This window comes from Carcharhinus amblyrhynchos, chromosome 1 (genome assembly GCF_965287045.1).
Source record: "Carcharhinus amblyrhynchos chromosome 1, sCarAmb.v2.hapA, whole genome shotgun sequence".
In the NCBI taxonomy this organism is placed as follows: domain Eukaryota; kingdom Metazoa; phylum Chordata; class Chondrichthyes; order Carcharhiniformes; family Carcharhinidae; genus Carcharhinus; species Carcharhinus amblyrhynchos.
The window spans coordinates 89,011,789-89,261,176 of record NC_137324.1 but is presented as its reverse complement, the minus strand read 5'-3'; the positions used below and the strand labels follow the sequence as shown (position 1 = coordinate 89,261,176).

Genomic DNA, 249,388 nt, shown 5'->3' with positions numbered 1-249,388 from the left:
GGTTCTAAGGATCAACACTGCATCTTGGAGACTCTTAGAATTGGGTTAAACAATACTGCTTAAAATACACAGCAAAATCCAAATGAAATTTAGCTGAAACTTATTACAGAAATTTCAGATCCACTTTAAGAATTATAAGTATGCTATGACAAAGTTGTTTAAAAAATTAAATTGTTCACTTTCGAAATTTGCTGATGACACGAAGATAAGTGAAAAAGCAAATTGTGCGGAGGGTGTGGAAAATCTGCAGAGGGATTTAGATAGGCTGAGCGAGTGGGCGAGGACCTGGCAGATGGAGTACAATGTTAGCAAGTGTGAGGTTATCCACTTTGGCAGGAATAATAGTAGGAGGAATTACTATTTAAAGGGCGAAAAGCTGCAGCATGCTACGGTGCTGGGGGACCTGGGGGTCCTTGTGCATGATTCGCAAAAACCCAAGTCTGCAGGGGCAGCAGGTGATCAAGAAGGCGAATGGGATGCTGGCCTTTATAGCGAGGGGGATAGGATATAAAAGTAGGGAGGTCTTGCTACAACTGTACAAGGCACTGGTGAGGCCGCAGCTGGAGTACTGTGTGCAGTTTTGGTTGCCGTACTTGCACAAGGATATCTTGGCCTTGGAGGGAGTGCAGAGGAGGTTCACTAGGCTGATACCGGAGATGAGGGGGTTGGACTATGAAGAGAGGCTGAATGGACTGGGTCTGTACTCGTTGGAGTTTAGAAGGACGTATAAGATAATGAAGGGGATGGATAGGGTAGAGGTAGAGAGATTCTTCCCGCTCAGAAAGGACAGCAGGACTAGAGGGCATAGCTTCAAGATAAGGGGGGAGCGGTTTAGAACGGAGTTGAGGAGGAACTTCTTCACTCAAAGGGTGGTGAATCTCTGGAATTCTCTGCCCATTGAAGTGGTGGAGGCTACCTTGCTATATATATTTAAGACACGGGTAGATAGGTTTTTGGTAGGCAAGGGGATTAAGGGTTATGGGGAGAAAGTGGGAAAGTGGAACTGATCCACTTCATATCAGCCATGATCTTTTTGAATGGCGGGGCAGGCTCGAAGGGCTAGGTGGTCTACTCCTGCTCCTATTTCTTATGTTCTATGCAGTATGTATATTTTAAGCATCTTTTCAATACACTTAAAAAAATTAAGTCACCTAAAAATGTCTGCAGAAAGAAAATGTGTAAATATTGAGATGTAAATATTACCTGCCATTGGGACAGCAGAACCATGATCAAGATCGGCTGTCTGAGCAAATTGGCATGGTGGTTATAGTCTAAAGTTTTTGAACTCAATGGTGAGCCCAGAAGGCTATAAAGGACCTAATCAAAAGATGAGGTGCTGCTCCTTGACTTTTGTTGGGCTTCACTGGAACAGTATAGTGGAAGAATTAAACTGGCAACTGACTGCAATTCGGCGTTATGTGAACAGATTGAAAAGAGGTACTCCGTAAAGTTTATGATATTTGGTAATTCGTTTGTCATCAATGTGGATGAGCTTTGCTTGGAACCATTAATTTTCTTCCACAAAAGTCGTGGGATTGTGCGGTTCCATCAGTGAAAACAGTCAATTTAAACTTGTACATGGTCCTTCCAAATGATGCTACCCTCCTTTCCCCCAGCATATTCTGATCAGTGGTCCTAGACTGACCATGACATACCTTCTAGGATATGCTTAAATCGCATATAAAATGATGTTTTCTGGTTTAATTCAGAACATGCTATTTCAAAATGATAGATTTTTAATGTAAAACGTGGAGAAAATTTGTCGTTTGAAATTGGTCACTGTGATTCCGTAAATCAGGCATTCCAGATTAGAATAGAATTCACAAAACCACAATCAAATACTAAAGCTTGTTCTTTAAAATTAAATCAATAAATCATAAACCAAAAACTATGTGCTATAATCATGTGTGTAAAACAAACTGATGAAAGGACAATTTTGATAATGCCACAAGCCAATAAAGATTTTTTACTTACATCAAACAGCATATTTTCAACAGTCTGTTGACATTTTAAAACTGATTACTGGGTCACTTTGATAGAAGAACTCAAGCATGGTGACCATGGCAGAGTCTAAAGTCTTTTAAACTTGCTGAATATCCAGTTCTTCCCTGTACAGTACAGCACATTCACACTGGCTTGTTAATGAATTTGTAGGAGTGCAAATTTGTAATTTTCTTCAATGAGCTAATGTATTTGGCTTGTGTGAACATTGTGAGTCAGATTGTCCATCAAGCTTATCCTGCATCTGGATGTGTTCCAATCATACACCTTATTATTTGACTCACTGGGAAATTCTAAAGCCGGAATCTTATCACCGTTCACACCAGCAGGATTTTCCCATCCCACTGGCTGCCAAGTTAAAATAGAGCAGTGCAAGAACAGGCCCTTCAGCTCACAATGTTGTGTCAAACATGATGCCAGATTAAACAAATCCCTTTTGTCTGCCCTTGGTCTATATCCCTCTATTCATTGCATATTCATGTGCTTATCTAAAAGCCCCTTAAATGCTCCTATCATATCTGCCTGCACCACCACCCTTGACAACATATTCCAGACACCTACCACTTTGTGTTAAAAAACTTGTCCTCACATCTCTTTTGAATATGCCCCCTCTCACCTTAAGTGCATGCCTTAAGTATGGGACATTTCAACTCTGGGAAAAGATTCTGATGTCAACTCTATCTATACCTCTCATAATTTTATAGATTTCCATCAGGTCTTCCCTCAGCCTCCACCAGTCCAGAGAAAACAACTCTAGTTTGTCTAATCTCACCTTACAGTTCATATCCTCTAATGCAGGCAGCATCCTGGTAAACCTCTGCTGAAACATCTCCAAAGCCTCCACATCTGTCCTGCAGTGTGGCGACCAAAATTGAATGCAATATACTAAGTGCAGCCTAACCAAAATTTTATAAAGCAGCAACATGACATCCTGATTCTTGCATTCAATGCCCTGACCAAAGAATGCAAGCATGCCACAGACCTTCTTTACCACCCTATCTACTTGTATGGCCACTTTCAGGGAGCTATGGACTCCAACTCGCTGCAGCAGGAGCATAGTATGAAGGGTAGGTAAGATTGCACCCTAATTTTCAACACTCAGAAGTTTTCTGGATGTCGTGTGCATCTGTTCTGAATTTTGCCAGCAGCTTTTCTTTGTTCTTTCTTGGGATGCAGGTTCTCTGGCAAGGCCAACATTTGTTGCCGTTTCCTAATTGCCCTTGAATTAGTAGCTTGCTTGGCATTTTTGGGGGCAGTAGAGAGTCAATCACCTTGCTATGGTCTGCAGTCACATATAGCCTAGGCCAAGTAAGGATGGTAGATTTCCTTCCCCAAAACACATTAATTTTACAACAATCAATAGTCACAATTGCTGATTATTTGAATTTAAATTGTTATATGGGACCATGTCCCCAGATCATTAGCCTAAGCCTCTGGTGACATTACCACTTTACCATCATTCCTCCCCCCCACGCCCCACGTAAGTAGGTATCTTAAGAAATATATTACAGCCTCTATAAAGGGGATGAATGAAGGACTAAGGGGAAAGATTTGGGGAATGGGTCTCATTCATTCAAAGTTGACACATGCATGATGGGCTGAATAGCATCCTTCTCTGTTGTTTGATTCTACGATCAGAATTTTTTGTCTCACTTTCTATGCCTTTTAGCTTTGACAGAGGGTCGTCTGGACTCAAAACATCAGCTCTTTTCTTTCTTTGCAGATGCTGCCAGACCTGCTGAGATTTTCCAGCAATTTCTCTTTTGGTTTCTTTGTCAATTGTCCATGCTACCAGCTGAAGTTTTGTGAGTATTGTATTAAAATCTTCTGTGTCTTGGCAAATTTCTGGCTGCCTCTTTCCTTCATTTCTACATAAAATATGTGCAAGTGTAATTTCCAATCAGAGCTGTAATGTGCTCTGCTATCAAACTGTGCGATGCTCTCTCTCTGAATCTCAATGAAATGTTTTAGAATCATAGAGGTTTACAGCATGGAAACAGGCCCTTCAGCCCAACTTGTACATGCCGCCCTTTTTTTTAAAACTCTTAAGCTAATACCAATTGTGCCACATTTGGCCCATATCCCTCTATACCCATAGTACCCATGTAACTATCTAAATGCCTTTAAAAGACAAAATTGTGCCTGCCTCTATTACTACTTGTTCCATTCACTCACCATCCTCTGGGCACTTTTGTATCTCTCCCCTTTCACCATAAACCTATGCCCTCTAGTTTTAGACTCCCCTACCTTTGGGAAAAGATATTGACTGTCTAGTTGATCTATGCCCCTCATTATTTTATCGACCTCTATAAGATCACCCCTCAGCCTCCTACGCTCCAGAGAAAAAAGTCTTAGTACATCCAGCCTCTCCTTATAACCCAAACCCTCAAGTCCCGATAGCATTCTAGTAAATCTTTTCTGCACTCTTTCTAGTTCAATGATATCCTTTCTACAATAGGGTGACCAGAATTGCACACAATATTCCAAATGTGGCCTTACCAGTGTCTTGTAAACTTCAACAAGACATTCCAACTCCTGTATTCAATGTTCTGACCGATGAAACCAAGCATGCTGAATGCCTTCTTCACCAGTTTGTCCATCTGTGACTCCACTTTCAAGGAGCTATGAACGTGTACCCCTAGATCCCTTCGTTCTGTGACTTTCTCCTATGCTGTACCATTAACTGAGTAAATCCTGCCCTGGTTCAATCTACCAAAATATATTATCTCGCACTTGTCTAAATTAAACTTCATCTGCCATTCGTCAACCCACTGGCCCAATTGATCAAGATCCCGTAGCAATTGGAGATAACTTTCTTCACTGTCCACTCTGCCACCAATTTTAGTGTCATCTGCAGAAATACTAACCATGACCCCTATATTCTCATCTAAATCATTAATATATATGACAAATAATAGTGGACCCAGCACTGATCCCTGAGGCACACCACTGATCACAGGCCTCCAGTTTGAAAAAATTGATGAATTTGTTCTAATTAATTTAGTTAGATCTAGGAATTTTGAGATATACCATTTCATATTTCTCCGTTGTAAAGGCATCCAAGTTGGCAGAATGCTGAAGAACAATTGGAATTTCCAGCCTTCAGATCATTGTCTGAAGTTCTTGTTTCTCATAAAGGACAATCATGTTGACAGTTCTCCTTGATTCATACCATTTATAGTCTATCAGATTTTAACAATACCACTCAAGCACCCTTGGTTCTTCCTTTCCACCCATTTAGTACAAGCATTACATCTGGACTTTTGCGCTGTTCTTTTTTGTGATATCTCTGAAGGATCTGATATTTCTCCACACTGTCAAAGCAAAATCATTGCTTTGCTGTTGTGGAGAATAAAACAAGCAGCATGAAAGCATTTAGAAAGCTGGACATATTGACCGTACCAAAAGTTCAGAATTTAGTTATGTTCCACAGTCATTTTAAGTCTCAACAATGGTGCAGAATGGGCTTTATTACTCCACCTGACTTTTCCATTAAAATCAATGTGCATTGTGTGTAATAAAGAGTGGCCAAAGTTCAGGGTGCAAAAATTGGTTTTAGCCCATGTTCAGGCACAAAAATAGATATTATGTCCAATCCGGTGGACAGAACTATGCCCCTAAATTGGTTCCTCTGATTAAACAAAATAGGTGGAAGCCTGTGCCAATCATGCTGTACGTTGACAGCTTTTTTCCTGGGATGAGATGTCAATGTTGTACATTACTGACCCCAGTTAAAGACTTCCAAGTGCTGGAATTCTCTTCCTGAATCTTCATGTCTCCCTACATCCTCTTTTAGGACAATTCCTAAAATCTACCTCCTTGCCCAGTTGTCCTGTTGTCAGCTGTGACAGTGTCAGTTTTTATCTGATTATGCTGCAATGATACAATTTACCACTTTAAGGATTGATGCAAGTTATTATTGGTTCTGGTAGACTACTTCATGACGTAACAAGAATATGAAAAAAACAATTCACTTTTCTCTTCACTTTGTGATGTTAAGTGTGTGCTCTCTCCTCACCAATTCACTCATTCATAGAAAGATTTTTGAATGGATTTTATCAAGTTCTTTAATAATTATGGTCAACTATTTTAATCTCCCCCAATCCAATGGAAAACGTCTCCATTCCTCCAGTCTCTCCTATTAACTAATCATCCCCCATATTATGCCCTTCTCATGGTCTTCCTTCGTAAAATAGGGAATCTCCAACACTATGCACATTTTCTTTCTGTGGTCAAGCAATGGAGAATTCCTTCTCTCTGCTGAAGAATGATCAAGATGTGGTGATCCTGGTGTTGTGAGACTTCTTACTGTGAAGAAGGATCATCCAGACTCGAAACGTTGGCTCTATCCTCGCCCCACAAATGCTGTTAGACCTGCTGAGATTTTCCAGCACTTTCTGTTTTTGTTTCAGATTCTAACATCCGCAGTATTTTGCCCTGCTCCCTAGCTGTGTCCTGACTCTGAATATAACTTCAGACTTGCTCCAATCTGCTTCCTGACAGATCCTTGCAGAGTGCAGCTCCAAGCAGACATCAGCCAGGCATTAGCCAGAGAGAATGCGGCTGCATTTGCGATAAGTAGAGATCGCGCTAAAGCTTCAGCAGTTTTGCACTGCATGGGGGGGGATTTTTGTGCATCTGGAAGGTGAGCTGCAGGCTGTGGGCGGATGTCAGTCGGAGACTGGGTTGGATCCGGCGTCCTCTGACACTGCAGCCACAGTCAGACGGAGCTGGCTGGAGAGAGGAGCAATGGTGGTGTCTCTCCTCTCCGGGCTGAGCCCGCTGGGGCTTTGAGTGAGATTCGGGGGAGGACAGGGGATGGAGAGGAAGAAGCCGGTGGGCAGCAGCGCTGCTGAGCCCAGCCTCGGGCAGGGGGCCAAGGGCCAGCGCTTCAGCCTGCAGCTGGTGGGCTCGCTGCCGGTTCACCAGCTCACCACCATGCCCATGCTGCCCTGGGTGGTGGCAGAGGTGCGGAGACGCAGCGCACGGGGCTCGGGGAGCCGGAGGGTCCGCCTGCAGGTGTGGCAGGGCTGGGTGCGCTGTGTGGCGGCTGCCGTTGAGCAGCGCTCCTCCTGCACCGTGTTCCAGCACCGCGCATACCACATCCACAGGCTGCTCCACAACAGCAGCGAGCCCAACTACTTCGCCTATCTGATCAGCAACCCCGCTCCACAGCAACCACCACACTCTCTCTGCTTCGTATTCCGAGCTTCTGATCACACTCTGGTAAGACTTCCGCTCTCATTTCCCCCTCAATTGCATGTCTACTTGTAACTGAAATGGAATCTAAAGTGCAACTTTTTAAAACTTGAAACATTGAATGATCAAATATTATCCATCATTAAAAATCTCTTTTAAACAGAGATACTGCAAACACTGTGCAGTATATTCACGTTTGGATTTTCAGCCCATATAATTAGGACTATTTCATTATGTGATGATTTCCTTCATGGTACAGTTGTCATTGGTTTGCTGCATGTGTGTGTGTGTGTAATATTTCAGTGACTAAGTGTCAAAGGATGGAGCATATTCAGTGTGTGGTTGCTGTTCAGATTTGGAGACACTTCTGACAGTGGTACGTCGCTGCACAGAACTCAGCTGAAGCCTCATCCTGTTTTTGCTGGATGCAGTTAACGTTGCTCTGCAAGTGTCACCGAACCAACCTTCTCATGTCGCCACTTTAAAATTGTTTTAAGTTAGCGAAATATTTCACCAGCAGGCTGGTGAAAAAAGCTTGGTCGAGAGATCTGGTGGGGTTCGCTTTGCTGCCCTGCTTCACATTTGATCAAATGCCTGTGACTCTCAAAAGGACTTGGAGATGCAAGATATAATTAACTTGAATTGTCTGAGTTTTGTTGAGCTGATTATTTCTAGGATATGATGGCACAGCTGTTGAATATATCTTTCATCGTTGCACGATTGCACACGTGGGAAATGGGGTCAAATCCAGGGTCAGGAATCCTGAGGTTTGCCTGTTTACAGAATGCTGGCCTTGGCATCAATAATAGCACTGCACCACAACTCATTAATTCATTAAAACATTAGTTTGCCTGCCCCTTAATGGAAAACTATTATATTAGCTTCTGTTCTCATGTAAACACATGACTGTAGTTATTTTAGCTTCCTTTAGCCTAAATATTTAGTTTCATGGTTGTTTATTATATAATTCAAAGGCAAGAGAACGACAGCATCAGTTTGTTAAAAGATTCCACTTTATTATGAGGCATGTAGCAGAACAATTAACCATGGCAGAAAAGTGGAAATAACTTTCCAAATGGGATTTTGTTGCACATTTTGTCTTGTAGTTTTGTTAATATTACCAGCCCATCTCTGCACATGATGGCACAGTGGTTAGGACTGCTGCCTCGTAGCGCCAAGGCCCCTGGTTCAATTCCTGGCTTGAGTTACTGTCTGCGTGGCATCTGCACATTCACCATGTGTCTGTGTTGGCTTCCTCCAGTTTCCTCCCACAGCCCAAAAGACATGCTGGTTTGGTGCATTGGCCATGCTAAATTTCTCCCTCAGTGTACCGGGATAGGCACCGGGGTGTGGCAACTATGGATTTTCACAGTAACTTCATTGCAGTGTTAATGTAAGCCTACTTGTGACACTAGTAAACTTTAAATTATGACATTGCTGATTATTAGCCTGAGGTCTAATAATGCTTGTAATCACAATTTTTAAAAAATGGTCATTTAGCTAATTTTAATTTATCTCTTCAGAAAGACATAAACTTTCCCCTGTTGTGGCACCTAGTTTAAATAATGTGAGGATTTTGCTCCCACTGCTTGATGCAGATGTCTGTGTTGTGCATTGATCACTCTTCTAGGAAACAAAACTGCCTGAAAGTATTCTTAATTTTGCCTTTTGCTGTTTAGAACTTATAATTCCTTATCTCAATTTGATAGTTTAATTTGATGTAATCTTCTGAACCTGATTTTTCCATTTATTTAACTGTCTTTTACATCCCTATAAGGTCATCTCTCAGACACCAGGGATCAGTCTGTGATTCTTCTCTGAGATGTTAGAAATTCTTGGTAACCAGAACTAGATATTATGTAAGGCGTGCTTTGACAAGAGCATTGTACAGTCTGCACGTAATTTTCCCTGATTTTTGTTTTGATTGTATAATTCAGCAATCCATTTTTTTGTTGAGTTATAATTAATATGGCCCATCACTTGAAGATCATTGGGCAGATATTCCTGTGGAGAAGTAATCTCAACTGGTACAAAACCTGAGGCCAGTGGTTTGAGGAAGTTTTAGTAGATTTGTAGCTATTTTTAAATCCTTGTTCCAGCCATTGGAGAGAGCAGATTATCAGTGCAGAAAGAAAGAAGGCAGCAGGAAGTGACTACATTTCTATTTTTATACCTTTGACACTTGAAGCATGATGTGTTGAGTGAGATATTTGAACTGTGATGTCTGAAGTGTGATAGATGTGAGATAGAGGCAAGACTTATATATAGACTGGGAGATCTCCTGTGGCATTACTCAAACCAGGCTGCAGAGTACACTAGTCTATAATGAGAGGAATGTTATAACATATAGGTCATAATGTTAAGGTCATTGATTCATTAAGTCTTAAAACCAATCCAATTTTTATTCAGATTTTTAGTGGTATTTTGAGGATTGAACTCCATGATTCTGAAACCATATATTAATGGCATTTTTGTGCCATTTGAAATAAAATTCATGACCTGATTATTTAATTTTTACTCCCTCATCATTTTTAAAGTTGAGATTATAATGGTGTACAAGATGTACCTGTTTGAGCTAGATATCTTGTAATCAGAAGTGCTGAAGAAAATGGCTGAGTGTAGCAGCACTGGGAGATGATCTTAAGATTTGGCAAAACAATAATAGTTGGCCTGGAGGTTGGCAGCATTGTGATGTGGTTGTTGAGGATTGGCACAGCCTTCCATCTGGCATCATCATATTGGTAGGTGCCTGGGCTGGAACAGAACAATGGAAGGGAAACCTGAAGATTAATGATTTAATGGAGAAGGTGAATTCTGGGCTGTAATGAATTTTAGCTGTCAGTGAACCGTGATGGGAGAGGAAATTCATGGGTCTGGCAGCACCGGAGGTGCATCAGGATGGAGTCTGGGGTGCTAACAGTAGAGAGGAATCCAGATTGGTAACAGTAGTGTTCACAGTTTGACAGTGTTGGCTCAAAAATTTCTAAGAAATATCACAAACATTGATTTTGATGTTTTCTGATTGGGTCCTGGATGTATGCTTTTTTTCTTTGACAACCCTTCTCTTTCTGTCTCGCCCTTGTTCCTGGTTAGACTATTTTCTAGCTCTCAAAGACATGTGAAGCTGCCTTCCCATTTGCCTAAGAAAGTTACAGAATTTAATTTCTTTAAGAATTTAAATTATCTGGAAACAACACTGTGGATTGGAAATTGGACTTGGTTCACCCAATTTACAGGCACAGGAAGGTCTTGAATGGGGGAATGATATCCGGTGTCAAAAGGAGGCTGAGAAATGTCTGACTGGAATTGGGTTAGATTATTTTTCCTGGCAACCACCTAAAATAGGCATTAGGTACGTCACATATACCAAATAGGTCCTTTCACATAAATGAATCTGTGAGGAGTGGATCTGCCAAGCAAAGGATTCTTTATTGGTTGTCCCAGCTCCACAGCATTGCTGGCAGCTGCTGCCAGTACTTAGCCTGAGGCTGTGCCACAATCCTGTGAGCCTGTGGATTTATAACAAATGGTGGCAGTTTACCCAGATTGTTTCGTTGCGGTTTGGTCTGGCCTTGAGCCTCACAGTTCAGCTGCATGCAGTAGCCTCATTGTGAGATAAAATATAAATAAGATTTTTAAAAAATCAATGGATTTGACCTGAATAAAATTTAGAATGGTGTCCTCTAGCTTTTCTTCAAAAAATTCCGAAAACAAACTGAAATGATGTGGAGCAACAAGGAGAAATATTGTGGTACTTGTGCTAACTATCACTGCTTACTGAGTATCTGTGTACTGCTCCTGTGCACTTCTAGGACCTGTTAATAATGTTACTTCTTTGTCAGAATTACTGGAACAAGGGTTTCCTGATCTTTTTTGTCTTTGGTGGAAGATCAGTGGAAACCCCAGAGAAATAGTACAAAAGATGAATCGCCACAGAAACAATGGCCAAACAATGAGGGGAACCCTCAAGGATGTCTAATTTGTAGTGCATTAGTCCTAATTGCACTGTGGGTGTACCTACACCTCAGGGACTGCAACGGTTCAAGAAGGTGGCTCACCTTCTCACGGGCGCTAGGGATGGGAAATAAATACTGGTCTGGCCAGTGATGCCCACATCCCATAAATGAATTTTAAAAAAACCAAGCCTTAGATTTTGAGTAGAAACAAAAATGGGACAACTCCAAGACAGATCTTTTAACGTAAGAAATAATTAATGTCTAATTTTTAATGGTTTTACTTTATTTGAGATTTAATTTTGGCCATTAAAAAAATTGTTAATGACAAAATTAACAGTCAGATATTTTTAAAAACTGAGAGATTCGGCATATTTTTATTTGTATTTTCTGTGATTTAGTCTTTCAGGTTTTCTTGTTTCTGTAAGCTCCAGTTACTGAGGATTATCAGATTTTAACCATCCTTTGCTTTCAATTCTTGTTTTCTGTCTTTGCAGTTTAGCTTTGCTGATGTTTTACTTTAATCTAGACCACAAATTATGATGATGAAAGTGGGCCATCAGGAAGTTGGAATTGGAGATATGTCATAAGAACATAAGAACATAAGAACATAAGAAATAGGAGCAGGAGTAGGCCATCTGGCCCTTCGAGCCTGCCCCGCCATTCAATAAGATCATGGCTGATCTGTCGTGGCTCAGTTCCACTTTCCCGCCCTCTCCCCATAACCCTTAATCCCCTCTCTTATCAAAAACCCATCAACCCGCTTCTTAAAAATATTTAGCGAGGCAGCCTCCACCACTTCAACGGGCAGAGAATTCCAGAGATTCACCACCCTTTGAGTGAAGAAGTTCCTCCTCAACTCCGTTCTGAAACGCCCCCCCTTTATCTTGAGGCTGTGCCCCCTAGTCCTACTACACAGATGATATATATAAATAAATATAATGGTGATTGATGGGGGCAGAGGGAAATATGACTTTGATTGAGGAGTAAGAGATTTCCCATTCGTGTTTGTAATTTCATTATCTTATTTTCCATAATTATGACAAGTGAAACAAAACAGAAATGTTGGAGACACTCAGCATTCAAATAACATCTGTTGAGAGAACACAAGCTAGATGACAATTTACGCATCAAACTCTTCTTTGGATCTAAAAGCTACTTTTGGTTTTTGTCAGATATCCAGCATTTGTAGATTTTCTGTTTCTTGCTCGTGGTGACCAGTAAATGTTGCTATACGTTCCCGTAGTGCCATCATCATAACTTACCTCTCCAAAGTCACATCCAAGAATTAGTGTTGCCATTTATCTTAAATAGCTCTTTGGGAGCATGGGATGTTGACTGAGGGCACTGCACTAAACCGAGATGGCACTGTATTAGACAGAGGGATATTGACAGAGGACACTGTATTAGACAGAGGGGTATTGACAGAGGGTACTGTATTAGACAGAAGGATATTGACAGAGGACAGTGTATTAGACAGAGGGATATTGACAGAGGACACTGTATTAGACAGAGGGGTATTGACAGAGGGTACTGTATTAGACAGAAGGATATTGACAGAGGACAGTGTATTAGACAGAGGGATATTGACAGAGGGCACTGTATTAGACAGAGGGATATTGACAGAGGGCACTGTATTAGACAGAGGGGTATTGACAGAGGGTACTGTATTAGACAGAAGGATATTGACAGAGGACAGTGTATTAGACAGAGGGATATTGACAGAGGGCACTGTATTAGACAGAGGGGTATTGACAGAGGGTACTGTATTAGACAGAAGGATATTGACAGAGGACACTATTAGACAGAAGGATATTGACAGAGGACACTGTATTAGACAGAAGGATATTGACAGAGGGCACTGTATTAGACAGAGGGGTATTGACAGAGGGTACTGTATTAGACAGAAGGATATTGACAGAGGACACTGTATTAGACAGAGGGATGTTGACAGAGGACACTGTATTAGACAGAGGGGTATTGACAGAGGGATGTTGACAGAGGGCACTGTATTAGACAGAAGGATATTGACAGAGGGATGTTGACAGAGGGCACTGTATTAGACAGAAGGATATTGACAGAGGACACTGTATTAGACAGAGGGATGTTGACAGAGGACACTATATTAGGCAGAGGGATGTTGACAGAGGGATGTTGAAAGAGGGTACTGTATTAGACAGAGGGATATTGACAGAGGGACGTTGACAGAGGGCACTGTATTAGACTGTGTTCAGGTACTCTTCATATTCATATCTGGAGTTGATTCTTAGGGTGGAATTTTATGTTCTCCCACTGGCAGGTTTGAAGTGGAGCTGCTTTTAAAATGCTACTTGTGGCCTGCACACTGTTTATCTGTCTGCCTGTTATCTATCTCCCATTTTACTTAGACAATGGTAGTGTCAGGCTGCCTGCTCTCCCTTGGGCCTATTGAGGCCCTTATGTGGCCAGTTAATGGCTACTTAAGTGCCTCATCCTGCCCACGTTGTATTTTACCCGTGGCAAGGGGAGACCCACCTGGGCCGGGTGGCCCAGCAGCTTTAGCCATGTGGGCTGGTGATTGAAGTAGGATACCTCATTTACGGATCCCCTATGCCCATTGGAGGCATCGCCCCAAGGTCATACTGTCCATTAGCCTCCCTACTCCAGCCTTTAAAATCTGGTCCCTTCCAGCCCCTCACTTTCCTCATTGAGGCCTACGTTGCTGATACCTCACACTTACCTGAAGCCTGGTCTCAAGTAGCGCTTCTTCGGGGGCTATCTGAAGTTGCAGCAGTGGCCACTGCTCGAACCTGGCACTGTTATGACTACAACACTGCCAGCGAACTGGATTGGCTGGCAATGCTAAAAAAGAGGGCTCCCTTCCCAGGTGGGAGCATAAATGGCACTGTTACATTCCTCGCTGACTCTTCAGGTGCCAGGTCAGAAAGCCCTCGATCTAAAAACTTCTGACTTTTGTTTCTTTTTGTCCACGTTATCGCCAGTCTTTGCTACTCTAACATTTACTAGATATAGAATGCACCAGTGCTTTTAATCAAGCATTTGTTTCAAAGGTGACAATGTCAAATGGTGTTGCTGGACTAGTAATCCAGAGACCAGACATGGCCTGGGGGCATGGGTTCAAATCTCACCACAACGGCTGGCATTTGAATTCAGTAAATAAACTTGGATTATAATCATTATCAGTAATGGTGACCCTGAAGCTATTTTTAATTGTCATTAAAAATCCATCCAGTTCACCAATGTCTTTTATCAAAGAAATCCTGCCATCCTTACCAGGTCTGGCCTCTGGCATACATATGAGTCCAGAAATGGGAGCCTAGCAAGCCACTCAGTCCAAGGACATTAGGCATGAATAATAACTGCTGGCCTTGCCAGTGAGATACACACCAATGGAAGGCTAAAGGAAAAAAGGATCTTTGGCATTTCCTACCATTTTGCAGCCTTCCACAGTGGTTATTGGCACTAAGAGAATTTCAGAGGCAGAGCTCTTCGTGGATTTCAGCTATTGGGAGATGAAATGTGACCATGAAGCAGATATCAAGGATCATATAACTTGTTGTTTCTCATTTTTACTGAAGTTATAGTCTTCATTTCTACATTTCTCTCCATGCCCAAGTAGTCATCTCTGTAGTTCTGCTGTTGAATATAGGTATAGTTCACTAAATATGCCAGCAAGGCCTGCTGCCTTTCTAAATTTCATCACATCTTTCCAAACCAAGTCACTCACTATACTATATCTTAAGTTCCTCCATGTGGAATTGCTTGCTGCTTGTGGATTTGACCATCTCATAAGGAGGACAGTGCCTTGTCTGTCTGTGTTTCTGACAGACAGGGGAATTAAGGGTTATGGGGAGAAAGCGGGAAAGTGGAACTGATCCACTTCAGATCAGCCATGATCTTATTGAATGGTGGGGCAGGCTCGAAGGGCCAGATGGCCTACTCCTGCTCCTATTTCTTACGTTCTTATGGATGGAATTTGTCATTGATTTCTTAGTGCCGTGCCTTTTAGGCTGGTTTGCAGTTTAACCTGAATTAGTGAGTGACTTGGTTTGGAAAGATGTGATGATGAGCTTAGAGTGCTTGTTCATCAGCACTCAGCTTACAAATGGTGACCCATGCGTTTTAGTTATTTTGGTACAGGTTTTGCAGTTTCAGTTAGCTTCCTCAGTCTGCGCCTGTCCCATTTCAGATGAGCATTTCTCTAAGCCAAGTGATTTATTCACTGTTGGGTTACAATCAGATAGTTCTGCACATCTTTGTATGTTGGCTTGTTTGTTCTGAAAGCGCAGGTACTGGATGAGGGTCAAGTTTAACTTGGTGTGGAACAAGCCCTTCCCTGGCCTCTGAGTGTGAGTCAGACACATTACCGTAGGTCACATGTAGGCCAAACCAGGTAAGAAAGACTGATTTCCTCCCTCAAAGGTCATTAGTGAACCGAATGGGTTTTATGAAAATTGATGATAATTTCATGGTCACCATAATCAACTCCAGATTTATTAACTATTGAAATTTAAATTTCATCAACCTTCTGAGGTGAAATTTGAATCCATATTAACCTGGATCTCTTGCCCAATAACATTTCATTTCGCCACCTTGTCCATTCTTGGATATGGAGAAGTTAAGATGCAAGATGTCCTTGAGGGGCTGGATTATCCCTCCCGGCTCACAAGAAATCTGAAAAACATTTGTTTCACGTTAACCTGGGCCTCACGTGGCTTGAATCCTAGCTGATTGTGTGGGCCCCAGTCAGGGCTGTGTTTCCTACTCATGACTCTGCTGTTCACCCCTCTATATGATGGCCTCTCCATGCCTGAATTCAAGCAAGTCAAAATGTTGCAGTGAAGGAGATATAGGGAGTGGTGTGGCAACATGTAGTGATTGCAACACAGTCCTGCTGCCAATGAACCTACTAATGCGCAGGAAGGGTGTTTAAAACCTGCCAGTAATGTCTGATATCCCTGGGTTTGTGCTTCTGTTGAGTCATCCACACCAGGAAGACAAATTCTCCACATTGCTCATATTTGAAGTGAATATCACAGGTAGGTTTATCCAATTCAAGTGTAATGAATTCCCTGCCATCCTTTCTGAAGTTGAATCTCGAGAGTTACTCTGTTTTAATGTGTAAAACTGCAACTTCACTTGTTACTTTCACTCACCTTTGCAGTGATTTCAAGAGTAATGCCATTCTTTCTCAAGTTGTCTGCATTAACAGAGGTGATAGACATATTTCTGAGTTGTACCCTTGAGTTTTCTGTGCACTTTGGACAGGATCGTAGCACAAGATTGAGTTGTTAATTGTAGCTTACTTCTCACTATCGTAGTCACCGTCAGGTATGTTCAGATAGCGTTGTGTTTGTTGAAGTCACACATGACAAACATGACTTTTCAGGCAGAGACAAGTTGGTCGGCCAAGTGTCAAGGTTTCACCAGGACATTTGCAAATAACTTGGTTGAGCTTAACCATTAAAACATCCAGTGTGGCATAGGGTTTCACAGCAATGTTTTTCATCAGTCTTTTGTCACGCACAAGTATAGATGTTGCTTTTGCTGTTTGCAGCAAAGGCATTGCCAGGGATATTTGTGCTGTTGTTCTCTATGTCTCGTACAATCACATGGTATCTGCTTTCATCCCAAATGAAATGTCAGTCTTCTCTGCAGGGAATTGCTCCAAATTGATTGTGACAGGCATTCTTTGGTCGAGAGCCCAAAGATGGCCATTTTTATGCCAACATCCATGCCTTATGTTGTAACTTTGTTGTGACGCGGCATATTTGGTCTGCCCCATGATTAATTACTATAGATCAACAAGTGTCATGATGGGAACATATCTGATTTCATCCCTGTTGCACAACGTTTGACAATAAAATGAGGTACAATTATAAATAAGAAAGAATGGAATGTGTGGTCTTCACACATAATAACTAAGGTCTTGGGTCAGCATCTTCTGCCTCTGTACCTACTAGCCCATGATTTTTCCCTGCAGTTTACTTCAGTGAACAAAACAAATCAGATTGCTGAGAGCAATAGACCAGGAGGGGTTGAAACAGGATAGGCAGCAACTTGCCTGCATTCTACAAAGTGAATAAAAGTTGGAAACTGGTTCCCTGTGCCAGCCATATCATGGATTACAAAATACCATATAAGCCATTTGAGATACTAAGCATGAATATAGTAATCAATTCCCTCTGATGCAAGACTTGAATATCTTAATGTGATAGGTAATTGAGAGATATCTTACACTTTATTATTGTTTATGATACACATTTTAAAAAACTTTTCTTTGGATGTGAGCATAGCTAGCAAGGACACATTTATTGTTCATCATTAATTGCTCTTGAAAAGTGGTGAGCCTTGAACCACTGCAGTCCGAGTGGTGGAGATACGCCCACAGAACTGCTAAGGATGGAGTTCCAGAATTTTAATTCAAAAACAGTGAAGAAACAACAAAATATTGTGTAACATGGAAAGGAACATGTAGAAGAAAGATGTGACTACTGGCCTTGTCCTTCTAGGAGATAGAGGTGATAGATTTAGAAGATACCATCAAAGAAGCCATGGCAAGTTGCTGCGGTGGATCTTGTACTCTACCTACTGTGCTGTGGTTCATGGAGATAGCGAATGTTTAAGGTGGTGGTGCCAATCAAGCACCCTGCTTTGTCTTGGATGGTATTGAACTGCTTGAATGTTGTTGGAGTTGAATTCTGTTATGCAAATGGAGTTTTCCATCACTCTGAATTGTGCTACATAGATTGTGGGCAGGCTTTGCGGAGTCTGGAGGTGAGTCGCTCACAACATGATTTTCAGCTTCTGACTTGCTCATGCAGCCACAGTGTTTAAGTAAGTGGCTGGTCCAATTTAATCGCTGGTCAGTGGCAAACCAAGCATATTAATAGTTGTAAATTTGACAGTGGACCACCCAAGAGACATTCTTGATTTCAATAGGTTTTTCTGAAACAAAGGTGGTGGTTGTTTCAGCTCCACTCAGAATGAACATCTTCAAACAATAAAATCAGGCTGTTACTAATCAACCTAAGACCAACCATTGTATTTGGAATAGAGAATTGTGAAAAGCCATGTGAGAGGTTGTCGATCTCCCATTTAATCTTTTAGTGGTGTCGACAAAAAGACACAGAGAAGATGCAGAAACACTTATGCCATAACAATCCAAGGCTGTAACATTACAAGGACTCCATACTGGCGCTGTTTTGGGCCCATCAATACAGCAAACTGGCTTGCTGGAACGAGATTATAAGCAACTAAACTTGTGACCTGTAGAAAGTCCATTTCTTCAGGAGAATCCTGAAAAGCACTTTTGACGTGACCTAAGCTGTTGAATTGCATTTTAGAAATGAATTTTTTTTTCCCATTAAGCCTGCAGTGTCTGGTCAATAACATTTACGAGGCACTATTCCTTTGGTTTAGAGCCTGTAAAAGTGCACGATCCTCTTTACTTTTCTTGAGTGCGCGTACATTTAACTTTTCTGGTTGACCACGGCTAGTCTTGCATTCAGACTTAATAGGAAGTTCAATCATGTTATGATCACTGCTACCTAGAACATAAGAACATAAGAACATAAGAAATAGGAGCAGGAGTAGGCCATCTAGTCCTTCGAGCCTGCCCCGCCATTCAATAAGATCATGGCTGATCTGTCGTGGCTCAGTTCCACATTCCCGCCCTCTCCCCATAACCCTTAATCCCCTCGCTTATCAAAAATCCATCCGCGTCTTAAAAATATTTAGCGAGGCAGCCTCCACCACTTCAACGGGCAGAGAATTCCAGAGATTCACCACCCTTTGAGTGAAGAAGTTCTTCCTCAACTCTGTTCTAAACTGCCCCCCCTTTATCTTGAGGCTGTGCCCCCTAGTCCTACTGTCCTTTCTGAGCGGGAAGAGTCTCTCCACCTCTATCCTATCCATCCCATTCATCATCTTATACGTCTCAATGAGATCTCCCCTCATTCTTCTAAACTCTAACGAGTACAAGCCTAGGGGCTCCTTCTCTAAATGCTAAATTTACTAATGACACAAAAATAGGTAGGAAAGTAAATTGTGAGAAGGACATAAATCCACAAAGAGATTTAGATTGGTTAAGTGAGTGGGCAAAACATTGGTAAATGTGAACTTGTCCACACTGACAGGAAAAATGGAAAAGTAGCATATTATTTAAATGGAGCAAGATTACAGTGGGAGCTGGGTGTCTGTTACATGAAACAAAAGAGTATTGTGCAGATATAGTAAGTGATTAGGAAGGCAAATTGAATGTTACTGTTTATTGCAAGAGGAATTGAGTGTGTAAGAGATTTTGTTAGAGTTTTACAAGGCTTTGGTGAGACCACATTTGTAGTACATGTAGAGTTTTTGTCTCCTTACTTAGGAAACAATATCATTGTAATAGAGGCAATTCAGATAAGTTTGGGATGAAAGGGTTGTCTTATGAGGTAAGGTTGAACAAGATAGACCTGTACCCACTGAAATTCAGAAAAATGAGAGATGATCTTTTTGAAACATCTAAGATCCTGAGAGGACTTGACAGGGTGATTGCTGAAAGGATGTTTTCACTTGTGGGAAAGATTAGAACTAGGGGACACAGAATAAAAATGAGAGGTTTTCTATTTGAGACAGGGATGAAGAGAGTATTCTTAGTGTGTGGAATTACCCAGAGAGCAGTCATAGCAGGATTTTGAATATTTTTAAGGCTGAGTTAGATTCTTAAATTACATAGGATTCAAAAGCTATAGGAAAGTAGAGTTGGGGCCACAATCAGTTATGATCTTCTCAACTGAGCAAGCCGAAGGGGCTGAATGGTCTACTGCTGCTCCTAATTTGTACGTTTGTATATTCGTGAGCCAGTACAGTAAGCATGAATTTGTGAGGAGAGGTAACAAAGAGAATCAATGGCAGTATTGTGGTTGATGTAGTGTGCAAGGCTTTTGACAAGGCCCCACATAGCAGACTGCTCAGAAAATTAAAATCCCATTGGGCCCAATGGCAAGTAACAAGTCAGATCCAAACTTGAGTCATGGCAGGAAGCAAAAGGTAATGACTAACAATTGATTTTGTATCTGGAATTTCCAGTGGGGCTCCACCAGGCTTAGTACTTGTTTGTGGTATATTAATGATTTAAACTTAAATACAGGGGGGCAATTGTGCAAAGAATTGTCTGTCAAGTTGTTAGTGAGGAAGGAAACTGTCAATTGCAGAAAATTTCAATGAACTGCTCAAATAGCAAACATAATTCAAACAAGAAAAGTGAGTTAATGCGTTTGGAGAGAGAAACAAGGCATTGGAATCACAATAACGTGGAGAAATAAAGGAACCTTGACGTGCCTGTCAGCAGATTCCTGAAGGTACCATCGGTGGGCAAGATGGTTAAGAAGATGAAATAGATCATGGTGGTTCATAGCCAAGCTGAGAATATAATTTGTGGGGTAAGCGGTTCCAGAAGGTGGTGAGGTCTGTAACTCACTACCCGAAAGAGTGGCAGAGGAAGAAATCCTGATCACATTTAAAACACATCTGAATATCTACTATAAATGTTGTAACCTAAGTGGCAATGGATCAAAAGCTGGAAAGTGGGATTAGGCTGGATAGCTCTTTCTTGATCACCAAGGAGACAATGGACCAAATGGTTTCCTTCAATGATGTAAATTTTCTATTTCTAGGATACTGGTGTTGGGCAAGTCAAAAATATCAATACAGTTGAATGTCAAGGGGAGGTGTTGAGACCTTTCTCCTTCGAGTTTTTTTTTCTGTTGAAGGTGGTTGTGACTACTTCAGCCTTGTCTTTGGTACTTACTTACTACCATCATTAAAGGTGTGATTGTGGAGCCTTCCCTGCCTGTTACTTGATTAGTTATGCTTCAGTATTTTGTTTGAATCATTGGTTGTAGATCACTTGGCTACTGTGGTTGAGAGTTAATTGTTTATAATGCTGATATTTCCAATTTTGCAATGTGTGTGCTGCACAGCCTGCAAGTCTTTTCTACCTGACCTCACCCTTGTCACACTGTATAGTATTGGCATTCATGTTGAAAAATGTCTGGTGCTTCTGGTTTGCTCTTGTACACTACTGGGTTGAACCAGAATTGACTCCTTGGCTTAATGGTAGAGTGAGGACTATGTCAGATTGTGGTTAAATTTGATTCTGCTGCTATTAATAGTCCAAGCACCTTGTGAATGCTCAACTTTGAGCTACTGGTTCTGAATCCATCCCTTTTTAGCATGAAGGTGGTGCCACACAATACGATAGAAGATGTCTTCAGTGTGAGGATAGTATAGTCGGCACAAGGACTGTGCAGAGGCCATCACTACCAATAGCATCATGAAAAAAAAACCTGCAAATGATTGATGAGGAAGAGGACTGATGGATTTTTGCCTCATATTGGTTCTCTCACTACTTGCCACAAGACAAGTCTGGCAGATACATTCTTCAGGAATTGATCAGTTGTGGTGATACCTAGCTATTCTTGATAATGGACATTGAAGTCTCTCAACTAGAGTGCACTCTGTGCTCTTGCTACCCTCACCTCTTCTTCCAAGTGGTGCTCGGTATGGAGGTGTACTGACTGATTCATCAGCTGAGAGGGGAGCAGGAGGTGGAATCACGGGACAGAATTTGCCCATCCCACCCACCATGGGAATCATAGCGGGCAAGACAGGCCCCTGCAAAGGGTGAATGTGGCTGGAAAATTCTGCCCATGGTCTGTGATGCTCTGAGACACCGTGGGGTCCAGAATCAATGTTTAGGACTCATAGGGCCAATCTCTACTGACTGCATACCACTGTGCCACCACCTCTGGTGGGTGTGTCCTATCAGTGCATGGAATATTGGCTGAAATAGGTCATAGAGTCCTATAGTGCAGAAGGAGGCTGTTCAGCCCATTGAGTCTGCACTGACCACAATCCCACCCAGGCCCTATCCCCATAACCGCATGCATTTACTCTAGCTAGTCCCCCTGACACTAATGGGCAATTTAGCATGGCCAATCCATCTAACCCACATATCTTTGGACTGTGGGAAGAAACCGGAACACCTGGAGGAAACCCACGCAGACACAGGGAAAATGTGCAAACTCCACATGGACAGTGACCCAAACCAGGAATTGAACCCGGGTCCCTGGCACTGTGAGGCAGCAGTGCTAACTACTGTGCCACTGTGCCAGCCCCCAAAGTTTTAAAGTTTACTTATATTCACTAGAAGGTTTACATGAACACTGCAGTAAAGTTACCGTGAGAATCCCCTAGTCGCCACACTCCGGCATCTATTCAGGTTCACTGACGTAGAATTTAATGTGGTCAATGCACCTAACCTGCACGTCTTTCTGAGTGTGGGAGCAAACTGGAGCACCTGGAGGAAACCCATGCAAACTCGAGGAGAACGTGCAGACTCCACACAGACAGTGATCCAAGGTCAGAATTGAAACTGGTTCCCTTGCGCTGTGGGTATGATTCTCCCAGTTTAGGCACAAATGATGTTAGTGATGTTGACCGGGGTTAGCAAATTTCTCACTTTTGAATCTGATGCCTAGTTCCAGGCCAGGTGATCCATGCAGTTTTACTTTTCTTACACCTTTTCATAGTGTTTTGATAGAACTGATAGTTCACCAGGTTGTTTCAGGCCTCAATCAGTTTAGGACGTTAATGAACCTGATAGTTCTTTCAAAGTCAGAATCTGGCAGTTTCATGGCCAAGATACTGGTGTTTTTATTCCAGATGTATTTAATCATCTAATTGAAATTACTCAGCAGGCCTAGTGGGATTAGAATTATATCTCGAGGATCTCGATTCCGATACCAGATTGAATTCTGTATCAGGAACCAGGATGGCAGTGGGTACAGCTGTGACCCTGAATACAACGGATCCATGCTAGATTGCTTTGCAGGAGGTGCTTCTGGCCAATCCTCAGCCTCGCATCGGGTGACTGTCACCGTGCCATTTATAGTCTCTGGCCACATCATGACCCTTTGCCCATCTCCAAAAACCCAGTTGGCATGCCCATTGGCCTCATTACCTACTCCGAAAAGGCATGTGGTTAGCTATCACTCATCCAGAAGCCACCTCCCTGGAAATGTGCCAGAAGTGTGAAAACACTAGCAGGTTAACATGCTGGCTGGTAACAAGAAATTGCCATCATGCCTATCTCCAAACCAACTTGGTGAAATTTCAGTTCCATGTCTCCAGATCGTTACTAGTTCAGTAACAAAACCACCGTGTTACCAATATCTTAAAGGGGGAAGTAACTATGTGTAATCTGTTGTTGCAAGAATAGCAGATGTGACTTTTAGCTTTTTGATGTTATCGTCAATGATAATACGCTCGTGCTCGCTTCTGTGAGTTGCAAGATAATGGTTTGTACTTTAACTCATTGTAGTTAGAATTTCCAAACATATTATTTATACTAGACATTTTTATAATCATGCTTTTTAATGAGATGCTACTGAAAGTAGGATCCATAAGCCTTCAAGGCTTAGATTTAGATAAATTTATGCTCCAACATATTTTACTGAGAAATCCTGGCAGCAACTCAAGTTAGTTAGAAATAGTTGAATTCTCGACTAACAGGCCAATTATCCCTAATGCCCCTTATTGTGGGTCAGTCAAATAAATGAAATCTGCTGCCTGAGTTTTCTGGGCATTCAGATCCTCTTGAGTGTTTTAACTATGGATACCATTTAACTCACAGTGTATTGATCCCTGGCCCAAAGCTGATTGAATAGGATTGATGGAACTGCAAAAAGCAGTTTAGATTTTTGAAGTTTTGACAAATTGAGTTGATTGGCTGGACCAATTTATTTTAACAAAAATAATAATAATTCATATTTTCTATAGCATCATTAATGCTGGCCAATCACCCAGAGCTCTTCAAGGAAGTGAATTAACAGGTATTAATTTTTAAATTCATTTTTATTGGATGCGATTCGAACCTGGATCCCCAGAGCATAGAATCATAGAAAACTGCAGTGCAGAAGAGGCCCTTCAGCCCATTGAGTTTGCACTGATGCATGAAATGCCCTGACCTGCCCACCTAATCCCACTTGCCAGCATTTGGCCCGTAGCCTTGAATGTTATGGCATGCCAAGTACTCATCCAGGTACTTTTTAAAGGGTGAGAGGCAATCTGCCTTTACCACCCTTCTGGACTGTCACCAGCCTCTGGGTAAAAACGTTTTTCCTCAAATCCCCCTAAACCTCCCATCCCACACTTTTAATTTGTGTCCCCTCATAACTGACCCTTCAACTAAGGGGAACAGCTGCCCCCTATTCACCCTGTCCATGCCCCTCAATCAGGTCACCCCTCAGTCTTCTGCTCCAGCAAAAACGACCCAAGCCTATCCAATTGCTCTTCATAACTTAAATGTTCCAGGCAGCATCCTGGTGAATCTTCTCTGTGCCCCCTCCAATGCGTTCACATCTTTCCAATAATGTGTCAACCAGAACTGAACACAGTACTCCAGCAGTGACCTCCTTCTATACAGCTCCATCATGACCTCTCTGCTTTTGTAATCTATACCTTGACTGATAAAGGCGAGTGTGCCATATGCTTTTTTCACCACCCTATTTACCTGCCTTCAGAGATCTATGGACAAACACGCCAAAGTCCCTTTGTTGTTCAGAGCTTCCCTGTGTCAGACCTTTCATATTTCCGTGTCAAATTACTCCTTCCAAAATACGTCACCTCACACTTTTCAGAGTTAAATTCCATCTGCCACTTATCTGCCCATCTGGCCATCTTGTCTAAATCTTCCTGTAACCCAGGACACTTAACCTCACTGTTAACCACCTGGCCAATTTCTGTGTCATTACCTTGGGTCTCTGGATTGCTAGTCCAGTGATAAGTTCACTGTGTCACTGGCTCCCCTTATCACAAGAGGAGGAGAAGAGGGAAGTGTAGTTAAAAGGATAGAAATCAGATAAGGGAATGTAATTACAGAATGATGGAATCAATATGAAGGAAGAGATTGGTGAAGAATGCAAAGAAGGCCAGAGTTACTTGAGTGGAGAACTGGTACTTGGGACTAGAGGTGGTTATTGTGGTTAGGAGTGCAGAGTGACAGGTTTTGAGTTCTGAGCATTAGAAGACTTGGACCTGTGCTTTATTGAAGACAGTAATAAGGAGATTGGTTTCAGTTTTTGATGAGTTGGGATTAATGTTGGCTGGAGCAGAGTAGGGCTGTGGGGTGAATGCTAGGAAAGTGGAGCCTGGAGGTTAGCACAGATGATGGCGATTCACGCCAATGTAGAGTCAGAGGTGGGTGTTCATGACAGTAGAAATAGGTGCTCTTAGTGATGGAAAGGACTTTGGATTTGAAATTCAATTTGGTGTCAGAAGGGATCCTGATAAATAGGTGATCGAGGTCGATAAGATGATTTTTGATCATGGATGTTGAGCCTCACATTCTTAGTCTATTTTTGTCAACGCTGTTATGTACTTTTACTCAAAGCAAAATGTGACAGAAACTCTTCTAGGAATATTGTAGACAAATTTAGCAGCTCCTGTCATAAAATCTCAGCATTGCAAACACTACTTAAAGTTGTTACTTATTAATTTATTGGTGTACAAGTTTAGTGTTAAATGGGATGAATATTCTTTCAATAGCTTTTAAACACTTCTGAATGAATTTGATTATAGAGTGTCCACTATGGAATGGAACCATGACAATTCTTAGTCCCATGTATGTTAGCACAGCACTTGGTGCTGCAAAGTTCAGTTCTGGATGCTCTTTGGTGAATACTGCTGGTTTATTCAGACATCTATCTCGATCATCGTGGCACGGTAGCACAGTGGTTGGCACTGCTGTCTCACAACGTCAGGGGCCCGGGTTTGATTCCCGGCTTGGTCATTGTCTGTGAGGAGTCTGCATGTTCTCTCCGTGTCTGCATGTGTTTCCTCCGGGTTCTCTGGTTTCCTCCCACAGTCCAAAAGATGTGCTAGTTAGATGCATTGGCCATGCTAAATTATCCCTCAGTGTAGCTGAACAGGCATTGGAATGAGACAATGAGGAGATTTTCACAGTAACTTCATTGTAGTGTTAATGTAAGCTTACTTGTGACAAATAAATAAGTCAATAAAATAAAAAATAAGCTTGATGCAACTAAAGTCAGATTGCCTGCTGATACTCACACATGATCAAACAGTCACTTTGATGGGCTATTCTCGGTAGGATATCCAACATCTGGAATACTTCAGAATATTTTAATACTTCAGAATACTTCAATATTTCCTTCAGAAACAAAGCAAACAGAAAACAACAATGCTTTGGCATTCAAATTCCTGTTATTGCAGTATACAGTGATTATATTTTCAATAAAAAAAAGCATGGAACTATATTTTTTGGGCTTCCAAGAGATCTCACAGCAAAGAACAGTGGAAAATATGGCGAGCAGACACACTGGTTGATTCCTATTCTTCACCAGTGGGTTCAGTTGCAGCACCTGTCCTGATGTTTCAGATGATTCTATGAAGGCAGCATCTGGAATAGAATGCTCATTAGAAAGAGATGTTTGGGTTGGATTACAGCAGGTCAAAGGGAGAAGACATGGTTCCCGCTTGCATGGTTTTAAAGCGTTGAAATAATAGTTTTGTATTTGTTTGCAGGATGTGAGCGCCAGTGGAAAGGCCAACATTTATTCCCCGTTCCTAATTGCTCTTGACGTGTCACTTTCTTGAACCTTTGCAGTCCAGGTGGTGTAGGTGTGCTGTAGTGCTGCTGGGAAGGGAGTGCCAAGTTTTTGATCCATTGACGAAACAATAACGTAGTTCCAAGTCAAGATGCTGTAAAACTTGGAGGAGCAGGTTGTAGTGTGTGCATGCATAGAATGCATCAAACACTTGTAGAAGCAAAATAAATCAACCAGCAACTAACCTGCAAGCTTATCCAGCACTCTTTGAGGATCTTTGCTACTGCTGCACCTGTGTTCAGCTGTGTAGGGCTAAAGGCAGGCTAGGTAGTAGAGTTCTGGCTCCAATCTCTTCTTGTACATCATTATTATTTAGGTAGAATATGCAGCTTGAGAAACATGAGCAAGAACAAGTTTTGAACTTGGAACCATGCACGTTGTCAGTGGATCAGAAGAAGGGCCGTGTTGCACAGTTGAAGGATAATCTGGATGAGAGATTCGTAGGATAAAGACAGGGAAGCCCTTCCCTATGTTGGTGCAAGTCTCGGAAAAAAGGGGCATAATTTTAAAACTGGAGGTAGACCATTCAGGTGGAAAGCGAGGGAGCAGATTTTTTTCTACACAAAGAATACTGCAAATCTGAACTCTCTACCTCAAAGGCTACAAAAGCTGGATTAGCGGAAATTTTCCAGACTGGCCTTGATAGATTTTTATTGGATAGCCGCATCAAAGGTGAAATTGCATTGCATTCCTTTCAAAGCCAGTGCATCACTCCTGTGATGTAGTATCCAGAGCTGAATTCAATATTCATGCTTTTGTGTGTCATTGGCTGCTTCAATATTGAATAGGTTTCTGTAAGGGATGAGGATTGTAGCATCATCCAAACAACCTCACACCTATGCTAATGGTGAGAAACTCATTACTGAAGTTGCTGAAGACATTAACATGACCAGGATATTTCAGGTGGTGCTTTCTCACCCTGCTACCCAAGGAATCAGTGGAAAACACATATCTGCCAATCTCAGCTGGTTCATTGCCATTCAATTCTCAGAGGAATGTTATTGCCAGGAGGTAACCCCTCACTTAGTTGACAGTCATGAGAAAGCTGCTAACAACTCTGTAATCTCAGCAGTGTCAGGACTCGGATGTCCCCAAAATCTATGTGCCAGAGTCCAGGACCAGGCAAGTGGATGTAGAAAGAGGGCCTTTGAGTGATGCACCTCCCCAGCTTGAGGCTCGGTGGAAATCAGTCCTTAAGCTTGGAAGTAATTGGCCTCTCAAGGGCCTCAACTGGGGAGGGGGTGGGTGGGCCACTCTAGACCAGACCTGCCCCGTGTAAAATTGAGGATGGGTGGAGGCTGGCAGGAAAGTCACCTAAGAAATTTTACAGCTTCCTTTTCCTGCCTGAAGCCTGTTGGAGAGTCAGTGTAAAACTCTGCCCCATGAGGCGCTTATGTCTGAGACTCTAATGATTTGACTTTGATAACTACGGCTCTTTTGCTGTTTATTAGGTGTGACAGTTTAATGAAAACAAATTGCAACTAAGAATAATGAAAAGTTCGAAAATAAATTTGTTCTCCCCAGACTTGTTACCACACAAATCATGCTCAGAAATTTCAATAGAGCCAAGCCTAAGAAAGTGTCCGTGGAGATCTATTGCAGCTCTTCCAGAATATGGAATGAGATTGTGGTTAGATCATGTGACATCTTACAGCACTCTGGTCGCAACAGAGGGAGTGAAATTTTTGAACTCAGAACAACTAAAAGGGCAAATATCAAAGAGCTAATGGTGATTATTTGATCTAGTCAAGCGTGGGTGGATTGAATAGCACTAGTATATCTTCATAACAGTGAACTTGTGGCTTTGCATTGCAGTATAAATCTGCAAATGGCTTCACATTTGCTGAGTTCCCTGAGAGCAAATTAATTGTATGCAAAGTTGTGATGTCTGACTTCCAATTATACATCTGTTGCCAGACACTGTAAGAACAGTTTGTGCTGAATGTCTCCTGGGCAGGAAATTCAAAACCAGAGCGTGGTCAGAGATGTTTCTGAGAGGAATTGCCTGTAGTGCGACTTACTTTGTACTCTTACTGTCAGCTAAACTCTTCTCTTTTTTCATGCAACAGGAAACTCAGGGGGAGCTGTTGAAACTTTATTCTGAAGTATTTAAAGGACACCTCAAGTCAGATTCTAGAGGGTTACCAGAGGTCATCTGGCCAAGATGTCTGCTTGCCTGTTGTATGTAAAGTGGCAGTGCAGTAGCAGTACTAAGCCTAAACCATGCTATGTGAAAGGTCCAAAAGTATGACAGACCAACTAATCCACAGTTATAATATGCTTTAAGCATTTGCATTGATGATAAACAAGATAAAACAACAACATGACTCAAGACTTTTTTACCGTTTCATTTACCCCACATCACCAAGATTAGCACCAATGAGGAAAGCTATTTGGTCCATTTAGTTCATGTTTCATTTGCTATCAACCGGATATTATCTGATATCATTGCTGTCAAGGATTTATTTTAACTTTTAAAAAATTAACAGCGATATGCCGTGCTGGTGCCTGGAATCCACATCATAGCCTGGGCAAATACTACACATCTACCTGCTAATCGCTCTAACATGCTGGGTCACATGCTGACAAGATGTAAGGCCAAGCTCTTACTCAGTCAGCATGTGTTAGATGAGGCTCCCACACCTCCATCAAGATCACACTTTCTCCTTTATTCCCCCTCACCATGGTCTCTCAAACCCTCTCCCCCTCATTCCCCCTTACCAGGTCCTGCCAGCCTTACCTTGGTGAAACCCCCCCCTACTGGTGGTGCAGCTCTAGCAATGAGCTCCATTGGAGATTGCCTGTAATCCAGCAGTGGCCACCGCTGCAGTCTCTGAGATAGAATTCTCTGGCCCTGAGGGATGGACGTCTTGCTTCCAGCCTATTAATAGCCAGTTGACCATAAATGACAGTTGAGTGACTGTCTTTCCATTAGCTCCCCACTAACCAGGAAGGATGGGGTGGTAGTGGGGCACAGAGACCATAGTGCCCTGTAAAGCCCAGCCCATGGTGTCTCATTGTGAAAATACAATAAATCATTTAGGCTGGTCACTTTTAGGGCAGCATAGCAGCACAGTGATTAGCATTGCTGCTTCACAGCTCCAGGGACTTAGGTTCGATTCCTGGCTTGGGTCACTGTCTGTGTGGCGTTTGCACATTCTCCTCGTGTCTGTGAGGGTTTCCTCCGGGTGCTCCAGTTTCCTCCCACAGTCCAAAGATGTGTGGGTTAGGTTGATTGGCCATGCTAAAATTGCCCCTTAGTGTCCTGGGACGCGTAGATTAGAAGGATTAGTGGGTATAATATGTAGGGATATGGGGGTAGGGTCTGGGTGGGATTGTGTTCGGTGCAGACCTCTTTCTGTACTGTAGGGTTTCTATGATTCTATGAACATGATAATCTAACTAAAGGCTTCAGACACCCAAAGTAGAATTTATAGTAATAGTAATTTATAACCATTATTAAATCTGATGTCAAATTTCTGCCTTAAGTCACGGTTATGCACCCTTTATTTTTATGATTCTCAGCTACCTCCCAAAAGGCAGTGTTAGTTACCCAAAGGGTAGCAGTAGAAGCAGAAGCATTAGTGTTTGTATGGACCAGCAGAATTAATACACTGGTAAGGGGCCAGGTTTGGTGACACTAACTGTACAGGATACACCTCCTGTACATGAAATGCAAGCACGTGAGGTCAAATCCAGTGACAGGATCTGCAGCCTGCAGCTCTCAAAGATTTCAGAAGAGGACCAGTACTATTGGTGCGATTTCCATTTCACCTCTGAAAGACAGTAACTGAATCAAACTACATGCCATATTAACTGAGAAATCAAGAAAATGGAAATCTTTACTGCATTTATTGCAATGATCTTTATTTTGCTGATGCACAGTTTGATTTATTCCTGTTTGCGCCCCCTTTCAAAGATGAATGTTTTCTTGTGTCACTCAGCCTCTGGGTAGCCAGTCTAACTGAGAGGGTGGGATGTGGGTTCAGGGCAGTGAATCCGGGAAGAGGGTCAGCAGTGGATAGGAGACGAAAGGCAGTGGTGGAGGAAGCACAGTTACAAACTGGCACTGGCTGATGGGCAGGGGACACATAGCAATGCCTCAGCTGTGGGCCAAAGCGTGCAGGCAGCAGCAGTGTGAGTGGAGTGTGTGTGCACAACTGTCTCTGGCATAACTAGCCACCTGGTCTTGGAATGAATCCTGTGTAAAATGATCATTGGCTGTCACAGTGCCTGGGGAAACTGGGTTGCAGCCCGTTCAGCCAGCACCGTTCTAATAAGTGAACCCAAGTCTCCTTTTCAATGGGACCACTTTATATCAGTTTAAAAGGAATGTTAGATAATTGGTCTGAGCACTTGAGTGACGTAGATCTGGCTGAATGGACCTGAGCCAGATTTTGCAGCTTGATCTATTTCTGTATCCTTAGTGACTGATAAACAAACATTATGTTTGTTGCCCCAAATTGCTTTGGAGTCCCAAAAGTTAAGTTTAACTTCGGCGCTGCGAGAAGACCTATTACATGGCTAACTTCTACCAGTTTTGATGGAAAGTCATTGGCCTGCAATGCTTCTTCCCCCATAGATGCTGAATGGTCTGCTGAATATTTCCACCAATCCCTGTTTTTATTTCTGATGCTTCTAATGTGGACTGCTCAGTATTCCACAGAAAATGCTGGAAAATCTTATCTGCAGGGAAAGAACAGAGCCACTGTTTCGACTTTGTCCTGATTCAAAACATTAGCTCCATTCTCTCTCCGCAGATGCTGTCAGACCTGCTGAGGTTTTCCAGAATTTGGAGGTTGAGGGATGACCTGGTAGAAGTCTACAAGATTGAGGGACATGGACAGAGTGGATAGTTGAAGCTTTTTCCGTGGATGGAAGAGTCAGTTACTGGGGGCATAGGTTTAAGGTGCGAGGGGCAAGGTTTAAAGGAGATGTATGAGGCAAGTTCTTTTTTTACACAGAGGGTGGTGGGTGCTTGGAACTCACTGTCGGGGGAGCTAGATACAATAGTGACTTTTAAGAGACATACATGAATAGGATGGGAACAGAGGGATATGGTCCCCAGGAGGGTAGGGGGTTTTAGTTCAGATGGGCAGCATGTTTGGTACAGGCTTGGAGAGCTGAAGGGCCTGTTCCTGTGCTGTAACTTTCTTTGTTTTTTGTTTCAGATTCCAGCACCCACAGTAGTTTGCTTTTATTTTTATTCAATATTCTACTTTAGTCATATTGACTGTTTCTGAAGAATAGTGCTGAGAAAGTATTTTTGATGTGTCACCTTTGACTAAAGCATTCAAACTAAAGCACTGTCAGATTTCCAGCTGGAATGTTACTAGTACAAAATGACTGCCTTACTTACTTGGCTATCATTCACTATCTTTGACCTGGTACTCATCGTGTGAAGAGCTTTGAGAAGATTTGAGATAATATTGCACAATAGCAATGTTCCTTTTGCTGCAGATATAGCACACCCACCACACAACTTTCCAAATGATTGTTGTCTCGTCTTTGATGTAAAATAAAGAGCATTTACGAATGAGGCAGCAGATAGTTGTTCGCACACTCAGTGACTAATCTTGTATCACTATCTTTCAAGACCTTTAAAAAGAATTTGCATAAACAGCCTCTGATTCACTGATAGGTCTGACAAAAAATAGTGAAAATTACATTCACCGTCCAAACTGGAACATAACAAACTCATGCTGTTTGGAGTGCTGGAGACTGAAATGTCCAGAGTTTGAGGCCTATTGCTACTTGTCACTATCCTTCTGATCAGAAAAGGCAGCTTTTACTGGCTGTAAGAAGTGTTGTTTGTCATGTTTATATAGAAGGCACTGAAAGTTTGGACCAGACATCTGAGATTTATTGATACTCAGTTGCACTATGAAACCTGGCAGTCTCAGGCAAACCGGACCATCTGAGCGCATGCATGAACCCAGTAGAATGTCCTGAGTAAACTGTGATGTATGATGTTACATGCTCAGTCAGACAGATCACTTTGAATTGGGCAGAACTCCAAACATCTTCTGTCTCAATCGCAAGTTCTTCGGGAGACCTTAGCTGGGACTTTAGTTGAGGGAATCCTAGTGGAAAATGATGGAACATGTGGACGATAAAGCCTACTGATGCCTCACCAGCCAGACCAAAACTCCCCTGCTGCCCACTGGGCCTGTGGTTGGCCACTATATCTCAATTCAAGTGGAAGCAAATATGTAGCCCAGGTCCCAGAAAATGCTACTACTGTCTGCCATAATTTGCAACCACTTCCTGGGAAGAGTGACAAAGATCTTTGAAAGACCTGAGGATTACCCTAAAGGAGTGAAATGTCAAAACTGGCTTGAAGTCCCTACTGCTGCTGAGGCCCATCAGGATTTTTAAAATTCATTCATGAGACATGGGCATCGCTGGGTAGCCAGCATTTATTGCCCATCCTTAGTTGCCCGAGGGCAGTTGAGGGTCAGCCACATTGCTGTGGCTCTGGACTCACATGTAGATCAGACCAGGTAAGGAAGGCAGATTTCCTTCCCTAAAGGACATTAGTGAACCAGATGGGTTTTTCCTGACAATCGACAAAGGTTTCATGATTATCAGTAGATACTTAATTCCAGATATTTTGTATTGAACTCAAATTTCACCATCTGTCGTGGCGGGATTTGAACCCGAGTCCCTAGAACATTGGCTGAGTTTCCGGATTATTAGTCTAATGATAACACCACTAGGCCATCACCTTCCCTGATGTTGATCTCCAAGGAGCTTCTGCCCCTTTGTCTGTCCAGCTGTTGTTTCTGATGCTGCGGCACTGCTTGCTACAATGTAGAATTGAAATACGGATCTGTTGTGCTAGAAAAACAACATCAGGAAAGTGCTAAGTGAATCTTGCACAATTCCACTTCCAGCTTGCAACATATTCAAATACCCAAACATTTTGGGGATGAGCATCACACAATTGTTGAGTCGCATGTCACTGTTGTTTGTCAGTTAGTAATAACTCTCAAATGTGAATTTGACTTTGCGCGATTGTCTAAAAGTCAATTTAGGCACCTGGTATATACAGCTCCTGATTTATAAAAAATTCTGGAATGTTGTGTAAAAGATTACTAATCAATGTTTCCCATTTTACTGAATATAATGCCAAAATAGAAGCAAGATACTGCAGGTGCTGGAAACCTGAAATAAAAACAGAAAGAATTGGAAGTATTGGCAAGTCTGGCAGCATTTTGAAGTAGAAGGGGCTGGATTTTACATGCTCGCCAACATGCCTACTCGCCCTGGAGGATTAGTTGGTCCCAAACTAACTATTTTAAAAAAGGCTGCCCCATAGTGATAACAGACTAGGAGGAGCTTTACCAAGCTGGAGGGTTGGACTTCCAGCCCTCAGTGGAGAAAGTCTCACCCTCAAGAGCACCCTGCAATTCTGTTTGGTATTTGATAATGGATAGGAAATGGAAAGACAAAATATAAAATTCTTGGCCTAAAACTGGAGGATGTCAGACCTGATGGAACTTGATGTAACTTGTTCTATCATTAGCCACTCTAAGAACTACTTCAGGCAGAGGCCTGTTTCTGCGCAAACCCAACTCAACAAGTTCATGGCTTAAATTGTCTGTCTTGATTTGTTCCATATTTTTACAATAAATTAATATGTTTGTAATATAATTTACACAGTTCTATGAGAACTCCCACTGAATGTGAGGTAGTTGCTGCCTCAATTTGTTTAACTTGGGGTGGCATGGTAGCACAGTAGTTAGCATTGCTGCCGCACAGTGCCAAGGATCTAGGTTCAATTCCAGCCTTGGGTGACTGTGTGAAGTTTGCGCATTCTCCCCGTGTCTATGTGGATTCCCTCTGGGTGCTGAAGTTTCTCTCACACTCCAAAGATGTGTGGGTTAGATTGATTAGAATCATAGAGGTTTACAGCGTAGCCACAGGCCCTTCGGCCCAACTTGTCCATGCCGCCCTTTTTTTAAACCCCTAAGCTAGTCCCAATTGCCTGCATTTGGCCTATATCCCTCTATACCAACCTTACCCGTATAACTGCCTAAATGCTTTTTAAAGACAAAATTGTACTCGCCTACACTACTGCCTCTGGCAGCTCGTTCCAGACACTCACCGCCCTCTGTGTGAAAAATGTGCCCTTCTGGACCTTTTTGTATCTCTCCACTCTCACCTTAAACCCACACCCTCTTGTTTTAGACTCTCCTACCTTTGGGAAAAGATGTTGAGTACCTTATCTACGTCCTCATTATTATATAGACTTCTATACAATCACCCCAAGTCTCCTACACTCCAGGGAAAAAAAGTCCCATTCTATCCAGCCTCTCCTTATAACTCAAACCATTAAATCCCAGTAGCATTCTAGTAAATCTTTTCTGCACTCTTTCTAGTTTAATAGCATCCTTTCTCTAATAAGGCGATCAGAACTGTACACAGTATTCCAAGTGTGGCCTTACTAATGTCTTATACAACTTCAACAAGACATCCCAACTCCTGTATTCAATGTTCTGACCAATGAAACCAGGCATGCTGAATGTCTTTTTCAACACCCTATCCACCTATGACTCTACTTTCAAGGAGCTATGAACTTGTGCCCCTAGATCTTTTTGTTCTATAACTCTCCCCAACACCCTATCATTAACTGAATAAATCCTTTCCTGGTTAAATTTACCAAAATGCATCATCTCGTATTTATGTAAATTAAACTCCATCTGCCATTCGTCAGCCCACTGGCCCAATTGATCAAGATCCTGTTGCAATCCTAGATAATCTTCTTCACTGTCCACTCTGCCACCAATCTTGGTGTCCATCTGCAAACTTACTAACCATGCCTCCTAAGTCCTCATCCAAATTATTAATATATATGACAAATAACAGTGGACCCAGCACTGATCCCTGAGACACACCACTGGTCACAGAGCTCCAGTTTGAAAAACAACCCTCGACAACCACCCTCTGTCTTCTGTCATCAAGCCAATTTTATATCCAATAGGCCACCTCACGCTGGATCCCGTGAGATTTAACCTTATGCAACAATCTCCTATGTGGCACCTTGTCAAAGGTTCGGCCATAACAAATTGACCTTTAGTGTCAGGGGGATTAGCAGAGTAAATATGTGGAATTATGGAGATAGGGTATGGGTGGGATTGTTGTTGGTGCAGACTTGATGCGCTGAATGGCCTCCTTCTGCAGTGTACGGATTCTATGATTCTATGAACTCAGCAACACTACGTACTTTAAAATCTCCACGAAACAAGTAATTACAAAATCACCAATAGTTGTAAATGTCAGTCCAATTAAGTCAGGTCTGACTTTGTTGGATAACATGATAAATATGCTTTTAAAGAATATTTTAAGGACCGACAGTACATTGCCATTAATGATAATTACAGCATGTGTTCAAGCCTGACAATTCACTATATAAACAGAAATTTCCAACATATCAGATGTATAATTAAATGTATAATTAAATCCTAATTAATGAGGGACTAGCTGGCATAGTGGGTTTGTAGATTGTTTTTAACGTATAATATTCAGTATTGAATCCAGCCCGGGCAGATGGTATAAAGTCTTTTATAACCTATTTCTTCCGCTCTGTTCCTCTCATAAAGCATTCTTTCCTAGTCAGGATTCTGTTCCATTGGATAATATCATGCTGTGATATCTCTTGCCCCATGGACTTGCTCCTTCTGAGAGCATTGATCATGAATATTATCTATATGATTTTTTAGATAATCACAGTGGAGCTCAACGCTATCCCAGCCTGAGAGACTCACACAGGCTGTCCATCAGGGAGCACAGGGCAGGAGTGGGAACACAAGCAAATCTTCCCCTTGCTGATCTAAGGCTCCTTGTAATAGTTTAACACTAACAATATGTGTCCTGCTGAATTATATGGAGCATAGGAACAGGATTGGGCAAGTTAGCCTCTTGAGCTGGTTCTGTCTTCCACTGAGCTCCTGGCTAATCTGTATATTGACTCATCCACTTGCCTTGGCTGCGTGTCCTTTCATACCATTGCCTAGCAAAAATCTATTGATCTCAGATTTAGTTATTAATTGAGCTAACATCTATTACTAATTTATGGAAGAGATTTCCATATGCCTACCACTCTGCCTGAAGAAGTGGTTCTGAACTACTCTCCTCAATGGGCTGGCTCTGATAGTAAGGTAACGGTCCTGAAAAATGTGCAAATGTCTTTCTCTTTCTAACCTGTTGATTCCTTTCAAATTTTTTGAAAACCCAATTCAAGTCATCCCTTAATCCCTTGTGTTCCTGTGCATAGGAACCTAGTATATGTAATTTCTCTCAAAATTCAAATCCAACATTGAATCCAGCCCATGGAAGATGGCGTGAAATCTTTTTTTAACCAATTTTCACCCTCTATTCCTCTCATAAAAACATTCTTTCCAAAATAGAGTTCCGTTCTATACGGAGGGAGCACCATTGCCATGTTATCATTACCATCACAGTGAAACCCTGATTTTACATGCCCCGATTTAGCACGAATTTGGATATAACATGATGAATCATTGCACTTTTTTTTGCTCTTGAACTGAAAAGTTTTTGGTTACTGTAATCTGTTTCTAAAATGAAAATAATTTGCCTTGGAAAGAAATTGTGGACAGAAAACACTTGCTTTCCCCCTTGCCCAGTTCAGCTAAAAGGGGTTCTCACTACATCAGCCAGTTGTTCAAAGGAGGAAGTACTTCACAGTTAATGGACCATGAAAGTGTTTATGTAAATAAATATCTCCACTGCCTGTTTTAAACTAGCCTGGACCTGCCAATCAAAAGGTTTGTAAAAGTTAATGAAACATGTAATGATTGTATAAATAAACAGCCCTGACGGACGCCAAGATCGTCCATAATGTAACTATAGCACCCCGATTTAGCGCAACCCCACTTTTTTCATGATAACATTCTATGAACCCCAACTATCACTTTATAACAGGGCTGCACTGTACCCGCACAATGGGGTGAACAATGTGAGGGGAGGGAAGGGGCTGGAAGTAAAGTCAGCATGGAGATCACCTGCTCCACTTTAGCCTTCTTGAAATGCTGTGGGTTGACCCACAATGTCGTTAGGGAGGGAATTCCAGAATTTTGACTCAGCAACTGTGAAGGAATGGCGATTTATTCCAAGTCAGGATGGTGAGTGACTTGGAGGGGAACTTGCAGGTGATGGTGTTCCCATGTATCTGCTGCCACATTTAAGATTTATCTTGATAGACATATGAACAAATGGTGAATAGAGGGATATAAGCTGTTGGTTAGATAGATAAATGTGATCAGTGCAGGCTTAGCGGGATGAAGGGCCTGTTCCTGGGCTGTATTATTCTTTGTTCTTTGTTATATTATTCTGGAACTATATGTTCATGTGTATGTATACATAGCTGTTCAAAATGCCACATCACTCACTACAGTCTATCATTCTGTCTCCTGTAGTATTATCAAAGAAATACATTTGAAAAAAGCTCCAGCATTTGAGTTTAAGTATTTTGAACTTCTGGGATCCACAAGACGTAACAGGAACTAAAATTCTGGTCCATTCGTTTGCAGACCTTGTCCTTCTAGACAGAAGTGGTCATGGGTTTGGAAGGAGCTGTCTAAGGATCTTTGGTGAATTTCTGCAGCGCATCTTGTAGATAATACACACTGCTGTTACAGATTCTTTAAAAGCCTTTTTTTCACCTTTAAAACAGGAAACGGTAAGTCAGAGCAAACTGATCCAGTGTGATCCAAAAGCAAGATACTGCAGATGCTCAAATCCGACCTCACAAGTGAAAATGGTGGAAACACTCAAACCCAGCCCAGAGCTGAAATCTGCAAAGCCTGTAAAAATTTGATGCACACTGTCTCATTAACGTATTTAAATAGCCTATCCACCTTCCAGCATCCCGTCAGCCTGTCCTGTTAACATGTAAAAATGGGAGTGTTCAAGCCAGGTAGAATATATGCACCTTTCTGTCAGCGTGATTTTCGTCTGTTCTCTGACCTTGGTTACCTAACAACGATCACAACTCCAACAGAAATTTGACCTTGGTTCTGACAGAAGAGGGCAGCAGCAGCAGCATTATATTGCAAAATTAGAAACACCAACTATTTTTTAGTCTGAGGAGAGTGTTAACATTCCTGGCATCTAGCCATGCTTGTATTTACATTTTATATCTGCCAAGAGAGTGAGAGAAAGATTAAAGATAGAGCCCAGTTGTCTGTAATCCTCACCTTTCTATTATGGTGACCGTGAAGCTAAAATACTGATAGCACTTTCTCTGCTAACTGGGACAGAAATATCCAGAAAATCACATGGTTAAATGGTTCTCCCCAACAGTCAGTGGTTGTGTGGAGTAGAGAAATGGGCAGAATCTAACATCTCTATTTGAATTGTGCTCTTTGTTAGTGAGTCAAAAAGGAGCTTCAGTGGACTCTGGAGAGATTGATGTCTTTCCCATCTGGATCTCCTGGCTGAAAGGGGTCGCTTGGTGACCAGCAGAGTTTGTGATATTCCCTGTTACGAGTTCAGATTTGCCTGACTGCAAATGTGCATTTTATAAAATGCAACGGTGCATAAATCTCTCAGCAAGTTAGTGAGTCAGAACCTTGTGGGCGGCATGGTGACACATTGGTTAGCACTGCTGCCTCACAGCTCCAGGGACCTGGGTTCAATTCCTGGCTTGGCTGACTGTCCTGTCTGTGCCGAGTCTGCACATTCTCCCTGCGTCTGCATAGGTTTTCCTCTGAATGCTCCAGTTTCTGCCCACAGTCCAAAAATGTGCAGGTTAGGTGGATTGGACATGCTAAATTGCCCCGTGGTGTTCCAGGATGTGTATGTTAGAGGGATTAGCAGGTTAAAAATGTGGGGTTTCGGGATTAGGGCCTGGGTGGGATTGCTGTTGATGAAGATCCAATGGACCGAATTGCCCCCTGCTGCACTGCAGGGATTCTATAATTCTTCACTGTCAATATGTTGAAGTAGCACGTCAAGTTTGTATTTTTATGAAACATGCTTGAGGGGCTGAATGGCCTATTCCTGCTCCAATGTGCCTGTGTAACTAGAGAAGCCACACAAATTCTAGAATTGGGAGTAGTTTATCTTTAAGATGCCAGAACCTGAATCTCAATCTACATGAGTGACTCAGATTGAAAGTATTAGTTAGTGTGGGGATGCAATAACAAAAAGCAGCAACTCTTTTATCTGGGCGTTAGCATCACGGTTGCTGTGGGAACAAGCTTTTGTACAGCGTGGTGACACTTGTATTTGTTAGAAGTCCATTAATATATCCTTGTAGGTTCATGACATATAAATCAGGAAGTAAATTATAAGTAGCATCATAATTATGTTTTTTTTGTAATCTTTTTGAATTGCTCAGTGCCTCAATCGAACCCAATAGGGGTTAATTTTAACGTTGTGTGATAGTGTAAGACACTCTATAGTGAATTGATTTGCCATCTCTCCCAATTCTTCTCTCAGTTGTAAATTAACAAGATGACAAAAGACCAAAGCTCATGGAATTTAAGAACATAAGAACATAAGAAATAGGAGCAGGAGTAGGCCATCTAGCCCTTCGAGCCTGCCCCGCCATTCAATAAGACCATGGCTGATCTGTCGTGGCTCAGTTCCACATTCCCGCCCTCTCCCCATAACCCTTAATCCCCTCGCTTACCAAAAACCCATCAACCCGCGTCTTAAAAATATTTAGCGAGGCAGCCTCCACCACTTCAACGGGCAGAGAATTCCAGAGATTCACCACCCTTTGAGTGAAGAAGTTCCTCCTCAACTCCGTTCTAAACCGCGCCCCCTTTATCTTGAGGCTGTGCCCCCTAGTCCTACTGTCCTTTCTGAGCGGGAAGAGTCTCTCCACCTCTATCCTATCCATCCCATTCATCATCTTATATGTCTCAATGAGATCTCCCCTCATTCTTCTAAACTCTAACGAGTACAAGCCTAGTTTATTCAGCCTCTCCTCATAGCTCAACCCCCTCAACTCCGGCATCAGCCTAGTAAACCTCCTCTGCACTGCCTCCAAGGCCAAAATATCCTTGCGTAAGTACGGCGCCCAAAACTGCACACAGTACTCCAGCTGCGGCCTCACCAATGCCCTATACAGCCGCAGCAAGACCTCCCTACTTTTATATTCAATCCCCCTCGCTATGAAGGCCAGCATCCCATTCGCCTTCCTGACCACCTGCTGCACCTGCAGGCTGGGTTTTTGCGACTCATGCACAAGGACCCCGAGGTCCCTCTGCACCGTCGCCTGCTGCAGTTTTTCACCACGTAAGTAATAATCCTTCCTACCATTATTCCTACCAAAGTGGACCACCTCGCACTTGCCAACATTAAATTCCATTTGCCAGTTCCTGGCCCATTCGCCCAGCCTATCTAGATCCTTCTGTAATTTGCCTACCAACATCCTGGTAATCACATGATACTGGAATTAATAGCTGGAATGGATTCTCGGAAGAGTGTTTTAAGAAATATCAAGATGCTGGAACAGTTAGAAGGCTGTTTTGTTTGCTTAAGATATAAAATTAAATGGGCCCTAGGATCAACTTCTTCCTATCCTAGTTTGTGAATGAGCTCACCAGCTCCCTGAACCATGTATATTATTATACTTGAACAAGGACCATGAGAAGAAAAGGCCTTATCCCAGTTAAAGGACAATAGACTTACATTTGGATAAATTTTGTGAAAGCACCCACCTGGCACAGAACCCCACCCACTACAAGTACAATTGATAATATTTACCTTACACACTAATAAATGTGCAGGAGATTAAGTTTGCAGTAGTTGTTTAAATTGTTGAGTTTACTAAGTTTTCAAAGTGCCACCAGATGGGGCTCCTCACCTTATGGTAGAGAAGCTGCGAGGCAGCAACAAAGACTTGTACAGTTCTCGGAAGAGACTGAAGGAGGGAAAAACACCAGAGAACTTATAGCTTGTGGGTTTTCGGGCACTGCACAGCATAGTAATGTGTAAGGTGTTTATTTACCTGTGCCACCTGTTGATGTGAGAGTGGGAGACAGAGTCTGTGCTGCAGTGAAGTTTGCTGTGGCTCTTAACTTTCACATTCTTGGCTCCTATCAAATTGCCTTTGCATCAGCGACACCAGGCAGTTGGCACTGCACATGGCAGTCCAATATATCCTCAATGCTGTATTTGTGAGACATTCACAATGATTGAGCACTGGGATTTATCCACATTGCTGGATTCCCATAAGTGCGCAGCATCATAGACAGCACACGTTATCTGGTGTCCTTCCAAGCAGAAGTCAGCTTTGTTTCCCAACATGATGGATTTCCATTCACTTAGGGTTCAACTTGTTTGTGATAACAGCAGTGAATTGTGCAGCTCTGCATCTGCTTTCCTAGTAGTTGTTCATGATAATTCCACACAGCACAGACCCTGACCCTCAATTACCTGCATCCGACCTCTCATTTCAGTGATGATTGTGGAGATGTTGGTGTTGGACTGGGGTAGGCATAGTAAGAAGTCTCACAACATCAGGATAAAGTCCAACAGGTTTATTTGGAATCACGAGCTTTTGGAGTGTTTCTCCTTCATCCGATGAAAGAGCAGCGCTCTGAAAACTTGTGATTCCAAATAACCCTTTTGGACTTTAACCTGGCGTTGTTAGACTTCTTACTGTGCCCTGAGACCATGTGGTGATTGGCTCTAGAGTATTGCCTCACCAAGTGTCACATGATTCCTCTCAGAAACAATGTGGAGATGCCGGTATTGGACTGGGATGGGCACAGTAAGAAGTCTCAACGCCAGATTCAAGTCCAATAGGTTTATTTGATAGCAAAGCTTTCAGAGTCTCGCTTCTTCTTCAGGTGAGTGAGGATTTGTGTTTCACAAACAGGGCATATATAATCACAAGCTCAATTTACAAGATAATGGTTGGAGTGCGAGTCTTTACAGGTAATCAAGTCTTAAAGGTACAGACAATGTGAGTAGAGAAAGGGTTAAGCACAGGTTAAAGAGATGTGTATTGTCTCCAGACAGGACAGTTAGTGAGATTTTGCAAGCCCGGACAAGTCGTGGGGGTTACAGATAGTGTGACATGAACCCAAGATCCCGGTTGAGGCCGTCCTCATGTATGCGGAACTTGGCTATCAGTTCCTGCTCAGCAATTCTGCATTGTCGTATGTAGCGAAGGCCGCCTTGGAGAACACTTACCCGAAGATCAGAGGCTGAATGCCCGTGACTACTAAAGTGTTTCCGACTAGGAGGGAACCTGCCTGGTGATTGTCGAGTGGTGTTCATTCATCCGTTGTCATAGTGTCTGCATGGTCTCTCCAATGTACCATGTCTCAGGACATCCTATCTTGCAGCGTACCTACAGGCAAGCCCTCCATATACACAGGATCTGCTCAGATGAGGAGGATCGCAACACACATCTACAGACACTGAAAGATGCCCTCATAAAAACAGGATATGGTGCTCAACTCATTGTCAGTTCCGATGTGCCACAGCGAAAAACTACACCAACCTCATCAGAAGACAAACACGGGACATGATGGACAGAGTACCCTTTGTTGTCCAGTACTTCCCCAGAGCGGAGAAGCTATGACATCTTCTCCGGACCCTTCAACATGTCATCGATGAAGATGAACATCTCCCCCAGGCCATCCCCACACCCCCACTTCTTGCCTTCAAACAACCGCACAACCTCAAAGAGACCATTGTTTGCAGCAAACTACCCAGTCTTCAGGAGAATAGTGACCACAACACCACACAACGCTGCCACAGCAACCTCTGCAAGATGTGCCGGATCATCAACATGGATGCCACCATCTCACGTGATAACACCATCCATCAGATACACGGTACATACTCTTGTGACTTGACCAACGTTGTCTATCTGATACGCTGCAGGAAAGGATGTCCCAAGACATGGTACATTGGGCAGACCATGCAGATACCGGCAATGGATGAATGGACGCCGCTTGACAGTCACCAGGCAGGGGTGTTCCCTTTCAGTCGGGGAACACTTCAGAAGTTACAGGCATTCGGCCTCTGATCTTTGGGTAAGCATTCTGCAAGATGGCCTTCACGACACATGAGCAGTGTGCTCAGTTCCGCACACAAGGACAGCTTCAACTGGGACTTTGGGTTCATGTCACACTATCTGTAACCCCTGCATCTCGCCTGGGCTTGCAAAATCTCACTAACTGTCCTGGCTGGAGACAATGCATACCTCTTTAACCTGTGCTTGGCCCTCTTGCCGCTCACATTGTCTGTATCTTTAAGACTTGATTACTTGTGAAGACTCGCATTCCAAGCATTATCTTGCAAATTGAGTTTGTGTCTATATATGCCCTGTTTGTGACCAGAACTCCCACTCACCTGAAGAAGGAGTGAGACTCCGAAAGCTTGTGCTGCCAAATAAACCTGTTGGACTTTAAGCTGGTGTTGTGAGTCTTCTTACTCCTGTCTGAAGCCCAGGCATAGGCATAGAGTCTGATATAATGAGGGTCATTTAGCAACAAAGTCCTGACTGAGCACATCATTCACATCCTGAAACAAAGGTTCTTCTGTCTGGACAGTTCAGGAGGACTATTGTCAGTACAGTTCAGGGAAGACTCATAATCATCTGCTATATATTCCACAACCTTGCTGTACAAAGCAGAGTTGGCTTGGAGCCGCCAAGACAAAGAAAGAACGAGGAACTATAGGATGCAGGGGAAGAGCATGGCCCAGCAATAGTGCTCATGGTCAGAGTAAATTATTGAAGACAGATTCTCCGGACCACTCCTTGCCTTCCCCAGAGCACCATCAGCCTCTCCTCCTGTGCGATCCAGCCCTGACATGTACCACATTAATGTCCTCAAACAATACGTCATAGGTGTTTCTGCTACTTCTGTAAGAATCTGAAGATCAATAGCTATACCAAACAAAATATTTTGTTTCTCATATTTGCAGTTTAAAAACATTTTACTTCACTGCTCTGAAAGACTCAGTGTTGATTTGATAGTTATGCATATGTAACAATCAATCCAAAGCCCTAATGCCTCTCCTGTCCCTGTGTTCCTGTGCCATGGCTTCTCAGAGGCTACAGCTTGGTTGTTGGTAGCCACCTGAACATCCATTAATAACAATTGAGATGACCATGGTGGGTGACTTAGAGGAGCTTTTACCTTTTGAGCACCTGGTTTCAGACTGCTAGGATTTCATTATCACCAAATTGTACCCCATAAATAATACAAAGTGGAATTGTAATTTAAATGGAGCACTATACAGAAATATTTCAAACAGAAAGGGTTCTGCTAGTCTTAGCTCTCTTCACTGTGCCTCCTGACTCACCTCCTGACTCCCCAAAGCCTGTTCACTATCTACAAAGCACATGTCAGGAGTGTGATGGAATACTGCCCACTTGCCTGGATGGGTGCAGCTCCAACGACACTTAAGAAGCTTGGCACCATCCAGGAAAAATCAGCCTGCTTGATTGCTACTCCTTCCACAAACATTCATTCTTTCCACCACTGACAGTGGCAGCTGTGTGTACTATCTACAAGATGCTCTTCAGGAACTCACCAAGGGTCCTCAGGCAGTACCTTCCAAACCCATGACCACTATCATCTAAAAGGACAAAGGAACAGACTCATGGGAACATCACCACCTGGAAGCTTCCCTTCAAGTCATTTACCACATTGACTTGGAAATATATTGTCATTCTTTCACTGTCACTGGGCCAAAATCCTAGAACATCCTCCCTAACAGCACTTTGGGTGTACCTACACCACAGGAACTACAGGAGTTCAAGAAGGCAGTTCACCACCACATTCACAAGGGCAATTACGGATGGGCAATGAATGTTGGCCTAGCCAGTGATTTGAACATCCCTTGAATACATTACCCTTGCACCCAAATTCCTTTATTGCACTTTTGGTACGTGAAGCTCTCCTTATGGGGAGCAAATTCATTTAATGGACCCTTAAAATAGTCAGTTTAATCTAGTTATATTCTCCCCTGATATGGCAATCTCTGGTCCTAATGCTTAATCCTCATATGTACGGTTCAAATGTTCAAATGAGGGGAGCAACCTGATTGTTATTCATTTTTCCATCAGCTGACAGGCACATCCTTACTGGAATGGCCATGTTTGTGAATATTGTGAAAAAAGAGAGCTGGGTCCTGATGTGCTGCCCCCTACAGTTGAATTGTTGCCAAATTCTGTGTTTGCACATAAACAATTTGTGAAGGTGGGGAGTCTGCAACCTGTGGCTCTGGAGCTGCATGCTGCTCTTTAGCATCTTATTTATGGCTTCCAATCTTTTCTCCACTAACATGAAAGCCTAAAAAAGTCAAGTCCAGAAAAGTCAGGGCTGTGTTTTTATTGTTTAATCATTATGCCTGGCTCTGCAGTTATAAACTATTATTTTAGTGAGAGATATCACCATGCTCTAAATAAATTGGAGTGCTATAGATCTTGCTTTTCATTCAAGAAACAGGTTCTATGATTGCAATCATTAATGTTTCTAATATACTTGCCGTGGTGGTTGTTGGTTGCGGCCATCGGGGGAGTAGAGCCCCCGATACTTTCGTGGATGGTTTGAGGTGGGGAAGTGTTGCTGCTGGGAGAATTTCACCTCACTTCAGACTGGGATATCATCTTTAAAGGGCGTTCCAATCTCCGTGGAGCTGGCCTTGCTGGCTCTGTCAGGACATGTCCCATAAACCATGCTCAACAACTGGTCTGAAAACTCGGCTGTGCATCTGGAGAGATACATATTGGTTTGCAGTCAATAAATTATGGAAAAATTCTACCCTTAGCGAGCAGGACAAAAAAAAGATTGATTTAAAAAATAGCTTCTCTACTACGTAGGACATTTCTACATAATGTATAATGTTTTATGAGCTTTTATTCCAATATTTATATTCAATATAACGTTCAGCATCCCGCTGACCCACTCACCATGTAGGATTGCAAAAGAAAAATGACACAGAAAGACGTCATTTGATCTCACTGTCCCGTCCTGTTGTACATGCTCCATTCAAGCCCCCTCCCATCTTCCCTTATCTAAATCTATCATCGTAATCATCTTTTCCTTAAAACTCCATTCTTACCAAACTTTAGGTGAAGAAGTTTCTTACTTGATGTCCTATTGGATTTCTGGGTGACTAGTTTATATTGATGGAGTTATGCTCTTCTCTTGGTGTCCATTCAATCAAAACAATTCATAACTTTAACAACCTCTTTTTGGTCATCCCTCAGTCTTAATTTTTCAAGAGAAAAGAGACTTAGCTTGTCCATCCTCTCCTGATATGAACGCTCACACATTTCAGGTATCATGTTTGTGAATCTGCTGCCTGTCCACTGTCTCTGTATCTTGTTATTTATTATAAATGGCAACCAGCTACATGCTTAGCATAACTCCCCAACTTTTCAATTCCATCCGTCTAGAAATAAAACTGAGTGCTTTGTTTGAATTTTTTTTAATATACTGTCATCATCATTTTATAAACTGCGAGGTTTGATAAGCTTGGAATAACAATACTTTTCCACGAATACGGGCAACAAATACATTTTTTTACTTCTGCCTCATCTTCCTTAAGAGAATCCAACCTTAAAACATAGCTAAAAATGAACTTCTATACAGCTGCTTGTAAACTGACAGCATGGTCAGGAATTTGTAACTTGTAAGCTTAAAATAGCAATCTGGTCAACATTCCACTCAACAGTGTTGCCAAGGACAAGGCTGAGCTCCTGAAAGTAGAGGATACATGAACCTCAAAATGTTGGCTATTTACAACTCCTGAACATCTGGGACACAGCCTAAAAAACAGCACCATAATTTGAAAATACAGGTAATCTTATTAAAATTTAATAACTGGTGTGTCAACAAATTGTCAGAATTTATAGACTGTTTTAAAGACATATTTTGATTTTCCTGAAGTAAAAACAAATTAAGTGATCTTTTGCCTTTTTTTATGTCATGTTCTGTGATCTTTTGACTTTTTTTCACTGTCATGATTTGAAAACAGAGAAACATTACAGTTTGTGTTTTAAACCTTAATATGGTCATTTGAAAAGGTGGGTAAGAGATGATGGATGGTTAAGATGCTATGAAACAGGCTTTGATGTTTCCTCGTTGAGTGTGTATATTAACAATGGTTAGCTTGCTTCTGGAATAGATCATGACATTGGAAAGGGTTTGATTCCTTTTTCATCTGTGACGGAAATTGGGACACAAGTGGGGAACCTAGGGTTTTTGTAACGGGATGCTGCACATACGGCTGGCTCGCAGGGCAAATGACAAGGCTTTTACCGAGACTGAGGTTAGAAATGCTGAAGTTTTCTTCAGGCATGCTGACCCTCCCCTGACCTGTGGAAGCAAGGTATATTTATTTTTGTGTCATTACACATTACACAAAGAAATGGTCGAGAGCTTCAAGTTTTAGGTGTCCAGATCACCAACAACCTGTCCTGATCCCCCCCCATGCCGACACTATAGTTAAGAAAGCCCACCAATGCCTCTACTTTCTCAGAACTCTAAGGAAATTTGGCATGTCAACTACAACCCTCACCAACTTTTACAGATGCACCATTGAAAGCATTCTTTCTGGTTGTATCACAGCTTGGTATGGGCTCCTACTCTGCCCAAAACCGCAAGGATCTACAAAAGGTCATGAATGTCACCCAATCCATCACACAAACCAGCTCCCATTCATTGACTCTGTCTACACTTCCCCCTGCCTCAGCAAAGCAGCCACCATAATTAAGGACCCCACGCACCCTGGACATTCTCTCTTCCACCAGGAAAAAGATATAAACGTCTGAGGTCACGTACCAACTGACTCAAGAACAGCTTCTTATAGTTATTTGGAGAGTAATGAATTGATTGGAGATAGTCAGCATGGTTTTGTAGCGGGTAGGTCGTGCCTTACTAATCTTATTGAGTTTTTTGAAAAAGTGACCAAAGAGGTGGATGGGGGAAAGGCAGTTGACGTGGTATATATGGATTTTAGTAAGGCGTTTGATAAGGTTCACCATGGTAGGCTTCTGCAGAAAATGCAGATGTATGGGATTGAGGGTAATCTAGGAAATTGGATCAGGAATTGGCTAGCAGATAGGAGACAGAGGGTGGTGGTTGATGGTAAATATTCGTCATGGAGTTCGGTTACGAGTGGTGTGCCTCAGGGATCTGTTTTGGGGCCACTGCTGTTTGTAATTTTTATTAATGATCTGGATGAGGGTATAGTTGGGTGGATTAGTAAATTTGCTGATGACACCAAAGTCGGAGGTGTGGTAGATTGTGAGGAAGGGTGTCATAGTTTGCAGGAAGACTTGGACAGGTTGCAGAGCTGGGCCGAGAGGTGGCGGATGGAGTTTAATGCGGAGAAGTGTGAGGTAATTCACTTTGGTAGGAATAACAGATGTGTTGAGTATAGGGCTAACGGGAGGACTTTGAATAGTGTGGATGAACAGAGGGATCTAGGTGTATGTGTACATAGATCCCTGAAAGTTGGGAATCAAGTAGATAGGGTTGTTAAGAAGGCATACGGTGTCTTGGCGTTTATTGGTAGGGGGATTGAATTTAGGAGTCGCAGCGTCATGTTGCAACTGTACACAACTCTGGTGCGGCCGCCCTTGGAGTACTGTGTGCAGTTCTGGTCCCCACATTACAGGAAGGATGTGGAGGCTTTGGAGAGGGTGCAGAGGAGGTTTACCAGGATGTTGCCTGGTATGGAGGGGAGGTCCTATGAGGAGAGACTGAGGGATTTGGGGTTGTTTTTCGCTGGAAAGAAGGCGGCTAAGCGGGGATCTTATTGAAACATATAAGATGATTAGAGGTTTAGATAGGGTGGACAGTGATAGCCTTTTTCCTCGGATGGAGAAAGCTAGCACGAGGGGGCATGGCTTTAAATTAAGGGGGAGTAGTTATAGGACGGATGTCAGGGGTAGGTTCTTTACCCAGAGGGTGGTGAGGGATTGGAATGCCCTGCCTGCTGCGGTTGTAAATGCGCCTAGTTTGGGGGCGTTTAAGAGATCCGTGGATAGGTTTATGGATGAAAAGGGATTGGTTTAGGTTAGTGGGTCATTGTTTTTTAACTGGTCAGTGCAACATCGTGGGCCGAAGGGCCTGTTCTGCGCTGTAATGTTCTATGTTCTATGTTCTTCCCTGCTGCTGTCAGACTTTTGAATGGACCTACCTTGCATTAAGTTGATCATTCTGTATACCCTAGCTATAACTGTAGCACTACATTCTGCACCCTCTCGTTTCCTTCTCTATGAACGGTATGTTTTGTTTGTATAGCATGCAAGAAACAATACTTTTCATTGTATGTTAATACATGTGACAATAAATCAAATAAACTGTACTGTTCAAAGTTAATCAAATTTTTAACTGTAGTTTTGGATTGTCACTTATCTGTAAAAATAACACAGCTTATCAATTTACATTAAGCCTTGTCTGACATGTACATGCAATGATCACTCTCTTGCACACACGCACATATAGAAACTTGTTCACACACACACGAACTGTCCGTGTGGAGTTTTGCACTTTCTCCCTGTGTCTACGTGGGTTTCCTCTGGACGCTGTTGTTTCCCTCCCACAGTCCAACGATGTGCAGGGTAAATTAATTTGCTAAATTGCCCCTTAGTGTCAGGGAGATTAGCAGGGTGAGTGTGTGGGGGACAGGGATAGGGCCTGGGTGGGATTGTGGTCAGTGCAGGCTCGATGGGCTGAATTGCCTCCTTCTGCACTGTAGGGATTCTATGATTCTATGATTATACGCACATACATGCTGGGAATTTCCATGGAACTGCTCCTCTCTCCCACGATAACCATTGGGAATGCAAAAGACATCCCTTACGCAAGTAAGAACTCACATTTACATATGTAACTCATTCTCGCATACCTAGGAAAAAAGAAATTTGTCTGCGATTCCATCACTCCTCAAAAATGGAAATAAAAGCCAAGTTTGCTTTTTTTCCTAATCTTCAAAGCTATGAGTAATATACCAACAGTCGTAGTTGCATTGTACAGCGAGACATGAAGTAGAAATATAATTATAAAATGACCTTTGGAATCACTCCCAGTTCTAGCTGAGTTTCCATCATTGGCTTGCATGTAACAGTAACTCAGCATTCAAAATGTTTCATTTTTGGTCTGTCCCATCACTCATCTACATGAAGCTTCTTGGCAACATATTGTAAGCATGAAGTTAGCTAGCTTCCAGATACATCCTATAATTCACTGCCAGCATTGACACAGCAAACGTTATCACGATGTCCAACAATCAACTTATAGCAAAACAAAAAACTAATTGTTTGCTCTCACATAAACATTGCAACTTAGGCCTTGGTTCTGTCTATAAACTGTTGGCTGGGCTGAATCCAATGATGCACAATCTTGGTGGCCTGTTTAATCCTGATATAAACATGCAAATTAGGAGTAGAAGTGGGCCCCGCGAGCCCATTCCGCCATTTAAAAAAATCATGGTTGATCTGATTCTCACCTCAATGCCACATTTCCCCCGTCCCCCATAACCTTTCACTCTCTCACTTATCCAGAATCTATCTACCTTAAAACTGCCTTAAAACTATTCAAAAACTCAGCTTTCACTGCCTTTTCAGGACGAGAGTTCTCTCAGAGAGAAGAATTTTGCCTCAACTTTATCTTAAATGGGTGACCCCTCATTTTTAAACAGTGATGCCCTAGTTCTAGATTCTCCTACAAAAGGAAACATCCTTTCTGCATTCATCCTGTCAAGACCCCTTAAGTTGCTTCAATCAAATTGTCTCTTACTCTCCTAAATTCCAGTGAATACAAGCCTAGCCGTCTAGCCTTTCCTCATAAGACAACCTCTCATTTTAGCTATTTAGCTTCTCTAATTGCTTCCAAGGCATTTACATTCTTCCATTAATCAGGAGACCTGTACTATACATAGTACTCCAGATATGGTCTCACCAATACCCTTCATATCGTTGCTATATTTGTATTCAGTCTGAACTTCAAACTCTAGTTCATCACCAAGACAGCCTATCATACTGTCTCTCCTTTGTTCCCCCCCATTTTAAAGACTTCTAAAGCTTTCTTTCAAGCCGCCATCAACTCTAGATTCAAGATTTTAATAGCTTCCTGACTATCCTCCTGATTGCTACATTGCATGAATCCAAACCGTGTTCTCCTAATTGCTTCTCCTAATACTCCAAGTCCTCATCAACTTCTACCCTTTCCAGCACAATAAAAACCTCATCCTCATTTACAGATCCCCTGTTGATCAGGTTGATATAGAAATGTAGAAAATAGGTGCAGGAGCAGGACATTTGGCCCTTCAAACCTGTTCATTCATGATCAGCCATTCATTCTGACCATGGCTGATCATTCAACTCACTAGACTGATCCCGTCTTTGCTCCATATCCTGTGATTCCCTTTGCCTCGAGTACTGTCCTGGATTCAGCATTCCCCCCAAGGCGAGGATATGTCGCAGCACAGTGGAATGCTCTACAAGCCCTGATGAGCTAATCTTAAATGTGAAGCAATGCTGCTGGCATCTTTGAAACTGGACCCCAAAAACAGCCAGAGCATTTAGGAGGAAAACAAAATATCAAATAAAAAAACTGCAGGGCCCCTCTTTGCTTCTTACATTGTTAGTGGTGTCGGAGGAGGAGGGGGTGGAGAAACCTGGGACTTCAACATGTCCCTGGCGTCTCATTTGGCAAAGCATGAAAGGGTGTAAGTTGTCTTCACTGAATATTGGAAGCTGTATTTGTGGCTTATGCTATGATTCTTGCCCAACCCCATCCATAGCTTTTCCTCTCAATGATATTTGATATTGTAAGAAGTCTGACAACATCAGGTTTAAGTCCAACCGATTTATTTGATAGTAAACTCACAAGCTTTCACCCTCTTCGTCAGGTGAATGGAGAGTTCTGGCCTCAGACAGAGCATATAACAGCACAGACACTTTACAGATGACTGATTAGAATGTGAATCTTTACACCTAACCTGCTGTTCAAGTCCTAAAGTGGCCGACAATGTGAGTGGAAGGAGCACCGATCACAGGTTAAAGAGATGTGTATTGTCTCCAGACAGTACAGTAAGTGAGGTTTTGCAAACCCAGGCAAGTCACGGGGGTTACAGATAGTGCAACATGAACCCAAGATCCCTGTTGAGACCGTCCTCACGTGTGCGGAACTTGGCTATCAGTCCCTGCTCAGCGACTCTGCGCTGTCGTGTGTCGTGAAGGCCACCTTGGAGAATGCTTACCCGAAGGTTGGAGGCCGAATGCCCATGACCACTGAAGTGTTCGCCAACAGGAAGGGAACAGTTGCACGATTGTAGTCGCTGGAAAAGAAAATTGGTTTGAATGTAACACAGCCTGCTGATCCATTATCAGCTGTTTTGCTCTGATGGCAGAGATGAATATAAACCCCAGTGAATGCTGAGATGTATTCCATTGAAGTTCTACCAAATTTTAAATGTGTTTTTTTTAAATTGTCAAAATGTATATTTTCTGTCTCTGTAGCCACTATTGGTAAACATTCTGTAGTCTAAGAATGCTCTTTTTATTTATCTCTTCATTTTCCCATTATAATCCTGATCTCTTTTCCTTGTTCAGTGCCTGCCAACTAGTCAAAGCATTTCTTTCACTTCTTAATCTCTCTGAACTTTTCATTGATTAACTTTCTGTTAATCAAACTTAATCTCTCTTCCAATGTGGAAGATCACACTTCTTTCAAGCCTTTCTTATTAATCATATTCCTCTCACCCCTGCTAATATGTCGAACCATAGTGCCGAAGGAGGCCATTCAACCCATTGAGCTTGCAATGACAACAATTCCATCCAGGCCCATTCCCCGTAACACCATGAATTTACCCTGCTAATCCCCCTGACTGTGAAGGTTAGTTTTGCATGGCTAATCAAACTAACTTGCACATCTTTGCACTGTGGGAGGAAACTAGAGTGCCGGGACGAAACTCACACAGACACTGGAAGAATGTGCAAACTCCACTCAGACAGTCACCCAAGGCTGGAATTGAACCCAGTCCCTGGTGACTTTTTAATAAAGCTGACATGCTGTCCATTAAGGAATGTCCAGGACTACATGGATCTCACACTGTAACAACCACAGGCTTGTCCAAATTATAACATAGTTCTTTTTTATGTTCTGTGCCCCTATTGCTGATGTTATTTGTCTATTTAATTATCTTTTTTTACCATCTGTGTTTCAGCACATCCTGCTCTTTTTTTCTACTTTCTAAAGTGTGTGGGAAAATTTGAAGAAAGTATACTTCCAGCCGTGAAAGAGTTAAAGAAAGAAACCAGGCAGTTTAAGCCGAATGCCGAATCCAGCAGCCAAGTAGGAAGTTGCAGTTCAGAGCTAGTATCCTGCTGCTTAGAATCAACAGAAAATTGCCTCAGGTTAGGGGTCAGAAAGAATGTCATTTGATTGCCTGAGACTGCAGGGTGTGATGCCATTGAGTGAGTGTGCATTCAGGGGCTTGGATCGGATTGTATTTTAACAGGAGGTCAGTCATGAAAGCAAGGCTGCAGAAACTAAACTTTCTTAAGTTGGATGTTGGATGTGAGAAAGAAATCAAGGTATACGTAATTGCTTTTTGACGTATCTTCATACTAAGGGCTTTAATTATGTTCTTTATCAGTTGGAGGAAGTTGAGTGTTAAATGGTTTTGAGATTATTGCCGATTGTAAAACAGCTGACTGCCAGAAATAGCAGCATGGTAATGTGTAGTAATGTAAGTGTATTGTACTGAAACAAAGGATATCGGTACCCTCGGCTTCAAAAGCTGTAAATGTAAATTAAATCAGACTATATAGTTTAATGGAATTAGAGCAGAGAAGTAACGTTAGTGTTGGCATAAAAAGGACGATGTTCTGTGGTATCATGACACAGTGCTTAATAGGATACAATTAAGAATAGCTGGATTTTACTTGCTAGTTTGTCCAAGGATAGAGGGACCCAAGTTATAAATAATTCCAGATTGTAGTCCGTTAATGTTGAGCACTAGTGAGACCACATGTAAAGTACTGTGTACAGTATTAGCCACCTTATTTAAGGACGATGTAAATGCGTTGGGAAGCAGTTCAGATGAAGTTTGCCAGACTAATGCCTGGAATGGGTGGATTGTTTTGAGTAGACAGGCTAGGCTTGTATGTGCTGGAATTTGGAAGCGTAAGAGATGACTTTATTTAAACATATATGATCTTGAGGGGTCTTGAAAGGGTGAATGTGGAGAAGAATATCTACTTTTGTCGTAGAATCTAGAACTAGGGGCCACTGTTTAAAATGGAGATGAGGAGAATTTTTGTTTCTCTCAGAGGGTCATGAGTCTTTGGAATTCTCTTCCTCAAAAAGCAGTGGCTGCAAAGTCTTTGAGTATTTTGAAGATAGAAGTTAATTGATTTCTTGGTAAGCAAAAGGGTGATACGTTTCGGAGTAGGCAGAGTGTAGATCTGAGCTTAGAATCAGATCAGTAATAATCTTATTAAACGGGGGAGAGGCTCAAGGGGCTGAATGGCCTACTCCTGCTCTTTGTTTGCAGGTTTGTATATATATTAACCAGAAATTCTGAGTAGGTGTGAGTCATTTAATGTCATCTTTTTATTGATTGTCACTAGATCTGCTGTAACCTCTAATGTATGTTTGAGATGTAAGTGTTGGCATCGAAATGTCTTGTGAAATTATTACTGGTGTTCGTATGCAACCTTGTTTTTTTTGTGTGTACGAACACATCCAACACAGAGCTGTGCAATATCAGTTGAGGTGCTCTGAGAGGTTACGTAACTGAACTCCAGGTTCCCTGAGCGTAAAGTGTTGGATGCACGTTACAGGCATTATATTATTTGTGAAGAGTTAGGAATTGATCTGCTAAATAATGATGTTGTAGTCTGCTAGCCACATGGAAAACCAAAAGAAATAAACTTGATGAAGCTCCAGCATTGCAGTCTGAAGTGTGATTATTTCCAACTTATGGGAACAAAAAATCTAACAGTTGAGTTAGATGGGGAGAGAAAAAAATTGGGTCAGGATTTCTTCAGAACTCTAGCATTGTAATTCTCCCATTCTGGCCTCTTGAACATTGTCGATTTTAGTTGGTGGCCATGTCACTAGCTGCCAAGGCTTGAATATAGGAACTAGAAGCAAAAGTAGGCAAATTCAGCCCTTTGAGTCTGCTCCGCCATTCAATCAGATCATGGCTGATCTCTTCCAGGTCTCAAGCCCACCTCTCCACTTGTTCCCCATACTCCCTTATCCAATTTTTTTATTAGAAATATTTTTTTCTCCTTTTTGAAATCATTCAACAATTCAGACTCCACTGCACTATGGGGCAGCGAACTCCACAAATTCACCACCCTCTGTGAGAAGTAGTTCTTCCTCATCTCAGTCTTAAATCCACTGCCTCTCAACCTGTACCTATGACTTCTTGTTCAAGATTGCCCCATAAGAGGAAACATTTGGTCTACGTTTACTTTATCAATTCCTTTTAAAATTTTATATATCTTGATCAGATCCCCTCTCATCCTTCTAAACTCCAGTGAGAATAACCCTAAACTGTTTCATCTCTCATCGTACGTCTACCCTTTCACCCCCAAAATCAATCTGGTGAACCTCCTCTGAACTGCCTCCGATGCCACGACATCCTTCCCTAAATAAGGAGACCAAAACTGGACACAATAGTCCAGATGTGGTCTCATCAACATCCTATATAATTGCAAAAACACCTCTAATTTTATACTCCAGTCCGTTTGCAATAAATGCCAACAGCCCATTTGCCTTTTTTATTATATGCTGCATCTGCATACCAACTTTCAGCAATTTATGAACATAGACACCCAGATCCCTCTGCCCAGATGCATTTTGAGTCTGTTTTCCATTTAGGTTATAATTTGCCTTTTTTTTTTCACCAAAATGGATAACCTCTCACTTATCCATATTAAACACCATATGCCAGATTTTGGCCTATTCTCCTCGCCTATCTAGATCTGTCTGTAAAAAAAAAAATCTTTATATCCTCATCACTGCCTGCTTTCCCACCTATTTTAGTCGCATCCACAAATTTTGCTACGTTACACTCTGTCCCTGCTTGCAGATCATTTATCTAGATTGTAAACAATTGAGGTCCGAGGATGGAACTTTGTGACACCCTGCTAGTTATGTTTCACCAGCCAGAGAAGGACCTATTTATCCCAATCCTCTGCTTTCTGTCAGTAAGCCAAACCTCAATCCAATCTAGTACTCTATCCCCTGTAATTTCACCCTCTGGGTCAGTCTTTTATGCAGCACCTTGTCAAATACCTGGAAATCTAGATATATCACATTCACAGGTTTCCCACTATCCACCTTGATAGTTATGTCCTCAAAGAACTCAAGCAAGTCTGTCATTTATCCCTCTGTCTCCCTTTCTCTTAAGACATCCGGCATGGTAGCACAGTGGTTAGTACTGCTGCTTCACAGCTCCAGGGACCTGGGTTTGATTTCTGACTCGGGTCACTGTCTGTGTGGAGTTTGCACATTCTCCTCGTGTCTGCGTGGGTTTCCTCCGGGTGCTCAAATTTCCTCCCACAGTCCAAAGATGTGTGGGTTAAGTTGATTGGCCGTGCTAAAATTGTCCCTTGGTGTCCTGGGATGCGTAGGTTAGAGGGATTAGTGGGTAAATGTGTTGGGATATGGGGGTAGGGCCTGGGTGGGATTGTGTTTCGTGCAGACTCGATGGGCTGAAGGGCCTCTTTCCGCACTGTAGCTTTCTATGAACATCCATTAAAATCTACCTCTGACCAAACCTTTAGCCATCAGCCTTAATATTTCCTTATGTGGTCTGGTGTTAAATTTTGTTTATGAACTCTCCTGTGAAGTGAACCAGCTGTTTTCCTCCTTTTAATGGGGCTAGATAAATACAAGCAATGGTAATCATGTGTCAAGGAATCAGAACATTGAGTGATGCTGCTAAAATGAGGAATGGCATTCCTCTAGCATCTTCAAACTTGAGTCTGTGTGTTCTTACAATCACCTTGTGACTCCTTACTCATCGGTTTGAATGGGTGAACCTGTTGGTTTTGAAGGGCTGTTCTCAGCATTGTTACTTCACTGATCAATTATTCCTAATTCAGAACACAGGTCTTTTGGAATCTATAAGTTGTCTGAGGCGAGTATATTAACAGGGACAGTTGATTTAACATTTATATGTGGTCTGTGGGCTCCATTGAATGTCTAATTCATCCGTAAAGGAAGGAGGCTTGAGAATGATCCAAAAGTGATAAACTGCTCTTTGAATTTGAGGCAAAAGGGACATTTTCATTTGAGCAAGCCAATTAAATTGTAACTGATTTTGGAAATCAAAGTTCTAGAAATAGCCCCACAATTTTCAAGTTCCAGATAATTATTTGTAGATGATTGTGCAAATCTTTTATTTCATACTAATTCCTGAAAACCATTAGATACTACAATCAATCCCCGACACACCAGCAGTGTCTGGAAGTGGCCTCCAGACAGCCCAGCGGTACCAGATGGGGGCCATGCTAGGGAGAGCAGCGCGGGGTAGGGGCTCGACCTGGCAGGTCATGCAGGGGTGGATCGTGTTGGCGGTCCTGATTTTGGTGGGGGGAAGGCGGGGGGGAATGAATGTCAGAGTCGGGCAAAGAGACCCACTGGGAGTGCCCCAAAGCCCGTTATCTGTGCTGGCAAGGGGGTGGGGGAACATACTGCTGATTGGGGTGAGGGAGCGGTCTCTCAATGCACTGTGACACTGTGCCTGAGCACTCTGAAGCCGGACTCACCGATCATTCCGTTATTCTCACCATTATGACACTCAGAAATGTTTTGGGAGAATTCTGCCATCTCTCTGTGGACGTTGGCTGAAAATAGATTTAGGTTTGACTCTGACATCTTTCCAGGGTTAAATAGCCTGACTAGGCTCACCCTCCAAACGCACACACTTTATCGGCAGTGTGTGAGAATATTCAATACACTACCGATTAATACCAACACTTTTAATCCAAACCTGTTGAGAAGGGATGTGTGCTTTAATGGTACCATTGATGTTGGCAGGATGTTCCAACGTGTTTCACAGCTCAAGAAGCACTTTTCAAGAGTCGTCACTAAAGTAATGTCGGAAAGTGTGGGAGCCAACTTGTGCACAGCAAGATCCCACAAACAACAATGAAATTAATGACTAGCCAATCTGTTTTGATCCTGCTGATTGAGGGATCAACATTGGTCAGGAAAGCTCCTGCTTTTTCTTTTGAGCAGTGGCGTAGGATCTTTTATTTTTGCCTGAAAGGGAGACGGGCCTCAGTTTAACGTTTCATCTGAAAGACAGCACCTCCGACAGTGCAGCCCTCAGCCTAGAAACTGTGCTCGTGTCTTTGAAGTAAGGCTCAAACGTCTGCTGCTCTTACTCAGTTGTGAGTGTGCTGCCACTGAGCTAAGGCTCACACTGTTATCATATAGTTCACATCACAATTGTTCAAGTGACCTGGATTCAGAAATTCAGTGAACATGGCCAAATTTGCAGATGGCATCGAGTTGGGAGGTGTGGTGGGGGGGGGATGGTGAATAGAATGAGACAGTTCAAAAATTACAGAATGCAAAATGTGTCATTAGGTAGAATAATGACACGTGACATTCACCGCATACAGATTTAAAGTCCTATATGTAGGAATGAAAAATAGATGATGCTTGTAAAGCCATGAACAGAAACAAAGTTAAAAGACACCTTGAAGTCTTAGAAAGCTCAACACAAAACATGTTCAACTACAGTAAAGTTTATAAGATGTTCAGCTGCATAACCAAAATAGTAGAGAACAAGTCAGAGGAAACTTTGACGTGTGTATGAGTGCTCTGATAAGATTACATCTTGAAGGTTGCTGCATCCATTTCTGGTTGTCAAGAAACAGAAGATAGTGAAGTCACCGCAGAGAAAAGCCTCTCCCTAGAGTCATGTCTCTGAGCTAGAAGAAGAATTTGATAATCTTGACATTTTCAGTCTTGAATGGAGTGAGCAGAGATGTTTTAGCTGCAGACGTTTTAGTAGTTCAGGAACAAATGATGCCCAAGGTTTCCTTGTGTCTGCCGGACCCACAAGGAAACCTAAAAACAATGCTTCATTTTATGGTCTAGCTCTGTCTTGTCACCAATTTTCATCAGGAACCTATGCCTTGGCCATTATAATTATACTGACTCTGAATCACACAATTGGACCTCAACATTTAAGTATTAATGATGGGAAGCATCAAGGTTGCCGATACCCCAACAGTTAAAATTGATATTGGTGTGAACAGCTGAGAACAAGCAATAATCACTCTACCACCTTTTTTCCATTTCAGGGTGAGGGAAGGCAAAGGGATTGGTGGTGATGGTGGGAGGGGCAAGTATAAAATCAACAACAATATTTATTTAGCACTGTCGTAAAACATCCCTAGGCTGTTTACGGATGTGTTATCTGATACTGAGATTACTAGGACAGTTGACCAAAGGCTTGATGAAAGGGGTTGATTTTAAAAAGTGTTTTGGAGGAGAAAGCGACACGGAGGCTAAGGGAAAGCACCAGAGACAAGGACTCTGGCAGCTGAAGGCAAGGCTGTCAATTGTGGATCGATCAAAATTAAGCCTGAAGAATCTGCAGATTGTGGTTATGGAGAATTCCTTCTTTATACTTAGTGCAGCTTGGAAAGTTAGGTGGCAAATCTATCATTTTTAAAAGATTACAACAAATGACCACATCTTTTGTAGAGTATTGCATACTGTTCTTAATTTCTCCTTGATTATTGCATCATAATTTGGAGTGACTGCTTATTGGTAATTATCAATTGTCTCTTGGAATAATGTCTCTGTTCTTTCGAAATTACATTATCACTTCCTTTCTCAAGAAATCCAATTTAAATTCTGTGTTATCCAACAATGACATGGACATCTGTTTTGTGTCCCTGGAGTCTACTCTGGTACTCCACGTCTTCTTCATGCTACCCCTTGGTGCTCTTAAAAACAAAGGACTCGTGTCCAACACATTTTTCCACTTTCCAAGATGCAGCTGGAGCATGCTTTGGTTCATGACAGTCCATTGCCCCAGATGCTCTTAATTCTCTTTAGAATGGTTTGTTGTTGAGATTTGGGATATTGCTCCAACTGAATATACTTACCTTCTATTCTAATACTGCGGGCATCTCTTTTCCCCATGTTTCCTCTGCTGTCACGTTAGAATCCCTACTGTGCAGAAGGAGGCCATTTGGCCCATCGAGCCTGCACTGACAACAATCCCACCCAGGACATATCCCCCATAACCCCACATATTGACCCTAACACTAAGGACAATTTAGCATGGCCAATCAACCTAACCCGCACATTTTTGGACTGTGGGAAGAAACCAGACCACCTGGAGGAAACCCACACAGACACAGGGAGAACATGCAAACTTCACACAAACAGTCACTCAAGCTGGGAATTGAACCTGGTCTCTGGCACTGTGAGGCAACAGTGCTAACCACTGTGTCATCATGCCGCTCAATTGATGGGCACTTGTTTAGCTATTCTCCAGGGTTCTCTTCCTGTGTTTCATGTCCTTGCAATTTCTCTCCCTGTTTTCAAAACTTTTCTCCTGAACCCAGACCATCATGTTTACCTTTTTGTAGCTCTCCATGTTTCTTTTCTTCCCTTTCCCCTCTATTGTAAAGTATTCTCTTGTGCTATGTATTTGAGGGCAAGCGCTGTCGAGATGCGAGTTGTTGGATGTGTGCTATAGCATTGAGCATTGAGCTGAATTGGATGAATTATATAGATAATGGGTCTTGAAATATTTTAAACAAGAATTCCCTCAGGACATTTTGTATAAATTGAACTTATCCTGAAGAGCAGGGGAAAGCAACATACTTCCTCTACAGGAAACAAACAGCATTTTTTAAAACAAAACCTTCTGACCATTGGATCTAAAGAAATGGTGATGAAAGGCTTTTTGCAAAGGGATACTCTTTGAATTAATAAATAATGGCATATCTTTGAGAATTTCCATTATGCTGTAGTGAAATAATATTGGGGAAGTGAGTGAGCATCGAACTGTGCTGGTAAGAATGTTAATATTATATCTATATTTATGACATTTTAATACCATCAGTCATAGGACCTTTGGTCAAACCATCACTTTGTTATTTCCCGTGAGTCACTGCATGCAACAATAGGATCCAAAACCAGGGGTTTGTGTATGTCCTCTTCAGGCAACTTTATTTGTTTTCAAAAATTAACAATTACATCTGAATGAATCTTATTTATGCATGTCACCTGGAATCTATCGGAAAACATTCAGCGCTTGAGAAATGCTTGTCTATCCTGAACAATGTTGTTATCTGCTTTGGAACACCGAACAGTGATCTTGTGGTGGACGAGATTCTGCGCTATATGAGGTGAAGGTATTTCTCTTCTCTGAAGAAGGGAAAGTGCCCAATGGCTGCTTTATATTTCCATTTTAGTAAAACCTTCAATGTATTTGTCTAAGTTTGCTGGTCTGTGGGAGGTGAAAATGCTGTTCTAAGATTATAAAGAAAGTCAGGTGGTGGGGTACATAAATCGCTATCTCCACTAGAAACCCGACTCTGTACAATGCAGATAGTTCCAGTGGTGTCAGCACAATTCAAGTTAACTTGTGTGACTTAATTGCAAATTGTATGCCTATTGATGGCTGGTTTTAATTCCCACCATTGGGAGATGGAAGAGTAGATGGATCTATTTAAGAAGATTTCATCTGGTAAACATGCACTGCAACTCATTCCACAGAGTTGCTTCATAGATGACTTCAAAGATCCTGTTGCTGGCGAAGTAAATAGGTTATAGGAAATTATTCTCTGCCTTGGGTTTTTTTTTTAGGATTACATGCAAACAATTCTCACTTTCTAAAAATCTAATTGTGTATTTTGCAAATTAAAAGCTTTTCAACAAGGGAAGTGTTGTGTTCTTGATACACTTGAACTACCTAGTTAGTTAGGTGAAACTTGCTTTCTAGCTTAATCCACCACTTCGTACTCACTCCCATTGCTCCACTCTTAGCATCTTCCCTGCATCATGCCATTTCTGGACCTCTCACTCCTTGTCTCAAACCCTCCTCACACACCTACAGACATGGTTATTGGCCCACTAAGTGTAAGAACATAAGAACTAGGAGTAGGAGTGTAGGCCATCTGGCCCCTCGAGCCTCCTCTGCCATTCAATAAGATCATGGCTGATCTTTTCATGGGCTCAGCTCCGCTCACCTAACCCTTAATTCCTTTATTGATCAAACATTTATTGATCTTTACCTTAAAAACATTCAATGAGATAACTTCAACTGTGTCATTGGGCAGGGAATTCCACAGATTCACCACCCTTTTGAGTGAAGCAGTTTCTCCTCAACTCAGTCCTAAATCTGCTCCCCCTTATTTTGAGGCTATGTCCCCTATTTCTAGTTTCATCTGCTAGTGGAAACAACCTCCCTGCTTCTATCTTATATATTCTCTTCATAATCTTACGTTTCTTTAAAATCTCCTTGGAATTCAGAAGAATAAAAATGAGTATAGCCCCAATCTACTCAGGCTCTTCTCACAAGCCATCGACAGAAATTAATTGGTTCTTAGAAGGTAAGCGATGCTGGTATGGCCACAATTAATATTCATTCCCAATGGATCACCACTTGTAATAATTGTTTGTAAAGTCAAGAGACCACCTCGGAGTGTGTCAAGAATAATTTGCACTGTGAGAACTCGGAGTATGTTCCAATCATACAGAAGGACAGTCAGGAGCGCTTCCCTAAAAAATCTAGCAGATTTTACATTTTTATACTAATCTGCAAACTCCATGACTTTTCTGTGAAAGCTGAATAAATGTGCACGTTACTCTTGAATATTTAAAAGAGAATCCGAAAAAACCCCTGTTAGATGTAACCTTCTGCTCATGAACTCTTCCTCCCTTGACCTGTATCTATAATTTCAGAAACCCCTATTCCAGTCTAAAGTTGGGGATGCTCATATTTATGGCTAGGTTAAAAATAGAAAGTACTCATAGCCAAATTTAGCAGCCCGCTCACACTAAATCGTGATCCTGATTGAATTAAGATTGGTAACAACATGATGCCAGATTTAAAATTAGCCTCTGAGTGGAAAAGAAAGTTTAACAAATCTATTGTAGAAATACAATAGCGTAGGACATTATTTTTCATCTTGCTACAGCTCTAGCTGTGGTAGAAGTCTCCCAAGCATTAAAGTAAACATTCTCAGTGGGAATTCTTGCTTTTTCCCACCCTATTCCAAAGCAACTGTTTCCCAAAATATCTCTGGTGAATAACTGTACTAAGATTCTTATCAGGAAACCTTTTTGGAATAATTTTAAAGCAGATTCAGACCATTGCAAAAAATCAGCTCTGCGTTCTTGGCAAGTCACCTGCACTAAAAGTAAATTGCAAATTTTAACCTCCACTTTTACTCTCCTTTTTGTGTTCTCAGTTTCGATGAAAAGAACTATAATATGAAGAGACAAATTTTAGATTGATTGTGTATATTTTAACATCGTAGTACTCTGCCCGCAGGCAGCTCCTTGGCATGTTGTCTGCTGAGGCTTCATCCTGAATGATCTTGGTGCCACTGTCTTCCACTCGCAGGAAGGGCAAGAACACCAGACCCAAGTCCACCTCACGTGCAATGGGAATCGAGCTCTGTGTTATCCTGAACCACACTAATGTCCTTCAGGGAAGGAAATCTGCCATCCTTACCTGGGCTGGCCTACATGTGACTTCAGGGCCACCGCAATGTGGTTGACTCAGCTGCCTTTGGGTAGCTAGAGATGGGCACTGAATGCTGACCAGCCAGCGGCACCCATTCCCATGAATAAATACTTAAAAAAAAAAACCCATAGCCATCTAGCCAGCTGAGCTTGACGTTGAAGTTAGAATCATGGAAAATCATAGAAACCCTACAGTGCAGAAAGAGGCCATTTGGCCCATCAAGTCTGCACTGATTACAATCCCACCCAGGCCCTAGCTCCATATCCCTACATATTTACCTGCTAATCCCACTAACCTACGCATCTCAGGACTAAGGGGCAATTTTATTTTAGTATGGTCAGTCAACTTAACCTGCACATCTTAGGACTGTGGGAGGTAACTGGAGCACCCGGAGGAAACCCACACAGACATGAGGAGAATGTGCAAACTCCACACAGACAGTGACCCAAGTCGGGAATCGAACCCAGGTCCCTGGAGCTGTGAGGTAGCAGTGCTAACCACTGTGCTACCATGCCGCCCAATTGGTATGAAAATGTTCTGCTTTGGCAATTCAACTCCTATTTTCATGATGCCAAGTGATCGCTCATTCAGTGGCCAACAAAGAAATAACTTATCGTGAGGGATAAGAAGCTGCATGGCCATACGTACATAAGTCAATATGGTACAGATTTGCAGTGAGCTGCTTGTTTGCTTTGAAGTTGGTAATTTTTTGTAATAGCTTTTGCAGTGACAAAAAGTGACTCAATTTTTTCTGTTGATAGGAGAACTTGCTGTTGACATATTGTAAATGGAACCAGAAGTCGCTGTTGAGTATCCGCTTATGTTAAAGTAACCTCAATCATGCAAATTAGAAATGTGTTTGCAGTAAACACTTGTTCTTCTTTCTGGCCTCAATAAATGTTATTTCCCAAATCTTGTAATTTATTTTTGCTTAGGTTTTCAGCAAATTGACATCACTAACAAATTAAATGGGTGGCACAGTGGTTGGCACAGCATCAGTGACGAAGGTTTGAATCCAGCCTTGGGTGACTTTATGGAGTTTGCACATTCTCCTCATGTCCACATGGGTTTCCTCTGGGTGCTTTAGTTTCCTCCCTCACTCCAAAGATGTGCACATTTGATGGATTGGCTGTGCTAAATTGCTCCTTAGTGTTCAAAGATGTGTAGGTAGGTGGATTGGTCATGGTAAATGTGCAGGGTTATGGGGATAGGATAAGAGAGGAGGGCCTCGGTGGGATGCTCTTTTGGAGAGTTGTGTAGACTTGATGGACTGCATCACCTCTTTCTACGCTGTAGGGATTCTATGGTTTAAATAATATATTAGAAGCCTTGAGTGGAGCACACACTTCCTGCCATGTTATTTTCATTGTGCCTGTATGTTGTACTTTTCCATCACATTTAAACTTGGTATTTATAAGCTGTTCTGTCTTTCGTACCTCTGACTGGTTTTTATTTTGAAGCCTTGTGGTTTGTCTTGTCTTCTTGCAGCTCTAAGCAACTCTGGCATTTTCCGAATTTGAAACTGACCTGCTATAATTCCAAAAGCCTTTTAATTTAGATATTTAATGATGCAGAATCTTTTGTTTTATTCATTTTTCATATGTGGGTGTTCCTGGCAGGGACAGGATTTATACTGCAACCCTTGAGAAGGTTATGGTGAGCCACTGGCTGGAACAGTTTTAGTTTGTGTAGCGCAAGTGCACTCACAGTGCTATGAGATGAGACGTTCCAGAATTTTGATCCCTTGGGAATGAAAGGACGGTGATATATTTCTAAGTCAGGGTGGCGGAGTGACTTGGAGGTAATGATATTCCCATGCATCTGCCGCCTTTGTCCTTCGAGATGATTGAGGTTAAGGGTTTGGCTGCTGGTTTGTCAGAGAGAATGACATTTTTAGTGTATTTTAGAGCAAGTGTTTTGAAAATGAAATTCTCAGATTCCAATTTCTGTGGTGCCACTTGCTTCAGTGAGGCTTTTCATCTCATATACTATTCACATTTTAGCCTTTAATCTGCCATTTAGGGCAACATTTTTCGATATTTAATTTCTGTGATGTTATTGAGAGAAAGTACACTACATGGGAAACCTCAAAGAGGCAGGAAACTGCCCAGCGAAATGAATCAGCACGAAATATTGTGGAAAAAGTATTGCTTCATTGACAGCAGAAACTGCGAGATCAAAGCTCATGCCAGAGTGACACAGCAACAATGATCTAGGAGACAAACGTAGAACATAAGAGGGGGGAATAAAGAATTGAAACAAAATTTAAGAGTTGAACTGAAACAACCGTGTTTCATAGTATCCCTACAGCCCAGCCCATCGAGACCGCGGTGACCCTCTGAAAGAGCCCTCCATCTAAGGCCCGCTCCTCCACCCCATCTCCACAGCCTGTGCATCCATCATGGCCAATTCACCCAATCCACACATCCCCAGACACACCAAGGGGCAGTCCAAAGATGTGCAGGTTAGGTTATTTGGACATGCTCAATAGCTCCTTAGTGTCAGGGAGATTGACACATAAATATGTGGGGTTATGGAAATAGGGTCTGGGTGGGATTGTTGTCAATACAGGCTTGATGGGCCAAATGGCCGCCTTCTGCTCTAGGGATTGTATGATTCTATGAATCCAGCATGGCCAATCCATCCAATCTGCACATCTTTGGACTGTGGGAGGAAAATGGAGCACCTGGAGTAAACCCACACAAACACGGGAAAATGTGCACACTCCACACACAGTAACCCAAGGCTGGAATCAAACCCGAGTCCCTGGCACTGTGAGGCAGCAGTACTAACCACTGTATCACCACTCTGCCCATTGGGAAGAGGAAAGGGAGGAAGGCTACTCCCGCGCAATACTATCTGCTTTTCTCCTCTTTATACAACCCCAGGTGCTTATGTACACTTGCACCACCAAGACCCTTTTTCCATATCCTTTCTTCTGCTCCCGAGCTGGGATAGCTCTGCACTGTTCAAACACAGAAGCACATCTTTTTATCACCACCACAACCCATCACTAACAGTACTGCAATGCCTGCATTACTGCTACAGATTCCATTCAAATCCGCCCAACGTTTTGCTTGTGTGATACATTTTAAAAATGTTTTGCTTAAAAGCACAGTTATGTTTATCTTTCATGAAACAGCACATCATCCAACTCATCATGTGTAGCATCAAAGACAACCTGCTCAGAATGCTTTAAAAGCCCCTTTATCCAGTGCATGTTACTTGTAAATGTAGAACATCCTTAACTTATTTTTTTGTCTATCGAACTAAAACTTCTTATTTTTAACCCTCTTTGTTTCTGGACCATTCTTCCAGTGTAACCAACTCCAATTCTGATCCTTCCAGCTCATAGATGACACTGTTTTCAAACCCACCCCCTCTTGAGTACTCTGAAGATTAGGTCTCCTGCCCAAACAAGAGACTTTCCTGGTCATCTTGTGCATGCCAGCCTCACTGTTTTACTTTCCCCCTTCATTTGTTCTCTATCCCAAGAGAGACTATAAACCTCCCTTCCCACCATTTCCAGATTCCCAAGATAGTACTTTATGAAAAGCCCCCCATTCATTACCCACCATGCTCTGGACCTCAGGACTATCAAACCAGGTAGAATTCACCCTCAACCTCCAAATCCCTGATCCTCTCTTGCTTCAAACAGCTCCATCTCTCTCCTACCTACCTGCAACCTTGATTATCTTGGCATTCTGCGAATGGGAATAGAATTCATAGCGACACAAGTAATCAAGGTCACAGCATTGCAGTATCTATAGAAGTATGGATACAATTCAAGCTGAACATATTGCTGGAGTTCTCAGAATACTGTGTAATAAATTGTACTTTGACTACATTGCTGGAGATCCATTGTCCTAATAATCATACTATATTGTACATTGTTTCATCTAAAGCAATGTATCTTCTGAGCCATTTAAAGCAATATTATACAAATCTGTTGATATTTATATAAAATGTCAGATTTTTCCCCATGTCCTTGCCCATTTAGAAAGCGGTACCCTAGCAGTTGTGGAGCAAACATAGGTCTATGGCACCTTGCCCAAGGGACATGCAAGTGTTATTCTATGTCCATACTTTCATTGATTTAAAAATTAGTGCACGTTCTTCAAGTGCCAGCTGAGTTGGGTACTGTGGACTATCCAAGTGTTCAGATAGCCTGCTGAGCCTAACCAACATCTGCCTGTTCCATCAGGAATTATTGGTTGACAAGTAGAATAACAAAACCCTGGCTGTATGCTAGGTTTATGCCACCATTTACCCAACCACTTCCAAACCAGTAATGTTCATGTGGATTATCAGGGTCCCAATGTGACTTTGGCTGAGATGAGCTAATATCTTGACTTGAGGCAACCTTGGACTGGTTCGGTAGCACAGCAGATAATGCAGTTAGCTAGTGAGCGATCAGGAAAAGGTTTAAAAAGAGAAACACGTTATAACATACTGATGATAGCTCGTCTGGTTACTTTGAGATAGATCCAATGTATTTCGTAAAGAGGTGAGGAGTTCATAGTCATAGTTGGATGGTATGCGGGTGAGGACACCTTGGAGACAATTCCTGAGAATTTTGCTGGTCAGGGAATATTTATACAGGACTTTAACCCTCCCTCTAATATCTGGAGGAATTGTTATAATGTAACTAATGGCAAAATGATGTGGTAGTCAGCTGACCCAGTATAGATAGAAAGCAGGTGGGAATTGTGGGAGCTGGTATGGCCCAGGGTAAGGCCGCAAGTGGTGGAGTAATGAAGTTTCTTTATTAAAACCTGTTGTTTTGATATACTTTCTGAAGTTAGTTATTTTATAGCTTGCAACTGAAGTGTGCCTATTACCAGATGTACAGGAGTGGTACACGATTGATTCAGTTCTACGTAGCTTATGGAAGATGTGATATGATGAACTAAGTTCCATTTTGTGGTTCTGTGCTTTCGTACATTGTGGAGTAAGGGCCCAATAATCATCTGCAATTATGCTGTGCAACTGTATCCAATTTACCATTCCATCACACTCTGATCCACAGCTGGACAATCTGTTTTTTTTAATAACCCGAGTGCTGGGGAAAGGGGTGCAGTATTTCTGCTTCATTGGCGCTCGGACAGGTTATTACGATCGACAGATTTTTTTTTCCTGTTCCAAAAGAATGGTGGTCATCAGCCCCTTTCGGAAGAGGATCAGTTTCGGCCCGACAGCAGAAGGGGAATTCTGGGTTTGGACAGTACTGTTGTCCTGATATCTACATCTGCGTTTACTGAGACCTTCCAGAGGCCAAGTCGCTGGCTGCTTGGAAGGGAGAGACTGCAGAAACTCTGGGAGTGAGATTGGAGGGAGTGGGGTGCAGTATGTACCCTGCCTTTTCCCTTGTGTCAGAGTGCCTATGGGGCAGGAGCAACCTCTTTCTAACACCTTCCTCAACAGTGATCAAAGATTCGTCCCTGCATCACTTGGGACAGAAGCTCACTGGTCTTGAACACTTTCTGATTTCCTAACACCCTCCTCTTCTCCACCCTGAAATGTCCCCAGCTATTTTACAATGGACTTGTGCCCTAGGACCCAATTAATAAGCTTTTAGTCCCAATTCTGAATGGGAGATGCTGGAAGATATGTCAGCGAATGGTTAAAAGTTTTATATTCTGGTGGGTGAGGCTGATACTAGTTTTCGGGATTTAATTTTACTACCTCCTCCAGTTGTATTTTGTTGATGTATTTGACTCACATGCAGAATAAAGAGTAAAGTTGTTGGAGTTATATTTACTTGGGCTACCTGGTCTGATTCAGTCATGTCATTGGAAGCAGTGCAGTTAAACCCCCTCAGAAACCAGCCCAGTATTCAGGAATCTACAGTCTGTACCTGAGAAATACTGAAAATGAAGTGAAAGTTGTTTAAATGAAATCTCTCTTCATTTGCCTTCCCTGCATGTTGGACACTGGGAGCCTAAAGCCCAAATGTGTGGTTCTTGGTACCAGTCCTTTTGCTGAATTTATTATGCCCATAGGTTAGGATGGCAATGTTTGTTTAAACCAAATCTTCCTGCTGCCCTTGTGCAGATCGACACGTTTATTTTGGGTGTTGTTGCTGTCAGCATTGGGACTGAACAGTACCAACTATAATGACAGCTTAACTGTAACAATGTGATTCAGAATGATGAGAACCTTAGATTATTGGAATAAGATGGATTTGGATGTGGGCTTATGGAGCAAGTGTATTCATAATTGAGACCAGTCCTATTCGAAGATTGATACTAACCATTGCTCCATGACACTCAATGGCATTACCATCACTGATCCTCCACTAACAATGTCCTGGAAGTTACCCTTGACCAGAAACTATACTGGACTAGTCACATAAATACGGTACAGGTCAGAGGCTAAGAATCCTGCAGCAAGTAACTCACCTCCTGGCTCCCCAAAGCCTGTCCACCATCTACAAGGCACAAGTCAGGAGTGTGATGTAATACTCTCCACTTGCCTGGGTAACTGCAGCTCTAACAACACTCGAAGTTCAGCACCATCCAGGATGAAGCAGCCCGCTTGACTGGCACCTCATCCACAAGCATCCACTCCCTCCACCACTGATGCACAGTAGCATCAGTGTGTACCATCTCCAAGGTGCACTGCAGGAACTCACAAGGGCTCCTAAGAGAGCACTTTCCAAACCCCATGACCACTACTAGAAGGACAAGGGCAGCAGACACGTGGGAACACTACCACCTGGAATCCCCTCCCTGACTCGATGAGGAAGGGCATGTGGAGGGAGGTTGAGGTGCCCTGTGCCCTGCTCATATAGCCATTGTGAGATTTCTTCCATGGCTACAGCAATGGACTATAGATCTGAGCACATCCCTGGCAGAAACTGGACATTCTGCTGGACTAGGATCTCTATGGAATCTGCCATCTTTGCCGTGGAGACCTCTGTGCGCTCATGTATTGATTCCACTGCATCAGAGAGCAGGTGGACAACTCCTCCACCTTGCAGACCACTCTGTTGAGGACCTTTGACACCTCTGCCTGATGTTTCCCTGCCTCTCACTTTGTCTTCAGCATCTTATCCCTTACTGCTCCCAGGGCTTATTAACAGAATTGGACGTAGCAGAGGCCTCTTCTCCAGCATCCCTTTTTTTTAAGAGACCTTTTGCTGCTTCTTGCTGTGGACACATATTCACGAGGTGACCACCATAGTGTGAGGCCCAGCCTAAACTAGATCTGAGCTGTGTGTCTCCGGGTTGGTGGAGTTTGCAGTGAATGGCTTTACAGGTAAGAATTCATTGTCCCTATCCTTTCCCAAGGTCAGTTGGGTCTAGGGCTAATTTTCAGGCAACGGGTTTGGCGTCTCTCACTTCCTCCTGTCACCTTTAATGGGAAGAGAAGAAAATAAATGAGTGCATGGGCTGACTCCTTTACTGCACACTTTGGATTGTTTCTTGATATGATAACAACGCACATGGCTTCCTGCCCACACACCATTCAATTGGTGTCAAACTGCTAGTTTCATCATTAATGAGCTTGATACTGAGCGATTCAACAAGTGTATCCATTATGCTGTTGTGGTGGGAGTCCCTCTGACCTCCCTGAGGGAAGGAGGTGGTGGTGTAGTGGTATTATCAATGGACGAGTAATCCAGAGACCCAGGGTAATGCTCTGGGGATCCAGGTTTGAATCCCAACACAGTAGATGGTGAAATTTGAATTCAGTAAAAATCTGGAATTCAAAGTTTAACAATGACCATTGTCATTAAAAACCAATCCAGTTCACTAATGTCCTTTTGGGATTCTTTAGGGACTAAAGGTTGTGAATGTAGCCCAATCCATCACACAAACCAGCCTCCCATCCATTGACTCTGTCTACACTTCCCACTGTCTTGGCAAAGCAGCCAGCATAATTAAGGACCCCATGCACCACAGACATTCTCTCTTCCACCGGGAAAAAGACACAAAAGTCTGAGGATGTGTACCAACCGACTCGAGAACAGTTTCTTCCCTGCTGCTGTCAGACTTTTGACTGGACTTACCTTGCATTAAGTTGCTCTTTCTCTACACCCTAGCTATGACTGTAACACTGCATTCTGCACTCTCTCCTTCCATATGAACGGTATGCTTTGTCTGTATAGTGTACAAGAAACAATACTTTTCACTGCATGCCAATACATGCGACAATAATAAATCAAATCAAATTTAGGGAAGGAAATCTGTTGCCCTTACCTGGCCTAGCTTACATGTGTCTTCAGAATCACAGCAGTGTGGTTGACTCTTAAATGCCCTCAGGGATGGGCAATAAATGCTGGCCCAGGCAGCGACACCCACATCCAATGAATTTAAAAAAAAGCCGTCTGTCCTCCTGTCCCTGCACAGTTTAAAAAGTCCAGCCAGTTTATTTGATAGCAAACCCACAAGCTTTCAGAAATGCTGTTCCTTTGTCAGGTGTGTGGAAGGTTCCTTATGAAGGAACAGTGTTTCCGAAAGCTTGTGAGTTTACTATCAAATAAACTGACTGGACTTTAACCTGGTGTTGTCAGACTTCTTACTGTGTTTACCCCAGTCCAGTGCCAGCATTTCCACATCCTGTCCCTGCCATAGGGCTTACGCCTGGAGTGATAAATCCAGGCCAGAGGAATTGTACAATTCATCTGGCAATTTAAATCATAAAAATTGTTTAGAGGGAGAGATCTAATAAACAGAGGCAAAGTTCCCTCAATTTGATAAGATGTACAAGTTGAGGCATATTGTTTATTTAAATTCTGTTGCCCTAGACAATTAAAGCCGACAGTTTCTCCCTTTTATAATGTGTTCCATAGTAAGACCAAAAATTTAATTTCCTTTTCATTCGAAGTATTTTCCAGGTTGATGACTCAGGACACGCAGGAAGTACTGTTTGAAAGTGCAGCAGTATTTATCAGCAAACTGCTTTGAATTGCATCTGTCGTCATGTATTTACACAAGGCTGTCAAGCAAGAACTACCACATTTCACAAGCTTCCTGACTAATGTGCAGAGAGCTCTCACTGGCTGAGCTGCTGGATTTGGGTGGGTGTGTTCTCTCAGGGCCTAAGCACATTCCCTCTCCAAAGTGCAGCTTAAAAAGCTACTGCAAGTCTAATTGTGAAAGGCAAGGGTGGGGAGATGGGATGATGAGTTCACATGAAAGCTGGGATCTGTGTAAACTGCTCTGTGGGCTACTTCATGGTTGGTGTAAGTTTGAGAGGAAAGCCAGCTCCACATTTATCTCTGGTCCAATGTAACTAAAGGTGTATATTTACCAACACAATTTCTGAGGCAAAAGGTAGCGGAAGGCTTGTGGAATGTCACCTTTGTTCAGCTGGGTGGCCAAGGTAAGGTGTTTATAAAGCACTTATCATTTTCTGTGCTGTTTAACCAATATCTCTTCGCTTAACTTGCTGCGGGCATGCCGAGCTGTCATGCATTAAGAGCTGTGTCACAGATCTTTTCTTTAATGCTTTTAATATACATGCATATTGACATTGCAGTTCAATTCCGAGTCTGTCTAGATTTTATATTGTTGAATTAGGACAGACACTAATCCCAGGAGGTGTAATAGAAATGAACAACAGGGCGTGGAAGGTAGACTTCCAAGAATCTAGAATGATCGCGCCTCTGCAGAATTTAGATGTACTTAGCTTTGTTTGAACTTTTCCTACAATAAGCTTCATAAATCAAAGCTTGAAACTGAACTAAGATTGTTTAAAATTGAAATGCACTGTCTTTAAGTTTTCTTCAGTTCATGCTCTGATTTTGGGTTTGAAGCAGCACTAGCTTTGTTTAAACATTCAAAGAATTACATTCATTACAAGTTATTTCCTACTGTTGACTGTTTTAGTACTCTGCAAAGTTCACAATTGTTACAGTGCAGAAGGAGCCCATTTGGCCCTGCCTGTCAGCACTGGCTCTCCAAACAAGTACCATGACTTAGTCTCATTGCCCAAACTGCACACATTGTTTCTATTCAAGTAATAATCTAATACCCTCTCGAATACCTTGATTGAACCTTCCTCCATCACACTTCCAGACTATGTGTACTATAATGCACATAATTGTGTGAAAAGGCATTTTCTCACATCACATTTGCTTCTTTTATAAATCACTTCCAATCTGTGCCCTTGTTCTTGATCTTTTTATGAATGGGAAAAGTTCCTGCTTGCCTACTTAGTCCAGCCCTTTAATGATTTTGAAGACCTCAATCAAATCTTCTTCTCTTCAAGGAGAACACTCCCAATCTCTTCGATCTATCTTCATAACTGAAGTTTCTCATCCGTGGAACCAGTCCTGTAAACAGCTTCTGCACTCTCTCCATAGTGTTCACTCCTTCCTATAGTGTCGCGTCCAGATCTGTACACAATATTCTAGCTGAGATCTAGTGTCTTGTGTAAGTTCAGCATAACCTCCTTCCTGTTGTATTCTATGTCTCTATTAATGTAAGATTTCCACCCAAATTAATATCTGATTTCCTCCCACACTCTGAAAAACATGCTGGTTAGGTGCATTGGCCATGCTAAATTCTCCCTCAGTGTACCTGAACAGGTGCCGGAATGTGGCAACTAGGTGATTTTCACAGTAACTTCATTGTAGTGTTAATGCAAGTCTGCTTGCAACTAATGAATAAATATAGCCCATATGCTTTCTTAAGAGCTATTTCCACCTTTCCGTCCACCTTCAATGATCTATGCATATCTACATAAGAACATAAGAAGTAGGAGCAGGAGTAGGCCATCTAGCCCTTTGAGCCTGCCCTGCCACCCAGGTCCCTCTGCTCCTGCACTCATAAGAATTTTACCCTTTTTTTATATTGTCTCTCCATGCTTATCCTTCCAAAATGCATCACTTTACCCTCTTCTGCAATGAACTTCATATGTCACCTGTCTGCCCACTTGACCAACTTATCTATGTTGATGTATACACTACGTTTTTTTAAAGAAACCTTGTGCTCTTAAATTACCAATTGCAGATTACTGCCAACACAAAATAAATCACTAAATTTTGTTTAGCGACAGAACACTTTAAGTGAACCAAAATGTCCTGAGATATTTCATTCGTGCATTTAGAAAATTAAAAAGACCAAAGGCTGGGAAGAACCTTTTAGGTGTGGCAAGAAATGTAATGAGGACGTCTGTAAAGGAATTCCGTACTGCGGCTTGGTAGGGGTGGGGTTTTTTGAAAAGAGGAGAAGCACTCTAACCTAAATATGAGCAGAGGGTCACTAAAAACCCTTTCACGTAACTGACAATCAAAAGAGCCACCCTTTTCTCACTCCCCTCCCCCCACACATTCACCATCCCACACAAGAAAAGACTAATGTGAATATGGAACAAAAAAGGGAAAAGCTCCAAGGGACGAGAAGACAACAAGCTACAATATAAGAGCAAAACACCACAAGAGGCAACAAAGATTGAATGTGAGCCGAATGAAAAGTGACAGAGCAAAAAGAAAAGGAGACATGTCCTCTTTCTGTCTGACCCCAAAAACCTAAATATGAACAGAGGGTCTGAGCTGGAATGTAGGGCAGGAAGTTTTTGCATAAGTGGGAAGGAATGAGCCCGTGGAGAGATCTGTAGAAAGCACTGATATTGATATGGAGCCTGTATGAGTCAAAAGATTATTTAACTTGAAAACCTATTCAGTTCCAAGTTTTCACACTATTGCACATGGCTGTGCTGGATTATGTCACGAATAAACTGGAAGAGAAGTGTGTAGAATGCTTACTGTTTCAGCACGGGAGGTGAAAGATTGGTTCTTCTTTGTGATTTTTGCATAATTGCAGTTTGTGTTGGCCTGGAGACTATGTCCCGACGCAATTTAACATCCAACTAATTAGAGGGGAGCGATTAACAGGAAATTACAAAAGATTTTTAGACATAGGAGGAGAACTGGGAACCACAACTTGCTTTTGTATGCCTTGAGAGTGTATCCCAAAATGCTTCACAGGAGCCTAATTGAACAAAAATTGAATTGAGTTGATGAGATGTAGAGGAGTGCACTTTTTTTTTTGAAAGGGAAAACCCTTACTCCTGCTTTGATATTTGAAAAGCATGTTTTGTGTGTTTAAAATATAAATCTTCAACCAGGCATTTGGTCACCTATCTAAATGTCTCTTCGTCTGACACACAGCCAAGTATTTTATTTCTTCTCTCTGTAGTATTTCGTTCCAGATTCAAGGTGCTACATAAGTATCAAATTGTACTGGATTGGGGGGGATCTTTCGGGTCATTGTACTGGATTGGTGATATTGAGCAACACAGCATGTTCAGTTGTTTAGGTAGCTGCCATTTGCAATCCACATTTTTTTGCCTAGGATCCCAAACTTGTCAGGGCAGGCAGGCTAAATTTTCAGCTGCTGAGCAGAAAATTGGCAGTTTTCCACTGCTTGTTCTGGGTGCTGCAATGCCAGGCTGTTGCTGAAAACACGTCTTTAACTGTATCTCATAGGTGCACCAGTAGTGTGCCCACTAGCGGAGTCCTGAAGGGCAAATGTGTGTCTCTATGCCAGCAGGTGGCTGCTTACTTTTTGTTTGATTGGATAGGTGGTTAAAAGCTGCTAATTATAATGCACGTGCCCTTCAATGACTTCCTTCAAAGTTTTGAACTCTTCACAACATGATACCAAAATTACTGACGCTTCCAAAAACGTTAATATGTTTTGCACACAGAGGTGTGCTTTATTCTTTTGCCCAGCTTCCTCTATATAGTGATTTAGTTACCCAATTATCTCCCATGGAAACCTTGCATTTTATTTTGTGGAGGGAAGGTGAGAGAAGGGAAGGGGAGAAAGGAGACATTTTACTAAAAAATTGTTTTGAAAGTAGAAGGAACAAAGTACAATGTGTCTGTTCATATTTCTATTACATACTGTTGATAACTTTCTGATTCTAACAGGAAGGTACTGTATCTGAACATGCTGTTTAGAAATTTAAGGGAGGGTATGTGGAACTAAACTTAACTTGGATTTGGTTGGATTTTTACCAAAGCAAACATGTGGGATCATATTTTCGACTGAATTGAAATTCCAGCTGGTGTGGCATGCAGCTATGTGTAAAGTTACAAGAAGCATCTTTCATTTTATTCATATATTTCAGCATCTGTGCACAAAATGGGCACAATGTTTAACACCATATGCTGCAGGGATATTGAAGAAATGGCAATGCCTGTAGAATTTGTTCTCAAAGGCTTGGTGAGTCAGTGTGGATCTGACAGAGTTGTGTGGGCTGTGCTGACTGACTTAATGAAACAACTGTCCCACATCCTGTGCTCCTATTAACCTCACATACGTTGCCACAAGTTTTCATCTTGTGTTGTGTTTAACCAGACAAAGCAGTAGCAGGTCATTTGGTAGTTATTTATTGGATATTTTTGATTTATTTTAACTGGAACTTTGGGCTATCTTAATGCTTACCTGGATGTCAGAAGACATTTTGTGCATCCTCTCCTGATGATATTCCACACCAGCAGCACATATTCATAAAATAGGGCACCAAAAGGCGGCACAGTGGTCAGCACTGCTCCAGGGACCCGAGTTTGATTCCTGGCTTGGTTTCACTGTCTGAGCAGAATCTGCACATTCTTCCTGCGTCAGCATGGGTTTTTTCTGGATGCTCTGGTTTTGCTCCACAATCCAAAAGATATGCTGGTTATGTGCATTGGCTGTGCTAAATTCTTCCTCAGTGTATCTGAACAGGTGCTGGAGTTTGGCGACTAGGGGATTTTCAACTTCATTGCAGTGTTAATGTAAGCCTAATGTGACACTATTAAAACAAAACTTTATAAAAGCTTTGAGACAAAGGAGCAGAAGTAGGCCATTGGGCCCATTGAGTCTGCACCACTGTTCAATGAGATCACGAGCAATCTGATAGGATATTCTATGATAATCCTCAAATCCACTTTCTAACTACATCCCCTTAAGCCTTGATTACCTTCCTGCTAAAACTCTATCTAGTTCAGCTTCAATATACCAAAATGATCCAGTCTCCACTCTTCTCTGGGGTCAGTACCAATTCCGGAGAGAATTCAAAAGATGAAGGAATCTTTAGTATATAGTGGACCGATTGGGAAGTGTACATGTGTCCCAACACTGGGGAGGAAGATGAGACGGTTATGATGGTGTGAAACAGAAATGTGCCAGTACATTTGAAGAGAAAACTGTTTTCTCACCAGATTTATCATTTGGTGAGAACAAAGTGTTTACGGGGAGCTGGGACTTGTTCAGAGTATAAAATTCATCCTGGCTACACAAGTAGTTCAAAGGCATTCCTAACTTCTTTTGACATCATGGAGCTCTTTGATTTTTAGGCAGCCGCAAGTGAAAAGGAATATTTGAGGTAAGAGGTTTAATAGTTAACCTTGATTAGTTACAGGGAGTCTAATAATCATTGAGACATTAAAAAAACTAACTTTTGTTCAACGTTGCACATCCAGATAAATATTGCGGATTAAAAATTTTCTATAGATCATAGCATATAAGACAACCTTATTTCCAGCACCAAAATTCATACTTGGACCTATACTCAGACTCAAGTTGACCCCACTGCCTCCCCACCCCATCCCATTCCTCTCCTGCGTTCTGTTAAGAAATGCTACGTTCTTATTAGAAGTTAGCCTCAATTTATACCTCGGGAATGCAACTTTTACTCACTTTTACAGGTGATACATATTTGATCCTTAGTGGCCAGGTGTCACAGTGGTTAGCACTGCTGCCTCACAGCACCAGAGGCCCACGTTCAATTCCAACCTGGATCATTATCTGTGTGGAGTTTGCACATTCTCCCTGTGTCTGCATGGGTTTCCTCTGGGGTGCTCTGGTTTCCTCCCACAGTACAAAGATATGCCGGTTAGATTGGTTGGCTGTGCTAAATTGACCCTTAATGTCAGGAGGATTAGGAGGGTAAACATATGGGGTGTGGGGATAGAACCTGGGTGAGGATTGTTGTCAGTGCAGGCTCAATGGGCCAAATGGCTTTCTTCTGCACTGTAGTTTCTATGAAACAGGCTGTGTGCCAAAATGCACAGAAGATATGCCCACACAGAGCAGACCGAACATAGCTGATGATTAACAGAAATGAGTCCTCTGGCAAAAAGAATGAAGTAAGAAGTGGTTTCAAGCTCAGCTCGTAACATTTGCTAACGTGTCAAATAACTGTGCTGCAGTGAGGGAATTCACTGTTTGTGAAAAAAACTGACATGAGAATGGAAGAAGAAGAAGAAATCTGCCCCGAAGAAGATGCCCAAGACCAAATACACCAAGAAAACAGGGACCAGCTACTGGGCTGATCCTGAGAAGCATGTATAGGAATGTGTCCTTGAAAATCATTAAGAATGGTTAGAGTCACCAGAATTCCAAACATTCACTGGGCTCATTCAACATTTGATTGTCATTACTGGTATCCTTGTAGAATGACTTTGTCCAATAGAACCTATCATGTTGATTAAATGTGACTTGCTGGTGTCTTTATTTTTATTTCGAAGTGGCAAACACCTACATCAATACTGGTGATTTGAATTTTATACTTTGCGCATAAATTAACCCCAGTTCAAAATCAGGATAAATCGCCAATGTCACCTTCTTACTCCAACATTCTGTGTTAGATAACAAAAGTAAAGTTTATTTATTAGTGACAAGTCAGCTTACATACAGTAATGAAATTACTGTGAAAATCCCACATTCCAGGACCTGTTTGGGTACACTGAGGGAGAATTCAGCACAGCCAATTCACCTAACCAGCATGTCTTTCGGACTGTGAGAGGAAATAAGAACACCCGGAGGAAATCCACACAGATGGGGAGAATGTGCAGACTCCACACAGACAGTTACCCAAGCCAGGAATTGAACCCTGCTCTCTGGCGCTGTGAGGCAGCAGTGCTAACTACTGTGCCGCCTGGAAAGTAACCGCTACAATAAAGTTCAACTAAGAGCTGGATTGGGAAAGGTTAAATGGTAGACAGAGCAGTAGGCACCTGATCCATGGGGCTATACTCATTTTATAATGCATCACAAATGAACCTTGCTAATGGGTGGCAGGAGTCATAGTAATTGGTCTACAGCACAAAAAAAAAGGCCCTTTAGTCCATTGTATCTGTGCTGGTCAAGGACAAGCCATTGCAGTGTCTTGTATTCAGTTGATCTCACTCAACCAATACATTGACTATGAAAGTCAGCATATAGTTAAAGAATGAAATGGAATTTTATTTGCTAATATATGCATCAGGAAGTAGAATAGCCAGTGGACACTCTCTATCATCTCTGCTTTAACATTACAAATGTGGAATTGATATACTGTCCTGAACACTTCAATATCCCACCCAGCCTGTCTCTCAAACAGGAAGGTCCAATTACAATATTATGCAGCATTACCTTAGACAGTAACGTTCCTCCTGTCAGTGGGATTAGGAGATCATTAGCTCAACCTAAGGTTCCAACCCTGTTACCTAGGAAACCTAACCCACACACATTCAGTACATCCAAGGCCACAGCTAACATCTGCGAATTTTAATTGGCAAAAGGAGTCATTCTTTTGCTCAAATCGGGACCTCTTCTATCAGTTTGAGAGGCTGCACCAGCCTCTCTACCCAGGAGCAAGTGGACTCCTGTACATTCCAGGCCTCTGATTTAAACTTGCTTTTGTGTGCCCTAAGCTAATAAGAGAAGCTGCCATTCTGTACTCCATTGTATTAAAATAATTTGGTCTCTCTACCACTGTGTTTCCCATCATGCTGAGCAAACAGGTCATTGTTTGGCCAAGGCTCACAAACATATTTAAAACTGCATTCTAGTTACAAGACGTATGTGCAAGTTTATAATACTTGGTTAATTTGTGGTTATACACTTTATAATACCTTTGTGGATTCTCAATATAAAGAAAGCACTAATTATCTGAACCTAATCAACTTATAGTAAAACTAAAATGAAGGGCTTCTATAATCTGATTTCAATTTGCCCTTCTCCACCATCCAGCTATTCTAATCCCATTTCGGTTTGATCACCAAAATGATATGTTCACAGGTTGCCATTGCCTACCTTGGACCATGAAACTTCCACTCTGAACTTTGCTCTTCTCAAATGCTGTGAAGCAAATTGTTAAAAGGTTGCAAAATGAGGATCCCATTATTGTACTTCTAACCTGGATCTTGTGGTCAGCTGCTCCCAAAATCTAGCAGTCTTTGCCCTGTGGATTTCCCCTTTCTTGTTGTTACTTGGATGTGGTGGCAAGTCAAAGGGATCTCCAGCATACAGCAACGATGATATCACCAAGCAGGATAGGCAGGCAATCACATTGAAGTATCCTCACAGATAGCAATCCAGCAGGAAAAACCACTAATTATCCTGCACTTCTTAAAAATAAGATTTTTAAAAAATAAATACAGAGAGCAAAGTAAATGACTGGGCCACATTAGAAATAATGAAACTTCTTAAACACTTGTATTATACTTGGAATTTTTATTAGAATGGAACATCCTGATATTCTACAGATATAAAATCAGTTTTCCAGGGTCAGAGGGGTTTCTCAGTTGCAGTGATGACTTTAAATACTATTAAAAATCCTGAAGAAGTGTAACTTTTTCAGGAGTTTTAGTGTAAAAGTAGAAGTTCTCATCAAGTCAGTATTTCTTCTTGATGGTACTCTAGATAGCGCTCAATATGGAAATGGATAGAACCACTAATAGCAACTGCAGAAGGTACTTTCTGTTTTAGTGGAGTGATGACAGCAAACATTAACAGTTTGGCTACTAAACTTAAATATGAGGTGGGAAGATTTCCCATTTATTACTTCTCCAAAATCCAGGCATATATTCTGGAGGAAGAGAAGAAAGAAGTAAATAATCTGAGAGGAAGAATGCCTTGAAAGATAGCACGGTGACCCAATAGTTAGCACTAGTGCCCCACAGCGCCAGGAATCCGGGTTTGATTCTCGGCTTGGGTCACTGTCTGCAGAGCCTGCACGTTCTTCCCGTATTTGCACGAGTTTCCTCTTAGTGCTCCGGTCTCCTCTCTCATCCTAAATTTGGCCATGCTAAATTCCCCCTTTAGTGTACCCAAGCACACGCTGAAGTGTGGCAACTCAGGGATTTTCACAGTAACTTCACTGCAGTGTTAATTGTGACACAAACTTTAAAACATTGAAGGAGCAGACATCCTGCTGACGCTGTACCATCAGTGTTCAGACACCCAGAAGCATTATTCTGAATATATCCCCAGAGTTATATCACAGGAAGCTTTGATTTAGTCCAGCAGTTCTGAAACATTGCAGAATGCCCAGGCCTGCAGCTCAGATGATGTTTCACAGGCATATCCCGACATGTGACTGGATTAGTTCTGCTTTGACAGTCAAGCCATACTAATGTAAAGTCAATCACTAATATCCTGACTGTCAGGGTTGCGGACTTGATCAAACCTTTTGGAGGCAAATAAACAAACGTGCAGTCAGTTTTGACTGAATGGAACATTTTTCCTTGTTTGCTGTTGATTGAAATGTTCAATAAAGCTTGTTGAGGATGGATAGTCCTGGAGCCAAGCTTTACTCAGCCTCACGTTTATTTATAGAATGAAACATTACAAGCAAGCACCTTCTAAACTCGGCTGTCTTCTGCCCCTCCTCCCGTTAATTTTCAGCCGTTGTCTCTATAGTGGCTGAAGTGAAATCAGTAGGTGCCTGCCACCTACATATAGTTAAATATGATTGATAGTTCATTCATTTACTTATTTCAGTTAGTTACCCCATGTGCCCCAATTGCCAATCCTCTTTTCATCAACACAAAGGCATTTATAAATGTTCAAACTGGTTTGTGATTTCAGGAATCAGTTCTTTATTTGAAAGTTGAGCATTCGTGTTGCATTAGTATTAGAATGCTCTATTAATACTAGCTCTGTCTCAGAGATAACACTCTTGCCTCAGAGTCAGAAAGCTGTGATTTATGTCCGAGTGGTATTGGTGAAAATTGAGGGATGAATGTTGGCCAGGACACAGGAGGACTGCCCGACTCTTTAAAAAGCTGTTACCAGTAATTTTGGATTCACCTGATTGATGAGATGGGGTCTCCGATTAACCCAACAAAACTGCACTCTCTCAATACCATATTGATCAATCTAGCATATGTGGTAATCTTATAGTGAGAGTTGAACTGATTCAGTGGTGGGGGCAGTTTAATGTTTTGCACTTGTTTCAGTGGCATACAATGAAATTTTTTCCCACTTATTTGTTCATGGGGTGAGGGTATTGCTAACAAAACCAGCATTTATTGCCCATCCCTAATTATTCAGAAAGATGATGGTGAGCCATTTTTTGAACCATTACAGTCCATGCGGTGTAAGTACACCCACTGTGCTGTTAGAGATGGGGTTCCAGGATTTTGACGCAAAAGACACAGTTCTCTGTTAGAATTTTAGTTTACTTGTGTTGAACATGAACTAAACTACATTGCCAACTTATCTCACATTTCGAGCATTTTTATGATGAGGACAACTCATTGAGACAGCCCAAATTTATTTCAAGTTATAAATGAATCCTTTGTGCTTTGTTTAGCTGGGGTCAATATGGGGATATTAGAGTCTTTATATAATTGTTGGTTTCCACATTTTTGTGTCATGAATATCTAACACATCTAATGTTGTTGATTTATTCCTTTGATTTAACTGGCTGCAGTTATTTTGTCAATTGGATCAAGGGTAACCTACATAGAAAAGTTGTACAGGAATGTTCTACTGAGGCTTTGAACAATTACTGGAACTTGATGTGTGGTTTGCCATGCTTGCATGAATACTTGCATGTTTGTGCTCAATTCTAACACCATTACAGCAAGGCTTTCTAAAGCAGCTAATGTGGTGCTGTGCCGAGACTTTCCAAAGTGCAAGATGACAGAAAGGAAACTTGAAACAAAATTTTCATGCCTTCAAATGCATATTTAAAAAAAAATCCAAAGTGTTTGCCTTCACTCTGGCAGAAAGTTGGGTTAGTTTTCTCATGACTTGATTGCCTTCACCTTTTCACCCCGATCGCAAATTGAAGCCTATTGAACCTCAACGTATTTTGGAATTCAATCATTTGAAACATTTCAAGTGAATGTCAGGAAGGAGCACGTCCTGCGATTCAGTGATCGTTCAAAATAGCGACAGCGCTGTGTGACAGTGGACAGAAAAAGATTTTCACATAAAGATTTTCAAAGTTCACTTGCTATACCTGCAATTTGCTAATGACAAATAATAGACTATCAGGCCAAAGGTTGCTAGCCCAGCAGTTCAAAATCACTTGAATTTGAGGTACACTTAGCAAAGATTATTCCCAGTTTCTTTTTCAAACCAGTGGTAGGAATAGCGTTGAATCTGGAGTTGATCAGAAGGTTTTCTAATATCATTTATATATCATTTCGGAGCAGTTAAAGCACTTCGGGCTTTATCAAGCAGGAGCTGGCTAAAATTGCTTTTTCATCTTGGACTCTGGAGTTGCTAAGCACGTGCAGAAAGATTGATAGGCTTGCATCACTTCTGTCTTCTGCTTTTTCCTGTCATTACTGTTGTGTGAAGCCAGCTCATGCTGAATGTTGGCCACAGGATAATTGTTCTGCTTTGTGCAAGCAATATGCATCAGAGAAATCCAGGTACAATTGCTAGTCCATCCAGGACAGTATGACGGAGGATTCCTCAACTCACTGCACCATCCCTGGCTAACTTGATTCAATGCGGTTTGACATATTTGTATGTATTCTTGCTTGAGGATGGTTTTTAAAGCTGATAAAATTGGAAGGATAAATGTTTGCTTGCAGCCTGTTAAAGATAAATAAAGATTTCAAAAGGGGTCTGACATGGACATCATTTGAAGCATGTAAAAGACATGCTTACAGCAAATTTAAAAAATGTAATTGTTTTGATCTTGAAATATTGGCGGAAGTAAACAAAGTGGAGGATGGGATGAGTCATCCTTTAGTTCATCATCTTATACACCACAGAGGTTTCAATTAAATAGCCTGCCTGAGAGAATCATGGCAATAGCCAACAATGTCTTTTAAAGTGGGGTGTATCTCTTAATTATGGGTATCTACGCTTTTAAAGCAACAAACCAGAGAGCTGCTGAGTATTTAACAATACTGATTAGTGTCAATTTGTGGCCACGTTCTCATGAAAATGCTGAATTAATAGAGTAAGTCCAAGCTATTACTGAAAAGTGTTTACTTCCCCTGAATTTCACCAGTGGGAAAATAGATACTGAGCCAGGAAGTAAGGGCCTTTAAGAGGATTGATGGAAACCTTGACTGATAAAATGAGCTTTGGAAAGGTTTCTGAAGGGGCAAGAGCCATAGGAAAGAAGTAGGTGGACTTTTAGAGAGTTGGACTAATGTTTCTGAAGGTTCTGACCCAAATAGAAATGAGAGGAAGCAGGTTACACAGAAGGCTGGAATTAAATGAACAAAGCAATTGGAAGGGAGTATAATACTGAAGGAGACTGTCAAGTTAGGTTAGATGAAACATTTGAATGCAATTGTAGATGAGGACAATAATTTTAAATTTGCATTGTGGAACAGGGAGTTCAGGTAGGCCTGCAATGGGGAGCACAGTGAGTGAGGACAAAGAATCCCTGCAGTGCAGAATGAAGCCATTTAGCCCATTGGATTTGTACCAGTTCTCTGTCAGAGTATCTGACAGAGTATCTTACCCAAGCCTTCTCCCCTGTCCTGTCCCTTTAACCCCACACATGTACCATGACTGATCCATCTAATCTACACATCTTGCATAGCAACATAGAAGATAAGAGTAGGAGGAGGCCATTTGACCCTTTGAGCCTGCTCTGCCATTCATTGTGATCATGGCTGATCATCCAACTCAATAGCCTAATACAGCTTTTTCCCCAAAGCCTTTGATCCCATTCGCCCTAAGTGCTATATCCAGCTGCCTCTTGAATACATTCAGTGTTTTGGCATCAACTACTTCTTGTGGTAATAAATATCTTGGAACACTAAGGGACAATTTTTACACCATGGGAAGAAACCCGGAGCAAACCCACGCAGCCACGGGCCAAATACGCAAACACCACCCAAGGCCAGAATTGAACTGGGGCCCCTGGTGCTGTGAGGTAGCAGTGCGAACCACTATGCTGCTGATTATGGGTGATAATGTTTGGGATGCATTGGAAGAAGGACAGGAAATAGCAAGGAGGAGTGGAGTTACTTAAAAGCAAAATACAGCGGATGCTGGAACGTGAAACAAAAACAGAAAACGGGAGCTCTGATGAAATGTTATCTAGATTCAAAACATTGGCTCTATTCTCTCTCCACAGATGCTGTCAGATATGCTGAGATTTTCCAGCGTTTTCTGTTTTTGTTGGAGTTAGTTAAACCTTGGAGACTGCCATGTAGAGGTGTTACAGTGACAGAGGTTGAAATTAACAGATTTGGATAGGATTTGCTTCTGATTTTAATATGACATGATGGTAACATAATTAGAAGTTTTTTTTGTCTATTGTATTCTCCTATTGTCAAGTCTGAAAAATCCACATCAATAGAGCAAAACATTCTGATTGTCTCAGGCAATTAGTATTATTTTTATTTATTCATGTGACATGGGCGTCGCTGGCTGGCAAGCATTTATTGCCCATCCGTAGTTGTCCGAGGGCAGTTGAAAGCCAACCATGTTGTTGTGGTTCTGGAATCACGTCTAGGCCAGACCCAGTAAGGACGGCAGATTTCCTTCCCTAAAGGACATTGGTGAACCGGATGGGTTTTTCCAACAATCAACAATAGATTCTTAATTCCAGATGCATTTTTTCAATTTAATTCAAATTGTACCATCCGCCGTGGCAGGATTTGAACCAGGCTCCCCAGAACATAAGCTGAGTTTCTGGATTAATATCTAGCGATAATATCACGAGACCATCAACACTCCTTGCATTCATGAGACAGATGGGAAAACTTCACTCAGCAACAAGGAAGAAAACCACCAAACTAAATAGCTCACATTTTTTACAAAGTCTTAAAATTAATCATTATGGAGGAGATGACAGTGGGGAAAGAGAATGTGACCACAGAACTAAATGAAGTATGATAATGAGGCATGGTACCGCAAATGATTTTTGTTTCATCTTAACATCCATTTGTGAAGTCCACCAATAGCTTTGAACAGTTAGTATTTAGATGGCATAGCATACATCTCTACAGACCAAGTGTTAAAAAAAATTGGGATTAGAATAGTTAGGTGCTTGATGGCCAGTGCAAACATGATGATGGGCCAAAGAATCTCTTTCTGTACTATAAGACTCAATGACTCTAACGGGAAGTCTCCTGGTTTTATTGACCTGTGCAGAGTAAGTCTGCTCTAAGATGGCAGTTGGAGCGCTGGTCCTAATGTTTCTGGTCAGGATGAAGGGAAGTCAGCATGATTCTTGCTTCAGACCACAATCTCTTCTGGAATTGCTCTTCTTTGGGTTGTGGGTGAGCATCAGAATTTGCAGCTGTGGGAATATTCTGATATGCTGTTGATGTTCATGTGTAAAATGAGCAACTTCAGTAATTTAGTCTAAGATACTGGTAGAATTGTAACCTACAATGAGTCAGAGAATTGAGAATAGAAAAACTAGCAAGAATAATGTGATTTTTCTTTACAGCAAGGAATAGCGAGGGTGCTGAGAGAGGGAGGAATTATTTGGAATTGCTGCAGTTGATACAAGGGGGCTGAATTTATTCCTAACTGCACTACCTCATGAATTTTGAGATTTGTTGGTGTTTTTACTTGGTGGTTGGCTATCTGACAAACTGACAGTAACCATAGTCAAGCTTATTAACTGGTATCTGCAAAAGGTTGCAACAGAGTTATGGGTAAATTGAGAGCAGGTACAAATGATATACTTTCACTGGCAGTGTCTAGTGCAACTGTAGCATGGGGAGTTGATCACTTTTGTCAAGAAGTAAAATGATCTTATGTTATCTGCCGTTTTAGTTTCCTGTGTCTGTTATTATGTTCCGAACTGCGGGCTTGCACCCATCAGAAGTTCATTATGATCATTGATGCAACAGCTGAGCATTTGGACTCATGTTTCTTCATTTTGTTGGTGGATTGCTCTATGGGAAACTTTAAAATGCAGTGTGTCTTCCTACATCAACCGCAGAGCCATTTGAATAGAGCAATCACAATTGGTAGAAGGGGGCAACATCCTTTGCTTAGCGAGCAGGGGCCAGTTTTAACTCTCTGATCTGTTCAGGGGGACAGTCCCTGTAGTTAACTGAGGCAACCCGACATAATAGAACGTTGCTTTGTCAGACAGAAAACATTTTCTGAAGAACTTATGCAGAGGTATCAATGTGTTTGCAAGAAATATTAGAAGTAGGCCAAACTGAACAGAAGTGGAGCAGTGTCTTTTAAGTTTTACAAGGTATGATGAACCATTATGACGTTAAAGCAGGTTGAAAGTCATCACTGGACTCAAGCCTGTAACTCCATTTTAAAATGATGGAAAGACATCCAGTAGAAGGTGAAGTGCTACACCCCAGTGCTGTATGTGAGTTTCTGCAACCCATTGCAGTAGTGTAACTGTAATATTGCTTTGGCATACCAGAAGCTTGGGGTGCGACTACATTTAAGCTGTGCATGGACCCTTCTTTGTAAACATCACGTGTTATTATATGCTGAGGTTTTATCTGTCTCTGGTGTTGCAAAGGATGGGTCTTGGCCACATTGCTATAGAATGCTCCAAGCTGTTGAATCATTCAATAACCCCAACCCCTCTTGGGAAAGATTATGCAGAAAAACACTTCTGCAGCACATAACATCCTCAATGACTGGCAGGAGGGGGAGATGGTAGACCCTGTCTCTAAATAGTCTGTCAAAGTCATTTCACAAAATGTCCACCTGCTAGAATTTTCAAACAAGTACCTTCTCACACGCCTGTCATCCAGTCCTCTCAACACATTTCCCTTGAGTTGGCTGATGTGGGGAAAAGGCCATTGCTCCCCTTCCTTTGGAGTGTGCCTTTGGAAAGAAGGTCTGGAGAGATGCAATGTTTTTTGTTGAGTTTCACCCCATATAGCTCTGTGACACAAGACTGTGTTCTTCAGGCTGTTCCCAGGACCATGCACCAAGAGAAACATCAACAGCAGCTGGAGGCCCATAAATTGCGTATAGGATGTATTTTGGTCTACCCAAAACTAGCAGATCTTCCAGTGCTGAGTTGTTGTTGACCAAGTGTTGCAGGCTAGCACATTCCAAGGCCCAGGACCAAGTGCTGAGAAATGCACTAAAGCTTTGGAAAGCCGCCACAGAGGCGCAATGGGGAAAGGCCACTTTCTAAGACTTTTTAACTATTGCACTCCGAGGGCTGGAAACTGTATAGAACACCTTGTGCTGTTGACATGGAATGTACCTTGTGAGTATCAAAGGTATTAAAATTGTGTTGAGACACTTTGTGCTGTATGGAGACGAGTTGAATTCTATTGCACGTTCCGTAATATTCAATTTGAAACGTTTTGGAAGGTGATTTTGTATATTTTTGGAAGTAAAAGAAGCTCAGTGCCATGGAGATTGGGGCAAGATGGGTACTTCACCTTTTCACCAGGACCAAGCTAGATCAATGTACGGTCTGTTTTTGCTTAGGTTAGCCTCCCTGCTCCTGATCACAATAACTTTCTTACCTTTGCTGGGCTCTCTACATCCTGAGTGCTGTTGTTTTCTTACCCCTTCAAGCTCTAATCCCTTGCTTTTGGTTGTCAGGAACAGTCCCCAAGGATTTCTGACTGTGAGCTGCTGCCCACTTTGTTTTCCAACTTGGCAGCTGTGTTACTGTTAGACATGAAATTAAACAAGTATTATCTTGAGGATATGCCATTAAATGCCGAGCACCAACATGTCCTCCCCAGCTTCCCATAAATATCCAGATCATGGCGTCACATCTGGGACTCTTTTAGCTACCAGATAATATATTCCTACATAAGAACATAAGAAATAGGAGCAGGAGTAGGCCATCTAGCCCTTCGAGCCTGCCCCGCCATTCAATAAGATCATGGCTGATCTGTCGTGTCTCAGTTCCACCTTCCCGCCCTCTCCCCATAACCCTTAATCCCCATAATTCCAATTCCTCCATAATTATTAATCTCCTGCCCCATCCACTACTGCGATTTAACTTCACACTGTCTCCTAGCCCCTTCTTCCCTAATAATATTTCTCAATACTTATTACACCTAAGCTTTCTGCTTCTTATCCAACAGTTTTATTAACAATATAATCCATTTCTTGTCTCACTCTGGGGCGGTGGTTCCTGCGGTGAATGTGTAAACCTCACAAAAGGTCCCAGACCTCGGTGGGACCACAATGTTCTGCTAATGATGAGCTGCCTTCACTGTCAGAAAATACTACACAAAGTGAGGGCAGAAATCCCACCCTTAGATTTTCCCCCGTTTTCCTGCCGTATTCCAGCATGTGCAGTAAGTCAGAAATGATATAGGAATTACAATACTACTGCTCAACTAAGAAAGTGGGGTTGAATTCAAAGTATAAGCTGTTCCAGAAGAGTGGAAAGATGGATGGTACAGGTAGAAATCTTCTTATGATTCAGAGAATTTAGAAATTTAAGAATCAGGAAACTGATAAACAGGAGAAGGAAATAACATCTGGGGTCTGCTGACAAGCTCTCTTGGCAGGATAATAATTTGTGTGATCACGTACCTAAAGATGTTGGGTGGGATTTTACGGATTTGGGACAAGTGAGGCTGTAAAATCCCACCCAAAGTCAATGGACCTTCCACTTGTATCCCCCACCCCCTTGCCCACTCTGATTCCTGTGGTGGGAGGGGCTGTAAAATTACAGTCATTAAGTTAATTGTGGTAATTGGGATTTTGATCTAAAACTGAAATGATTGATTCCACACTTGAACATATATAGCCAAAAATTTATCTTAAATGTATGTAACAATCTTCAAATCGATTGGTCATCTGTCAGTGTTTTGAACATTTGCCCCAATAAAATGCTGTAAAGGTTAAATAAAGAGGCATTCAGTAAGCACCAGCAATGACTGACGCAATCAGTCAAATTGTTCAATTGACCTGATGTAAACATTAAGCAACATGATCTCTGATATTATGTGTACTGCCAGACATCTGCAAGTTGCTACACGTTGACGGTGATCTTGCTTCGTGCCCTGGGCTTTGTCAAATATAAGATGTAAAAGCGCAATACATTTCTAATGTGATATGAAAACTGTGTGTGCCCATATGGAACAGGTACAATGGGAAGCAGCTCATTGCTGAATAATTTATCGACCAGGAGTGGGAAGAAGGAATAGATACCATAATGCGAAACATTTGCAATAGCCATAGAAACAGAGTATAGAAAGTAAATAAAAACTAAACGTGTCAAGGATTGGAATGAGAAAGAAACAAATAAACAGTTACAGTCCAAGACTCCTTTTATGTCTCTGAGTAATGCTTTGGAAGATAAACTTGTATAATACCCTGTGTATCATTATCATGAAACAACATGTTCTCTGACTCAGTGATCTACAGTAAAATATTAACTGTTATACGTGGTGAATGCAAGATAATTATCTTACGTACATCAAGCAAGGAGACATAAATGTCAAGAAGTGATAAGTAAACTTACATCAGGAAAATATCCTTTATTCAGACAGCTATAAATTTGGCAAAAATCTACCGAATGAGGTAAATCATTGTTATTAGACGCCACAGTGGGTGATGTAATAAACTGAAACGATTAACTTTGGGGCAAATGGCTTTTTCTTCTCTCTCTCTCTTTTAATTCTGGAACAATTACCCATTGTCATTTCACCAGGTGCCTTTGTCAGCCATGCACATAAAATGCAGACCCCCAATGCCAATACAATCAGTCTCCAACCTGGAAAGAGATGTCTTGTCACATGGGAGGAGATAAAAAATACTAGAAATATCACACGTTATTTGAGTCGATGAAATGGGGTAACTTGTACTTCAGACAAGTAAAATGTCTGTCCCAAATGAAAACAGTGTTGGAAAAACTCAGCAAGTCTGGTAGCGTCTGTGGTGAGAGAAAGAGTTAACACAAGTCCAATCTCTTAGCTGGTGCTTCTGAGTAAAGAGAAGAGCTGTCTGCCTTTGACTGACAGGTAGGCCATCCTCCCCCACCCCCACTTCCCTCAGGCCCTTGATCCTGGGATGAAGCCTTCTGCTGGCCTGTTAAGTGCCTGAACAGCAGAGGATGCAGTTGGTCTTCTCAAAAGGAAGTCAACAGGGCACGCGGTGGTTCTTCACCGGCTGGCTGAGATCTCTGTTGCCACAAAATTCTGCTCGTTAACTTTGTTGCTTCTCAGTTGCTGCCTGGCCTGCTGAGTATTTTGAGCATTTACTGTTTTGATTTCAGATCTAACCCTTGGATTAGTGAATCAAAGTCAATTTCTGTCTAAAGCTTGACATGGTTCCGCATATGGTTCAGAATATTTCTATTATGTGGGACACTTAAACAGAAAATAGCCTATACAGATGGGATATTACACCACAATTTAGCACCTAAATTGCACAGTCTTGTGGTTATGACCTGCTAACCTGAAGTTTAGCTAGTAGTGAAGGATGAGCCCCCTTCTCCTGTTGTTTTCTATTGCAATCCTCTGTTGTTTTTCCTACATGCGGTATATATGAATTTTATGGCACTACTGTGCCATTAAGAAATGTATTTCTGCCATGTTCCTCGATCTGTTTTAGCAGTTTTTAGTGTTTTATCAATGCCATCCCATCTATAACTGACATCCTGTTACTGCAGCAGCATAATTGATCTTAATTGCTACAATGTTTGTTTTAATCTGAACTAGTGTTATTTTCTTATGGAGCATTTTCAAGTTGGCAGGCAATGAGTGCTGCAAGGATCAGTGTTGGGGCCTCAGCTATTTACAATTTTCATTGATAGCTTGGACAAAGAGACTGAATGTATGTAGATTTGCTGATGATATAAAGCTAGGTGGGAATGTAAACTGCGAAGAGGATGCAAAGAAGCTGGAAAGAGGTATAGGTAGATTAAGTGAGTGGGGCAGTAAGGTGACAGATGGAGTATAGAATGTAGAACATTATAGCACACTACAGGCCCTTCGGCCCTCAATGTTGTGCCGAGCTATGACCAATCCCAAGATCAAAGCTATCCCCTCATAATTCTGGAGTGCTCCATGCTTCCCCATATAACATAGGGAAGTGTGAATTTATTCACTTAAGCTGTTTAAAAACTCCATGTCTTGCCAAGGAAACCTCTTTTAGCAACAAGAAGTGAATGGAGTTGAAAGAAAAAGCTATTGAAATAAAATTTGATGAAATGAAGGAGTGTGGTGATTGAGACTGTATGGGGCATTGCACAAGGAAGCAGAGGAGGCTGCAGGGGTAATTCTGGTCAGGAAGGGTGCCATGAAAAATGTGACACACACCGTGAAAAGGAGATGATTGAGGTCAATGAGTGTAAATTTGAAGCTATGAAGGAAAACTTTCGAAGAGTAAGACATAGACAGAACATTTAATAGGGACACATTAAGGGTTTTAATTGCTATTTCATTGGTTGATTATAGATCACGTAACAACTCAACAACCTCGTAATCTTGCCATTCTGAAGCTTTCTCTCTTGGTTCCTCAGGTTCCTGAGATCATCAGTACTATCCGTCAGGCCGGGAAGGCAGTACGACAAGAAGAGGCACAAGTCCGTGTGCACGATGATGATTCTTTTGCTCAGAAGTATGAGGTCCTATTTGTCGGGAAGGTGACTGTGGCACACAAGAAAGCTCCTCCAGCACTAATTGACGAATGTATCGAAAAATTCAATCACCTCAGAGAACACGACAAGGATGGGAGAAAAGGAGGAGCAGGGCAGAAACGAACTGAAAAGCCACAAACTGAGAATTCCCGGTTCTTAAGTCCCAAATTTCCAACACCATTGGTGCAAAAAAGGAACAAATCTGCTCCTAAACTGACCATTCAGGATGCAGTTCCAGTTACACAGTCACAGAGTTTTCTGGAGAAAAGTGGCTCACTTGACATGAGCAGTGGTTTAAAGCATGATGGAGTGAACAGTGGTGGTTTACTAGAAGCTCGGAAACGTGCTGTTAGTGCGCCAAATATCGTGCAGCCGACAAACATGAAGGCAAATAGGACTATGCTGTTCACGGTAAGGTCTAGTTAATTTGATCAGTTTTGCTGTAACTTTTCATCTTATACTACAGTGAAATCTATAAATTAGGAACACTGAAGGTACTTGTATCAAATGCTGTTATTTTCAAAATGACCGTTGTGTATACAGTAAACCAAATATTCCAGAATTGGCTGTATCCCCTGCAAATTCCTCCTTTTCTTGCTTTCACTTGTGATCATCCAAATTCCAGCCAGTGAGGTTTGTACTGGAATTTTACTGCCTTGCTCGCCTGAGGTTCATAAGATCCTGCTCAAGGCCATTGGAGAATGGCATTCTGTGAGCCGTACCTGCCCCAATTCCAGAGCGGGCGTGCCGGTAAAATTCCAGCCCTGGCGTCCATTTTTTTTTTTGCTCATTCGGTTTCCTAAAATTCTTTGCCATCCTTGTGATCCTTTTTAAACGATGGAGGAATTTCCAGATCCCGGGATTGGCTATGTTGCACGGTCTGCACAGGGCAAGGTGACTGCCTACAGATGCCTGAAAAATTGGGGTGGGAATGAGGGATGAGGATGGATTAGTGACCTGTGACTGTCTAGCATGCTCCATGCGTGCCACAACTGGTTATATCTGAAATGCTGGGGCTGTTGGTTGGTGGGTTGTTAGCCGCTTCACAGTATCTGATGCAGAGCAATTTCAATCTCCATTTTTTTTTAAGGAAGATGCCATATAGTCACTAGGGCTGAAAGGGTTGGCCTACAATGAGGCTGTGTAAATTGGGTCTGTATTCTCTGGACTTGAGGAGGATGAGCAATAATCTCATTAAAACATACTCGATTGTGAAGGAGTTTGATGGGATAGACACTGAGAGATGGCTCTGGCTGGGGAATCTAGAACATGGAGTCACAGTCGGAGGCTAAGGGGCTGATCATGTGGACTGACATGAGAAGAAATTTATTCACTTAAAGGGTTGTGAGTCTTTGGAATTCTCTACCCCAGTGGGTTGTTTGATGCTCTATCATAGAATATATTTAAAACTGGGATAGACAGTATGTTGGTCTCTCAGGGAATTCGGGGATGTGGGGTACGGGCAGGAAGGAAGAATTGAAGTTGAAGACCAACCACGAGTGTCTTGAATAGCGAAGGAGGCTTGATGAGTCATGTGGCCTGTTACTTTGTTATCAATTGTAAATGGATTGTGCACATTAAAGGCTGTACATACTTTGTATTTTGCTATCTCTGTAGTTTCATGGTGCAGCTTGCATCTACCGCCATGTAAGTTACTTGGGACTCTCAGTAACTACCCATGTTTTACAGGCTGTGGGTTTTGAAGATTTCACTCTAATTGGTAAGCTGGTTTTCAATATACAGCTGCAGTTCATCTGGTGGCACTCTCACTTCTGAGTTTGAGGTTGTAGGTTCAAGTCCCACTCCAGAGGTTTGAAACAAAACTCATCTAGGCTGGTACTCCAGTGGAGTACTGAGGGACTGTAGGTTGGAGGTGTCACCTTTTGAATGGGATTTTAAACTGAGTCCGTGTCTGACCCTTGGATGGATGTAGATGATCCCATGACACTACTGTGAATAGTAGAGGTGTTATCCCCAGTCTCCTGGCCAATACTTTTACAGATACATGCAGAAAGAATGCTTTCTGTTGTGTATCATTGCTTGGTATGGTTCTTGCTCTGCCCAAGACTGCAAGAAACTACAAAGGGTCGTGAACAAAGCTCAGTCCATCACTCAAACCAGCCTCCCATCCATTGACGCTATCCACACTCAGAAAAGCAGTCAGCATAACTAAAGACCCCAAGCACCCCTGACATTCTCTTTTCCACCTTCTCCTGTCGGAAGAAGACACAAAAGTCTGAGGACACATACCAACCGATTCACAAACAGCTTTTCCCTGCTGCTGTCAGACTTTTGAATGGACCTACCTCGCACTAAGTTGATCTTTCTCTACATCCTAGCTATGACTGTAACACTACATTCTGCACCCTCTCCTTTCCATCTCTATGAATAGTATGCTTTGTCTGTAGTGCACAGGAAACAATACTTGTCACTGTCTGCAAATACATGTGATGATAATGTATCAAATCAAAATGAATAACATCACTCAATCAAAGTCACACAAACAAATGACCTGGTCATTATTGTGTTGCTGTTGCTTACTGTGTACATATTAGCTGTTGTATTTGCTATATTGCAAAAGTGACAACATTTTAAAGGTACTTAATTGGTTATCAAGCACTTTGGGCTATGCCAAGGATATGATGCAAGAATTAATGTTGCAGGTTATTGTTTCTCTGATGAAAGGTCATGACCTGAAGTATTAATTCTGCTTTTCTGTCTCTACTGATGCTGTAATAAGTCTTACAACACCAGGTTAAAGTCCAACAGGTTTATTTGGTAGCAAAGCCTACAGATGCTGCCAGACCTGCTGAGGAATAAATAGATAATCAGAAGGGAAGATATTTAGGGCCCATGATTCATCACATCATTTAGATTCATTATCAAATTACATCATAAACAAAGAGTCAAAAAAATTCCAATTACAAACAGTAAATTGGCTCCTCTTTGGCTATGAGGAGAGGTTGAATGAACTAGGATTGCTTTCACTGGAAAGATGGAGGCTGAGGGGAGACTTGAAAGAGGTCTACCAAATTACTAGAGGTATAGACAGGGTGGATAGTCAGGGGCTCTTTCCAAGGATGGAAGTGTCAATTACAAGGGGGCACAGGTTCAAGGGCAGAAGGGGGAAGTTTAAGGGAGATGCGCAGGATAAGTTTTTCATGCAGAGAGTGGGTGCCTGGAATGCACTGCCAGAGGAGGTGGTGGAAGCAGGCACATTAGCAACATTTAAAAGCCAACTATATGGATACACGATTAGGGAGAGATAGAGGGATACGGACTGAGTGAGGGCAGAAGGTCTTTTAGTTTAGTTCGGGCATCATAATCGGGTACAGGCTTGGAGGGCCAAAGGGCCTGTCCGATGCTGTATTTTGTCCTTTGTTCTTTGTATTTGTTCCTTTAAAAAACTACAATGTAGTGCAGATTAATTGAATGGTAAAGGTGCTGGATAAAGAGAAATATTCTGACCAGAAGTCCACAATTCTATGGATGAATAACACAATTAGAAAAAGTTGAGGAGGCATAAAATTAAATGGCTAATAATGCAGAAGAAAAATAAGAATAAAGACGAAAAGTTGTAAGGCTAAGAAATTGTTTGCAAAATGTTTGACAATTAACATGAAAAGGAAGTAAACGTTTCCAAAAATGCATGAGAATGTGAACATAACCAAAGGAAAGATGATCTGAAAGGAGTGGGAAATTTATTGAGACTAAAGAATGGCAGGATTCCTTAAAAGGGCATGAGGGAATTCGGGATCTGATGAGAAAGCTCCAGTTTAGAACAAGTATTGGGCCAATATACTTTTTTTCTTCAATTTTATGAGGAAAAACCTCCACTTTTATGTTGGAAGCATTCAGCAGCCTAGAGGGGAGGATTATGACACTCAGTGATAATTGGCACCTTTATCACTCTTTCCTTCTGACTTCCTTTTTGCCACTTCTTTCTAGAATACACTGATTCATGCAAAGGGGTAGTTTCACAGCTGTGTGGAGACCTCTGCTTCCTTATCCATTTGACCTTTTGTTTTTAAAATAATCAATTTGAGGGATTAATTCCAAGCAGATGAACCAACCTTCAGAGAGCTATTATAAGAGAGCCCAGTTCCACAACGTCTACACAAGTGCAGTCACACATTTGGATACTGAATTGTGTTTATAAGTAGAGTACAGCAAGGTTTTTTGAACATGTAAAACTCACTTTGATCAATTTCCTTAAGCTGTTTTGCGATCTGGGAATGTGAGTTAGATTGTCTTAGAAATTCCATTATTGTTACTCTTCCTCACACTTTTTAAAGCTTGTTCCTCATCTGAACATTTTTCTGAAATGTACGTGTACCAATAATCTGGCAATTGATGTGGTTTAACAGACAAGTAACCATTGGAATCTGTTTGGCTTGTTCTCAATCCCAGAATAATTGTGCACCTCTCCATGTGTAAGCTTTATGGATGGATTGTAATATTTTGGAAGTTGATATATGTTTTTCTTAAGTATTTAGTTGATGATTCAGGACAGCATGGTCTTGCCCCATTCAGTCTAAGCCTCTCCCTGATACCTTCCCACATTTAATTTAGCTGTCAGTGTTGGATGGCCAGCAGAGTGTGAGAGGTTGTTATACATATCTGAGGAGAAAGAATAAAGCTAACAAAAGATTATTCCAATTGAATGATATAGACTTTGTATCAAACCAACAAGGCCAAATAAAAACAGGTCATAGCAGCCTAATGGGGATAATTGGCATCTTTATTACTCTTTCTTTCTGACTTCCTTCTTGTCACTTTCTAGAATACACTGACTCATGCAAAGGGGTAGTTTCACAGTTCTGTGAAGACCTCTACTTCCTTATCCATTTGACCTTTTTTTTTAAATAATCACCATGAGGAATTAATTCCAAACAGATAAACCAACCTTCAGAGAGCTTTATAGGAAAGGCCAGTTCCACAACATCTACAACAGTTACACAAATGGATATTGAATTCTAGCACCTATATTTAGGCTGGCAGCATTTGTGGTGATACACCACCTGATTCTGCAACCCAAGCGTACGCTGGTATTGAAAAGTCAATGTCTCACATTGATGTGTGCGTGGAGCACTGCTGTATAAGCTGCAGACAAACTCGTGACTGGTTCCTGGACCTCAACCCGAGCATGTCACATGTTAGAATTATTACATAGTGCACCTGCTGCTGTTCTTGCTGGTTGCTCCTCCCGTTTCCTGGATGGTGCATCTCGTGGCATCTCCTGTCATTGGCTAACCACTTCCTAAATTTCAGCTCTCGTTGTCCTCTGCTCTTTTTAATTTTATTCCCTTCAAACCAGTAGGCTTTGTCTTGTGCAGGAAGTTATTCACATCTGTAGTAACCATAGTCCTTATTATTTTTGTGTGAACTAACTCCACAGCCTGGGTTTTCTGGTCCCCTCACAATTTCTTTTTGCAATATGAAGTGAGGGGAGCTGGAAAATTCCTCTGGTCTGTGTTGTTTTTCTGACTCTGCACCTCTCTCTCTTTCTCACCAGCTTTGGCAACTGTTCATTATCGAAAGAGTCCAGTGTCTGGTGCTCTCAGACTGGCAATGTGGCCGCTGTAGGTTATTTAATTCCGGGCCAGGGCTCATGTCAACATTTATGCAGGCTGAAATGAAATGAACAAAACATTGCCATTTTTAAAGTCCGTGTGGAGGCTTCCTGCTTCCCTCTGTTGCAATCGGCACTCTAGGCCAATAAGCTGTTGGAAATGTCTGACGTGGTTACGTTAGGCTGAATGGATTCCATATGTGGTGTACAATTCTATGATTCTATGAAGAAGGATATCATAACAGAGCCTGAACCTGCTCTGATGGGTTTGAGTGCATATAAACTATGGATATATGTAAAACAAATTAATGTCAGAGTAAATTGGAGAATATGGTACTTCGGTGTTGCTGCCTTTCAAAACTTACTTGTGGGATTTGGGTATTGGTGGCATTTATTGCTTATCCCTGATTGATTCTTAATTCTGCATTCAGCCAGCTGTTTCAATTCCTTTTCCTGTTCAAGGCACTTTTCAGGAGACTCAATTCAGACTTCTGATACTCGAAATACATGAAGTTTCAAGGAAGGTCTACATAGTTTGAATTTGCTTCTCAAGTTGTCATTTGGATGTTTCAAGTCCTCTTCCAAGTGAAACTGTTCCTGTGACCGAGGCTGAAGAGTTCTCACCAGTTAGTGTTTTTCATATAGCAGATTAAGTTTTTTTCATAGAATCATAGAATCGTACAGTGCAGAAAGAGGCCATTTGGCCCATCGAGTCTGCACCGATCACAATGCCACCCAGGCCCTATCCCCATATCCCTAGGATTTACCCACTAATCCCACTAACCTATCTAAGGATCACTAAAGGGCAATTTAGAATGGCCAATCAACGTAACATGCATTTCTTTGGACTGTGGGAGGAAACCAGAGCACCCGAAGGAAACCCATGCAGACACAGGGAGAATGTGCAAACTCCACACAGAGAGTGACCTGAGCTGGGATTCAAACTCAGGTCCCTGGAGCTGTGAAGCAGCAGTGTTAACCACTGTGCTACTGTGCCACCCCTGCAAGTTGTCACGATGTTGTTTTGTCCCTGCAAGTTGGTTCCCTACACTGGTCAGTTTTTTCCTTAGAATCTAGATCCTAATGCAGCATGTAACATTCTTGATACTAACGTGCCTTTGTCCAGGGCTAGTTTTATTTTACTCCATCCTGTCTACCCTTATGAGCTTGGGCTCCAGCTGCCACACAATTGGGGAAAATCTCTGTTTTTATCACCTCAACTGGCTCTCATGAAACTCTTAGAGATGGTCAGAATTTCAGGCCTGTCAAATCATTACCCAGTATAAAATCTACCCCTTCCATTGGTAAACCAGGTATATTATGTTGCTTCATAAATTGACTTCATACAAGCGAACAGGCTCATAAGTCCCCTGAACTCCATCTATTAATACATTTTCTTTATAAAATTATGAGGGGCATAGATTGCATGAACGTTTGAAAGCTTTTTTTCCAGGGCAGAAATGACAAAGGGACACAAGTTCAAGGTAAGGGGGGAAAGGTGTAGAGGAGATATGCGGGGTAAGTTTTTTTTTTACACAGAGGGTGGTGGCCTGGAATGCACTGCCAAGTGAGGTGGTTGAGTCAGATACGTTAGTAACATTTAAGACTTATCTGGATAGACACATGAACAGATGGGGAATAGAGGGATACAAGCAAATGGATAAGACAATGGATCGGCGCAGGCTTGGAGGGCCAAAGGGCCTGTTCCTTTGCTGTACTATTCTTTGTTCTTTCATTGAACCATCTGAAACACAAATCATATCAACCACCATCATCCCTTTGGGCCTCCAAAGTATTAATTTGTTTGTATTGTTGGAGAAAAAAAGAGGGACTTTCCCATAGAGATTAAACCTCTATAGCCTCCAGCAACCTGAATCACTTTTGCAATGTTCAAGGAAAATTCCCTGTTATTTTCCTGAGTCAGAGCTCCCATTCTGGGAGGTTCTGAAGGAACACATTTTAATCACAACTTCGTTTAAAGTTTATTTATTAGTGTCACAAGTAGTCTCATATTGACACTGCAGTGAAATTACTGTGAAAATCTCCTAGTCAGCACACTCTGTACATGTTTGGGTACACTGAGGGAGAACATAGCATGGCTAATGCACCTAACCAGCACGCCTTTCGGACTGAGAGAGGAAACCGGGACACTTGGCGGAAACCCATGCAGTCGCTGCACAGACAGTTACCCAAGCCAAGAATCAAACCTGGGTTTCTGGCGCCGTGAGGCAGCAATGTTAACAACTGTGCCACCATGTCGCCCTTGCTAATTTATAACATCCATTTCTTTTATTGATATTGACTTTTCTGAAGACTCCTTAAGCAGCTCTAATACTGCCACTGATTTAACATTCTGCAAACAGCAGTTTGCCTTTATATGCCCTGCCATGGCAGAAGGACATACTGGTTTCTTCATATCAGTTTTATTCTCTAGATCTACATTATCATTTTTGTTGACTGAAAAACCTCCTAAACCATGTCACCTGAGTTTTTCTTTAGCCAGTTCATATTGTTAAATTTCTTTATCTCTTTGAAGCCCTCTGCCTCTTTCTTTATCCTTGCTAATTTCTCTCTCAAGGTCAGATTCAAGTGTTCATATTTCTTTAATTCTCTTTTTTGAAATTTGGGCCTTTTCATTTTTTGTCCATTTGAAGTTTTTGATTTTTTTTTCTATCTCTTTCCGTCTCAAGCCACATCATTTCTTTTTTCTTTTACAACTCAGGCTGCTTTGCTGTATTTTCCACTTGCGGTTTTTATGTTAGATTTGTGGCATTGGTGATCCATTTTCTATTTCCCCTTTTGGAAAAGGAAATTGGGTCCAAATCATTTGTCAGATCCATCATTTTATCAAAGGAGGTCGGGAAATGAAAATCATGTGTTTACCGCTTTGTCTAAGGGTAGAGGAGAAGCAGGAGGGAGGTTGAAAATGATTCATTGTACGTCAACAATGGCACATACTGTATTAATAAAAATTGAAGAAAAATTGAAGAATTAATGCAAAAAGGCAGTTTTAAAAAAATATAACGTGCAGTCATGACTAAGCAGTGATGATTGTGACTGCACAATTCATGAGAGGAACTTGGAAATAGCCTTTTTCCTGTGGCACTTAATCTATTTGTTGGAATCCTTTCATATGTAGGAGATTACAATGTTGCTTCAATTCTTACAGCTGCGTAGTTGACTAAGTGCTTTTCAGCTCAAGATAAAATCAAAGATTGCAAATCTGAGCCAGTTGTTAATTGACCTTTGGCCTGCTTTGTATGATACTGCACTGCGCACATTCCCAGCCACTTGACTGTTGAAAGGACCCTGACGTAATGCACCAAACATTCAGGCAGCCAAACTAATCTGAATTGGAGTTTTGGGTTTGTCAAATCTTATTATTCTTCGTGGAAATTGAATTGAATCCCGGATACAACGATATCCACTGACTTCAAACTCCTTGACTCATTCACTCCCTGGTTTGAAGTAGAATCTTAATCAGAAATAATATGAGCTTTATATTCAGTTTTTTACACACATGTAATGTGCATCAATAACTCCTCAATTCTGAATTCGGAGCAATCAGTAAAGTTTTTTTTTTATTTTAACCCCGCGATTGGTTGTTTTGGGTCGTCTGCTTTAACCCAGGTATGTTTTAAATGTATGAATGCCCACTTGAACAGATGAAAATGACCACCTATGAGATTGTGTGGGTAACTTTCCTCCTTTTATGCTTTGCTCATTTGACTGCTTTCCTTTGTCCAGCTAGCCCTTTGTTTGCAATAAAAGTGTTGTCTGTAATTGGGAGTTAAGCATAACTGGAGTTGTAAATAACAGATTTTGATTCTGATGTCATCTGTGATTCATCTGTAATTCAGCCAGGTATCATTGCAACATGGCATAGCAACGTTTCAGCCACAAGTATATGTTGGCTTCAGCTAGAGGTGATGAATCACAGGAGACACTTCTTCAGTGCAGTACTGAGGAAATGCTGCATTGTTGGGGGTGCATTTCGTTTGAATGACGGCTAAGATCAAGTGTAGCTTTGCACTTGATAGAATTCAATTTGGTTACAACATCTGGGCCTTTTGGCTAAGATGGAGCTCAGATCAAGCACTAGAGGGGGTGTAATGCTGACTCGTCATATCTTGGATCTAGTTGATCGAGTCCAAGACAGGAAATGGGCAGCCTGTCTTGTCAGCTTGGATCTGTAATGTCTCTCTTGTAGGGACTTTAATTGCACTTTCACTGGATATAACAAAAAAAAATTGAGTCTGCCCCATGGGTGAACAGAAAATATGCCATGATGCAATTTTGAAGGAAAATAGGAGAGTTATCCCTGGTGTCTTGACCAGTATTTATCCCTCTATCAGCATCACAAGACATAACATCACATTGCACAACTGTTGTGGAAACTTGCTGTGCACAAATTGGCTGTTAGGTTTCCCCCATTACTGCACTTCATTAGCCAAGGCACTTGAGCTGTCCACTGGTTGTATATAAATGCAGGTCTTTCTTTTATTAAATGATGTGTACAAAGACGGATGCAACTGAAATTGTTGTATTTTATTTTCATTTTCAACAACATTTTTTGTTTTCAGATTGGCCAGTCTGAAGTTTACCTCATAAGTCCTGACACAAAAAAAGTGACAATTGAGAAAAATTTCAAAGAAATCTCCTTCTGCTCTCAGGTTAGTATAAAGTGATTCACTTCTATCTCTCATTTCCAAGTGACAGGTTTATAACAATCAAATGACCTAACTTCTCTGCTTTGTCTGAAGGAATTTTCCCAAAAAGCTTCTGTGTCGAATTCATGTGAAAACTGGACTAATTCACGCTAATTTTTTCAGTGGGAGTTCAGAGAAGAATCTTCCACGCTCTGTGCACTACAGAAGCCTGTTGGAGTGAAGCAGGGGAGGACAATATCATTAAAACTGAGGGGGTGGAGCCTATTCCCGCTGGAGAGGCGGAAATCAGTGCACTGAGCAGACGACTGCACGTGCATTGATCTATCAGTGCTGAGGTTGGCACATGCGCAGTGGTCCCACACTGATGGTCTCCCAATTACTGGCCAGCCCTGCAACGCCTGCTCTCTGCCCCTCCATGGCCCACCGATCAATGGCCCCCAACCCTTCCTAGGCCCAGCCTTGACCCCACACTCCTCCCGGCCCACTCCAATCTCCAGCGCATCCACCAATGGTTACCCCCCTCCCCCGCAGTCATGACACACTCACCCCTATTGCTGGCCTCTCTCTGCCCCCACTGATCCTGTCTGCAGAGTGGCAGCGGGACCTCCTGACCGTTCGTCCCCATAGCTCCGTCCCCCTGCCCCTCCCATGTGTCCATCTTGGCACTGCCTATTGCCTGATTAGTGCCAAGTTCCCCCTGGGCATTGGCACTGTGCCCATGGGCACTGCCAGGAGCACAGGCTGCACAGCCAGGATGCCAATGCGCTCCCTGCACCCAATCCTCTGGGGCGTCCACAGTTGTCCCCCATCCATTCCAGCGGGGTCGGGCCACTGGTTCCTCGAAAATGGGGAGCTACTGTGAACCCCACTGGAGTGAAATACTCCTGGCCGGGAGGTGAGAGGCTAGCAGATCCAGAGACTTCAGTCCTGGGCCTACTAATTGCATTTTAAATCCGTTGCAAAACAATATTAAAATTACTTCCGTGCCTCCCCGCTGATTTCCAGCATGGAGCTGATGCCGCTGGGAAACGCTATCGCGGTGGGAACGCATGCATAAATCCTGCACGTTGCCTGCCGCAAGATTCTCCAGGCCTGCTGCGCTAAAAAATTAGTGCAGCAGGATCAGAGAATTGCGGCCTAAATATATGGACCATGAAAGTAGTTTAATTTTGTAACTTTTTATTACACTGAAAATTAGGAGTGTGTGGAATGATTGGGGTGTGAGTTTAGTCTTCAGTTCCATCACCATAGACTTGTAGTGGCCAGTTTGAATTGGTAATAGTTCTGGCGACTGCCTGTTCTATTGCTTTCAATTGCTGCTTCCGGGGAGGCTGACAGAGAGTAAGGATTGTCTCACCCTAAGCTAAACCAATGTAAACTATAATCTTGGATGTTGATGTATTAATTTTACTTCATTCAATTTGAACATTATAGCGATTTTGTTTTCTATGGTAGGTTCTTGGCAGTTTTCTTTTTTCTCCCACGATATTTTGAATTCATGTATTGAAGTTCATGTTCTGTTTTCCCAAATGGAATTCTCTTGCCTCTTAAATGTGTAGATAAAGAAACAGAAAACAGGGTTTTCTGCTCACCTGAAGTTAATGGATCTTTTGCTGATGTCAGTGCATCTTTGGCTGGTCTGTTAAATTTTCAGTCCTAACCATTGGTGATTCCTGCGGCAGGCAGGAAAATCCTGGCCAGAATTAATGGGCAGGAATTATAGCAGGGGGAAGGGAGCAGAGTTTAAAAATATAACAGTTTAACCCAAGTGAAAAAGTGGACTGAGGGTTGAAAGCAAAAATCCATTTCTATCTCTTTTCTGGTATCAACAAACAGGTTTAACCTAGTAGGCACATCTAGAAGAGTGACAGATACCTGGGAACACCACTGCCTGGAGGTTCTCCTCCAAGTCACTCGCTATCCTGACTTGGAAATATATCATCGTTCCCACTAATTCTTCATTGTCGCTGAGTCAAACCTCTGGAACCATCTCCTCCTACAGCACAGCGGGTGTATCTACAACTCGGGCTGCAGTATTCAAGAAGATAGCTCAACACTACCTTCTGAAGGGCAACCAGGGATGGGCAAAAAATATTGGTCTAGCCAGTGACGCCCACTTCATGTAAATGAACTAAAAAATTCAGTTTGTCCTTGTCCCACTGAACAGATTCCTTCTTATTTCAACTCTTTTCTCCCCTGTCCAGTTTTGGATATGCATCACCAGCCCTTGTACATTTAATCTCTCCTGTCTTTCACTTTTTCTTTTCCCATCCTGTGCTCTTCCACTTGCTTAAAGCTCACTCCATTTCTAACTGTTCCTAGTTCTAATGAAGGGTCATCGACCTGAAAGGTTAATTTAGTTTCTGTCTTCATGGCTCCAGCTGAGCATTTCCAGTATTTTCTGGGTTTTTTTATTTCAGATTTTTAGCATATTTTGCTTTTGCCATTTTGATTCTTAGGTTTGAACTGTTAATCTGTGATGTGTTTGATGCCGGTTTCCAAAAGACTTCCCATTCTCCAGTTGTTTGCATTACTGCAATAGAAGATTCCAGATTAGCACCTTTTGCATCTTTGGTTATGGAAGCAAAGTAGACCAGTAGGCAAAAATGTTGACTGCCTCAATCCCTGATTGACATTCTAAGTCGAAAACCAGCCAGTCACTTAAAATCTTTTTTATTTGGTTGCCTTCACGTCGAGTTTTCAGAATTTGCTTGTCATTTATAACAGCCTCTCACATGCTGATGGGATCGTTACCTGAGCCTGTTGGTCTGCAAGCTCCTTTTGGGAAGGGATTTGGGTGTTGAGGATTGGTGGTACTGAGAGGGATGAGAATCCTTCCGTTGCAGGAGCTTCAACTATTTATTGTGAAGTGACTCGCATCCTGCTATGGTGGGAGACGCAGCTTCCTGCAGCTGACAGTAAAGGCTGTGCAGATGCAGCTGGTGAGCCTTCATGCTCGAGGGCTGGGCCAGGGATCAGAGTTAGATTCTCCATCGTGCTCCTTATGATCCACCTGACTGGTTTCCAGGATGGTTGGGTCCACAGCTCGGATATGTGTAATAGACCAACCATTGCATGCAACCTGCCTGGCAACTGTAGCTATACAGGGGTGAAATTTGTGGTTATGTGTGTGTGTAATTTACAGAGTATAACTAAATATCCAATTCCACTATTTGGCAAAGTTAGATTTAGTATCATGAGATCATTGGCACTCATGTACGTTATCCTTTCTGTTTTTTAGTTATCGAAAACATGCAGTTGTTACGTCCATCTTCAATTTTACAGGTTATTTCAATAACTAAATTTTTTGTGAATCATTCACCCTGGACAGATCAACTGGGATGAGTTCATTTCTCCCACTTTCAGTGAAGCAGCCTGCATTCACTACTCGGGCTTTTTTAATCTTTCCCTGGGGAGCGAATATCTTCAACCAGAAACAGCGCCATGAACCCTGTACCCTCAGACAAAAGTCTAATGCTCTTCAGACTGAGCTATTCAGGCCAACTCTTAAGCTCTGTCCACAGAGGTAATCCTAGAATCCCTACAGTACAGAAGGAGAGCATTCGGCCCATTGAGTCTGTACTCACCACAATCCAATGCAGGCTCTATTCCCGTAACCCTTATTTACCCGAGCTAGTCCCCCTGACACTAGGGTCAATTTATCATGGCCAATCAACCTAATCTGCACATCTTTGGACTGTGGGAGGAAACCGGACCACCCAGGGAAACTCACGCAGCCACAAGGAGAACGTGCAAACTCCACGCAGTGTCCTGAGGCTGGAATTGAACCCGAGTCCCTGGTGCTGTGAAGCAGCAGTGCTAACCACTGTGCCACAATGCTGCTCTTCAGGCTAATTGGCTCATTGACTATGCACCAATGATTCTTTTTTCCCTCGTGAACAGCCTAATCTAATTCCAATTGACTCGTTCCCCAAATCCTGCTTGCGGTTAGTGAGTTAAATTTCAGTTACACAGCATTCCCTCTGTGTCATAAGAACTTGAACAATGGTGCAAGCTCTACACTTGGTGAATCAATTTTTAATTGTGTTGCAAAATAATTTAGTAAACGATGAACACATTTTCTCCTCTCCATAAACAGGGAATTAAGTATGTGGATCACTTTGGATTCATCTGCAGGGAGAGTCCAGACAGTGGGAGCTGCCATTTTGTCTGTTACGTGTTTCAGTGTACGAATGAAGCCTTGGTAAGTAAATACCCAAACTTCTGATTTGAAATTACTGCCACTGCCCAGGCTTCAAAGGTGAAATCAATAAATGTATCTAATATGTGGGTTACATTCAATTTTGTCCTGGGGTTAGTAAGGGTTTGTTTTTTTGAGGTTATATTGCTAGCCAGCTTTAGTCAATTGGACTGGGAGTGATTGGCAGCAGCTAAATGCTTGAAGTAAAAACACATTTCATTCTTAACACCATTCACACCATCGGCACTAAAATAGTTTTCTTCAAAGTTCAAATGATGTTGTTTATGTACAAAGTTTCAAGGAATGTTAGCACTGAAATTAGAATATAACCCTGGTTCTATTAAATGGGAAGCCCACCTTCTCCATTCTTAAAAAGCACTTAATCCCAGTGAAATGAGTATTAAGATTTTTGTCCTTTTGCGTGTTGGTATTTATTATATGTTGCTGTTTTCAATGCCAGAAAATTCTGAACTTTCTTTAATTGCACATGCTAACTTGGTATAGGATCTGTCACTTTGCATTCTCCACATTGCAATCAGATGCATTGACATGCACTGTACTTAATGATTTTATGATAGCTTCTCTGCTTCATTCACATTATAGCTCCACTGCAGTCAGTTATAAGAGGTTGGATTTGGCAGGAGGTTGAAATAGTTTGGTTGAGAATTTGTTACTGGAAGCACTAAGAGATGAGGCAGTGCTCTTCTCATGAAAGTGGCTGTTGTAGGAATATGGGGGAATGCTGGATTTTAAGAGCAATGTAGATCTAATTCACCTTCCACTTGGTAGTCGTGTAATACAACCATATTAGGAGTTGTTGACAATTCATTGTGATCAATCTATATTAGTTACTCTGTAGTAGACCAGGCAGGGTGCAAGGAAAGCCCATTGTTGGAAAGCTTTGGAACCACAGGTCCAACAATTTTTTTTCTACCCAAAGCACGCCACATTTACGATATATCGTATCTCAGATGCCCATATATTGCATCACAAGATGCTTTTTTTTTTGAAAGAAATCAATTTGATTTGCATTTGACTGAATCAATATTGATTACCAACTCTTTTTGTAGTCTGCCTGCACTGCCACCTTCTAACTCCGGCTGGTCATCTTCCAGGAGATGTTGCTGAAATCAACATCAAAGTTGACGATGTAGTGGGAGCCAGTGAGTTTCTTCACTGACCCAATTTGTCATCCACTCTACTGTCATTCCCCATATTCCTTGGACACGCTCTCCCAGGTCCAATTTTTTTGGCATTTATTTATTTTTGGTTTATTCTTTCAATCCCCATCTTGGAGACTTTGAAATGTACAATTCTGGCTATATTCAATGTATCATGATCAGATGGGAGGGAAAAAAAATGTGCAGGTTAGGTGGATTGCCATACTCAATTGTCCCTTAGTGTCCCAAGATGTGTAGGTTAGGGGGATTAATGGAGTAAATACGTGGAGTTTCATGAATAGGGCCTGTGGCTGGTGCTGGCTCGATGGGCTGAATGTCCTTCTTCTGCATTGTAGGGATTCTATGATTCAAAATAAAACAACACTTATCTTGCACTGGTGCATCACACTTGGCAACAACTGCAAATTATGCTGCACTTTATTAAAGTCCTTGGACTGTCCTCCCAAGAATTTAATCAGCACCTTTCACTGGTGGACAGACTTAGTATGGATACAGAAAGCTCTGTCTGGCGATCTCGCCTCTGACAGATCCACTCCAGCTGAAATGTGTTTGAAATATTGATATTTAACTGCATTAATCTCACACCCACACTTATGGTATAAGCCTACTCCAGACTAACCACATTCGCAGAACCCCACAGTTCAGCAGATGAACCAAGTCCACAGTGAAGCAGTGACTCAGAATATGGTTAGCCTGGCCTCGGTCTGTCCCTGTTACTCGGCTTGTTCGCTACTACAGCGTAATTGTGAATTTTGATCACGTTTACTGATCCGAGATTTTCTAATCATCGAGTCAAGCAAATTCTAACATTTTGGAAATGTGTGCTTTTCCTAAGATATGAAAGAGCAATTGCAAAGATCAGTAACGGAGTGGCGGAGAGGAGAAATTAAATAACAAAAGGGAGCAAGATTAGAGGGAGAGCTAATGAGTAAAATAAAGAAATGTAAGATGTGTCTAGAAGAGACTTGAATGGCAGAATGATGAATGGTTGCCATCCAAAAGGAAGAACACAATAAGAAGTCTGACAACACCTGGTTTAAGTCCAACCGATTTATTTGATAGTAAACTCACAAGCTTTTGGGGTTTGTACCTTCGTCAGGTGAATGGAGTTGTGGGTTTACTATCAAATAAATCGGTTGGACTTTAAACCTGGTGTTGTCAGACTTCTTACTGTGTTTACCCCAGTCCAACGCCGGCATCTCCACATCATCCAAAAGGAAGAGTCAGACTGAAACATACAAAAGGAAACCAAACAGGGTAGAGATAACGCTGTGAAATTATTGGTCTCAGTGTCAAAGTCAGAAGGTTATAAAATGTCTGATCAAAAGGTGAGACTCTGTTCCTCGAGTTTATGTTCAGTTTCATTGGGATGGGGGGAGAGGGTCGGTTGGGAGTGTTCAGTGTTAACAGTTGGGTGTAGGATGGGTAAGGGGATATCAGGTGGTCAGTCAGGGGTCAGGATTGTTCAGTGGGGGAGGGGGATCTTAGCTGGTCAATGGGAATTCCAGGATTTCCAAGTTTTTCCCAAGTTAGTGTGACTAATCCTGAACCTGCAATAGGTTTCGACTCAGATTGTTAATACAGATCAGGTTGGATGGGGTATCGATTTTTTTTATCCTTCCACCCAACTCACTTTCCTTTGACTTTGTCCTTGAGACACACAAAAGGAGAGAACTTGAAGGAATCAGGCTATAGGAACGACACTATGGACCCCTGGAGGCTGGAGGTCCAGCTTCATTTCAGGTCAGTTTGAGTCCTGCTCTCTTCCTCCCCAACACCTTCATTGGATACTCTGGGCCCCCTGTAGCAACCAGCAGACAGGGATACCAGGTAGTCGCCCTGCAACTTCTAAAGGCTTGATCCAGGAAAATGTGCTGGACCAGCCTGGTTACAGGTGCAATGCCCATAAGGGGGAAAAAAAACAGTAAAATAACAAAATAGAATACTGGCCTCCTTCTGGGTGGATATCTACTGCACAGCGTGAATCTGGTGCCTCGAGGCAAAACTTTGCTGCAGAATGTCTTGTGACTGTAGAACTGAGTGTTGAGCCTGGCTGACCACAAAATGAGTGGAGTAAAGTGTCCATTATGTTAGCAGACTTTAAAATATGGAGCTGAATTTTATCCAGGGCAGTCCAAGGACTTGTGGAAGGCAGTGTCCAAGTGGACCTGCTTACTGTCGACTGGGAAATAAGCTAGTGCTGCACTAGAGAGAGGACACAGTAAGAAGTCTCACAACACCAGGTTTAAGTCCAACCAGTTTATTTGATAGTAATTCCACAAGCTTTCCGAAACAGTGTTCCTTCGTCAGGTGACATGAACCCCAGATCCCGGTTGAGGCCATCCTTGTGTGTGGAATTTGGCTATCAGTCTCTGCTCAGCGACTCTATGCTGTCGTGTGTTGTGAAAGCCACCTTGGAGAACGCTTACTCGAAGATCAGAGACCAAATGCCCGTGTAGCCAAGTTCTGCACACATGAGGACGGCCTCAACCGGGACCTGGGGTTCATGTCGCACTATCTGTAACCCCCATGACTTGCCTGGGCTTGTAAAATCTCATTTACTGTCCTGCCTGGAGACAATACACATCTCTTTAACCTGTGCTAATGCTGTCTGCACTCACATTGTCTGCATCTTTAAGATTTGAATAGCAGGTTGGCTGCAAAGACTTGCATTCTAATCAATATTCTGTAAACTGTGTGCGTCTTTATATGCCTTTCTCTGACCAGAACCTTCCACACACCTAACGAAGGAACAACATTTCCGAAAGCTTGTGGGATTATTATCAAATAAACTGGTTGGACGTAAACCTGGTGTTGTGAGACTTCTCACTGTGTTTACCCCAGTCCAGCGCCAGCATCTTTACATCCAGAGAGAGGAGTCAGCGTTGAAAGGGGAAGGGGAAGAAGTGGCCCATTGGTGGTGGTCAGAATGAGCGTCGGTTGATGAGTGTTAATTACTAGCTCTATTACAATGTTTATGCTGGTGGCTTTCCATAATAAATAATACACGACCCAAGAAATTCCAGAAGGATTAAAATATTTTCACATGAACCTCCTTCCACCCAATTAACGAGCTAACATGGATCTGAATTTCCATTTTCCAGCTGAGAACAGTCACCATTTGTTACCTTCTCCTCAGGTGGATGAAATTATGTTGACATTGAAGCAAGCATTCACTGCAGCTGCTGGCCATCAAAACATGAAGATTCAAGCTCAGCTGTGTGAGGGATGTCCAATGAGCTGCCTTCACAAACTGTGTGAAAAGATAGAGGGTATTGTATTTAAAATCCTTCATCATCATCTTCCTGTTTTTCCCCATGCAATTCCTGCTGTGCAATGGCTCCATCACATATATTGTATGCACTGTACCACTGCTATTAACTAAGAGTGGTACAAAGCACTCCCTGGTCCAAAAATTACAGTTGCTTTCTCAAATGTTTTGTTTTCACGTTACGTCCGGTCTTCGAGGTTTGCCAAAGGTTTCCTGTTATAGACAGATACTAGGCAAACAACGTTTGTGCATGACAAAATACAGAAAGCACTTCACATTATTACAAGATTACCAGAATTTAGAATTAGAATGGAAGCACTTTATTACTGTAAAGGAAACTATTCATTCTCCCAACACAGCTGTGAGAACCTCTCCCATCTGCACCTCCCACTGCAGTCATGTGCCCTGTGGGAGAACCTAGTTTACACAACAGCTTTAACTTTATTAACACATCAGCTCATCTGTCCAGTCACACCATTGCTTTTCTCTCCTCATTTTGTTCCCGCTCATGCACACAGAAGTTGACATTGCAGTGACTAAAGGAAACCTAACGGTCAACATTACATGAGATCAAATTAAGCTGTATGTATGTGTGCGTGCCACCCCTGCAAATGATGAGTTGCCTGAGCAACACATTCTCCAGTCATGCGGTGGTGATATGTGCGGGACCGGAGACTGTCGGCCTTTATTCCTACTTCACTGTCTCTTTCGATATTCTCTTGGGATGAAATTAATGAAAATACATTTCTCAGCTTTTGGTTTTGTTTCTGGATGGTGGGCGGTACGTGAAGGATACTAAGTACTTGATCTCTTTAAATTCAAACTTTTAAAACTGCATTTCTCAATTTCTATTGGTAGGTGCAGTACTGATTGGATAATTGCCTTATATCCATGGGATAAAAAACTTTGACTGGAATTTTCCCATCCCGCCTGTCATGGGAATCATAGTGAGCCGGGGGCGGGCAGGCAGGGTATAGACTATAGGTAGGAAGACAACTGGAAGTTTTAAAGCAGTGCTAGTCTTACTATTGGAACAGCATTACTGTTTATTCAAGCATGGATAATACTTACTGGAAAACCAGAAACTATTTGTCTTTGTAAAGCTTCGTATGGAAAGACTCCTGAAGTTCAACTAAATAGTCTGGAATATTAGTCTTTACAATGGTGACCATGACAGATATCATTGATTGTCATAAAAACCCAACTGGTTAACAGCTGTTTTTAAGAGAAGAAACTCTGTGGCCCTTATTCAGTCTGACCTATATGTAACACCAGACCCACAGCAAAAGTCTGAAAACATGTACCAACCGACTCGAGAACAGCTTCTTTCTTGCTGTCATCAGACTTTTGACCAGTCCCATCATATATTACGCTGATCTTTCTCTTCACCCTACCTGTGACTCTATTTTCTGCATGTCCTCTTTTCCTTTTCCCCTTTGTACTTTATGTACAGTATGTTTTATCTGTATAGTGCACAAAAAACAATACTTTTCACTGTATCCCAATATATGTGACAATAATAAATCAAATCAATGTGGTTCACATTTAGCAACCCCTCTGAAATGGCTTAGCAAGCCACTTGATTCAAGGGCAATTAAGGATGGGCAACACATGCTGGCCTTGTCAGTGACAGCCATATCCATATCCCATTAAATATTTTTTTAAAACTTCCTTCTTTGCCCTTATTACCCTTACTGGAATGATAGTTCATTCATCTGAGTAGGAGTTGAACTGGGTACAAAGGATAGAATCATGTTGAAAGATGTATAGTGTTTTTCAAAGTTTGTTCATTGAAAGAGAGAATTCAGTGCTGGAAAACCATCCAGTTGCACTCCAATGATTAAGGTTTTTTTTTACTTTCTGCTAGGCCTGCACCCTTCAAAAGCTAAGGTGGAAATTCAGAAACACTTGTCAACATTTAACAACAAAGATCAAGGATCAATCTTCGAGGAAGTTCAGGTAATTTAAAATTCTAGTTATTAAACATAAATGGGAAATGTAAACTTCAGGCTTTTCAGTGTTGATACGAGACTGGTAAATGTAAAGGATGTGTGCTTTAATGTGACATTTTTTAACTTTCTTTAATTCATTTCTGGCTTGTGGGCATTGTAAGCAAAGCCAGCATTTATAGCCTATAACTAATTTCCCTGAAGGTGGTGGTGAGCTTAATCACTGTAATGCTCTGGTACATTTAATGCATCATTCATGTAGCTATCATTCAGTATGGGTGATAATGCATTGCCTTGCCTCAATCCATCTTTTAGCAAAAGAAAGTTTCAAACAGTTCAATATTTTTAAAAGATGTAAAAAATTCCCACAGTAAATTTTTTAAAAAGGCTTTGAACTCCCAAGCTACCGGTTTCTCAACAAGAGATTTCTAAGCCATTAACTCAAAAGCCTTCATGAAAATCAATAATGCAAGAAATGTAAGTAGCAATCACCAAAGCCTGACAACATTCTACTAATTGAGTAAAGCCACAGCTTATCCCATACATTCCCCTGACACTGACTCCATCCCTTCCTTGTTCATGATTGCAGGCTGAATCAACTTGTTTGCAACGTCCAGTGTTCTATTTAATTCTGAGTGAAGGTTCTGGCCCCATTCTCTAAGATCTGTCTTAGCCCATGAGCTGCTGAAATCCTCATCCATCCTTGTTGCCCCCAAACTTCACTATTCAACAATCTCCTATCTGTCCTCTCATTATAAAATAACGTTAATGATAGACAATGCACCATGACAAGACTTGGGCAATCTCAGCTGTTTTGACCTTGCAAAAGTTCTTCTTTCTGATATTTTCTCAATATCTGAGTGCACACACAGGATAAGGACTCAGTGTCAGGTCCAAAGGAATCGGGAAATATTGTCTGAAGCAATGCAGCAACAGCTAGGTCATTTTGCTTTCTCTTCATAAAAGCAAATTACTGCTGATGCTGGAATCTGAAACCAGAAGAGAAAATGCTGGAAAATCTCAGCAGGTCTGGCAGCATCTGGAAGGAGAGATTTCAAGTCCAGCTGACCCTTTGTCAAAGCTCTTTCGCTTACTGTTCACATGTATTTGAATGAGTGGATGATTAATTTTGTCCCTTTAGTGCCTTAACCATTTTTACACAGTTAAAAACATTGTTGATTATGATTATTAGAAAATATTTAATTGAAACTAATTTTCTACTCATAGAAAATGAAACCAAAAAATGAACTGGAAGAAAATGAACTTGTTCTGTCAATGCTGCGGCAGTTGTATGAGGGGAAACAGAGGCTGCATGTCCACAATGGAGACACAAAGCAGGTACAGAGTCCTGCTAATTTTGGGCATTAACCTCCTTAAAACTGCTTCCTTACTGAATATGAAATAACAAATCCTAGTGTTGTGTGTCCAATACAAAGGCTTGGTTTCCCAGTCAGCACTTTGATTATTGTTGTGAAGAGGGTAAACTGTTCCTATTCGCTGAGAGCTAGCGTTCATTCTAGGGGGCTTTATTGCAAGTTACAGAGAAGTTGGACTTATTCAGTTTGTATCCTGCCCTCAATACAACAATTGCTCGGATCGGAGTTTGTAATTTTTTGCTGATCTTGTATTTATTTTCAGAATTCACAAGGCTGCACACAGCCTTCAAATCAGAATGAACAACCTTCTCTTTCTGGCCGCTTCAGACTGGACAACTTCAAGATCAAGGCCAAAAAGTCCTTGGCAGAATCGTTGGAGAATATTTTATCAATGGTGAGTATTCCATTGTTTCTTACGGAAAATCTCCTTGTGTTGGTGTGATATGGAGAGCTCACCTCTGCAAGTTAATTTTGCCTAATAATCACCAGATTAAAATGCCTCTCAATCCCTCTCTTCCAAATGATACTGAGAAGTTCCCAAGGTTTTTGCTTTCAGAACTCCATCTGAAAATCCATTCTAAGCATTTATAATCACTCTCTAGATGAAGAGCTTCCTGTTAGCAGCCCTCAATTTACCATTTGCTAATTTGAACCTGTGGACTCTCATCTAATTGAAAGTCATGTTCATGAACCTGCCTTTGTTGTACCATTTAGTATCTTACATATTTCTAAGATCACTCCCCCAGAGTGCCTCTTCTCAAAGTGGAAAAACCCCAGTTTTTTTGGTAGTTCCTCGTGACCTAGATCCCTGAAACCTGACATCAGTCTTGTAGCTCTCTGCACTTTGGTCAACAGTTGAATGTCTTGAAGGTCTTGTGGCTAGATTTAAGCTGTGGTCTGACCACAGCACCGTACAACTTGATGGCATTTTTGTCTGCTTTAATAACCTACTGTCATAACCTCGTATTAAAACATTCTAATATAAAACTAAATGCTGCGAATGCTGGAGATCTGAAATAAAAACACAAATGTGCTGGGAAAAGCTCAGCAGGTCTGGCCACATTTGAGGAGAGAGAAACATAATCAACATTTTGCGTCCAAGATGAATCAATGTGAAGAGTTATATTGGAATCGAAACACTAACTCTGTTTCTCTCTCCACAGGTGCTGCCAGATCTGCTGAGTCTTTCCCAAGTTTTGTTTTAATTTGAATATTCTATTGCCTTAATAGAACATAGAACATTACAGCGCAGTACAGGCCCTTCGGCCCTCCATGTTGCGCCGACCATTGGAACCAATCTAATGACCCTCTAACCTAAACTATTCCAATGTTATCCATATGCCTATCCACTGACCATGTGAACGCCCTTAAAGTTGGCGAGTCCACAACTGCCGCAGGCAGGGCATTCCACGCCCTTATTACCCTCTGAGTAAAGAACCTACCTCTGACATCCGTCCTATAACTACCACCCCTTAATTTAAAGCTATGTCCCCTTGTGTTGGCCATCACCATCTGAGGAAAAAGACTCTCACTGTCCACCCTATCCAATCCTTTGATCATCTTGTATGCCTCAATTAGGTCACCTCATAACTTTCTTCTCTCTAATGAAAATAACCTCAAGTCCCTCAGCCTTTCCTCATAAGAACTTCCCTCCATACCAGGCAACATCCTGGTAAACCTCCTCTGCATCCTTTCCAATGCCTCCCCATCTTTCTTATAATGCAGCGACCAGAACTATCCGCAATACTCCAAGTGCGGCCGCACCAGAGTTTTGTACAGTTGCAACATGACCTCACAGCTCCGAAATTCAATTCAATCCCTCTACCAATAAAAGCTAACACACCGTACGCCTTCTTAACAACCTTATCAACCTGGGTGCCAACTTTCAGGGAGCTATGCACATGTACCCCAAGATTTCTCTGCCCGCCAACACTACTGAGTCCTTCCATTAGCCCTATATTCTGTACTCCTGTTACTCTTACCAAAGTGAATCACCTCACACTTTTCCGTATTAAACTCCATTTGCCACCTCTCGGCCCAGCTCTGCAGCTTATCTATGTCCCTCTGCAAACTGTAACATCCATCCTCACTGTCTACAACTCCTCCAACTTTGGTGTCGTCAGCAAATTTACTAATCCATCCTTCTACACCCTCATCTAGGTCATTTATAAAAATGACAAACAACAGTGGCCCCAAAACAGATCCTTGAGGTACACCATTTGTAACTGAACTCCAGGTTGAATATTTCCCATCGATTACCACCTTCTGTCTTCTATCAGCTAGCCAATTCCTGATCCAGACTGGGTTAGTAAATCACCCTCAATCCCATGCATCTGTGTTTTCTGCAATAGCCTACCATGGCTACTGCAGAAATTGTCCACCCAATTCAGCAATCAACAGAATGTTAATATGTCTGTAGTAGTCCTACTTCATCTTTCAACACCATCCATGGAATAATGAGATAATTTTTCCTTCCTTTACACTCACTTGTGTCACATTCCACCTGCCATTGTTCAGCCACTTACACATTTTATCCAATTTATTCTAATTTCTGAGCGGCAAGCTTCATGTCATTCTCCCTGCAACTAGTTTGATATCATCTTCAAATTTCATCAATTTAAACTTGCTTCTGAATCCAATTTATTGAAGTTAACTAGAAGCAGTAGTGGTCCCACAATCAATCATTGGAATATCTCAGTCAACATCCCAACCCATTCCCCAACTAACCAACCCAGTTCTGTAACTCAGCCAACAAACATGCATTATTTTTTATATTTCTGAAACTTTTTATGTTTAACCATGATTTTACTCTGAGTTGCCACTGCTTTGAGTTCATTTTGTGCATCCTGTTGTGCTAAACTTTGTGAAGTACATCATGAAAGCCACCAAAACATCACAATACTTGGTTATATCATGTTTCTCAAAGAAATGAAGGAGGTTGGTCAGACAGGATTTTCCCCATCAGTACGAGTGGAAACTGCTGTTTATATTTGTCTGTCGTTGAATGCATAATCCTCAATGTTACGGCAGATAATCAATACCATTATTACACGCTGGTTGAAGTAAATTAATGTAGATGCCTGCATCTGATAATACAATGAGTGTAAAGATGTGTGACCAGGAAAATGGAAGGCATGAGGTGCATTTAAGAATTCTTGGATTACAATCTTTGGAGAAGACTGATTTTTGGTTTAGTTGAAGTTTATAAGCTGACACGTGGTCTTACTACCACTATGCCTGAAAAGTCCTTCACTCACAATTAGTGTTTTTCGTGGTCATCAATATGAAGTCCAGAAATTTGGTTCATATCTTGATATTCATAATTTTTTTTTTCTACATAGGATTGTTGATACTTGCAATGCTTTGCTTGATTTTGTTGTCAGTGCTGAAAATGTAGGGAGTTGTTAGAAACATAGTGTGATTTCTATGTATTAATTGTTTGATGTTGTTGCAGTTCTTGTTTTTAATACTGTGCCTATGTGCTTTGCACTGTATGGCAATAAAGATAAAAAGATAAATGATTGTCTTTTTGTAGATTAATCATTCTGCAAATAAATCATTAGTGTCCGTTGCTTTCCCTCACAACTACTCTCAATGGTTCACAATTTCCTCTTTAGCTTCATTTTAGTTGAAAGTTAAACAGTTTGAAGAAGGCAAATGGTCTTATACAGCTTCTATAGAAATAGTTCAAGAGTTTAAACTCTCAACCAGATTGCTGCTGTTAAACAGAGTTTATTAACAATCTCATTGAACATATGAAATAAAAACTGAAAAAAGCTGCAAAGGAAAAGCCATTGACGTGAAACATTAACTGTTGCTCTCCCCACAGATGCAGCCTGACCAATTGAGTATTTTCAGCATTTTCTATTTTTATTACAAATTTCCAGCATCTGCATATTTGATTCACTGCCACTTCTTTTTAGAAACACTTGAAGAGCTTCTGCTCTTCCCTCTTTCTACTTGTCTCTTTTGACCTTGTCCATTTCCATTTCATGTTCCCAACATCTGCAGTATTTTTATTTTGCAGATGGGACAGCACATAATGGACCAAAACCAATTTCTGCAGCTGACAGGTTTAAAGCATTCAGCCCAATCTGCAAGCATTTCTGCATCCTGGGTTTGCAGGGACGTCATGCCTAATCCTCTGTCAATCAAATTGATGAGGACCTTCTCATGTCTGTCTAGTGATCCACGAAAGTTAGGTGGGGATAGTTTGCTGCCTTCTCCACTGTGTGGTTTCTGGTGATGAAGGAGTAAAGTATTAAGGGAAAAACGGGCAGCTGTTATTACAGAAAGGAGATGTTTCATTTTAGTTCATTCTGATGGACGTTGACTCACCTATTGACACTGCAGGAAGGGGCAGGCAGCAACAAAATTATATTGGGCTTGTGGCTTCAATTCTTTAAAAGTCATTTCCCACTGATAAAAGAGGGGGATAAAGATACAAAGCAGTAGGCCTAATGTCACTATCAGCCTGCCAACTTTGCTGCATTTGAGTCAGACTTATCCAACATACTTTACTGAGAAAGACTTAAGAGCTTCTAACAGAGCGGTGCTGATTGAGAGAAACAAAATTGTGAAATAGTGCCACCTACAGAAATTGAATTAGTAATTCGACGCAATCATTGACATTACTGACCAATAACACAAACAAAACTTACTGCCCTTCACGGAGCATTCTGCAATGAAATATTCAGATTTTGGCAGATCCCTTTTTGTAAATGTGTTGTCTGATGTGATTTTGAAAACTGTGCTCTGCCTTGGGCTGGTAAATATTTGTTTAAGTTAATGAGCATGAAATACTCATGGGAGTTATTCTGGCATGAATTAGCTGATCATTGTGGTGAACTGCATTGCATCGGAAGATTTTTAAGTTAACAATTAAGTGCGACAGCTGTCTCTGATTCACGCTCCCCAAACACTACCCCCCCCCCCCCCCCCACCCCCCGTCCCCCGTCCCCCGTTCCAGATCTTCTTCTTGCTGCTTGTGTTTGTTTCTGTACTCAATTAAAAACTACAGAGCTGGATTAATTTAATGTTGATAATGGGTTCTCAACCCACTGGTTATAAAACCAGTGGGAAGCCACGTCGCATCTGTTGGGGTGGCCTTACCAGATTAAGTGTCTCACGGGAATTTAACAGGCCAGCTTGGGTCCTTCCCTGGGATTTAGCACCATGAGGAGGAAATCACACCCCCTGAAAGTTGCTGGACAATCAGAGGCTTGCAGCTCACTGTTGCCAGCAGTGCAACCAGGAGTAGTGGCTGCGGGGGAGACTTCACCAGAGGATCATTGTTGTTTCCCTAGACATAGTTAAGTGAGGGTAGGATGGTGATCATAGGAGGAGGCCAGGACATGGCGATTTTCAATATTCCCCTCCCCTCGCTATTGCTGCCTTTTGTTCGTTTGCAATTGGCTGACAACAAGGGATTTCTATATGAAGGGCTTATCCTTTGTATCTCTTTTATAATTCATTCACGTGACGTGTGTGTTGCTGGCTATTGTGCATCCCTAACCGTCATTGAAAAGGTGTTGATGATCTGCCTTCTTGAATAATTGCGGTCTGTGAGCTGTAGGTACACCCACAGTGCTGTTAGAAAAGGAGTCCCAGGATTTTGACCCAGGAACAGTAATGTATTTCCAAGTCAGAATGGCTTAGAGGGAGCTCCCAGGTGGTGACGTTCCCATGTATCTGCTGCTCTTGTTCTGGATGGTGGCATTTGTGGATTTGGAAAGTGCTGTCTAAGGAGCATTGGTGAGTTCCTGCAGTGCAACTTCTAGATGGTGCACACTGCTGCCACGGTATATCAGTGGTGGAGAGAGTGAATGTTTGTGGATGGGATGTTAATTAAGTGGGCTTCATGTTGTTGAGCTTCTTGAAGTGTTCTTGGAGCTACACTCATTCAGGCAAGTGGAGGGTATCCATCACTCCCATGACTCATACCTTTATAGCTGGTGGTCAGGCTTTGGGGAATAAGTGTGTTACTCGCTGCAGGCTAGCTAAGTTCTCCTGTCTTCTTCAATTCCATCACAACATATTCATGGCTGCTACCTAGCAGTTCCTGTTTAGTGCATTGGCTCAACAACGGTAGACACTGCATCGCACAGGTAATTGAGCTCAGCTTCCAAGGATGGTTAAAGTCGTTACTTAATGCTGCCATATTTTCCTGGAAGGCAAGTGTCAATAATGATACTTCTTTTCCTAGATCCAGCTGAAAGCCTCTTCCATTGCCTCTCTTCAGTATCACAATCAAAGGCGTTTGAGACGCCCTTTTCCATTTCCTATAAGGGTGGAGGCGTTTGTGGCCTCGGTTCAATGCTGTCCTCTGATGGGATAATCAGAATCAAGCATCTAACTGCAGGAGTATTGACCCTGATGTGCTCGTTCCATGACAAAATGGCTTATCAGTAACCTCTACATAATATACCACTTGTTATTTTGAGCGTTGTCCAGAATACAGAGCATTGTTGGCAAGAAACTACAAAAGATCGTGAATGTAGCCCAGTCCATCTTGCAAACTAACCTCCCATCCATTGATGCAGCCAGCGTAATCGAGGACCCCACATGCCCCGGACACACATTTCCACCTTCTTCCTTCAGGAAAAAGATACAAAAGTCTGAGGTCACGTACCAACCGACTCAAGAGCAGTTTCTTTTCTGCCACCATCAGACTATTAAATGGACCTACCTCGCACTAAGTTGATCTTTCTCAACACCCTAGCTATGACTAACACTATATTCTGCACTTTTTCCTTTCCTTCTTTATGAATATGTTTTGTCTGTATAGCGCACAAGAAACAATACTTTACAATACATGGGACAATAATAAAACAAATCAAAAAAAATTACAGACTTTTATGAAGCTCTAATTAACCAGAGGCAGATTTACACCTATATTTCTTTGAAAACTAGAATTCCTGTTGTAATTACTTTGTGGTTTTCTCTTGCAGGGAGGATCTAGGCTCAAAAGTCAAGCAAGCGCTGAAAGTACAGTGTCAGAAAAAACAACTTTAAGTGTATCAAGTTCTGACCTATCCAAGGTGAGTTATCTGCCCATAAAACTACACTGCATGGGTTTGGGTAATTGGTTTAATGATGTATTCTCCATCATTGCAAAATTTCATGGAAGATAGAATACAATTTATGCAGTAATTTCGTGGGACCCCACACGCCATATTGCTGGAGCTTTAAGTAAAATTTATAAGAGCGGCAAATTAAGATAATTTGGTATCAATATTGGCTGATCTATAATAACAATGCAGAACAGTTACTGCAGTAAAAGTAATGGCATGGGATTGTGGGAAGGGGCGGTGGTGGGGGTGGGGGGGGGCAGCCAAGAACTACAACTATTTGAGTGATTTTTTTTTTCTCTGGGAAGCCTTGTTTCAAAATGACTATCATGTGGAAACAAATATTTCAAACAGGGAAGCTGGAAATGCCAGCAATCCTTTTTTATAATTCCAAGAAGTTTGTAACATTTCGTTTCAACATAATCCTGTTATACTCATTAGGAATTATTAATGGTCTGTTGACCTTATTCCCATATCTCCATCCTATCCCCCATGTTACCTGATATTGTTAACTGTTCCCTTTCTAACCCTAACCTACTGTCATTAGCCCTTCATTGTAAAGCCCCCTTAGACCCCTCTGTCCTTGCATACTATCGCCCCATCTCCAAACTTCCCTGTCTTTCCCTTGTCCCTGAATGTGCTGTTTGCCTTCATGCCCTTCTTTCCTGCGACTCTATTCAGAATTTTTCAATCAGGCTTTCTCTCCAACCACAGAAGTGAAACAGTCCTTTTTTTAAAAAATGTCAAACGATGACGTCCTTTACAACTGTGACAATGGTAAGCTATCCCTCCTTGTCCTTATTCACTTCCCTCTGATTTGTCAGACTACTTATCCAAAATCCAATACTGAATGAACAGGAATCTCCTCCAACTAAATAAAGGGAAGACCAGCATCATATTTTTTGGCCCCATTCACAAGCTCCACTAACTCTCCATTGACTGTGCCCTTGTGCTCGGATCTCGCAAATCTGCCAACCAATCTTACCCTGAGATGAGCCAGTTTCTTCTATCTCTGTAACATCGTTCATCCATCTCTGGGTCATCTACTGCTGAAACCCTCAAGCATGCCTTTGTTACCCTGGAACCCAATTATTATAGTGCTCTCTCGGCCAGCCTCCCATTCTCCACCCTTCTTAAACCCGAACCCATCCTAAACTTTGCCCTGTTTGCTCATCACCTTTGTGTTCACTTAGTTCCTGGTTAAGTAGCACCTCAATTATGAAATTTTCCAATTCCTCCATAACTTCCCTACTTCGATAAACTCCTCTGCTGTAAAAATCCACCAATATTTCTGCAGTCCAATTCCTGCCTCTTGTGCATCCCCAATTTTGATCACTTCACCATTGGCACAGTAAGAAGTCTTACAACAACAGGTTGAAGTCCAACAGGTTTATTTGGAATCACGTGCTTTTGGAGCACTGCTCCTTTATCAGGCATTGGATTTTAAGCAGGTGTTGTGAGACTTCTTACTGTGTCCACTCCAGTCAAATGTCAGCATCTCCACATCACGTTCACCATTGTGGCTGTGCCTTCAGCTGCCAAGGCCCTGGAATCACCTCCTTTTAAAACTTCTCATGCCTCTAGCTTTTTCTTCTCCTTTTTAAGTTCCTTAAAATCTACCTCTTGGGCCAAGATTTTGGTCATCTGACCTAATATCTCTTTGTTGTCAAATTCTGTTCAGCAATACTCCTGTTAAGTGTCATGGGCCATACAAAAATGAAAGGTTTTTTAAATCAGTTTTATCATTCGGGTAGGTCTCATACTTTAAGTTCAGAATATTAGACTTTCTGGTGAGTTGATGGCCTTTGGTGCTAATGTACGTTTCAAACAGTTTAGCATCAAATGATGTTACAGGTTCATGTGTGTCAGCATTACAAAAACCAGAAGAAAATTGGAGGTTAGTTTATTAGTGTGCCTAGCTGAAAGGCATCTACCCCAAAACCCAAATTTATCTGAAACTGCTCCACTTGCAATGATATTGATTCTATTCAGAAGATGGTGAACAATTCAGTTTTAAATTCACAATGTCGTGATTTATCTAAAATTTCATACTAGAAATTGGAATTGACCAGCTTGAAGCAAAATGGGGGTCTGCTTTGATCGTGCTAATCACACTGTGATCTCTCTTGTGAGCGTGTTAATTAGAGTCTTCTAATTTGTAAATGTTGCAGATCTCTTTTTAATGGCTACAGTCACTGTGAAATTGCACTTAGGTTTCGATTAAGTATAATGGTGCAATTCTCACAGTACTGATCCTTTGGCACACTGCCCATGGAAAGTTATGACGAAATGGCTTTTCCTCAATGCATCGGTGCTTAGGTATTGGCATAAAGATAAACAACGTCTGAAGCTAGTGCAGTTGTATCAAGCGGGAGAGATATACAGATGTGAAAAGAAATGGTGTACAGTAAGTCTTTTTTAAAAAAAAAGTGCCTTCACAGGGCAAAGGAACTAGGAAAAATGGAAGGAGAAACCGGTGCAAAGTTTTTTCCACAGTTGTCATCATCCAGGCAAAAGGGTTTGGCATATTGGCATTAAGGGAGCTTAAGTATTGCTGCTGGTGGGACAAAGGCCTGGAGCTTGAGACGCTCCACCTGATGGTAGAAGCATGCAACTGCAGGAGTGATTTTGCATCTACAGTGATGATGTCCCAATGAGGATTGCATGCATAAATGTAATATATATTGTGATATAGATGTCCACTTGGAACTGTGGAAAAACCACTAAACAGCATTAAAATCATGTTCTCTAAAACACGAGTTGTCAGGAGGTAGTAGTTTAAACATGTGTCATGCTGGTTAAATAAGTCTATTACAGTGATTGGTGGTGGTTTATTTGAGATGATGAAGGCACAGGACGGTCCAGCGCAACTATCAAACCAATATGTTTGAGTGGGATCCTAAAGTGTTCTGATTTTGATCAGTGCTTTATCCAAAATGTTGAGGCTGAAGACTTGAGTGAGTTTTTATCTTTGGTTTGCCTGATTTGGGACAATTCTACCAGTTCTTTTTGAGCCACGAGATGGTGTGTAACCCAACAGCAACACTTTCAGCCTCGATAAACATTACTCAGCTTGCTACAGTTCAACAGGCAACCAAGATACCTAATAGTGAAAAATGAGTTGTATTTCCCTGTTATTATAATTTCAGAGAATACTTTCGTGGCTTTGTAATATATAATCTCTGATGAGGCAGTTTTGTTAGCACTGATGGGGACAATAGGCATTCGGTCCCCTGTTAGAATTTGGTGTTTTAACTTGCCCCCAACTGCTCTCTAGTAACACAGAAGGAATGATGGTTGTGGAGTACACAGTACCCTGGGCAAGTGCTCTCGTAGCTATAGATGGATGTGTAGGTCAGGGGGTAGGGACCAAGGAGAATTAAAAGAAAAGTAATGAAAATCACTCGCAAAGAAAAATATTGAAACGCTTCTTATTTAAACACAAGATAAGTGTTCCAAAGAAGAGGTTGCTGGATGATAATTTATTAATTGAAACAAATTACTCTTATGTCCACACAGGATGCATGTTTGGATGAAAGTGATGACCAGGCACCTTCTATTAGTCCTGTGAAGTCTCACGGTTCTACAGGAGATTTGTCGCAAGACCTAGAGAACAGCATGGAATCACCTGAACCAGTATTCAGACGACGGGCCAATACCTTCAGTTACATGCCTTGCAGTGGTGAACAGCCACAGCAGACGCTGGACGAGACCCCATCCTTCTCTAAGCCAAAACTGATGAGGTATCACTCAGTGAGCACAGACACACCACACAAACAAAAGTAAGATTTGGTATATTTTACAGACTGCATCCAAATTTTAATCTTTTCATTTATGATCTACTTTATGAAAGAGACAATTTCTAACAGAGTTAGTATTGTTGTGTTCCTTAAGTTACCTGTTACTTTGTAAAGGATACATTCAATGATGCATCAAGCTAGCAATATAGTAAAACTGACCAAACATAATCTTGAAATCTTCTCAAAGTATTCAATATCTGTTTTCACTGCAAGATTCCTGGGCTCCATTTTGAACCTTCAGTGTAGATGGATAGAATGAGCTGTCCAGTTCCTATTCCTCTGTGGAACTGTCTCCAATGCTGAAGTGCTTTTGGAAAGACATGCCAGGCAAGATTGTTGTATCCCTTTATGTGAAACAAACTTGGATTAATTAAAACTGGAGTGACGTGAGGCATTAGCACTCATAGGAATAAACAGTCTAGATATTGACGTGATCCTGTTCCCAAATTCTGAGGTTTGGACATTTTGTTCCCAAGCGTGGAGGCTTTTTTTATATAGGATTTCTGCTAATGGCATTAGGAATAACTAAACCAACCCATGAATGATGTGCTATGTGACATTGACATTGTTGACCGATCCTTCCTGTTCATCACAACCTTTCTTTGACAAGTATTTGCATAAGTTCAACCTTTCTTCAGCTGAACATAAAACAAGGCAACTCTTTCACTCTTAACCTACTTGCTGACAGTGATTTCAATGCTTTGCATTCAACTTCAGCAAGATTTTCCACAACTTTGACATAGAGCTCGATTCATGATCAAGCACGATATCCTCTCCAGCACCAAGATGACTAATCTCTGCCTCTGCAACATTACTCATTTTTGCCTCCACCTTAATGTCACTGGTGCTGAAACCCTAATGTTTTTTGCCAAAATCAGACTAGATAATTACAATGCCTCTTTTGCTGCTTTTCCTCATCCATGTCTCCTAACCTCCAACTTTCCAAAATGCACTTATCCCTGAACCTGTCCTGCACCCCAGCCCAATCATTCTTTACTTTTATCCTCAAGCCTTCGCTGACTCTCTATTCCCATGTCCCGTGAATCCCTCCATCCCATCATTAGTTGCCGAGGTTTGAGAAACCTAGACCCTTTTGATATCCCCTCCCCAAACTCCACCACCTCTCTACTTTTCTCTTGTTTTGAAAAATCCTTTTCCAAGCCTTCCAACGTCTCTCTTAAACCTTCCCCTTGGCTCACAATCCATTACTGTTTACATTAAAACATTGTATGTCCTGGGAAGTCTTGTGTGTTAATGTCAGCATTTAAATGCATATTGATAGATCAGGGGTGTTAATATACAGTTGAATTGGAACAAAATAAGGATTCACTGCAGAGTTAACTGTATTTAATATGGTGGGAGGAAGGTCATTACACAGTTTCTAGATGGGACTGGCTGCAATTAGCGTTTGAAATATTGAACAGTGATATGAAAAGTGAACTTCTAGTGAAATGCTCTGCATGATCCAGATAAAAATCTAGCTGTGAGGTAGACTGTGGGTCAGTCAGTAGAACACTGAGTTTCAGAACAATGTCGGGTTTTTGTTCCATTAGATGGTAAGCAAAGATGAAGGAAGTCTGTTTTAGGGGAGGGGGAGGAAACCTCTCCCTGTGAAGATAAACCTTGTAGCCAGGGCTCTCCTTTCTTCTGATGACTGAGGTGAGAGGATTTGCAGCTGGAGAATAGCTGGCTGTGAAAGGATAAAAGTAAAAGGTAAAAGCTCCACTAGTTATTTTTGTGGGCCGGTTCCAGTTTTACCATAATTAATCTTTTCAAAGTCACTTCAGTTTTTATTTAGCTTGTTCCCTCCTTCCCATTCTCAAACTGCAGCAGGTCTTGGGCCTCCCATATGGCAATGGGGAGTCTTAAAGAAGATAGAATCTTGGTAGGCAAGTGTATGACTCAGACATCAAGTCCAATTGTGCAGGCTCAGGATATCCAGTGTCTGGTATACTGCACCTCTTATGGGCTGAGTACAACCAAATTTACAGGCTAGGCCATTTGTCCAGTCTCCATTGTATCAGCAAGGAGCTCTTGTGCCTCTTGGCCAATTATGTTAATGAATATTCCTTCACGACCACTTTTGTCCACTTGAATGCTTATTTTGAGAACGTTTCCAGAACTTCACAGCTTCTACATCACCCACATGACTACTCAGTAAACATTTTGAAGAAAATGCAAAGTTTGATTTTCTGATTTTGGCCACTTCTTTGTCTCTTCTGTTTGCTGAATGCGTAGCCTGGATGTATCAAATGGTAACACTCACGGCAAATCGCCACAATCCAGGTTGCACAGGTCTGTAGATCACCTGCGGTCTTCCACCTCCACTCCAAGTTTTTTAAAATATTTGAAGACTAGTTCCAGTGGAAGGGATGGTGGGCTGATATTGAAAAAAAGGTGAGAGAATTTGTTTCCAGTTATGGAGGCTTGACTGAGCAATGCTTTGCCTGCTGTGTCAGAGTGTGATTAGTGTGGTCTGCTATGCCACGTCATGGCATGATGATGTGTGCCATCTACTGACTTCAGGAGCTAAATAATTAGATGACACATACGCATTAGGCATGACTGAACTGAGCATATAGGGCACTAATGGAGTAAACATTAAGCACCTGTTTATGATTCTGGCTGTGAGATTATTGAATAAAGACAGGATATTTTGTTTTTTGATCACATTAGCGTAGAACGCGAAACCGCACACAGAATGTTGCTTCCATCTGTAATCCTGGATCATTGCAAACTCAGTTCCTCTGTAACTCAGTTAATTTTTCCTACAGTTTCATCTTCCCCCTCAACCTTTTTTTGTTTGTTTGATTCCGATTGTGAAAAAGGTTAAAGTGGCACATTAGTACATAGAGTCACTGGCTAAACGTGCATAGGTGACCAGGTATCTTCTCGTTGGAGTTTAGAAGGATGAGGGGGGATCTTATAGAGACGTATTAGATAATGAAGGGGATGGATAGGGTAGAGGTAGAGAGATTCTTCCCGCTCAGAAAGGACAACAGGACTAGAGGGCACAGCCTCAAGATGGGGGGGAGGGGGGCGGGGGCGCAGTTTAGAATGGAGTTGAGGAGGAACTTCTTCACTCAAAGGGTGATGAATCTCTGGAATTCTCTGCCCGTTGAAGTGGTGGAGGCTACCTCGCTAAATATATTTAAGACACGGGTAGATAGGTTTTTGGTAGGCAAGGGAATTAAGGGTTATGGGGAGAAAGCGGGAAAGTGGAACTGAGCCACTTCAGATCAGCCATGATCTTATTGAATGGCAGGGCAGGCTCGAAGGGCTGGATGGCCTACTCCTGCTCCTATTTCTTGTGTTCTTATGTTCTCTATCATCAGTACATTTTAGCCATTTAGCTGTAACTTTCCTGTAAAGGTTGGCAGCTAGTGAGGTACCAGCACAAACCAGGGAATTTGGGTGAGATTCTTTGGCCTCCCTTCAGCGTTTTTTCTCAGCGGCAGGAGGCAGTGCGCCGTTTGCTGGCAGCAGGATCCTGTGGCCTCACAGTTGTCAATGGGAATTCCCATTGAAACCACCCCTTGCTGCCGGGAAACTCACAGTAAGGGGGTGCACTGCTGGCAAAAGCTGAGAATCCCACTGGTGTGAACTCAGGCCTTTTTGTCCCTCTCCTCTTTGGCACTCAAGTTTTGAATCCAGGCCTGGTTGGTTGGATACAATGCCGTCTGTTGCTTTCAAGTGTTCTTTTCCCAATTTCAAAGGAATTTTCACACACTCAATTTTGTTCCAAGTTCAGCCTGCAAGCAGGGGGCCAGAATGGAGAACTAGACATGACAACATACAAACTGATATAAATGATTAGTTCAGCCAAGCTATAAGGTTGGCTAATCTCAGAAATAAAAACATTCACCATCGTTCAGTACATTTTTCTACTGAGGTTGGAATATGTCATTAAGACAGAGCAGAGGAAGCTGTACCTGACTTGGGATTACTTGATACTAATATTCAGTACTATGATGTGATACTTCTTCCTGAAGCACAAAAGATCCTGCCTGTATGGAAGCACAATAGGAAAAGATGCCCCCATTCAGTATTTTCTCTAGCTGACCAGTATGCCATGCTGAGACTGGAAGCTTGGCAGAGTGGGGATTAAGTCCGTGCCTGTTTGCTTTCCTCCTGTTACTGTCCCTTTGTACCATCCACTGAAACCAGGCATACTGAAATAATACGACTGTGTATTTTAGCAGATGTTTGTTTTCAGTCCACCACTATTTATCATCAATGGCCCAGAAGCAGGAAGGATGAAACTTCATTCCATTTTTAAATAACCCAAGTTGCTAGTAGAAAAAACATGATTCACGTGTCAAACCAGTTGAGAGATGTTTGTTTATTTCAGGTTTAGGAGGCACCTGATAACAAAATATCAATTCTAGTAGATTCTTTAGTAATTCAGGAGTAATCGAATGAAATATTATTGCCAGTTATCAAGAAATAAGCAGGGGCTAAAACGAACACTGTCAGGGCACCATTATTTGACTATCTGAAGAAAAAAGGATTGGTACTTTGTGCAGTTGTTTGAAGTATTGAACAATAGAGGTATATTACATATCTGATGCTGATGGTCATTCCTCCTACCTCTCAACCATTGTGTACCACCTCAATTTAAAAAAAAACCTGTTTTCCCTGATTAGTTGGGTGATGTATACTCTGCTCATTTTGAAAAATGAGGTTGTAAAATCAGCTGACTTGCTCCGTGGAGAAATATTCCCCTCCTCTCCATTTTTGACAGATGGTTAAGTTTTGTGGTTTAGTTTATGGAAACTTTCTAATTTTTAAGTACTCACAAATAGCTTCTTGACTTGTTCCAACTTGTTCTCATCTGGATTTGTGACACTAATGTGGAGAAAAGTCAGTGCTGTGCTTTTGTTTTGGCTCTTGTCTTTCTCTATCTGCATGTTCCTGATTGTCGATAATCTTTACTTGCATGAACTATCTGTTGGATACTTCAAGACATCCCTTGCAAAAAAAAATCATAAATAGTTATGTGTCGCACTGGGCTTTAAGAAATAACAAACTCTCTCAATTCTTTGGTGATAGGACTTAATCAAAATAACTATGTTTAAGTTGTTTTTGAAGTGTCACAGAACTGTTAAAAATTTTTCAAGCTCAAAGTACCTGGTTTTCAATTTGCAGCTGGATCCTGAAGATTCAGAGTGGGGAGTAAGGGTAGTCCCGCTTTTATTGGGTGAACCCTCATTTTTGTTGCCGGCCCCACCTATGCTTACAAGATTAGGAGGGAAACTCTTAATGTTAACGCCAATGATGTGATTCATGGCCATAATGTGTTTGGGCATTCTCCATTTGCATGAGATGGGAAAGTCCAGAGGTTACTGGGTTCCCTCTTTCCATCCTGGCAGTAGGTTGAGGGTGACTGTGGGTCACTCAGTGTTAAAGGGGAAACATTGAAGTTTTTCTTATGACACTTGCTTCAAGGCCTCAGTTCTTTATTGAACCCCAGCTGTACCACCTGTGGCCAGCAGGGCAGACCTGTTGGTGCATCTGGATTGACCCCATTCAGGACTTGAAGACATCCAACACAGTGAGTCCACAATGGCCATGTGGACAGGGGTTCAAACATTCTCTGGCTGTTCATGCCAGCAGGATTCTCTGATCTCACTGGCAACACACACCTGCCCATGGGTTTCCCGCCGACGTGGAGTGATGTCAGTGGCGGGACCGGAGAATCCCACTGCTACAAATAACATGCCACCTCCAGCTGGTGGGAAGCACATGGCTGGGAGACCAGAGAATCTCGCCCAATAGCATAGCATCTGATGAGTTGGCCATGGATCTTGGCAACGAAGTCCAAGCCAGGTAGTCCATGATCCTTGCATATTATGCCCATTTTGTTATTCTGGGTCACCTATTCAAATCTGCATTTTCCCCATCCTTCCCCATAACTTAAAATACATTTGCCAGGATTCTGCCTGGCATCTAGTTCCTACACCAATCAGATTGATGGCTTGCAAGTGTAGAACAGTTTTCAGTGCTTGTCGTTTACTCCTTATGAGGAATGCTTGGCTTCTGTTCAACAACTCCCAGATGGTATCAGAAGATGGCTAAATACATTTGAATACCAGGTGCCCAAAGATTGACAACCTTTAGACACCAAGTGAGGACAGATATTTGGCTTCAGATGGGAAATCTATGGAGGTAGAAAATGTCATTGGGATTCTGGGAAGTCAGTAGGTGTTGCCTTTTACTGAAAAGCTGAGAGATTCTCTTTTTTGCTTTTGGAGCAACAGAATTTCAGTAACCCAAGTCCTCCTGCTTCCATTCTGAGATTTTTGAGCAAGTGAAAATTGATAACCAGCTAACATTGAGCTTCAATTATATAGCCAGTAAATTTTCCTTGTATTTTGCTAAGGGATGTCTCTGTAAATCTTCCGATGCTGAATCATTTTGTAAACTGCAAGATCTGATCTCCAGTAAACTGTTTTCTGTACACCTCTTTGTTTTCAAAACTGCTGTCAGTGCTTCTCAGCTTAGTGGCCTGCGAGCAAGGCTTCCAGCTTCAACCTCTACTCCAAACTTTCTAAAATTTCTGGTTCCTGTAGCTTACAGCCACAGCACCAAAAGGTAGGAATCATGTGTTGAGAGCTTTCTTCACTTTTTATTCGAGTAATTTTTAACCCAATAAACTTTATACTTATTAATGTGTTATGCTGTGGAGATTCTAATTAACAATTTTTTACTCATTCTTGGGGTTTGGGCAGGGCTGGGAAGGTTGGCATTCATTGACAAAGTGATGGTGGGTTGAACTGTTGCAGTTTTATACAACTGATTGCAGTTCATGTGGGATTGGTCACTAAGAATTCAAAGGTTTTTCACAGCAGGTTTGATTCCTGTAAAGGGAACTTGTGAACCAGTTGGAGTTTTACAACAATCTAACAGACTAATGATTTTTACTGATAGCAACCTTTTCTTTAGCGGGGCAGGCTCGAAGGGCTAGTTGGCCTGCTCCTGCTCCTATTTCTTATGTTTCCATTATTTTTATTTCCATTATTTTTTTCTCCTACCGTACGTGAACCTGCTTTGTGGCACAAATGGCACAGTGGTTAGCCCTGCTGCCTCAGCACCAGGGATCCTGGTTTGATTCTCCGCTTGGGTTACTGAGTGGAGTCTGCTTGTTCTCCCGGTATCTGCATGAGTTTCCTCTGGATGCTCTGCTTTCCTCCTGCGAGCTGAAAGATGTGTTGATTAGGTGCATTGGCTGAGCTAAATTCTCCTTCAGTGTACCCAAAACAGGCACCAGAGTGTGGCGACTTGAGATTTTTATAGTAACTTCATTGCAATATTAATGTTAGCCTATTTGTGTCACTAATAAATAAACTTTAACTTTATTTCAATATCACTAACCTGCCTCCTTGCCATATATTGATCCCCACTGAATATTTACAACACACCAAGGTAAGTATTGTACCTGGGAGAGGCATGGCCAACCCGTGCCAACTGGTGGGCCCAAATGGAAGCCTCATAAAGGAAGGGGAATTGATTTGTATGTGATGGTGGTTAGAAGCAGATGGAAGAGCAGGCGATGCTGGCAACGACATTTGTGGGAAGAAGGAGGCTGATGGTTTTGGCGGGGGGGGCGGGTGGTGGTGGAGCAGGGCAATGATTGGAGGGGGAGAGGGAGGGAAGGGGTCGATGATCGGGGAATGATGATAGGCGTGAGGGGAGAGATGGGCCCAATGGGTGGAGAAAGGGGCTGATTGGGGGTGGGCAGAAAAACGTTGACTCTGAAAGATGTTGGGAGGGGAGCATGTGAGACCTCTGCAGTGGGTTGGGGGTAGATTTATACATGTTCTGATCGGGGCGCCCCTGTAAGGTGGTGCCCTGATCTCTGTCCGTTTTGGCTTTGCTGGCATGTTGAGGCCCCACCCCCTGCATGACGGCAGAGTGCCACAACATCTGGAGCAAAAAGTCTGCCGTTTTTTGGTAAGCTTCCAATCCCGCCCGTATCTTCTGCAAACTCTGACCAACATTAAATTGTTTAAATTCCTGCAAGAGAATTGTTTAACAGCAGTAATCTGAAGTGATGTCCTGTTTCTGACTCTCCTTCCAATGAAAGGTAAAATTGTCATATTTCACCCCTCCATTGCAAGGGGCATAGGCTTGAACCGTTTTGATTTAACTGCTCCAGCAGAGAGTTGATGATGAAATGAACTGACTCCTCAGGTGGATTTTCAGTCTGTGATTCCCAGATCATTTCTGGATGCTGTCCTTGCACTGTCTGCATCACCACTGCAAATGCTGTTGATGCAAAGCCCTTCACTGGGTTGAAGCATTGGCCGCTGCTTGGAGATGGCAACTGGCTCCAGAGGAAACATTTCATTGTCAGGCAGCAACCATGACTGCTCTTGAAGAATGAAGCAGGGAATAGTGTCAAGGACCAGCAGTCCAAAGGAGCACAGCCAGCCAGTTGTATTTTTGTGAACTGTTTGCCTAAAGCAATGGTAATTTTATTCCCCCTTTTGAGTTGCTCAATCAGAATTTTCCTTTATTTCTGAAGTTGAATCTTTTGATCAGCAGCAACAGTGAGCAGGGGCTGCCCGCAGTGCTTCTCCCAGCTGCGTACCAATGTTCTCTGGGACGTTAGCTGTTTCCCGCCTTAGCTTTGAAAACTTCCTTTTGCCCCTCTCCAGAACAGAAACAAACTCTCTTTGAGGAGTCTACCAGGTTTATAATTGGAGGCCGGAAGTTGTCGGTGCCACGCCTTTGCTTTGAAAGTTGCAGCACGTGCTGGAGGCATCAGAAAACCGGCCGGCCATTGGGAGCATGGTTTCTAAAGTGTGTCCATACCCGACCTCCCCACTCACTCCACTCCCGTCATCCTCTACCAAACAGATGATTGGAAACCCAATCCCTCCCTTTGAAATGTGACTTCCTTTTGGCTCGGTAGGACTTTCCTGGTGGAATTTTAGTTGACTGTGTGACGACTGCACTAGAAGGATTCTCATGGCTGATTTGAAAGAGAAATCGAAAAACATCCCAGTGCACAAATGGATCAAGAATTGGTAAATTTAAAGTAATGCTGATTTAAAATAAGTCAAGTTGGACTTCAGCAATACTCAAGTTCTGTACTGCCAAATTTAAAGTCCAATTCCATCACACATTATCAACTTTGGAGTGAAACTTAAAGTGAGGTTGATTGTAAAGCAACAAATTATTTCACCATTGGAGGGCTCCATTGCATAGTGACAAGAACAGCATGTAAGCTCAACACTTAGACCAGCAAAAGGAATGGCAACAAATTTTTTTACTGAAAGGACAGCAAAGACAATCATGGAATCCTACAATGCAGAAGGAGGCCATTCAGACCATCGAGTCTGCACCGACCATAACCCACCCAGGTCCTACCACCATAACCCCATGCATTTACCCCAGCTAGTACCTCTGACATTAAGGGGCAATTTAGCATGGCCAATCCACTTAACCAGCATAGCTTTAGACTGTGGGAGGAAACTGGAGCGCCCGAAGGAAACCCACACAGACATCGGGAGAATGTGCAAACTCCACACAGACAGTGACTCAAACTGGGAATCGAACCTGGGTCCCTGGCACTCTGAGGCAACAGTACTAACCACTGTGCCACCATGCCATTCCATCATAAAGGGATGGTAGCTGGAATGTTAATGTATAATAAAATGAGAGGATTTAAACTGCAAGAGATCATGTACAGCCAGTGAAGGCATCTAACAAGGAAAGCCAAGATTTAACAGGAAATCCAGAATAAGCAAAAATCAGGATAACATTAGTGAGCCTTAAATTCAAAAAACAAATCTTGGAGACAGGTCAGGAAAATTAAAAGCACAAACTAGTGAAAGGAAATTGAAAGGGTAGCGTTTGACAGGTGCAGAATGTTCAGAAACCAGAAAGCCAGCTACATGAAACCCTACAGTACAGAAAGAGGCTATTCAGCCCATTGAGTCTGCACTGACCACAATCCCACCCAGGCCCTACCCCCATATCCCTACGTATTAAACCACTAATCTCTCTAATCTACGCATCTCAGGACACTATGGAGTAATTTTAGCATGGCCAATCAACCTAACCTGCACATCTTTGGACTGTGGGAGGAAACCGCAGCACCCAGAGGAAACCCAGGCAGACACGAGGAGAATGTGCAAACGCCACACTGACAGTGACCCAAGCCGGGAATCAAACCTGGGTCCTGCAGCTGTGAATCAGCAGTGCTAACCACTGTGCTAACGTGCCGCCCTGATGAAACTGTTTGTTGATCCATAAACTCAAAAGTGTCAGGGCATTTGGGAGCAAAGTGCAGGAACATTTTGAGATTGATAAAAGTGACAGGAGTTTTAAAGCCAATGGAGTATTATTAATCAAGTGGTCATATACACCAAAATAATTAAAATGGCCTGGAATCTAGTTGCATCAAAAGTTAGGAAGCAGGTTTATAATTTGCAAAGAGTAAAATCTTAAGAAGAATCTAAGCAAATAGTTTGGAGGAGCAAGTGTTCAGCAACAATTTCAACACATGAAAAATACAACATCTCAAAAAGTGATGTTAGACAAGAAAAATAATACATTCTTAAGACCAGAGTAAATGTGTTTGACTGTGGATTAAACAAAAGTCAAATAGATTACAAAACTGGTGGATATATATTACATGGGGGGAGGAGGGAAAGAGGGAAGAAGTTTGCTGGGAAGAATATTTCTCTTAGACAGTCCTTTGTGATTAAAGAAGACTTGCTTCCACTCTGGTTTGAGGGCCTCTGACATGGCTGATCATTCCAAAGTGCAATCTGTAGCCTCAACCACACATTTTGTTTTATTCATTCGTGGGACATCATTGGCTGGCTAGCATTTATTGCCTTTCTCGAGTTGCCCTTGCGAAAGGGCAGGTGATGCTTGAAGACTTAAGTTAATGAGTTGTTGGGAGATTTATTCGCTCACCCTGATGCCCAGTTTTTGCTTCTGTACGTTCTCAACAAATTCCCTCAAAGTGCCTTCCCGAAAGAAACTTCTCAATTTAATCAGTCACGTGCCAGCGGTTCCTGTGAGTCTGTGGGATGTTGGACCGCCTTGGGGTGGCTCTGAGGACATTCCTAATGTGTTGCCATTGTCTTCCTGGGAGTCGTCTCCTGCGACCAAGTTCTGAGAAGAGCAGTTGCTTGAGAATTTGGTGTCAGTGATATGAGTGACATGTTCTGCCTGGCAGAGTTGATTTTGAGTGGTTAACATCTCAATGCTTTGGTGTGAATGTTGCTTATCTTGCCATTGCATTTGGAGGATCTTGTGAAGGCTCTGCTGGTAGACGTTGAGATGTCTGCTGCAGATTGTCAAATCGCTGAAGGATATAGGCGAACGGGGATCACTCCTGCCTGGCAAACCATGCTCTAAGTCTCAAGTTTGAGATCGTGGTCCTTTACTCTTTTTTTCTCAATTGGCTGTCAGCTGAGCTGGCACATCGGAAACAGTGATGAACTTCATTGCCTTTGTGAAGAAGACACTCCCAAGATATGCAAATGGCCCAGGATCTTGCCACCATTGTCTTAATCAATAGGGGGAGATGTTGACAAATATAACTTTGTGCAGAAACAAATCAAAATAATCATAGAATGCCTACAGTACAGAAGAGCTAATTTGGCCCATCAAGTCTGCACTGAATCCCTGTTACCCTACATATTTACCATGGCTAATCCCCCTAACATGCACATCTTAGGACACTAAGCGGCAATTTAGCATGGCCAGTCCACCTAACCTGCACACCTTTGCAATGTGGGAGAAAACGCATGTAGACACGGGGCTAACATGCAGATAGCACACTGACAGTCGGCCAGAATTTAACCCAGATCCCTGACGCTGTGAGGCAGCAAAGCTAAACACTGTGCCACTGCGTTGCCATCAACACACTGTGAGTTCAAATCCATTGTAGCAGCTTGCAAATCTGAATTCAGTTTTTTAAAAAATCTGATAGTAAAAGCTTTTTGTCAGAAGAAATGGCAAAGAACCAGTTAGATTGTTGTTAAAAACCAAACAAGTCTCTTAATACCCTTCTAGACCTCTAGTGTCCTTACCTGATCTGGTCCATGTCAGTCTTTGGCCCCTGATCAATGTGGTTAACCTTTTAACTGCCCAATTAAGTACCTTAGCAAGCCATTGACTTGTGGAAATTAGTGATGGGCACTAAATTTCAGCCTAGCCAACCACACCCACACCTTGAGTGTTTTTCTGTTCTGTTAAATTGGTAAAGAAAAATTCAAGTCCTCAGCAGTGTTTATTCCAAATAAATGAGGTTGCTTTGGACTCAGCGACACAGCAAGCTTAAAAATGGTTGATTATATTGCAACTTCAACCTAATTTTGCATGATAAAACGTCACATCAATATTTTTCTGTTAGTGACCAAAATTTCATTTGAAACCATTATCTGACTTGTAACTATCATTAAAGATAGAAACACTGTGGATGGCTGTGGTAACCATTTACTTTTTCCTTGTGACTGTTTGTGTCCAGTATTCCCTTTCTCTCTCTCTCTCATGGATTTTGCTGGGTGGTTATATACAGTAAAATATTGTCTGTTCCTACTCTCCTCATTTGCTTCCTGGAACTGTGTGAGGCAAATTCACCATTTGTTCATAGACAGAGGATTTGATTGAGATAAAAGTAGCCCAGACAATCTGAATCCAATTTTACAAACTGCATTTAAGATGAAACAGTTCAGGAGACAAAAACAAGGTTCCATTCAAGTACAATTATAGAGAAGCCTGTCAGCCACACAGCTGCCAGTGGGGTAACCATGGAAGTTGCTAATGTTCTTCAATATTTTTCTTCAATACCTAGAAACAGTAAAGAAGCATCAGGAATTGCATCTTGGTCATGTGTTGTGGTATTGTTTACGTTTTTGGTGTCACTCTGTACTTGATGCCTGGGTATGTTGAGGTTTACTCTTGAGAATTAATGCAAAATTTACCTTGCAGTTGACTCTAGTATAAAACATGGCACAGGTTCGTGCCAATCGCATAGAAAAGAAATTGAAGCCCACATAGATCAGCCATGATCGTATTGAGTGGTGGGCAATTTGAAGGGCCTGGTGGCCTACTCCTCCCTGCTTCTACTGCTTGGTTTCTTGGCTGGTTGCAATAAAGAGTCTCTTCAGTGCTAGCAATTAGAAGATCACTGTTTTTTCTTTATATAGGATTTAAATTACCTTTAATTGGTATATTGTGATTTTACGCTATTGTCCACTCTAGGCACTTCATTGAAAAGCATTCACCGTTACACTCGTTTTCAGATGACATAAAGTTTTGATTTTTTTTCTGCCCACTGCCCAGTACATGTTGGCCTCCCAATCCACTCTCTACTTTTAGGGAAATATTTGCAGGTATTGGAGAATGTGAATAATAGAAATGAAGAAAGTTAAGGTCCACTGTGTAAACATGAAAACAAACTAGTGTTTTCATCTTTTGCGAAGATCTAAAGTGGCCAAGAATATGTTTGAGGGTAAAGGATTACTCAGTTAAATAGTTGATAACCAACAAGAAACTGAACTTTTTCACAATCATAATGATTAATACTCTGTGCCATAAGACACATGAAGAAGTGGAAGAAAATGTTGCTTTATTTTGAAAAATCCTAGCCCTGTGGGTTTAAAATGATTGTAAGATGAAAGTGCATCTCTATAGATAAAATTTCAACTGTGCCACTTAAACATCCTGTGTGGAATAATCATCTTTTGGTTTGTCTGGTCTTGTACGTTGCTGATTGTTTGTTTGGTTTAGAAGTTCTGAGTGTGATTAGTGAGCCTAATCATTAAGACAGCAACGTGTATGCATTTTCTTGATTTGAAAGCAGCCTGGACTAATGTCTATATTGCTGTTGTTAGTTAAGCTAACCAATTGTGAGGCACAGGTCTTTTAATGGTATAGTCAACATGGCTTGTGTGTTTGTAAATGTTCCACAAAATGGTAACACATAGATAAATTGATCCTAATTATTGAATTTTTAAGTGTGCTGAGACTCTTCGAATATTTGCCATTAGAATGCATGCAACTTTAATGTATCTACTCATCACAAGGTTCAATCCATTGAAATGGAAACAGCCACTAAACCTCTAGTTAGTACGTGACTTACAAAAATGTCAGATTTGGGTTCATTTTTCATGAAAAGAAAATTGAACAAACTTTGTCATGATTTAATTTTTGATATTCCAGACAGAATTAATGGACCCCTGTTGACATTCTTGTATTTTCTTACCACAGTGACTATGAATCCAGGCCAAGCCCAGGCAGAGGGAATAATGGGAGTTTGGTCCGTAATCGTCGGCAGTCCTGGCGACAGCAGATCTTTCTTCGTGTGGCTTCACCGCAGAAAGGATGTGAATCCCCCTGCAGACACGATGGTAAGACATGAGGTCTACATCTGTTAGGACAGCGATATTCTTTGTAAGATTACGATAGTTACTGGTGGCTGATGACATTTTTGCAGGATGATGTATTGAGACAAGTTGCTTTCCAGACAAAGGTGAAAAAAAACGAGATTGAACAATACTCCCAGCTGAAAAATGGTGACTAAAAATCATTATCATCCATAATTGTGTATATAGTCCACTTTCTCCTGCTGTAAATTGGGTTTGACTCCCTAAGGAATAGCAGCTGTCCAGTAACTCATCCAAGTGGGAACTGGTAGATGAGAGTGAACAGATTATTTGATTATAGCTGAGGCAGGGGCTTCACAGGTAAACCTGGTCCAGATTTCAGGAAGTATCCACACCAGTGCTTCAGCAAACATCTAGGAATAACAACTGAGCAGGAATGCTGATTAACCTTCTTTGCCCCCTTCCCTGATTATGAGGATACTGATGCCAATGTGACATGGGGGTTTCAGATATGGATTTTCCATCTCTTGTTTCATGGGCAGAGTAAAACTAACAAGTAGCTCTCTGGGTATACACCTTCATCTCAGTAAATTTACAAAAGTTCTCTGGTTTGCCTTTGAATAGTACTATTAGAATTTGCCTGTTGTGGTCAGCAAAGTACTTTGGTTCTATTTTTCCCACTGTACTCAAAAGTGTGACCATATTCTTTGGAAAAACTTTAGCCATTGGGAGTTTAGCAATTAAATGAATTAACTGATTCTTAGTGAAAGAAGTGAGCACGTCAGTTATGCATCTTTATCCGTTGTCTTCTTTATACTTGCCCTGCCACCCGACCCCCAACGTAATGTCAAGTTCTAACGAAGCTTTTACACCCCAGAATATAAATTATCTTTTGATTTTTCAAATGCTACAACCGCAATTTGCATTTTGATAGCACCTTTAATGTAGTAAAGCACCCCAAGGGGCTTCTCAGAAACAGTATCTAACAATGAACCATATGAGATATTGGGGCCAATCATCAAAAGACTTGTCAAAGAGGTAGGTTTGGAAGAGAGCTTTAAATGTTGGAGCCTAGGCAACTGATGGTACCAAGATGAAGCAATTAAATTGGGAATGCACAAGAGGCCACAATTAATGGAGTGCAGATATCTGAGGCAGCTCTGGAGGATCTTCTGGTCCCGCCATTGTCATTCTGTAAATGCACCCCTCGCCGTTGGGAAACCCACCTATATTTCAGTCTATATTTTATATGCGTGGTTGTCCCATTAAGAGCTGGGATTGGATTTCTGAGGGGTAAAAAGCTGGATTCCAATAAATTATGATGGGACCTGTTGCCTTGAAGATAAGCAATAGGAAAAAAGGGACAACAACTTAATTATAAGAATGAATAGGTTCCTAAAGATGGTTCTCAGTTTGGTCCAAGCAGTGTAGTTGGATAGTTGAGAACAAGCTGGAGTGAAGAAAATATTTCTTTCAGCAAACTTTGGTTGAAATTTGGAGGGTAAATTCTTGGTAATTGAAGATTCTACTAACAGGTTGAATTCCTGGTATAGCCTAGCTGAAGAGAGGGAGAGAAAAACCGACAGAGTTTTAGTTCAAATACTGAATTGTTAAAGAATTTTAGAACCAGCAGAGTTCCAACCCACGGGGGCTATACTTAAGCTGCCCATGTTGAATGGGGAGTTTACAACCTTTGGACGGTTGCAGGGGATTTGAAGGAACCTTAAAAGACCTAAGAGATCTGAGCCCATATATGAATCATTGACAGAGTGCTCAGACCAACCATTCATCTTGGGAGATGAATGGGAGTATAAGTTGTTATAGTTTGTGTTCTTTGATTTTTATGTAATAAAATTATTTTGTTCAATTTGTGAACCTTCTTAGCTTCATTCTTTTATTAAATACCTAGGTTTTCAGATTCTTGAAAAAAATAGAAATATTACTGTCTGTACCAAGATCGTAACACTATGGAAAACGAGGATTAGCATTTTAAAATCTTGGATGAGCATTGGTGTGTGGAGCATGAAGGTCTGATGGGCTTGTTTCCAGCATTTTCTCTTATTCTAATGTTGCTGAAGTAGAGATAATGTATTAAGGAACGAGCAGGTGCTTTTATAGTGCAGCGGGCATGGAGACGAGTGGAGGCCGTCTCACGGGCTTCCTGCAGGGCACCATGACCCCTGTGAGTCTCCGAGAGCCGGATTTCCGGCAGTGTCAGCTCTGCGCCAGAAATCATCGGCCAGCTGTATAAATTATACAAATGACAATTTCAATACAATTTAAATCCTATTAGCTGGCCCGGGATTTGCAATAGCTCCCCACTTGCAGGGAGCTGGTGGCCCGACCCCATGCAGTGCAGGGAGACCATCGAGGCCTCCCCAGAGGGTCGAGCACCAGGGGCAGGTGGGTGCCCCTGAGCATTGCCACACTGGCAGTGGGCGGGGCCTGATGGGGGCAGGGCCTCTGGGGAAGGAAGGGTCCCACTTCCAATCTTGGGCTGAGTGACAGAGGTATGTAGTCAGTGGGTCGAGGCTGGACCAGGCAGGTTTGGAGGGGCCAGTAATCGGGCTATGAGGGATGGGAGAGCTGGCAATGCAGGGGGGGTCATGGGGCTGGCCGGTGATTGAGCTGACCAGCGATCGGGAGGTTGGTTACTGTGCATGTGTCGAACTCGACGCTGACAGATTGTTGCACGCGCTATGCTGCCGGCCTCTCCAGCGGGGATAGACCCTGCCCCCTGATTTTCAGCGTGATTCACACTGAGGTACTCAGCAGTGCACGGTGTGGAGGAGATTCATTTTGAAACTCCCGCTGAAAACCAAAGTGATTTACTCCAGTTTTTACAAGAACTTGACACATAGAATCTTTTGGGCAGAATCACCCCCATTATCTTTTACTAGTATAACGTTGTGCAGTCATGTAAATGCCTCTTGTTTTAACCAATGATGGAATAAATGAATTGCAGTAAGTACAGAAAGTCAGTCAGTCCTTTCAGAAGTTGTTCTACTTGTAACCTCTTGGTGGCAATAATGTTATTTTGTGTTGCGGGGTGGGTGTGTGTGTGTGTGTGTGTGTGTGTGTGTGTGTGTGTGTGTGTGTGTGTGTGTGTGTGTGTGTGTGTGTGTGTGTGAGAGAGCACAAGTAACCTGTTTCCCTTTCACCTGCTTGAAGACAATAAACTAAATTCTACTAATAAAAGAAATAATTGATCGGTGCAATGTGGGAGAAATATTCTCCACGCACTGTACCTTACAGCACTCTTTTGTTAATCGAGGCTTGTAACCTTCAGATACTCTGATAAATGCAATCTTAGGGGGTTGAATTTGCAATGGGTGCATATTTGGGAAGTTACAACTGAACTTCACCCATTTGAGCATTAGTCTAGAACTATTTACACCCATGTTTTCTGCCAGATCTCTGTATCGTGCTCAGGTAATCTCTCTATGCAATTTGCGAGTTGCAAGCAAGTTATAAGGGAGAAGGGCTAATTGTAGCAGCATTATTTTTCTATGGGTGTGCTAGTCCTTCCTCAGCAAGCTTTGTGCAGTACATACTGTTTGTGTTTGGACAGGAAGCTATGTAAATGCCACTTATTTTATGCCTCCACAAAGGTTGCCGATGTGGCACTTCTCAAAAGTTCTCTCGTGGGATGCGAGTCTTGCTGACAAAGCCAACCTTTGTTACTCGTTCTTAATTGCCCTTGAGATGAACATTTCAGAGGGCATTAAGAGTCAACCACATTGCTGTGGATCTGAAGTCACATAGAGGCCAGATCAGGTAAGGATGGCAGATTTCCTTCCCTAAAGGACATTTGTGAACCAGATGGGTCTTTACAACAATTGATGATAGTTGTCATGGTCGCCATTACTAAGACTAGCTTTATACTCCAGCTTATTCATTGAATGTAGATTCCACACCTTTTGAATTTGTTAATCTAGGTTTTCAGTTGTAGCCCTCAGCCTGATGAATCAATCTTAAGAGGTTGAATTTGCAATGGATGCATATTCAGGAAGTTACAACTGAACTTCAATCATTTGAGCACTAGCCTAGAACTATTTACACCCATGTTTTCTGCCAAATCTCTATCCCTTGGTCAGGTAATCTCTACGTATAGTTTGAGTTCTAATAGAGAAGCTCTAATTGTTGTAGTATTGTTTTTCCAAGGATGTGCCCTAAATGATTATAGGTCATGTTCTTTGATTTTTGTGCAGTAAAATTATTTTGTTCAATTGTAACCCCTCTTGACTTCATTTAGTGAATCGCTGGGCTTTCAGATTCTTGAGGGAAAACAAATTACTTGTGCTCTCATACACACTCCCCTTCAACAGAAAGTAACATTGTTGCCACCAAGAGGCCACAAGTAAAACAGCTCCTGAAAGGACTGACCACCTTTCTGCATTTATTGCAATTTTGAAAAAAGTTACGCACCAGGGGCTGGAGTTGTGATGCCTTCTTTTTATAACATAGTTATTTATACACACTGTAGGATGTTACGTTTGCTACGGGAGAATCCTGAGATAATGTGAAGGGGCTGATGACAGTCAAGAGTAAGGTGTCCAACTGTGGCAGTGAGTGAAACTCATGTCCCCACTGGACTACTAATCCTGTCACCATTTCCCCTAAATTTGAAATCTTTTTCACACTGAGGGCGTTGAGCAAGCCAGGATGTGTGAGAATCGCCCTACCCTAAATGCGAGTTTCCTGTCCATTCTCACATCCAACCGGTTAATGAAAGTGTGATTAGGGGTGATGCAGAGTAGTACAGGAAATGTTACTTCTGGAAGTTAAATATAAATGACTCTACTATAGCTAATAATAGGATTTGGAGCTTCAAACCTTGCCTCCCTTTTCCCTTTCCTGATTCCCTCTTTCAGTGCCTTGAGGTTTATTCATCTTGTCTTATTGTTTTGGACTGGATGGGGGGGTGGCAACATCAATGTGCCCCTCACACTGGGTGCTGAGGTGTCAGCCTCCGGTCAGCACCCTTGTTTCTGAGTCGAAGGTTTGTAGAATCAAGCGCCATTCCAGATACTGGAGCATGTTTTTTAAGCTAATGCTCGAATGTGGCACTGGGACAGTGTTGCACTGCTGGAAGTACCATCTTTAAAATGAGACATTAAAATGGGCCCCATTTTCACTTGTGGTTGGATGGAAAGATCCCATGGTGTTATTCAGGCAAGCCCTCTGTGTGCCCTGGCCAACATTTATTGCTCAGCCATGATCACTTTGATGTAGAATCTACAGCAGAAACTGGCCACTTGGCCCAACTGTACGATACTAGTCTTTATATTCCACATAAACCATCTCCTATTATAATTACCTCCTTCCTCCCTCCCTCCCTTTCCTTCTATTTATGTCTTCACATGCATCAAATTTCCCCTAAAATGCATCAGTACTTCAGCGATTCCATGGAGCAAGTTGCTGCACATTATCACTATTCTGGGCAAAGATGTTCACCCCAAATTCTTTATTTGATATTGGCCCTCCATCTACAGGTTCAGATCCTCACCCCTTTCGACTAACATGCTGTTGTAGCTGTACGAAACTCTTCCAGGTATATTTCCCTCCAGATACCTCTTTCCTGATTCTGTTCTCTTGCGTTTGTTCCCCTCCCTTTGCTTCCCCCCCCCCCACCTTTTAAAAAAAAAGCCTGGTCATTATCTTGATGGTTGGGGCGATCTTGCTGTGCACAAATTGGTTCACTGTAGAACGTAATTTACCATCTCTGAGGACTCTGGTTGAAAGGAGAAGGAAGTTCATATTAATGGTGAATAATGTGATTTTTTTTTTAAAAATGCAGTGCGATATATAGACATTATGATCATCATTGTAGATTAAACACAGATAATTTGCAGTGATGACAAAAGACTGGTTATGAGAACAATATGGAGAAGCAAAAGTTTCCGTTGGATCAGTTAAAATGTCATTGGAAAAGGCAGAAGTGGAAAGTTATTACTTGTGGGATCAAGAAGCATTTTATAGCTATGTTGAGAGCCAAAGGATCATCAAACACTGTGTTGAGCAATTGAAAAATTCTCTAGAACAGATTAACAGGGATTTTAAGGGTGTGGCAGCGTAACTAAACAAATACTCTGCATTAGTGTGTAACGTTATAGATAATGCGCAACCACAGCATGATGTTTTTCTGTTAATAGTAAAATTATTAATAAAATCAATCAGGGTTACATCATCTTAGGCAGAATAAGCAACTTAAAATAGATTAGGTTGACAGCCCAGATGACACCCATCCATGGGTCATTGAGGAGAATACATACTGCCCATGTCTTTTTTAGCTTGGTAAAGTTGGGAACCTGAAAAGTCAGTTCCATAACACTTCTGGTACTGATAGGACTGACCCCTGAACTCCAATATTATAATGCTTTTGATGCAATGTGCCTTACAATAAAGGGGACTAAAGCAAACGTGCATGAAGCATGCAGGCAGATCATGATGCCAGACAGGACGTAACATTGAATTGGCACACCATCTGTCAATTAGGAATGTGCTAATCCTATTCATATCCTCCTTCAATATACCTTCAGCTGCACAGGGGACACCTGCTGACACACACATGCATGTGCGTGTATACATATATACACACACACACACACACACACACCCCCCCCCACCCCTTATCATGCAAACTTCAAGAGAGGTGATTTTGCCCTTTTTTAGGCTGCTGCAGAATTGCTGGAAGGATTACGTTGAGTGATATTGGACGGGTTTTGCAAACCTTTAGGATTTACAAAGGCGTGGTGCTCATTTTTGACAAAGGTCAAAAGGAGTTGGAAGGCCTGTCAGAAGAACGTCTACTTTAGTAATGCAGCCCCGCTGTAGCTGCCTGGAAGTGAAGGGACTGCAGCAGAGAACAGAAAACAGTGTGAAGGGAGGAAGAGGAGACCATTTAATCAGAGGCCTAATCCACAAAAGGTCTTAGAACATAAGAACATAAGAAATAGGAGCAGGAGTAGGCCATCTAGCCCTTCGAGCCTGCCCTGCCATACAATAAGATCATGGCTGATCTGTCGCTGCTCAGTTCCACTTTCCCGCCCTCTCCCCATAACCGTTAATCCCCTCTCTTATCAAAAACCCATCAACCCGCGTCTTAAAAATATTTAGCGAGGTAGCCTCCACCACTTCAACGGGCAGAGAATTCCAGAGATTCACCACCCTTTGAGTGAAGAAGTTCCTCCTCAACTCCGTTCTAAACCGCCCCCCTTTTATCTTGAGGCTGTGCCCCCGAGTCCTACTGTCTTTTTTGAGCGGGAAGAGTCTCTCCACCTCTATCCTATCCATCCCATTCATCATCTTATACGTCTCAATGTGATCTCCCCTTATTCTTCTAAACTCTAACGAGTACAAGCCCAGTTTATTCAGCCTCTCCTCATAGCTTAACCCCCTCAACTCCGGTATCAGCCTAGTAAACCTCCTCTGCACTCCCTCCAAGGCCAAAATATCTTTGCGCAGGTGCGGCGCCCACAACTGCACACAGTACTCCAGCTGCGGCCTCACCAATGCCCTATACAGCTGCAGCAAGACCTCCCTACTTTTATATTCAATCCCCCTCGCTATGAAGGCCAGCATCCCATTCTCCTTCCTGACCACCTGCTGCACCTGCAAGCTGGGTTTTTGCGACTCATGCACAAGGACCCCGAGGTCCCTCTGCACCGTCGCCTGCTGCAGTTTTTCGCCCCGTAAGTAATAGTCCTTCCTACCATTCTTCCTACCAAAGTGGACCACCTCACACTTGCCAACATTAAATTCTATTTGCCATTTCCTGGCCCATTCACCCAGCCTATCTAGATCCTTCTGCAGACTCTCCACACCCTCCACACAATTTGCCGTTCCCCCAATCTTGGTGTCGTCAGCAAATTTCGACACCCTACACTCGGTTCCCTCCTCCAGATCATCTATATAAATGGTAAAAAGCTGAGACCCCAGCACCGACCCCTGGGGCACTCCACTAGTCACCAACCGCCAATCCGAATAGCACCCGTTGACCCCCACTCTCTGCCTCCTGTTTGACAACCAATCCTCTATCCACGCTAACACCCTACCCCCAACTCCATGTCCCTCGACCTTCTGCAATAACCTCTTGTGAGGTACTTTGTCAAACGCCTTCTGAAAATCTAGAAAGACCACACCCACCGGCTCTCCTCTATCCACTGCCCTAGACACATCCTCATAGAACTCCAGTAAATTTGTCAGACACATTTAATGAAATTTTAATGAAATTTTTAATGAAATTTTCCCTTTAATGAAACCGTGCTGCGTCTGCTGTATCAAGCAATTCCCTTCAAGATGCCTCGCAATTTCCTCCTTAATGACAGATTCTAACATTTTACTTACCACAGACGTTAAACTAACCAGCCTATAATTCCCCGCCTTTTGCCTGGCACCCTTCTTAAACAACGGCGTAACATTAGCCGTTTTCCAATCATCCGGCACTTCCCCGGAATCCAGCGACGTCTGGAAAATAACCACCAAGGCATCCACTATCACCTCCGCCATTTCTTTCAGAACCCTCGGATGCATTCCATCCGGTCCTGGGGACTTGTCCACAATCAGCCCCTCCAGTCTGTCGAGCACCGCCTCTCTAGTAACAGTAATGTCATTAAGACCCTCCAGTCCTACCACCTTTCCATTGCTAACACCCGGCAAATTATTCACGTCCTCCTCCGTGAAGACAGAAACAAAAAAGTTATTCAATACCTTAGCCATATCCCCATCCCCTACCACTAGGTCCCCTTTCTCATCCTCTAAAGGACCAACATTCACCCTAGCCAGCCTCTTCCTTTTTATATATTTATAAAAACTCTTGCTATCCTTTTTTATATTAAGCGCTAGCCCAGCTTCATAGTTTCTCCTACCCTTCTTTATCAACTTCTTTGTCAATCTTTGTTGACATTTAAACCTCTCCCAATCCTCTTCTCGCCCACTACTCTTAGCTACTCTAAATTCCTCCGCTTTTAATTTAACACTTTCCTTCACCTCCTTCGTTATCCACGGCTTATTACCTCTCCTCCTGCTATCCTTTTTGACCATCGGAATAAATTTCCGCTGAGCACCAAGAAAGATCTCCTTAAAGATCCTCCACTGCTCCTCAACAGACCCTCCCTCCAACGTGCTCCCCCAGTCCACATTCGCCAATTCTTCTCTCATCCTACCATACTCCCCTCTGTTCAAACAAAGGACACGTGTCCGGGAACCCACTTTCTCCTCCTCCATCTGCACCAGAAACTCCACCATACAATGATCACTCTCCCCAAGAGGATCCTTCACCACAAGGTCCCTAATTCTACCCGCCTCATTACATAGCACCAGATCCAAGATAGCTTGCTCCCTCGTCGGCTCCAACACACACTGTTCGAGGAAACTATCCCGGCAGCATTCCAAGAACCCCTCCTCGAGCCCACCGTGTCCAACATGGGTCGACCAATCAATATGCAGATTGAAATCCCCCATAACTACGGCCGTCCCATTCCTGCACGCCGCACTTATTTGCACGTTAACAGCCCGCCCCACCTCCAGATCATTATTCGGGGGCCTATAGACGACACCCACCAGCGTCTTCCTCCCTTTGCTGTTCCTAATCTCCACCCACAACGATTCCACCCACAACGATTCCACCCTCAACGATTCCACCCTCTGCTCCTTGGGCGAGCAATTTTCCCCCTACCTCCACCTCAGCCAGGGCAGTGTTTGAGGTAACTCTGTTTCACCAGGCAGGTCGTCACTGAACTGTGTCACCTCCTACAGCCAAACTTCTAGCCATACAGCAGGGCCAGGACGTTGCCATCAGTCGCTGTTGAGATCAGTGTGGCTCTAAATTTCTAAGCCAACGATCCCTTTAGGCTGGGGAATGTAACATAAATAAGATGTCACAGTTCAGCATCCATCACTGCATCAGGGAAGTGACAGAGCTCCTATGAGGGGACTTCATTGTTATCAAACTGACCAGACAGAAGCAGAAAGGGTGAACATATAGCTTTGCCCTATTGACAGGATTTTGAATGATGCGCAAGTTCTAAGCAAGGACATGCCCATGGCTCTGCTGGCCCCTCCCATGTTAGCAGGGAGATGTTCTGCAACTGCAAGGTAGTATGTGACTATCAATCCTGACTGTTAAATGCCCACTGTCCTGGCAACAACCAGGATGCATTCATCCTGCATCCAATGAGATGTATCTGCCATCTTTGGAACGACCACTCTACAGCTGACTCCCTTCCACCACCCAACAACGTATGGACACTGGACCGATGATGAGAGCCATGTAACCACCAGGGATGACACAGAGTAAACCATCCAGAATCCCTCTGCTCAGGATAGATTGTCTATGAGTCGATAGTCTGACTCTAGTTCCCCTGACAGCCCATCCTCGTATCTTAGTTGCTGCATAATTCCTCATCTTTTAATCTATTTTTCATGGGAAATAGCATCCTCTTTCCCAAAATTGTGAAACAACAGCTACCACAAAACATACTTCCATTATAGTATCCAACAACATTTCCAATAATACACAGTAAAGTGAACTATTTTCTCTTGTGGGTTTGCTTAATGCCTATGTTGTGTTTGCCTTTACACGTAGAGTCATAGAGGTTTACAGCAAGGAAACAGGTCCTTCGGCCCATCTTGTCCATGCCGCCTTTTTTTTAAAAACCCCTAAGCTAATCCCAATTACCCGCATTTGGCCCATATCCCTCTATACCCATCGTACCTATGTAACTACCTAAATGCTTTTTAAAAGACAAAATTGTACCTACCTCTACTATTACCTCTAGCAGCTTGCTGCAGACACTCACCACCCTCTGTGTGAAAAAATTGCCCCTCTGGACACTTTTGTATCCCTCCCCTTTCACCTTAAACCTATGCCCTCTAGTTTTATATTGCCCTACCTTTGGGAAAAGATATTGACTATCTAGCTGATCTATGCCGCTTATTATTTTGTATACCTCTATAAGATCACCCCGCGGCCTCCTACGCTCCAGAGAAAAAACTCCCAGTCTATCCAGCTTGTCCTTGTAAATCAATCCATCAAGTTCCAGTAATGCCCTGGTAAATCTTTTCCGCACTCTTCCTAGTTTAATAATATCCTTTCTATAATAGGGTGACCAGAATTGCACACAACATTCCAAGTGTAGCCGTACCAATGTCTTGTACAACTTCAACAAGACATTCCAACTCCTGTGTTCAGTGTTCTGACTAATGAAACCAAGCATGCCGAATGCCTTCTTCACCACTCTGTCCACCTGTGACGCCACTTTCAAGGAGCTATGAACATGTACCCCTAGATCTCTTTGTTCTGTAACTCTCCCCAGTGCCCTACCATTGACTGAGCAAGTACTGCCCTGGTTCAATCTACCAAAATGCATCATCTCATATTTGTCTAAATTAAACTCCATCTGCCATTCGTCAGCTCACTGGCCCAATTGATCAAGATCCCATTGCAGTTGGAGATAACTTTCTTCACTGTCCACTGTGCCACCAATCTTAATGTCATCTGCAAACTTACTAACCATGCCTCCTAAGTCCTCGTCCAAAACATTAATATAAATGACAATTAATAGTGGACCCAGGCACATTGCTAGTCAGAGGACTCCAGTTTGAAAAACAACTCTCTACAACCACCCTCTGGATTCTGTCAAGAAGCCAATTTTGTGTCCATTTAGGTACCTCACCCTGGATCACGTGAGATTTAATATTATGTAACAATCTATCATGCGGTACCTTGTCAAAGGCCTTGCTAAAGTCCATGTAGATAACATCAACTGCACTGACTTCATCTACCTTCTTGGTTACCCTTTCAAAAAACGCAATCAAATTTGCAAAGCCGTCTGCAAACGCATCCTAACACTCCTATACCATGTTACCTCAGTGGCTGCAGCATGGCTGGTGGACAGCTGCTGACATTCAATGAGAGTTTGCAGATGGCCTTATAGCACTACCTCCAGCAGCTCTGAGTCTAGAAGGCTTGGCGTTGTTTCAGAATAAACGGGTGCTAATTTAAAACTGAGATGAGGAGTAATTTTTTCTCTGAGGGTTGTGAAGTCCTTGCCACAGAGGGCTGCAGGGGCAGAGTCATTGTGTATATTTAAGGCTGAGATGGAATGGTTATTGATCAGTAAGGGAATCAAGGGTTAAGGGGAAAGGGTGGGGAAGTGGACATGAAGAATGTCGGATCAGCCATGATCCTATCGAATGGTAGAGCAGGCATAAGGGGCCAAATGGCCTAACTGTTCCTATTTCTTATGGTCTTATGGCAAGGGCACTCGTAGTGGCTGGCTGAGAGGCAACAGCATTGGCGATGATAGAGTGGCATCGGTGAGAGCACACATGCTGGCATCCTGAGAGAGAACAGGTTCTTGCTTTCCTGTATCACTGCCACTCCCCCAAAGCAGTGCCTCAGCAAAGTTGAAGAATAGACTGAATGATTTACTGCTTTGAGAACCTGCAAACCTCTTTGTTGCTGTTGGAATGCAAGGTCTGCATGACTACAAGTTCAGCTTTCATGGAAATCAGCATGGATCTCATCACCCCCATGTGACCTACTGCTGCAGCACGTTGCTTGGCTCCTGCCTATGTTACAATGGAAACTGAGTCATTGGCCATTGGACTTTGCACTGTGGCTGCATAATGTAAGTGCCGGCATGGATTTGGCCACCTGTCCCACACTTGAAAGGATGGGCTCCAGGATTTGTGCGATAGGATAGGCAGGAGAGAGGACCTGGGTAAGATGTTCTGTCTGACAGTCAGTGCAAACCCGATGGGCTGAATGGTCATTTCTGCACTGTAGGGATTCTATGCTATGCTTTGTAAGTGAAGTTGGAACCATTCTCCTTGACAATGCACCAAGTATTTCATTGTGTATGTCTATCAGCATTCTCCTGTACACTATTTCATCAAAAGCCTCATCAGAATCAATGAAGCAGAGCCCGTATGCAACCTTTCACGACCTTGTGCTGTGGCGAGCTGACAGGAGCTGTCCTCTCTCCCTTATCTGGCTGCAACCCAGCTTAAAAGCTATTGACATACTACTTGCTGATCCCAACTCAGTATATTATCCTGTACCCAATTGCAGTGGAGCACTGAAGCTGGTGACTCTGAGGGACAGCTCTTCTTTATTAGAGATCTGCTGCTGCTCTTGCCCTTCAGGGTAAGCCTGTACTGGCTGGCCAGATGGAAAATCATGGGGGTCTCAGAAGCAAAAATGCAGAAGGGATGGTGAGAGAAAGGGGTTTAGGTGGAAAGCAAAAAATTCATGGTTACACTTCATGCCACACAGCAGGATGATGGTAAATTGGGAGTTGATTTTATTTTCAGAAGGCGTTTGACAAGGTACCTAACAAGAGGTTATTGCAGAAGGTCAGGGGACATGGAGTTGGGGGTAGGGTGTTAGCGTGGATAGAGGATTGGTTGTCAAATAGGAGGCAGAGAGTGGGGGTCAATGGGTGCTATTTGGATTGGCGGATGGTGACTAGTGGAGTGCCCCAGGGGTCGGTGCTGGGGCCTTAGCTATTTACCATTTATATAGATGATCTGGAGGAGAGAACCGAGTGTAGGCTGTCGAAATTTGCTGATGACACCAAGATTGGGGGAACGGCAAATTGTGCGGAGGGTGTGGAGAGTGTGCAGAAGGATCTAGATAGGCTGGGCGAATGGGCCAGGAAATGGCAAATGGAATTTAATGTTGGCAAGTGCGAGGTGGTCCACTTTGGTAGGAATAATGGTAGGAAGGATTATTACTTACGTGGAGAAAAACTGCAGCAGGCGACGGTGCAGAGGGACCTCGGGGTCCTTGTGCATGAGTCGCAAAAACCCAGCTTGCAGGTGCAGCAGGTGGTCAGGAAGGCGAATGGGATGCTGGCCTTCATAGTGAGGGGGATTGAATATAAAAGTAGGGAGGTCTTGCTGCGGCTGTATAGGGCATTGGTGAGGCCGCAGCTGGAGTACTGTGTGCAGTTTTGGGTGCCGTACTTACGCAAGGATATTTTGGCCTTGGAGGGAGTGCAGAGGAGGTTTACTAGGCTGATGCCGGAGTTGAGGGGGTTGAGCTATGAGGAGAGGCTGAATAAATTAGGCTTGTACTTGTTAGAATTTAGAAGAATGAGGGGAGATCTCATTGAGACATATAAGATGATGAATGGGATGGATAGGATAGAGGTGGAGAGACTCTTCCCGCTCAGAAAGGATAGTAGGACTAGGGGGCACAGCCTCAAGATAAAGGGGGCGCGGTTTAGAACGGAGTTGAGGAGGAACTTCTTCACTCAAAGGGTGGTGAATCTCTGGAATTCTCTGCCTGTTGAAGTGGTGGAGGCTGCCTCGCTAAATATTTTTAAGACGCGGCTTGATGGGTTTTTGATAAGAGAGGGGATTAAGGGTTATGGGGAGAGGGCGGGAATGTGGAACTGAGTCAAGACAGATCAGCCATGATCTTATTGAATGGCGGGGCAGGCTCGAGGGGCTGGTTGGCCTACTCCTGCTCCTATTTCTTATGTTATGTTCTTATGTTGAGAAGACACTCACTACAGGAACATAGCATCATCCTGAATACTTTCTACAATGCAGGGTGCAAAGGCTGGAGTGAATCCTGGCCCCTTGATTGTAGCGCTCCGTCAAGAGTTTGGGTGATGCAGATGTATCTGTCCCTTGCCAGTTTCCTGTTATGTGCCATCTTGTCCTACGAGAGAGAGTGCAGAATGTCAGTGAGAGTGTTGCAATGTTCCTGGGTCGTGCCAGAGTTGTATAGCTGAATATTTGTGAAACCTACAGGAAGCAGTGTGAGGCTGACAGCATTGATGAGAGTGCATAGATAAGGTAAACATCTGAATGTTGGCTCTCAGTCCTGATGGGTGAGTGATGGATGCATTGAGGAGAGAATGATGCTTAGGAGACAACCTTTGAAGATGCTTTCACTGACCTTGACCCCACACATGAGGTCATTGAACTTTTTCCACCAGTGCCGCCAAGTCTCTGTGGGAATTAACTTGCTGACCAGCTGCCACCTTACTGAGTGCCTTAAGGGTCTCCTGGCCATCTGTGGAAACAAGTCATCTCTCCTCCTTTCGACTTCATCACTGTGACCTACAGCATCACATCCAAAAATCTTGGGAGTCCTCTCTCTCTGGCCTGCTGTCCATTTGCTGTCCACTCACTGCCAGTCAAACCTTCCAGATAGTATTAATGCAGCTCTCCTTTAAGAGATGCAGGCCAGCTTGTCACATTTCACACTGAGTTTGCAATCATGTTGATCAGTAACAGGGCAAAGCTTACCTGCTGCCTACCTGTCAACAGGACAGGGCGTAGGATAATTGTATTTGTGATTCCTGTGCCTGATAGCGGGTCTAATTCAAGTAATTGTATATGGGCAGAATTGATAATAAATATACATGCAACCTACAGTCAGCAGAATTGAAACCAGTTGTGAAAGAGAATAATTTGTAGTCACGCTCTATAGATTCTGAATCATTGTCATGTATCTGCATCTAAAGAGAACCAGGCACCTGGTTGTACTCGTAGGGCAATTCACTACAAAAAAAAACATACCATTTTGTCCTTGTATATGACCTTGGCTGGCCCCATTTAGTATACTGGGCTCCTCACATGGCAGGAGATACTGAGGATTTGGGAAAGGAACAGGTGGCAGCCACAAAATTGATCGCCTTTTAAAAACACCTCAGTCAGAGGAAGATTCCAGGATTTGTATACTTTTTTTTATATAAAGACAAAAAGCCAGCAATGAGATTTAGAAAATCGCCAAAGAACCACGATGGGTTTAAGGGTGGGTGATTTTTTTTTTCCCCCCCAACTGTGTGGTTTAGTGTTAGACGTTCTGCAAGGGGTGAAGCAAGCTGGGCAGCCTAGTCTTCTTTTTCCAGGGAATAGTGCCTCAGTGGAATAGGTTGTTGCATCACATAGTGAACGCTGATACACTGAATTCCTACAAAAGGGGCCTGAACCCAATTCTAATTGGAGAAAAGGTCATCTACAACGGGTGAGTAAGCACCTGTAATATGAAGCAAACTGATGTTCTGGACTAGCTTAACTACCTAAAGGACACAGAGAGAAATTTTTCCCCTATTGCCTTTGTTTTTAATCTAGTTATTCACCTTTCCCAGGAGCTAATGTGTCCCTGGATGGGTTGGGAGTAGCTATACTGTCATGCATAAGGCATCACCATTGTATGGGCTAGATGGAGCTGTTGTTCTTTTCCTGACTTGAAAACATTTTGTGTGTTAAGGTGGCAGAGGATCAGAATTTATGGAGTTAACTAACCTGCAACGAGCAGTGTCTAGTCACAATAGTGAGATTTATTGAGCAATGATCTGCCATGGGTTGGGCAACTTTCCTGGAACTTGGTTTGTTTTTTTATTGTGGAACAATGTCACTACAGTGACCCACTGATGACAGGAATTTACTTTTGAAGTTGGGAAAGAAAGTCTTGAGCAATGAATGAATTTGCAGAAGTCTCAATTTACAGTTGAGAAACTTAATGGAGCTGAAAAGATTTTTCCTGTTCTTGTTGCTAGAAAGGGGTCAGTGCTGATTTGAATGGGTTTGGTGAAAGATAAAAAGCCCCACAGTGCTCAGTGCCCTTTCGAACCTTTTTGTTATCGAGGCTGCATTGTGGCATGAGGAATGTCTGTGCTTTATTTTTAATATTGAAATATGTACAAAACTTTTCTATGATTGTTATCTTCCACTTGAGACGTACAAGAGGACGTTTCCATCTAAGCAAAATTATCTTTACTACATTGAAAGACATTGAAATATAGCTCTGGCAGTGCTGTGGCCTGTAATTGCAGTATACAGTGTGCTTTAGGCCTTTGCAAAAGGCCTCTGATTCTACTTCCAATCTGTGCTGAATTAGTTAGGCTCATCCAGCCAGTAAATATGATTCTTTAGTTGGTCCCTGCACTCCCCGGATTAGCTGCCAAGGTTGGTTTTGTGGTCGCTAATGAGCGTTTGTATTTTTCTTCTGCCTTGAACATGTCCATATTGTGGGCAGTTGAGGACCAGATTGGGTGTGGCTTTGATGCTCCTAAAGCTGAATAGTCATCTGGCATTTGCTGTTTAGACTCATAAAATTTGTGTGAGGCAGGGTGGTACTGGGTGGTCAATGGTTACTGTGGATTTTGCAATAGTAAGAAATTAATACAAATAGGACTGGAAGAGAGATAAAGTTATGAAGCTAGCAAACATTCTACACTTCCCCCTTTGCACTTTGAGAGAGGGTCATCTGGACTCAACGTCAGCTCTTTTCTCTCCTTAGAGATGCTGCCAGACCTGCATTTTCTCTTTTGGTTTCAAACTCCAGCAGCCACAGTACTTTGCTTTTATTTTACTCTTCCCTTTCACTTTATCCATCAGCTCATCCTCCTCTCACCGTCTCCATCGAATATCTATCCATGTACATGAGGTGTGTACACCTCCCCATATTGAAAATTTACAGCAGCACTTTATTTCCAGGAAAGCAAATATACCTGCTTTTTTTCAAACATATTGGACAGAAAATCTGGGATATGCCAGCACTCATTTAGTAAGGTCTCTTCCCACCAGGATAGCTGGCAAATAAGTGAGAGTCCAACATATATTCACTGTGACTGTTAACTCCATACAGGAAACTTTTGCTATGCTGCATTCCTTATTGGGATTAATTAAATTGTCAAGGAGAATGCACCTTGCTGACTGGAACAGCCTTCATACTGGAATAATCTTCACAACTCTGTCAGAAATTGCAGTGATGCTGTTTTCCTTCTCTGATTGTATTTTGCATTTAATATGAGTAGTTTTGTTTTTGTTCATGGGGATTTTCACAGTAACTTTAATTAATGTAAGATTGCTTGTGACTAGTAAATAAACTTACTAAATTTACTCATGGAATGTGGATTTTAATGGCTAGACCAGCATTTATTGCCCATCACTAATTGCCCTCGAATGTGGTGGTGAGCTGCTTTCTTGAACCACTGAAGTATCGGTGCACCCACAGTGCTATGAGGGAGGGAGTTCCAGGATTTTGACCCAGCAACAGTGAAGGAATGCTGATTATATTTCTAAGTCAGGGTGGTGTGTGACTTGGAGGGGAACTTGCAGGTGGTGGGAGGTCATAGGTTTGGAAGGTGCCTTTGAAGGAGGCCTGGTGAGCTGCTGCAGTGTACTAATGCCAAAATATTGTCAGGGTCCATAGCATTTGTAGTATCCAGTGCCCTCAGCCATTTCTTGATATCACGTGGAGTGAGTCGAATTTCTAAAGGCTGATATCTGTGATGCTGGAAACCTCCAGAGGAGGCTGAGATGAATCATCTACTTGGTATTTCTGGCTGAAGATTGTGGCAAATGCTTCAACTTCATCTTTTGCACTGATATACTGGACTCATTGAGGATGGGAATATTTGTGGAGCTTCCTCCTGTTATTTAATTGTCTGCCACCATTCACGACTGGTTTACAAAAAAGTAAATGATTCTGGGATTGTCTGTTTCCCACACTGGTTATTCTGTTGTTTGACTCTATATTCTAAATACAGTGACTCCATAATAAAAAATTATCTCCACTGAAGAGTTTTTTATTCATATGTGGGATGAAAACCAGGCCCTGATTGCCTTTGCGGAGCTTCTGGTGAGCTGCATTCTTGAACCTCAGCAGTCTGTGAGGTGTAGCTACACCCACAGGAGTATTTTTGCTTTCATCAGTGATATTCAACATTCCTTTGAATAACCTGGAACACATTCTGAGAGTTGGTGGTGGAAGCAGGCACATAAGCAAAATTTAAGAGGCATCTAGATGGATACACGAATAGGGAGGGAATAGTGGGATACGGACTGAGTAAGAGCAGAAGGTTTCTCTTTTAGTTTAGTCAGGGCATCATGATTGGCATGGGCTTGAAGGGGCCATAGGAACTGTTCTGTGCTGTGTTTGTCTTTGTTCTTGAAAGTGCCTGCCAAAATACACTTCTGCAGGTTAGCAGAATTTGGTTTGCTATGGTTACGTTACTGAGCACTGAGTTGCTGGATTTGTTTGGTTTTACTATTGACATGCCGAAAGATGACTGAAGTTATTTCTTAAATTAAGACACGACTGTTTTGAGATCATTGTCTGGAAGGGTAACTGTAACCGAAATGGGCAGACTCTGGAATGTGGTGGTGAAGAGGCCTATATTTAATAACTTAAATCTTGTTCTTTGAACTAGTTGTTACTATCCTGTTTACTTGCATTCAATTCAGTTTGTTCTTTGGTTTACAGTGTGCACTCCACCCTAGTGAATTGTAACCAGATAGCAGGTTGGACGTAGGTTGAGAACGGGCTTGCCTGTATTCGCAATTTCTCTTATTTGTGTTTTCCCTCTTCTATCTATCTAATTTACCTGGCAGCCAGAAATTATCTTTTGCCTGTTCAGCCGAACTTTCCCTGCCGTAGTAGGGAGAATCCAATAAACCTGTGTGTCTACAAATATGTATATAAACATCCCTCTTTCTTTAGAACATAGAACACACACCCTTCTTTGGAGGGGTGTGTTTTTAAAGACTGTTACAATAAGTTACATCATTTCAAATATGAAACAGAGTTAACTGTAAATTGTACTTGGTTTTAGCAGTGAGAGCATTTTATCATCAAAAGCAGTCAAACAAATAACTTAATAAATAACATTTCTTAGGGGCTTTTTTGGGTCCATAAATTGTGCCAAAAAAGACATTATTGTAAATGGGTGATTGTCCAAAATATGAAGATTGAGAAGAATTCTTCTCAATTATTCAATATTCAGGAGTTGATGGAAAAGAAAGGCTGTTTTGACACTGAGTGTGAGACTGCAGTGAGACTGCTGGAGTTTATGCTGCTTTAAACAGAACGTAAGGCTTAAATGCTTGTACATGTGAAAGATTTTAAAATTTGCTTTAATATCTTTAAAAGAATAGCAATAAAAAATGGCTTGTCAGAGAACTGAAGTGGCAACAGAAAGATGATGATGGTAAATAGAAAAAGATACCGAAAGACTGATGAGTGTGGTGTGGAGAGGGTTAGTTTTGGGCTTTCTGTTCTGTGCTGACTTCTGCAGGAGGCAGGCAGGCGACCTGTTGAGTTCACCGTTGCTGACTATATTTTTATTTTTCTACATGGGCAGCTGTTGAGCGTGATATTTGAATATAATAAGTTTATCTAACAATAGGACTTCAAATATATTTGTTTAAGAAAGGGAGTTTTTTAAGATGTGTTATTTGCATTTTTTAAAAATAGCACATTTTTTTCATTCATCTTCTGGGATGTAGATATTGCTGGTTAGGCCAGCATTTATTGTCCAGCCCTAATTGTCCTTGCGAAGGTAGTGGTAATCTACCTTCTTGAACTGCTGCTGTAGGGACACCCACAGGGCTGTTAGGGAGGGAGTTCCAGAATTGTGACCTAGGAATGGCAATATATTTCCCAGTCAGGATGATGAGTGACTTGGAAGGGAACTTCCAGATGGTAGTGTTCCCAAGTACCAGCTGACCTTGGCTTTCTAGGTGGTAGTGGTTTTGGTTTACCTTTTTGGAAGGTGTTACCTAAGGAACCATGGTGAGTTTCTGCAATGCACTTGTAAATGGTGTACACTGCTGCCACTGTTCATCAGTGGTGGAAAGATTGAATGTTTGTAGAAGGGGTATCAATGAGACAGGCCGCTTTGTCCTGGATGGTGTTGAGCTTTTTGAATGTTGTTGGACCTGCACTCATCCAGGCGAGCGAAGAATATTCCATCACACTCCTGATCTGTGCCTTGTAGATGGTGGACAGTTTGGGGGGTGAATTACCCACCATAGGATTCCTAGCCTCTGACTTGATCTGGTAGCCACAGTATTCATATTGCTAATCCAAGTCAGTTTCTTGTCAGTGGTACTCCTAGGATGTTGATAATGGGGGATTCAGTAATGACAATGCCATTGAATGCCAAGAGGAGCCAACCCCCACCCCTGTGACCCTTGCCCTGTCATCATTCACCTGTGCCTGTGTGTCTCTCTGGGGGCACTGCAGAGCACAGAAGAGCTGCAGGCTGTGGGAATTATACCCTGGGGTCTTTAATCTTGGCTGAAGGCTTGTCACTGGTCTGTAAAGAGCCTGTGTGGCCCAAATGGCCTTTTGGAAAGAAGCAACCAGAGACACACTTTCTGATTTCGAGGTGTTATAGAAATATAGACCGTTTTTATGAACATGGTTGCTACTGCATGACCAGATTGTGACTGAATTGCTGTCTAGCTGTTGTACCTAAATCAGTTAAAGATGTTCAATTATTTGGCTGCAGTCAACTTGGAATTGGGAAATGAGGCTCCAGAGTAATGCATTTCTATGAGGCTCTTATGACATTTATGGTTTAAAAAGCTTTTGGAAGTTCAATCCATGTCACCATATACCTTACTGCACAACACACAGCCAGCACTGCAGAATAACTGAAAATCTAAAATACACAGAATCACCAAATTACAGTGCAGAAGGAGGCCATTTGGCCCATCACATCTGCACCAGCTCTTAAGAGAATTAAAATTGCAGACCTGAATTCAGCAAACCTTCTAACCAGTGCAACAACAAAATATTCTTTGATAAAATCATAGCTCCATCACAACTGAAAAAAAATTAAAATATTGAGGAGAAAATGTTAATTAAAAATAAAAACAAAGTTTTTATAGTTGTTTATTTTTCTTACAAAATGTTTTTTTCTCTCTTGCCCCACCCACTGAAACCAAAAGGAAGCGGGGACTATACCGTTGGCATTCACCGCAGTGGTTAAGTGGTTTAATAATATAACAAATGAAATTGGATGCATTTAATTAAATTAGAATAAAATTATCATTGTTACATGTTTATGCATGGTTCAATTTTTTTTAGTTATTCTGTCTTTCCAGCGACATTGACTGAACATTTCAGCACACAGGCAAATTGCTAGAATTAGATTTGTATTTTTCTGATTGGTCTACAATTAATTATCTAAATATATACTTGAGCTGTTATTTGAATAGGACAATGTAATGACTTCCCACTGCCTCGGAAAAGCAGCCAGTGTAATCAAGGACCCTGTGCATGCCGGACATTCTCTCTTCCATCTTTATCTGTCGAGAAAACGATACAAAAGTCTGAGGCCACATACTAACTGACTCAAGAACAGCTTCTTCCCTGCTGCTGTCAGACTTTTGAACGGACCTCCCTCGCATGAAGTTGACCTTTCTCTACACACTAGCTATGACTGTAACACTATATTCTGCAGCCTCTCCTTCTCAATGAACGGTATGCTTTGTATAGTGCACAAGAAATAATACTTTTCACTGTATACCAATAAAGTGATGATAAATCAAATCAAATATCTAATAGCTTTAGTTTCTTCCGCTAAAATTATAATGTAGTATTATGGAAAGTTGAGAAATTGTCTCTGTTTGGCATCTTTGTAAAATTGAATTATTTCTTGAGGTCTAAACCCATTGCCACATTAAGTTTGTGGTTTAAGGGCGTAGCAGAGTAGCAAAAAGGGCTGTGCTTTCTGTGGGTGTTAACCCTTTCACCTGCCAGTTGCAACTTAGCAGAGCCTCCCTGTAAAGTGTGAAGTTCTTTTGTTTTTGACTGTCGATGGCTGAATTGCCTTTGAACATTGCTAAAGTTCCCATTTGCACAAATGTTTCTTATATACTGCATTTAAACCGTGCTTTACAGGTGTGAAACCTTATGAATTAAGCAATGCTACAGTGGAAATATATGTAGGCTTGCTATCTTGACCTATCTTTTAAAAACAGTTTAGAATGTGGAACACAAGTCAATTTTAACTAATATTTTTGGTGTAATAAGATAAATACTGAGTCCCATCAACTTGTTATTTTTCACTGATTTTCAAACATGTCCCACACATTGTGATAATGGGAATGATAGAACCCATCGTGTACTTCACCTACAATTTTCTCAAAAAGAAAAACAATTTAGCAGCTTAGACCAATAACACTTACAATTTTTGGAAAATCTGTATTCAGCATATGAGGTATTTCTCTTTCCTTACAATGTAAGGATGTTTCATACTTCAAATTTCTAACTGTATGCTTATAAACCTTTTAGCTGTTAATGGCTGAATATACTCTAAGTCCAGGTCATTTATTACATATCAAAAAGAACACTAGCCCTAATACTGTTCCCTGGTGAACACTATTCCATACTTCCCTTGAGCGTCACAATGGTTCACTAATACTTTCTGCCTCTATGCTAATTTGGGATTCATGTTGCCACTCTCCCATTTAATCTCGTGAATTTTTGTTGCTAACAAGTCCACATTTCCATCTAGCTCAATAACTTTTCACCTCCTTGCTAATCCGGAATATGTCTTCCTCTGCCTGAAAAATATTCAAAGACTCTGCTTCCTCTGCCTTTTAGGGAAAAGAGTTTCAAAGATCATTGATCCTCTGAGAAAAAAATTATCCACATCTTTGTCCTAAATGGTCAACCTCTTATGTTTAAACAGTGACCCGACCTATTTCTAGATTCTTCCACAAGAAGAACCACCCTTCCTACATCTACCCTGTCAAGTCACTTCTTGTTCTTCTAAACTGCACTGGCTAATGAGAGTTCAAAGGAATGTAGTGCTAGTCAGGAGGAGCAACACTGTTCTCTGCAGCCAAGAGTGAGAATCCAGAAGGCTGTGTTGTCTACTGAGTGCCAGGGTTTAGAATATCTGCCCAGGGCTAGAGAGGAACCTGCAGTGGGTGGGGTATCCAGTCATTGTAGTCCATTTAGGTACAAACAACATAGATTGCACAAAAAGAACATTCTGTATGCAGAGCATAAAGAGCTAGGTACTAAATTAAAAAGCAAAACCTCAAAGATAATAATCTCTGAAATATTACCCAAGCCACATGTGAGCCTAACTGGCCCAACCTTTCCTTAAAAGACAACATGCCCATTCCAAGTCTAGAAAACCTTCTCTAAACTGTTACCAATGCATTTACATCCATCCTTCTTTAAACAAGAGACCAAGACTGTACATGGTACCCCAGAGCATTACCTCCTACTTTTGTATTCAATTCCCCTCACAATAAATGATAAATTCTATTAGCTTTCCTAATTATTTTCCTATCTGCAGCCTAGACTTTTGTGATTCTTGCACTAAGACACCTAGGTCCCTCTGCATCCCGAAGCTCTACAATCCCTCACCATTTAGATATGCTTTATTCTTCCTGCCAAAATGGATAGTTTCATATTTTTCTACATTATAAACCATTTACCAAGCTTAGTCTGCCCAGCTAACCTATCTATATCCCTTTGTAAACTCCTCACAATTCTGACCCTAACTCCCAAACTTTTCCAAGCTTTCTGTCCCTCCTAAATGTCGTCCCTTCAACATTTGGGCCCAATCCATGTAATCCTGCAGCCATGTCTCTAATATCAGATTGTACTTACTTATTTCTAATTGTGCTATTAATTCGCTTGCTTTGCTTCGAATGCTATGTGCATTCAGATACAGAGCCTTTCGTTTTGTCTTTTGTTATTTTTCTAACCTCTAGCCTTATCAGTTGATTTAGATTTGTACTCTGTCTCTTCCTGTCCAGGTCTATCATTTCCCATATTCATACTGTTCTCTCTTACCTTGTCTTTACTCTCTGATTTATCACATTTTCCCAAATTTGATCCCTTGTCCTTACTATTTAGTTTAAAATCCTTTCTGTTTCCCTAGTTACGTGGCTTGCTGGAATACTGATACCAGCATGGTTCAGGTGTGGACTGTCCTAAAAGTACAGTCCCCACCTTCCCCAGTACTGGTGTCAGTGCCCCATGAATCAGAATCCACTTCTCCCACACCAGACTTTGAGCCATGTATTCACCTCTCTAATTTTATTCACTCTTATGCTAATTCATACGTGACTTGGGTAATATTCCAGAGATTATTACCTTTGAGGTTTTGCTTTTTAATTTAGCACCGAGCTCCTTATGCTCTCCTTATGCAGAACCTTTTTTTTGTGCTATTTATGTTGTTTGTACCTACATGGACTACAATGACTGGATCCCCACCACCCCAGGTTCCTCGCCAGCCTTGGGCAGATAACCTAAACCCTGGCACTCAGTAGACAGCACAGCCTTCTGGATTCTCACTCTTGGCTGCGGAGAACAGTGTTGCTCCTCCTGACTAGCACTACATTCCTTTAAACTCCAATTCTCCACCACCTCCTTCTCTCGAATGGCTTCCTGTGTCATAGTGCCATGATCAGCCTGCACATCCACTTGATAGATCTTGGCAGCAGGGTGGTACAGTGGTTTGCACTGCCGCCTCACGGCACCAGGGATTCCAATTCGATTCCTGGCTTGGGCCACTATTTGTGTAGAGATTACACATTCTCCCCATGTCTGTGTGGGTTTTCTCTGGGTGCTCCAGTTTCCTCCCACAGTCCAAAGATGTGTGAGTTAGGTGGACTGGGCATGCTAAATTGCCTCTTAGTGTCAGGGGGACTAGAATCATAGAGGTTTACAGCATGGATACAGGCCCTTCAGCCCAACTTGTCCATGCCGCCCTTTTTTTCTAAACCCCTAAACTAATCCCAATTTCCCACATTTGGCCCATATCCCTCTCTACCCATTGTATCCAATGTAACCATCTAAATGCTTTTTAAATATAAAGTCACCACCCTCTATGTGGAAAATTGCCCCTCTGGATACTGTTGTATCTCTCCCCTCTCACCTTAAACCTATGCCCTCGAGTTTTAGACTCCCCTACCTTTGGGAAATGATATTGACTATCTACTTTGTCTATGCCTCTCGTTATTTTATAGACTCTATAAGGTCACCTCTCAGCCTCCTGCGCTCCAGAGGAAAAATGTCCCAGTCTATTCAGCCTCTCCTTATAACTCAATCCATCAAGTCCCGGTAGCATCCTAGTAAATCTCTTCTGCACTCTTTCCAGTTAAATAATATCCTTTCAATGATAGGGTGACCAGAATTGCACACAGTAATCCAAGTGTGGCCTTACCAATGTCTTGTACAACTTCAACAAGACATCCCAACTCCTGTATTCAATGTTCTGACCAATGAAACCAAGCATGCCGAATGCGTAAGAACATAAGAACACAAGAAATAGGAGCAGGAGTAGGCCATCTAGCCCTTCGAGCCTGCCCCGCCATTCAATAAGATCATGACTGATCTGAAGTGGATCAGCTCCACTTTCCTGCTTTCTCTCCATAACCCTTAATTCCCCTGACTATCAAAAACCTATCTTCCCGTGACTTAAATATACTTAGTGAGGCAGCCTCCACCACTTCAACGGGCAGAGAATTCCAGAGGTTCACCACCCTTTGAGTGAAGAAGTACCTCCTCAACTCTGTTCTAAACTGCCCTGCCCCCCACCCCCCGTTATCTTGAGGCTGTGCCCTCTAGTCCTGCTATCTTTTCTGAGAAAGAAGAATCTCTCTACCTCTACCCTATCCATCCCCTTCATTATCTTAGACATCTCTATAAGATCCCCCCTCATCCTTCTAAACTCCAACGAGTACAGACCCAGTCTATTCAGTCTCTCTTCATAGTCCAACTCCCTCAACTCCGGTATCAGCCTAGTGAACCTCCTCTGCACTCCCTCCAAGGCCAAAATATCCTTCTGCAAATGCAGCGACGAAAACTGCACACAGTACTCCAGCTGCGGCCTCACCAGTGCCCTGTACAGTTGCAGCAAGACCTCCCTGCTTTTATATTCAATCCCCCTCGCTATAAAGGCCAGCATCCCATTTGCCTTCTTGATCACCTGCTGCACCTGCAGACTGGGTTTTTGCGACTCGTGCACAAGGACCCCCAGGTCCCTCTGCACCGTAGCATGCTGCAGCTTTTCGCCTTTTAAATAATAATCCTTCTACTATTATTTCTGCCAAAGTGGATAACCTCACACTTGCTAACATTATACTCCATCTGCCAGGTCCTCGCCCACTCACTTAGCCTATCCAGATCTCTCTGCAGACTTCCCACACCCTCCACGCAATTTGCTTTTCCACTCATCTTCGTGTCATCAGCAAATTTCGTCACCCTACACTCAGCCCCCTCCTCCAGATCATCTATATAAATGGTAAATAGTTGAGGCCCCAGCACCGATCCGTGTGGCACTCCACTAGTCACCAACTGCCAACCAGAATAGCACCCATTGATACCAACTCTCTGCTTCCTATTAGACAGCCAATCCTCTATCCATGCTAACACCTTACCCCCAACTCCATGCACCCTAACCTTATGTAGCAACCTTTTATGAGGCACCTTATCAAACGCCTTTTGGAAATCTAAAAACACCACATCCACCGGTTCCCCTCTGTCTACCGCACTACTCACATCCTCATAGAAATTCAATAAATTCGTCAAACACGACTTCCCCTTAACGAATCCGTGCTGCGTCTGCTCTATCAAACCATTCTTTTCTAGGTGTCTCGCTATTTCTTCTTTGACGGATTCTAGCATTTTTTCCAACTACAGACGCTAAACTAACCGGCCTATAATTCCCTGCCTTTTGTCTGCTACCTTTTTTAAACAGCGGTGTAACATTAGCCGTTTTCCAATCTTCCGGCACTTCCCCAGAGTCCAGCGAATTTTGATAAATAATTACTAAGGCATCCGCTGTCACCTCTGCCATTCCTTTCAGAACCCTGGGATGCATTCCATCCGGTCCTGGGGACTTGTCTACCATCAGTCCCGTTAGTCTATCAAGCACTACCTCTCTAGTGACAGTAATCGCATTCAGGCCCTCAACTCCTACCATCCTTCTATCTTTAATATCCGGCAAACTATTCGTGTCCTCCTCCATGAAGACCGAGGCAAAAAACTTATTTAAAGCCTCAGCCATTTCCTCATCGCCCACTGCTTAATCCCCTCTCTCATCCTCTAAGGGTCCAACATTCACTCTAGCCAGCCTCCTCTTCTTTATATATTTGTAAAAACTTTTACTGTCATTTTTTATATTTAGTGCTAGTTTAGCTTGATAGTCTATCTTTCCTTTCTTTATCACCTTCTTAGTCATTCTTTGTTGATTTTTAAATCTTTCTCAATCTTCTAATCGCCCACTATTTTTAGCCACTCTGAACGCATCAGCTTTTAACTTAATACTCTCCTTTATTTCCTTCGATAACCACAGCCGGTTATCCCTTCTCCTACATTCCTTCTTTACCATCGGAATATATTTCTGCTGAGTACTGGAAAAGATCTCCTTAAAAATCCTCCACTGTTCCTCAGCCGTCCTACCAACCAATCTGCGCCCCCAATCTACATTCGCCAATTCTGCTCTAATCCTATCATACTGCCCTCTGTTCGAACAGAGGACACAGAATGCCTTCTTCACCATTCTGTCCGCCTGTGACTCTACTTCCAAGGAGCTATGAACATGTACCCCTAGATCTCTTTGTTCTGTAACTCTCCCCAACGCTGTGCCATTAACAGAGTACGTCTTGCCCTGGTTCAGTCTACCAAAATGCATTACCTTGTATTCGTCTAAATTAAACTCCATCTGCCATTCGTCAACCCACTGACCCAATTGATCAAGATCCCATTGCAATCGGAGATAACCTTCCTCACTGTCCACAATGCCACCAATCTTGGTGTCATCTGCAAACTCATTAACCATGCCCATTATATTCTCATCCAGATCATTAATATAAATGACAAATAACAGTGGATCCCTGAGACACACCGCTGGTCACAGGCCTCCAGTTTGAAAAACAACTCTCTAGAAGCCAATTTTATATCCATTTAGCTACCTCACCCTGGATCCCGTGAGGTTTAACTTTATGCAACAAGCTACCATGTGGTACCTTGTCAAAGGCCTTGCTAAAGTTCATGTAGACAACATCAAGTGCATTGCTCTCAAGTACCTTATTGGTTACCCCTTCAAAAAACTCAGTCAAATTTGTGAGACATGATTTTCGACTCACAAAGTCATGCTGACTATCCCTAATCAGTCCTTGCATCTGTAAATGCCTGTAGATCCTGTCACTCAAAATATCTTCCAACAATTTACCCACAACAGATGTGAGGCTAATTGGCATGTAGTCCCCAGGCTTTTCCCTGCAGCCCTTTTTAAACAAAGGCACAACATGCAGCTGGAGTACTGTGTGCAGTTTTGGGCGCCGCACCTGCGCAAGGATATTTTGGCCCTGGAGGGAGTGCAGAGGAGGTTTACTAGGCTGATACCGGAGTTGAGGGGATTGAGCTATGAGGAGAGGCTGAATAAACTAGGCTTGTACTCGTTAGAGTTTAGAAGAATGAGGGGAGATCTCATTGAGACGTATAAGATGATGAATGGGATGGATAGGATAGAGGTGGAGAGACTCTTCCCGCTCAAAAAAGACAGTAGGACTAGGGGGCACAGCCTCAAGATAAAGGGGAGGCGGTTTAGAACGGAGTTGAGGAGGAACTTCTTCACTCAAAGGGTGGTGAATCTCTGGAATTCTCTGCCCGTTGAAGTGGTGGAGGCTGCCTCGCTAAATATTTTTAAGAAGCGGGTTGATGGGTTCTTGATAAGAGAGGGGATTAAGGGTTATGGGGAGAGGGCGGGAAAGTGGAACTGAGCCACAACAGATCAGCCATGATCTTATTGAATGGCAGGGCAGGCTCGAAGGGCTAGATGGCCTACTCCTGCTCCTATTTCTTATGCTTATGTCTTATGTTTATGTTTATTTGCCATTCTCTAATCTTCAGGCAGCTCACCCATGACTATTGATGATTCAAATATCTCAGCTAGGGGACCCGCAATTTCCTCCCTAGCGTCCCACAATGTCCTGGGATATACCTCATCAGGTCCTGCAGATTTATCTACCTTGATGCGCTTTAAGACTTCCAGCACCACCATCTCTGAAATATGTACACTCCTCAAGAGAACAATATTTAGCTAGCTAGGATAAGTGCATGGGGTTATTGGGGTTAGGGCCTGAGTGGGATTGTGGTCAGTGCAGACTTGACGGGCGAATGGCCTCCTTGTGCACTGTAGGATTCTATGATCTAATGTATAAGATTCTTGAACTCATTGGTCAGTTGAAGGGCTGAGGAACCTCTACTCCCATATTTTGATTCCCTTGTCTGTCTCGCAGTCACACCCTTCAGTCTCCGACTATTGACCAAATCAGATGACACTAACGTAAGGGGTGTGACTGCCTTCTAGAACAAACAATATCCAGGTAACTTTCTCCCTCACTGATGAATCATGTTGTCTGCAGCTCAGCCTCCAACTCATTACTCGGAGCCAAAGCTCCTCGAGCTGCAGACATTTACAGCAGATGTGGTTACCGTGGATTTCAGAGGCATCGCAGAGACCCCACATACTGCAGCTGTAGCATTATCCACCCTGCTGTCTATATTGTGTTAATTAAATACATTTATTTTTCTTAATTGATAGTTCCCCTCCTGACTGAACTCCAAGCTTAGCGCTCAGTGCAGACCAAACAGCTCTGAGGAGCCTGTGTATTTATATACTCTGGAAAACAAATGAATCAAAACCAGTTCCAGCTGGTTGCTAATTAACCAGCTGCAGCTGCTTTTGGACAGCTTGCACATCCCATTTTAAACCTGGAATAAACGTAACTCCTCTTAACTTTAAGAGTAATTTTAGTTGATTGCTGAAGTTAAGAAAAAATAACAGATTATGGAGAGAAATTAACCCTTAAAACTCCCTCACTCACCAGGTTTAGCAGCACCCGGAGCCGACCCACAGTAATTGAGAAAAGGAGATGAATCGTGTCTCTTAATGTTGTAGTTGGAGCGATGCTGATTGCCAGGTGTTAATATCATAACAAGCAATGTATAGTTACGCTTGATGGAAACATCAAAACTAGAAGCAGGAATAGGCTGTTTAGCCATTGAATCATAGAATCCCAAAAGCGCAGAATGAGGCGATTCGACCCAATGAGTCAAATCCCACCCAGGCCCTGTGCCCAGAACCCCACGTATTTACCCTAATATTCCCTTTGACACTAAGTGGCAATTTAGCATGGCTAATCAACCTAACCCACACATCTTCGGACTGTGGGAGGAAACCAGAGCACCCAGAGGAAACCCACACAGACACAAGAGAATGTGTAAATCCCACACAGACAGTGACCCAAGCCGAGAATTGAACCTGGGTCCCTGGCGCTGTGAGGCAGCAGTGCTAGCCAGTCCTTCGTGCCTGTTCTGCCATTCATTATGATCATGGCTGTTCATCAAATACAATATTCCTCATGCCGCCCCATATGCCTTGACCCCTTTAGCCCCAAGAGCTATAACTAATTTCTTCCTGACATCGCACAACGTTTTGGCCTCAACTACTTTCTGTAGTAATGAACTCCACACATTCACCACTCTCTGGGTGAAGAAATTTCTCCTCACCTCAGTCCTAAAAGGAATAGAAACATGTTAAAAATTTTATGGTGAGAGTTTTTAATAGTTTGACATCTGCATTAAAGCTCTACCACAGTCTAATTCACAGGATGCCAGCAGCTGCCAAGATGTTGGACTTAGATTAGCCAAACATTTCTCAGTATTTCTGATATAGTGAAAATTCTGAGGCACTTGGTAGATTATACACTTGCTTGTAAATAAATATTATCAACAGAATGAATAAGTTGTTGGGTTTGTATTATGCCTCTCACCATCTCCTATAGGTGGCACTGTTGTCAGTTTTAGAGAAGTCAAGTCTGGAAGTCTTTGTATTAGCTTCAGTGATTCTTTGACATGGGGTTGCTACTGTACAAAGCTGTGTATTTGCACATAGTGTTAATGCTGAATGTTGAGTCAGCAAAAATGAGCAGCTAGATTTTTAATTCATATGAATGTGGATAATGAGGCAGTGTGACTGGTCTATGGTTTCAATATTGTATATCAAAATACTCAAACAGGATAATGTTACATGATAATTACTCACAAAGGAAGACTGTTTTACAGTAGGGCAATGGTATTCAAATTGCTTCTTTTTAAATTCCTACCTGAATATTTTCACTAATTGTAACTTTAGGTTTTGCATGGGATTTTGTGTAGTTTTATCATCTATGCCCTGACATGCCAGTGCAGTGTAGGAGTGGCTTGGTAGATTGTGAGCAGTTCCTGTCAGTTTTACTTAGCAGCAGTTTAAGTGGGAAACAGTGATTTATAACATTTGCACACATGTTTTAAGACAGAGTTATTCTTCCAGGAACTAATTAAATGAGTTGAGAGGGAGTTGAACATAGTACTAAACTGAGACTACTCATTTAAAATAAAAGATGCAATCCTCTCATTTCTTTTTAACAGTCCATCCCTTCTCATACAAGTCATAACATGAAAAATATCTGCATAAGGTAATGTGATTTGCTAAGAAGCCAACCTTGATGAGTGTATGTGTCACAGCAAACTAAAACTGTAGTGTATGGCATAGAAAGCTGCTACTACTGACATCTCTATAATGTTGATCATTTTTAATCTGAGGATTAAAACAATGATTCTTAAATCTCAGAACCTTAAAAAAATACAACCAAGCAAATTAGGATTTCCAACCTTACCTGGACTTGAGATTTAAAACTTCTATTTTGACTCTGCATTTAATATGCATTATATACGTACAAAAGAATCCCATTTGTAAGGCTGTGTTGTATCCATTGTTGATATCCCTCAGGAATCGAGGTCTGCCCTCCAACAAACTCCAACATGGTATAATTTGATATTCATTTGGCTTCGCCTTGACAGTTTACTTTAAAATTGGAATTAACTCAGAGTTCGGTACAGTATCACCTATGTTGTCTTTGGAATTCATCCGTGCTAAGATTTTTCAGAACTTTGGTTGTATTTATTCTCAAATAAAAGGTTGACCTATATTTAACTCTTGGTCCCCCAAGTGCCTCCGTTTTAAAATCCTAATCCCACATTCATATTTAGTTCCCCCTGTGGCCTCACTCATCCCTATCTCTGTAACCACTTCAACCCCTACAACAGTTCAAGAATTTAATGTTCCCTGCTCTCCTGACTCTTGTCCATCTCCCCCTTCACGTGAATATTCTTAAGCTGTATATTCAGTTGACTAGGCCATAACATTTTGGAATTTCTTCTCTAATTGTCTCACTCTCTCAATCTAGCTCCAACTTTAAGATCCTTATTAAAAACTGTCTGTTTAGTCATTAATATCTCCTTTTTTGTCTGGAGTCAATTTTTGTCTAATTATGTTCCTTAAAAGTGCTACATGAAAGCAAATTGTTGTTGTTAGGTTTATCTTGTTTATCTTTATGGATCTAAAAATGATTTGTGATTTGAATTGTGTAAGGCAATTGAAATAATGATTTAGAGGATCAGTACACTGGTAGCACTGGGGATACCTGTCCATGATCTTCATAGGAGACAGGACAAGCTGATTAGGCCATATTTTTGAAGAAGGCATATGAGATCCTTGACTTTTGTAATAGCGGTGTCCCGCATTACAGTAGCAACCACACTTTTAAAAAGTTGGCTGTAAATCATTTCGGGACATTCGGTGATCATGAAAGTTGCTATATAAATGCAAGATTTTTTTAAAAACATGTAAGTTAAACCTTTATAAATCACCAAATAGGCCTTGGGTGGTGTATTGTCTGATTCTGGGCACCGTCCTTTAGAAAGAATGTGAAGGCCTTGGTGCAATGAAGATTTACTGGGATATTGAAAAAGTTAAGTTATATGGAGAGTTTGAGGAAGCTGGGATTGTGATCCTTGGAATAGAAAAGTTTAAAGGGACATTTAATAACAGTGGCAGAAGTAGGTTCAATGGTACCTTTCGGAAGGGAATTGGATATATACTCAGAGGGAAATCTTAGTGCCCTGGGAAAAAGGCTGGCAAGCAGTGATAGACTGAATAGTCTGTTACTATGCTACATGATTCCATGGTAATGTGCAGATTTTTTTTGTGTGTCATCCTTCCCAACATTATCCACTTAAGCTGCAGAAGCTTGTTTGAGTTTGGAACCATGATATTGGCACACCTCAGTCAGTTGGCCATTCTTCAACATGTGATCATACTGAAGATCGACAGCTATCTGAAGGTGAAGGGTTATCTCAGCGGTAATTTCTCCTGACTTCCATGTTCATGGAGTTTGAGGGTCACTTGACAGTGATTGGGAGCGCAAGCCATGGTTTTCTTTTACCCTCTTAGGCTTTTGTGGCCACTTGAAGTGATTCACTTACTGTCCAGGCTGAAATGAGCCAATTAAGTACAGACTGGGAATTAAATCTATATGTTAGTGTGTTGGTTCATCCAATACTTTTTCTTGGGCTAGAATGAGTACATAATCTTACATTGCTTTTCCATCTTTGAAACTTTGATTATATAAAAACAAGTCAAGATCTGATATCTTGGTAGTTGAGATAGTTACCCTAATATGCTAGAAATTGGTGCAAGTAGAGCTACCCAATAATTCAATCCATTTAGTTTTGTTGAAATTACTCATTCTTAGCTGGATTTTGCAAAAAGTGATCTGTACTTTGATAAGAAACTTCCTTTTGCCCTTTGCTTTGAATGCACTCATCCTTGGTATATTGTGATCCCATCAAGCTCCAAGACAAATTGTGATTAGGATTGCTAACTTGTAATGAACCAGGGATCACACCTGAAACCTTGGGTGGTCTATGTCAGCTCAGTTCACAGTTAACAGTTGAACATTTAGGAAAGTGCATTAAATTGTTTTATCTGTGCGAACGGTCTTCAGACGAAGATAACATTTTTAATGACTGACTGTCTCTATAGATCATTCAGATGCAGGAGAGGTTACCTCAAGGGCACCTTTATCAACGACATGTAGTGACAGTTACCTGGGGGCAGTTGCAGAGGAAAGGAAGCGTACATCAGGGGAGCTCCGAGATTTATGGAGGAAGGCAATTCTCCAACAGATTCTGCTTCTCAGAATGGAAAAAGAAAACCAGAAACTACAAGGTTAGTGGAACCTTGATTTTTGCACTGCCTGATGTCTCAGAACCCTCGCAATACTCCACTTTGGTTTGTAAAAACAAGAAAGCTCATGGTCAGGGTTTGGGTCAAGTGCTAAGATGTAGCATATTTCATTTTTTCCACTTGCACTCCTGTTAAATTGGAACCTTTTTTGAGGGCAAGATTCTAGAAACGTGGAGAAACAAAAAAAAAACCGTTAGGGGACATGATTGAAATGTATAAAATCATGAGGGGTAAAGAAAGAGTAGACAGGAAGAATTTTTCCCCATGGTGGAGGGATCAGTGACTCAGGGGAATAGATTTTATGTAAGGGGCAGGAAGTTTTTAGAGGGGATGTGAGGAAAAACATTTCACTCAGGGTGGTGGAAGTCTGGAACGCACTGCTACGAAGAGTGGTGAAGGTAGAGACTCTCATGACATTTAAGAAGCATTTAGATGTGCACTTGCAATGCCAAGAAATACATGGATATGGGCCATGTGCTGGGAAATGGGATCAGAATAGTTGGGTGCTTTGTCTTTGACCAAAGCAGACACGAAGGGCTTGAAGGGCCTTTTTCTGTGCTGTTTACCTTTATGACTCTATGACTAACTCTTGCTTCAGGCGTGGATGGAACAGAGAGTAAACAATTGATAATGCCTAGTTGCCTAACAAGGGGGTCTGCCTAAACATATTTACAACACTTTGAAGTTTGTATCTGACCTCTAGTCCAAAGGCTAATAGCTAAGGGCTCTGAGACTCCAGATTTAGCTCAGGTCATGAGCTGAGACCAATGCCCGAATGACTGAAAAATATCAGTGAGATGCAATGTCCTTTCCAATTTTCATTTGGTTGTGCGATCCATTAATTTAAGTGCATGATATTTCAAAATTGTTTGTGTGGCATTGAAAATCTTGAAGAGGGCAATTGGTGCTCAGCTTGCACAGTAACATCCAGGCTGTTGCATAAGAGGAAACATTAGTGAGAAATGTGTCAGGAAATAGAGGTAGTTTCAGATAACAACCTATATTTATACTTGTGGGTATTAGGAATAAGGTGTATGGTTTTAAGTAAGGTTAATTTTGTGTTTCTGTATTTGAAAGAGTTAATGGCTTCACTTCAGTTTAGATGCATGCATGATAATGAGAATTTATGACATAAAGGCAAATAGGACTTAGACAAAAGTTTAGTTGTTGTTTTGCAAACAAGAGCCACTCTAGGACATGAAGGCTAGAGCTGGTAGAAGCTGAACAGGACGTGGAAGCTGCAGAAAATAGACTTCCCAAAAGGACATAAAGCCCTAAAAACTGGGAGTGGGAACAAAAAGAACATAGCAGAAAGGCAGTTAAGTTCAAGGAACAAAGAACAAGAAGTTGAACAAGGTCCTGTTCAGAGCAATTTAAGTAAGAAGAGAGAGTGCTTTGACTTAGAGACAACTGAAGAAACAGATTTAAAGTCAGCTAGGTGAGAAGCTAGATGCTTGAGATAAGTCAAAGGTTTGGTGTCATCTTAATACAGCCTGTGAAGCAGTAATGTTCTGTTGGCATGGCTGGGTATCTGCGAGATTATGTGGAAACCTGAATGCACATGGCCATCAGGGAAGAGAAATACAGACCTTGAAACCCTTGAGGTGGATCCTTGGTGAAGGCATCCAAAAGAAAGCTTTGTTTTGGGCAAGGTTCCAAATATGTTCTTTGACTGTGGAGTTTGGAAACACTCATGTGGAAGGCAGAATTGCAGTGAGACCAATTGCCTCACAGTGTAACAAGCATCTGGGGAAATTGATGAGAAACCCATAGAATTTGTATTGAGTGCCATATATCACTTGGTTTCAGAGTGTGGAGTGTCTAATCACAGTTTGTGTACTGGTTTAGATAGACTGTGTACTTGTTGAGAGCAGTAGAATATAAGATATTTCAGATAACATTTGGTTTACAGTATCTAAAGATGTCCATTCTTAAATTTGCAAACTCATACTTCTGTTTTTTCTGTGTGTTGCTTCAGTCCCTTAAGCAATGATGCCCATCTTGTGTACTATGCCAAAAAAAATCCTCCTTTATTTATTCATTCATGAGTTGTGGGCATTACTGGTTAGGCCAGCATCCTGAAATACCTTTGAGAAAGTGATGACGCCACCTTTTTAACTGCTGCGGTCCATTTGTTGTCAGGATGTCAGACGTGGAGTTGCAGGAGTTTGAGCCAGCAACAGTGAAGAAACAGTAATATAGTTCCATGTCCAGATGGTATATGACTTAGAGGGGATCTCACAGCTGATAATACCCCCAGGCATCTGCTGCCGTTCTCCTTTCAGGTGGCAGACTTAGTGGGTTTGAAAGATGCTGTTGAAGGAGTCTTGGAGAGTTGCTGCAGTGCACCTTGTCAATGCTACACACTGCTGCCACTCTGCGTGTTGCACATTAGCCTTGGTATAGATCGCAACTCGAGAGACTTTGTATTATCCAAGTAATGTTGGCCATCTGCTGTTCCCAATTCTTGGGCTGCATTTGAATTCCAGCTGTCACAAAATGTGTTTTGTGTGGTAAGCCAAGATGTTTGGAAGCCAGGAACGTTGCATTTGATGCCCACATCAGAAATTGAACCACTGGCCAGAATGGATGTTGTGCAAGTTCTGTCCAAGTGCTATTGTTACATGGTTATGGGTTCCTCATGTGAGGTGCCTTATCTGCATCTATGTTACCATATATAATCCTATCAGCATATATCAGATTTGAATTCTGATACTGTGTCATTCTCAGCATCAGACTTGGTTTATTTATGGACAATTTGGATCACAGGCCCCTCATTTATAGTTATTGGCTTTCCTGTGAGAGGGCTAGATTGTGAAAGACTTGGTACCTTGTTTGTCTGCAGTATGATGAGCTCCTGATTATAATGATGAGGATTTCAGCCATATAAATGTCCTACTCATTGCTCTTTATTTTCTCCCTGGTGGAGGGAGAATGGGCAGCCTCTTAAGTACAGCTTGATTTATGATGTCAATGTACAAGATTCTTGAGTATATATAGACTGGTTGATGGCAATTGTGAGATAAGAAGACCTAATGAGAACTAATTTTTCCCAAGAATCCATCCAGTAATATCTCCTCCTGCAGATCATTACTTGGCTACATAGCCATGTCTCCCAGCTGCTCTGCCATTGGAAGCTTCCTCATCCTCACCTGTTTCAGAATCTTCTGAATGGATAAGAGTTTCCTGCTCCTCAGTTACAGATAGGGTGTTGAGAAAGACTACACAGCAATGTGATTGATTCTCAACTCCCCTCGGGCAGTGAGGGATGGGCAATAAATGCTGGCCAGCCAGCGATGCCATGTTCCACGCATGAATAATTTTTACAAATTACTATTTTGTGATCCCTGCTAAAAAGTTCTTGTTATTGGGAGTGGACAGAGTCAGGTTTTTGGTTATTGCTGCTGGATAATACAATATTATGGGCGGCACGGTAGCACAGTGGTTAGCACTGCTGCTTCACAGCTCCAGGGATCTGGGTTCGATTCCTGGCTTGGATCACTGTCTGTGTGGAGTTTGCACATTCTCCTCATGTCTGCATGGGTTTCCTTCAGGTGCTCCAGTTTCCTCCCACAGTCTAAAGATGTGAGGGTTAGGTTGATTGGCCATGCTTAAAAATTGCCCCTTAGAATCCTGAGATGCGTAGGTTAGAGGGATTAGCGGGTAAATATGTAGGGATATGGGGGTAGGGCCTGGGTGGGATTGTGGTCAGTGCAGACTCGATGGGCCGAATAGCCTCTTTCTGCACTGTAGGGATTCTATGATTCTTCTATGAATATTTCACTATTCGTTCTTGCACCTGTAGAATGTTGGCTTGTGTAAAGTACCAGAACCTTATCTGTACCTTAGAAAACATGACGGTTTTGAGCCCTCTACAATGTAATGTATAATACTTTGAGAAGGTCTGTGAAATGATTGATGTTTTGCTTTTAAAATGATAGTAAATAATTATCTTCATAATGTGATGACAGATATCTGGTCAGGGATAGGAGGGAAGCTGGGTGGATAGGAAATCCGAAAGATTAGTCAGATAGCACAATAAAGTTATAAATCTTAAGTTGATTCAAAATCATCATCATTTGGTTTATGAATCACATAAATAAAACACCAAGAAAGTCCTAAGGATAATTTGGGAAATAACAATTTCCTTGCTTAGGGATGCTCCCGCTGTCTGCAGCAACTTGTCAGAAACACAGCGAGAACTGTAAGCACAGTTTCTGACACCTTTCCTGGCGGTTACAGTGGCAGAGTAAGCAGCTTGAGAAAATTCCTGGTCAAGGAGCTTGACAAATGCAATAAACAAAGTGCTAGGAAGTAGCAACATGCATCATTGGTTTGTTGTTCAAATGTCGGAATCTAATTAGGAGAACCCTTCCTTAGGGTGACCCTCAATCATAATCAAACTGGTTAGTGACATGTTTTTATGTATGGGTTAAGAAGCTGATGATTAATTGTACAAGCAATGTTTTGATCTCAAAGCTTAACTAAACTGAATAGTTATAGGGATAATTTTAAAATAAATTTAACATACACAATTCAGTAAACACTAGTCAGTTGTCTCTACATTGAGACCAAATGCATATAGAGTGATTACTTTCCAGATGACCTGTATTCAGTCCACAACCGTCTTGTCATTTTAATTCTTTTTCCCCCAGTCCCACTCTGATTTCTCTGTCCACAGCCTGCAACATTATACCAATGGACCTTAGCACAAGCTAGAAACAGCACCTCATCTTGTGATTAGGTGCTCTACAACCTTCTATACAAAGTGCTCCATTTTGGATCAGGAACCTTGTCCTTATTTCTTCAATTGGCCTTTGTTGACACTTGTTCTGCTATTGCTGTTTTCATCTCCTCGAGACCCAGCCATTGTTTCTTTACTTGTCGCATTTTATCTTATGCCATTTAAGCTTTTTGTCATTCGCTCTGTCTTGCCTTTCACCCTCCCATAAACCCTTCCTTCCGTTTTGGTCTTTCTGCCTTTCTCTGCCTGTGTACTTGCTTAAAACCTTCTGTGTTTCTAACTTGTTTTCAGTTCTGATGGAAGATCATTGACCTGAAACATTAACTCCATGGTCAAGAGCTTTCAAAGTTTTTAGGTGGCCAAATCACCACAACCTGTCCTGGTCCCTCCATGCTGACACTACAGTTAAGGAAGTCCACCACTGCCTCTACTTTCTCAAAATACTAAGGAAATTTGGCATGTCTGTTATGACTCTCACCAACTTCTGCAGATATACCATAGAAAGCATTCTTTCTGGTTGTATCACAGCTTAGTATGGCTCCTGCTCTGCCCGAGATCGCAAAAATCTACAAAGGGTTGTGAATGTAGTCCAATCCATCACCCAAACCAGCCTCCCATTGACACTGTCTACGCTTCCTGCTGCCTAGGAAAAGCAGCCAGCATAATTAAGGACCGCATGCACTCCAGACATATTCTCTTCCACCTTTTTCCTTCGGGAAAAAAATGCTCAAGTCTGAGGTCACGTACCAGTTGACTCAAGAGCAGCGTCTTTCCTGCTACCATCAGACTTTTGAATGGACCTCCTCGTATTAAGTTGATCTTTCTCTACGTGCTAGCTATGACTGTAACACTACATTCTGCACTCTCTCCTTTCCTTCTTTATGAACAGTATGCTTTGTCTGTACAGCACAAGAAACAAGACTTTTCACTGTATGTTAATATATGTGACAATAATAAATCAGATCAAATCTGTTTCCATCTCCACAGATGTTGCCTGATCTGAGTATTTCCAGTATCTTCTGATTTTGTTTTTTATTTCAGCATTCGCAGTATTTTGCTTTCAAGTAAATTTTATGAATCAGCTGCCAGCAATTTAGTGGCTAAAATTCATGAGGTAATGATGCCTGAATTTATGATTTATTTTTATAATGGGTAAATGCTCATTGGCAGTATAAGGTACTTCTGAGGTAGTTGAGTTTTCAGTTTTGATCCAGCTGCTACAAACTCGAAGGCAAATGTGAGTCAGTAGGTGAGTAGGGACACTGAATTCCAATTAGGATTAAAATGAGTGCAGGATCACTTTCATACGAACCTTTAGATCCAGAAAGAAATCCGTTGAAAAGGACTCAACCAACTAGTCTGTCTTTTGAATGGAGTGCATTTTATCTGCATGAGGCAGGCAGGTGCAGATACAATTTCAGATGCATTTTTGGTGGCCTCTTGCTTCCAAGTACACAGACTTGTCACCGGTCGATATGGCAACGGAGTGCCCCAACGTAACTGGTCTGTCAAATCCATTCTGGTAGAATACACAGGAATTCTGGAGCCAGCATCCGTTGCAAAAAACAGATATCAAGACATCCAGATATACAATTTGTCATGGCAGGTAATGGGTAGCACTGATTAAACAGTTAAATTGCCAGTTTTCTTGTAGCTATTTGGATAGTGACTGTGTTTGCCTGCTTTCAAATTGTATTTGCGAATTTGTACATTGTGTCATCTGGCTATCAGTCAGTCTCAGTACTTAGGTTGTAGCAGAATGTGAAGGAAGATTTCTTGTTAAGGGCATAAGAACTGGGAGCAGGAGTAGGCAATTCAGCCCCTCGAGCCTGCTTTGCCATTTAGTGCAATCATGGCTGATCTCATCTCATTCTCATCTCCACTTTCTTGCCTGTTCTCCATGACCCTGCAACCCATTGTTAATCAAAGGTCTGTCTATTTCTTCCTTAAATTACTCGTTGTCCTGGCGTCCACTGTTCTTTGTTCTTGTTCAAATCCAGTTACCTTAATGAAGTTTTGCCTCATTGGTAACCTTATATTTCATATTGTGCACCATTTTTATTGCAATATGATAATGATCATAAAATTAATCAAGCAGCAAAAAACTCATTGAAACTATTTTCATGCAAGTTGTACCACAAATTTTGGCAGGCAAGTGAGATTTGCTATCATAATGTTGTTGGATACTCTTGAAATGGTTTTCAATGTAATATTTAAAATATTTTTCGTCTACCTTGTAGCTTCAGAAAGCGACCTGCAGAACAAACGCTTGAAGCTGGATTATGAGGAAATCACTTTGTGTCTGAAAGAAGTGACTCTGGTTTGGGAGAAGATGCTCAACCTGCCTGCAAGACAAGCAGTTAAATTTGACATGGAGAATATTCATGCGGCCATGGGCCAAGGTGAGTGGCCAGAATGTGCCAGTTAACATATTAATGATAAAGGTAAAAAAAGTCCTTTATTTCGTTTATAATAATGAGGCTCCTATTGGAATTTGGTATCATTAAACAATTCCAATATAATTTAAGAATCATGGGGATATAAACTCTGAAGGGCCCTTCAGATTGAGGTGCTCCTTCCCACCCAAGATGGAGAAAAGCTTTTTTCTCTCTGTTTTTCATCTGACGTAAACGTGCCAGCCCTGAAAATTAAGGCCGGATGGGAAAAGGCTCTTAAGTGGCCACCTAAAGGCCTTAATAGGTGAAAGGGCAGCATCTCCCCCCCCCACCCCATGCCCACAATCCTGATGCCCTGCCCACCCAAGCATGTAATTCTGTCGGCTGTGGGTGGGCAGCTTTCCGGGGCGGATTCCATCCATTCAGTACAAACAGGCGCTGGAGTGTGGGAACTAGGGGATTTTCACAGTAATTTCGTTACAATATTAATGTAAGCGTACTTGTGACGCTAATAAAGTAAAACAAAAACTTCAAGGATCTGTGGACCTGAGCTCCTCTCTTCCTTTACTTCTCAGTATCCTACCATTTATTGTGTATTCTTTTGTTAGCTTCCCCATGTGTACTCCCTCGCGCACCATTCTGCCTCAACCTCAGATAGGCACACGCTTCTGAATCAGGGTCATCATTTTCCATTTCAGCGAGGATCCACTCAGGTGGACAGTTTCAGTTTAAAAAATTACAGAGCACTGACTTCACGAGAACCATGAAAGGATGCAGCATAATTCATGTGTTTTGATGGATTCTGTTTCATCACATCAGTGCTTTCCACTTAACTGAAAATGTGTGTGGATGTTAACTATGACAGGAGACAGTTTGATTCTAATGCCATCTGTGGCCAAATAGCTTATTGGCAATCACTGCCTAAAGAGTGATCACAAAAAAGGTGCTGGAGGACTGCCAGTGCCTATAGAATTGTTTGAAATTGCCTATAGAGGACTGCCGATGCCTATAGAATTGTTCGAGATATGGAGGGGAGGTCCGCATGTTATCAGTTTTGTTATCTGTTTCTATGGCTTTAGGTTAATTGGGTGGGGAGCATTGAAAGTCAGAAGTAAAGTGGTCAAAGCTGCATTGAATCAAAATTGTTTTGCATCCTGTTCTAGTTTAACATTGTAGCAATTATCCTTTGCAGTTTCTTATCATCCTTTTAGGAGAACGTGTCTGCAGCCACAGCGCTCCCATATAACAGGTGCCCCATTTTTGCGCTTTAATGAAATTACTCAAAAGTCTTGTTGTGAAAACTAGTTTTATTCAAATCATCCACTGCACTAACCAACAGCACATTACTACCTCAATGATTATAGCAAACAGGAATCTAAATCTATGTGCAATTGTTTACCCCTTGATATGATACAATTCTTAAAAAGCCCATCTTAACAGATACTCACCAGGTTTCTTAAGAACAGACTTTTTCTTTGAGTTCTTGCTGCGTTGAACAATGGCAGCAGTGAAAGTGAAGACAATTGCAGTCAACAGAAAATGTGAATGCCAGCTTAACTGGCTCTTTGTTTCAACCTCTCATTTCCTATCCTGATGGCTGGTGGAGCACACACAAGTGCCACAATCGTTCCACTTAGTTGTCTGAAACTAGGAAAACATAAAATATATTGTTTTAGTTCTACAGCTGCTTATATGTTAGCATGTTCTGTCAGAATTTCATTTTCTTCTATTCACTCAGCCTTCTGCTATTGTAGGAGTGGCAGTGCTGTTCAGGAGAAACAACAGAGGACCAGTTAATCAGGCTGGCAGCAGCCAGGTCCTTTACCTGAAACCCCTTCTCCTTTTGGCACACTGATCCTGTTGTAAGATGGGTGATTCAACTGGCAACAGCAAAGCTGGGAATGCATAAAGAAGGTTTTGGAATATAAGTGAGACAAATTCAGGATTCCTTCAAAAGCGTGCGTGCATTTATAAAATACTAACAGCTAGGACTCAAAGACAAATCAAGCTTTAACAGTTCATGAAATTCTAGGTGGGTGTATGTGGTCTTCAAAGTGAAGATCGTAACAGAGCACTTTGACTTTCTTAATTATCAGATCATGAAGATGGTGCTTTATTCTGAGGTGCTGGCAATCCTGCCATACCTTACCCAAGTGGTCAGGAAGTATTGGGAAACTAATTGGAGATGTAGGAACATCTTTCCAACATCAACATGTGTGCAGTGCTGATAGAGACAGCTGAAAAATGATCGACAATGGTTTTCTTTCAGCTTAGGAACCCATTTTCATGTCTTCACCTCTGCCCTGGCTTGTAACTTAACGCACCATAAGGGAAGAAACCTCAGTCGGATATTTTCGTTCAGAATCATGTAGTTCCACTGAGTTTACTCAGAGATTTTAAAAATAAATACTTCAGCAATTATTGTGGAGTCTCAATCTATTAAGACTACTGCGAAACAGTTGATTTTCGTTTAAACAGCAAGCTGTTGCGCCTTGTCACGACGTGCAAAAATCAATTCCGTTGTTCAGCACCCACACATGAGGCTGGATTTTATGCCTTGCTGTGGTCTCCAACCATGGTGGCTAAAAACTCACAGGCTAATCCGCCCATCGTAGTGATGACAGTTTAACACTGGGAGCATAATTAATTGCTTTAAGGTGAGACTTCTGCCGCTAAGTGGGAGGAAGGCCTGCTTTGGAGAGCAGGCTGGCATCTCTTGTAATCTCAACAGTGACTTGTGGGAACGGCAGCTGCTGTTGGGACAACAGGCAGTGCCAATGAGGATGAACCCCAACGTGGCATTTAAGGGGCAACTAGACAAATACATGAATAGGATGGGAATGGAAAAATATGGATTCTAACTTTTTATTTCTAGTGTAAAGTCGCGAGTATCGGCGGTTTTTTTTAAAATTAGTTAGAAGCCGGAAGTCGTCACTAGGACGCTTACCGGTAGTTGTTTTTTTTTTCTTGGGTCCCTGACCCTATAAATTAGTAAAAAGTCTGACAACACCAGGTTTTAGTCCAACCTATTTATTTGATAATATTCTCACAAGCTTTCGAGGGGTTACCCTCTTCGTCAGGTGAATGGAGAGTTCTGGCCTCAGACAGAGCATATAAAGCACAGACAGTTTAGAGATTACTGATTAAAATGCGAATCCTTACACCTAACCTGCTGTTCAAGACCTGAAGTGGCTGACAATGTGAGTGGTAGGAGCACTGATCACAGTTTAAAGACATGTGTATTGTCTCCAGACAGTACAGTAAGTGAGGTTTTGCAAACCCAGGCAAGTCACGGGGGTTACAGATAGTGCGACATGAACCCAAGATCCCTGTTGAGACCGTCCTCATGTGTGCGGAACTTGGCTATCAGTCTCTGCTCAGCGACTCTGTGCTGTCGTGTGTTGTGAAGGCCGCCTTGGAGAATGCTTACCCGAAGGTCAGAGGCTGAATGCCCGTGACCATTATTAGAGCAGAGGGGATACCCGATCCTCTACACTGGTAGAGAATCCCACCCTCCCACCTCCTCTAACCTAATTATAAGTGAGTGGGAAGTTTTTTTTTCTTTTCTCTTGTTTTTTTTCTGCTGGAAATTGTTTCAGGGATGGCAGTTCAGGCAGTAAGCTGCATCTCATGTGGGATGTATGTGGTGAGGGACTCCAGTAGTGTTTCTGGTGATTTTACTTGTAGGAAGTGTGTTCGATTGCATCTTCTGGAGGAGCGTGTAAAGGAGCTGGAGGTGGAATTAGAGGAACTCCACATAATTCGGGAGGCGGAAGCGGACATCGATAGGAGTTATAAGGAGATAGTCACTCCTAGAAATGAGTCTTGGGTAAATGCCAGGAAGAGGGGAAAGAAGCAGTTGGGGGGACAATCCCCTGGGGCTGTTCCCCTCCAAAATAGGTTTTCGGTCCTGGAGGCTACAGTTGAGGAGGAATCAACTGGGGATAGCCAAAGGGAGCAGGTCTCTGGGGGTGAGCCTATTGTGAAAGCTCAGGTGGTTAGGGGATGTAAAAGATTGGGCCTAGTGATTGGGGACTCCACAGTTAGAGGGACAGATAGGAGAGTTGGAGGTAATGGGAGGGACTCAGGGCTGGTGTGTTGCCTACCAGGGGCTGGGGTCTGGGATGTATCGGAAAGGGTATTCAGGACTCTTAGGGGAGAGGGATATCAACCCCAAGTTATAGTTCATGTGGGGACGCATGACATAGGGAGGTTAAGGGAAGGGGATATTAAGCAGAGATTTATGGAATTGGGGTGGAAACTAAAGGCCAAGTCAGAAAGAGTGGTTATCTCCGGACTCTTGCCTGTGCCACAGGATAGTTTAGAGAGGAATAGGGAGAGGGAAAGTTTGAACTCGTGGCTGAGGGGATGGTGCAGGAGGGAGGGGTTCAGGTACTTGAGCAATTGGGGCTCATTCTGGGGAAGGTGGGACCTCTATAAGAGGGATGGTCTACACCTGAACCAGAGGGGAATCAATATCCTGGGGGGTAAATTTGCTAAGGCTATGCAGGGAGGTTTAAACTGATTCGGAGGGGGGGTGGGATCCTGAGTAGAGGGGTTGAAAGTGAGGGGGGCATAGATGGGGACTGCAATGCACGGCATCGCAGGGGTGGGGCGGAGCAGGTTTTGAAATGCGTATACTTTAATGCGAGGAGTATTCGCAATAAAGTAGATGAACTTGCAGTGTGGATCAGTACCTGGGACTTTGATGTTGTGGCCATTTCAGAGACGTGGATAGAGCAGGGTCAGGAATGGATGTTGCAGGTCCCGGGGTTCAAATGCTTTAGTCGGAGTAGAGAAGGAGGTAGAAGGGGGGGAGGGGTAGCATTATTAGTCAAGGACTGTATCACAGTGTCGGAGAGGAAGTTTGATGAGGACTTGTCTGTTGAGGTAGTATGGGCGGAGATTAGAAATAGGAGAGGAGAGGTCACCCTGTTGGGAGTCTTTTATAGACCTTCTAAAAGTTCTAGAGAGGTTGAGGAAAGGATTGCGGAGACGATCCTGGTTAGGAGTGAAAGTAATAGGGTAATTGTTATGGGGGACTTTAACTTTACTAATATTGATTGGAATTGTTATAGCTCTAGCTCATTAGAGGGGGCAGTGTTTGTACAAAGTGTGCAGGAAGGTTTTTTGACTCAGTATGTAGATAGGCCAACTAGAGGTGAGGCTATATTGGATTTGGTGCTGGGAAATGAGCCAGACCAGGTGCTGGACTTGGAAGTTGGTGTGCATTTTGGTGATAGTGACCACAATTCGGTTACGTTCACCTTAGTGATGGAAAGGGATAGGCATGAACCTTGGGTCAGTAGTTTTAGCTGGGGGAAGGGTAATTATGAGGCTATTAGGAGAGAATTAGGAAGCATAGGTTGGACTAGGAGACTGCAGGGACTGGGAACGTCCGAAATGTGGAGTTTTTTCAAGGAGCAGCTACTGCGAGTCCTTGATAGGTATGTCCCTGTCAGGCAAGGAGGAATTGGTAGAGCTAGGGAACCGTGGTGCACTAAAAAAAGTTGATTCGTTGGTTAAAAAGAAAAAGGAGGCTTATGTCCGGATGAGACTTAAGGGCTCAGGTAGTGCACTAGAAAGCTTTAGATTGGCTAGGAGGGAGTTGAAGAGTGAATTAAGAAGGGCTAAAAGAGGACATGAGAAGACTTTGGCTGATAGGATTAAGGAGAATCCTAAGGCGTTCTATAGGTATGTTAAGAACAGAAGGTTGGTTAGGGCAAGATTAGGGCCAGTTACAGACAGCAGAGGGAAGTTGTGTGTGGAACCGGAAGAGATTGGAGAGGCATTGAACCAATATTTCTCTTCGGTGTTCACGCAGGGGGACATGAATGTAGCTGAGGAGAACACTGGGTTGCAGGGGTGTAAACTAGACAGTATTGCAGTTGATAAGGGGGATGTGCTGGATATTCTTGAGGGTTTGAAAATAGATAAGTCCCCTGGTCCGGACGGGATCTACCCTAGGATTCTCTGGGAGGCAAGAGAGGTGATTGCAGAGCCTCTGGCTCTGATCTTCAGGTCGTCGTTGGTCTCAGGTATAGTACCGGAAGATTGGAGGATAGTGAATGTTGTCCCATTGTTTAAGAAGGGGAACAGAGATTTCCCCGGGAATTATAGACCGGTGAGTCTTACTTCTGTTGTGGGCAAGGTTTTAGAAAAAATTATTAGGGATAGGATTTATAGTTATTTGGAGAGTAATGAATTGATTGGAGACAGTCAGCATGGTTTTGTAGCGGGTAGGTCGTGCCTTACTAACCTTATTGAGTTTTTTGAGAAAGTGACCAAAGAGGTGGATGGGGGAAAGGCAGTTGACGTGGTATATATGGATTTTAGTAAGGCGTTTGATAAGGTTCACCATGGTAGGCTTCTGCAGAAAATGCAGATGTATGAGATTGAGGGTAATCTAGGAAATTGGATCAGGAATTGGCTAGCAGATAGGAGACAGAGGGTGGTGGTTGATGGTAAATATTCGTCATGGAGTTCAGTTATGAGTGGTGTGCCTCAGGGATCTGTTTTGGGGCCACTGCTGTTTGTAATTTTTATTAATGATCTGGATGAGGGTATAGTTGGGTGGATTAGTAAATTTGCTGATGACACCAAAGTCGGAGGTGTGGTAGATTGTGAGGAAGGGTGTCGTAGTTTGCAAGGTGACTTAGGTAGGTTGCAGAGCTGGGCCGAGAGGTGGCGGATGGAGTTTAATGCGGAGAAGTGTGAGGTAATTCACTTTGGTAGGAATAACAGATGTGTCAAGTATAGGGCTAACGGGAGGACTCTGAATAGTGTGGATGAACAGAGGGATCTAGGTGTATGTGTACATAGATCCCTGAAAGTAGGGAATCAAGTAGATAAGGTTGTTAAGAAGGCATACGGTGTCTTGGCGTTTATTGGTAGGGGGATTGAATTTAGGAGTCGCAGCGTCATGTTGCAACTGTACACAACTCTGGTGCGGCCGCACTTGGAGTATTGTGTGCAGTTCTGGTCCCCACATTATAGGAAGGATGTGGAGGCTTTGGAGAGGGTGCAGAGGAGGTTTACCAGGATGTTGCCTGGTATGGAGGGGAGGTCCTATGAGGAGAGACTGAGGGATTTGGGGTTGTTTTCGCTAGAAAGAAGGCGGCTAAGAGGGGATCTTATTGAAACATATAAGATGATTAGAGGTTTAGATAGGGTGGATAGTGATAGCCTTTTTCCTCTGATGGAGAAAGCTAGCACGAGGGGGCATGGCTTTAAATTAAGGGGGGGTAGTTATAGGACGGATGTCAGGGGTAAGTTCTTTACCCAGAGGGTGGTGAGGGATTGGAATGCCCTGCCTGCTGCAGTTGTAAATGCACCTAGTTTGGGGGTGTTTAAGAGATCCGTGGATAGGTTTATGGATGAAAAGGGATTGGTTTAGGTTAGAGGGTCATTGTTTTTTAACTGGTCGGCGCAACATCGTGGGCCGAAGGGCCTGTTCTGTGCTGTAATGTTCTATATGGTTTTAGTTTATGCAGACTTTAGTTTGTGTATGATCAGCACAGACTTGGAGGTCCAAAGGGCCTGCTCCTGTGCTGTACTTTTTTTTTGCAAGGTAAGTTGAAATATTGTTGAGGCCCAGCTGGCAAGTCCTGATGAAGAGATGGGGGACTGGGTTTAATAGGCCAGGGTGAGATGAGGTAAAGGGGAAGGCTGACCTTTCCAGGAGGGGAGGAAGGCCCAGGAGATGTGCAAAATCTGGCCCGAGCTCAACCCCAGCCCACAAGTTAATTGTGCTGGGCCACCTACACTGTGGTGGGTAAAATAGAGGCGGGGGCAGGATAAAGCTCAGAAGAGGCCATTAATTCGTCACTTAACTGCCTAAAAATGCCCAAGGATGGATGGGGGTAGACAGGCCACCAAAATATCCACCACTCTCCCTGGAAAATTTGAGATGGGTTGGGGTGGCTAGGAAGGCAGCAGGCAGACAATGTACTGGATTTTATGAGACCCCCTAGCATCCCCCCCCCCCCCAAAACCCCGCAATGCATCCAAACCCTGTCAGCAAAGCAACGTAGAATCCAGCCCATGATAAGGGAAGACTGACGGTGTTCAACATACAGGATTACAATTGCTGATGGGAGTTTGAAGTGTATGTTTATTGTGGGGGACTGGTTAGAGTGGAGGTGATGGCGAAATAAGGGTAGTGAATACTTTGTGTTACCGGATCTGGCAGTCTCATGGTGTTTAATTACATTGATTTCCAACAGCAAAGCAAAAGTTTTTGTTTATTACGCCCCCATTTCAACAACATTCTTCCGCACATGTAGGGTGTGAACCCAGTACTAGTCTGTGTGGTTGCTATTTATCATCTACAATATCTTAAATATGTTATCGCCCTTTGTACGTGATGTGCGAAACAAGTTGCAAGTGTTTTAAAGGAGTTGTTAGGTGCTGTGTAATTCTTAATTTAATGTGTATTTAAATTGGGACAACAGCCATGGAGTAACCATCAAGTGGACACTAGTTGCTGGTCAAACTTTTTATTGATATGAAAGGGACCACCAATAGAAGAGTGCTTTTTATTTATTTAAAGCTTTATTCATTATGGAAGAAGGGATGTAATTCAGGAGAATTCAAATGGAATGATTTCACAGTATGCACGAATCTCATACCACCTCGGAGGCTATTGCAGCAATTACTGTACATGGATTCAACAACGACCAGCAACATCAACTTGCATTTATGTAGCATCTTTAACATAGTAAAGAGTGCCTCTGTTATCAAACAAAACTTGACACAATTTGACAAATTTGTCACATAAGGAGATATTTAGATCATTGGTCTCAGAGATTGACCATCAGGTGGAGCTTAAAGTAACATGGAGGTTTGGGGATGGAATTTCAGGCCTTGCAGCCAAAGAGCTGAAGGCACTGCTGTCAGTGGTGGAACCATTAAAACTGGGATTTGTCGGAGGCTAGAACTAGAGCAAGGGGGGCAAATATCTTAAGGATGCTGAGGGAGATTGGAGAGAGACAGAGGCAAGGCCACAGAGGGCTTTGAAAACATGCATTCCTGCAAAGAAAGAGGATTGTGGGATGTGCTATGAGGATGGGGTTGCTTTAACCAAAATAAAAATAAATCCTTTTTTCCTTTTTGCTAATTCAGATGTCTTTTCTTAGATCTAATTGATATCTTGCAGCTTAATTTCTAATTGAAAGTGGGAATTATAAAGCTGTGGCGACAAGTGTGTCGCAGCAGTAGGCAGCAGCAACGCTGAAACTTGTTGCGCACATGGTTAGTAAGTTGATATCCGGTGCTTGAACCTGCAACCACAGCAGAGTGAAAGGCGCTACTGATATGGGAAAGCTGGAGCCACAAAGACTGTTTTGGTACCCACTAACTTTATTCACCACAGCCTCGTTAAAACAATTACAAATCATCAAAGTAGGATTCCCACAGACAAATCTTTCCACAAGTCGAAGCTGAAGAATAGTGCCGTAGTACTTTGCCATTCTTCGCCTCACTGGGTTGCACAATAGTCATGGTTATTTGCAGAAGTTTCTTCATTCCAGCAAGGGTGGATTGTGGTACTCAGACACTCAATAACAAATCTGATTGCTTTTAAGCACCTGGATGGACAGTTTATTTAGCAGTGCTGGCAGTTACTTTGCTACAGCCATGGTCCTGGATCAGCACGAGAGGCCATAACTAGGGGAGATGATGGCATAGTGGTCATTGGACTTGGAATAATGCTCTGGAGAGCCAGGTTGAAATCCACCAATGCAGATAGTCGAATTTGAATTCAATAGGAATCTGGAATTAAAATTGGAATGATGACCACAAAACCATTGTTGATTGTCAGAAAAGTCCATATGATTCACCAATATTGCCTGGGAAAGAAAATGTGACCTCCTCACTTGCTTTGGCCTATGTGTCACAGCAGAGCGTGATGTGGGTATGCCGGCGTTGGACTGGCGTAAACACAGTAAAAAGTCTGACAACACCAGGTTTTAGTCCAACCGATTTATTTGATCATAGACTCACAAGCTTTCGGGGTTAGTCCCTTCGTCAGGTGAATGGAGAGTTCTCCATTCACCTGACGAAGGGACTAACCCCGAAAGCTTGTGAGTCTACTATCAAATAAATCGGTTGGACTAAAACCTGGTGTTGTCAGACTTTTTACTGTGTTCACAGCAGAGCCACAGCAATGTGGTTGACTCTTAAATGCCCTCTGAAATGGCCTAGCAGGTCACTCAATTCAAGGGAAATCAGGGATGGGCAATAAATGCTTGCCCAGCCAGTGATGCCACATCCCATGAATGAATTTTTAAAAATAGTTACTTGATCATTAAAACCAGCCTATCATCTATATTGACACAATTGCACGTTTAAATCACAACTGATCGAGTTTTCTTTCACTTTATTTGGCTTAGGTGCCACATCCACATATAAAATAGAAATATAAAATCCAATAGTGACCTTATAACTGAATATCACTACAAAATTGTGTCCATCACTTTACATGTTACATTTTAGATCACTGCTCAGTTGTCTTTTCCGATAATGTACGACTTATTCTGTTGAATAGGTTGCAAGGGAAACCAACTCAATCTTGCTCCTGGACTCAATAATGAAGTGAAGCAGTAATTGACTGCGGTGGATTTGTCCTGCTTTTATGTACAGGGCATATCTGGGCTATATTCCACATTGTCAGGCAGATGCCAGTGTTGTAACTGTTCTGGAACAGCTTGGCTAGGCCAAGTTCTGGAGCACAAGTCTTCATTCAGTACTATTGCTGGAATATTGTCAAGGCCCATAACCTTTGCAGCATCCCATGTCTTCGGTATCTGTCCTCCAAAGTTGTAATTGCAATAAGAACTACTCAACACAAGCAAAACGTTCAAGTTCTGTTTAGAAACATGCCTGTTGATCTTTCTAAGACTTTATATCGAAAACCTCTAGTCCAGACATTGTCCCTGCACCACTCCACCCTTGTCACTGTACTCAGCACCACCAATTTTTCAGTAGACCTGGATTGAGCAAGAATGGAAAAATATTTGGGTATCCTTCACTATGTTCCTACTCTTTATACCTCTCTGCTGCCCATATCCAACATCAGCCATACAAATCCAAGTGCAATATATTCCAGATGGACATTGGACCCAAAGGATGATCCCGTAGTGCCAGGCAAAGACCTAAGAAAATTTCCCTTTAGGTGTCTTTATTTAGTGCCTTCTGTTTAAAACAAGACTTGATCAATTGTTAAAATTAGTCTAATGTAGTTAATAAAATTAACTATATTGACAAATAAATAGAGACGCTGGTTGGAGTTGAAGCAAGGTATTGAATGCTTCAAATTACAAAGGGAACACATGTTTATATTGGAAATACTTTGTTCTATTTTTGATATGAATATTCCAGTGTGCTGCAGAAGCAACGATATTGGCTTGTGCTGTACACTCTCCTTTTAAAAACTGAAGGAACATTTTTGTTCCAAGTGAAGTGTAGGTCCTATACTTTAAAGGAACATGCGCGTGGGGAGGGAGGTTATGGGGCCAGGAGTGGACTAACAAACAGGGGATGCGACCATGGTCATTATGTGAGGTCACGGGAGGGAGGGGATGCCGACTCTGACTGTGGGTGAGAATGGGCCGATGATAGGCCCAGGGGGTTGTTTTGGGAGGGGGAAAGGTAGATCATTGCGGGTGAACATAAGAACATAAGAAATAGGAGCAGGAGTAGGCCAACCAGCCCCTCGAGCCTGCCCCGCCATTCAATAAGATCATGGCTGATCTGTCTTGGCTCAGTTCCACATTCCCGCCCTCTCCCCATAACCCTTAATCCCCTCTCTTATCAAAAACCCATCAACCCGCATCTTAAAAATATTTAGCGAGGCAGCCTCCACCACTTCAACGGGCAGAGAATTCCAGAGATTCACCACCCTTTGAGTGAAGAAGTTCCTCCTCAACTCCGTTCTAAACCGCCCCCCCTTTATCTTGAGGCTGTGCCCCCTAGTCCTACTATCCTTTCTGAGCGGGAAGAGTCTCTCCACCTCTATCCTATCCATCCCATTCATCATCTTATATGTCTCAATGAGATCTCCCCTCATTCTTCTAAACTCTAACAAGTACAAGCCTAACTTATTCAGCCTCTCCTCATAGCTCAACCCCCTCAACTCCGGCATCAGCCTAGTAAACCTCCTCTGCACTCCTTCCAAGGCCAAAATATCCTTGCGTAAGTACGGCACCCAAAACTGCACACAGTACTCCAGCTGCGGCCTCACCAATGCCCTATACAGCCGCAGCAAGACCTCCCTACTTTTATATTCAATCCCCCTCGCGATGAAGGCCAGCATCCCATTCGCCTTCCTGACCACCTGCTGCACCTGCAAGCTGGGTTTTTGCGACTCATGCACAAGGACCCCGAGGTCCCTCTGCACCGTCGCCTGCTGCAGTTTTTCTCCACGTAAGTAATAATCCTTCCTACCATTATTCCTACCAAAGTGGACCACCTCGCACTTGCCAACATTAAATTCCATTTGCCATTTCCTGGCCCATTCGCCCAGCCTATCTAGATCCTTCTGCAGACTCTCCACACCCTCCGCACAATTTGCCGTTCCCCCAATCTTGGTGTCATCAGCAAATTTCGACACCCTACACTCGGTTCCCTCCTCCAGATCATCTATATAAATGGTAAATAGCTGAGGCCCCAGCACCGAACCCTGTGGCACTCCACTAGTCACCATCCGCCAATCCGAATAGCACCCATTGACCCCCACTCTCTGCCTCCTATTTGACAACCAGTCCTCTATCCACGCTAACACCCTACCCCCAACTCCATGCCCCCTGACCTTCTGTAATAACCTCTTGTGAGGTACCTTGTCAAACGCCTTCTGAAAATCCAGAAAGACCACATCCACCGGCTCTCCTCTATCCACCGCCCTAGACACATCCTCATAGAACTCCAGTAAATTTGTCAGACACGACTTCCCTTTAAGGAAACCGTGCTGCGGGGGCAGAGAGAATGTGTTTGGAGTTAATGCTGGTGCGGATTGAGGATGGGAATGGGAGCCCCCTTGATTTTGTTTGGCAGAATGTGGAAAAATCTGGGGAGAAATATGGCTGTTTTCTCGCCAGAAACAACAATCATTTTTCAGATTTAGGCCATGACTAATTTTCCTGTGTAAGAGCTTGAATGCAAAATGAATCCTCTCTTGCTGAACTAGGGATGTTGGAACATGTATGTAAGGTACGAAAATGTGACTTTCCCATTGTATAATTGTTCTTTAGCTGTTTTTACATTGGTCTTTGTATTTCCAGTTCTCCATACAGTTTTCCCACAGTTGCCAGCAATGTCTTATTAAATCTGGATGGGTGTGGTGTCATTACTATGATGCATAACAAATGTGAATTTTAAAATTATATGGGAAACAAAACCTGAAATTGATCTTTAATGTATAGTGTCATTTCGTTGGTTAGTAAACATGTCAACCGAGGACACTGAAAAAGTTGGGTCAAAAAAGTTGACAGCCCCAAAATCACTATCAGCCCTAAACATCCGCTTATGACATTTGAAAAAAGTAATGGCATTGATCATGTAAGTTAGAAAATAGGTATGTCAAATGTTCCTACAATTGTACTGGGGAAAATAAACTGTCAAAGCCTGAAGAAGGATGCCAGTGTTTTAAGCATGAATCTAACTTGAGAAAGGCAAATTGGAACCTTGTTATTGAAAATTCGAATTCAGTAAATTTAGAATTGTATACACTCATTCCAAATGCTGGTCCCTCTCCCCTTTATTATAATCTCTGCACCTCAAAGGTCATACCAATTGTCTATATTGCCTGGTAGATGCCAGTATAATGCTGCTTGACTCGGGGAATGGCAGATCTGGTACGCAAATTCCTGTGGTACAGTTGAAATGTTGTCAAGAGCACAGAGTCCTTCCTGTGCCAGGTAATCTTTGCTGATGAATGTAATGCAGAGTGAGCTGAATTGACTGGACCGTGGTATCTGTGTCAGAGAGGGATTAGTGTCTCACTCCATAGTAGACCAATATCCTCCTCTAGCTCCTACATCTCCAGTATTGCTATTGATGGGGACATCTTAGAAATCATTGAACACTTCCCAGTTCTCAGCAGCGAGCAAAAGGTCACTGCTGAAGAGATGAGTTGTGCCAGTGGAACTTACCAAAAACAGTGCAACCAAGTCTTTGGCAATAGATATCGCCACTAGAAAAGCCAGTTCATCCAGCACCACAGTCATGACCATGTGACATTAGCTCCACACTCTGAACGCTGTATCCACGTGCCAAATGAATGACGTCAGAAGCTGATCCTCTTTTCACACCTTGGGGTTGGCATCCCATCCTAAAGTGAACAAAGGAAACATTGTAAGGACTTAAAGATTAGACTCCTGAGTTACCTGAAGGGACACAAATAATGAAGCCTGGCAGATGATGTTTGTAGGACTGACAAAAACAACAACAGTGAAGGATGAAGAGGAATTTGTCCCTCTAGTCACCCACCCTGACCCCCATGTTACCACCTTCCAAAATTGTCCTTTATGCCCAAACCAAAGTTTCAGTTGGTGAAAGTTTGGTTAGGGAGGTGATGGCATAGTAGTATTATTGCTAGACTATTAATCCAGAAACTCAGCCGTGTCCTAGGAACCCAAGTTTGAACCTTGCCGTGGCAGATGGGAGAATTTGAATTCAATTAAAAATATCTGGAATTAAGACACTACTGATGACCATGAAGCCGTTGTTGATTGTTGTAAAAATCCATCTGGTTCACTAATGTCCTTTAGGAAATTAAATCTGCTGTCCTTACCTGGTCTGGCCTACATGTGACTCCAGAGCAACAGCAATGTGGTTGACTCTCAACTGCCCTCCAAGGGCAATTAGGGATGGGCAATAAATGCTGGTTTATCCAGCAACGCCTGCATCCTGGTAAAGAATTTTGTAAAAGTCCTGAAACGCAAATCCTTCTAATGTTGAATGGATGATAATTTCAGTACACAAGACATCTCCACATTCAGCATGTTGTATTAAATCTCTGATTTGTTACTGATTAAAGTTCTCAGCCTTTGCTAGAGTCTTTATTTATGAATTAAAAACCATTTGGCTGAATTAATATTAAGTAACATTTGTAAAATCTGTATATAGGTGTACCCCGGCAACACCGTGGTGAAATATGGAAACTTCTAGCAGAACAGCACCAGTTGAGGTACCAGTTACCTGTAAAACAACAGCCAAAGGACACTCCATATGAAGAATTGTTAAAGCAGCTAACGTCTCACCAGCATGCAATACTTATTGATCTTGGTAAGTATCCCCTTTATTGATAGCCACTGACAGTTACTGAAGTCAACTGGATATAACCACATATCCTTTCCATTCCTAATAATAGTTCTGGTTGTTCAGATAGGCTTAAAGATTAGTGTCTATTTACATTTAGAATACTGTAGACTGAGATGTGATCTAATGATGGTAGTGTAAAATAATGAGCAGTTGGATTGCATGCCTGTTGGTGGATTATTTCAGTTTGACAGATGGAGAGACCAAATTTCATGCAGTTTAACTACTCAGTAGTAGGAATAAGCTATATATCAGGCGATTTTTCTTTTCCCAGAGAGTAGGGAACTTCTGGAATTCTTTGCCAGTTTGTGTGTTATATGCTGACTCTGCATGTCTCTAAGCGTGGGTTGGACTGGTCCGTGACTGTGGCAGAGATTGCATCATGGAGAAGGTAAGTGGATTAGCAGTTATGTACGTATTGGCAATATGACCTCCTGGTTTGCTTTTGATTACCATAGTGGGTCAATTTCATATGTTTTGGTGCCCAGTAAAGAGGAACATGAAAGAAAAGCTGTGACTCTCCTAACTGACATAATACACTGTGCATGGTGAATGCTTTCGTTTTGTGGGCCTCCATAGTGTGGAAAACCAGAATTGCCCATGTTTTATTCACAATTATTGATCGTGATTGACTTTAATTATGAGCAAAGAGGAGATTAGGGTTAATTTCATCTTGGTATAGCCAAGATCTAGCACATATCTGACTGTAATGCCTTCTGTGGTTTTATAGATTATTCCAAACACTGAGTTCTTGACGAAGTATTGATAAAGTTTTCAGAATGTTCTCTTCCCCGAGGCCCAAGTGCCTCTTTCAGTCGGCATTTGCAAATGCAAGTACATTTTGTCATATTAGTCACAAGGGCGTAAAATCAAACATTTAATAGCTTTGGTAAGAGAAAATGCGTAGCCTAAGTAGTGTGCTGAGGAAGTGAAACTCTACTCATGGTATGGCAGATATTTGAGTGTATGTGAATCTTCACTGTAACCGTGGTTATAAAGTTTGAGTTTACTAGAAGGCCAAGATGTTTTGCAGTCAGGGGAAATGCAAATTAAAACCAAGTTGAAACCTCATGTCTGAAATGAAATCCCAGTATGGAGCAGGGTTTGCTAACGTTTGAATTCCTGCTCAAGTACGTCTGCTTTAAATTTAATGTTTTGGCTCACACAGCCTATCATCCACAACCAATTAAGCAAAGACATGCAGGGACAGAGCCAATGTCAAATGTGACAGCTATGGCTGTATTACAATTAACAGGGAATTCCTCAGTCTCTTAAAGTGCATGTTCTTTTAACTCAATGCACTACGTCTTCAGAAATCTGAACAGTTTTGTGTGTTGATGTGTTTTGCTGGCAAGTATGGTTTTAGATTTTATTGTGTGTGCTGAGAAGAATATTGGAAAAATAATCAGTTCAAGTTTAAGTCTTGGCATCCTGGACATGATATCACGAGAATCTTCTGCTCAGAAAGTTTCGCTGCAGGAAAACTGCTAAATAAAGCTGCTGAAGTAGATTTGCACGTTGTCAGTTATTAAAACCAGTATCCAGACAGTTGGGAGGAAAAAACAGAAATTGTGGCGAAAAGAAGTAAAAAAATTAAAGCAAGTAGATACCACACAATCTCGTACATCATTGCAAGTAGGATGTTAACATAGAAATTGGTTTCATGGCAGTGAATGGTGATGTTCAACATTCAGTTGTGTTCATTAGTCTATATTCTTCCTATTTAACATTTAAGAGAATACTAATGTAGGGATGACATGGTGACACAGTGGTTAGCTCTCCTGCCTGACAGTGCCAGGACCTGCATTCGATTCTGGGCTTGGGTGACTGTCTGTGTGGAATTTGCATATTCTCCCCCTGTCTGTGTGCGTTTCCTCCAGGTGCATTGGGTTCCTCCCACAGTCCAAAGATGCGCAGGTTAGGTGGAATGGCATGCTAAATTGCTCCTTAGTGTCCAAAGATATGCAGGTTAGGTGGATTAGCGATGGGAAATGTGTGGGGTTACAGGGATAGAGCGGAGGCAAGGGCATGAGTGGGATGCACTCTTAAAGAATTGGTGCAGACTCAGTGGCCTGAATGGCTTATACTGCACTGTAGGATTCTATAATTCTAAATGTAAATTTTATTCATGCAAGGATTGATAGAGCCAATGATGTGCAGCAATAAATGACTTACATCGAAGTGCCACATAATAGGATGTGGTTCATGATCATGGTTCACCCCATAATGAGATTCTAATCTCTGCTGTAGCTGTTATGAGGAAGCATGAATTGAAAAGCAAGTGCTTCCCCACAGCAAGGGGAAAAATAAAGGGTGGGGTCGTCATGGGGCTTCTCTTATCTTGACACTGTGTCCGATGAAGGGCCCACCCAAAAGTTAATGTTTTCTTTTTCTCTTCTGCCTTTTCTTAAGCATTTTGTCAACATGGACTTTAGCAAGACCTTTGACAAGGTACCACATGGTAGTTTGTTCCATGAGATTACATGGGATCCAGTATGGGGTAGCCAATTGGATATAAAATTGGCTTGACAACAGAAGACAGAAGGTGATTGTAGAGGGTTGTTTTTTGAAGTGGAGGCCTGTACCTCAGATTAGTGCTGAGTCCACTGTTAATTAATGACTTGGATGAGCATTTACGAGGCATGGTTAGTAAGTTTACGGAAGGACACCAAAATTGGTGGCATAGTGGGTAGTGAAGAAAGTTATCTAGGATTGCAACAGGATCTTGATCAATTGGCCAGTGGGCTGATGAATGGCAGATGGAGTTTATTTCAGATAAATGCGAGGTGATACATTTTGATAGGTTGAACCAGGGCAGGACTTACTTGGCTAATGGTAGGGTGTTGGGGAAAGTTACAGAGCAAAGATATCTAGGGGTACAGGTTCATAGTTCATTGAAATTGGAGTCACAGGTGGACATGGTGGTGAAGAATGTATGTGGCATACTTGGTTTCCCTGGTCAGAACATTGAACACAGGAGTTGGGACAGCTTGTTGAAGCTGTATAAGACATTGATAAGGCCACACTTGGAACACTGTGTACAGTTTTGGTCACCCTTTTATAAAAAGGATATTATTAAACTAGAAAGGGTGTAGAAAAATTTATTAGAATGCTACTGGGACTTGCTGGTTTGAGTTACAAGGAGCGGCTGGATAGATCGGGACTTTTTTCCCTGGCATGTAATAAGCTTAGGGGTGATATTATAGAGGTCTATGAAATGATGAGGGGCATTGATAAGGTAGATAGTCTTTTACCTAAAGTAGGGGAATCTAAAACTAGAGGGCATAGGCTTAAGACAAAAGAGAAGAGATACAAAAGAGTCCAAAGGGGCAGTTTTTTCGCACAGGATTGAGAGTGTCTGAAATGTGTTGCCAGAGGTAGTAGTAGAGGAGGTACAATTTTGTCAGTTACATGGGTTAGATTGGTATAGAGGGATATGGGCCAAACACAGGCAGTTGGGACTAGCATAATGTTAAAATTGGACAGCAAAGACAAGTTGAGCCAAAGGGCCTGTTTCCATTTTGTAAACCTCCATGACTTTATTTTATGTTAAATTCTCAAACCCCATTTACCTCCAAGAGTTTATTGATAGGCCTGCCTATTGAGGAAATGATAAAATGATTTGGGAGTTAAGGATTCAGCAAGGTAGATCATAGAAACATTAAAACAGAGAAGGAGGACGTTCAGCCCATTGTACCTGTGCCAGTGGATGAAGAGATATGCAGCCTCATCTGATCTTTCTGAACTTGGTCTATAGACTTACAGGTCATAGGTCTTCAAGTAGATGTCTAAGTAAATTGTCCCTGTGCGGGTTAGGTGGATTGGCCATGCTAAATTGACCCTAGTGTCAGGGGATTAGTGGAGTAAATATGTGAGGCTACAGGAATAGGGTCCGTTTGGGATTGTGGTCGGTGCTGACTCAATGGGTTTATTGGCCTCTTTCTGTACTATAGGGATTCTATAAATTCTACTCTTTAAATGTGAAGACACTATCTGCCTCAAGCACCCTTTAAGGTGGTGAGGTGAGTCCAGGTTCTACCACCCTCTGGGCAATAAGATATTTCCTCATCTCCTCTCCAATCTTCAGGTCATTAGTACTGAGTTACTGTTCAGCTTTCTTTGTTTCAGTTGAAACAATCTCAATCTATGCAATCTTTCCTCATAGCTAAAATTTTACAGTTCTGACAACATTCTTGTAAATCTTTTCTCCATTCTGTCCAGTGCAATCACATATTTCCTGTAATGTGGTCACCAGAACTATATGTAGCATTGAAGCTGTGTTCTATTTAATGTTCATACAGTTCTAGCGTAACCTCCCTGTTTTTATATTTTATGCCTCGGCTAATAAAGGAAAGAATGTCCATATGCCACCTTATCAACTTGTTTCACTCCCTTTAAGGATTTGTGGACATGTACCTCAGTGCGTCTCTTCTTTGGACACAGGTGAGGTCCCAGAAGACTGGAGGGTAGCTAATGTGGTACCGCTGTTTAAAAAGGGTAGTAGGGATAACCCTGGTAATTATAGCCCAGTGAGTTTGACTTTGGTGGTAGGAAAATTATTGGAAAAAGTTCTTAGGGATAGGATGTGTGAGCATTTGGAGCATTGCGATCTGATTAGGGATACGCAACATGGCTTTGTTAGGGGGAGATCTTGCCTTACGAATCTGGTGAAATTCTTCGAGGAGGTGACAAAAACGGTTGATGATGGGCGAGCCGTTGATGTCATCTATATGGATTTCAGTAAGGTGTTTGACAAAGTCCCTCATGGTAGGCTGGTAGAAAAGGTTAAGGCACATGGGATACAAGGACAGGTAGCTAGGTGAATTGAGAACTGGCTGGGCAATAGGAGACAGAGAGTAGTAGTGGAAGGGTCCTTTTCTGGCTGGAGGCCAGTGACCAGTGGTGTGCCGCAGGGCTCAGTACTGGGACCTCTCCTCTTTGTAGTATATATAAACGACTTGGAAGAGGGTGTACATGGTGTGATCAGCAAATTTGCGGATGACACCAAGATGGTAGGATTGGCAGATACTGAGGAGGACTGTCAGGTGACACAGCAGGATATAGATAGGTTGGTATATTGGGCAGATAGATGGTAGATGGAATTTAATCCTGACAAATGCGAGGTGATGCATTTTGGAAGGAACAATGCAGGGAGGAGTTATGTGATAAAAGGTAGACCGATTAAGAGTATAGAAATACAGAGGGACCTGGGAGTGCAGGTGCACAACTCTCTGAAGGTGTCGACACAGGAAGAGAAGGTTGTGAAGAAAGCTTATGGAATGCTAGCCTTCATAGGAAGGGGTATAGAGTACAAGAGCTGCCGTCTAATGCTTCAGTTGTACAGAACGTTGGTTAGACCGCATTTGGAGTACTGCGTCTAGTTCTGGTCACCTTACTACCGGAAAGACGTGGAGACCCTGGACAGGGTGCAGAGGAGGTTTACCAGGATGTTGCCTGGCATGGAAGGACTTAGTTATGAGGAAAGGTTGGAGAAACTGGGGCTCTTCTCCTTAGAAAGACGGAGATTAAGGGGGGGATATGATAGAGGTGTATAAAATAATGAAGGGAATAGATAGAGTAAACAGTGGTAGGCTTTTCCCTAGACTGGGTACAATTACGAGAGGTCACGATCTAAGGGTAAGGGGGGAGAAGTATAATTTGGATATGAGAGGAAGGTGTTTCACGCAGAGGGTTGTGGGGGTATGGAACGTGCTACCGAGTAGGGTGGTGGAGGCAGGCACGTTGGACTTGTTTAAGGTTCACTTAGACAGACATATGAGCGAAGCAAGGATGGAGGGTTATAGTAGAGTGTATTAAATAGGGTCAGAGCCTCGGAACAACACCGGAAATGTAGTTTTATATGTTAACATATTGTCTTTTTATTCCACAGGGTCAGTCCACCTCGTTGTCAAACGAGGGGCATGCACACGGTGGGTCGTGCGTGGGCTGCTCTTGGAGGTTCCGGGAGTGGCCTAGTACTTCATGTCGTTGTGTGTGCATAATCCTGGACCAGCAGACGGGCGCCGCAACAGCTCAGTGACTATCACTGCTAGCTGTGCAGATACATGGATTTGGGCCTGTGTCTGTGGGAGTTTGTGCATTCTCCCTGTGGTTGCGTGGGTTTCCTCCGGGCGCTCCGGTTTCCTCCCACACCCCAAAGATGTGCTCTTAGGCTGATTGGTGTACCAAATTGACACTATTCTCCCCTGAATCTGGCTACATTAGGGGTTCCACTCACATACACACAGGGCGGGGTAGGTGTGGGATGATGCGGCGGCGCGGGCTCGTTGGGCCGAAGGGCCTGTTTTCTGTGCTGGGATGTTCTTTGTTCTTTGTTTGTTCTTTGTTCTGTTCCTCCATGCCACTTGATATTGTGTCACCCCTTGCCATGTTGCACTGTTCAAAATATATCACCTCACACTTCTCTGGATTGAATTCCGTTTTCCACCTTTCTACCCAATTGACCCATCCATCTGTATCTTCCTGCAGTGTAATGCATTCCTCCTCACTGTTAATTACACGAGCAATATTTGTATCATCTACAGATTTCTTTAAAATGCTTTCCACATTACAGTCTAAATCATTAATATAAACTTCAAAAAGCAAGAGACTGATCCCTGTGGAATGCCACTAGTAACAACCTTCAAGTCACAAAGCACTGTTATTGCCTTTTAGTTCCTGCAACTGAGCCGATTTTGGATCCAATTTCACAGAATCATAGAATCCTAGAATCCTTACAGGTCAAAAGGAGTCCATTTGACCTATCAGGTCTCAGATAGAGCACCTTACCTAGGCACTTTTCCCATAACCCAAGTATTTACGCTAACCGCGCACCCCTCCCACCACCAATCTACACATTTTGGGACACTAAGGGGCAATGTAGCATAACTAATCCACCTAACCTGCACATCTTTGGAGTGTGCAAGGAAACTGGAGCACCTGGAGGAAACCCATGCAGACATAGGGAGAATGTGCAAATGCCACACAGACCGTGGCCCAAGGGTGGAATTGAATCTGGGTCCCTGGTTCTGTGAGGCAGCAGTGCTAACTGCTGTGCTGCCAGTTGCCACTCTCCTTGCGAACCCAAGGTCTTTTACTCTTTGGACCAGCCTGCCACGAGTCTCCTTGTCAAAAGATTTGCTAAAATCCAGATTGACTGCATTTATCACACTGCCATCATTAGCCCTACTTGCCAGTTCATCAAAGCATTTAAGTTAGTCTGACATGTCCTTTCCTTAAAAAAAAATTGTGTTGACTTGATTAATTTATGCCTTTCAAAATGAAGGTACGTTCTGTTCCTCAGAATTGATTCCAAAAATTTGCCCACGGCCAAAGTTATGTTAACTGACCTTGTATTGCCCAAATTATCCCCGCTTTCCAATTTCAACAACAATACAACTTTGAGAATCATCCAATCCTTTGACACCACTCCTATAGCCAGGGAGGATTGAAACATGACGGTCAGGATCTACCCAATTTTTTCCCCTTTCCTTCTTTTAACAACCTGAGATATATTTCATCCTGGCCCAATGAATTGTTTACTTTCAAAGACATCAAGTGCTTTAATATTTCTCCTCTTACTGTGCACTAGCTGTTTTTTTTTTAATGGTCAGAGTTCCAGTATGTGCAGTTTGTATCAAAACACTAAAAAGATAGAAATCTCAAAATGAGCATCTGATATGACATTGGTGAGATTTCACCCAAATAGCCGTATTTGCTGCTAAGAGGTTGGCTTCCAGCTGTGCCTACCCTTACTAGGAAATCAGTATAAGGAGATGGGGAAAAACCCAACATCCATTGGTCAAGTCTTCAGGTAGTATCAGCATAAATCTGCCCAATCTCTCACTACAATTATCTCAGTAAGGGGAGAAGATATGAGACCTACCAAGGGAATTCTAGTTAAAGATTTTTTTCTCAGTCATGGCATATGGGGTTGCTGGCAAAGCCTGCATATTGACTATCGATAATTCGCCTTGGGGATGGACTGCTGTCTTGAACCACAGCAATCCGAGTGCAGAATGCACTCCCACAGAGCTATTAGAGAGTTCCAGGATTTCCTGGCAACAGTGCCAGAAGTGATGTATTTCTGTGGTGGATTGGTGTGTGACTTGTTCCCATCCATGTGCTGCCTTTGTCCTTCTAGGTGGCAGAGTTTGCATGACTGGAAGATGCTATTGAAAGAGGTTGCTGCAGTGCATCTTGTAAATGCTATACACTGCACACCCTGCTTCCTCCATGGTGGAGGAAGTGACTATTTAAGCTGATGCTTTGTGTGGTGAGCAAATGCGCTGCTTCTCTGGATGATGGTGTGATTCTTGAGTACTATTGACGCTGCACCCATCCAGTCAATATTCCTTCACACTCTTAATTTGCTCCATCTTGGCATTGAGGAATCAGATCTTTCACTGGAGATCTTACCTACCCTTGCAGCCTGAGTACAGTGACTGGTCCAGTTTCTGGTAAATGGCAATATGTTGATGGTGGGACATTCGACAATGGTAATACCGTTAAATATGAGGGTAAAAACGGGTGGCATGGTAGCACAGTGGTTAGTACTGCTGCTTCACAGCTCCAGGAAACTGGGTTCGATTCCCGGCTTGGGTCACTATCTGTGTGGAGTTTGCACATTCTCCTCGTGTCTGCATGGGTTTCCTCCCGCATTCCAAAAATGTGCAGGTTAGGTTGATTGGCCATACTAAAATTGCCCCTTAGTGTCCTGAGATGTCTAAGTTAGAGGGATTAGTGGGTAAATATGTAGGGTTATGGGGTAGGGCCTGGGTGGGATTGTGGTCGGCGCAGACCCAATGGGTCAGATGGCCTTTTTCTGCACTGTAAGGCATCTATGGTATCTATGAAATTGTTCAGCTGTTTTACTGGACATGGTCATTGTCTGGCAAATATTATTTGCCACTTATCAACCCAAGCTTGAATGTTGTTTGGGTTCGCTGCACATGGACAAATTGCTTCAGTACAATAAGTCCCTATTTGAAATTTTCCTCATGTTGTTATGCTTTAACATTGGTCAGTTAATGGCCCATATTTCTATTTAGCATCGTGAGTTTCAGCTTAAAGTCGTTGTGAATCGGGTCTGTAGGGCAGCGTGACTTGATCACCAACATTTTGGATTGGCCTCTGCCACTCCCTAACTCTTGTTCTTGTCACTGACCTTCTTGATCACAGCCCCTGGCACTTGCTCTGCAGGTACTCCAATTTGCAGCTTCCCTCCTGTACAATGAAGCATCTTTTTTAACCTTTGGCCACTCACCTCCAGAGTCCTTTCTCACACAATGTGTTCACGAAAAGAAAACAACAAGCAGGAGGGGCAGGAATGCAAGGGAACCAAAAGAGAAAATGCTGGAAAATCTCAGCAGGTCTGGTATTATCGGTAAGGAGAGAAAAGAGCTGATGTTTCGAGTCCAGATGACGCTTCATCGAGAGATTTTCTGGCATTTTCTCTTTTGGTTTCAGATTCCAGCATCTTCAGTAATTTGCTTTTATGAGGAATGTGGAAGGATCTCGGTGAGGAAGGGAAAGTAGAAGGATATTAGCAAGCTAGGGTAAGTGGAAGGATCTTAGCGAGGGAGGGTTTGCAGCGATTGGGATGGTTAGGGAGTGACAGAGACCGTGAACCAGAGGGTCAATGAGAGGGAAGATTCGTTGAGAGCCAAGGAATGGAATGTGTGGCAAATGGGCGGTTCAGCAAGCAGCAGGGGCAGCAAACAAGAGGCAAGTTGAACATTAGCATATTTCTTTTATGTTTTTAAATTTATTTTAATAATTATTAATTTACCAATATAGGAGTTTAGCCATGTGAAGTTTTTCACCTTGCACCTTAAATGTTTTAATGCTTTTAATCTAATGACAGAAGACCGACATAATCTAACTGGAATGTTGACATAGGTTTTAATGGAAAATCTGTTTCACTTTAAAGTTGTTTCACTTAAAGGTGCACTTTTCAGCAAGGCAACCACAAATTTAAGTGAGTATTTGCTGTATCTAAGGACTCTGAGGATTAGACAATGGCAATTACAAGCTCTCCCTTGCCTTCCCTGCTCTCCTTACCCAGACTGCTAGGTCAATAGTTTATCATTCTCCTTTACCCATTCTGCATTTTGACAGGCACTTCGCTGGGCTATACCCCTTTCCTTGGATTTTCTGGGCTGGAGTTTATGACCTTGCTACAAACTTAGAAAGTATTGCCCCTGAACCCCACCCCCTTCTCCATGTTGGCCAAGTGAAGGAAATCTCAGTCAGTATTTTGCTATATTGCTGAACCTGGCAGTGTTTTAATCTTCTTGCTGAATTTCCAAGTTAGAAAGTGATTTATTCCCCAGCAGTGTGCCCGCAGTTAAATAGGAATGAGAGTCTATCCAATAATTAATAATTCATCATCTCTTCTAATGCATCCCCTTGAGAAGTACTGTTTCCAGTTCTGTTGCCAAGCTGATCAGTGTTAAGAGCTGGCCCCGCTTTCTATCCTCACAGTGACACGCTATTCTGGCAGTGACAATGTTGCTGTATCTCAGTATCACTTGGGTACAACCTGAGGTTTGTTTTTAAAAGAAGTTTAATTTGAATAGAATTGGGAGAGTGTACCTTTTATTAAACTTACTGTTCCCCAACACTCAGAAGTGGTGCCCTGTGTGATGGTCTGCTGATTTTTGTCTGTCCCTGCCCTGCACAGCGTGCTGCCATAGAAACAAGGTCATACTGTGGGCAGGGAAAGGGAGGAGTGTGCAGCTCGAGTTCCCTGACCTGTAACTTGAGCCAAACCCTCGCAGTCTTGGCTGAGATTCAGGTGACTGTTTCAAAAGGAATTGTGATAACTTTTTGCTGGACAGTGCAAAGCTCGCTTCGTAAAGCTTGCTTTTCTGGTGGAGAATATCAGTTGAATCACATTTTGATACATGGTCCGACATGTCTAACTAGCAGGTTATAGATGCAGTGTTACTCCTACAGTAAATCCTTGTCATCTAGATTCTTCGTCAAAATTGTTGAAATATGCAGTGTTATTTACGTTGGACAGCCCTTGCTAACAAAATACTTTAACCTTTTTCTGGTGCAAATCTTAAAATCCATCATAAATAAAAACAGAAAAAGCTGTATAAACTCTGCAGGTCTGGCAGCATCTGTGGAGAGAGGAAGAGAGTTAACATTTCCAATTCATATGACCCCTCTACAGAACAGAAGATGGATAAAAATGTAATAAATTATATAGCTGGAGAGTGGGTGGGGCAGACTGAAAGGTCAGTTGGAGCTAAGGAGAGATCAACAAAGATGTCATAGAAATGAGACAAAGGGGGGGGTGTTAATGTTGGAATTAAGGACTGAAGGAGTGCTAATAGTAGCAGAAAGATAAAATAGCAGGATAAAGGTCAGTGCTCAGTGAGAACAAGACTGAAAAACAGAGGGATAGATGGCAGTGTGGGGGAGGTATGGGGTGCGGTTGTATTGGGGCAAACAAAGAAATCAAAAAACAAAACCAGGGTCAAGATGGAATTCACAATCTAAATTTGTTGAACTCACTGTTGAGTCCAGAAGGCTGTAATGCGCTTTTGCAGAAGAAAAGTGGTTGTTTTTCCAGTTTGCGCTGCCCATGACTGGAGCATTGCAACAGGCTGAGGACAGACATGTTGGCATGAGAGCAAGATGCTGAGTTGAAGTGGCAAGTAATTGGAAGGTTGGAGTCGTGCTTGTGGATAGAGCGAAGGTGTGCCACCAAGTGTATTTAGCTTTCTCAATGTAGAGACTGCATGGGGACAGCAAATACAGTTGACCAGATTGGAGGAGGTGCAAGTGAAATGCTGCTTCAGCTGAAAGGAGATTTTGTGCCGTTGGACATTGAGAAGAGGGGAGGTAAAGGGGCATATTGCATCTTCTGTGATTATTTGGTGAGGTGCCATGGGAAGGGGATGATGGTTTGGACAGGGGAGAGTGGGTGACTGAGGTAAAGATGTGTTTAGTGGTGACAAAGTGCTGGAGGGAGGATAATCCTTTGAAGGTGGAGGCTAGTGGGATGAAAAATATGGACAAGACGGACCCTGTCATGATCTGGAAGGGAGGGAAAGGATGAGGGTCAAGGTGAGAAGGATGGGTCAGACACGGTTGTGTACCTTGTCAATCACAGTGGGGTGGAAATCACAATTAAAGAAAAGGACAGATATGTCAGAAGTGCTGATGCCACCTTTGAGGTTCCCCTCTCCCCTTACTGGAAACCTTACTTTTATTAATGTATTGAAGAGAGAAATGGATAGTATTCTAGCCACTGAAGTCATCAGGCGATCTGGGGGGGAGAGTGGGAGTGTGGCAGTGAGGTAGAGGATCGGCCATGATTATATTGAATGGCGAAGCAGTATCGATGGACCTAATGGCTTATTCCTATTTTCTGTGAATCCAGATATGCTTAGTTCAGTTATGCCCAAGCTGATTTCCCTAGTTGAAGTCCACTGAATTCAACCTGTGACTTGTAATGTGAACCATGGCTGACTTGAATGTTAACAAAGCCAAAATGGCAGCAGTGAGCATGAAGTAATCTTGGCCTATTTTCATGCCCTGCCATTTTCCATTTTCACTGTGTGAAGAGTTAAATCCGAAACCATAGTATCTGGAGATGCCAAGGCAATATCCTTATATCAGGAGGCAGTGAACATGGATGGTATAGTGGCACAGTGGTTAGCACTGCTATCTCACAGCTCCAGGGACCTGGGTTCAATTCCAGCCTTCGGTCACTGTCTATGTGGAATTTGCACATTCCCCCCGTGCCTGGATTTCCTCCAGGTGCTCTGGTTTCCCTCTTCATTCCAAAGATGCACAGGTTAGGTTGATTGGACATGCTAAATTGTCCCTTACTGTCCGAAGATGTGTAGGGTTAGGGGGAATTAGAGGGGCAAATATGTGGGATTACAAGGATAGGGCCTGGATAGGGTAGTCCATTGGAACATAAGAACATAAGAAATAGGAGCAGGAGTAGGCCATCTAGCCCTTCGAGCCTGCCCCGCCATTCAATAAGATCATGGCTGATCTGTCGCTGCTCAGTTCCACTTTCCCGCCCTCTCCCCATAACCCTTAATCCCCTCTCTTATCAAAAACCCATCAACCCGCGTCTTAAAAATATTTAGCGAGGCAGCCTCCACCACTTCAACGGGCAGAGAATTCCAGAGATTCACCACCCTTTTAGTGAAGAAGTTCCTCCTCAACTCCGTTCTAAACCGCCCCCCTTTTATCTTGAGGCTATGCCCCCTAGTCCTACTGTCTTTTTTGAGCGGGAAGAGTCTCTCCACCTCTATCCTATCCATCCCATTCATCATCTCAATGAGATCTCCCCTCATTCGTCTCAATGAGATCTCCCCTCATTCTTCTAAACTCTAACGAGTACAAGCCCAGTTTATTCAGCCTCTCCACATAGCTCAACCCCCTCAACTCCGGTATCAGCCTAGTAAACCACCTCTGCACTCCCTCCAAGGCCAAAATATCTTTGCGCAGGTGTGGCGCCCAAAACTGCACACAGTACTCCAGCTGCGGCCTCACCAATGCCCTATACAGCTGCAGCAAGACCTCCCTACTTTTATATTCAATCCCCCTCGCTATGAAGGCCAGCATCCCATTAGCCTTCCTGACCACCTGCTGCACCTGCAAGCTGGGTTTTTGCGACTCATGCACAAGGACCCCGAGGTCCCTCTGCACCGTCGCCTGCTGCAGTTTTTCGCCCCGTAAGTAATAGTCCTTCCTACCATTATTCCTACCAAAGTGGACCACCTCACACTTGCCAACATTAAATTCCATTTGCCATTTCCTGGCCCATTCGCCCAGCCTATCTAGATCCTTCTACAGACTCTCCACACCCTCCGCACAATTTGCCATTCCCCCAATCTTGGTGTCATCAGCAAATTTCGACACCCTACACTCGGTTCCCTCCTCCAGATCATCTATATAAATGGTAAAAAGCTGAGGCCCCAGCACCGACCCCTGGGGCACTCCACTAGTCACCATCCGCCAATCCGAATAGCACCCGTTGACCCCCACTCTCTGCCTCCTATTTGATAACCAATCCTCTATCCGCACTAACACCCTACCCCAACTCCATGTCCCTCGACCTTTTGCAATAACCTCTTGTGAGGTACTTTGTCAAACGTCTTCTGAAAATCTAGAAAGACCACATCCACCGGCTCTCAGTGCAGACTCGATGGGCCAAATGGCCTCCTTCTGCACTGTAAGGATGCTATGATCTGAACAATGAGAACTGTGAGGAAGATCCTGGACAAACCTGAGATGCTCCAGAGTGTTGGAGCAATTGGTAAAGAGGCTAAGATTGAATGTGATGGATGGTCATGTGGTTTGGGCAGGGCTAAAGTAGAAAGTGTAACCGGTGGAAAGGGGACTTCCCCTACTGTTATTTTCAAAAAAGGTTGTGAGGGGAGTCGGGTCCTTCATAAACAGGTGTTAAAATAAAATGTATCCATTGCATTACCAACTTGTCAATGAGGAAAGCAATAGCCACTTTACACTTTTATAGATTTATGGATCGTCCCTAACGTATTTGTTTATCATTCTAGTTGTTAGGCAATGGAGGGTGTAACATTGACCACAGGCTGCTTTTAGACTGGAGCCTGTGGGTTTATGCACCATAACAACTCCACCTCCGACTATGTGCAAAGAATTGGATATCTTAGTGAGCAATTTCATTTTCCATTTTCAAATCTAAATGATTGACCTATATATTGAGTATCAACATGATTTACTGCGTGTAGTTTAAGCTAAGCAGTCACATCCTTTTGTAGAGACTATACTTTATAGTTTTCATGCATGTTGCCATCTCTTACCCTCTGCTCAACTGTTCAAAAACATCCAATCTGAATCTCCATGAGGGGTGTTGTTGCTATATTTTTAGGAGATTGTCAAAACCCTTGGGAAAATAGTATAAGCAGCCATTTTTAACCTTTTAAAGTTGTTTCTCCGAGGTTCTCTGATACAATTCCTGGAATTTCTAACAACACAAAGAGCAGAAGTAGATCATACACCTCTCTCCCACCCCACTGTGCCTGCTCTGCCATTCCAGCAAAGTTATGGCTGATTTGATTTGTGTCTCCATTATACTTTCTTGCCAGTTCCTCATAACCTTTGACACCCTTGAAGTTCAAGAATCTATTGAAATGCTGAGTGATCCAGCTGCCACTTGCCACTGCTCTCAGGAGAACTCCAAGCGTACACACAAATTCATCCTCCCTTCTTTCTTAAATCAGTGACCCCTTAATCTGAAACTGTGCCCTTGTTTTATTTATTAGTGTCACAGGTAGGCTTACATTAACACTGCAATGAAGTTACTGTGAAAATCCCCCAGTCGACACACTCCGGCACCTGTTCGGGTGCATTGAGGGAGCATTTAGCATGGCCAATGCATGTAACCTACATGTCTTTCAGACTGTGAGAGGAAACCAGAGCAGCTGGAAGAAACCCATGCAGATATGAAGAGAATGTGCCGACAGTGATCCAACCTGAGAATCGAAGCCCGACCCCTGGCGCTGTGAGACAGCAGTGCTAACTACTGTGTAACACGTTCCCTCACAAGGGGAAAATCCACTCAGCATCAGCCCTGTCATGCCTTCTCAGAATCTTAAGTTTGTTTCAATGAGTTCACCTCGCAACCTGCTCAAGCTTCCTTCACAAGACAGCCTCTGCATCCCAGGAATCAGTCTAGTGGCATTTTTCTGAACTGCCTCCAATGCAAGTATCTCCCTCCTTTAAAGATCAAAACTGCATGCAGTACTCCAGGTGTGGTCTCATCGTTATTGTAGCAAGTCTTCTCTTCATTTATTCTCCACCCCACCTTACAATAATGGCCAACATCCTATTTGCCTTCCTAATTATTTGCTGTATTTGCATACTAACTTTGATGTACTTGTGCATATGATTCATCTACAAACACAGGCAGGTCTCTCTATACTACAGCATTCTCTAGCCCTTCCCCCGTTTAAATAATGCTTTGCTTTTCGATTCTTCCCACCAAAGTGGACCTAACATTTTTCCACATTATATTCCACCTGCCTTGTTTTTGCCCATCCACTTAACCTATCTAAATTTCTATTCTGACTGATGATGTCCTCAATACTTGCTACTTGCCTCTCATTGTACCATCAGCAAATTTGGCTTAAATGCAATCTGCCCCTTCATCCAAGTCATTAATATATATTGTAAATAGTTGAGACTCTGGCACTTTTGCTTGTGGCACCCCATTTGTTACAGCTTGCTGACCTGAAAATGACTTATTTGTCCTGACTCGGTTTCTTCTTTGTTAGCCAATCCTCCATCCATGATACTATAGATATCCCCAGCACCATAAGCTCTTAACCTTTCTTCTGTAACAGTTTTTGTGGCACCTTATTGAACGCAGTTTGGAAAGCCAATTACATGGCATCTGCTGGTTCCTCACCCTACTCATTACATACTCATAAAACTCTGATAAATTTGTCAAACACTGTGGTCAGGATTCTCCCAAAAAAATTCCAAGTGCCGAATTCACAAAGAAACTGGAGTAAATCCCACTGGTCTTTTCAGCGGGCTTTTCAAAATGTACCTCCCACACTCTGTGCATCAGAGTGCCCTAGTGAGATTTACGATAAAAAAATCAGGGTGCTGGAGAGGCCAGCAACATAGAGGTGAGTAGGCCACTGTGCATGCGCCGATCTGTCAGAGCGGAGATCAGCACATGCGTAGTAGCCCCACACTGCTGGCCTCCCGATCGCTGGCCAGCACAGCAATCCCCCATTGCTGCCCCTCCAAACTGCAGATCGCTGGCCTTCTGGATGTCTTCGGACCAGCCCTGATCGCTGTCCACCCTCCCTCTGTCACTGATCCCAAATGCAGAGTGGCAGTGGGACCCCCACCACACCATCCCCCAACCCTCACCAATCTCTCTCTCTCTCTCTTTCCTCCCCATCCCCAAACAGGCCCTGCCCCACCAATCAGCCCCAACCCATTGGTACTGCCTGTTGCCTGGTGGCCTGTGCCAAGGTGCCCCCTGGGCATTGCCACTTTGTCCTTGGGCAGTGCTGGGGGGGGCTAGGCTGGCAATGCCCAGTGGGTACTTTCCAACCTCCTGAGGAGTTCTTTCACTCCAGTGGGGTCAGGCCATCAGTGTCCAGTTAGAAGGGAGCTGTTGTAAACCCCACAGGAGTGGAGACCTCTGTCCCAGGCCTGCTAATTATATTTAAGTCAGAATTTTAATATTCAAATCAGTTCCATGCCGATTTCCAGCGCAAAGCTGACAACACCGGAAATCTGGCAGCCAGAGACACGCAGAAGCCGTGGTGCCAGCGGGAAGTCTGTTAAATGGCCTTCACTTATGTTCTTATGTTAGAACAGCACAGCAGGCTGGGAGAATCACCCCCCACCATCACCACCACCATCACCACTACCAATGTTTCCTTTCATATAGCCATGTTCACTCTACCTGATTGTGTTATGTTCTAAATTTTCTGGTGTTCTTCCTTGATGGATTCCAGCATTTTCCCTGAGTTTATTACTTTCTGAACAGTGGTGCTGTCCCTGATTTTCCTATCAGCTGGGATCACTTTTCCAGAATCTGGGGAATGTTGCAACATTATGACCAATACATCCACTGTCTCTGCAGTCACAGCTTTGCAGACCCTCAGATCCAACGGACGTGACAGCCTTTAGTCCCAGTAATTTGCTAAATATTTTATCTCTAATGATAATGTTTTTAACTTCTTCCCTTCTGGCCACTGACTTTTCTGCTATTGTTGAGAAGCCTCTAGTGACTTCTATTGTGAAGACAGATAAAAATCTTTATCCAAAGTTTCTGCCATTTCCTTGTTTCCCATTAGTCCCCATGCCCTAAGTGACCATGTAATGACTCTCTTTCTTCCTGTTTAGCTAAAGAAGCTGTTGCCCTCTGTCTTTGTTTTACGCCTGCTTACTCATGTTTTTTAATCATCCTTTGCTTGTTTCTTGAATTTCCCTCACTAAATCTAGCCTGCCACTAAAACTGGCATTGTTTTATTTTAGTACCATCCTTAAAGTTCATTTTTCTTGTAGGGTCCTTCTTTCTAAATCAGATGTATCTTTGTTGAGATTTATGATCTATCCCCTTAATTGTCTGCTATTGGTTATCTACTGAATTACCTTTTAATCTATTTTCCTGCTCATTTCAGTCAACTTTGTATTTTTGCAATTATCTGAACATAAGTTTAAGACACTTGGTTTAGACCCAATTTTCTCACCCTCAAACTGAATGTGAAATTCCATGTTATGATCACTTCCTTAGAGGATCCTTTACTATGAGATCGTGAATTAATTCTCACTCATTATACATTATCAGATCTAAAATATCCTGCACCCTGATTTGTTCTAGAAGTGTTGTTCTACAAAGCTGTCCAGAGTACACTCTCTGAAGTCGTCCTCAGGGCTACCTTTGCCAATTTGGTTTTCCAGAGTGAAGATTGAAATTGCCCACTGTTGTTGCAGTACCTTTCTTACATGGCCCCCGTTATTTCTTGATTCTATCTTGCACTGTAGCTACAGCTGGAGGGCCTGTAGGCAACTCCCGCTGGTGACTTCTTTCCCTTGCTAATCTGTCAAAACCGATTCTCCATCTTGATTTCTCATGCCAATTTCTCATTACTGTACTTTTCTCATTCTTAATTAACAGAGAGAACCTATCTCTTTTCCCTTTCCTAGAGGAATTCCTCAGGGAATTTCACAGTAATTTCATTAATGTAAGCCTTACTTGTGACTAATAAATAAACTTTAAACTTTCACTTTTTTTCTGACTTCCGAAATGTTAATTATTCCTGAATATTCAACTCCCAAACTGGATCTCTGTAATAGTGACCAAATGATACCCATTTATTTCTGTTTGTGCAACCAATTTGCCTATCTAATGGATGCTTCCTGCATTCAGATGCTGAGCCTTTAACTTTGTATTTTTTATAACTTTTCCCTCCACTGACATATTTGCTGGCATGCTTTGTTATCTATGTGCTTTGTTAGTTCTTGGCTATTGTTATCCATATCACCTCCATCTTTTCCTAGTATTGGTGTCAGTGCCCCATGAATCAAAACCCATTTCTCCTGCACCATCTTTGAGTCACACATCCAACACTCTGATCTTATTGATCCGATGCCAATTTGCTTGTGGCTCAGATGGTAATCCAGAGATTATAAACTTTGTGGTTCTGCTTTTCAAATTAACCCCATACCTCCCCATACTCCCCCAGCAGAGCTTCTTTATTGGGTGTTAATAATGTAGGTAATGACACCTGAATCTTGCCCTCTCACTTCAAGTTCCTCTCCAGTCCTGAGGTGATGCCTTTTAACAGCGGACAGGCAACACATCCTACTCAGTACTCTTGGCTGCAAAGAACTGTATCAGTTCCTGTAACTATGCAGTCCTCTATGTTTCTTTTTATACCCCCAATTTGAATGACATCTGTTTAAATTGTATTTTAATTTGGCTTCTGCTTTCTTTAGCACTGTGTCTAAAGTCATGATAGGTATGATTCTGACCTCAATGTGTTAACCTTCCTTGCCCACCCTCCAGCTTCAAAATGGTCAGACATGCTGTTAGCCAACATAGATATTCTCTTCTGTCTCTCTTCTATTCAGCTACATTGAACTTTACTGATGTGATTCCTACACGGACTGTACCAGATTGTTTGAAATATTAATGAGCTGTTTGGCTTTGAACTGTGCTTCACATTCTTATCTATCATCAAGTTGGCTCTTACACCTCCACAACATTGCTTTTATTCTTGTCTGTCTGATTTCCCCAATGCTAACAATTTTACCTTTCCTTTCTCCCTCTCGAGGTAAAGCTCAGCCTCAATATCCTATTCATCCACCTTATCAGTTGCATCATTGTTGACCTTCATTGAATTTTTTTTTCCAACAACACACATTTTAGAAACCTCTTCTCAAAAGGCTTTTACCTGCTCAATCTGCGTAATCTCCTCCAGCTTTGCACTGTCTTGGCTTTCCTCAGTCCACTAATTCTGGCCTCTAATGAACATGCTTCCCTCTGTTCTACTCTGAACAGTGAGCTCTAAAGTTACCACTGCTCTACTGTCTGAAGTGCCATCTCCTAACCTTGCTGTTTCTTGTAGGAGAGAGATTGGAGAGAAAACTTAATGGGACATTGACCGGAGGTACGTGTGTTTTCCCTGTTCCCTCCTCCCTCCCTGCCAACACTTTGTAAATTTCAAATTGTCCGTGAGACATTGGGATCCTGAGTGCCTGCACTGGGTCCCAAACCTATTGGCATTTGGCCTCTGCAAGTACTGTCTGATCACTCCTGACAGTGCTGTCACAGACAGGTACGTTTGCAACATGTCAATCAGAAACAACGCAGGTTTGAAAGATAGCTATAAGCTACAACTAACATTTTAACTTGGATAAATTTATTTCAAAAGCAAAGTTGCCTCAAAGGTTTCCCACAGATATAAGTACATTTAAGATGTTTTAAGTGCATTTGTTTATTTTGGACAGGAGAGAAAATTGTTGAACAGAATTGTTAAATCTGGGCTTATCTCGTGAGATTGCTGTTTTAAAAGAGCCCTTTTGTATAAGTCGTTTTTCACTATCCTCCTTGCATTTGGTATCTCGTGGTTAAGGTGGAGTTCACACCAGCACAAATAACAACTTATTCCGAATGTGTTCATGCTCTTGTTCAGACTCATTTGTGACACTTGCTCTTTTATATATTGGACCCCTGCTCCATACTGTTTTCATGTATATTCCATCTGTCTATCCCTGTCTGTTATACCCATCCCAAATGTTCATGCAAATTACTCGTTATTAACATACACATTGCATAACTTTCAGGGACACCTTTCGAATGAAACTCATGATGAGTTTAGTGCCTTTTCCAAATAAGTGCCCACCATTTGATGCTATTTTCATTTGAAGCTGCTGGTGAGATGCACCCACTCAGTAAGTGCAAAATGTGTTGTATGGTAATGAGTTAGTTGATATACTGGTTAAGAAATGAGCTTTAGTGAAACCTTGAACATTTTCAGTTTGAATCATCGATGTGAACAACAGAGCTTCCCCATTTATTTCCTCTACTCACCGCTGAGGTGTTATTTCATGTTGGATATTCTTGCCATTCCTGTATCTCACTCAAGTGGACATTCATGAACCTCAAGCGGGTTGGATATGCAATGCAGAGGACATAACCGCTGTAAATAAACCTTTCTCACCCATTATTACATTAGTTTTTAAAGACCTGGCTTAAATAGTTTGACTATAATACTCCCCCCTCCCCTCCAAGGCTTTCTCCACCCTGCCTCACCCACAACGTTTCTCCCTATCTACACTATCTGTTCCTCTTTAATAACCTGAAAACCTAGGTCAGACGACTACTTAATCTTTTTTAGTTCTTTCTAAGTTCCAAGTCAGGATGATGTATGGCTTGGAGAAGAGCTTGCATTGCAGGTGGTGGTGTTCCTATGCATCTGCTGTCATTGTCTTTCTTGGTGATAGAGGTTGAAGGTTCAGAAGGTCCTGTCAAAGGAGCCTTGATGAGTTGCTGCAGCGCAACTTTTATGTGGTACACACTACTGTGGCTCAGTGGTGGAGGGAGTGAATGTTTAGTGGGAGGAGAAGTGCCAGTCAAGTGGACTGCTTTGTCCTGGATGCTGTTGAGTTTGAGTGTTGCTGGAACTACACCCATTCAGGCAAGTGGAGAATATTCCATCACACTCTTAACTTGAGCATTGTAGGTGATGGGCAGGCTTTGGGGAGTCAAGAAGTGTGTTAGTCACTGCAGAATTCCCAGCCTCTGACCTGCTCTTGTAGCCACAGTACTTGTGTGGCTGGCCGAGTTCAGTTTTTGGTCAGTGATTCAATTTGAGTTCTGTAGGGGATCCTTTTAGTTCATACATAGAGCAGCCACAAAATCATAGTGATGGAGAAGATGGATATTGAGTCTGGTAGTGGGAATGCAGTCGAGCAAACTGCTTTGAGCAAATTGCTGCTGAGCTTCTTGAGTGCTGTTCGAGCTTTATCCACCCATGGAAGTAGAGAGTATTTCATTGCACTTCTGACTTCAGTCTTGTAGGTGATAAATGAGCTTTGAGAAGTCAGGAAGTGATACTACACATCTTGTATCGGGATAGGAACCCTATAGCTTACTGTGCATGTGACATGAAGACATAGTGGCCATGTTTGGGCAGGTAGGAATAGAGCTCCAGAAATGCATCATAAAAGAAAGATGTGCATTTGTATAATGCCTTTCATAATCATCAAGAATCCCAAAGCACTTTACAATCAATGAAATAGTTTTGAAGCGTAATCACTTTTGTAGTGTCGGAAACTCAGCAGCTAGTGTGTTCGTAACGTGCCCTTGCAAACTACAATGTAATAATGACCAGGTAAACTGTTTTGATAGTACTGGCTTGAGAGAGATATTTGTCAGGAAACCAGAGATAATTCCTTCATCTTCTTTGAAGTGATGTCCTGGAATCTTTCATGTCCAATGGGTCAAAATCCTGGAATTCCCTTCCTAACGGCACTGTGGGTCAACCCACCGCACATGGATTGCAGTGATTCAAGAAGGCAGCTCACCACCACCTTCTCAAGGGCAACTAAGGAGGGGCAATAAATGCTGGCCAGCCAGCGACGCCCATGTCCCATGAATTAATAAAAAATAATTTGAGGGGGCCATCAGAATCTCAGCTTAACATGACATTCAAAAACATCATTAAAGTGCACTACAGACTTGAGGCAGTGAAGGAAACCAGTGGTCAACATTTTTAAAGGTAACAAAGATGTCATAGAAGATTGAGGAACATACAACCACAGTCATGCAGAAAGTTGATGACTTTGACCAGAGCACTGGGAGTGGGTTGGTTGGAATCCAGATTCCAAAGACTTATAAAGGCGGTTATGGGGGATCCACACAGGTAGCCTACATTGAAACAGTGGCTACACTTCTCAAGTATTTCATTGACTTTAAAGCAATTTAATGTGTCTTGTGGTTGTGAAAAACCTGATATAAATGTGAGTCTTCCTTTTTGGTTGAGAATGGCAATGTATTCTCGCAACTGAAAAGTAATGATGTGGAGATGCATGCGTTGGATTAGGGTGGGCACAGTAAGAAGTCTCACAACACTAGGTTAAAGTCCAACAGGTTTATTTGGAATCACGAGCTTTCAGAGCACTGCTCCTTCATCAGATGAGTGGAGACACACTTCAAGGCACATGACAACGCAGAATTGCTGAGCAGAAATTGATGGCCAAGTTCCACACGCGTGAGGGTAGCTTAACCAGGATCTGGGGTTCATGTCACACCACCTGTTACCCCCCCCCCGGGCTTTGAAAATTCTGCTAACTGTCCTGGCTTGAGACAATTCACACCTCTTTAAGAATAGTTCACTCACCTGATGAAGGAGCAGTGCTCCAAAAGCTTATGATTTCATATAAACCCATTGGACTTTAACCTGATGTTGTGAGATTTCTTACTGAAAAGTTGAATATAGTACATTGGTCTTGCAGCAAAAGCGATGTCCAATAACATTCCAGTTACTGTGTGTGAGGTGATGTCTCGTTTTTTGAATTTCTCATTAACTCATATTCATAAGGATCATATTCTAATTTCTTTGTTTCTCTTTCAATCCAATGACCGCTTACCCTCACTATCTTACACTCCCATTTCAAGTTTGCTGATGACACCACTGTAGTGGGTCAGATCTCAAACAGAGTTTAGGAATGAGATAGAGAATCTGGTGAACTGATGCGGCAACAATAATCTCTACCTCAGTGTCAACAAAACGAAGAAGATTGTCATCGATTTCAGGAGGTGTAAAGGAGAACATGCACCTGACTACATCAGTGGGGATGAAGTAGAAAGGATTGAGAGCTTCATGTATTTAGGTGTTCATATCACCAACAAACTGCCCTGGTGCCCCCATGTTGAAACTATAGATAAGAAATGTCTCCACATTCTCAGAAAACTAAGGAAATTTGGCTGTCAGACACAACTCTCACTAACTTTTACAGATGCACCATAGAAAGCATTCTTTCTGGTCGTATCACAGCTTGGTATGCCTCCTGCTGTGCCCAAGACCACAAGGAACTACAAAAGGTCATGAATGTAGCCCAATCCATCACACAAACCAGTCTCTCATCCATTGACTCTGTCTACACTACCCGATGCCTTGGCAAAGCAGCCAACATAATTAAGCACCCCGGCCATTCTCTCTTCCACCTTCTTCCATTGGGAAAAGAATACAAAATTCTGAGGTCACGTACCAACTGACTCAAGAACAGCTTCTTCCCTGCTGCTGTCAGACTTTTGAATGGACTTAGCTTGCATTAAATTGATCTTTCTCCACACCCTAGCTATGACTGTAACATTACATTCTGCACCCTCTCGTTTCCTTCTCTATGAACGATATGTTTTGTCTGTATTGTGCAATACTGTAGAAACAATACTTTTCACTGTATGTTAATACACGTGACAATAGTAAATCAAATCAAATCAAAATCCCCACTTTTGCTCATAATCACAAAATACATTTGTCAATTCCTTTGGATCGTATGCATTTATTGTTCACACCCTTCAATCCTCTGGTGGTGCAATAGCTGAGTCACTACATGTTTATCTTCTCTGAGTGAACTGTGAGAAAATCTTGTTTCTTTTCATTATTGAAGGTCACCATAAAATCAAGTCTACTCCTTCCCTGTGCCATAGAGATGATTTGTATGTCGGAAATGAACAAATGAAGGGTGTTTTATTACTTTTGGTGTTATCTTCCTTTTTTGAATTATTTTTAAAGAAATTTCTTGTTCCTACCTTGCCCTCTTTGTTTCTCACGTGGAGTGCCAGGAGCTTTCTTGTTTAAGCTTCTGGGTGTATAATTATCTTGGTTTAACATATTCATTTGTGTTGCCAACTTCATCAAAGAACTAAGATGTGAATTCTGAATGAAAGCTTGTTTACAATATGAGCTGAAGCACTAAGAAGTGGAGTGGAGAGCAACAACAAACTGACCAACCAGACAGTATTACACATTGTGCTTTTACGCTGCCACTTGGTTCCAAACATTATTGGCTTCACGTTTTATCCATCAGGATGAATTGTTGATGATAACATATTTCATATTCTGCTGTGTGGAGTTAAGAAAGGGGGACAAAATATGAATATTTCATTTACCCAGTGGTATTGCTGTATACACCACCAATCTAAAAATACGTTTTCTGAAATGTAAAATGAAACTTGGATTATCAATAACTGGAGCTGGACAATTGTGCACAGATTGGATCTTCCAGCACCAATTTGCTGAATGGCCTTGAAACACAAACACAGGCCTTAAAGGAGAGAATAAGTTGATCCAACAGCAAAACACATGACCGATTAAAAAGGCCTGTGTTGAACAAGTCTACAAAAATCAGGTCTCTTAGTTTGGATGGTGTAGTAAGGGATTTTATTTTTGACAGGGCTTTAATGGGTATTATTTGGATAGGGTTATAATGGGTATTTTTGGACATGGCTATAATGGACATTATTGTGCCAGGGTTGTAATGAACATTATTTTGGCAGGGCTGTAGTGGATATTATTTTGGCAGGGCCGTAATGGATTTATTTTGTTAGAGTAACACATGCCCTATAGGACAGTACAGTGTTTTATTTTTGGCAGGGCTATAATGGATTTTTGTTGGCAATTGGTGCTCCCACCACTGCCCAATGTGATTTGAGGGGGAAATGTTCCTTTCTTCATGACATTAACCTTAGTAAAAGCTACAATTGTCAAACAAGTCTTCTTAATGTTTTCAGAAGTCTAACCCTAAGTTTTGAATGGAGAGATGTAAGAAATTTCACAAGTTGTGCATTCTATCTCATTTGCTGTGGTTCAATTTATATGTGCCAAACATCTGGCATAAATCACTTAACCAAATTATGAAATCTTTCATTAATTTAACACACAATACAACCAGTGGGAGACAGTGCTGTAATCCAGAGGCTCAGGCTAACGTTCTGGTGGCATAGGTTCAAATCCCAACATGGCAACTGATGAAATTTGAATTCAATCAATAATAATTCTGAAATCTAGTCTCAGTAACTGTAGCCATGAAGCTATCATCGATTTGCCCTTTAGGGAAGAAAATCTGCTCCCCTTACTGGTCTGGCCTATGTGTGACTCCAGAACCACAGCAATGTAGTTAACTCCCCTCTAAAATGGACGTAGCAAGCTGTTCCATTCAGGGCTGCTTTGGGATGGGTAACAAATGCTGGCCATGCAGTGATGCCCCCATCCCATGAAGAAATAAAATAAAAAGCAGCAATGCAATATTTGTGTAAATTATGCTTTTCTTTAATGCATTTCACTTTTTTCTGATGCACCAGATTAAATAATTCTCAATCATTTAATTTTTGAAGAAAAGGAATCAATGTAGTGACTGCAAGGTTATTGGAAAGTACTTCTTTCTTTAAATGTGAAACTGTCTTGTTTTACAGGTCGTACATTTCCAACACACCCGTACTTTACTACTCCATTGGGTGCTGGCCAACTCTCCCTCTACAATCTCTTGAAAGCCTACTCTCTGCTGGATCAGGAGGTGGGCTATTGCCAGGGCCTAAGCTTTGTAGCAGGAATCTTGCTGCTACACATGAGTGAAGAAGATGCTTTTCATACGCTGAAGTTTCTCATGTACGATATGGGTTTGAGGAAGCAATATCGACCAGACATGATTATTCTCCAGGTATGTGTGTTACATTGTTGATAGTCTTCCATCCTTCAATAATTGAGAGACTAAAAGTTGCCCTGTCTATTGGGATAACTGCATGACTGTTGATTTTCAACTTCAATAAATTGGTTTTACATTCTAGCAGTTAGATCATTCAGTTCTTGCAATCAGGAAAGATAATGCGCAACGGTTACAGAGAATGACATTTTTAACTTGGTAAAGGATGTGCTTTTTCATTGTTTCATAGAATGTGGGCATCGCTGGCTAAGCCAGTATTTATTGCCCATCCCTACTTGTCCTTGAAAGGATAATGGTGTGCTGATAGGAAGAGAGTTTGGGATTTTGATTTAGAAACAGTGAATTGATATGTTTCCAAGTCAGAATGATGTGTGACTTGAAAGTATATTTGCAGGCGATGTTCCCATGCATCTGCTGCTCTTGTGCTTCTTGGTGGTAGAGGTCACGGGTTTGGAAGGTGCTACCGAAGGTGCCACTGTTTGAAGGTGATGGATAGGGTGCCAATCAAATGGGCTGCTTTGACCTGGATGGTGTTGAGCTTCTTGTGTATTATTGGAGCTGTATTCATCCAAGTAAGTGGAGTGTGTTCCATCACATTCCTGACTTGTGTCTTGCAGATGGTGGACAAATTTTGGGTAGTCAGGATTGGTTTTTATATTAGTATAACAACATGCTTGTTATTAACCCGGCCCACACAGTGGTCACTTGCCTTTCCCAGCTGAGCTAACAATATGTTGGTCCTCTTGACACGCTGTCTCAGTTGCAGAACTGACAGACTATATACACTGTAATCTCACCACAAGGGATCCATCTACTTAGCAGATCTTTATTTGAGCACCATCTCTGCATGGTAACTTCAAAGCTTTTCTGTGCAGTCAGCCACTGCATTCTCAACACCGTCTAAAGCTGCAAACTTGCTGCGCTCTGACCAAGACATCGAGGGTCAACTCATGCCATGTAGGATGATCTGAGGCTATTCATTGTGTCATACCTGTAGGTAGTCTTGTTGTGGAGTTGCCGGCATTGGACTGGGGTAAACACAGTAAGAAGTCTGACAACACCAGGTTTAAGTCCAACCGATTTATTTGATAGTAAACTCACTAGCTTTCGAGGTTCCTCTCTTTGTCAGGTGAATGGAGAGTTCTGGCCTAAGACAGAGCATATAACAGCACAGACAGTTTACAGATTACTGATTAGAACGTGAATCTTTATACCTAGGTTAGGTGTAAAAGATTCACATTTTAATCAGTAATCTGTAAACTGTCTGTGCTTTATATGCTCTGTCTGAGGCCAGAACACTCCATCCACCTGACGAAGAGGGGAACCTCGAAAGCTAGTGAGTTTACTATCAAATAAATCGGTTGGACTTAAACCTGGTGTTGTCAGACTTCTTACTGTGGTAATCTTCTTGCCAGGCTGTTTGACCACCACTCATCACCATGTTGTATTCTACTGATCTTAAACTCCAATCACTCACAGAGGATGGTACAAATACATTTTGAGTTCATTTATTTACAGTAGGCACATGAGAACATTGATACATGAGTAGAAAGCTTGAAGACATCAGCAGCAGAGCCATGTATATGTGCTGTGAAATGAGACTGGATCACATGACATCACTAGAAGGAAGTGTGTCATGATGCCATCTCTTAAAGGCGTTTTGCAACAGGTGCTAACTACCATGTTGCTTGATGGTGGTGCTGGAGATGGGGTGGCTGGTCGCGGTGGCACTAATAATATTTGTAGCATCCTTGATTAAACAGTGGGGGGAAAGGCAGTTCAGGTCTGCACCACAGTTTGTACTGGTATCTATTAGAATTTGGCTCTGAAATTCTGTGGGTCGAGTGGCCTTCCCCTAATTTCCAGAAAAAGGCTGGTGGATTCTCCTGAGAAACCACCAGCCAGGCTTAGAGAATTTCCCTTGGCCCTCTACCAGTGACGGAAGAGGAGCAGGAGCCTGGTAAAACTTTTGCACATTTTCAGGGCCTTTGGTTTCAATGTACCTTTTGCAGAGATAGCAAAGCTACTTAGAGTTAATTTAGTGTGTATTATTATTATTAAAATGTCCTAATTTGGGCTTTACAGATACAAATGTACCAGCTTTCACGACTCCTCCATGACTATCATCGAGATCTCTACTGCCACTTTGAGGAGAATGAAATTAGCCCCAGCCTTTACGCTGCCCCGTGGTTTCTCACCGTATTTGCCTCTCAGTTTCCTTTGGGTTTTGTGGCCAGAGTCTTTGGTAAATGCTATTGTTCATTTTATTTTGAAACTTACTTAATTAAAAGGCAAAACACATGGCTGTTTCAGGAATTCAATGATTTGAATAAGAAAATAAATCATCCCTAATTACATTCTGCTAAATGGTGCCATGACACTGGTGTGAAGCCATCAATCAGTCTTCAGCAATAATCTGAGCCAAGTGATCCCTTGTGGACTATTGTTCTCCATCTTTATTTTTGTAACACCCTTTTTAATTCTTTAATCTTGCCATTCCTAATTGTTTCAAGTAGGAAGCCTTAAGTAGAGACTTATAAAATAATTTCTATTCTAATTGCTTTGCTGAGCACATTTTTATGTTTGCTTTGTAGATATGATCTTCCTTCAAGGGTCAGAGGTCATCTTTAAGGTTGCCCTAAGTCTATTGGGAAGCCACAAGCCACTAATTCTACAACATGAGAGTCTGGAATCAATAATTGACTTTATAAAGTGCACTCTACCTAACCTTGGACTCGTGCAGATGGAGAAAACAATTAATCAGGTACAGTGAAACTCCGATTTTACGTGCCCCAATTTAGCGCGAATTCAGATATAACGTGATGAATCATTGGACCTTTCTTTTTGCTCTTTCTTATAACGGGATCGCACTGTATCTATCCTGCAGTAAATGAATACAAGAATAGTGAGATAGAGCTTCTGCTTAGGGTACAATCAGTGATTCTGTCACAAATCACAACTACTGTGAAAGATGCTTTTTATCTCCTCCATTTCCGCTTAATCAGTTTGAACGTTGATTTTCTTGAACTCCGTTTCAGCACGACCCCGCTTTTTTCGCATAACATTTTACGGACCCCAACCATTGCGTTATAATGGGGCCACACGGTATTAAGTTAATTATTTGGATGATGCTATAATGTAATTTCTTGTTTTGTGCATTTTGCTGTAGATTGTCTCGCACTCCACCCTTCCCCAGAGAGTTTGTGCAGTGTGCAGCTAAAAGAAACCATTAGCTGTAGGATCCCCTGGCCGTCAACAGCAAATACTTTCCTCAATCGAATGACTAGGAGTTCAATTCTCTGAGATTGTATTCTCTCAGGATGTCTCCTAATGGGTTCAAAATGTTGAGTCTAGTTCGTGTTAGCATTAGGTTGACCATGTTTTAGGGATGTCAGAGATGGGGTGCACAATGGTTAGCACTGTTGCTTCAGAGCATCAGTCACCCAAGTTCGATTCTGGTCTTGTTGACAGGTTTGCACATTCTCCTGGTGTTTGCGCAGGTTTCCTCCATGTGCTCTGGTTCCTCCCACAGTCTAAAGATGTGCAGGTTGCATGAATTGGCCATGCAAAATTGCCCTTTACTGTCCAACAGTATGTAGGTTCACCATGGTAAATGCATGGGGTCACATTAATAGGGTGGAGGGGAGTGAATGGGTGGGATGCTGTGTTGGAAAATTGGTGCAGAATCAATAGGCTGAATGGCCTCTTTCTGCACTATAGGAATCGTATGGTTCTATGGAGTCTTGGGGAATTAAAGATCAATCCCTGGGATGCTGCTTTCAACAACCCGGAGGGGAGGCAATCACAGGGGTGTATTTAAAAAAAAAAATCTTCAATATCCTTTGAACACTTCCTCTTACTATTTATAAAAATATTCGAGATGGGAAGAAAGGAGAAAAGCTGTTTGACTGACCACATTTTGGCCTCCTATTTACCTGCATGGTAGACAGTGGGCTTGACTTCTAGCCACTAATGGGCCAATTTGGAGGGCATCAGTGCCAGTTATCTAACTCCCCACAGTTGCAGGCTTTTGACCTTCATTTGAATCTGATGCTGGGACTTGAAGCTCATGGAGAAAATCCTCCTCCCCTACATCAGACTGGTCAGGTACTTTTGGCATAAGTAAGGAATGCAACAAGAATAAAACTCCCACGTAAAACAATCTCTTTCTGAATCTCTCTGTCTCAGCTTTCTGCCTCAGATGGGTGGGGTCAGGGGCATCTCTGCTTACATCTGCAATAGAGATTACTGAATCTCTGAGCCTGAAGGCACAGGCTAGACTGGGATCAGCGAGAACCTGTAGGAGGCCTCAAAGACCTAATTCTCTGAAAAGGAAAGACTTGGGTTTATGTAGTACCTTCCGCGACTGCACTTTGAGAGACTCTTTGCAACTAACAAAGTACTTTAGAAGTGCGGTCACTGTTGTTATGTAGCAAATAAATCGGATGGACTTAAACCTGGTGTTATCAGACTTCTTACTGTAATATAGGAAACACAGCAGCCAAGTTGTGCACAACAAATTCCCTCGCATGGCATTGTGATAATGATCAGATAATCTGCTTTTGTGATTTTTGACTTGAGCGATAAATATTTGCCAGTACTCGGGATTTTCTGTGAAATAATGCCAGTGGATTTTTTACATCCACCTCAGAGGTTAGACAGGATGCCATTTAAATGTCTCATCTGAAAGTCAGCACCTCTGACAGTGCAGCACTCCCTCTGTAGTACACAGGGAAGTTGCCTCGATTTTTCCCAGTTGTATAGTGTGAGCCAATGTGAAGCAAATATCAGCAGGAACATGTTGCATCCAAGAAGGAACTTTCAGTCCGTCCCTAGCTACTGGCGCATCCTCTTGAAACAGTGCTGCTTGCATGATGGAAGAACTCTGCTTTGATTTTAAAATGATTTCTGCTTTTGATTAAGTGCAGCAGCCTGTGCAGCATGCAACATTAGACTGATCAGAACGAAGTAAGCTTTGTGATGTGGGCAGTTCCTGACTTTACCCTCTCTACGTGGAAACAGTTAGCAGTGACTGGCTGCTTTACCGTATGCAAGAGCATAAGGAAAGTCGTCTTTACGTGTTCTTGTATACCTTCCCTTAGGGAAACATTGTTAGAGGCCTAAAAGCAGGGAGGGGGAGACAACTAAATGGGAGAGCAACAAGTTGACATCATTGATGGAAACCATTTGGTCAATAATGACCTTGCTGTAAAGGAAGTCCCACATTCAGTAAAAAAGCTCAAACCACATGGCATGTATCTAGCATCCTGTCAGTTTGCTAGTTACAAAGAGTTGAATATTTAGTGAAAATAAATACAACAAACATGTTTAAGAAGGAGCAGGAAAAAACAGCTGTACCACAAGTGATTGATTGTCAGATGAGCATGTACTGAATGATCTGCTTTTGCTTTTGAACATTTGAGGTATGGCATTCAGTATGGTGGCAACCTCTTCACGTCAGTTCTTCTGCAAAACTGCATGATGTAGGAGGCAGTCTGGTTTTAAGCTGTGTATCCTTTCTGAACATGTCATAGATTTCTTTCCAAATTTTGTTTATAAAACCACACAAGCACTTGTTTAGAATTTGCTATTGTAGCTATGTTTAGGCTCTGTTTTTACTCATTCCTCCTCCCCACAGCCCCAGTCCTTGTGCAATCTATTATATTGTATAATTTTAGGCACACTTTCTGCTTGTCGTTCGACGAGAGCACGCTGTCTTCTAAACTGCCTGATGCTTGCAGCTCAGGTTTTACAGTTTTGTGTGTTGTCAAGGGGTGTGTGGTGCTGATCTGCTTGTCCTCCAGGAGAAACTGGAGATGTACTGATTCGACAAGTGCCATCTCCATTTCATATACTGGCTATCAACGTGTTAATTCACATCCAATCACTCACTGAATTGATTCCAAACCTGGCCTCAGGTGCTTTGCAGTCCTGTGGCTCATTACCCGCCAAGCCTAACTGCACATTCACACTAATATCAGAGCTTGATGCTCACTTGAGTGACAATCCTAAGCCTTCGTGACACTTACCCAGGATAAAGAGGTACACAGAAGGAGGTGGGCAATAAAATTGGGGGCCTTGGTGCAGACCCCCTCTGCTTGTCCAGGCAATTCTTTAATATCCCACCCAGAACTGCCGATGGGATCCTTGCAAGGAAAACCCACACCACCATGTAATTACATGTGTTTCACATGCTTGCCATCGGCCATTTACATTTTCATGCAAATCATGTGGGCAGCAGCTCCTCACGTGGCAGCGCAGATGGAGCATACATCCAATTCCGCCTTTGGGAACACCATGCCATGGATTAAATTCTATCCTTGGAATGAGTGGATTCAATGCCAACTCAGGTACAGAGAGAGAAAGAAAGATTGGATAAAGAGATTAGAAAAAAGGCCACTGTCTCTCCGCTACCTGATTTCTAACCTGACTAGCTTCTACCATTCCTCGCCGCCAACGCCCTATCTCCCAGTGTTAATGGATCCTTTAAAATGTTCCAGGAGCCGGAGCCGTATCTTCCCCAAAAGCTAATGTGCTTGGACCATTCCCTATCTGTACCAAATTTTGCTGGAATCTGTCCATCAGGTTTTGAGATATTTTGTTTGCAGCAGACTAACAAAGAGCAGTGAAAACCATCATGACCTCTGTCCAGCTTCAGTGACAGAAGTAACAAAATCTGATTTTTATGTCTCATTTGTTGCAAATTTACCTTTTAAGCATAGAAAGTGACCAGGTCATTTTGAACCAAACATTTTTTGTAAACGTGCTGGGAAAGGGGGAAATCAAGGGATGACTTCTCCGGTATAAATTTCCATAGTCAGGTGTATTGGTTCATAACCTTTGAAACGTTAGATTGGAAAGAAATTGATTTTACAGTGGTATTTAAGTTACTTATTTGGGGAATTTTCTCTTTTAATTACTTGAATAACGTTATTAAATGGAAGGCTGCCATCCAGTTTCTCTAGCTCAGTTGAAATTATTTGCATATAAAGAATGTATTGCAGTGCTTACAATATCCAAACCTTTTTGTGTAAGAGTCACTTTGAACTCTAATCGGAGTGATGCCAGTGATGATAATGTTTCAGTTGTATGTTTGTGTAAGGAAGGAGTGAAAGGTGAAATAAAGAAACAATTTGCTCAGCGGGCAACTGAATAAAAGAACGCTTGTAAAGGAATCTTTGCTGCTGCATTAAGAATTAACCATGAATGATGTGTGTAGGTGTTTGAGATGGACCTCTCCAAACAACTGCAAGCCTATGAGGTCGAGTACCATGTTCTTCAGGATGAACTAATGGATTCTTCTCCGGCCATGAGTGAAAATGAGCGATTAGAAAAATTGGAAAAAAGCAACAACAGCTTACGCAAGCAAAACAGTGATCTGCTGGAGGAACTTGAGGTATGAAGCATGGACTTTGAACAAATTGTTCATAAGTGTGCAGTTCTAGTGTTACTGTTTAATGTGACTGTCCAGTGGTGCAAAATATAGAAATCACACTTTGGGACTACGCTAGGAAGGAATAGATTTATTAGCTGCATATATTCCTGCACATGTTAAATTCCTATGTGTCATTTGAAAAAGATATAAGCTGGTGATGCAGTTACCTGCTGGGAAAGTTAGAGATATTATATCTGGTTGCTGTTGTCTACATTTTAATGGCTGGCTGTCGAAGATTTATCTGTCTGCCTTGTCTGGCAATTCTGATTCTATGAATCAAAAAGCTGTGGATACAGGACCAATTTAAATTTTCAGTACTCCTATTCATAGATTTTTGTTGGGTTTTCGTATCAAGAGTCAAGGAACAGAGCCAGGGGATGGTAGTTCAGCTAAATACATTTAGAATAAAAAGCCAGAACCGGTATTGGGTTGTTGTTTAAAAAAAAACCATCTGATTCATTTATGCCTTTTGGGGAGGTAAATCTGCCACCTTTACCCAGCATGGCCTACATGTAACACCAAGGCCTAGCAAGGTTAGCACTGTCTCCTCATAGCTCCAGGGAATCGAGTTCAATTCTGGCTTGGGCGACTGTCTCTGTGGAATTTGCACATTCTCTTTGTGTCTGCGTGGGTTTCCTCTGGTGCTCCAGTTTCCAAAGATGTGTAGATTAGGTGGATTGGTCATGCCAAATTGCCCTTTGGTGTCCCAAGTTGTGTACGTTAGGGGGATTAGTGGGATAAATATGTGGCATTCAGGTGATAAGGGCTGGCTGTGATGCTCCAACAGAGATTCAGTGTAGACTCAATGGGCCAAAAAGCCTCAATCTGCATTGTGGGGATTCTGTTATTATTCTATGAAGGCACTCAAGAAGGCAAAACTCACATCCCATGATTTCCATTTAAAAATAAAAGTAAATAGAGTTCAGGTACCGACCATGTTTTGATTGCAACGTGTAAAAGACTTAGAGATGGATAACCTACAGTTCCTATAGTCAAGTCCCATGCCAGGAACCTGAGCGCATGCCGATATGTTTTGGTGAGATTTTAAAATGAATCCTTGTCTTCCCGCTCCTGTGCCAGTATAATTTCCATGATTTCAAAGAGGGTTTTCCTGGTTTCTTGACCAAAATTTATTGGTGGATTATCTGGCTGTTTATCTTGTCATTTATGGGACCAGGTCTGTAAATCAATTGGCACATTTCCATATGTTATACTAGTTACTATCATTCAAAAATTATTCTTTGGTTGTAAAATGCATTTGGATGTTGTGAAAGCAACTGTATAAATACAAGTCTTTCTTTTCTTTATAAAGGTCGCTCATACAAAAATTGAGAGCCTGGAAGCCACAGTGAAAAGCTTGCTGTCCAATGAAGGGAAGTTAAAGCAAGCTATTTGTACATTAGAGCTGGAGAGAGCTGCACTTCTGGCTACAGTTGAAGAATTTCAAAAGCAGGTTCCCAATACTGAACATGCTGATAACAGAACATTCCCTGAAGCACAAGAAAATGATTGTGAAAAATGATGCACTTTACATAAGAAGAAAAAAAAGTTTTTTTTTAACCAGTGGAACTTCCTGGTTCCATCACAACAAGCAAAATGTCTCTATTTGGGTCTAGTCAAAGGCACAGCAGGGTCCAGCAATGTTGTTATGAATTGCTGCGTTATCACCTACATCAAAGGCAGATCAACAGAAGATTCCTTTTTCCAAGAATCATGTGTGAATTTATTTATATCTAATGGTTACGTCCTGGTTTTTATATAGACCAATCCTTGACCACAAGGTTTGGATACAGTGTTTGGCATTTTCTCCATAGTATCTTGTACGTAGCTACAGTTTAGGGGGAACCATGTACTTCTAGTGTCTTGTTAATGTTTAAACCATTTGAATTAGAGAGTTACTTGTTCAGTGTCACTCCATTTCAGCATTTCAGGTGAAATGTTTTAACAAATCTGCTCTGAAATTCCTTTTTGCCATTAATTGGGTAATGTGGTTTTCTTTCTGTAATTCACTTCTGCAAGCAGTGTTTTTATAGGCGCACAGTTTTTCATTTTTACCTCCCATGCAAATACATTTGTATACTTTGGTTCATATTAGGTGTAGTTAAACTAGACAGAAAACAATTTGGACAAATAACCAAGTGCATTGGCCTAACCTACTGTGGCTCAATGAGTGTAGAACAATCACATCACGGAGCAGATGTCAGAAGAAAACTGAGAAGCAAGGAGAGACCCAATTTCTTCTATTACTGCAATGCAAAAAAAAAAGTTGAAAGAGGGAGAGACAGGATATTTGAATCGATGCTACTAAGGTACTCTGTGAATTTGTTTCTGGGTCTGTTAAACAACCTGTATGATAGTGCGCCCAGCAGTTTTACACCAGTATTATTGTTTAATAATCACTGCAAAATGTTCACTTTCTCTATTTTACAGCTCTGCTCCCCCTGCCACCTCCCCATGAGGTCTGGGCTGTTAATGTTGAAGCGCATATGTGCAATGGTGATTATATCTCACACCGTGTTACAGCTGCTGGCTTTACTTTAAATCTCTGTATCTCACAGGCAGAACATTACACCCTGATTTTTTTTAAAAAAATAATTACAGATCTAGCCATAACGAATTGTTAGGGTCACGGTGTTTTTGTTTCTCATCTCTCACTTGCACCATTTCCAAATTCACATGATATGGCTGGACAGAAAAGTAGTGAAGGAGTAAAAGGTATGAATTGTTCAAACAAAAAAGTTGTTGCTAGTTTTACCCACCTCTGGACACCATCCCGAGAGCAGTTAGACATCACTACGCAGTTCTAGGTACCATTTTGATGGGACGAAAGGCCTCCTGCTGTACTGTAGGGATTCTATGATTGGTGAATCATTGAAATACACATTTCTACATTTCAAATAAAGAGGTCAGGACAATAAAGGGAACCAATAAAAGTGAGACACATCAAATGGGCATTATTAGCTGATTTTGGTATTTCTAGTTAATTTAATATTAAACTCATTCTATGGGCAATATTAATACCTGCTTCAAAATGAACTATGAAGCACCTCCAAAGGAAGTTACAAATATTAATGCAAAGAATATGGGCAAGTAAAAATTGCAGTTCAAATTAAAAGGTATTGTTATAATACTTGTGCTTGCACCATAGTTGATAATGTGCGGCATTGTGGAAAGTGGTTTATTATCTATATTTTGCCAGTGTCAATATGTCGCTGGTACATGAATAGAAAGTGACTAGGTAAGTGGGGGAAAATGTTAATAGTTGCATGGAAACTAGAGTCTTTTACTTTGTCTTGCTTACACCAGCAACTTATGTTTGCATTTACATCTTGTGATGTTCTTGTATCCAGAACAAAACCCCAAAGGTTGACATTTGTTAATTTTTGTTAATTGATTTGCCATTTAGGGGAAATTTCAGTTAACAGTGAAGGGCATAAGTACAATGGTGCAGTTTAACAGTGAATGACATTTGATTAAGCATATAATGGGGACCTTGGACAAACAGTAAATATGAAGAGAATAAAAATGCACTCCAGCTAAAGCAAGAGTTGGGAATCCAACTAAGTAACACTGCATTCATCAGCTATGTCTCTGATTAATTTAAAACCCTCATTTCAATATGGTTCAGCCAAATTACTTGTATTCCCGGAGACAAATAACCAAATACTTGGATGTTCACCTTATCTTTGGTAAGGACACTCATATTAAATAAAATTGTGCCAGTTTATATATATTGAAATGGAGTGATGTCTTTCCTCCTTGCAGTTATTTTTCCATCCTTTGCCAAAGAATTCCAAAATTAAAGATGGAAAGGTAAATTCATTTTCTTGTCCATGCATCATCTTAGCACTCTGTTTTGAACTGCCCTAAATAAAAGGAGAATAATGTCGCAATCTAGCCAATCGGTTAAAGAATCGGTGCAGAAACCCGCTGCATAGCTTTACTTTTCAGATAAGAATGTGTCTGAGGAGGAGACATATAACATCAGAATTGGAAGATACCCAGAGATTATAAGAATGATTACTATCTTTACTTGAATCAGCTCCCTAAAATCGAGGGGCAATGTACGTATTGGACAGCATTCCAATTCTGTGATTGTGATGTATTCAAACACCAGCGTGATTAATGTGCTTTACATGTTCATGTGCCTTCTTCATATAATCCTCAAATGCAATATTAAATTATGAGAGTGTGCCAAGATATATGGTTCCAGGAAATGTTGCATATTAAACAGATTGCCACAAAATTGTGTGTTTTTTTAAATATCTATTCAATAGGTTTCTTTGTTGATGGACCCCAGTAGTTCATGTTGGGACTTGGTCCAATTTCTTTACCCTAGTTATGTGCCATAAATTTGTTAAAGGCTGTTGCTGTGCAGTGACTATCAGCAGTTAAATCACAGAGAGATTGAGAATGTAGTATGAGCGTGCCTGCTGGTCTCTGAATAAAATGGATTTGGGGCTGATTTGGATCAGTTGATAACAAGTCAAATGATGCAACTGTGAAATTCAGAAATGGCTGGTACGTGCAGCTTTCCCAATTTTAGATCTTCAGTGCTGTGTTTAAAGTGTAGCTCAGTGTTGAGCACAGTCCTTCATTTCTACACTGGTACAGATCTAGCAAAAGAGCTTAATTATAGAATGTTTACACTGCCATTCCAAGTTTGCCAATACTTGCTCCTTTTTATGGTATGTCTGTCTGAGCTACAGCATTTAGTAGTGGAATATTGCTGCTGATTTCTTAGTAGTAATTTTATTACATTACGTCTGTGATTCATGGTAAACTTGTGCAGAATTCTATGGATAGGACAGATGGGAAAAAGGATGCACTAACGGAACTGGGCATGTGCAGAACTGTAGTGAAATACTGTTCCTAGGTTTCAAGTTTGAAAATTTATTCAATAAACTGATTTGAATCACTGTAATTTTTTTGTTTGTTTTGGAGTCTTGGGTCCCAAAAATGGCAGAAAAACTGAAATATTTTGATTTTATTTATTTTTCTCAGTATACAGTGAAAAGTATTGTTTCATGCATGCGATACAAACAAAGGATACCATACGTGGGGAAGGAAAAGAGAGAGTGCAGAATGTAGTGTTACAGCTATAGCTAGGGTGTAAGAGAAAGATTAATTTAATCAAGGTAGATCCATTCAAAAGTCTGATGGCAGCAGGGAAGAAGCTGTTCTTGAGTCGGTTGGTACATGACCTCAGATTTTTGTATCCTTTTCCTGACTGAAGAAAGAATGTCTGGGGTGCGTTGGGTCCTTGATTATTCTGACTGCTTTTCCAAGGCAGTAAGAAGAGTAGACAGAATCAATGAATGGGAACTGGTTTGCATGATGGACTGGGCTTCGTTCACGATCCTTTGTAGCTTTTTGCGGTCTTGGGTAGAGCAGGAACCGTACCAAGCCGTGTTACAATCGGAAAGAATGTTTTATATAGTGCATCTATAAAAGTTGGTAAGAGTCATAGCAGACGTGCCAAATTTCCTTAGTCTTCTGAGAAAGTAGAAGCTTGGCATGCTTTCTTAACTATAGTGTTGGCATGGGAGGACCAGGACAAGTCATTGGTGATCTGCACTCCCAGAAACTTGAAACTCTCTATTTCCATTTCATCCCCTCCACTATGCTTCCTGAAGTCAATGACCATCTCCTTCGTTTTGTGGACATTGAGGGACATATCATTGATGTTGCACAGTTCACCAGATTCTCTATCTTTTTTTACTCCATCTCATCATTGAGATCCAACCTAGTAAGGTGGTGTCATCAACGAACTTGAAAATGGAGTTTGAGGGGAATTTGGCCATTCAGTCTTAGGTGTATAAAGAGTATAATAGGGGGCACCAATGTTGATGATAATCATGGAGGAGGTGTTGTTGTTTTTCCTTACTGATTGCAGCCTGTGGATTAGGAAGTCTAGAATCCAGTCACAAAGAGAGAAGCCAAGCCCCAGGCTATGGAGTTTGGAGATGAGTTTTGCAGAAATAATGGTATTGAAGCCTGAGTTGTAGTCAATAAATAGTGTCTGGCATAAGTGTCTTTGTTATCCAGTTGTTCCAGGATTGAGTGCTGGGCCAGGGAGGTGGCAGTTGCTATGATAGGCGAACTGTAGTGGATCCAGGTAATCTGGGAGGCCGGAATTGATTCCTGCCATGACTAACTTTTCAAAGCACTTCATAATGATTGATGTCAGAGCCACTGATTATAGTCATTCTAGCATACTGCCTGATTTTCCTTTGCTACAGGGATGATTGTCATTTTCTGGAAGCAGATAAGGACCTCAGATTGCTGTAAAGAGAGGTTGAAGGTGTTTGCAAATATCCTCGCCAGCTGGTCTGTGCAGGATCCGAGCGCTTGTCAGCGTACCCCATCTGGGCCAGTCGCTTTCTGTAGGTTGACTTTCGAGTAGGCTGATCTGACGTTAGCAATGGTGCCTCAGTTAAGAGTTTGTTTGAGGTTTCGGGGGTGGACCTCTTGCTCAAAACAGGTGTAGAATACGTTCAGCTGATCGGGGAGAGGTGCACTAGTGCTGGCGATTTTACATGCCTTCATCTTGTAGCCTGTTGTGTCTTGCTGACCTTGCCATAGTTGATGGAAGTCCATGTGTCTAGCCTGGGACTCTAGCTTGGTCCAGTCCTGTCTTTTGGCATCTTTGATGGATCTCTAAGTTATATCTGGATTTCGTGTATTGTTCAGGGTCACCTAACTTGAAAGCTTCAGATTTGTACTTCAGCAAGCAGTGAATGTTCCTGTTCACCATACTTTCCGGTTGGGAAACACACGGATTTGCTTCTTTGGCACACTTACACACTTACTAATGAAATCAGTTACTGTAGTGGCGTACTCGTTCAGGCTGGTCGCAGTTTTTAAATATTGACCAGTCCATTGACTCTAAGCAGTCCCATAGGAGATCATTCGATTCCTCAGATCAGCATTGCATGCCTTTCTTTAATGGATTCTCCCGTTTCAGTTTTTTGTTGTAAGCCAAGGAACGGGAGCACAGCCAAGTGATCTGATTTGTCAAAGTGTGGGTGGGCGATAGAGCAGTAGGCATCGCTGCTGCTAATCCCAAGAGACTTTGTGGTTTGGGAACTGAGGCAAATTCCTTGTTAGCCAGCTAGTGAAAGGATGTCTGTATTCATGGATCTCATCTAAGGAAACAGCTTGACAGCTCTGGCGGAGGTTCCTGTAACGGGTAGATGTTACAACTCCCTCTTACACTCTGGAGATAAGCTATAATATTGATAAAGGGTTCCTAGCTCTTTCTGCTTCAAGGATGGATCAAGGCTCCACCCCAAAAGAAGTAACAGTCTGGAGCCACAAGTAGGTTCTGACCTGTATGGAAATGAGATGAACAGAATATCCAGATGAACCGTTGCAGCTTTCCGTCACCAAGTGCACTTTATTTCTGTCTCTTGAAGGAACTCTACTGCTTCCTCCTGATGGTGGTGAAGGTGTGGAGTTTGTGGGTCTCCAATCTGTGGCCATTCTCTCTTGTTTTGGATTGTGTTCTTTATGAACATTAAACAGAGTCAGAATCCTTCCCGGTCGTCATGAGTTGGTCAAATCCAGATAACAAGCGGCAGACCGTAACAAGGATGAGGACAAGTATTGAAAGCAAAGAACTATGTATCACATGCTGTTAATTTGTATGTGTTAGGAATAAGGTATAGCTTTAAATTTAATCATAATTCATATTCCTGCAGTTGTATGTTAAGGAGACTTGAGTTTTAGTTTTTAAAGGTTGCTTGTAAATCTGTGGGTTTGTTTTGATGCCTACATTTTAATGAGATTTAGGACTCTAAAGCAAGCACGGGTTATAACAGAACCTGGACTGTTACCTTGTAACAGAGACCCCCGAGAAACAAGAAGCAGAGTTAGTTCAGGTGGAACAAGAAAACCCAGAAGGAAGCACTGGTTCACAGAATCTGCTAGAAGAGGCACAAAGAGAGACTGCAGAGAGCAGGCCTGAAACTGAAGGACAGAAAGGTCACAAAAACCAAGTGGGACAGAAGGAAGTTCCAAGAAGACCCTCTAGTCAAAGAGAAAGAACAGGAATCTGGGGAAATACAGGTTCTGTTAAGTGAAGGGGGTTTGCAGAAAGAGATTCAAGGTGACTCAAAAATTAATGATGGGTAGGATTATCAGATCTCATTTGCCCCACCACTGCTGCCAGTGAAAACGGAGGATTTGGCACTCAACCAAGTCTCCATTCACTGCAGCTGGACCAGAGAATTCCAGCCATGGGCAAGGTTGGAGTTTCCAGCGCACACCTTTCTGCAGAACTATAAAACAATGGTGTTTGATTAGTGTGACTGAGTATCTGAAACATGGCTTTTGATAAGGTCCCTCATAAGAGGTTAGTGGGCAAGATGAAAGCATATGAGATGAGGATAATGTATTAGTATGGATTAAGAATTGTTTGACAGACAGGAAACAGAATGGGAATAAATGGGTCTTTTTCCAAGTGGTAGACACTGACTAGTGGGATACTGCGGAGTCAGTGTTTGGCCCCAGCTATTCATGATGTATATAGATGACCTGGATGAGGGAACCAAATATAACATTTCCAAGTTTGTTGACAACACAAAACTGATTGGAGTTGAGTTGTAAGGAGGATTCAAGGCAGCTTCAAAGTGACTTAAACAAGTTGAGCGAGTGAGCAAATGCAGCAGATGGAGTACAATGTGACTAAATGTGAAGTTATGCACTTCAGTGTGAAAAACAAAAAGGAAGTGTATTATTTAAATAATGATATATTGGGAAGTTTGAATATATAAAGTGATCTGAGTGTCTTTGTACACCAGTCAATGAAGGTGGAGGCGCAGGTGCAGCAAGCAATTAAGAAGGCGAATAGTATGTTGGCCTTGATTGTAAGAGGCTTTGAGTTCAAAGGTAGGGATGTCTTACTGCTGTTATGCAGGATCTTGGTGGGACCACACCTGGAGTATTGCATGCAGTTTTGGTTTTCCCACCTAAGAAAGGATATGTTTGCCATGGAGGAGTGCAGCTGAGGCTCACTATGCTAAAATCAGGGTTGGTGGGACTGTCCTGTGAGGAGAGATTAGTTCAACTGCTCTGTATTCGCTAGAGTTTAGAAAGATGAGAGAAGATGTAATTGAAACAGAAAATTGTAACAAGCCTGGACAGACTAGAAGCAGGATGTTTCCCCTGCTTGGAGAATCTAGAACCAGCAGACACACTCAGGATACGAGGTGGAACGTTTAGGACTGAGGTGAGGAAAATCTCTTCACTCAAAAGGTATAGAAACTATGGAATTCTGTATTACAGAAGGACACCACATTACTGAAGATATTCAAGAAGAGATTTTCTTTAGATTTTAATGGTGTCAAGGCATATGAAAGAAAGCTGGAATATATCATTGAGATTGAGGATCAGCTATGATCATATTGAATGGAGGGAATAGGCTTGAAGGGCCAAACAGTCGACTCCTTTCTCTATGTTAAAATTACATCCGGTGACTCCAGTCACTCTGTTCAGTAGCTGTCCCCCATGTATTCGAAACAAAAAGTCAAAGTTAGGATCTGTCAGGCTGGGTTCCAACTTGGGATCCACTACTGGGCCAGTTATAATATCAGCTGGGATCATAACATATGTGAAGGATTTAGTAAGCCCAAGTGTGAGAGGCAGAAAGTATAGGAGAACTTGCAGGTTAAAGCTGCGCCTGTTGAGGCCTTCCAGTATCTCCTGCCTTTGAAGACGGTACATGCTTGATGTGGCTCGTCCTTTCTTGAATTGATAAGTCATGAAATTTATTGCACACTGAGTTGTGATGTATGAGCAGTCATGGAGGTGGTAACTACCTCATCCCAAGGTGCTGGGGCATTTCCTTTGGGTAGCCTTCTGTACTCCATCCCCCATTCCTTTTCAGCCTAATTTGAGGCCTTACTGCTTCCACTGACACCTTGAAAAAGGTCAAATAACCTGCAGCAGGCTTTTGAGATGGTATTACAATAATTTTCATTTCTTTACAAAATCACTTCTGACCTTTTGACCCTTTAAGAAATCCCATCATCTAGAAACAGTGCTACATCCTAATAGTGAACATCCAATCAAAAGTGATAATACAGCAGAGCTCATTTCATAATTTAAATCATAGAACGCCTACTATGCACAAGGAGGCCACTCAGCCCATCACACTCACACTAGCAACATCGACACTGAGGCCCAATCCCTGTATCCCCTTGTATTTACTCTGCTACTCCTTCTGACACACAGAGTGTGATTTTCTGGCCACGCTCTACCCAAAACCAGAAAATCCCAACCAGGTCAACAGACCTTTGTATGGTCTGTCCCCTACCTGCTATGATTCTGGTGGTGGGCAGGATAGAAAAACTCCCCCCAAAGAGTCAATTTAGTATGTCCAATCAACCTAACCCATACATCTTTGGAGTTTCCCAGGAAACTGGAGAACCCGATTACGGGAATTTCCCTGGGTTCAGTCCCTTCTAGCAGCAATCCTATTGGAGAGGAACATGTAGGTTAAAACCTCTTATTGGTGCTTTGGGAGTTCTTACCTCGAAGGGTCCTCTTTCCTGTCACTGAAGAATAAAATAAATAGGATTCAGATTGATGTCCCCCATTAACTATTAGCAAATCAGCAACTACAAATTCTCTACCCCAGAGTGCAGTGGTCGGCAGAACACTAAACAAGTTTAAAGTTTATTATTGTCACAAGTAGGCTTACATTAGCACTGCAATGAAGTTGCTGCGAAAATCCCCTAGTTTCCACATTCTGGCGTCTGTTCAGGTACAATGAGGAAGAATTTAGCATAGCCAATAACCAGCATGTCTTTCGGTCTGTGGGAGGAAACCAGAGCACCCGGAGGAAACCCACGCAGTCACAGGGAAGAATGTGCAAACTCTACACAGAGAGTGACCCAAACCAATAATTTTTAATTATTAGTGGGATGAAGGGTTATGGGGAGCTGGCAGGCAGGTGGAGATGAGGCCAAGATGAGATCAGCCATGATTGTGTTGAATGGTGGAGCAGGTTTCAGGACTGAACTGTCTACCCCTGGTTCCTAGTTACATTTATGTTCTTATGTTTACATCAATTAACAGAAGAAAAAATGGAGCATGAATGAGATGGGCCCATTTCATATACCTGCTTAGAATTTTACTACACAGAAACAGTCCATTCAGCCCAGCAGATCTATGCTAGTGTTTATGCTCCACACAAGCCTCCTCCCACCTTACTTCCTACCCTATTAACAGATGCCTCTTATTCCTTTTGCATTATTGGTGTACCCCAACATCTCCATGGTGTGGAGAAGTGATCAACATTTGTAGCCACTAAAATGATGATGGAAGCAACCTTTTGGGAACTTCCCCACAATGGGGGATTTCCTTTGTAATTTTGCAAAGTTTATTTTAACCGTGTTGGACTAGTTTTTAATCATTAAGAATGGGTCTAGTGGCTTCTTGGGGGAGGTCCCTCAAAATTATGAATGGCAATATTTAAAATGTTCACATAGATGGGTTGTTTGGCCAGTTTACAGTTTTTTTGATTAATGTTCCATCTTCCTTTTGAAACTAAACCCCTTGATGTCAGTTTCATTAAACATGCAAGAAACCTTTTCAGTTTTTTCCTTTGGTCTCCCAAAATCATCTTGGGCTCCATTAAATAATTCTCCACTGCTTTTCCCACTCCAATCAATTCATTGTTTCTTCAAGCGGAGATGGCAAATGTTAGGGCACATAGCATTGCATTACATGTGCACAGTGGAATGTTTAGTGGTTCTGCACAGTTGTTTTGAGAAGGAGAATAGTTGAGTTTGAACCAAAAATAATCCAGTTTCTAAATACAGCACAATTTAGAATAATTTTTAACCTTGACTTAAATGGCATACACATTGTTTTAAATGCAAGAAGCCGCAGGTCATTTACCTCAAACTGAGAGTCCCCATAGTCCCACATGTAACTATTTCTCACTTACTGCATTATCTAGCTAGACGTACATTTTTTTAAAAACGGTTTTAGACATCTGCAGTCTTTAAATGAATTCAGACCATAACTATGAGGCCGTCCCATTTGGCTTTTTCTAAAGACATGCCCGGCAACCAAACTGTTTACAGAGCTACAGATAATGTAAGGAGAAGTAATGAATGCTGCAAATGATTTTCTTAACAAGGCAGCGTACTTATGAAATTTCATCCTCCAATGGTAAATTTTTTTGAAAGATTTTAAGTTCTGCATTATTTGTAATCCATGTGGCACTGTTGTGGACAGCCTGCACATTGGCCACAAAAATATCTTGGCCAGGATTCTCCAGTTTTGTACAACCCACCATTGCTTACCATTCCCACCCACAGGCAAAGTCAGAGAATTTTTACAGCATCTTAAGTGTAATCAAATATCTCAAGGCACTTCAATTTTGTCACTGAGACATGTAACAACAAAACATATATTTACATGGCGTCTTTAATGTAATTAGGTATCCCAAGGTGCTTCACAGGAGTTTTAAAACAAAATATGTCACTGAACCACATAGGAAGATGGTAGGTCAGGTGACCATAAACTTGGTCAAAGGGGTAAGGTTTTTAGTGGTATCATAAAAAACATGGAGAGGAGTAGGGAGGTAACTCCATAGTTTGGTGTCTAGGCAACCAAATGTGCGGCCCAATGATGGGATAAGCAGAGTGGGGAAGAGGCCATAATTAGAGAAGTGCAGCTATCTTAAAGGCTTGTGGGGCTGGAGGAGGTGACAGAGGTATGGAGCTACCTATGGAGGGATTGGAAAACAGAGACGAAAATTTGAAACTCCAGATGTTTATTGGCTAGGAACCAATGTAAGTTATGGAGCACAGGGATGATAGTAGAACAGGCCTTGTGAGTAAAAACAAGGCTGGGAGTGCTGAGAGGACTTCAAGTTTACAAAGGATAAAAGGTGGGAAACCATTATGGGTGCATTGGAATAATCAAGACTGGGGGGGGTAAAAACATAAACTCAATATTAGGGCAGCTTGGTCTTGAGAAGTGTCTTAAAGGAGTTAGGGATATGAAGAGGCTTGTGCAGGAAATTCCAGAGCTTGGACCTTGACACCTGAAGACACAGCCACCAATGGTGGAGAAAATATCACTGAAGGATGTTCAAGAGGTTAGAATCAAATGAATACAGGTACATTCGTATAGGACTTGGTGTGGGTAAGAACACTAAGCAGAACTTTGGAGGAGCTCCAGTTAAAAGAAAGTAACATGTAGGAGGTTGACCTGTAGTCTGCTGAAATAACCATGTCGTGAGATAGCAATAGCGGAGGTGAGGGTTTCAGCAACAGATGAGCCAGGGTGGTGAAGGGATCTGGTGACATTCTTGAGGTGAAAATAGACAGTCTGAAGGATGGCATGATGAATATACGGTTGAATGTTCATCTAGGGGGTCACGTATGACACCAAGGCTCTGTTGAGCCTCAGCCCTATCCAAGGGGAGGAATAGAAACAGATAAAAATAAAGCTAAAGATATTTAAGATTATGAAAGGGTGGGATAGGCTTGAAGCATAGGGTGAAGAATAATTGGATTGAGGCACGGGGAGAGATGGGGGTTTTGACAGAGGTGGAAGATGATGGAGATGTGATTGAGAGGACACGGGGTTGATAGCTCAATTCAAGTTCAAATGAGGTGAACAGTTTGGTTCAACTTCTTGGAATTCTTTCCAGGAAGTGGGATAGAATCAGTGGCTGGGGAATAGAATTTGTGATGAGGTTGAATACAATGCCTTCAAACTCCCTTGTGTTTAACTGGGGGAGGTTACAGATCAACCAGATCCGGATGTCAGTGGAGCAGAATGAGATCACAAAGGCAACGGATGGTAAATTTTGTGAAAATTAAACGTTGCATTCAAACTAAAATTTAATATATTTAGTGGCTTTGAGCCAAACAAAAAACAGTTCCAGGCTAGAATAACATGACAAACAATGGTAACACATGCCCATTTATACTTTCAAGTTTACGCAAGTATTAAAGTAACATTGCAGTATTTTAGTAAATCTGTCATTGCAAAGTAAGTATATATGTGTCTGTCAAGAACATCATGTCCATTTTATCTGTATGCTTTAATTGATTGAATGGTTTTTAGGTTCTGTGGTCCCCAATTTCCTTGAGCCTTGTGATGGAGAGTTGCTCTAAAAAGGGGTAGGATATGACAGGAGAAGGGGATGTAAAATGGAACTTGGTTCATGCCTCAAAGAACAACTTGTCAGATGCTGAATGCAAGTACTGCTTGACTCTTCAATACCTGGACAACATTCAGGCCTGGGCTGATAATTGGCAAGTAATGTTCATGCCACCCAACTTTGAAGTACTTGCTATCTCCGACTAGACAGCATGTTCCCTTGACGTTCAGTTGCTGAGACGCCCACTAGTGGAACTTAACTGAAACAGCCATATAAAAACTGTGGCTACAGAAGGCAAGGAATTCTAGGGCGAGTAACTCACCTCCTGACTCCTCAAAAGCCTGTCCACCGTCTAGAAGGCATAAGTCAAATAGTATGATGGAATACTCTCCATTTGCCTGGATGGTGCAGTTCCAATAACACTCAAGAATCTCAACACTGTGCGGAACAAAGCAATCAACACAATTATCATCCCAGTCACCACCTTCAATATTCACTCCCTCCACCACTGGTGCACAGTGGTAATAGTGTGTACCATATACGAGATACATTGTAGCAACTCACCAAAGCTCCTTCCACAATCCCTGTCAAAGCTGAGATATATACCACTGAGAAGGATAAATACAGCAGGCACACGGGAACCCAGCCACTGACAAACTGTCCTCCAAGTTGCATCTCATCCCGATAAACCACTGTTCCTTCATTGTTGTTGAATCAAAAAAATACCTGCACCAGATGGACCACATGGTTCAACATGGTGGCTCACTGTGGCCTTTTGAAGGGCAGTTAGGAATGGATAATAATCGCTGGACCATGCCAGTGATGATCACAGCCCAAGAATGAATATGAAAGAAACATCCTTCCGAGAGGACCAAGTTGGCATGTATTTCCAATGGCTGACAGGATCACTGCAGCCCTGAATTTCTTTGCCTTTTGCTTTTTCCAGAGATCTGCACAATCTTATAACTGCTGCCAACAAATGTATCTCTCGGTCATGGTGCCATGTTTGCCAAGGTTGTCAGTTATGCCCACTTCCTGAACTCGCAGGCTCTTGAATTTGCTGCAGTGGTTCGATTCTCACAGACTCAGGGAATTTAACCTCACACAATTCATCCAACAGTCTGAGTCAATCAGAGGGGATTCTATTTCATTAATGTTCAACCGATATATGACCAACAAAAGGTTTTCATGCACATAGAATCATAGAAACCCGACAGTGCAGAAAGAGGCCCTTCAGCCCATCGAGTCTGCACCGACCACAATCCCACCCAGGCCCTACCCCCATATCCCTACATATTTTACCTGCTAATCCCTCTAACCTAAGCATCTCAGGACACTAACGGGCAATTTTAGCATGGCTAATCAACCTAACCTGCACATCTTTGGACTGTGGGAGAAAACCGGAGCACCCGGAGGAAACCCACACAGACACGAGGAGAATGTGCAAACGCCACACAGACAGTGACCTGAGCCGGGAATCAAACCCAGGTCCCTGGAGCTGTGAAGCAGCAGTGCTAACCACTGTGCTACCGTGCCACCCCAAACAGCAACCGTGAGCCTGACGTGACATCTTACAAGATAGGCAGGATGCTACCATGTTTCCTTATTAATGAGCCTATCACATCTCCCACAGATTTTTCTCCCTCCACACACAATTAGTGGGTGGCTCCTTGTTGACATGAGCCAGTCTGGAGTTACCTGTGAGAAATCGCTGGTGTAGAGAAAAGATAGAATGAGCTGTATAAGCGCAAGTGTGGCCACTAAGAAAGCTGTTGTGTTGTTGAAAATATGAACCAGCTGCCTGGACAGACCCCTTCAGTACATAATGCAAGTATATCCAGAATGATACTGATAGGCTGTGATTTCACAACATGCTACTGCAGAGAGGACTGGAACAGCAGGAAGAGGAAACTGTAGACCACTCTCCAGCCTCAGAGGAAGAGAAAGAGGAGAGGGAGGGTGGGAGGAATCTAATGTGACCAGAGTCTTTCCAGCTGCTCACCTCATTGACCAAGAAGCTCACAATATCCATATACAGCTACGCTTCAGATAGCCTGAGTGCAAATGGCACATCGCTGCTGAATCCTCTGTCCCTAACTCCAAACATGG

At 42.2% G+C, this 249,388-nt stretch overlaps 1 protein-coding gene across 6 annotated transcripts; it reads left to right on the top strand.

Annotated features, from left to right (window-relative positions):
- The first annotated feature begins 6,589 nt into the window (after window positions 1-6,589).
- On the top strand, window positions 6,590-237,394 carry tbc1d1 (TBC1 (tre-2/USP6, BUB2, cdc16) domain family, member 1). 6 transcript variants are annotated; one of them, XM_080188925.1, is made up of 21 exons: window positions 6,591-7,227; window positions 94,115-94,642; window positions 104,387-104,476; window positions 108,573-108,677; window positions 112,995-113,127; window positions 114,994-115,085; window positions 116,303-116,413; window positions 116,714-116,845; window positions 123,402-123,491; window positions 127,041-127,264; window positions 129,560-129,718; window positions 133,811-133,915; window positions 141,560-141,699; window positions 176,337-176,522; window positions 183,525-183,686; window positions 198,804-198,962; window positions 225,466-225,710; window positions 227,799-227,958; window positions 228,308-228,477; window positions 232,933-233,109; window positions 234,461-237,394. In XM_080188925.1, the coding sequence occupies exons 1-21, from the start codon at window positions 6,820-6,822 to the stop codon at window positions 234,668-234,670; spliced, it is 3,786 nt and encodes a 1,261-aa protein (XP_080045051.1). In that variant the 5' UTR covers window positions 6,591-6,819; the 3' UTR covers window positions 234,671-237,394. The 6 variants fall into 6 exon arrangements, with proteins under 6 accessions (XP_080045060.1, XP_080045051.1, XP_080045042.1 ...); XM_080188916.1 differs by having other exon boundaries at window positions 127,041-127,303; XM_080188953.1 differs by lacking the exon at window positions 6,591-7,227 and adding an exon at window positions 54,287-54,386 and having other exon boundaries at window positions 127,041-127,303.
- The last annotated feature ends 11,994 nt before the right edge of the window (window positions 237,395-249,388 follow it).

Excerpts from the sequence above, each read along its gene's own strand:
- tbc1d1 (XM_080188916.1), top strand. The coding sequence starts at position 6,820 with ATGGAGAGGAAGAAGCCGGTGGGCAGCAGCGCTGCTGAGCCCAGCCTC. Across the intron at positions 94,643-104,386 it reads ATAGGACTATGCTGTTCACG|ATTGGCCAGTCTGAAGTTTA; the intron begins GTAAGGTCTAGT and ends TTTTGTTTTCAG. Across the intron at positions 127,304-129,559 it reads GACACACCACACAAACAAAA|CCTGGATGTATCAAATGGTA; the intron begins GTAAGATTTGGT and ends CTGAATGCGTAG.